The sequence below is a fragment of the Desmodus rotundus genome, chromosome X, assembly GCF_022682495.2.
Source record: "Desmodus rotundus isolate HL8 chromosome X, HLdesRot8A.1, whole genome shotgun sequence".
NCBI classification, from domain to species: Eukaryota; Metazoa; Chordata; class Mammalia; order Chiroptera; family Phyllostomidae; genus Desmodus; species Desmodus rotundus.
In genome coordinates, this window is record NC_071400.1 from 19,270,538 (window position 1) to 19,537,784 (window position 267,247).

Here is a 267,247-nt window from a genome sequence, read left to right on the forward strand (position 1 = left end):
AAATTTGAGATTTGAAATACAAAACTAGTGAAGATATAGAAATAAAATTGAAATGCAACAATATCCATCATATCAACAACCAATGAGCAAAGATTGATAAAGGTGGAGAGAGAATAAGGGCATTTTAAGAATGGGAAAAGGAATGTGGGATGACTAATGACAAGAAAAATGGTTTTGAATGGCTAGAGTGGAGAGATAGTAACAGTGCAGAGTAGAAATGAGTCATAGCAAGAGAAAATGTAAAATTTGAAACAAAAATAAGAAGAGGAAGGAAGAATGGAAAATGGAATAAGAGAAGGGTGGAACAAAATATGAGTTTTGAAATAAACTAAAATATAAAAACTAGTGAAATAATAGGCATAAACTGAAGGAAAATAAATGAATGTTAAAAAGCTATGCAAGAGAGAAAATAACACAAATCATAAAGAAGACAACAGTGGAATTTATCTCAGTGGAAGTCAGTGTTTACCACTTTCTCTTTCAGGATCCTCCCCTGGTGATGTCAGATCCTGTCCTAGTCTGGCCCCAGGCAGCCTGTTTGAGCCTACAAGTGATCCATAGTCTGTGGCTGTCTCCTTCAGATTTGGCTGGACCCCACTGTTTTGCCCTGCCAGCTTTCCATCAGCCCAGGTCCCAAGAATGGTTCATTTAATGACCCTAGAGGACTGCCAATACCTTCTTCACCTGCCTCCAGAAGGGGCCTCTGGTGTGATTGGGAGGGTGGGAACCCTGGCTTACCACATGGGGCACTATTCAGTCTTCAGGGAAGATGGTGGGAGTATTTCTCCATCCCCTCACCACATATCTTGGTCTGCCTCTGACTTTTTCCCAATACTGTATGGTATCTGGTGAATTAGCTGTCCATTTCCTGTGAGGGGCCAATCTGTGTACAAGGGGCAGCTCTTTCCTGCTTGGCCCAGACATCAGCTCTGTCTAGGTACCAAGTCTGGGCAGGGCCCCTGCATCCCTCTTGTTTTGCCTGTCTCTAATGGCTCTGCTCTTCTGGTTTCAGTGGATCAGGGCCCAAGGAACAGTGTAGCTTGTAGAGTCTGATAAAGGGCCCTTTCGGAGCTTTTTCTTCTTCCCCTGCAGAAATGTACCAAGCAGGGGGCTCCTGAGCTTGACCTCAGCGATCTGCAGAGCCAGATAACTGCAGTGATCCTGCATGTGCAGCGTTGGGCTTGCCCTTCTGTGACGGGACCTGCCTGACTGCAGCAAATCTCAGGTGTTCAGCTCCAGTCTCTAGCATGCCACTCTCTAGCAGGAAGCTCAGGTCTGAACTCTCCACTGTGTCCCATCCCCTTCTCATTAACCATGCTGGGTTGAGTCCCACAGTCTGTTCAGCGTGACTCTATCCCTCTGAGTTCCTTGTTAGCAGAGCTTCAATGCATGCGCGCACTTGCACACAAGCACTGGCCCTTGCCAATTCTGGAGTTTCCCCTCAGGACCTCTTTTAAAAGAGTTTCTGTGTGGCTCCCCACATTGTAGCACTGAGCCCTAGGGGCCCTATTCTTCACACGTTCCCCCTTCCCCAAAATCATAAAGTCTCTTTTGGTCATGGCTGGCCACTGCTTGCCAGAACCTCCCACCGACAGTTTTAGATAAAGTTTATCTCTGGATCTCTCCCGGATGGCACTGGGATGAGTCCTGCAGCGATGCTGTAACATGGGGCAGTGGCGGTGTGCTGTCCCCACTCCCTCCAGTGATTCTCGGCCTCAGGCAGTCCTGCTCCCACTATGCTGTTTCTGCAGTCAGCACTTCCCCAGCCATCTGTCTTTGTTCCCAGGGTTTGTGGTTCCTGAGCCAATCTGCAGCCACCCCAAATCTACGCAGACAGAAGTGCCAGTTTGAGCAGTGGTGGCATCACTTGCTCTGCTAGGAGAGTGTGGGCTGCTCACTCCCATGTGCTCTTCAGGCAGGCAGGCTCTTGCCCAGGAATGCACAATCCTTGCACTCTCATCCATGTACACACACATACACATTCTCACTCACCCTTGCCCTGATTTTCGAATTGATTGCTCTGTGGTCCAAATCTGGGAGCAAGTGGATGGATCTTCTAGATACTCTGAAGCCATCTTGGATCAGAGTCCAAAACAGAGCTTCTTTTTATCTCTTAATCATACTTCTATTCATCTACCCATCAACTAAAGTCAGAAATGTGGCTATTTTTGATTCCTCTTTTTCCTTATGCATCCACCTTCATTCTATCCCTCAGCAAGTCCTGTAGTCTCTACTTTTAAAGTAGAAGTTGAATTATTTTACTTTCTGCTACCACTGCCACAACCTTAGGCAATTCCATAATTCATCTTTGGCCTGGACTTATACAAAAGGCTCTTAATTAATCTACCTATTAATATCCAGTCATATCCTTCCTCCCCCAGTTCTCAAAACTGATATCAGATTTCAGTCTTAAAATATACATAAGATTTGACCACTTATTAACTTTTAATAGTTTCCCATTAACCTTAGAACAGGGTTTCTCATCTTAGCACTATTGACATTTCAGACAAAAAAAAATTTGTGAAGGCTGTCTTGTGCACAGTAAGATGTTTACTAGTACCACTGACCTCTACTCACTAGATGCCAGTAGCAGCCCACACCCAGATGTAACAACCAAATGATTCCAAACATTGCTTAATATATTCTGGGGCAGAGCAGTATGCGCAATCCTTCCCAGTTCATAACTGCTACCTTAGAGTAAACCCTAATTCCTTACTATCTCCTATAACAGCTTAAATGAACTGAACTCTGTTCACCTCTCTGACTTTATTGTAGTGTGTCTACTGCTCTTATGCTCACTATATTCCAGTCAAAATAACCATTTTATTTTCATTGTTGTTGTTGCTCTTGGGATGTGCTCTAATCACACTTTTTTCTCTGCATAGGTTAATCCTTCCTTTTAGAATGCTCTCCTTAAAACATGTCCCTGCCTTCCACCATATTTGCTTATTTAACATTTTATCACACTCCAGATTTCAATGCAATTAAGCATTTCTTGATCTCAGACCAGTCAAGTTTCGTTGTATATACAGCCTCAGGTCACTGGTACATATCATTCTCAGAAATTTTCCCAGCTTGTGTTGTATGAGGGCAGGAACAATGTCAGTGCTGGCTCACAATTTTATCCCCAGTGCAGGCTCAATGGTTAATTGCTTGGGTTTTTTTCTTCCAGTTTTACTGTGATATAATTGACATACAACACTGTATAAGTTTAGGGTGTATAGCATAATGATTTGACATACATATATCATAAAATGTTAACCACAGTAAGTTTAGTTAACATCCATAATTTAATATAAATGTAAAAGAAAGGAAAAAGAAAAAGAAAAAATGTATTTTGATGAGTGATAAGAACTTTGATTTATTCTCTAAACAATTTTTGTACATATTACACAGCATAAGTATAGTCATCATGCTGTACATTACATTTCTTTTAGTAGTTATAACTGAAAGTTTGCACCTTTTTACCATCTCAATAGCTGCAGAAGAAAACATTCGACAAAATACAACATCCTTTCATGATAAAAATATTTCTCAACAAATTGGGTTTAGTAGGGACATAACCTCAACACGATAAAGGACATATACAACAAGCCCACAACTAACTTCCTATCAATGGTGGAGGGTTGAAAACGTTTGTTCTAGGCTAAGAAACAAGAAAAAGATGCCCACTCTCACCATTTTCATTCAACACAGTACTGGAAATCCTAGCCACAGCAATCAGAGAAAGTAATAAATAAAAGGCATGTAAGTTAGAAAGAAAGAAGTACATTTTTTATTTGCAGATGATATGATCTTATATAGATAAAATCTTAAAACATTAGCCAAAAATTGTTAGGACTAATCAATGAATTCAGTAAAGTTGCTGGATATAGAATTAACATACAGAATTCAGTTGCATTTTTATATATTAACAACAAAATATCTAAAAAATAAATTAAGAAAGCAATCCAATTTAGAATAGCAACAAAAATGCAATAAAGTACTTAAGAATAAATGTAATGAGCCCTGGCTGGTATGGCTCAGATTGAGTGCTGGCCTGTGAACCAATGGGTTGCCAGTTCAATTCCCAGTCAGGGCACATGCCTGGTTTGCGGGCCAGGTCCCTAGAAGGGGATGCATGAGAGGCAACCACACGTTGATATTTCTCTCCTTCTCTTCATCTCTTCTTTCCCCTCTCTCTAAAAATAAAATAAATAAAATCCTTAAAAATAAATGTAATGAAGGAATTGAATATTATCTACACTGAAAACTACAAGACTTTGATGAAAGAAATTGAAGAAAACACAAACAAATGGAAAAAATATCTTGTTCATGGATCACAAGAATGAATATTGTTAAAAGGTCATAATACCCAAAGCCATCTATAAATTCAATTAATTCCCATCAAAATTCCAATGGCACTTTTCATAGAAATAGAGAAAATAATTCTAAAATCTGTGTGGAACCACAAAGTTTCCTGAATACTGAAAGCAAATTTTAGAAAGAAGAACAAAGAGGCATCATACTTCCTGAATTCAACCTATTCTACAAAGGTATAGAAATCAAAACAGTGTAGTACTAGGTATTCTGGCATGTAGCGAAGCAGTGGCACATGACTACCAGAAGCTGGAGAGTGAAGAAAATAGACAGAAGTTGGTCAAAGAGTACAAACTTCCAGTTAGAAAATGAATAAATTCTGGGGAATCTAATGAACAGCAGTGTGATTATGGTTACAATACTGCATTATATTCTTGAAAGTAACTAATATAATAGATCTTAAGTACTCACCACAAAAGAGAAATGGTAAATAGGTGAGGTAATAGAAGTGTTAGCTAACAAGGGTGATAACCATATTGCAATATATAAGTATATCAAACCAACACATTGTACACCTTAAGCTTACACAATATTATATGTTAACAATATCTCAATAAAGTTGTAAAAAAAAATTGCTTTGACACTATGTAACCAATACTTAAAATCTAAAATTAGAGGTTGAAACAGATATAAGATTCTCATTTCTAATTTTGTGTTAATCATAATAACTCCATCATTTCCATTGCTTTTTATAATAAGTAAATATTATAACATAAAACCTTTATACTAAACAATTTTCTTATTACTTTTTATTAATTTTCACTTCTTATTATTTTAATCTTAAAATAAGAGGATGTATAGTAGACAATATAAGGACCACTGTCCCCCAACATCTTCACATCCTAATCTTCAAACTGGTGAATATCTTAAATGGCAAAAAACTTTAAGTTGTGATTAAATGAAGGTTCTTGGAGTCAAGCAATTATTCTGAATTATCTGTGTAGTCCCAACCACATGGGTCCTTAGAAGAAAGGCATTGTGACTATGGAAGCAGAGAGAGAGAGAGATCGGAAGCTAATCTACTGGCTTTGAAGATGAAAGAAGTGGACAAGAGGCAAGGACTTCCAGTGAAAAAAAAAACTAGAAAAAACAGGAAAGGGATTCTCTCCTAGAACCTCAGAAGAAACCAATCCAGCTGATACATTGATTTTAGCACAGTAAGACTCATTTCAGATTTCTAACATACTTAACTGTAATAGAATAAATTTGTATTGTTTTAGGCTACTAAATTTAGAGTAATTTGTTAGAGGCAATAGGAAAAAAATAGATTGATTTCACTCTTCAGATTAACTGTATATTTCAATAAACAAAGGAATACATTCTGTCTTTTTAGGTTAAATATCAACCTACTTGAAATTTGAGGATCATACATTCTGGTTAATAGAATTTTCAGTTTAATTTTATTTTGTTCAATTAATTATGTAAATTTTAAAACACATAGAAAGTACAGAAAATAATATATCACCTATGTATCTGCCATCTAGATTTAACAAGAGCTAATATTTTGCCATATTTGCTTCAGAACTCTCTTCCTTTTTAAGAAATAAAAAATTACTGGAAAATTAAAGTTATACTTCCTGACTTTTTGCCCTTGCTTCTTCTCTAGAAATTGGTATACATAATTTCAGTGTATATTATTACATGGCTATTTCACATGTATAAATCACAAACATTTATTTTTATGCTCAAGCTTATGTGTCTAGTTATGTACTAGACATTTCCATTTAGATGCTCAATTGCCACCCAATATACACATGTTAAAAACACAACCTAAGGAAAGAGTAAACAAGTGGCACCTCATCAAAATAAAAAGCTTCTGCATGGCTAAAGAAAACAGCATTAAAATACAAAGAGAACCAACAGTATGGGAAAAGATATTTGCCAATGATACCTCAGACAAGGGCCTGATCTCCAAAATATATAAAGAACTCACACGATTGCACTCCAGGAAGACAAACAACCCAATTAAAAGATGGGCAAGGGACTTGAACAGACACTTCTCCAAGGAAGACATACAGAGGGCCCAGAGACATATGAAAAGATGCTCAGCATCACTAGCCATCAGAGAGATGCAAATTAAAACCACAATGAGGTACCATCTCACACCGGTTAGAGTGGCCAACATAAACAAATCAACAAACACAAGGACAAAATCAAGGGGGAGGGAAGTGGGACTGGCTGGGGTGGGGTAGAGGGATGGGGAGAAAATGCAGACAATTGTAACTGAAATTAATTAATGAAAAAAATAAAAATAAATAAAATACATTAAAAAAATTCCTCAAAAAACAAGAAACAAATCAACAAACAAATGTTGGAGAGGATGCGGAGAAAAGGGAACCCTAGTGCACTGTTGGTGGGAATGCAGACTTGTGAGGCTACTGTGGAAAACAGTATGGAATTTCCTCACAAAACTAAAAATAGAACTGTCCTTTGACCCAGCAATTCCGCTGCTGGGATTATACCCTAAAAGAACCCTGAAACACCAATCCAAAAGAACCTATGCACCCCAATGTTCATAGCAGCACAATTTACAATAGCCAAGTGCTGGAAGCAACCTAAGTACCCATCAGCAAATGAGTGGATGAAAAACCTATGGTACATTTACACAATGGAATTCTATGCAGCAGAGACAAAGAAGGAGCTCCTACCCTTTGCAATGGCATGGATGGAACTGGAGAGCATTATGCTAAGTGAAATAAGCCAGGCGGTGAGGGTCAAATACCATATGATCTCACCTTTAACTGGAACATAATCAACAGAAGAAAAAAGCAAACAAAATATAACCAGAGACATTGAAGTTAAGAACAATCTAACAATAGTCAGGGGGGAGTGGGGAGGGGACAGTGAGGAGAGGGGATTACAGGAACTACTATAAAGGACACATGTACAAAATCAAGGGGGAGGGGGGAGGGGGGAGGTAGGTGGGTTCAGCTGGGGTGGGGTGGAGGGATGGGGAGAAAAGGCATACAACTGTAATTGAATAACAATAAAAAATTTTTAAAAAAACCCACAACCTAGCCTCTGTCCCTCGAAAAGTTCTCCTAACATAAACTTTCCATTTCTATCAATGGCTTCACCACACTGTCATTTATTTAAACACAAAACCGTTCTTTGCTTTGTCCTTCCTAACCACTGAGCAACCAAGCCCCCTTGATTCTTTTTTTTTAACTTTACTTTTATTATTGACACTCTTACAAATGCCCCCTTTTTCCCCACCTTTGCCCACCTCTACCCAGTCCCTGCTCCTCTTCCCTCTGACACTGTTGTCTGTGTCTATGAGTTATGTATATATGTTCTTTGGGTTTTTTGTTTCTTTCTTTTTATTCTCTGACTCTGGATATATTATTTGCTAAACATATTTAATACTTGTGTATATTTTTACTATGGTTACCCTTTTCCCACTTAAAGAAGTAGCACTTGAAAATATAACTTAAAAATTCGTAGACAGTATTTTCAAGTCAAATATATAATTTGATATTTCTGCTGCTCTTAAATATTATAATACCAATCCAACACATGCATTTCATTTATACAACACACAAGTTATTTGCCTTAACTTTTCCATTTTCCATGTTTTCTTGTATGTTCATATCCTTCATACAAATCTTGCCTTACTGCTAAGAATCTCATTTACTTTGGTTATTAATAAATACATACATATGTAATCTGAAATTAGTAATAATTTTATTTCTAAAATACACTTTATCAGATTATCAGTGTTTCTTGTTGCATAGTTCCTGTAACTCCAGTAATTGTATTTTTCTTCCTTTTTTATTTTTCAATTACAGTTGCCCCAATTTTCCCTCCATTACTCTCCCCTCCCCTACCCACCCCCACTTCCCACCATCAATCCTCCCCCATCACTGTCTTTGTCCATGGGTCCTTCATACATGTTTCTTGATGACCCTTCCCCTTCTTTGCCTCTGTTATCCCCCTCCCCCCTCCCCTCTGGTTACTGTCAGTTTGTTCTTTATTTCAATGTCTGGTTATACACAAAACACCATAAAATTTCTAGAGCAGGACACAGGTAGGAAAATTTCATGTATATGTTCTTTGGCTAAATAAACACTGCTGATTCTAATTCTTCCATTAAAATAATTGATACCTCCATATGTTTCTTTTATTTCAGCTATTGCCATAATTATTTCAATTCAAATCTTTTTTGTCCTATGGCAGAAATAATCAAATAATCTCATAAGTATATTGTTTCTTATAATTTCATTCACATCCTTGTCTTTACTACACAAAGCTTCCAGATTCCTTTATTTATTTTTTTTTACATTTATGTGATCATGTCACTTCCTTGTTCACACAGCATCAAGGACTCTATTGGATAAAGTAAAAACTCTTTGTGATGCAGTTATGTCTCTGCACTTTCTGGCCCCAACTGACAGCACTTTGTTCAAACTCTTATTAGAGCCATAATTACATTGTTGTGTAATTATCCATTAATATGCCTGTTACCCACACTGAACTATGAATACATACAGACCAGGGACTGTGCTGTATTCACTCTGGTAGCTCTAGGCCTGGCTTGTATTGATATTTAATACACAGAAGTTAACTGGAATAAAATTTTGATGTTGGATTATAGAAGTCACATGAGAGTGGGGTGAGTGCTGAGGGATTCAGTATGGTACTTGTCCTTCGAATTAAAGAGCCATTGTTTCTCACTTTTCCTCCTCTCTTGCTTTCTCAAATGGAAAACTTTTGAGATATTGGTCTGTAGTTTGCTTTTCTTATAATATCTTTGGCTTTTGGTAATACTGGCTTCAGAGAATCAGTTGAGAAGTTTACCATCTTCTATGACATTTTGGAAAATTTGGGAAGTATGGGGTTAATTCTTGTTTAAACATTTGAGAGATATCACCAGTGAGGCTATTTGGGGCTGGGCTTTTCTTTGTGTGATTTTTAAAATAACTAATTCAATCTATTTACTTGATGAAGGTCAATTCAGATTTTCTGTTTCTTCTAGAGTTATTTTCTGTAGTTTGTGTCCTTTAGAAATTTGTCCATTTCATCTATATTAGTTAATTTCTTGGCCTACAATTGTTTACAGTATTCTTTTTAAAATATATTTTATTGATTATGCTCCCCTTTATTGTCCTCCACCCTACACACCACCCCCACCCATATTCCCCCCCGCTTCGGTTCGTGTCCATGGGTCATACAATAAGTTCTTTGGCTTCTACATTTCCTATACTGTTCTTAACCTCCCCCTGTCTATTTTCTACCTACCATTTATGCTACTTATTCTCGGTACCTTTTCCCCCTCTCTCCCCCTCCCACTCCCCTGTTGATAACCCTCCATGTGATCTCCATTTCTGTGGTTCTGTACCTGTTCTAGTTGTTTGCTTAGTTTGCTTTTGTTTTTGTTTTAGGTGTGGCTGTTAATAACTGTGAGTTTGTTGTCATTTTACTGTTCCTATTTTTTAATCTTCCTTTTCTTAGATAAGTCCCTTTAACATTTCATATAATAAGGGCTTGGTGATGATGAACTCCTTGAACTTGACCTTATCTGGGAAGCACTTAATCTGTCCTTCCATTTTAAATGATAGCTTTGCTGGATACAGTAACCTTGGATGTAGGTCCTTGCCTTTCATGACTTGGAATACTTCTTTCCAGCCCCTTCTTGCCTGCAAGGTTTCTTTTGAGAAATCAGCTGACAGTCTTATGGGCACTCCTTGGTAGGTAACTGTGTCCTTTTCTCTTGCTGCTTTTAAGATTCTCTCCTTATCTTTAATCTTGGCTAATGTAATTAATGTGCCTTGGTGTGTTCCTCCTTGGGTCCATCCTCTTTGGGGCTGTATGAGCTTCCTGGACTTCCTGAAAGTCTGTTTCCTTTGCCAGATTAGGGAAGTTCTCCTTCATTATTTGTTCAAATAAGTTTTCACTTTCTTGCTTTTCCTATTCTCCTTCTGGCACCCCTATGATTCAGATGTAGGAACATTTAAAGATGTCCTGGAGGTTCCTAGGCCTCTCCTCATTTTTTTTTTTTTTTGAATTCTTGTTTCTTCATTCTGTTCTGGTTGAATGTTTCTTTCTTCCTTCTGGTCCACACTGTTGATTTGAGTCCCAGTTTCCTTCCTGTCACTGTTGGTTCCCTGTACATTTTCCTTTATATCACTTAATATAGCCTTCATTTTTTCATCTAATTTGTGACAATATTCAACCAATTCTGTGAGCATCCTGATTACCAGTGTTTTCAACTGTACTTTTGATATGTTGGCTATCTCTTCGTCGCTTAGTTGTATTTTTTCTGGAGCTTTGATCTGTTCTTTCATTTGGGCCATTTTTTTGTCTCGGCACACCTGTTATGAGGTAAGGGGCGTAGCCTTAGGTGTCCACCAGGGTGGGGCAACACATCACTGCGTTGTGACGCTATATGTGGGGGAGGGGTCTGAGAGGGAACAATGCAGCTTGCTCTGCTCTCTGCCGGTTTTCAGTCACTTCACCTGCTACCAACAATCAAATTGGGCCCTTCTGGTGCTGACTCTCAGGTGAGTGGGCTTGTGTACGTTATAGGACCTGTTGGTCTCTCCAATGAACTCTCCTGTGAGGCTGGGAGTTTCTCCTGCTGCTGCCTCAACCGCCACAGGTGTTTTCAATCAGCGGTTTGAGGCTTTATTTCCCTGCTCTGAAACTTCGGGTTGCTCGGTCTGTCTCGCTCCCCAATTGTTCCTCCCGGTTTATCTTCACATAAATGTAGGACTGCCCAGTCCACAATCCACCGCCTTGCTGGGTCTACCAGCTGCAGCCTTGCCCGCCTCGGTCTTCTGGCCGCCGCCTTGCCTCATGTCCTCTCTGCCTGGCTGCGCAGCTCCACCCCTCCTACCAGTCTGGATGAATGTTTCTTCTTTAACTCCTTGGTTGTTGGACTTCCATACAGTTCAATTTTCTGTCAGTTCCAGTTTTTTTTTTTTTTTTTTTTTTAATTTGTTGTCCTTCTTTTGGTGTGTGAGGAGGCACCGTGTATCTACCTACGCCTCCATCTTGGCAGGAAGTCTATAGTATTCTTTTTTATCTTATTATTGTTAAGCTGTTTATAGTACTCTTGTATAATCCTTTTTATTTCTGTAAGTTGGCAGTAATATGCTTATTCCCGAGTTTAGTAATTTTACTCTTCTCTCTTCTTCTCTTGGTAAATTCAGCTAAAGTTTTGCCACTTTTCTCTGTCATTGCAAAACTCAGTTTTTGGTTTTGTTGACTTTCTTTGTTGTTTTTATATTCTCTCTTTCATTATTTCTTCTGTAATTTTTAATATTTTCATTCTTTTTGCATACTTTGGGTTTAGTTTGCTCCTCTTTTTTCTAGCTTCTTAATTTGGAAGATTAGGTTATTTATTTTAGATTTCTTTTTTTTTAAATAAAAGTGTTTTTAATTCCCTCCAAGACCAGCTTTTGCTGCATTCCATTCATTTTTGTTTGTGTTTTCATTTATATTCATTGCAAAGTATTTTGTGATTTCTTCTTTGACCCATTATTTATTCACTGTGTGTTGTTTAATTTTTACATATTTGTGTTTTTCCCAAATTTCTTTGTTATTGATTTCTACTTTCATTCCATTGTTGTTGGAAAATGTACTTTGTATGATTTTTATTCTCTTGAACTTATTGAGACTTGTTTTATGGTCAAGGATATGGTCTATCTGGGAAAATATTCCTGTGTTCTTGAAAAAAATGTGTATTCTGCTGTAGTTGGTTAGCATGTTTATGGGTGTCTGTTAGGTCTAGTTGGTTTGCAGTGTTGTTCAAATCTTCAACTTCCTTGTTGATCTATCCATTATTGTTCTATTTATTTATCCTAGTTGTTATAAATAAGATTGCAAGTGGGACATTGATGTCTACAATGCTTATTGAACTATTTCTCCCTCCAATTTTGTCAGTTTTGCTTTATGTATCTTAGGACTATCTTGTTAGGTGTCTACATGCATACAACTTTTATATACTCTTAAGGGATTGTCCCATACATCTTATGAAATATCCCCCTTTTCCTTTAGGAACAATTTTTGTGTTAAAGTCAATTTGTTTGATATTAGTAGAGCAATTCTAGCACTCTTTTGTGACAATTTACATGGTATAATTCCAGAGTCCCACTTTCTGCTATTTTTGCTCATGTCACTTCTTGACTTATTCTATAAAGATATTTAAATATTTTCCTAAGTACAAAGTTTTGAGAGCATTTTGTCCTTATTTCTGATATTGTATTGCGATCTGAGCACCTAATCCACATGAATAACTTTATTTTGTAAATTGATGTAAGGTTTTTTTTTTTTTTTTTTTTTTTTTTTTTTTTATTGTTATACAATTACAGTTGTATGCCTTTTCTCCCCATCCCTCTACCCCACCCCAGGTGAACCCACCTCCCTCCCCCCTCTCCACCCTCCCCCTTGGTTTTGTCCATGTGTCCTTTATAGTAGTTCCTGTAATACCCTCTTCCCACTATCCCCGCCCCCACCCCCCCACCCCCGCCCTGGCTATTGTTAGATTGTTCTTAACTTCAATGTCTCTGGTTATATTTTGTTTGCTTTTTTCTTCTATTGCTTATGTTCCAGTTAAAGGTGAGATCATATGGTACTTGTCCCTCACTTCCTGGCTTATTTCACTTAGCATAATGCTCTCCAGTTTCATCCATGCTGTTGCAAAGGGTATAAGCTCCTTCTTTCTCTCTGCTGCGTAGAATTCCATTGTGTAAATATACCATAGTTTTTGGATCCACTCGTTTGCTGATGGGCACTTCGGTTGCTTCCAGTACTTGGCTATTGTAAATTGTGCTGCTATGAACATTGGGGTGCACAGATTCTTTTGGATTGGTGTTTCAGTGTTCTTAGGGTATAATCCCAGCAGCGGAATTACTGGGTCAAAGGGCAGTTCCATTTTTAGTTTTCTGAGGAAATTCCATATTGTTTTCCACAGTGGCCTCACCAGTCTGCATTCCCACCAACAGTGCACAAGGGTTCCCTTTTCTCCACATCCTCTCCAACATTTGTTTGTGGATTTGTTTATGTTGGCCATTCTGACTGGTGTGAGATGATACCTCATTGTGGTTTTAATTTGCATCTCTCTGATGGCTAGTGATGCTGAGCATCTTTTCATATGTCTCTGGGCCCTCTGTATGTCTTCCTTGGAGAAGTGTCTGTTCAAGTCCTTTGCCCATTTTTTAATTGGGTTGTTTGTCTTCCTGGAGTGGAGTCGAGTGAGTTCTTTATATATTTTGGAGATCAGGCCCTTGTCTGAGGTATCGTTGGCAAATATGTTTTCCCATACTGTTGGTACTCTTTGTAATTTGGTGCTGTTTTCTTTAGCCATGCAGAAGCTTTTTATTCTGATGAGGTCCCATTTGTTTATTCTTTCCTTTATGTCCCTTGCTTTAGGGGATGTGTCTGTGAGGATGTTGCTGCGTGGAATGTCTGAGATTTTCCTGCCAATGTTTTCCTCAAGGACTTTTATGGTGTTACGGCTTATATTTAAGTCTTTTATCCATCTTGAGTTTATTTTCGTGTATGGCGTAAGTTGGTGATCGAGTTTCATTTTTTTGCACGTAGCTGTCCAGATCTCCCAACACCATCTGTTGAAGAGGCTGTTTTTGCTCCATTTTATGCTCCTGCCTCCTTTGTCAAATATTAATTGATCGTATAGACTTGAGTTTATTTCTGGGCTCTCTATTCTGTTCCATTGGTCTATGTGCCTGTTTTTATGCCAGTACCAGGCTGTTTTGATTACAGTGGCCTTGTAATACAGTTTGATATCAGGTATTGTGATCCCTCCTGCTTTGTTTTTCTTTCTCAAAATTGCTGCAGCTATTCGAGGTCGTTTATGGTTCCATATGAATTTCTGCAATGTTTGTTCTATATCTGTGAAATATGTCATGGGTACTCTAATAGGGATTGCATTGAATCTATAAATTGCTTTGGGTAGTATGGCCATTTTGATAATGTTGATTCTTCCAATCCATGAACATGGTACATGCTTCCATTTGTTTGTATCTTCCTTAATTTCTTTCTTCAGTGTTGTGTAGTTTTCTGAGTACAGGTCTTTTACCTCCTTGGTTAGGTTTATTCCTAGGTACTTTATTTTTCTTGTTGCTATATCGAATGGGATTTTTTTCCTGATTTCTGTTTCTGCAGTTTCGTTGCTGGTGTACAGGAATGCCTTTGATTTCTGGGTATTGACTCTGTATCCAGCTGTTTTGCCAAATTCATTTATTAGGTCGAGTAGTTTTTGAGTGGAGTCTATAGGGTTTTCCATGTACACTATCATGTCGTCTGCAAACAGTGACAGTTTCATTTCCTCCTTTCCAATTTGGATGCCTTTTATTGCTTTTTCTTGTCTGATTGCTGTGGCTAGGACTTCCAATACTATGTTGAATAGGAGTGGTGAGAGAGGGCATCCTTGTCTAGTTCCTGATCTTAGTGGGAAAGCTCTAAGTTTTTGTCCATTGAGTGTGATGTTGGCTGTAGGTCTCTCATATATGGCCTTAATTATGTTGAGGACTGCTCCCTTTATTCCCACTTTGCTGAGTGTTTTTATCAGAAATGGGTGCTGTATCTTATCAAATGCTTTTTCCGCATCTATTGATATGATCATGTGATTTTTGTCTTTGCTGTTGTTGATGTGATGTATTATGTTTATTGATTTGCGAATATTGTACCATCCTTGCATCCCTGGGATGAATCCCACTTGGTCATGGTGGATGATCTTTTTAATATATTGCTGGATGCGGTTTGCTAATATTTTGTTGAGAATTTTAGCGTCTATGTTCATCAGCGATATTGGCCTGAAGTTTTCTTTCTTCGTTGTGTCTTTATCTGGTTTTGGGATTAGGATGATGTTAGCTTCATAAAAAGAGTTTGGGAGTCTTCCATCAGTTTGGATTTTTTCGAATAGTCTGTGAAGGATAGGGGTTAGTTCTTCCTTAAATGCTTTGTAGAAATCTCCTGTGAAACCATCTGGTCCAGGGCTTTTGTGTGATGGGAGTTTCTTGATGACTTCTTCAATTTCCTTTGCTGATATTGGTCTGTTCAGGTTTTCTGCTTCTTCTTCATTCAGTTTTGGAAGATTATATTTTTCTAGAAATGTGTCCATTTCATCTAGGTTTTCAAATTTCTTAGCATACAGGTCTTCATAGTAATTTCTTACGATCCTTTGTATTTCTGTGGTATCAGTTGTAATCTCTCCACTTTCATTTCTAATTCTGTTTATTTGGATCCTCTCTCTTTTTTTCTTGATGAGCCTACTTAAAGGCTTGTCGATTTTGTTTATCTTTTCAAAGAACCAGCTCCTGGATTCATTGATCCTTACAATTGTGCTTTTAGTCTCTATGTCATTTAGTTCTGCTCTGATCTTGGTTATTTCCTTCCTTCTGCTTGCTCTGGGCTGTCTTTGTTGTTGTTCCTCCAGTTCTTGTAGGCGTAGGGTTAGGTTGTTTGTGTGAACTGTTTCTAACTTCTTAAGGTAGGCCTGTATTGCTATGAACTTCCCTCTCAGGACTGCCTTTGCTGTGTCCCATAGGTTTGGGGTTGTTGTGAGTTCGTTTTCATTTGTTTCCAGGAAGTTTTTGATTTCTTCCCTAATCTCATTCTTGACCCATTCATTGTTTAATAGCATGCTATTCAGTCTCCATGCTTTTGAGTGTTTTGGGTTTTTACCCTTGGGGTTGGTTTCTAGTTTCAGACCCTTGTGGTCAGAGAAGATGCTTGATATGATTTCAATTTTCTTGAATTTGTTGAGGCTTGCTTTGTGTCCTATCATGTGGTCTATCTTTGAAAAAGTTCCATGGACACTTGAAAAGAACGTGTATTTTGCTTCTTTGGGATGAAAAGCTCTGTATATATCAGTTAAGTCCATTTCCTCTAAGGTATTGTTAAGTGACACAATATCTTTGTTGATCTTTTGTTTGGAAGACCTGTCCATTTTTGATAGTGGGGTGTTAAAATCCCCTACTATAATTGTGTTGCTGTCAATATCTTTTTTGAAATCCTCCAAGATTTTCTTTATGTATTTGGGTGCTCCTATGTTGGGTGCATATATATTTACAATGTTTATGTCTTCTTGGTGGATTCTTCCTTTGAGTATTATGAAGTGACCTTCTGGGTCTCTCTTTATGGCCCTTCTTTGGAAGTCTATTTTGTCAGATATGAGTATTGCTACCCCTGCTTTTTTTTCCTGTCCATTTGCTTGGAAGATTTGTTTCCAGCCCTTCACTTTCAGTCTGTGTAAGTCTTTTGTCCTGAGATGGGTTTCTTGTAGGCAGCATATGTGTGGGTCATGTTTTCTTATCCATTCAGCTGTTCTATGTCTTTTGATTGGAGCATTTAATCCATTTACGTTTAAGGTTATTATCGATAGGTAGTTATTCATTGCCATTATTTCCTACCTGTGTTCCTCTGTCTTTCTCTTTTCCTTCCTTTCCTTAAAGCAGTCCCTTTAGCATCTCTTGCAGAGCTGGTTTGGTGGAGCTGTATTCTTTTAGACTTCTTTTGTCTGGGAAACTCTTTATTTGGTCTTCTATCTTGATTGAGAGCCTTGCTGGGTAAAGTAGTCTTGGTTGCAGGCCTCTGGTTCTCAGTACTTGGAATATTTTTTGCCATTCTCTTCTGGCTTGGAGCGTTTCCATTGAGAAGTCAGTTGCTAACCTTATTGGGGCTCCCTTGTATGTTACTTCCTTTTTATCCCTTGCTGCCTTTAAGATCCTCTCTTTGTCTTGGAAATTTGCCATTTTAATTATGATGTGTCTTGCAGTGGGTCTCTTTGGGTTCCTCTTGTTTGGGACTCTCTGTGATTCCTGGATTTGGGTGACTTTTTCTCTTCTCAGATTAGGGAAATTTTCCATCATTACTTTTTCAAACAGGTTTTCTATCCCTTGCTCTTCTTCTTCTCCTTCTGGTATTCCTATTATACGGATATTGTTACGTTTCATGTTGTCCTGCATTTCCCTTATTGCCTCTTCATTCTTTCTGAGCCTCTTTTCCTTTTCTTGCTCCTTCTGGGTGTTTTTTTCTACTTTGTCTTCCAGCTCGCTGATCCGATCCTCTGCTTCGTCAAGTCTGCTTTTAATTCCTTCTACTGTGTTCTTCAATTCAGAAATTGTATTCTTCATTTCCTCTTGGCTCTTGTTGATATTTTCTATTTCCTTTTTCATGTTGATATAGTTTGCAGTGAGTTCATTGTAGTTTCCTTGTAGTTTCTGGTAGTTCTCTTTGAGCTCAGAGAGCTCAGTGAGTTTCCTGATGACCATTGCTTTGAACTCAGTATCTGATAGTTGACTTGCCTCTTTTTCGGTTAGTATTCTTTCTGAGGCTTCCTCCTTTCCTTTCATTTGGGAATTGTTTCTTTGTCTTCCCATTGTTTGTGAGGCTCTTCTTGTTGGCCTCTGCGTCTTAAATTGCTTTGTTCTGACTCCCTGGATTTATGATATGAACTTCTATGGTAGAATGCCAATGGGATTCGGTGGTGCTGTCTCCTTACTCTCCTGTGCTCACTGGTCTTGAGCTGACGTTTATGTGTTTAACACGGTCTAACTCTAGTCTTTTCAGCACTCCAGGTTTTGTTGTCTCACCTGTGGGAAAAAGAGAAAGGGGGGGCAAAAGAAAAGAAAAAAAAAAAAACCACACACACACACAAAACAAACCAAAACAAAGATGGGAAGGAGGGAAAAAGGAAATAGGAAAGGAGGAAAGGAAGGAAGGAGGGAAGAAGGAATAAAGAAAGATCGGAGGCAAGATAAGAAGGAATTTTAGCAAAAATTAAAACATAGAAATAGATAAAAGAAGGCAGGAAGAAGACATAAAAATGGTAAAGGATGGGAGGAAGAAGGAATGAAAAAAAAGAAAAAAAGAGAGCGGAAGAAGGAATTCAGGGGGAAAGGAAAAAAAAGAAAAAGGATAAAAAAAAAAAAAAAAATCTTCTGTTGGCTTTAAACCGGTCAGGTTATTTCTGCTGGAGTCCTGTCTGTGCAACTGGAGGGGGTGGTTGGAAGGATTGGTTTCACTTTTCTCTCTTCCTGGGTCACACTCTTCGCTGTTTTGTAGGTGTGGTCCCTGGCAGTCAATCAGTCCGTTGATCAGCCAATCCAGCCGCTTTGGCTTGTGACGCGTGCGCGCGCAGCAGGGGAATCCAGCCGCTTTGGGTCTGTGACGTTATTTTGTGCCCTGAGCGCGCAGCCGGCGGACCAATCGAGCCGCCAGGGCTTGGAACGCTGGCGCGCAGGTGGCGGATTCAGCCGCCTTGGCGTTAGGACACTCGCCAGCAGCTTTGTATTTGGAAAACAGGCACCCAGCCGGCCCTGTGCTTGGTGAGCGCGCGCAGCCCGCTTAGCCACAGGCTCTGTGCTTGGGGGCCCGATCCAGCCGCCCGGGGCTTGAGTCTCTCGGGCGGGCGGGGCCGCCCTGGGACTGAATCACGCGGCACTGGGTTCCGAGGTTTTGGGCCTGTGGGTGGAGCAGCTAGTCTCTGCTCCAAATTATCTCGGAGGTTTCAGGTGTGGGCGCCCCTCCGGGGTTTCAAGTGTGGGTCCCGTTCGCTAATCTGCTCGCGCGCGCGACCGGACCTCAGGTGAGCGTAGCAGTCCAGGGGTGGAGGGGGAGGGGCGCCAGGGGCCTCGGCTACTACCGAGAGTTCTCTAATTAGCCCCTGAGTGTCTCTATTTTCTTTTTCTTTTTGAGAAATTCCTCCTTTTCAAGCCCCCCTGGTCTAATCAAGCACCTGGCTGCTCACAGCGCAACCTGGCCCTCTCCCAAGACTCCTGCAGGAGCCCCTGCGCCAGGGCTGGCGCTTCTGCCGCCCTTGTACCGCGCGGTCCTGGGTCCCGTGGACCTTATTGTCCTTGAGCACTCTTCTTACCGTCAGATCTTTCAGTGTCCTCTATCTTTGGTCTCTGATCTTCGTATATGCTGGAATACTGTTGGCTGTTCGCTCTGCTCCTCAGATCAGCTAGGTATTTCCCTGGCGTTGAGGGGAAGTGGACTCCGCTCCCACCTATGTTGCCGCCATCTTGTCCCCCCAGGTTTTTTTTTTAACTTGGAATTTTGGAATTAGAAGAAACCATAGTTAACTGAAATTAAAATGTAAAACCATTTTAATTTCATTTCTTGCCAAACAAATTTTTTATGTATGCACTAACTTTCACAAGCCACTCAGAACAAAGACACTAATGAATGCAATAGGATATTTACATGCTGGTTCAAGATTTTGCACTGTTCAAGGCTCATCATTCAAATACATGTTTTGGTGTCAAACTGACCTGGATTCAAATACCAGTCCTATTACTACTAACTATGTGACCTTGAACAAGTGACTTAGCCTCATGTTCTTAGATATGTTACATAACACAACTGTCTTCAGTTTCCTCCTTAGTAATATTAAATATATGACATTTTTACAGGGTTATTGTCAATATTAAAATTGCTGATGATAAGAATGGCTGGAACAGAAGCTATATGAAGATATAAGTGTAAAATATTAGATGGGGCCAGATCACAGAGATGGGTATATAGGAAGTATTTCATAAACATGTATTGCTTTCCCTTTTTCCTTATATATTCCTATATAAGGGAATATCAAACAATATCAAACTATTCCTCCAAAAGATTTGGTAGGATCTGTTAACTGAATTGGCTGACTTTCATTTGCTTTTTTATTATTTGGTTCTAAGTAAAAGTTAATGACAGCAACAGTCCATTAACTTGAGAGTTATAATTGGTTGAGTTCCAATTAATTGAGTTTTTACCTACTACTACTAACTGGGAGTTAAGTTTAACTAGACAAACATACTCTTGATCCTTTGAGTAAATAATTTTGAAAGGAAAAGTGATAAAACAAATCATTCACTCAAAGGCCTGTAATAAATTCTTAGACTATTTTAAGGGTCTTGAATGTCATCAAATATTGTATTTCCCAAAATGAAATTTAATCCAGTAAAACTTTGTTCAAGTGAACCAAAGTGAAGCTTCTCCATCAATTAACTTAGCTTCCTTTGATTAAATGTGTTTGGTATTGAAATACCAGTATAAAAAGATAAAAATATTTAAGTCAATTTACAAATCATTAGGCACCATTGGCAGTTACTGAGAATTCCTCTTTTTTTTTTTTGTATTTAAATGTAGTCCACTTTTTGAGGATTTAACCTTTTTTAAACAATATTGTTTGGCATTAAGATAGTAAAAGTGAATCATTAATAAAATTCAAGCTAACCTATTGTACTTTTAAATCTGTATTCACCTTTCTACTATTTAATCCATCTAAGTTCAACTATTCATTCATTTCACTTTTATCATCTTTAACTTTTCCATGTGTTTTCTGTACATTGATTTTATGTACTGTGTAGATATGTGTACAAGGGGGAACCCAAGAAATGGAATTTATTTATAAAAAATGTATATTTACTCTTATGTGCTTAAACTTCAGTCACCTTCAAAGTACTCTCTATTTGATACAATACACCTATTGCGACATTTTTTCTATTGTTCAAAACAGTTTTTGAACTCATAAATTTTGATGACTTTTAGTGCTTTTGTTGTTTTTTGTTTCACTTCTTCCACATTGGCCAAACGTTTCTTTTTGAGGAAGTTTTTCATCCAGGGAAACAAAAAGGAGTCTCTCAGGGAGAGGTCAGGTGAATAGGGAGGGTGGGGCATAGGGGTCATGCCAGTTTTAGTCAAAAACTTCTGAACACTCAGTGTAGTGTGGGCAGGTGCACTCGTAAATCACCCATCATGAATGGGCAGATGCATTGAAAAACTCTTCAAAATAAAAAACTCATTGAAACAAAATGCAGCCTCTCACATCAGCTGATACAGTGATACAGATGGGTTCCTAGATCACTCACCTAGCAGAGGAAGCCTGTACTACAAGGAGCCCACCATCCAGGAGATAATTCTAGGTTTCTTTGTGTCCCTCCCTTGTATATACTTATGCTTACTTTTCTACATACGCATGCATCTTACACTTTTTCCTTTCTTTTTCTTAATCCTCACCCAAGTACATATTTTTTATTGATTCCAGAAAGAGAGGATGGAGAGAGGGAGAGGGAGAAAGGGAGAGAAAGAGAGAAAAAAACATTGATGTGAGAAACAAACATTGATCTGTTGCCTCCCGCATGCACCATGACTGGGGATTGAACCTGAAATCCAGGTATGTGCAGTGACTGGGGATCAAACCCCAAACCTTTATTTGGTATGCAGGACAATGCTTCAACCAACTGAGCTACTTGTCCAGGGCTGCATCGTACTCTTGAATGTCAGCTTTGTGGTTTATAAAATATATCCATGTATCTTATTTATTTATCAAAATAACTCTCTGACTTCAGCATTTTTACCCCATGTTTATCTTTGGAAATGAGGAAGCCTACATTTTAGATCCAATATAAGGGTTTTTTTAACCCCCTTCTCCACTATTTAAATAACATTCGGTATTTAAACATAAAAATAAGTGCTGTCTCTTTTGGGGTCATACAATTATTTCAGTGGGATTCAAGGGCTCCCAACATTTTGGCCCTCTTCTTTGGGAACTGCCTTCAGAGCCTATTCTTACAACACTCTAAAGTTTGGTCTTTTGAAAGTAGATTTACTTTTTGGTAAGGGCATACAGTCTCCAAAAAGCCAAGTCTGATGAGCAATGGTGGTGGAGGTGGGGGTGGGGAGTGTATCAGGGTAATGCTGTTTTTGTTAAAGACTAGGTGTGGATCTGAAGGAATGAGTGTACTTTTCTTGTATGACTCAGATACTGGCTCGAGGCATTTCCCTAGGAGGAGTTCCAAGATGAGAAGTACTGGCATCGAAGAGGCTACTTCTGAAAACAAGAGACATGGATGTTTTAAATGCTGAGGATTTTATTGAAACAAAGTAGTCTCATTGCATTTTAGGCAGGCAGTGGTCATTACAGGGTAGAGGACCAGCCTGTTCCCTGAGGATTTAAGTATAATTTCACTTTTACTGACCACACCTTCTGTAAAACAAAGCCTTCAGCCACTTATTTTGAAAACCTTAGGCCCCGCCTACTTAAGTAACACTTAGCCTTTAGTAAGCATTCCTTTAGGAAACATCTTAATGAAGCCAAGTGCCTCTGTTGATTGGATTGAGGAATCTCAAAAGTTAGGTGACTTACTCTAAATTTCCCTAATATAAAGAACATGTTGCATGTAGATTGTACTATGCTCATAGGAATAGTGACTCAGTATAGGACTAAGAAGCAAATGTAATTGGTAACATTCAACATCCTTTTAATTCTGTGTCCACGGTGTTAAAAGGGACTTCTATTAAGGATCTAGCAACAGTACCATGCTGCGAAATGCCTATGGGATTCAGGAGAAATCACACTTAAGGGTATTAAGGAGTAGTCACAGTTTGTGGTGTCCTTTTTCTTTGCCACTGAAATGCAGCCAACTCTTGGTGGCAGGGCATGCAGCCCACCTACACACACAGCACATTGCACAGCAGGAGTGGGACAAAGAAAGGGAGAGGAACTTTCAATGCCTTTCCAGAAGGTCACCAAATTTCCATACTCCTATGAAAAGACCTTGATGCCTCTCCTTGTAATGCTTTGTCTGGGAAGAGTAAGCATCTGGAAATTGACCTTGGTTAGGGATCTTGGAATCCACAAACCCATGGGAAAAAATGGATTTTTCCATTACATTATGCAGTGACACAGTCAGGGGGTTCAGTTCTTGGACTATTTTGCAGTAAAGGAGCACAGAAGTCCTCCTTTAAGAGAGGTGGGTACTTGAAATATTGGGGGAACACTTTGTAAAGTATATAATTGTCTAACCACTATGCTGTATACCAAAAACTAATGCAAAGTACTATTGAATGTAAACTGTAATAAAAAGAAGTTTTTAAAAAGAATATTCACTTGTGATTAGTTAGAGTTTGCTGCTGTGGCATGTTTCCTTAAAAGGCAAAGAGCCCTGCAGGGGTATGGTACTGGCCAGAGAGGATGAACCTTAACGTTTGTTTTGACTTTTGAATGTTACAGCCAAGGCTGGACTGTTCTTTTTCCTTTTGGGCTTTGATTTAAGCCTTAGTCATTCATTACACATTGTTATGAACCATTGATTTAAATTCCACTGTCTCTTCTCATACTGTCCTCTTTGTTCTGCTTTCCTAGGCCCATTAAGGGACTCATTTCATAGGAACCCTATTAGAAACACCAATAGTCTTTCTAAATTTTCCTCCACTCTCTAGTAAAATAACCTGTATTATGAAGTCTTATATTTGTACCTGAGTGTTTGAACCTTTTAAATGCCAGAAGTATATAAGAAAAACACTTTGATAAATGTACTACTTAAGTATATTCCATTTTTAAAGATATTTTTTCTTCTGATCTATGTAAAATGTATAGGTCTAAAGGGAATTACACTTCCATTCCTACTTAAATGTCACCAGGGCAACTAGAATCTTCAAACAACTATCAGAATTTGCAGTTGCAGGTGAAATCTGGGGGAAGCTTACACTGCCCAGGAGGCCTACACTCCAAAGCTGGATGCCTAAGTCTTCCCACACAGGGGGGGGAAAGGTTGAAATTGCTTAGAAATACTTCACAGATGTAAATTGCAGCCATCAATGGTTTGGAAGTAAAGACATGGGATTCTGTGGCTTTGATCTGTTGGTTGTAGCACATTATTTGTTTTTTGTGCATCTGCAGAAAGAGTGCAAGTTATTATAAAAAGAGTTGCATTTACCAAGGAAATACTGTACCATATACCACTTTACTCTAAGGAACTAGAAAGTTTGTTCTTGTTGTTGAGTTTTATTATCTTTCATGTACGTCATTTTTAATTTTTTTTATGTTTTGCAATTATTCCAGTTGTATCTCCCTTTGCCTCCCTCCACCCAGCCCACCCACCTTCCATAGTTAAAATGAACCCACTTATCCATGTCCATGGATCCTTCATATATGATCCTTGACTAATCCCTTCATCGTATTTCAAAAAATACCCCCTCCTCCCTCCTCCTCTCTAACTGCTGTCAGTCTATTCCATGATTCTATGCCTCTGGTTCTAATTTGCTGATTAGTTTATTTTGTTCATTAAATTCCACATATATTTTTTATTGTTGTTCAAGAACAGTTGTCTCCATTTTCACTCCACCACACTCCCCTGCCCCACACAACCCCACCTCCCACCCTCGAACCTACTCCCTTTGGCTGTGTTCATGTGTTCTTTATACATGTTCCTTGATGGCCCTTCCCCTATTTTCCCTCATTATCTTTCTCCCCCCACCCCTCAGGTTACTGTCAGTTCGTTCTTAATTTCAGTGTCTCTGGTTATATTTTGCTTGCTTGTTTGTTTTGTTGATTATGTTCCACTCATAGGTGACATCATATGGTATTTGTCTTTCATTGTCTGGCTTATTTCACTTAGTATAATGCCCTGCAGTTCCATCCATGCTGTCTCGAAGGGTGGGAGCTCCTTCTCTCTTTCTGCTTCATAATATTCCATTATGTAAATGTACCATTGTTTTTTTATCCACTCATTTACTGGTGGGCACTAAGGTTGCTTCCAGCACTTGACTATTGTAAATTGTGCTCCTATGAACATTGGGATGCATAGGTTCTTTTGAATTGGTGTTTCAGAATTCTTAGGATATAATCCCAGCAGTGGTATTGCTGGGTCAAAAGACAGTTCCATTTTTAGTTTTTGGAGGAAATTTCATACTGTTTTCCACAGTGGCTGCACCAGTCTGCATTACCACCAACAGTGCACTAGGGTTCCCTTTTCTCCACATCCTCCCCAGCACTTGTTGCTTGTTGATTTGGTTATGATGGCAATTCTGACTGGTGCGTAGTGGTTTCTCATTGTGGTTTAAATTTGTATCTCTCTGATGACTAGTGATGTTGAGCATTCTTTCATGTGTCTATGGTTCCTCCATGTCCTCCTTGGAGAAGTGCCTGTTCAAGTTCTTTGCCCATTTTTTAATTGGATTGTTTGTCTTCCTGGAGTGGAGTGATATGAGTTCTTTATATATTTTGGAGATCACACCCTTGCTGAGGTATCATTTGCAAATATATTTTCCCATATCGTTCTTTCCCTTTTATTTTACTGTGGGTTTCTTTAGGCTTGCAGAAGCTTCTTATTTTGATGAAATCCCATTTATTTACTCTTTCCTTTATGTCCCTTATTCTAGGATGGATACCAGTGAAAATATTAGTGCATGGAATATCTAATATGTTCCTGCCTATGTTCCCCTCTAGAACTTTTATGGTGTCATGACTTATATTTAAGTCTTTTATCTACCTTGAATTTATTTTTGTGTATGGTGTAAGTTGGTGATCGAGTTCAATTTTTTTGCATGTAGCTGTCCAGATCTCCCAACACCATTTGTTGAATAGGCTATTTTTACTCCATTTTATGCTTCTGCCCCCTTTGTTGAATATTAATTGACCATAGAGACTTGGGTCTATTTCTGGGTTCTCTATTCTGTTCCATTGGTCTATGTGTCTGTTCTTATGCCAGTACCAGGCTGTTTTGATTACAGTGGCCTTGTAATACAGTTTGATATCAGGTATTGTGATCCCTCCTACTTTGTTCTTCTTTCTCAAAATTGCTGCAGCTATTTGGAGTCATTTGTGGTTCCATATAAATTTTTGAAATGTTTGTTCTATATCTGTGAAATATGTTATTGGTATTTTAATAGGGATTGTATTGAATCTATAAATTACTTTGGGTAATATGGACATTTTGATAATGTCAATTTTTCCAATCCATGAACACAGTATATGCTTCCATTTATTTGTGTCTTCCTTAATTTCTTTCTTCAGTGTTGTGTAGTTTTCTGAATAAAGGTCTTTTACGTCCTTGGTTAGATTTATTCCAAGGTACTTTATTTTTCTTGTTGCTGTATCAAATGGGAATTTTTTTCCTGATTTCTGATTCTGGTATTTTGTTTTTGGTGTATAGCAATGTCTTCAATTTCTGAATATTGACTTTGTATCCCACTGTCTTGCCAAATTCACTTATTAGGTCAAGTAATTTTTTGATGGAGTCTTTAGGATTTTCTATGTACACTATTATATCATCTGCAAACAGTGACAATTTTGCTTCCTTTCCACTTTGGATGCCTTTTACTTCTTTTCCTTGTCTGATCTCTGTGGCTAGGACTTCCAATACTATGTTGAATATAAGCGGTGAAAGTAGACATCCTTGTCTTGTTCCTGATCTTAGTGGGAAAGCTTTTAGTTTTTGCCTGTTGAGTATGATGTTGGCTGTAGGTTTGTCATATATAGCCTTTATTATGTGGAGGTGTTCTCCCTCTACTCCCATTTTGCTGAATGCTTTTTCCATAAAAGGGTGCTGTACCTTATCAAATGCTTTTTCCACATCTATTGATATGATCATGTGATTTTTGTCTTTCCTTTTGTTTATGTAATATGTTTATTGATTTGAACACCATACCATCCTTGTATCCCTGGGATGAATCCCAGTTGATCATGGTTTATGATCTTTTCAATGTATTGCTGGATGCAGTATGCCAATATTTAGTTGAGGATTTTAGCATCTATGTTTATCAGTGATATTGGCCTGTAGTTTTCTTTTTTTGTTATGTGTTTAACTGGTTTTGGGATTAGGATGGTTTTGGCTTTGTAAAAAGTGTTTGGGAGTCTTCCCTCTTCTTGGATTTTTTGGAATAGTCTGAGAAGGATAAGGGTTAGTTCTTTGAATGTTTCATAAAATTCGCCTATGAAGCCATCTGGTCCATGGGATTTTTTGTTGGGAATTTTTTGTTACTGCTTTAATTTCACTGGTTGTTATTGGTCTATTCAGATTTAGTTTCTTTTTTATTTAGTTTTGGAACATAGTATATTTCTAGAAATTTATCCATTTCTTCCAGGTTGTCCAGTTTCTTGGCATATAGTTGTTCAGAGTAATTTCTTATAATCTGTTGTATCCATGTAGTACCAGTTGTTACTTCTCCTCATTGCTTTCTGATTTTATTTATTTGGGTCCTCTCTCTTTTTTTCTTGATGAGTCTGGTTAAAGGTTTTCCGATTTTGTTTTTCTTTTCAAAGATCCAAGTTCTGGACTCATTGATTTTTTTTGAGGGTTTTTTTTTTTTTTTGTCTCTATGACTTTTAATTCCACTCTGATCTTCATTATTTCCTTCCTTATACTTGCTCTGGGATTTGTTTGTTTTTGTTCCTCTAGTTCTTTTAGATATAGGATTAGGTTTGAGATTTTTCTACCTAGTTTAGGTAAGCCTGTATTGCTATGAACTTCCCTCTCAGGACTACCTTTGCTGTGCCCCATAGGTTTTGGGTTGTTGTGTGTTCATTTTCATTTGTTTCCAAGTACTTTTTGATTTCTTCCTTGATCGCATTGTTAACCCATTCATTATTCAACAACATGTTATTCAGTATCCATGTATTTGAATGTTTTTTAGTATTTTTCTTAAAGGCTGGTTTCTAGTTTCAATCTATTGTGATCTAAACACATACTTAATATGATTTCAATTTTCTTGAATTTGTTAAGGCTTCTTTTGTATCCTACCATATTGTCATAGTTTTTAGAATAAACATTGACACAGACTGGTGAAGTGCAAATGTCAAATTTTCTCTCTTTGCTTTAGAAACAATGATAACAGATCTTAGCTCATAGTATAAAGGAACAAAGATGAGAGGAATGAAACTGAGACAGGAAGCATATGAAATGAGAGAGTCAATGCACTAGCCTCTAATTTCCTATGTTCTTCTGAACTGTTCTGTTATCTAATCTTGAACTGAAACAAAATTTTGTTTTAATTGGAGTGAGGAGGTATTGATTAACCTGGAATGGGGAGCTCTGAAGATATATAGTTCAACCCTTTTCAGGATTCATTTGTTCATCAAACATTTTTTAATGCTCACTAAATTCAAATGACAGTAATGCAAATATAAGTAAGACATAGTTCCTGTTCTGAAAGCATTCACCACCCAGTGCAGGAGGCAGAAACATAACAGTGTGAGAGCAGATAGAAGAGAAAGTGAAGAGATTGAGTTGTGTGCAATGTGCAGTGGTGGTACAAAAGGGAGGATAATCATATTTGTCAAGGTCATTTAAAAAAAAATAATAATCCAAAGAACAGGTCACACAATTACTGATGAGAAAACAAGGCCCAGAGAAGGAATGTAAGCTATATAATGTCTGTGTGGGAGGCAGAATCTGATACCATCTTGCCTTGTCATAAAGGCCTTTCTTTTTCTTTTTTTAAAAAATATATTTTATTGATTATGTTAGAACAGTTGTCCCATTCCCCCCCTTCACTCCACTCCATCCTGCCCACTCCCTCCCTCCCACATTCCCCCCCTTTAGTTCATGTCCATGGGTCATACATATACATTCTTTAGCTTCTACATTTCCTACACTATTCTTACCCTCCCCCTGTCTATTTTCCACCTACCATTTATGCTACTTATTCTCGGTACCTTTTCCCCCTCTCTCCCCCTCCCACTCCCCTGTTGATAACCCTCCATGTGATCTCCATTTCTGTGGTTCTGTTCCTGTTCTAGTTGTTTGCTTAGTTTGCTTTTGTTTTTGTTTTAGGTGTGGTTGTTAATAACTGTGAGTTTGTTGTCATTTTACTGTTCCTATTTTTTAATCTTCCTTTTCTTAGATAAATCCCTTTAACATTTCATATAATAAGGGCTTGGTAATGATGAACTCCTTGAACTTGACCTTATCTGGGAAGCACTTAATCTGTCCTTCCATTTTAAATGATAGCTTTGCTGGATACAGTAACCTTGGATGTAGGTCCTTGCCTTTCATGACTTGGAATACTTCTTTCCAGCCCCTTCTTGCCTGCAAGGTTTCTTTTGAGAAATCAGCTGACAGTCTTATGGGCACTCCTTGGTAGGTAACTGTGTCCTTTTCTCTTGCTGCTTTTAAGATTCTCTCCTTATCTTTAATCTTGGCTAATGTAATTAATGTGCCTTGGTGTGTTCCTCCTTGGGTCCATCCTCTTTGGGGCTGTATGAGCTTCCTGGACTTCCTGAAAGTCTGTTTCCTTTGCCAGATTAGGGAAGTTCTCCTTCATTATTTGTTCAAATAAGTTTTCAATTTCTTGCTCTTGTTCTTCTCCTTCTGGCACCTCGATGATTCAGATGTTGGAATGTTTCACATTGTCCCAGAGGTTCCAAAGGCTCTCCTCATTTTTTAAAATTCTTGTTTCTTCATTCTGTTCTGATTGACTGTTTATTTCTTCCTTCTGCTCCAAATCATTGATTTGAGTCCCATTTTCCTTCCCTTCACTGATAGTTTCCTGCATATTTTTCTTTATATCACTTTCCGTAACATTCACTTTTTTTCAGACATTTGGAGAAGAACTAACACCTCTCCTTTTCAAACTTTTCCAAAAATTCAAGAGGAGGGAAGACTTCCAAACTCATTTTATGAGACCAGCATTGTCCTAATCCAAAACCAGACAAAGACAGTATGAAGAAATAAAATTATAGGCTATTATTCCTGATAAACTTAGGTGCTAAAATCTTTTTAAAAATTTTAGCAAACCAGATCTGGCAATACATTAAAATGATCATACACCATAACCAAGTGGGATTTATTCCAGGGATGCAAGGTTGGTACAATATCTGCAAACCAATAAACATGATACACAACATAAAACAAAATGAAGAATAAAAATGTTATCATATAAATAAATGCAGAAAAAACATTTGATAAAATCCACCTCCTATTTATGATAAAAACTCCCAGCAAAGTGGAATAGAGGGAACATACCTCAATGTAACAAGAGCCACATATGACAAAAGCACAGCCAACATCATACTCATTGGGCAAAATCTAGTGTTTCTTTTAAAATTGGGAAGAAGACAAGAGTGTTCATTTTCACCACTGTTATTTAACATATTACTGAATGTCCCAGCCACAGCAATCAGTCAAGAAGAAGAAATAAAAGGCATTCAAATTGGAAAGGAAGAAGTAAATCTGACATTATTTGTGGGTTACATGGTACTGCAGATAGAGAACACTGAATATTTTACAAAAAAACTACTACAAATGATAAATGAATTCAGTTAGGTAGCAGGATGTAAATACCTTTCCATAAATCAGTTGCATTTTTATACACCAATAATGAACTATCTGAAAAGGAAATTAAGAAAAGAATGCTATTCATAATTACATCAAAAGTACCTAGAAATCAATTTAACCAAGGATGCAAAAGACCTTTATTCAGAAAATTTTAAGACACTGAGGAAAGAAATTGAAGAAGATACAAATAAGTGGAAGCATATATCTTGTTTGTGGATAGGAAGAAGTCATGTCATTAAAATATCCATACTTCCCAAAGCAATCTATAGATTCAACACAATCCCTATCAAGAAAACAAAAGCATATTTCACAGAACAAGAACAAATAGTACAAAAATTGATATGGAACCACAGAAAGCCTTGGCTGGCCTCAGCAGTCTTGAGAAAGAATAGAGTTGGCAGAACCCACACTACCTGATATCAAACTATTCATAAGGCGCAGTAATCAAAACAACATGGTAGGCATAAAAACAGACTTATAGATCAATGGAACCATGATTTTTGGTCAATAATATTTGACAAGGGAGATAACAACATACAATGGGTAAAGACAGTCTATTTAATAAATGGCATCGGGAAAATTGGACAGGTATGTGCAAAAAATTGAAACTAGACCACCTTCTAACATCATACACAAGAATAAGTTCAAAATGAATTAAAGATTTAAATGTTAGACTCAAAATCATAAAAAAAAAAAACTACTGGAAAACATCGACCATAATATCTCAAACATTTCTTGTAGCCATATTATTTTTCTGATATATTTCCTCTGGCAAGGGAAAGAAAGGAAAAATAAACAAATGGGACTGCATAAAAATAAAAAGTTTTGGCAGAGCAAAGAAAACCATCAACAGAATGAAAAGACAACCCACTAATTGAGAGAAGATATTTGCCAATTATACATCTGATGAGGAGTTAATATTCAAAATTTATAAAGAACTTATATCACTCAACACCAAAAAAAATCCAATTTTAAAAAGGGGGCAAAGGACCTGAATAGACACTTCTCCATAGAGGACATACAGATCTCTAACAGACATATGAAAAGATGCTCAATTTCACTAATCATTAGAAAACTGCAAATTAAAACTACAATGAGATATCATCTCACATCTGCCAGAAGGCTATCATCAATAAATCAACAAACATCAAGGGTTGGTGAGGGTGTGGGAAAAAAGCTAACCCACATGCACTGTTGGTAGGAATCCAGATTGGTGCATCCATTGTGGAAAGTAGTATGGATTTACCTCAAACTATTCAAAATGTACCTATGACCAGCTATTCCGCTGCTGGGAATATAAGAAACCCAAAACACCAATTTGAAAGAATATATACACTCCTATGTTCACAACAGTGTTATTTGCAATAGCCAAGATTTTGAAACAGCCCAAGTGCCCATCAGTAGATGACTAGGTGAAAAAGCTGTGATACATTTACACAATGAAGTACTACTTAGCTGTACAAAGGAAGGAAATCTTACCTTTTACAATGACATGGGTGGATCTGAAGTGTATTGTGCTAAGTTAAATAAGCCACTTAGAGAAAGACATGTACTGTATGATTTTACTGACACAGACAATAGTATGGTGATTAACAGATGGAAAGAGGGGTGGGAGGAGGTAGAAGAGGGTAAAGGGGGATAAATGGTGATGGAAGGAGACTTGACTTGGGGTGGTTAGCACACAATACAATATACAGGTGATGTATTACAGAATTGTACACCTGAAACCTATGTAGTTTTATTAACCAATGTCACTGCAATAAATTCAATAAATAAATAAAAACAGAAATTATTCTTTGTACATATTGTCACTTAAATGGGAATGCTAACTGTACAAAATAAAAGGATATGGTAATGTTTATTAGTTTGGTCTCAGATTTTATTTTTTTATTTATATGGCAAACACTTATATATGGCTTTCCATATGTTTACAATTTTCTAACACTTCTAAAATTTGTAAACTCATCTACTCCTCCAACTATGCTTTGTGGTATATAACATTGTGAGTATATGTTCAATTTATAGATATTAAATAAGTTTACTTTCAATTCAAATTTGTTAATAAAGAAAAGAAGTTATGTGTTTATCTTCCCTAAATGTTCAAATAAAATAAAGCTATATTTTTCCAATTAAGATTATTATTTTTTAATATGTGGAAATTAAGCAACACACTTCTGAACAGCCAAGGAAGGGGTTAAAGTAGAAATCAAAAGGAAATTTTTTTAAAATTGTGAGACAAGTGAAAATGGAAATGCAATATGCCAAAACTTATGACATGCAACAAAAAGTGTTTGAAAATTACATGATTTCATATATAGAAAACTCTAAAGACTCCACCAATAAAACCTATTAGAATTTATAAATAATTAGTAAAATTGCAGGACACAATGTTAACATACAAAATAATTTGCATATCTATACACTAATAACAAACTATCTGAAAAATAAATTATATAAACAATCCCAGTTGTAATAGCATCAAAACAATGAAATACTTGGGAAAAACTTTAACCAAGTAGGTAAAATATCTGTACACTAAAATCATATAATATTGATGAAAGTTAAAATAGATACAAATAAATAAAAAGATACTCTGTGTTCATGGAATGGAAGAATTAATATTGTTAAAATGTCCATACTTACCCAAAGTGTCCTATAGATTTAGTGTAATCCTATCAAAACTCCAATAAAATTTTTCACAGAAATAGAAAATAATCCTAAAATTTGTATAAAATCACAAAAGTTCCTAGGTAGGCAAACAATCTTGAGCAAGAAGAATGGAGCTGGAGGTTTTTAAATTATAAATTATAACTTCAAATTTTATTAGAAAGTTACAGTAATCAAAACAATATGGCAGTGGCATTAAAAACAGACACAGAGACCAATGGAACAGAATAGTGACCTAGGAAATACCCCCCCATAAAGGTCAATTAAGTTTCATCAAGGCAACCAAGAATATACAAAGAGAAAGGACAGTCTCTTTAATAAGTGCTAGGTGAACTAAGCCAAGTGATGAAAGACAAATACCATATGATCTCATCTATAAGTGGGACCTAATCAACAAAACAAACAAGCAAGCAAAATGTAACTAGAGATGTTGAAATAAAGAACTGACAGTAATCAGAGAGGAGGGCAGAGAGAAATAATGGGAGAAAGAAGAGGAAGGGTCATTAAAGAACATGTATAAAGGATCCATGGACAAAGCCAAAGAGGGCTAGGATTGAGGGTGGGAGGTGGGAGTAGATGGGGTGGAGGAAAGTGGTGTTGTGAAAATAGAGACAACTGTGTTCAAACATTAATAAAATATGATAAAAAATAAAGTTTTTTTGGAAAACTAGATATCCACATGCAACAAAACGAAATACCATATACTAAAATCAACTCAAAATGGACTTAAACTGAAAACCTGAAACCATAAAAGTCTAGAGGAAAATATAGGGAAGAACTCTTGGCATTGGCTTTAGCAATGAGTTTTTGACACAACAGCAAAAGAAAAGAAAAAAAAAAACAAGTGGGATTGCATCAAACTAAAAAGTTCTGTACACCAAAGAAAACAATCAACAAATGAAAGGCAATCTGCTGAATGAGAAGAAGTATTTGCAAGCCATATATCTCATAGTAGGTTAATATCCAAAATATACAAAACATTCATATAACACAATAGCAAAAAATACAAAGACAAAAACAAATAACCAGATTTAAAAAATGGTGTAAAGACCTGAATAGACATTTCTCTAAATAAGACATACAAATGGCCAACAGATATGTAAAAAAAGTGTTCAATATCTCTAATTATCAGAGTAATGGAAATCAAAACCTCAACCTGTTAGGATGTTCTTTTTATTTTTAAAAAATCAACTAAAGATAACAAGTGTTGGTGAGGTTTGTGGAAAAAGGAATCCTTATGCACTGTTGGTGGGAAGGTAAGTTGATACAGCCACAATAGGATTCAGTATGAATTCTTCAAAAAATTAAAAAATAGAACTACAATATGACTCAGCAATCTCATTTCTGGATATATATGCAAAGGCAATTAAATCATGATCTTGAAGAGATATATGCATCTCCATGGCCGTTTCAGCATTATTCACAATAGCCAAGACATGGAAACAACCTAATGTCTATTACAGATTAATGAATAAGAAATTAGGATATACAGACAATGAAATATTATTCAGCCTTTATAAAGAAGGGAATCCTATGATTTACAACAAAATGAATGAACCTGGAGGGCATTAAACCAAGTGAAATAAGCCAAACACAAAAAGACAAATACTATGTGATACCACATTCCATATGTGAGGAATCTAAAATAGTCAAACTTGGGATGGGGAGAAAATGCACACAAGTGTAATTGAATAACAATAAAAATTAAAAAAAATGAAATAGTCAAACTCATTGAAGCAAAAGATAAAATGGTAGTTTCAAGGGGCTGGGGAGTGAGGGAAATGGGTAGGTGATGGTGAAAGGGCACAAAATTTCAGTGATGCCAAATGAATAAGTTCTGAAAAAACTAGTACCTATAATAAATAATACCATATACTTAAAATTTGCTAAGAGGGTAGATCTTACATTAAGTGTTCTTATCACCAAAAACAACAACAACAGAGAAGAAACTTTGGGAAGTGGTGTGTATGTTTACGGCCTTGATGGTGATAAGGTTTCACAAGTATACGCTTCACTTATCAAGTTGCACATGTTAAATATGTGCAGTTTTATGTCAATTTTAACTCAATTGCTTTACTTAAAAAACTATATTGCTTTCAACATAAAATATTTTTAAAAATTGGTTAAGGTAAATCGCCAATTTCTATTTTGGGGAAAAATCAATATTTATGATATATCCTTGATCCTGACTTATCTCCAACCCCACCCTTTTCTCTGAAAATCAGATTATATACTATCTTTGGCTTTTTGAAAGAACAACATAACTACTGTGTAATTTCAGACTATATCTCAGGAGTGAAGTGGACTGAGGGTCCTTGTCTCATGAGATACCAGATCTAAATGTTATTTACAGCCCTGTGTTCTCTTTCCCTAGACTTCTGCTCTCTTTGGATAATTTAAGGAGTATGAAGGAGGAAAACTGATAGATCCAATTGCCAAAGCAGACAGGGTGTGGACATGCAGTGCCAGGTTCATGCCGTAACTGGTGATCACACTTCCATAGAACCTTGCAGTACTTCTTGTAATCCCAGCAGGGCCTCCCCTGAGCAGGGACAGCAATTATGTGTAGAGGTTTTCAGATGTAAACAAATGTTCATGGGGGACTGGCTTATAATCAGCCAAGTCATTTCATTTATGGCTTGCATCAAATTGGAATGAAGGTCTCTGGTCAGAGAAATCGAGTACATTCGTTTATTGTCTCAGCAAGTGTTTTTAGAACTTAGGTAAATTTCTCTTTTCCTTTAGAGATATGACTGTATAGTATATTTAAAGTTCAGAGAGCACTTTAGAAATACATGTTTCTTAAAAATAACTCTATACTTCCTTTTGTACCCAGCTCAAATGTACTAGTGTATATTTGGCCATTTTCCATTCCTATTATTCCTTATGACTCAGTGCCATATGCCTGGAAAGGGATAACATAGAAAACTATATTTTTACAGGAACTTTGGTGGTACTCTATTGCTTCTCTGTCTCTATCTCTTATCAACATGCTTCAATAAGTGCTTAAAATGATGATAGCTGAAAGAATAATTTTTAAAATTTGGATAAATGCCACACTAAAAAGTTTATATAGAATGAGTTAAAAACTGTAATATCATTTCTGTCTCTCATTGGTTAGTGTGAAACAAAAACTGTGAAAATGAATGGACAGATGTGAAAACGTGGGCCACATTGACCAAGGGACCCTGAACCATTATCATCTGCAGTATGTTTGTCACACTCAAAACTTCATAAGGTTACCACTCCCTTTAAGAGCTGTGGGCACAATTTCAATTGAAAAAACAGAGAATTGCTAGGCACTTTGGAGGATGAAAAGAAGTTAGTAAACTCCTTAAGAATAGGTGTATAAGGTAGTATTGGAAAAAAGAGAATATGCAGGAAAAATTCAAATAATTATACAAGAAGTCTGTGACTGATTGCTAAGCTGTGAATCAAACTAGGGAGTGGTCAGGGAAAGTTTTCTAAGGGACTGAGGACTTCAAGGAGTCCTTGAAAAGGAATGAGATTTGGGCTTCATGGGGGAGTTAGGAATTGTGCTAGGACTGAAGCATTTGGACCTGGATTCAAGTCTCGCTTTTCTCATACTAGTCACATAACCTTAGGTAACTTCATTTTATTTTTTCACAAATACTCATATAACATTCCGTATGTGAATGCACTGTGCTAAGTGCTTTGCTAATATTGAACTCATTTAAGCCTTATAGCATTGTCGAAAGTAGGGAGTATTATTATCCTTATTTTTACTGAAGAGGAAACTGAGGATGACAAAGATTAAATAACTTGCCTATGACCACCCAACTAATAAGTGGTAGAGCCAGGATTTAAATCAAGTAGATTGGGTCTAAGTCTATGCACTTAGTCACTTCAGTAAGCTACAATTTGCCCAGCTTTTCTGATGATTAGTTTTCCAACTTATAAAAAATAGAGACAATAATTACTTTTGGCTTTATTGTGAGGAATAAATTAGACAAAGTCAGTGAAAGTGCCTGGCCAAAGAAGCACTCAATAAAAAGCCATTTTTTTTCCTTAATTTCCTCTCTTGGAAACTCAGCTTTCTCCTGGTTCTTGAACTGAATCCTGCCGTGTAATTTTCTTGAATGTGTATTGCCTCTATTATTGGATCTTATACTCTTGCTTGATTCTCAAGTGTTCATTGTTATACCTCACTTGTTTTTTGAGTACTTTCTTAGCACATGTTATGTTCCCAGTATCAGGTGTTTGCCTCACCCCATGAAGCAGGACATCCAGTATGAAACCCTTCCTAAGCAGTAATTTTTGAGCCATTCCTAGTGTGTGCAAGTTAGCATATCCTGGAAGTATTCTGGAGACTTCTGTCCACTATAGGTACTTATTTACTCAACTGGTACTTCCTAAACATCTGTTGATTGTGTGCCTGGCCCTGCACTGTATGATGTATGGCACATGAAAAAGTAGAGTAAAGAAAATAAAAGAAGATAAAGGGAGTAAGGGAGACTGCAGGGGTAAGGGTGTTCTGTGCTCCATCCAGGGACCCAGGCAGATGCTGCTTTGGCTGGCTTTAGTCCTTAGTAGCCCCCAAGGCTGCCTCCAGATGCCCTTTCCCTCTCTCTTTCTTTTTAGCACCATTTAGCTATCCTTCATCTGGTAGCTCACACGCTCCAGCTTCCAGAAGCTAAGTAATTTGATAAAAGCAATCTGTGCTAAAGTGTTCATCCAGCTAACAGGTTAATGTGTTATTTTGCCTGGATAATTTGTTCATTTCACGAGGGTTTTTTTTTTAAGACATTAATGCATGATGGCAGGAAATTTCAAGTCTCATGGCAGCCTGCAGAGGAAGAGTGTCCCTACACCACCCAGGATTTCAGGATTAGCCTCTGTCTGGTTTCTATAGTTATTTGCAAAGTCTCTGTAGTGTCAGAGCCATTGTCTCATGCCTTTTATGATGCCCCACTTAAACTTTGATCAGAGAGAAAATGCATGATCCTTGTCTTTTTTATATTGGATCCATTCTCCCTGGACTCATGAAGAAAATTCTCCTTATCACAAGATAAGTTGATAAATGGGTTATTTGTACATGGATAAAAATAGCCAGCATTCATGACTTGGTAGGTAATATTCTAAGTGTTTCATCTAATGTTATTTAATTCTCATCACAAACCCCATGAAGTAGGCACTATCATTTTCTCTACTTTTCATACAAATAACTGCATCATACAGGGTCACTTGCTCAAGGTCACACCCTAGTAAATAAATGCAGGCAGTGTTTATTTGTACCAATCCAAATCTCAGGTTTAAGTCCTCCCTTCCTGCATAGCATCACCAGATAGACCAGATATAGCCACCAGCTCATAGAGACTCACCATTGAAGCACATATCCAGAATATTGCAACATGTCCTCATTTGGCAGGGCAGAGATAGGCCACTAATCTGGCACTTTAACCTTGATAACAGAAGCCCAACTTACTGTGGGGTTCATAACACCTTATTCCTTTCTGTGTTGCACAAGATTGACAAGGAAATGCCTCTCAAACCATCCTTCATCCACTTCATTCCAAAAATGAAAAGAATACGTAAACTTGGTGGCTGCTCAAAAATTTGATAAGAAATTGAAATGTGAGCAACCCTATTTTCTGTAAGTAGAAAGGTTGCCAAATGACCTCTCTATCATGACTAGAGCCAAACTAATCTTTTCTTTTTCCCTGACATGCCATCTCAATTCCTGCCTCTATGTCAATGGGCACACTGAGCCTCCAACTCTGCAATGGCCTCTACCTTCTCTCACTAATGGAGCACTTACTATGTGCCAGGCACTGTATGTACTTTCAAAACTTTGTCATATTTAATCTTACAGTACACTGGCATACCTCATAGATACTGTAGGTTTGGTTTCAGACCACTGCAATAAAGAGTCACACAATTTTTTTGGTTTCTTAGTGCACATAAAAGTTATATTTACACTACACTGTAGTCTACTAAGCGTGCAATAGCATTGTGTGTAAAAAATGCATGCCTTAATTAAAAATACTTTATTGCTAACAAATGTTAACAATCATCTGCATGTACTGCAAAAACAGTCCCCAGAGACTTGCTCTACTCAGGGTAGACCACAGACCTTCAACTGGAAAACAAAACAAAACAGCAATATCTTCAGAGTGCAATAAAGAGAAGCACAATGAGGTATGCCTGTATGCTACAAGGAAGGTTCTAGAAATATGTGCATTTTATTTATGAGGAAATTGATAAATATTAAATAACTACACAGGAGTGGGCAAAAGTAGATTTATGGTCATGAGTAAGCAAAACAGAGTTTATTCTTGTATTATATTTTTTCATATGAACAACTCTACCTTTTTCCCACCTCTTTATTTCCAATAGATTTTTTTTAGCTCTTGCCCATTCTCTGCATTTGTTCATTAGATTTAGCATGATCTCAGGTTTTATGATTAAGCATACCCATTCATACTGATATTAACTTTACAATATCATGAATGCGAAGTACAAGATTATAATTATTGTATTACCTGCATGTTTTAGCATGACTAAGAATCAGATACTTGAAAACTTTAAAATTGGAATAGCAAGGGTTTCCTACATGTGTGAATGTAAATCTTTCATGGTTATGTTCATTGTTCTTTCTGTAATGATAAATTCAATGGAATTAAGATATGAAGTGTTTTCCACTTGATACAGTTTAGAGCCTTGCAGAAACATTTGATTTGGCTTTGGCCATGAATAAATAATTAAAAGATAATTCAATTCAGGTGCCTATTTAAAAAGAATTAAAAATAATGAATTCAGCTCATTCAATTTTTAATTTTTTAATTTTTTGAATTTAATCTATTGTATTTTCCCATTACCATTTAGTCCCTGTATACCCTTCTCCCCACAGCAGTCATCACACTGTTGTCCATGTCCATGAGTCCTTTTTCCTTTTTGCTCAGTCCCTCCACCCTTACGATCCCCCACTAGCTGTCATCTTCTCTCCACCTATGAGTCTGTCTGTTTTGCTTGTTAAAATAAAACAAAAGCAATGTGTTCTTCAATAGATAAAACAAATAAAATACATTTCTGTCCCATATTTTAACCATTCCAAAAACAGAGTCACAAAAAGAGCTGAGACGCATAAAAAGGAAAAAAGTGAAGTTAAGGAGGGTGAGAGAAGAGAAAAAGAGAGAAAGCTGGAACTAGCTGTGATCTTGTGTCCCCACATTTGTGCACTTATTCTCAGCTGGTCTGTTCAAAACCCCACTGAGCACCAACCTTAGTCCTCCACATGGCCTCTGTTTCCTCTCCAACAAGATAAATTGGCCAAACTGCAGGCACAAGTGTACATTGGTGAGAAAGAAACTGTTCGCAGGAAGAAGGTGGTTCACAGAACAGCTACAGTAGATGATAAAAAACATCAGTTCTCCTAAAAGAAAATAAGGGTAAACAAGATCTCTCATATTGAAGAGGTAAATATGTTCATAAACCAAGGAACAGTGATCTAGTTTAACAATCCTAAAGTTCAGGCATCTCAGACAGTGAACACTTTCACCATTACTGCCATGCTCAGACAAAGTCACTGACAGCAATGCTACCCAGCATCTTAAACCATCTTGGTACTGACAGTATGAATACTTTAAGGAGAGTGTCTGAAGCTCTGCCCAAACAATCTGTGGATGGAAAAGCACCACTTATAACCAGAGAGGATGATGATGATGAAGTTCCAGATGTTGTGAAGAATTGTGATGAGGCTGCCAAAAATAAACTTAATTGAGTCAGCTTCTGAAGAAGATTAAACTTGAAGAAGTTACTGGAAGCTGCTATTTTATATTATGACTGCATTTTCATATTTGTTTATGGATCTGATAAAATCTAGATCTCTAATATTTTTAAGCCCAAGCCCCCTTGTACACTGCAGCTTTTCTCAGTTTTGCTTAGGAAAAGAATCATTCTTTGCAGTTAATTAAGCTGAAGAAGCCTGAGAACAAACTTTGAAACAAACATTAATAGAGGGTTTTTTTGCCTAGTAAAAGAGAGAGAGGAAGAGAGAGAGCTGGAATAGAGAAAAATAAAGAGACAAAGGACCAGAGAAATATTTGTATAAGATAAAATATAAGATGTTGAGAAATTCAAAAGAAGATAGAAAAAATGGCAGAACATGAGAGAAATAGAAGTAGTTTATTTAAAATAGAGCTTTAATTCTCACATTGAAATATATTCTTGCTGGAGAACCAAGATGGCGGTGTAGGTAGACACACTGCGCCTCCTCGCACAACCAGAACTGACAGAGAATCGAAAGGCAAGGGGGTCCGACACCAAGGAAATAAAAAATAAACATTCATCTAGACCGGTAGGAGGGGCAGAGATGGGCACTAGGGTGGAGAGGACTCGCCTAGCTGTGGCAGGACCCAGACTGGCTGAGTGTGGGACAAACAGCGCAGGCAGTCCGAGCACTAGCAGACCCTGTGGCCACATATCCGAGCAGATAAACCTAGAGGGCCAGACTCGGAGTGGCGGAGAGCGGGGCAGGCAGAGTGCAGGTAGCACACCGCAGCCCCACAGTCGCCCACAGATAAACTGGACGAACAGTGGGGAGCGAAGCAGACTGCGCAACCCAGGGCTACAGCTCGGGGGAAATAAAGCCGCAAACCTTTGATTGAAAACGCCCATGGGGGTTGGGGTAGCAGCAGGAGAGACTCCCAGCCTCACAGGAGAGGTCGTTGGAGAGACCCACAGGGGCCTAGAGTGTGCACAAGCCCACCCACTCGGGAACCAGCACCAGAGGGGCCCAGTTTGATTGTGGGTATCGGAGTGGAAGATTGAAATCCGGAGGAGAGTGAAGCGGGCGCCATTGCTCCCTCTGGGCCCCTCCCCCACGTTCAGCGTCACAGCACAGCAACCAGCATTACCCCGCCCCGGTGAACACCTAAGGCTCTGCCCCTTAAAGTAACAGAAACGCCAAGACAAAAAAAGAAAAAAAAATGGCCCAAATGACAGAACACTTCAAAGCTCCAGAAAAAATACAACTAAGCGAGGAAGAGATAGCCAACCTATTGGATGCACAGTTCAAAGCACTGGTTATCAACATGCTCACAGAATTGGTTGAATCTGTTCAAAAAGTAGATGAAAAAATGAAGCCTATGCTAAGAGAAACAAAGGAAAATGTACAGGGAACCAATAGTAAGGCGAAGGAAACTGGGACTCAACTCAATGGTGTGGACCAGAAGGAAGAAAGAAACATCCAACCAGAAAAGAATGAAGAAACAAGAATTCGGAAAAATGAGGAGAGGCTTAGGAGCCTCCAGGACATCTTGAAACATTCCAACATCCGTATTATAGGTGTGCCAGAAGAAGAGGAAGAACAAAAAATTGAAAACTTATTTGAACAAATAATGAAGGAGAACTTCCCTAATGTGGCAAAGGAAACAGACTTCCAGGAAGTCCAGGAAGCTCAGAGAGTCCCAAAGAAGCTAGACCCAAGGAAGAACATACCAAGGCACATCATAATTACATTACCCAAGGTTAAACGCAAGGACCTACATCCAAGATTACTGTATCCAGCAAAGCTATCATTTAGAATGGAAGGAAAGATAAAGTGCTTCTCAGATAAAGTCAAGTTAAAGAAGTTCATCATCACCAAGCCCTTATTATAGGAAATGTTAAAGGGAGTTACGTAAGAAAAAGAATCTAAAAAATATGAACAGTAAAAATGACAGCAAACTCACAGTTATTAACGACCACACCTAAAACCAAAACAAAAGAAAACTAAGCAAACAACTAGAACAGAAACAGAACCACAGAAATGGAGATCACATGGAGGGTTGTCAATAGGGGAGTGGGAGGGGGAGAGGGGGGAAAGGTACAGAGAATAAGTAGCATAAATGGTAAGTAGAAAATAGATAGGGGGAGGGTAAGAATAGTGTAGGAAATGTAGAAGCCAAAGAACTCATATACATGACCCATGGATGTGAACTATGGGGGGGGAATGTGGGAGGGAGGGGGTGGGCAGGATGGAGTGGAGTTGGGGGGAATGGGACAACTGTAATAGCATAATCAATAAATATATTAAAAAAAAGAAATATATTCTTCATTTTAATACTGTTTTATCAGATTTTCAAAATAACAAAAAAGTTTAAAATTCCCCAGTATTAGCTTTAAAAAAAAACCCTAAATCTAAATCTTTGGGCTCTCCTAATCATTATCCTAATGAATGATCTTGGATGGAATCAAAGTGAAAAAATAATTTTGCATTGTAACCTTTTATTAATGTTATCTCTTATACAATTTTCTGTTTATCTATATTGTTCAAATTATTTCATTGCATTAATATATAATAAATAGCTCAATCATTCCCCTCTTGTTGGATATTTAATTTACTTTAAAGCTTTTGATATTCAAACTAAGGTATTTGTCCTTCTTTTGAATTATCAACAATTGGGAGGCCTGGTTCCAGCACTATGAATATTTTTATGATTTTTGACCTAGTTTGCAGTGCTATCAGCAACTTCAATGAGCCTGTTCTTCCAGAACCTGTACAATATTGTTTTGTAAAATGTTATTTTTTTGCCAATTAAATTAAATAAAAATAGTGTATCCTAATTGGAACAATATCTATTTCTTCTAGATATGATAATAACTTTTGACCATTTGTCTTTTGGGAATCTGGTAATGATCTTGTAAGTTTGTAGAACTTCTGTATACAGTTTAGATGCTATTTATTTATTGGTAATCTTCCTAGCACTTATACCATTTAATCTTAGTTTTTATAATGGTTTTACATTTTTGTATTACATTGGACTCTCTGACCAGAATTTCCTTTGCCATGTTTCCTATTACTTCAAAACGTTAAAGATCGCCAAGGTTGAGTTAAATACTCCAGTCTATTCTTAATGTGTTTTTTAATTTTCCTTAAATATTTTGTTTTTTAGTTCATACAGAAAGAATCATTATATATGGTAATAGATAAAAGTTTACATTACTTCCTCTACATATTCGTGACCAGTGAATTTACTTAATAATGAGTACTTTCCCCATTGTTTTATTCTGCTTTGTTCATGAAACTTTCATTTTTTTTACTTTTATTAGAGCCTTTTTCTAGTCTATCCCATTTACTAATTGATACTTCTGTTTTGTTTCAGAATTCTGCCACTTTATATAATGTCGATTTATACATATATCAAATATATTCTAATATTTGATATCCATATGACTTTTGTTTCCCTATAAAGTTATATACAATTGTAACTACAAACTACTGTAATATGATTTTTGAAATAAGAGAGATCTTAATTTGAATTGTCTACATCTCTAAGTCAACCTGTGAAGAAGTATCAGCTTCATACTAACAGTCTTCCATTCAGAAATATAGTGTGACAACATTTATTCAATTTTTTTTTGTTTCTGCCATTATGGCTTCATATTATTTCTTTTTCTCACACTTTTATGTATATATTTACTTATTTCCAAACACTTTAATGTTTTTGCTTTATTGTAGGTATTGCTTTTTCTCCTTTGGGTTGGCTTACTGGGAGATATTTTTTTGGCTTTCAAAGACTTATCTTGCATTTTGTGAATTTGCTGAACTCTATAGTTTTGTCTAACCAGTTGAAGTTGATTCTCTGGCTTTTCTAGGTATATACTACTGCTGTCTGAATATGATCTCTCTTTAATTTCTTACTTCAAAATTTTTACTTCTGATTTACTCACATGCCTTATTACCAAAACAAGAATTTCTCAGAAGTACTAAACTTATAAATGAATAAAAGCTCCCCTGTTTTGCTACAGTTTTTATGGGAAATAACTTTGTTTTTCCAATAGGTAGGAAATTAGTTATTTTTTGAATATATATTTTATCATGTTAAAGAGATAGTTCACTATTTCCATATTTAAAAGACATTAACCATAAAAAAGAGGTTTTTATCAAATGCCTTTTTGCAATTTACTAAGATGATCATACATTTTTAAACAATATTGATTTTTTATTTTTGTCTGAAATCGTCTTTACATTTCTAGGATAAACAATAGTTGATTGTGGCTTAAAATTATTTTAATAGGTTTCTGTATTTTATTGGTAGAATTTTGATTAAAATGCCCACATCAATGATAGGCAGTATGGCATACTACAAGGAGCAAGTGTCTGAGTTCAAATCTACCTGGACCTCCATAATAGCTCCTGGTTCTGCCACTTAATAGCTTTGTTACTTTAAAAGAGCCTCACTTTCCTTTATTTAACATGGAAACATGATAGCATATACCTTCTAGAGGTTGTTAGGAGCATCACATGGGCTAACTTGTGAAAATGCTTCTTAGTACAGTGCCTGAAATAGAGTATTTCCATATTATTGGTTGCTGTTATAATTATCATATTCCTAAGTGGTAATAGATCATTTTTACATCATTCTTATGTTGTGTATTACTCTTACATTCTCGTATCATTTTATGTGTATCATTCTTACCATAGTTCATTCTGGGGATTATTTTAAGAAATATACCATATGATCTCACCTTTAACTGGAACATAATCAACAGAAGAAAAAAGCAAACAAAATATAACCAGAGACATTGAAGTTAAGAACAATCTAACAATAGCCAGGGGGGAGTGGGGTGGGGACAGTGGGAAGAGAGGATTACAGGAACTACTATAAAGGACACATGTACAAAATCAAGGGGGAGGGTGGAGGTGGGGGAGGGAGGTGGGTTCAGCTGGGGTGGGGTGGAGGGATGGGGAGAAAAGGCATACAACTGTAATTAAATAACAATAAAAATTTTAAAAAATCTCACAGAAAAAAAAGAAAGAAATATACTATACTTTTCAATACTCAAGGAAAATTTTTATAATATATTCTTCTAAGTCTTAGGGGAAAAACATCACCTTATAAATCCACCAGGCTTAAGTGTGTTTTAGAGGATGATTCTTTAACATATGTCCTGTTTTCCTCTGTGTTTATTCAACATGTTCAGATAATTCCAGAAGCTTTGTGAAAGAAAAATATGAATTTCAGATTTTTTTTTACAACCTGGTGATTTTTGATCAATTTATTATCTATACTTGGAATCATTTCAGCACATAACTAGTTATTGGATTGCTTTATTCCTTCTTGTGTAAGAAATATAGTCTGTATCATTTTACAAAAGGGTTACTTTGGAAGCCAACATTTATTTGATTGTCTAAACCTTTTTCACAAGTAGATTCTGTTTTTTACTATTTATTTAATCAGAACCTTTGTGTGAACCCCAAAACCTCAATTGCCAACTCTGAATGAAAAAGACTTTTAAGAAATTGATGCATGATCAGTATCTGCAGCTATTTAAACATACACATATGCCCAGAGACTTCTGTTTTCAGTGACCACAAATTCTATTGTGGGGCTACAGCCTGTGGAGCCATTGCTAGACTATAGCAGCATGAAATGGTACCATATGCTAATAGTACTAGGGTTATGGAAATAATTCTACAGGTTCAAAAGATGTACTTCCTTACCCTTTTGTGCATAGCATGACCCTGCCTGTCTGTCCAATAGTATCTGTTAACTACCTTTTCAAAAGAAAAAAATAAGTTATGAGCTTTAACAAAGGAATAAAAGTAAGATTCTGATAGAATATATTGAGAGTTGAAAAAACCCCTGAAAATCATGACGCACAGATATATGAGAGAGTTTAACTTGTAACCAATCCAGCATCTTCAAAAACACAGCAACACTTGTTTAATTGTGGATTACAATAATCCTTTTGTTATTAAACCATTACATAACCTTTAGTATTCTTTCCTGCATCAATGTTAATTACATTTATTGGAAAAACATGCCCCTTAAGAAACTGCTACATCCTAACCTATACTCTCAGCCTTACATTTGTACGTACAAGTTCCCATTTCAAATATTAAGACATAGTGAGGCCATGGGGCATGTTCCCCAACTGTCTTGAAATGTTTACTTATATGCCTCTCTTTAATCGACCCCCTAGGGGAGAAAGACAGCACTGAAAATTTAAGTCCAAGTGTTGCGAGGCACTAACCTTTGAAAATCCATCAGGAAAAGTGGTTCTGAGACTAGCCCTAAAAGCAATGGAAGAACCACTGAATGTTAAGTATTCAAAGACTATAATGTACATACATTATTTTAAGAACTCATGTAGTGAATCAGTCAGTATACAACTTGATTTTTCCTGGGTCATGCCCCCCAATTATGCCTAAGGTGAAGAAAAGAAGAGAAAATGTTAGCTAGTTCTAACCATTCTACTAAAGTGGAAAGTAATTCCAAGGTGAGTCCACCCCAGAGAGCAAATGAGCACTTTTAAAATGCTAAGGGGAGGAGACAGCAATTTCCTACCACCTTTGAACACATTCTGTAGTGACCTGGTTGCATGGAAATTTGCCTAGCTTCATTTATGCAGGTCATACCACCCCTTGGAAAAAGGAGCACTATTACTAAGATAAATTTGTTTGTAAGGTTATTCTCCCCTCCCACATGAAAAAGAAAGGATAAAACAGTCTACTTTGCAACTTTTGCTGGTCAGAATTTCAATCAAGGACTTCTGGTCAAGATGGCAACATAGGCAGACACGGCTTGCCTCTTCACACAACCTCAACAAAATTACAACTAAAATATAGGACAACCGCCACTTAGAACTGTTAGAAATTGAGTTGAATGGAAGTCTGACAAATACAGAATTAAAGAAACCACTTCCATCCAGAATGGCAGGAGGGGCACAGATGTGGAATGGGCTGGTCCCAAATCCATGTGTGATGGATAAAAATTCGGGAGGGAGATCTTGGAGTGAGTAGTCCCAGCCCCACACCAGTCCCCCTGGCCCAGGATTCCAGTGTCAGGAAGATAAATCCCCACAACTGGCTGCAAAAACCAGTGGGGATTCAGTCAGTGGAAGCAACTTCTGGGGCCCCAAGCAGTTCCTCTTAGAGAACCATACACGAACTCACCTACTCAGGCTCACTACCTCTGAACTCCAACACTGGGGTAGCAGCTTGATTTGGAACACAAGGTAGCAAACAATGACCAATCAGAACAGCAACAAGAAGAAAGAATCCCAAAAAGTTAGGATAGTATAAGCAGCTACCAGTGGGGTAGTGCTGGTGTACCCCCAGTGGTATGCAGGGAGGAACTGAAGTGTCTGGCATCAAGGTGAGCAGAGGCCATTGTCCTTTTCTAAACCCTCCCTCCATATGACTCAGAAGCTGGTGCCATATCTAACACTCCATCAACCTGGCTAACACTGTTTGAACTGCCTTGAAGATCCCCAGGGACTCTGCCCCACCCAAATTATGGGCCCACCCAAGCTGCAATTCCATATCAATGGCTGGTCTTGGCTCATGCTGCACAACTTCCTAAATCCTCTCAAACAAATAACAGCTGACCTCAGTGAGTCCCAGGCCCCACACTAGCAGCATCCAAACTAGATTCACAGCTTGGCTTCCCCTGGGAATCTTGAAGCCCAGCACATCTCAGATTGCTTTATAGCTCAGGCAAGGTGGCCCTGGGCAAAACACAGGTGGGGGCTGACCTTGGCCCGCATCACCCAGGAAATCCCAGGGCCAGTGCACCTAGTGGACAGCTACAGACCATGTCAGAGCACCACCCTGCCCCTGGACAGCTTATCCTCCATGGGGGGCAGAGGTTGGTAATAAGTAGTCACAGCCAATCCTTGAAACTGACTGTCCTGTGTAAATCCCTCCCGTTGATTTGCCAATAGCAATCAAGGCTCAACTACAAGAGGGGGGTGTACTGAGTCCACATGAAGGGTGCACCTTGAGTACCCAGCTTGGGTGATAGAGGAGGCTGTGCCACTGAACCCTACAGGACACTTAGTACAATGCTCATCACCAACACACGGAGTCAAAGAAGCTCTACCTAATACATGGAAACAAACACAGGAAGGCTGCTAAAACAAGGAGACAAAGAAACATGGCCCAAATGAAATAATAGATCAAAATTCCAGAAAAACAGCTAAATGAAATGGAGATAAGCAATCTATCAGATGCAGAGTTCAAAACACTGGTTATAAGGATGCTCAAGAAACTCAGTGAGGACCTCAGGAGCATAAAAAAAAATCCAGTCAGAAATGAAGGATACACTAATTGAAATAAAGAACAATTTACAGGGAAACAACAGTAGAGTGGATGGAGCTGAGAATCAAATCAATGATTTAGAACATAAGGAAGCAAAAAAAAAAAAAAAAAAACCCAACCAATCAGAACAAGAAGAAAAAAGAATCCAAAAAAATGAGGATGGTATAAGCAGCCTCTGGGACAACTTCAAGAGGTCTGACATTTGCATTATAAGAGTGCCAGAAGGAGAAAAGAAAGAGCAAGGAATTGGAAATCTATTTGAAAAAAATAAGGAAGAAAACTTCTCTAATTTAGTGAAGGAAATAGACATGCAAGTCCAGGAAGCACAGAGAGCCCCAAACAAGATGGATACAGAGAGACCCACCCCCAAGACATCATAATTCAAATGCCAAAGGTTGAAGATAAAGAGAGAATCTTAAAAGCATCAAGAGAAAACTAGTTAGTTCCCTACAGTGAAGTACCTATAATACTGTCAGATGATATTGCAAAAGAAGCTTTGCAGGCTAGAAGGAATTGGCAAGAAATATTCAAAGTCATGAAAAGCAGGGACCTATAGCCAAGTTTGCTCTACCCAGCAAAGCTGTCATTTAGAATTGAAGGGCAGATAAAAAGCTTCCCAGGAAAGAAAAACTAAGAGAATTCATCATCTCCAAACCATTATTATATGCAATGTTAAATGGACTTACTTATAAGAAAAAGATGATCAAAACTATGAACAATAAAATGGCAAAAAACTACAAATCTACTGAGAATTGAATCTAAAAACACAAACTAAGGCAACAAGAAGAGCATAGACAGAATCATGGATACAGAGTGGGTTTTGATGGTTGCCAGATGGGAGGATGATGTGGGAGAATGGGTGAAGCGGTGAGGGGATTAGGAAGTACAAATAGGTAGTTACAGAATAGCCATGGGGATGTAAAGTACAGTATGGGAAATGGAGTAGCCAAAGAACTGATGGGCCTGACCAATGGACATGAACAGTGGTGGGGGTATTGCCTGAGGGAGTTGGGGGTGCTGGGTAGAGGGGGGACATAGGGGAAAAATTCAGGACAACTCTTATAGTATAATCAATAAAATATAATAAAAAATTTCAATCAAGAGACAATGTTGAAACTATGCTATCCTGAGAACTAACCAATTAGCCTATCTATGGCCTTAAGTTTATTATCAAACAATTATTTCAGCAATGTGATAACAATAAAATTGAGCTAGTTTGTATGAGATTAGGGAAACCCAGAGTATACCACAGGAGATGTGGTTTGCAATGATGGACAGAAGTAGAGAATTGGTGTTGACCCAAGTTATGCTTAGTATAAAGGCTCCTTTGTTGACTCACTGTGACAAGAGTTCCTCATTTTTTAGATCATCGGGTATAAAGTTATATAATTCAGACTTGCCTTTCCCTCCAGACTACTGTGGTAACCAGCACCTCCTACTTTTTAACTATGGTAGGTCTTCGGCTGCAAAGCTATTCCCTATATGTCAGCCAAATCTGACTTTTAGAGTAGTGCAGGTAATTTGGCAAGTCAGAAGGGAGGTGGGAAGAGGTAGTTTGGAATTAGAGCTTTTTTTTCCAAATAACCAGAAATTCCTGGCTTCTGTTTGACTTATGCTAAGATTCTAACCATTACTATAAAAGTAACAGAAACTGTCCTGCACATTGTCCTGATAACTTTCACAGTGCATGTCAAATGCCATTGGGGGGGCTGTTTCTCAATTATTTAAAGGGCAGTGTGTGCCAGTATTCTCCTTCCAACTATTATGACCCTGCTCCTATTATCTAGCATTTAACAAACAGATTGATTTCTTGCCTAAAATTAGCTGGATAATTGTATTTGGATCGGTTTGGCAAATTAAAAATATATAATTAGCTTGATAATTCACCCCACTCCTCAACCTAACTGCTACTTAAATATCTCCTGTGGTGTTTTTGCACTTTCGGCAGAGCATGTAGAAATCTGTGCGGGGGATGAAGCAGTTCATTGCAGGAAAGTAGCACATGCACTATTATGAGCTTGTCACAGAGAATCCTGCATATGTGTGTGTTATCAACTACAATTGTCCTTGTAAAATTAAATAAAAGCATGCATTTATTATTGTAAGGTTCCAATTAAGGGACAGCTGGTGTTCTTATTACACTTGCATTAAATTGAACTTGTAATTTAGCTGTCCAGATGCACATTTTTAAATCAATATATAAAATTGCATTTGCTTTGTTTATTTCTTACTCAAAAGTATCTGGAGCTCTACCTTGCGGCTCCTCCTACCCTTCAAACCCCACTGAAGAAGGAAAACTATTCGCATGTAACATTTCCTTCTCAAAGGTTTTTAAAGGGAAATAAAGGACTGAAGAATTTATAGAACAGAGGACCAAGGAAAGTGGCTGCTGAGTTTTCCTTTCCTTTTGTTTTCTTTTATTTTACTTTCATTTTTTTCTCCTTCCTTCCTTCCTTCCTTCCTTCCTTCCTTCCTTCCTTCCTTCCTTCTTTTCCTTCGACTTTCCTTCACCCCCTTCCTTTATTTTCTATTTTGCCTTAAGTGTGAGCCAATATATTTATTGACTGAAATCATCTTTAAAATTAGCTATTTCACCTTACCTGTATCTGAAAAGACTATAAGCCTACAGCTTTTTATCACAGTGCATTTCTTATTGGCACTGCAGTTCCTAAAGCTTAAGAAACTTTCCTGCAACCCACAGGTATCCTGGGATGTGTGCAAGTTGATGGTTTTTGCTTTTGTAAAACCTGAACTTATGACCACCCCCTCCCATTCCCTTAAAAATGAAATTACAAAGAGCCTTTGCAGCGGAGGCTGGGCGGTGGAGTTTGGGGGAAAGGCGCCACACCCCCTGAGAATAAAGGCTGCCTTGCACTCAGTGAGAACCGTGCATTAATGAAAAAAAAACACACACAGAATATATTTGGCGACAAACAGTACTAGTGGAAGAAAGTGCCCATACTCGGAGCAAGATTAGAAGCACGACTTTTGGGGGGAATTTGGGCGGAGAACCTAGCACGAGGCAGAGGACAGTCACAGGGTGGGAGCAGGCGCCAGGGCAGCACGTGGCCGAATTCCCGCCAGTCCGCAGCTGAGAGCCAGGTGAGGGGGGCAGCAGCAGTGTGGGGTACCCCGCGCTACCTGGCCTGGTGTGGCGAGACCAGGTAGCTGAGGGCGGCTCTGAGCTCCTCTGCACCCCACTCCCCCGCAGGTGGGCTGTCGTTAGAGTTTTGCAGGAGGTGTCGTTTTGGCGCCCAAAGTCCCCTCACTAGCGCCATCCCCTTTGAACGTCCTATCTGCGGAGCTCGGGATACCCGGAGGGCGAGCGGGGCGCGGGCCCAGGTTGCTGGTGTTGGTTGGAGGGCTCTGCCAAGGGACAGCTGGTGGAGGGTATGCCTTTGACCCGGGTCAGGCAGGGTTTGGGCCCGGGTTGCCATGGCAGCCGCTTGCCAGGCGGGAGCCCCACGCGAGCCAGCCGCAGTGAGGGCGCTGGGGAGCTCCCACTAACTGCTCAGAGCGGACTGAACCAAGAGCATGCAAAAAGGGGGGGGAGGCCAGCCCATGGTCCCTCTACCCCCCAGCACACCAAACTGCCCCGGGAAGGGTCCTCGTGTTTTCGAGAAAAGAAAATATTATTTCTTCTGGGCCTGAAAGTAGGCTTGCCAGAGTACAGGAGGGTAGGAGGCAGAGGGGAACAGAGTGATTGTCACCTCCGTCTGGGCGTCCTCATGTGCTTGTCTCTTGGCTTGGCATTTTATACCCCGCAGCGGCTGACTTGGAACCCGTTTGCACGTCCCAGCCACGAAGTTATGTAGGTGGGGCGGGCTTTAATTTGCTTATATCTAATGATTTCAGAGCCTCTCTTTAAAATGGCGGCATTCAGTATACACCCCTGCTAAAGGCTCTCCAGGCACCTGGGCCACCTCGCGCAGAGCTGCTTTTGCTTCTGTAGCTAACAGATGGCATGTGCCACTGTCGCTGCCACTGCCTCTGCCGCTGCCGCTGAGAGCAGGACCATTTAGCCTGTGGGTTTGCTCTAGCAGCATAAGGTAAGGCTGGAGATAAGTTGGGGTTCGTTAGAGTGACTGCCTTCCTAGGACGCTGATGAAATAAAACGCCTTTTAAACTTTATTTTTCAAAATGGCAAGTAGAAGGAAAAGTAACCCTGCAACTTTGTTGCAGTTTTGGGGCTTTGATCTTCCTCCTGTTCTTCCTTTCTTTTTTCCTACTTTCTCTTCCTTCAATTTCTTCATCTATAATAAATAGAATATGTAGTAATTTAAACTTCTTGCATGGCATATCATCAGCTAATGTGTTTAACAACTAATTTTACCCATGGTCATGTTATATCACAAGCAGTGCCACAGCTTCCTTGCAGCTCTTGTCTTTTCCCGCTCTAGATCAACACGTTTGGGCAGCTTGCGTTTACTACTGGCATCTGAAGGGCATGAGGGTAGATTTTAGCAGATTATTAAAAAGGTAACTTTATTTGTTAGCATTCACAAACAGGCTTTCATGGTAAGAAAGCAACAGTAAATCAAGATGAGTAATAAAAGTAATTCACTTGTGTAGTTTTATCATTACTCTATTAGATCTATATGTTTTTATAACTACAATCTGTTGATTGGTATATAGAAAGACAATAGTGAGAGTGAGTTTATTGTCTTGCTGTTTAATTAAGGAAGTATGCTTTGAAGGAGTTCTTATTTTCTTAGATGTTCCTAAATTGCTAGTATTTGTAAATGGGCATGGATCCCCACAGCCTATCTCCACACATGTATTGTGTTCATGGGAAAGCATGAATTAAAACAAAACTATTCCAAGATTTAATTTTGAAATGATGTTGATTTTCTCTATCTCGAATCCTTGGTTTAACCAATAAGTCTTTCCCTGATTACTGATATAGTGGTTGGAAAGCAGACTATTGAAATAGGTGTATAAAGGACTAGACATGAATGCTTTATACAATTTATCCATGAAGTTTCTTTTTCCCTTCTGATGCAAAGTATGCTAAAAATAAGGTTTACCAGAGACCTCAGATTTTTCTGATTATATTAACATTTTCTCTTTTGCCTATGCAAATGTTTAAATACTTTTAAAAGTCGTTTTAAATTTTTTCCAATATGCAATACTTCGGGGGGATGCTTTCATATTTATAGAAACTTCCCCAAACGTAGCCTAAAAGGACTTTTGCCCATAGCCCAGCTAATATTGTAATGCCCCTGTCCACTTATTAACTTCTCTCCAGACAATGGAAGCTACTTGGCTGGCAGACTGTCCTGCCATTAAATTTAGCAAGCTTTTGGAAAGTAGGGAAAGGTAATTGTTTAGGTCATAATTGTCTAGCAACTATTAAAGAACTGTGCAGTTTTCCTGCCCAGGTGCTATAGTGTGCCTAGAAAGAAAGAAGTGAACTGTTTACAATGGAATTTACTATTAAATAAATTTTGCATCAGTTTTTCAGAAGATTGTTGAGAGAAGTGTATGGGGCAATTCATTGCTTCACATCTGAAAGAAGAGTTCCTGCAGGTAGAGCAATAGATACTTGCAGTTTTGCAAGGGGGTAGGGAGAGAGGTGACCAAAAACAATTTCTCTCAATTTTAGTGATTACATATTTAGAACCGAGTTCAGCAAGCTTTGCTTCCTGATGTGCTTGCTGCCTTGTTTACTGAAATACTTCAGATTAAATGCATCCTTTGAAAAAAAATGAAAATACTAAACTTCAGGGCCTGACTAGACAAGCTAAACTAGTGTCGGAGAACTTAGAAAGAAATTTGGCCAGTTAATGTTCTTCAGTTTCATATAATGATGAGATTGGAGACTTTGTATGAAAACATAAATGAAAGACTTTGTAAAAATATTTTCAAGAGAGAATTAATATAGTTCTGGGCTAGAGCTGGTGATTACATGTTATGCTCTACTTCTAAGAGCTACTTCATTTCTCTAATTTCTTATGCTGCTTTTAGCACTCATAATGATTCCCAGGACTATTATAAAGTACCTTTATTTTCCTGCACTGTCCACTCCAAGCATTTCACAACAGTTGCTTTTTAAGGGGGATAAAACCTCTGATTATGAGCTGGTATCCAAAGTATCTTTGGTATTCCCTTGCACCCACCCCTTACCTAAGCAATGCTTTGCACAAAGTAAGTACTTAATAAATGTTGACTTAAAAATGAATAGTTTATAAATTCACAGAGGAGCAGATTTTGTGCACAGCTTTTAATTTAAATAGAAGACATTGTTGGGTACTTGCAAGAACCTAAAAATTTAAAGTAGATTAGAATGTACAATCCCTTAATTGCCTGAATTCTATTTGCCTCAAATGAGTTCTCTTGCTTTTCATTTTACTTCTAGGCACTTGTGTAATTCATCCTTTTGACCAGTAGGTTCATCATTATTGGCCCAGCTCTACAATATGAAAAAGTAATCACAGCAGCTTGGGTAAAAAAAAAAAAAAGGTTTGTCTTTTGAGGCTGTACAGTACTGCACGTGCTGGAACAATGACACTCTCTTGGCTGCTGTGCAGATGCTGACAATATAGTTTTAAGTACAATTTTGTTCTAGGTCCACTTGTTTTTATATATGAGAGGGAGTGGAGGAAGAAAAAGGTTACAAGATTTTCATTCCTAAAATGTTATACTTAATGTCTGCTTATGATACATTTATAATAAATTCAGGAAGGTGGATAGATTTTTCTATTTTGAAATAAATAATATTGTCTGAAAGGATTACAAACAGGGATTGGGGCACAGCAGACAAGAATAAGTTACAGTACATGTTTGACAAGTAATTTTATCCTGTAATTAAAGTTAGACAATGGTCACTGACATGTTAAAACTATCAAGTGTCTGAAAGAGCATGCAGGCTACACTTACCTTCACTTCAAGGTTCTTCCATGCTGTTGGGTTTTCTCATAACAATGTCTCATAGGTTGAACAGATGGATTTTCCCTCATTATAAATGCAAGTGATTTCAAGAAAATAGAAATTAGAAGTTTTGTTTCTTTGTGGGATTTTTGTGCATCTCCCTAAGTGTGATGTGGTTCTCACTTCCAAAATAGAAAGAAACATGAGTCTCATATAAAATGAGGTAGACATTTGTCTTCTATGAGAACAAAATTTTTTGGAGCACGTAGTTTAATTGCCAACCAACCATACAATAAACAAAAAGAAAACTATTAGACCTATATTATTGTGGGCTTTTAGATCTTAAGGAAACCATGGGGCTCCATGGCATCCTGGCATCCTACTCTTCCTGAACAGTTATATATGGCCTTAAGATAGCCAAATGACAATGTTGGAAAGGCAGCTTTGACAATTAGGATAAATAATGCATCAATTACATTATCAGGTGTTAATAATATCCATGTGACCTAAAAGAAATCAGAAAAGATATTTTTTCCAGATCATTTTGTTCAAACACAATATAAATCCATCATTTATTATTATTTTTATAGGGAGCTGTTTTTATTTTATTTTTTAAGATTTCATTTATTTATTATTAGAGGGAAAGAAGGGGAGGGTCAAGTCAAGGAACATGTATGAAGGACCCATGGACAAAGGCAACAGTGGATGGAGGGGTAAGAGTGAATGTGGGAAGTGAGGGCTGGATAGGGAGAGGGAGAGCAATGGGGAGAAAACGGGGACAACTAATTGAACAACAATAAAAAATAAAATACAATAAATAAAATCTATGGACAAAATCCATCGTTTAGTTCTACTTCACAGTAAATTGAATGACACTTTTTAAAATATTGATGGGGAAAATAATATAGCATGAAAAGTATTTTTATTTGAGAAATAAAAGTACTACTACTTTATCTGGGCACATACACATAACACAAGCACATACATGCATGTGTGTCCAAATTAGTTGTCATTTTAGAACAATTTATACACCTATGCATTGATTTCTCCCTGGAGTTTTATGTAAAAATACCTATTTTTACAGTATTCCTCCCATTTTAAGAAAGAAAGAAAAAGGGTTCACAATAAACTATAATAAATATTTGTATTAAGCAATGTCTCCCAGGCTCAGTAAAAGAGCTGGGGCTCTGAATATTCAACTCCAGGCAGTGAACTTTCAGAAAAAGGATACATTGTTCAGAACTCAAGAAGCAGCAGAAATGAGAGGAAACTTGATTTTTGTGTGTGTGTGTGTGTGTGTGTGATGTAGATATAGATATTGATAGATATAGATATACAAAATGTACCTGATTATATATGCACATTATATATTTTTGTACACACATATATATTATGTATATACATGAACATGTATATTTGCATACAGATGTATATGACATGCAATATATATTCTCCTATGTTTATGGATTTTTATTTATAATACTTATATATTTATTTTATTTATAGACAGATGTTTATATTTTATGTATCTATGTATAGGATGCTTTTCAAGAAATTCAAGCATAGTAATCCCAAAACTCATTACTTTTTATCAGAAGAAAGTGTTTTAAAAAAGCTTGATTAGAGTTTTAGGAATCAATTATGCATGCTTGTTAAAATATGTCCACTCTCAAGCCCTACATCCATCAGCATTAAGTTATCTCATAAGGACGAGAGATTTGTTTCCAATTTTAGTCAGTAGTTTGGTGAGTTTTTTTAAAAAAAATCCTCACAGTAGGTGAACTACAACAGCCCAGAAAGAAAGGGCTTCCAATTGAGAAAAGCAGTCTGAGCAGAAATTCAGGGGGTAGGCACTGGAGAATTCCAACAAGGCTTAGAACATAGGAACATCCTAGAGACTGACAATTAGCCAGATCTTGTTTTCCATTTTGGATCACTCAGATAGGCTTAAAATTGTCCCCATCAAATTCATTGAATCCTGCACTTCTTGGCAACACCCAGGACTGGTGTGGAAATTTGAGAAAGGTTTCTTCAGGTTCATTCAGGTTTCCCTGAATGTATCAGTAATTCTTTATTAGTCAGGTTACTGGGTCTCCTTAGCTCATAGCCCTAGTGCCTAGCACCTAGTAGGCTTTCAGTAAAAGTTTGTTAAATGAATTGAAGGATAGTTCAATGTTTCTAGCTTTGTCTTGTATGTTATGAACATCCTTCCCCTGACTTCAGGTAGCAGTATCTCTATTTCTTTTTGACAAAAAAAAAAGTCAACAACAACAACAACAACAACAAAACAGACTGAACACTAGACTGAATGTCCTGCTGGAGGCCACAGTAGCAACTAACTCTTTAACAACTTCAAGGAAAAGCAAGCAATGTCAGACTTTGGGATGAGGCCTCTAGGATTGGCCCCAGCTATTTTTCTGTCATCTGCAGTTGCATTTAGTATATCTGTTCTACATACAAGGGAAATCAGTCTTCAACAAGAAGTTATATAGAAAGAGTTATTTAAATTGTTTTACCAGATAAAAAAGGAATGAAAATAAGAAATACTGTGACTTAGATGTCTTGTGTCATGTATAGTTTAGAAAGTGATGAAGTCACGGACAGAATCCAGAAAGGACACTGGGAGCTGTCTCATTTTCAGTCAAACACTGATTGCCCATTTAGAGGTTGAATTTGCATAGGTTTTTATTTACCAAGATACAGGTATGAATAGTACCTCCTTTTACTGTATCTAGAAAGCAAAGTCCACACAGTAGAAGAGACAAGAGCTGCCATTTCAGATCCACCACAATTATCTTTTGTGCCCAGAGAACCGTTGGTCTTTAGGTAGAGCTTTTGCAGTCTCCCCTTATGTGACAGTATGAAGAAAACAAACAAGGATTTTTTTAGGGGGAGGGTGGCTTGTTAGCAAAATGAAAGAGTGAAAGAACCAGAGAGCTTGCATTTCACCTTTTGTTTTGTAGTCTTCAACCTTTACATGGGAAAACAAAACAAAGCAAACAAAAGCACCATGTATAATATTAGCTTGGGCATGTATCTCATAGTATAATTCCTCAGTTATTTAATGCTTTACAAACTGAGTTAATGAGATTGTCACATAATATTAAGGTGGCTGATTTATTATGGCTGGATTCATGAACTACATAGTGGTTTTTCTGAGTTCTATTAAAAATATTATAGAGACACATTCAACAAGACCCACAGCACAGTGATGGAGATCACATTTCACCTCAGTGCCTAAGTGGAATTTGCATTTGTCCTGTGAAAAATAAGCATTCAATAAATGGTCCAATTGTGGGTGCTATTTGTTAAAGGGTACATTGATGTTTTTCAAAATTTTTGATGTCTGAGATCGATGAGGATCCCAAAGAAGGGGTCTGTATTTTGTTTCAAACATGATTTTGGAAAAAATTTAAACTCTCAACTTCTTTATGTCAACATTTTCCCTAAGTAACTGGATAGCATGAAGAAAAACCTTATAGCTCACCCAGAAGTATGAAGTGAAAAATAGCACACATTATAGGGTCACATTTTATGTTTAAGGGCTTCAAAATACAAAAAATTATGAGGGTGGGTGGAGGTATTGCATAATCTGATCTGCGTAACCCTTCCCCTTCATGAATGCTTACAGCAGTGGCCTCAGCTGTCTATAGAGGCGATGTCAATAAACATTCTGCTGCCTTTCTGAAGTTAGGATCTGACCTGGACTCAGATCGACAGGCACCCTCAACGGAGGGCCTTTTTTGTTTATTTGTTTGTTTGTTTTGGAGAAAGACCTATGGTTTTGGCTGAACTTTTGGCTGGCCAACTAGCTGCCTTGCTACCATGTATAATCCTCTTTCTTAGAAAGATAAACTTGGTTTGGCTGGGGGTCTCATTTAGACATACTGAGAGATTCAGTGTAGCAATAATATGAGGGCACAGTGCTTTTGCTTTCTGACTGAAACTCCCCCTCCAAAGACCTTTTGTGACTAAGATGACAGGCTGAAAAAATGTGGCATAGGGTTTGACATTTTACAGTGCTGGAAAAAAACAGAATACCTCTATGTGTTGTGGAGACCATGATGATGATGATAATGATGATAAAAAGGACCTAAAATGTGCAAACACTTTGAGGTTTCATAAGTTGTGTTGTGGGAATGCTGAGAGAGAAAGAGAGAGAGAGAGAGAGAGAGAGAGAGAGAGAAACCAACTCTAAGATTAGATATTTCTTCTCATGAATACTGTAGTCTGCAGTTCTGTCTGACTAATCAGATGCATGAAAACTGGTTTTGAATATGGATTCTAAATTAGCAGGTAACGGCTAGCTTACCTAATGTCTGATTCTAAACACTTTTATTTTTATTAATGGAGGCTATTCTTCCTTTATTTCTTAAAATGCAGAAGTTGAAGGAACTTGTGTAACCTGTACAAAATAAAATTTTTTGGTAAAAGTTACATTTTTCACTTTCAAGCCTACATTATATAATAACCCTACTATTGCCTTCCATCTATCCCCAAACAAATTTTTGTAATATTTTTAGCTATGAAAACAATTCAGAAAGAGGCACTCATAAATGGTGAGAAGCAATGACAGGAAATGCTGGTTGCATAGGCCTCCTTCATAATTTAGGGAGGCTATAGCTGGCTGATTTGCTTTTAACTTCCTGTTTGGGAGCTGTTTGGGTCAAAAGTAGCAGTATTTTCCATATAGAGATTTTTTTCTTTATTCTGTAGGGTTACAATAAATCTGTCACTGTACTGCGTGTTTTGTATATTTTATGGACTGTGTCATGTGGTTAAGTTTAATTTGGAAGCCAGTGCTTTTACAATCAAGATTCTACTGCCCCTCCCAACACACACACACGTGCAGTTTTAGGATCTGGGATTGTATCAGCTTTCCAAAGTTTATAGCTCTATTTACACAATAGTGATTGCTGAGGAGGGCATTTCCTGCCAGCTAATGACTGGTTGGAAGGGCCAACAGTCCAAATGGAAGGAGGGCCATTCATTAAGTGCCACCAGAGGAGACCAGGGCACTTTTATCATGAAGTGGTGAGGAGAAAGTGAAACCGCATTCTGCCTTTTAAACAGCCCAGAGTAGCATGGGTAGACTGACACATGGATGTGGTGCCTACTGGCATAGAAAGCTGAGCTTCTTTTGACAGGGACCAACCAACCTTTCCATTAGTTGCCAAATTCAGACTTGGGTGAAGAGGGCATTTCGTTTAAGATGATGACCCAGTAGAGAGGGGACAAATAAAGATAAGGGCCTTGACTTGCGAAATATTAACCGCTTGAAAACATACAACTCACAGCTACCTTAAAAACCTTTAAAGTCACATGAATGAATTTATTCATTAGTTGTATAACTGATCATTGCTAAAATGGACAAGAATTGAGGAATGGAAAGAATTATTTCTGTTCAAGGTCAGTCTATTAACAGGACACAGATATTCCTTTTCAATTCCCTACGATAATGAAGGAAAATTATGTACATGAAGAATGCCTTGCTTTTTCTGAAAGTGTATTTAAGGGCTGTAATATTAACCATTTAACTTGAGACATGCCCAGGAAACAGTTTTATCCCCCATATAATTCTTGCCTGCTATAAAGCAGCTGAGGTGTAAAGATTTTGGCATTGATTTAGAGCAAAAACAGAATAAGACCAAGATTAGGTTCACATCCAGGAATTCCTGACTTCCTGGCCTGTCCTTCACTCCCTTAGTTTCCTGAACTTTTGATTTGCCAAAATGTTAAATGTTTATAAAAGATAGACATCTGTTCTAAGATCTTTACTAAATACTTCCACACAAGGAGGTTGTGTGACACCCCCACTCAAGAACTTGGCTAGGTACTTTACCTTCAAATTTTAATTTCTTTCATATCTTCCAAATTTGGTGAAGGATGGCAAGAGTGACCTGGGCCTCTAAAATACAGAAAATCATTAGAGTCCAGACACCTGGATTTCTTCATGGGATTGAGTGATCTGTCACATGCAGAGCAAACCAAATATTAAGTTTCATTTTGGGGTCTGGAAAATGTCATTATATGCTTTAAATATTCAGTAATCCCAGGATTGCTGGTCATTACCAGTTCACAAAATAAAGGAGTTTTCTGAAGTTTAAAATACTCTACAAATGAACTCTATACTCACTATTATTGTTATTATTAGTTGATGCTTTGAACAGATTTAAAAGCAATACGGTGACCAGATGAACTAAAAAGAAATATTTTAAAACATGACTTTATTTGTGAATATTCTTGAATTTGAATGTTAAGATACATTAAAATTTTGCCAGCTCAAATTAAAAACAATATTCTGAATAAAAATGTTTTAGAGTAAGAACAAACAAGGTTTTTCTAAGTTGATGTCCTATTGACCTGAATATTAAACTCATTGATAATTAATAACACAGATGAATTTAAATAATGATCACAAAACCTTAGAAGTTCTTGTTCTAAGAGGTTACATACCACTTCCATCTTCTTGACATTATTATTATTTTGTTAAGCAAACCCTTTCTTTATAGGTTGTCCAAAAATATATATCAAGCTGATTTAGGTTCATTTACCACAGTCTATACTAGTGGCATCAAAATTAATTAAGATTTACACTTCTATATGTGTAGCCAACAACATTACTTTGCAGTATTAGAAAAACCTGTTTTTTTCTTTCTTTTTTTTATTGTTGTTCAAGCACAGTTGTCTACATTCCCCCCATCCTCCCCCACCCCACCCACCCCTACCTCCCACCCTCAATCCTACCCACCTTTGGCTTTGTCCATAGGTCCTTTATACTTGTTCCTTGACAACCCTTCCCCTTCTTTCCCCAGTTATCCCCTTCCCCTCTGGTTACTGTCAGTTTGTTCTTTATTTTCATGTCTCTGGTTGTATTTTGCTTGCTTATTTGTTTTGTTGATTAGGTTCCATTTATAGATGAGATCACATGGTATTTGTCTTCCACTGCATGACTTATTTCACTTAGCATAATGCTCTCCAGCTCCGTCCTTGCTGTTGTGAAGGATAGGAGCTCCTCCTTTCTTTCTGCTGCATAATATTCCATTGTGTAAATGTACCATGGTTTTTTGATCCACTCATTTACTGATGGGCACTTAGGCTGTTTCCAGCACTTGGCTATTTGTAAATGATGCTGCTGTGAACATTGGGGTGCGTAGTTACTTTTGAATTGGTGTTTCAGTATTCTTAGGGTATAATCCCAGCAGTGGAATTGCGGGGTCAAAAGGCAGTTCCATCTTTAGCTTTTGGAGGAAATTCCATACTGTTGTTTACAGTGGCTGCACCAGTCTGCATTCCCACCAACAGCGTACTGGGGTTCCCTTTTCTCCACATCCTTGCCAGCACTTGTTGTTTGTTGATTTGTTTATGATGGCCATTCTGACCAGTGTGAAGTGGTATCTTCCTGTGGCTGTAATTTGCATCGGTCTGATGGCTAGTGATGCTGAGCATCCTTTCATATGTCTCTGGGCCCTCTGTATGTCCTCCTTGGAAAAGTGTCTGTTCAGGTCCTTTGCCCATTTTTTAATTAGGTTGTTTGTCTTTCTGACATGGAGTCATGTTCAGTTCTTTGTATATTTTGGAGATCAAACCTTTGTCTGAGGTATCATTGCCAAATATATTTTCCCGTATGGTTGGTTCCCTTTTGATGATGTTTTCTTTAGCTGTGAAGAAGCTTTTTATTTTGATGAAGTCCCATTTGTTTATTCTTTCCTTTATGTCCCTTGCTCTAGGGGACATATTGGTGAAAATATTGCTGCATGGAGTATTTGAGATTTTCCTGCCTATGTTCTCCTTAAGGACTTTTATGGTGTCATGACTAATATTTAAGTTAGAAAAGCCTATTTGTCTATCACTGAATTTTTCAAGTGCTGAGCAACAACTCATTAGTTCATAATGAAATCCATTTAGTAGGTTGTGTCTAGCATTTATTTTAAACAAAATTCAGTAAAATAGTAAGAAAATACAACATATCATGTAGTAAGCTTAGGCATTTTGATGACGGTTATTTTAGATCCATGCACATATGTACTTAAGGATGTAAAATGTATTTCTTACTATTTGTTGCTGTCAAAGGTTTAAAAGACAATGTTTTAGATGTTATTTCAAACTAAGTCAAAAATGTTTTTTTCTTCCTTTTTTGAAGGCAAAGTGGGCAAGGGGTGCTGGGGATTTGGGTGCTGGCATACAGTTTTGTTGGTTAAGTACCTTAATAGTTATTTGTGTTTATCAACTGAGAAATAAGACATATTTCTGTGTTAAGTATGTTATAAGATTTAATGTCTACAGTATTTTGCAGTCCTGAGGGGATGCACATTATGTAAGCATTATGTATTTACCTACTTATATTCCCAGATAACAAAACAGAAGATAATGCTAGCAAGGATCAGAAGCCAAAAGAGGATGTCCTAGAAAAAACAATCAAAAATCTTGGGGTGGCTAGGAGTGAGGTGCTTCTAATAGCAAAAGAATTGTCAAAAAAAATTGAATGTAGAAAAAATCACACCTTATTTTAGCATGAGTTAAATGTAAGTTAAAAGAGTTCAAAAATTAGTTTTGGCTTTTACAAATTGAAAAAGGTCAGTGACATGAGAGAATGTTTGCAAGAAGAAAGCTGATTTTTAAATAAATATAAATATACAAATTTACTACATATTGGAAAAAACCCGTAAACAACTTTTTTGGTGCGTTGTACCAAGGTACACATTAAAATGAATTTAAAAATTATGGATGGGAGGCATAAAGTGAGAGTCTGTTAAATATACCTGAGATATTGATGGGAATGATCATATACAAATAATGATAACAATGATGATAATTATACAAATAATGATAATAATAGCTACATGGCCTTTCTAATTACTTTTTTGTACTGATGAGAGTTAAGCCCAGTAGTAGGAAAAAACATTCACTTCCATGAAGTACTGCATATAATCCATTAGGAGATTAGAAGTATCCTTAGAAGTCTGTATAATTTGTGCATATTCATTTGATTTAAATAATTGTTAGATGGGAGGAAAACATTGCCTTCTGGGGTACTGTTATATCTCTAGTGGGATCATTAGGATTTCATCCTCTTCCTCCACCCCCAGTTTCCTCCCTGTTCCATTAAATCTCTTTTATCATTGGACATGTTGACTTTATTCCCAAAGGTCTCTTTCTGTGGACATGCTCCAGAGCCTTAAAGCACTGGTGCTTTCTCAACTTGGAAAATTTGAAATGCAATTAGGCTTTTCATTATAGACATTTAAATGTTAAAGTTAAGTTATTGCTCTGAAAATAAAATATAATCTCAGCTTTAATGAGTTGGTAACTAAGCTCTGTCATTGTAAATGAGTTATTTCCCTCTTCATATATACCATATTTAAAACTTATTAAGAATAGAAAAAAAATTACACATTTAGTTGTGTGATTAACAATCAATTCATGAAATGAGAAGTAAAACAAATTAAGCACCATAATAAAGTGTGGCCTGTCACCAAAAATGTATTACTATATATATGATGATAAAAACAAAAAAAAATGGTAATAGGTGAACCTGTGTGCATTTCCAGATCCTGGGAGTGATAGATTTTAACTATTTCTTATTCTTTTTGTTAAAGCTGTCTAGAAAGTACTAATGTATATGATTTTAGGCCAGAGAATAACTTTGCCTATAGCATCTATTACACTGTAAACAACATTTACAGAGTAGCATAGAGTAGGTGGAATAAGGTGTGGGAAGTTTATATGTGAGTTATTCAGGATTTTCAGCTACAGCAAGCATGTGGCTGGTTGTGTGTTTTAGGCAAACAAAATTAGTCATTGGTTTAGGGTGTCAGCTACTTTTTTCACTTTAGTCTTCTGGGTTTTTGTTATACAATACTTGGCAAATTAATAGTGATAAGAAACAGCTATGTAAGAAGGTGTCCTAAAGCAAACTAAACCCCAAACTATCGTTCATTTTGCAGTATTCTAGCTTTAGTTAGTCTGTTTGTGAAATATTATGATTCTTTCTGTAATACATCTGCTACTTAAAACTTTAAGGTATACACAGAACTCAAGATCTTTGATAGGTGAGTTTATTTTATTTATTGTGAATAAAAATTATTTTTGGAAGGCAATGACACTGTAAGGACAAACTCTTCTAGAATGAAGAAGGAAGATGGAAAGGAAGAGATTTGCTAGCCTTTTGCTTAATTATGGTATAATCTTATATACCATATTCCTTATTTTCATAGAACCCTATTGGCCAAAAGGAAATTAAGATGTTGGTATTGCTTTTGGCAGATTTTTCCCTAACTGATAAGTGAGGAAAACCAATTGGTCCCCAAAGTTGTAGCCATTAGCACTTTCAGGAAGCCTGCAATGATTGGACCCCATAAGGAGAATAAAAGCCTGATAATCTCAGCTCCAGGAGAGGAGCTCTGGCACATATTGTTCATCATGTTGGGTAAAAATTCAAATAAAACAAAATAAAAGAAAGCAGAACTTTCTTGAAATGAGAGGTTTGTTTGTTAGTTTGTTTTAAGTGAAAATAACATGGGTTTCCTTGGATCCCTATAAAAGGAATGTAATGACACACACATCCAGACTTCTGTAACTTTGTACTTTTAGCTTCCTGGAGCAGGACACTTAGGAAATAGGAAGTCAGAAAACGAAGTCAACAGCCATTGCTTTTCTATCATTTAGGGTCCTTTTCTGATTTGCTTGGTGTAAATAGTGGTATAGAATTTAACCACATGAGATGTCAGAGGCATGTGACTTCACTTGACACTTCCATATGCTAGCAAGACCAGACAGGGTGACATCAGCTCTCGGAGTTCTTGGGTGGCAGGTTTTACTACCACCTTCACCTCCAGGAACACATTATACTTTTAAATAAACCTTAATATCTGTAGGCAGCGGTTTACTTATGGGAATAATATTTGAATCTCCATTTTTACACCCAATAAAAACATCCTATAGTAAGTATTTATTTAGTCAGCTGACATTTACTGAACAGTTACTGTATACTAAGTATATGGTCTACTAGGTGCTTTCATTTTGTTATGACAAAATTTCATTTAACTGTGAAATACAATTGGTTCTAGCCAGGCAAGTATTATCTTTGGCATCTAATAGGTATCAGGCTAAGATCGCACCTTCAATTCTTTGCTCACATTTTAATGCAACCTCACCCCTCAACACATAATAATTTCTTCATTGTCTAGTCATATTATCTTCATCATTTGGGGACCATACCATGACTTCATGTCCATAGCCTGCCTCTTCCATCAGTGAAGACATTTATTTCCTTATAAGTCAAGCCAACATTAATCTCTTATGCAACTTGATAGAAAAAGACTTGTTTAGTTACCTGGTGGATGGTGCTACAGTAGAATAGGATATACCAACGGATGAACAGTGGATGGAGAGTGAGGAGTCAAGAGTGTGAAATGATGTTGAGTGAAAGTGCTGCTGAAACAGCCATGTAGAAAATTCTAGAGCAAAGTTGGATTATACTTTTCTAGAATGCAGAGAAAACAACAGACCAATACCGTGGGAGTCAGTCTTTTACCCCTAGGAGTGACGACAGCAGCCCAAGGAGAGCACCAAAAGAGGAATCCCTTTGTGTCACAGAAGCAAAGGAGAACATACGTTTCTAGAAGAGGTGGGCAATCAACAAATACCACATGAATTTGAAAAGTTGAGGCCACTGGTTATGGTATTTAAGAGGTCTTTTGTGACATTTTAGAGGCTAGAAGCCAGTTTAGAGGGTTGAGAGGTAAATAAAAAGTTGGCATATAAAAGTTGTAATGATTACTTTTTTGACGTATTTGATGATTAAGGATAAAAAATTTGGAACTTCACAAGGAAATAGGATCAAGGGAAGGGATAGCTTTGTTGTTTTTAGGGTAGGAGTGACTTAGACATGCTTACTGGCTGACAAGGAGGCAGCAGTGAAGCAGAATTAGATCTTTGACCCTATTTTTACTCATCAAATGTAGATAGAGTGTAGGAAATCTCTCTAAATCACCAAATATGTATATGTGCAGTTTGATTAACAACTCTGGTGTTTATTCTTTTTTGCTGTTAAGGTACAGGATTAAGGTTGTAATAAAAGAACCAGGACAGATTTGCACCAAAAAAGTAGTGGAATTTGGCCAAAATAATAGATAAGATTGTTTTTAAATGGCTTTAGAGATGAGGCAGTGCTACTGAATTAGTGAAAATGGGACTGGCACCTTTCTATAGGTCAGGCTAAACAAAAATAAAGACAAGATGGGGGAATCTTTAAAAACCGAAGATTTAAATATAACTACCAAGAGTGTACTTTTATTCTATGATTTCCCTTTAGGCTAAATTTTGGTGTCAGTTCTTCATAAAGTTAGAAACTTTAACATGGAAAACGTCTTCCCTGTGTGGCATCTGGCAACCTCAGTGTTTTAGGAATTTTATATTTTAACATGTAATTTAAAAAATAAATTTCAGTAAGTCGCATAGATGATAGGTGGAAAATAGACAGGGGAAGGTAAGAATAGTATAGGAAATGTAGAAGCCAAAGAACTTATAAGTATGACCCATGGACATGAACTATAGGGGGGAAATGTGGGAGGGAGGGTGTGGGCAGGATGGAGTGGAGTGAGGGGGGGAAATGGGACAACTGTAATAGCATAATCAATAAATATATTTAAAAAAATTAAAAAAATAAATTTCAGATCCAGATTCACTTCCCCTCATTTCAATCACCCTTCCCATTCACTCTTCTAGAATATGTTTTGTTTTTCCTTTCTCAGAAGCTGATTATTATTTGTACAAAATATCTGTAATGTAAATCTTATATTTATTGTCTACATCGATGTTGATTCTATTCAAAGAAAAAAATTTGCTGCTTAGAGATTCTTAGAATCCTTTTTACTGTTAAAATGATGTAAATTTTGTAACATGCTGAAAAACTTAAATTTTTGAAGTTATTGGAAGGGTATTATCATCTAAACCAGCATTTCCCAACTGTGTTTATTTCACTACATATTCCATGGGGAGAGGAAGGTTTCTTAGCTGGAATGCCTGTGAATTTATGGTTACAAGCAGTATCACATCCTAAGGATTAAATGATTAGTTACACACCCCCAATTATATATAAGTATTTTTATTTCAGCTTTTGTATTTTTATGCTGCATTTCAAGTTACTGTGCAAACATTATTGATAATGTAATGTTGATACAAATTTAAAAATACTCCATCAAGAAGTATCAAAATAGTTTAATAACATCTTTCTGCCAGTAAAAACAGTGCACAAAATCAGCAGTAACTTAGATTAAATGATTCCCCCCACTCCAGGGAAAATTTTTCTTAAGTGTATTTCTAAAATTATTGTGAAAATGTTGTTTGTTAATTTCTTATCTACTATTTCTAGTTTAAATTTTCCCCTTATCATTTTATACTGAAGAAAATAGATTTCTATAGTATCCTACATAGAGAAGCAAACCAAAGGGTTTCACATATAAGTTATTGAGGATATCTTTTTACTTTATTTAAGTAAAAATATTCAGCAGAGCCAAACTTACAATAATAGCATAAATGGGCTTGTTAAACCTGTGATCAACAATTTTCAAGACTTTGCTTTATAACTGGAAGGATTGCAAAGGAAAGCAAGTTCATATGGTTGGTTTAAATTAAGGCTATTTTTGATGGAATTAAACAGCTTGATAATCAAGTTGTGAACTCTATCCATTTCTTAACTAATTAATTTAGTATGACATCTCTTCAAAGTCCTTGTTCCATGTTGCCAATTAACTACACCTCATGGGCATCTAAACTCCTTTTCTAGGGTCAGCTCTCTGGTATATTACTATTACAATTTTTTTTATTGTATTCAGTAATGAAATTGAATTTGCAAATGGATCATTTTGGGGGTTGATTATCAATAATAACACATTCTCAAAGTCCTTTTGCTTAGTGCAATTATATTTTTAACAATGGGATTTGCACATTGAAATTAAGATAATTAAAAGTATTAATAATTATTAAAATACATATAGAAAAATATATTTTTCCAAAAGCCTTTACTGTGTTATCTTTGTTTCTGTGTGTATGATTAATATTGTCATAAATACCGACAAAATGACGACTTGTTTGTTGAGATTAGAATGGAAAACTTCCAGCAAAGAAGACAAAAATAAGTGATGAGAGAGTATTTCCAAACAAACCCCTCTTAAAATGGCTTTTCAGTAAAGCCTTTGCCGCCACTTCTTCCCAGCTGCATTAAGTTGAGAGGAAAATTTACTTAAACGATGCCAAGTACCTTGTCTTTTTCTTTCTTTTTAAAATTTAAATATTTTATTGTTTGTGCTATTACAGTTGTCCATGTTTTCTCCCTTTGCATCCCTTCACCCAGCCCACCCCCTCAACTTCCACAGTCAATCCCCACACCATGTCCATGTCCATGGGTCATGCATGTATATACTTTGTCTTTTTCAAAGCTAGGGAAGTCAGCTTTTGTAGGACTTGCCACCTTTGAGAGGTAGTCATTCACTTTTTTCAGATTCAAATTCTATTTGATTTCTCTTGTATATATTCATCATTGAAGCTCCCTCCTTTTTCAAAAGGTAAACTTACATTTGGCTTTTTAGCCTCAGTTCCTGGCACAGTATTAATATTACTAAATACCCATGTTGACAAGTTTTGTAGCTTCTTTTCCGGGAAGGAATTTGATTTTTCCAATATTCTAATTTAAAATTGTAGCATCATATGTGCAGAGCAGTTGGCAAAATAGGGGAAGGAGGCCAATTTGTCAGACTCCAGTCAGCAAGCTATACAAATTCATATAAAAGAAACAGTATCTGCAAAAATACATGGAGAAAAGTCAAAAATACTGGTTTTGTGTGACTTTTGCAATTGACTTTTACGGTGTATCAACTCTGTCAATCTTCGAAAGCAGTCTGCAACAAAGAAATCACTACAACTATAATCTTGGAAAATGGTTGTAGCAATAAAGTATACTAGACATTGTGCCTTCTTTTTGTTTGAAAGCCATTTTACAGACTACATATTTATTAGAAGTTTATAATAGTGCATCTGAGTGAAAAATGTGCCATAACACATGCACACAAACATGCACAGGAACCGTTTGGTTTTTTTGAAAAAAAATTGTTTTTCAGTTACAGTTGTCCCCATTTTTACCCATTACTGTCCCCTGTCCTATGCATACCCAACCCCCCACATTCAGTCCTGCCCCCATTGTCCTTGTTCATGGGTCATTTATACATGTTCCTTAATTTAACCCTTCCCCTTCTTTCCCCTGTTATCCCCTTCTCCCCTCCCCTCTGGTCACTGTCAGTTTGTTCTTTAACTCCATGTCTCTGGTTCTATTTTGCTTGCTTATTTCTTTTGTTAATTAGGTTCCACTTATAGGTGATTTCACGTGGTATTTGTCTTTCAACACCTGGCTTATTTCACTTAGCAAAATACTCTCCATTTCCATCCATGTTGTTGCAAAGGGTAGGAGCTCCTTCTTTCTTTCTGCTGCATAATATTCCATTGTGTAAATGTACCACCGTGTTTTGATCCACTCATTCACTGATGGGCACTTAGGTTGCTTCTAGCACTTGCGTATTGTAAACAATGCTGCTAATGAACATTGTGATGCAGAGGTTCTTTTGAATTGGTGTTTCAGGATTCTTGGGGTATAATTCCAGCAGTGGGATCAGTGGATCAAAAGGCAGTTCCATCTTTAGTTTTTGGAGCAAATTCCATAGTGTTTTCCACAGTGGATGCACCAGTCTGCATTCCCACCATGGTGTACTAGGGTTCCCTTTTCTCCACAGCCTCACCAGCACTTGTTTGTTGATTTGTTAATGATGGCCATTCTGACAGTTGTGAAGTGGTATCTCATTGTGGTTATAATATGCATCTCTCTGACAGCTAGTGATATTGAGCATACTTTCCTATGTCTGTGGGACCTTTGTATGTCCTCCTTGGAGAAGTGTCTGTTCAGGTCCTTTGCCCATTTTTTAATTGGGTTGCTTGTCTTCCTGGTGTGGAGTCATGTGTGTTCTTTATATATTTTGGAGATCAAATCCTTACCCGATTTTCCCATGCGCTTGGTTTCCTTTTCATTTTGCTGATGGTTTCTTTACCCGTGCAGTCACATTTTAATTTGATGAAGTACTGTTCATTTATTCTTTCCTTTATATCTCTTACTTTAGGGGACATATCAGTGAAAATATTGCTGCATGGAATATCTGAAATTTTCCTGCCTATCTTTTCCTCTAGGACTTTTATAGTGTTGTGACTTATATTTAAGTCTTTTGTCCATCTTGAGTTTGTGTTTGTGTATCATTTAAGTTGGTGGTCAAATTTCATATTTTTGCATGTAGCTGTCCAGGTTTCCCAACACTATTTGTGAAGAGGCTATTTTTACTCCAGTTTATGCTACTGCCTCCTTTGGCGAATATTAATTTGCCATAGAGATTTGGGTTTATTTCTGGACTCTCTATTCTGTTCCATTGATCTATGTATCTGTTCGTATGTCAGGACCAGGCTCTTTTGATTACTGTGGCCTTGTAATATAGGTTGATATCAAATATTGTGATCCCTCCTACTTTGTTCTTCTTTCTCAAAATTGCTGCGGCTATTCGGGGTTGTTTATGGTTCCATATACATTTTTGAAATGCCTGTTCTATATCTGTGAAATATGCCTCTGATATTTTAATAAGGATTGTGATGAATCTATAAGTTGCCTTGGGTAGTATGGGCATTTTGATGATATTAATTCCTCTAATCCATGAACATGGTATATGTTTCCATTTATTTGTGTCATAATTTCTTTCCTCAGTGTTCTGTAGTTTTCTGAGTACAAGTGTTTCAATTCCTTGGTTAGGTTTATTCCTAGGTACTTTATTTTTCTTGTTGCTATAGCTACTAGGATTTTTTTCCTAATTTCTGTTTCTGATATTTCATTATTGGTATGCAAAAATGCCTTTGATTTCTGAATATTGATTTCCTATCCCACTATTTTGCCAAATTCGCTTATTTGGTTGAGTAGTTTTTTGTTTTTTTGTGTGTGTGGAGTCTTTTTTTTTTTTTGTGGAGCGTTTTCTATGTAAACTATCATGTCATCTGCAAACAATGACAATTTTACTTCCTCCTTTCCAATTGGGATACATTTTAATTATTTTTCTTGTTTGATCACTGTTGCTAGAACTTCCAATACTATGTTGAATAGAAGTGGTGAAAGCAGACATCCTTGTCTTGTTCCTGATCTTAATGGGAAAGCTTTTAGCTTTTGCCCATTGAGTATGATGTTGACTGTACATTCTTCATATATGACCTTTATTATGTTGAGGCTTGCTCCCTCTATTCCCACTTTGCTGATTGTTTTTATCATAAATGGGTGCTGTATCTTATCAAATGCGTTTTCTGCATCTCCTAATATGGCCATGTGATTTCTGTCTTTCCTTTTGTTTATGTGATATACTACATTTATTGCTTTGTGAATATTGTACCATCCTTACATACCTGGGATGAATCTCACTTGATTGTGGTGTATGATTTTTTAAAAAGATTTTATTTATTTTATTTTTAGGTAGAGGGGAAGGGAGGAAGAAGGGGAGGGAAACATCAATGTGTGGTTGCCTTTCGAACGCCCCCCAAAGGGGACCAAGCCCACAACCCAGGTATGTGCTCCAACTAAAAACCAAACCAGCAACCCCCCCTGGTTCACAGGCTGGCACTCAATCCACTGAGCAACACCAGCCAGGGCTGATGTTTTTAAGGTATTACTGGATGCAGTTTGCCAATATTTTGTTGAAGATTTTAGCATCTATGTTCATCAGCAATATTGGCCTGTAATTTTCTTTCTTTGTTGTGTCTTTATCTGGTTTTGGCATTAGGATGATGCTGGCTTCATAACAACAGTTTGGGAGTTTTCCCTCTTCTTGAATTTTTTGGAATAGTTTGAGAAGGATAAGGGTTATCTCTTTCAGTGGGGCATTATCTCTTTCTTAAATGTTTTGTAAAAGTCTCCTGTGAAACTGTCTGGTCCAGGGCCTTTGTGTGCTGGGAGTTTTTTGATTACTGTATCAACTTCACTAGTTGTTATCAGTCTGTTCAGTCTTTCTGCTTCTTCTTGATTCAGTTTTTGAAGATTATATGATTGTCAAAATTTGTCCATTTCACCCCGGTTTTCAAATTTCTTGGCATATAGTTCATAGTAATTTCTTACAATCTTTCGTATATCTGTGATATCAGTTGTAATTTCTCCTCTTTCATTTCTGATTTTGTTTATTTGGGTCCTCTCTCTTTTTTTCTTGATGAGTCTGGTTAAAGGCTTGTATATTTTGTTTATGTTTTCAAAGAACCAGCTCCTGGATTTATTGATCCTTTGAATTGTTCTTTTAGTCTGTATGTCATTGAATTCTGCTCTGAACTTGATTATTCTCTTCCTTCTGTGGTAGATTGCAGTTGTATTGTAAATATGTAGTGGCTGTGGATCTTTTAAATTGTATCTTTTCGTGTAATATCTGACCTAAAATAAAATAAATGTATGACTAAAATAAATCAGTCATAAATTTTTTATTTATTGATAGATAGTTTTTTGTGTCAGAGCAGGCCTAACTAGAGAATAATCAACTAGGGAGAAAAAAAGGGAGAAGAATATTATGATTATTTTAAGAAGTGATAGAGATAATGTCATTTTTTTGTCTTTTCTAATAGAAATAGCTACTTACTCTATGCCAGGCACTGTGGTAAGCATTTTACACATATTATCTCACTACAACCCTGTGATGTTGGTGTTATTATTTATCTCCTTTTAACAGGCAGTGCATGTGAGTCTTTCAGAGATTAAGTAGTGCATCCAATGATATTCTGCGAGTAAACAGCAACATAAAAAACTTGAACTTACGTCTCTAACTTCACAGTATACGCTTATCACCCCTGTGGTTATATTATGGAAGTAGAAAAAATTTTATTGGGATCTTGAGTTTGCTGCCTGTCTCTTTCACTATATCTTAATGACATAGCACTGAGCACTGGTGAAAGACAGTACTGTTTGATGAAGTAAACATCTGGAATGACCAGATGCTACAAACTTTACAATATACTTCTGAGTTATAAAACTATAAAATATTAGAAGTGGAAGGGAGAAAGCATCATTAAATTAATAGTATGCTTGTGCAGGATAAGTATGTTCTGTACAATATTGTCAGTAACAGCAACCACACTTTTAAAAGTTGTATTACTCTGAGGTATGTTATTATTTAACAGTGGCAATTCCTGATATTTTATAGGAATGTTTTGTTTAGGAGATTTTCATACAAACTATGTTTAGTGCATGAGCTATCACAGCACATTTTTTCTCTTTTAGTTTTTTAAGAAAACATTTTATTAATTATGCTATTACAGTTGTCCCAATTTTTCCCCCTTTACCACCCTCAACCCAGCCTGCCCCCACTCCCACAGTCAATCCCCATACCATTGTCCATGTCCATGGGTCATTCATATATATTCTTTGACTAATGGCTTCACATTCTTCCAACCATTCCTCACCTCTGCCCTCCCCTCTTATCACAGCACATTTTAAATCCAGGGTTGATTTTCCCCCTGATATTTGACATCCCAGAAATTTTGTTTTACTCTTCTTTCCATCGCACTGTCTGCTTTTTTTTTTTTGCATTGATTGTTTATTCAGCATGCCTCTATGAACACATTATATAAGTTAATCATATTTCTAGGTGTTGAGGATAATATCCCTGAGCAAGTATTCAAATAAGTTTTAGTATTAAAGTAAGGAACCTAAACTTTTTTCTATCACTTGACCATCACAAATCTTTATTATCTAAAGATAAATAATAGATTGCCTTGGATATTCTTCTTTAGCCTAATCATGTTGTTTTAAAAATGTACCTACTTTTTTGTAATAGCTAAAAAGAGGAAACAGCCCAAATGCACATCAGTTGACGAACAGGTAAACATAATGTGAGTATCTATACAATTGAGTATTATTCAGGAATAAAAGGAATGGAGTCTAGATACATTCTACAACATGCATAAACCTTGAAAACATTCTTATTGGTGGAAGAAAACAGACACAAAAGGCTACATACTGCATGGTTCATTCCATTTATATGAGATGTCCAGTAGGCAAATCCATAGAGACAGAATGTACATTAATGGTTGCTTAAGGATGAAGCAGTGGGGACATAGCTAAAGGGTACAGGATTTCCTTGAGGGGAAAGGCACTAAAATATTCAAGAATTGATTGTGATGATGCTCATATTTGTGAATATGCTAAAACCACTGAATTGTACGTTTTAAAGGGTTTTATCGAATGTGAATTATATCTCAATAAAGCTGTTATTAAAAGTTGTACTGACTTATGTATGATGAAAGTTATGTCATTCCCATTTGAATAAATACAAAACTAAATTAACTGCTAAATTGAGAAGGTTGTTGATGTAATTTAAAGAGAAGCAATGGATTGGGACAGTTTTGCATTTCCACTTATTCTGTAACTTTTATGGGGAAAGTAGATTTCTTATATAAAGACTCACACTGAGCATCTCTGTTTTTGGGGTGCCTCTCTTATTGGTCCCACTATATACTGGGCATTTTTCCATGATACCCTGTATGAGGACCAAATCTTTATTTTCCCACCAGCTAGCACAGTGTCTCGCATATGCTTACAACTTCCATTGGTTTAACAAGTATTTGTTGCGAACATACTATGTGTGAGGTATTGAGCCAGACATTGACAACAAATGAGATATGTCCTTGAGAACCTCAGAGTCAAGCAGACAGCTAAACAAGGGTTTCGCTACATTGTGATAATTGTTAAGATAGAGACAGGCCAACATGTTTGATGGGGATGCTGAAACCCTGAGTATAGTTTCATATCTGGATCTAATTTAACCACACATCTGATAAGCATATCCCATACAAGTCATTCTCCTCTACATTTGAACACATCCATTAAGAAAGCACTCATTTTTTACCAACATAGTAAAGTTAAATTTCATTTTTCTGATCCACCAAATGCTTATGTATTTTGACATCAAGTCTATGAATACAAAGCAACTACATATTTCATTTGTAAATAAATCTTAAGGAGAGCTGTTGTTAGTGTTGCTTGGCACCTCCAGAAATCATATTATGTCTTAATAGAACTTTGAATAGAACATAATCAACAAAAGAAAAAAGCAAACAAAATATACCCAGAGACATTGAAATTAAGAACAATCTAACAATAACCAGAGGGGAGGGGGAGGGAACAAAAGGGAGAAGGGTTTTCAGGAACTACTGTAAAGGACGCATGGAAAAAACCAAGGGGGAGGGTGGAAGCAAGGGAGGGAGCTGGGTATGGCTGGGGTAGGAGGGAGTGGTGGGGGAAAAATGCAGACAACTGTGATTGAACAATAAAATAATTTTTAAAAAATAAAAGGAAACAGAAGTTTGAATAATCTTTACAAATTAAAAAAATACTTGGATTCATTATATGCTAAAATTGCTCATAATGTCTATGAATTTTAGGCTAGGTTTGTGTACTTTTGTGCCCATGGAAGGCAGTACAGAGTAGTGGCTGACATCAAGCATTCTGGGGCATGCCCATATTTGATCCTTGCACTTCCACCTATCCACTGTGTGACCTAAGACTAATTTACTTAATCTTTCTGTGTCTCAATTTTCTCATCTGTAAAACAGGGACAATAATGGTATCTACCTCAAAGGATTGTTATGAGCAGTAAATGAATTAATGTATGTGAAAATGTTAAGATTAAAGCCAACATATAGTGAACACAGTGCTTACATTTGATATTACTATATTTTTGATTCAACTAAAATTTTATGTTTTATTCTGTTTTTTAATAAATCATACACATGCACCTGTAAATGACATTTAAACCATTAGAGACTGATGTCAAGTATCAATTTTCAAATGGTGTGCTGTGGCACACTGACATGCTGCAAAAATCTTTTAAAACATGTAATACTTGACTATTTAGTTAGGTACACTGATCTGTTTTCCCTTAGATTCTCGAATAAAAAATTGACAACAGCCCATACAACAATAGCCATCTGGTGTGAATAAATCAAAATTATACTTATTTTTGTCAGATCAGCAAAAAATATACTGTAATTTTGGTGTGCTCCAGAATTTTAGTAATTACCTTATATGTGCCATGAGAAGAAAAAGGTTGAAAATCGCTGGTATGAAGGTTTCTCTTACACAGAGAATATAATCCGTTGACTTTGCTCTTTTGACCTTTTGTTCTTTTACACTAAAAGCCAAGTGGGTTCTCTCTTATCTCTACTTGGAAATGAAAAGCCAACTTTGACATTCCTTTCTGCTTCTTTTACGTGGCCTCAGAGTTTTACAATAAATTACATTACTATATCCTATCAGCTTGATAAAATCCCCATGGCTCGCATGTTATCCCATGCTCAGAGATCAGTGCTTTTAGAATATTTGTCGCATACTTTAAAATCTACAGGAAATAAAGCACACAACAGAATTGAAATTACACTTGTTGGCCTCGTTGATACCATATTGTTTGCCAGTCTTGTTAGTTGACCAGTAACATTATCGGCCAGTGTGATGTCCAGAGGCCAAAATTTAGTGGTGACTTCCATTCTTCTACTGCTGATAAATGCTTTTTGGCAGTGTTTAGGAATTCTACTTGGTAAAAAAAAACCTTGACAAACACAAATTCATTTAGAATAATAGAGAATTAACATTACTCTTTTTGCCTTAGTGCAGGTTATTGCTAACCTTTCATGTTTCTATATTGCTTCACAGTTATTAGTACAATGATGATATCATCATTTGAGGGTCAAGCACAGGAAAATGTTAAAAATGACAAGAAGGAGTGAGGTAGCCTGTTTGGCACAGAAAATAGAAGCCTGGTGGGACTAAATGTTATAACTAAGTACAGCTCAGTGCATGGTCCAGAGAAGATCCACATTGTTCTTTCAACCTTTATGGACCAAGTTGTTACAATGTCTTTTTCATTGTATTTAAATTATAATTTTATCTTTATTATTAAATGAGTACATATTAATGTTGTCCTCACCAAAACAAAGCTTTCTCACTAGCAATAAGTAATGGGTTAATTATGGCTTTTACATGTATGGTCATTATCAATTTTTGTTCAGAAGTTCCCTTAAGTAAAATACATAAGCAGTTAAGGTGAGTTTAGAAAATTACCAATGAATAGTCTTTACTTGCTGTACTTATCTCTAGAAATCGTCATGTGTTTAGTGACTAACTCTTCAGAGCTTTTACCAAGATAATAAACAGAAGCAGCAGTAACCAGTTCCCTTGTATTTCCCAATCACTGGCATACCTTTTAGTCATACTTTAGATTTAAGGAGGGTTCTGTCTCTCCCTAGGAATCCAAACTATGCTATCTCCTAGCGAGCTCCCTGGAAAATCTAAGCCTCCTTATTGCTCAATAACTAAAGTCTAATCAAGCTCTTGTACATTCCTTTATATCGTACATATAATGTCAAGAGATCTGAACATGTGTTATGCGTTAGCCAGCACCTAGTACAAACTAACAATGTAATAGTACAGTAGTATACCTCAGTATGTTTATATATTATTGAAATACTTAGACACCAGCCAGAACACCCTTTCCAATACTCACTTCCTGGACACCCCCATGATTCAGCAACAAAAATGACATTGCCTAACAGAATACCATCAGTCACAATGGTCATGTGCCCATGTTTTAAGTGTCGTTTAATATTTTGAATATCCTCCCTGGCTCACAGCCAATTGTGAGATCTACCTCTATGTCCACTACCCATGCCATTGGAGGTCTGTAACCTTCACAGTCTTTTCATGGGTTATTTTCCCCTGACTGCATCCGAAATGTTAACCAGCATTCTGAGAGAAGAGTCATAACCCTTGAAGATATGGGGTACTACTTTTAGAGCTCACCTTTTAACAGACACTTTAGACCTCATGAAAACCAGGTGCTAAAACTTTTGAACTGTATTAATAGGTAAGTCCCCAGGGCCCTGCCTGAGAGCACTCCAGAGTCCATGCCATTTGTATTTTAAGGGGTAACCTATCACATTTGCTTCAACGCCTTAGACAGAGAAATTGTTTGCTACATTTTATTTGATTGAATCTGGTTTTGTAAACTACAGAAAAATTTAATTAGTGTGCTTGTGGGAGACACAAGAGACACAGGTATACTCTGAACTCATAGCCAATAAACAGCTGCCAGTGAGGAAGAAGACACAAACTGTAAAAGTAGACACGAGGACTCCAAACACACAGGCATGTGGGGCTATTTAATAGTACCCAACATATTCTTCAAGGCATGACTAATGTTTCTTTGTAAAGATGACCTAGAGTTATCACAAAAAGCATAACTTTTATTTTACTATCTTATGTCCAAGGGGGCAAAAATTTTAAAGAGACTTTCACAAAGATTTTTATCCAGATTTATAAAAAGAGACAAGTACTAATGTTTAAAAGTTTTGTTTTTTGAAATTTCACTTATTTATCCTCAACTTGCCAGTGTTCCAATAAATAAGTTGTTATTGTTAAAAGACCTTAGTGTGAATTCATGGACTTTTGTAATATCTGATGGGTCAGTAACATTAATAAAAATTATTCCTCATAGAAATTATGGTGTTGAGAAAATTATTACAAGACCAGAAGCAGCATTAAAAAAGAGGCAGCTGCTTTTAGTGAAAGTACTTCTGAACTCACAGAGTTTATTTATGGAGGCAAAGAATACAGAATATTAATCTTTTGTGCTCTTTTTAATGAAATATGATTGAAAAATTATTTTCTCACTAATAATAGTGAGAACTTTTTCACTAATAAGAGAGCCTGGTGAAGAAGAATAAAAAATGAACTGTTGATATCATTCAATTTCTGCATGTGCATCTTTTCCTCCCATAAGTATGCATTGTATATAGAGGGAAAATTCTTTTCCCTCATTAATATCATACATGCTCCAAAAATATTTGTGCATATTTTCAAATAGAAATGTGGACTAAAACAAGAATAAAAATAAAGAACACCTTGAAATGTTTTTAAATGTTCAGTTTGCCAGCAGAAAATTTTTTCAAATAAGAATAAGACTTTCCTTATCATGTGAGGATTTTCAAGTGCTGTGTGGATGTGAACGCTCACAATACCCTGCATTAGAGGTAGTGCCCTCCTGAAAAGAAATAATACAAAAGGACATGTTTGCTTAGTAAAAACCCACATGCATTTTCTTCAGAAGTATAGGTTTTAAAATAAATTCAGCTTTGTATTATTTACAGTGTAATGAATAACAAATATTCTAATTAATTGAAAGTAGATACCTCTATCATAACAAAATAAATACCATAGTAGCTTACAAGATGTGTCCTAAATAGAGTTTTCTATGTACAAATGTATATACTCAAAGAAATTTACTTGATAGCTCCATATATGATATATATGCTAACATATATATTTGAAAACCTACTATGAGCTCAGCAGTAAAAAGTCTTTTTTAGTTCCCTTTTTTCTTCATTACTCCCTTCTCTTTTCTTTATTAATCTTGTTGTATCATGCCAGCTTCCATCTGCTTTTAGAAAGCAGCATTTATGTTGCATCAGATGGTGTTTAAAGTATGCTCTTTTTAACTCTGCTTAGCATAACTAATGTATTTGGATACCAATTACAATAGGACATTTTATTTTGGTAATTTTATCTTTAGTTGATATAGCATCACTCCACTTATCACTAATAGTTTTTCTGATTTTTCTATTGGCATAAGTAACCTGGTAAATAAATGAGATATGGAATTATTATTTTTCTCAGGTTCTAATTCTAGTTACCACTAGATTTGAGAATTGATAGTCTCTCAATTATGTGTGTCAGCTTATAGACCTTTGCAGTTGTAAGAAGCAGATTTTCTTGATTTTAGCTACCATTATAAGGTATAATTAATTTTGAATTTATATTGTAGGATCATATTTTTCCTTTTAAAGAGATTGTTAATACATTCTCAAATGCAGTGAAACACTAAGTGGAACTCAACTGCCTGAAAACCACAGTCAATAAAACTTCTATCTGCATTTGGTCATTAAGAAAAATAAAATATGAATTTACCAGAAATGAAGTGTAAGAAAAAAACCCACATTGTTATAGTTGATTTATACTTAAGCAAAACACCAACACCTTCTGTTAACCTTAATAAGAATTGATGTCTAGGAATGCTGGTCTTAAGGTATTAAAACATCTATAGTAATGAGAGAAAGATATAATTAGGTTTTATGTATGCTGTTTATTAACATGTACATTTACACACACACACACACAGGATTGTATTGAAAAGATTTCTATCCAAAGTGGTTTCTAGTAACCACAATTTTTTTAAAAAATCAGTATTTTCATTAACTGAATCCGTTTTATATCATCTACTGATTTCAGATGGTAGCATGCTTTAGCTTTTCATAAAACTGATGAAGAAAAGCTATTTTTCTCATGTATCCATTATTTATGTTCATAATCTCATGCCACATTATTTTCCTCTTATATCTTAAAAGATTCATCCAACCTCTTTTGAGTAGAGTGGTGGCTGAATATTTGTTAAACTTACTATCATGTTTGTTCAATTAATTATGAATGAGAAATCCACTCATTTTCTAAATCTTCTTCATTGATAGGAACTGCTAGGCAATTGATTCAGCTGTAATCTGTATACGTATATTTTAAAAAACACCAAAGTGATGAAAACAGCCATTGTAAATACATGGCTTTAGTTATTTGCTAATATTTTGTGGAATACCTATTCCTTAAATGATGCTTTGCAAAGCTAGCCTTATGCAGACACTATGCTTGCAATTCTGTTAGCTGCCACTAAGTCATACCTAGTTGTAAATTCCAATCATGTGGGTTTTCCATGTGTGGATAATAGTTAGAATAGGTTTATAGTATACAACTGAATCAGGTTGTGTTTTCTGTGAAAATTAATTTGTCATTAAAATTGTCATATAAATATTTAGTTACCAGTTATAGACAGATTGATACACATAATTATGAGTATCTTTCTCCTACCAACTTTTGTTAATAACCTCATATACTTTCTTTGGTTTTTCTTTTAAGGATAACTTTTCCTTTTACTCAAAATACTTGGTGTTTTAAGAAGCTCTGGACCATATGCCTATATAGCTTCCTGTAAGCTTTCTGCTTATAGCTTTCTCTTCTACTGCCCTAGTTAATTGTTTTTGTTGTTAGTTCCAACTGCTCTAAATAACTAAAGTCTGAATTCTTTAGGTTTCAAGTGAAGTATTATTTCTTAGCTCTTTTTATATAGGAAAGAACTGTGTCATATATGCCGTGCAATGTCTCACTAGGCTTAGCTCCTTTTCAGCCAACCATCATAAGATTTTATCCATTCTACCAATAACACACACATACATACATACATACATACACACCCTAAGTGCCCACATCCCTCTCTCCCCAAACCTCCCATGCACTGTTTTCCAGCAGTATGATAGAAACTTGTACATATGTGGCTTTATCTTCCTTTGGTCTCTGAAAAATCCTGTGGTAGTCTCTTTTCCACCAGCTAGCTGCCAGCTTTTTTCACTAATTCCAACTCTTGCTTTCTTTTGGACTTTGATGCTTGGATTGTTTTAAAAATCTAATTTGTATCAAATAATAAAGATTATCTATTAACTTCCTTAGCAGGTTCCTGGTAGTTTTATAGTCTTCTTTGTAAAAATAGGCCATTACTCTATTTCTTCTTTTGAAAACATTTATTTCAGCTTCCAAATTGTACATAGATTGGTTTTAAGTAGAGACATAGTGGCTTAAGTTCTTTTGATCACATGTATTCTCATGACATGAAAATTAAGAATTTCAATATAAAGAGAAAGAAGAGAGGGAGAGACAGAGAGAGAGAAACAGAAAGAGAGATAGATTAAAACATATCCAAAGTGTAGAATGTATAGAACAAAGTGTTCAACTCTAGGTATTAGAACTTAGCTTTTGTGCTGGCTATGTCACTAACTCTCTTTGTAACTATGCCCAAGTCCCTTATCTTTATAGTCCTGTTGTCTTGTCTGAAAAATGTGGTAATTGCTCTGTAGATCATCATTACCTACATTGTGACTCTGTGACTCAGGCTCATATTAAAGCGAAAATGTGGAGAATGCATCTTAACTTCAGGTCTGCTTGAGTTCATGACTGAACAACTCAACTACCTATAAAAAACCACATATTTTTATGCATAATGAAAATGTATAGGTTTGTTCTTTTTCTTTCCTGCATTTCCTGGACCTGCTGCCATCAGTGTATCGAATGCTTTGCATTTGGGAGACATCGGTAGATATAACACTTTCACATTTACATTAAAGGAAAATAGGAATCCTGTGACGGTTATTTCTTTCATTTGTATACATACGGTCATTGTGGTTTACAAGAAATATTATCTTTGAATAAGAGAGTATTCTAAGAAGGCATATGAATAAGAGAGCATTCTGAGATGGCACAGCATGTTATTCTATATTTCTCAGATTTGTAGTTAAAAAACAAGTGAGATTCAGAATTTAATCATATGCTACCTCTAACAATTTGGGGATGTGAGATTATCTCTCCAATTAGATTATAAACTCATTGAGGGAAGAGAACCTGTCTCATAAATGCATTTTGTGCCAACAAAAAACCAAATGCAGTGCTATGCACATAATATACAAGTTAACAATGCACTTCTCGGATACTATAATAAAAAGCTACTGACTCATGGCATTTTAGCCTTGTATGGTGATTTTAATGTTTCTAATCCAACTTCCCATGTCATGTGGTAGAAACCAAGTGAAGAGGGGTGCACTACCTAGTGAAGCAGTCCAATGCACCATGGAAGAGCCAGTCCTCCACTGTGTTGAGCTAACATGTGTAGCTCCATGACCCTCTATACTTGTAACCAATAGAACCTTCTAAAGAAACACAAAACAAGTCAACTTATTGCCTTTATGTTTTTCTTGTTCATCTCTAGAGTTTCTCATTTTTAAGAATTTATGTAAGGACCTCAATGGCTTCAGAGTAAATACATAACATTTGAAAAAAAATAGTCATTATAAAGTAATGGGACAAAATTTGTCAGTTTCCTGTTTCCATATTGAACAAGATGAGTTCAGCTGATTTATTTCAGAAGCACCTAATCAGTGCTTAATTTGTGGCATGCACTGTTCTAAGTGCTTTATAAATATTAACAAACTCCAAATTACAAAACAACCCTATGAGATAGATACTATTGTTGACACCATTTTATGGATGAGGAAACTGAAGTACAGATCATTTAGGTAACTTGCCCAAGATATTTCAACCAGTAGGTAAGAGATGGGATTATGAACAATGCCCTATGACTCTCAACCATTATGTTATCATAGGATATGTTTCATGTTTTTTTTTAAAGCAGGGACATTTAATTTTTTAATTTTTTGTTCTCATAAGTAAGTACTGAGTTGTTTAAAACTTCCATTTTCATGAGACATTATTTAATTATTTTTAAATTGTTTCCCTTTTAAAGATCTAGAAAAGGTACTGCTTAAAGATTTATAAAGACACTGCTTTCATTTACTCTGTTTTTGTAACCTTGAAGTACTATACCTTTATTTAGATTATATAAAACTTTTTTTCCTATTTAATTAACTGATGTTGCTAACATCTGGATAAATTTTACTCTAGTCTCTAAGGATGCTGTTACATCAGCTCTGTTTTCTGTCCCTGGGGCATCTCTCTACTTTTTCCCATCCAGGTCCTTTGCACTCTCCCATACTGAATTTATTTAAATATTCACTTTAGCTAAGGTCAAGGTTTTTTTAAATTTTATTGTTTATGCTGTTACAGTTGTCCCACTTTTCCCCCCTTTGCCTCCCTCCACCCAGCCCACCCCTAACTTCCATAATCAGTCCCCTCACCATTGCCCATGTTCATGGGTCCTTCATATATGTTTTTTAACTAATCCCTTCCCCTTGTTTCAATCAGTCCCTGCCTCTCCCCTTCCCTCTTATAACTGTCAGTCTGTTCCATAATCCCACGCCTCCAGTTCTATTTTGCTGATTAATTTATCTAGTTCATTAGAGTCCTCTTATAAGTGAGATCATATGGTATTTCTCTTTCACTGACTAGTTTATTTCACATAGCACGATAGTCTCCAGTTCCATCCCTGCTGTCACAAAAGGTAGAAATTCTTTCTTTCTTATTGCTGTGTAGTATTCCATTCTGTAGATGTACCACAATTTTTTAATCCACTCATCTGCTAATGGGCACTTAGGCTGTTTTCAACTCTTGGCTATTGTAAATAGCACTGCTGAGCATGGGGGTGCATACATTCATTTTAATTGGTGTTCCAGCATTCCTCAGATATGTTCCTACCAGTAGAATCACTGGGTCAAAAGTTAGTTGCAGGGGGACAGTTGTGGGGGGAAGATGGGGACGACTGTAATTGCACAACAATAAAAAAGGGAAAAATAAATATAATTTATGATAAAAAACAAAGAAATAAAAAATAGGACAAAAGTCAGTTCCATTTTTAGTTTTATGAGGAGATTCCATAGTGTTTTCCAAAGTGGCTGTACCAGTCTACATTTCCACCAATAGGCACTCGGGTTCCCTTTTCTCCACAACCTTGCCAGCACCTTTTTGTTGATGTATTAACTATAGCCATTCTGACAGGTGTGAGGTGATATCTCATTATGGTTTTAACTTACTTCCCTTTGAGGGCTGGTGATGTTGAGCATTTTTCCCCTATGTCTGTGGGCCATGTGTATGTCCTGTTTGGAAAAGTGTCTATTCATGTCCTTTGCCCATCTTTTAATTGGATTATTTGTCTTCCTGGTGCTGAGTCATCATATGAGTTCTTTATATATTTTGGAGATTAAACACTTGTTGGTTGTATCCTTGGCAAATATGTTCTCCCATACAGTAGGTTCCCTTTTCATTTTGATGATGGTTTCTTTGGCTGTGCAGAAGCTTTTTAATTTGATGAAGTCCCACTTGTTTATTTTTTCCTTTATGTCCCTTGCCCTGGGAGATACTTTAGCAAAAACATGCTACACAAAATTTTACTGCCTATATTTTCCTCTAGGATTTTTATGGTATTAGGACTTACATTTAAGTCTTTTATCCATTTTGAGTTTATTCTGGTGAATGGTGTAAGATGGTGGTCTAGTTTCATTTTTTTTGCATGTACCAGTCCAGTTCTCCCAACACCATTTATTGAAGAGACTGTCTTTACTCCATTGTATGCTCTTTCCCCTTTTGTCAAACATTAATTGACCACAGAGACACAGGTTTATTTCTGGGTTCTCTATTCTGTTCCATTGATTTATGTGTCTGTTCTTATGCCAGTACCAGGCTGTTGTCATTACAGTGGCTTTGTGGTATAGTTTGATATCAGGTATTGTGATCCCTCCAAGTTTGTTCTTCTTTCTCAAGTTTGCTGAGGTTATTCGGGGTCTTTTTTTTTTGCCTCAGGTCAAGTTTAAAACATCAAATAAATACCATAATGTGTTTATTTATTTTTTTCATTGTCTTTAAATTCCTAACAACTCACCTATAGTGTCTAACACCAGTTCTATGTAATTAACTAGGATCTTGGTTTTATTAAGTGCCTATTTTACACTAGAGGTTTTCACATTTGTCATACAATATAATCCTGCTAGGAAACTGAAATTCTGAGGTTAAATATTTTGACTAAGGTTCAAGGCCTTTGTGATTCTAAAGCTCATTCTATACACCACAGAACAACTAACCTTTCTTTACTTTTCTGGCCTTAGTTCCCTCATATATGCAATGAAAACAAATGGACTGAGAGCCAGCCTACTAAGTTCCAGGCACTAGGCTAGCTCCTGCCCCTAAATGGTTCACAGAAATATGTGCATAACTATGATACAATAGGATCATGGTGGATAGTTCTATTTGAACAGTGCTTTGAGAACTTGGTGATCCCTTCTGCTTGATAGAGTTGAGAAGCTGTCCTTAGAAGAACAAGGGGGATTTCTCCCCTTCTAAGGAGGTATGTTCCATAATTCTATATGACCTTAGTGTATATACAATATAATATTAATATATATATACATATGGTATATATAAACAAATTTAAGTGTGTGGCATCAAAATTATAGTTTGCTAAACTCTTGAAGTCCATGAGAACAGGAAGGAACCATGTCCAATAATTTGTACACAGTACTTAATACATATTTAGAAAATGAATGAAGGAAAAATCATTTTTTGTAAATATACAAACCCTTGCCTATACACAACTGACAATTCAAAGATTTTTAATGAGTAACTACTCTGTTATTCATAATGCCACCTTTACTATTTATATAGTATTCAACTTCTCTAGTATTTATTGAGAACCTAGTTGTACCAGGTATTGTGGTAGGGGATGTAATAATAAATATATCTATGGTTCTAGTGAAGTTTAAATCAAATTAGTGTTATTCTTAAATTCTTTTGAATCTGCAGCCATTTTAATAGAATGGTGTAGATGGAAGCCATACTGTAATGCTTGCAAGAATGATCGGGAATGAGGAAGAGGAAGTATCAGGTAGAAAATACTCCAGCAATAAAGGCTTAGGAAGTCTTCCCTGAGAGTGAGAAAGAGCTGATCTGTAGAAATGTCACATGGATGTTTTTTAGCAGGATTAGAGACAGAATTGCAACATAAGACATAATGGGAAGATACCTGAAGTACCTGGTCAGGGAACCAGTGAATTCTTCATGATATGGCTTGGCCTCTACATCAGTAACCTTGTGGGCCTAAACATAAGTTTAAGAAAATGAAGGGTATATAACATGGGGATTCCTAAATCAATGTCATCTATCCACTAAGATTACCTTTTGGAAATTCTAAAAATAAAATGTAAACACGAGGGGCTGTTCCTATTAATGTTTATACATCTTGACATCTAGTAATGTGGCCCTAAGTTAGTCCTTAATACATGTTTCTTCAGGGAATATATTTATGATAGATAAATTATAAAGAACTACTATTAATATGCATTCAGTAATTGAATATGAGCTGTTTACCATGAATGGTTTAGAGTCCTTCATTTAGTAGCCTGATGGTAATTAACTAAATTTGATCTTTCTTGATCACCTGCAACTCCAGAGTTGTCAAAATTTTTATCCTTTGAAGAGTCTTATTTGACTTTTGACACAGCTGATAACCCAAATTGTTTTGTTTCACTGATTACTAATATGAAAGCCACTTTGTTGCTTGAGTGTTTTTAGTGGAACAAGTATTTAGTAGTAAATGTGATTGATAATACCATCCATATTCAGAACCTGAGAATTTAAGGTCAGTTTTGTGTCACTGAGTTAAAGAAGTTTTTATCATGCTGAGAACCTTTATGACTTTTTGTGAGATTATGCTGTTAGTTATAATAGAATCAGGACATTTTGGTGTCCTTCGTTGATATATATGGAATTATATGGCAGCCAAGTTTAATCATTTAAGTCATTCAGTACTTGGTGATATAGATGATAGAATGTTAACCCTAATTTTCTCATCACCTCTATATGGTGTGCTTCCATGATTTTAAATTGATGAACACAACATGGTAACTACTGTATAGAATTTCATCAGTTTTAGTGGGCAGTCCGTTAATATATGTATAAATGTAAGTGCTCTCTTTAACTCAATATTGAAGCCATCCTTCTCCTTTTCCTCTTTCTTTTCTGCTTGGCCATTTAAGCTGAATTGGTTTTTGAATGATTCTTAATCTATATGTATCTTATTACTTTCCATATATGTTGGTGCATACCTTAGTATATAGGCTTCCTTGCTGGTTTGACTTCAGCGTTTTTCTTGAGTTTTACTTTCAAGTTTCTGCTTTCTTTTCAGGCTCTTACTCAGATCTTGTACTGAAATTTTCATGTGGAAAAATCTTTTCTTTTTCCTTCTCTTTATGATTTGCATGCTCCAGATTTTGATATGGAAGCTTAAAAATTAGCAAGAGAGAGAAGTTTTTGAGGCAATGGCTACCTTCAGTTTTTTTCATAATTTTGAAATCTTGGTTCAACGTTTTCACTTGGATTTAGATAAACATTTTTTGTAAATAATTTTATTATTGGGGAGGGATTTAGTATCCCTAAAGGCTTTTATGCTTCCCTTCTGCCAGCTGGATGCCATATTTCTGGACCACATATTTTCTTGAATAGCAGATTTTAAACCTAATGTGTCAAGCATTTTCTAATTTATTTTCCAGATATGCATGAGATGACATATTCAAAAAATTATAAGCAGTTCAGGATCCTCTGGCTTCCATGGGTAGGCAGTAATGAATTTTCATATTGTAATTACAGAAAGCTGGGAAGAAAGCTGAGAATCTTGAGATTTTAAATTAGTATTCGTGACTCCATTATTATGACATCTAAGAACTTTAAATATTGAAAAACTCAATATCACTATTTGGTGACAAGTCTAGAGTTGAGATCTATAGCATAGTTTTTAAAAATGAAAGTTAAACATTATTCCTTATTATTATCTATATCATGCAGTATTGGTATTATTGAGTGAGATAATTAAACATTTAACACAGTACCTGGCACAGAATAAGAGCACCATAAATGTTAACTATTATTAACATATAAGAATACCAATTGTTTAATAACTAAGATACTACTTTAGAATACCTTCAGAATACATCATAAATTGTGCTCAGTAAAGCAAATTTATCCTTACTGTCTTCTAGGGGTTATTTTGTAAACCCTAACCTCACTCTTGGAATTTTTACTCAATAAAATTCCCCATATACCAATTGATTAGAAATTGATAGAGAACTTTTAAATTTACATGCACTTGGTATACAATATTATATTAGTTTCAGATGTACAATATGGTAATTCAAGATTTTTAGCCCTTACCATGTGATAACCTCGATAATGCCAGTAATCATCTGTCACCAAGCAAACATCACAATTTTATTGATTGTGTTCTCCTTCACCTTTTTCACCCATCCCCCTATGCCCTCCCCTCTGGTAAACTTCCCTTTGGTCTCTATTTTCATGAGTCTGTTTTTGTTTTGTTTTTTAGATTTTATGTTTAAGTGAAACCATGTGGTATTTGTATTTCTCTGACTTATTTCACTTAGCATAAGACTCTCTAAGTCTATTTGTGTTGTTGTGATGACAATATTGCATCTTTTTATTGCTGTGTAATATTCCACATATATATATACATATATATATATATATAGATATACATATCATTTCTTCTTTATTTATCTATTAGTGAACACCTAGGTTGCTTCCATATCTTAGGTATTATAAATAATGCTTCAATGAACATAGGTGTGCCTATATCTTTTCAAATAAGTGTTTTTGTTTTCTTTGGATAAATATCCAGAAGTGGAATTGTTGGGTCCTGTTGTAAATCTATTTTTGTATTTTTTAGAAGTCTCCATATTGTTTTCTATAGTGACTGCACAAATTTGCATTCCCACCAACAGTGCATCAGAATCCCCCTTCCTCCACATCCTAACACATGTTACTTTTTGATAATATCCACTCTGACTGGTGTGAGATATCTTATTGCAGTTTTGATTTGCATTTCCCTGATGACTGGTGATATTGATCATTTTTTCAAGTGTCTGTTGGCCACCTGTATATCTTTGGAGAAATGTCTTTTCATGTCCTCTACCCATTTTTTGATCAGGTTGCTTATTTTTTTGTTATTAAGTTGTATAAATTCCTTATATTTTTATATCAACCTCTTTTCAGATAAACCATTTGCAAATATGTTCTTCCATATCATAGGTAGTCTTTTTATTTTGTTGATGGTTTCCTTTGCTGTACAGAAGTTTTTTTAGTTTGATAAAGTTCATTTGTTTATTTTTGCTTTGTTTGTCTTGCTTGAGGGAACATATCCAAATATATATTACTACATTGATGTCAGATAGTTTATAAACTATGTTTTCTTCTAGAAGTTTTATGGTTTCAGGCTTTGAATTTATAGAATATTTTGTATGTACATTTATGCTGATAAGAGGATAGTAGAAGAAATGGTCTCTCATAAGTAGAAACAGGAAATAAGAAGTCAAAACCTTCTTAACATTTGCTTAACAGGAGAAATATGGTAGATTATACATTTTGGTTAGCAATAGCCTGTGGGCAGTAGGGTCAGATTGTTATAAGCCAGTAAGCTGAGTCTGATTGTAAAAGGTTTCCAGAAATTAGAGTGGAAAAGCAGAGTCCAAAGTTTGGACAACCTATAGTACAGAAGCACGTGGGACAAAACTATGTGTGCCAAGAAAATGGTGTTCTCTGAAATGGAAAGAGGGTATCAAGGCAGTTACATTGAAATTAATGGAAGACACAGACCCACAGGGATCAATAAACCCTTATAATTTCAGAGGCAAGAGACTGCATTTCCCAAGGACTCAAAGCTATGGAGAATGCCTTTCTGGTTTTCAGTGGTGTGAAATGCCACCATAGCTAGAAATTAAGCTCCAACATGTATGTGATGACAATGAAAGAAGTGAATCAGGACCATTGGATTAAGCTTTTGGTAATCTGCTTACCCATTTTGAACCAGATTGCCAAGATATAAGATATGATGAAATTTGATCATGAGCTCTTCATATGTACACTAACAATTTCAGGCATTTTGGCTAAATAGATGAACCTTTCTGGGCCTCTGTTCAAGGTCAAAGTAATCAATAGGATAATATATGTTCATCACTGGCTTTGCTAATTCATTTGTGAGCTCATTTGGAGTTATTAGATTATTTTTATATTAGATGTGGACTTGATTTTCTTCACTCTCTTTTTTAAAATACGAAATCTGGATTGAAATTGCATGCCTCATAAAAGTTGGCATATAAGTTATTTCCCTATTTATTGAGTCAAACCACAGTTCAAATGGATAGATTTCATACAGTTGTTTTTTATTGAGGATGACTTTTACTTTTTAGGGTTAAGTTTTGCTTTCAATTCTCATGGTATAATTAAACCAATCTTCTTTCCAGGTCCCCACTGCTTTGAGAGTTTTGTAATTTTTCCTTGGAGACTTGTTGAGATTCACCTTGAGATACAGAGTACAATTATTATATTGGGACCAGGAAGATGACTTTATAATGACTGTATTATAGTTACACATCCTTCTTTAGCACTAGCAAGGGCATTGACTACTTGTCCAAAATTCAATTAAGTGATGTTAAAAAGCCAGCTTATTTTACATTTTCTCTAAATTTCTCTGTAAAGAAAGGCCTGTAGTTTTCAATCTGACATAAATCACATTTAAAAATCAAGAGAAAAGATGGAATTCTTATTTTAGAGGTCTTTAAGGACGGATACTCTAAGGCCTTTGTGAATATTGGGACATGTAGAACTTAAAATTCTATGCTGTATGTGCTCCCAACAATTCATTTGTAACTTTTTATTAAAACAGTCAGCTTTTCAATTAACTCTAGGCATTTGATATATTTTAGTCATGCATATGGTATAAATATGATATAATGCCTGTAGCAGCAGTAACTTCAGGCATAAAAGGTAGAACACTTGTGTACATTTAGCCAGAAAATTTACTTTCCCAGAAAACTCCCCTTGAGCCCACTAGAAGTATTGGCATTGATGTATTAAACTACTTGGTCCTTGAAATCAGGGTACATTTGGTCCTCTCTCAACATTTTTAGCCACAAAGCATTTTCTTTCTTTTCACTAGTTTTATAAGTGCTTCTAATAAAGGGTACAGACTTTGTACTGAGACTGAGAACCTGAATTTGTTAGTTAACCAGTGATTAATTCATGTAAGGAAACCTTCATTGGATGCCTACTAGATACAGTGATGAACCAATCCCTCTACACCAGTGATTCTTAACCTGTGTGCCACAAGAATTTGTAAAACATGTAATACCTGATAGTTTAGTCGGGGGCACTGATCTCTTTTCCTTTAGACTGCCAAATTAAAAAATGACAACAGTCAATACAACAATAGCCGCCTGGTATGAATGAATTAAAATTATACTGTGGGTTTTTTTTGTCAGATCGGCAAAACAATATATTTGGTGTGGTTCAGGTTGAAAATCGCTGCTTTACACCATCAAATCGGTTAGATAGTACTTTTGTTTACATCTTTGACAAATAATCACCTTATGTGACTCACAAGTTTGGTTGCAGATGCAGTTGAGCTGTTTGTAAGTACTCAGAGGATAAATAAACATTTAGTGATAGCTTTTGATATTATTTTGCTGTGTGTGTGTCGGTGAACAGTGAATGGTCAACCAAATCTTATCAATGAGAAAATTAAATTGAGTTAAATTCAATATGTACTTTGGGAGGACCAACAATACTTTCAAATCATTGCAGTTCTGGTTAAAGTCCTGTAGCAGGAATTTATAGGATGCCATTATAGTTTAAAAGTTATTAACTTAATTTAACTCATAGCATGAGTTTGTTCTGTAACAAAACCTAACTGAAAGAAAATCCTTGTTGAAGTTTCAACTACATTTTTAAAAGGAATTTCCATGATACAGATTAAGATTGAAAAGTATTTGAGTCAGTGTGTAAAATAAGAATACAGTTATGTGTCCTTAATTACTGGTGTCTTTGACAAATGGGTAGTTCCAACACTTCTTCCCATTAACTAATAAACTTGAATTACCTGCTCAATTAGAGGATGCCAATTATGTTATTCTCTAATCCTGTGTACATTAATAAAGTTGATAGAAAATGCTTTAAAAATGCAAATAGGAAGTTGTACTTTTCAGGTTGTTTCTGTACCCACTTTTCATGCCAACCTGACATGAATCACTGCCTGTTGTGGCCTAACAGAGCCTGTGAACTGGAAAGAAATACTCTGACATTCATCCACTTCCTTTCATTTTTTTGTTCTTCCAGGATATGTTGGATGCATAAACTTTGCTCTGATTGTCTGTTGTAGGCTACTTAAATAAGACGATTTTCCAAGGGCAGATCATTGTTACCATACTACATTTATGGCCACCAAGTTTATACTCTGCTTAAAATGTTTTGAGAGAGGTTCCTGTTTCATAACAAGGTCCTGCAGGAACTACCCACTTATTTCTCTTCCACAGTGTGAACATGTCATCCCACACAGCCTATGTCTGCTCACCATGCTTCTCACCCTGATTCTCACTGTTCCTCTTTCCAGGAATACTCTCTGCCCCTCTGCCCTCATCTAGTCCTCAATCTTTAAGGCCCAGCCCCACTTTCGTCTGTTTGAAAACTCTCTTGACTACTGTAGCCTGAGTGACATTTTCTCAGAACTCTCATTGTATTTGTTGTTAATGTTACTGAATTTTGCTCTTATTTATCTAGATTGTTTGCTCTTATTTTGTATTATGTTGTTCTTGCCTCCCCAACTCAGTAGAGACTTCTTGAGTGCAGAGGCAGTGTCTTAGAGCTCTACTAACTCCCCAGAAACACATGACATAAGTCTATGCATATAGTTCGGGTACAATAATGTTTATTGATTGATTGATATTTTCCCACGTGAATATTTTAAAAACCTAACTTCCTTTAATTTTAGGGAATGATAATAAATATTTGTTAAGTGGATAAAATGAATGATGGATATGCTTATGTGTTTATGGTTACCCTTCCCCCATCCTCATCCATGGCCAACCAATTGAATGTATGATTCTCAGGACAGGGATTTTATTTTGTTGCCTTTGTATCCCCAGCACCTAGATCAGTGTCTAGGTCATACTAGATGCCCAGTAAATATCTGTGGAATGAATATTCAGCAAAATCACCCAGCATCAATGAAGTGCAATCAGCCTTGTGATTCATTTTGTATTTTACTCATCTCAAATACTTGAATATTATAGGGCATGAATTGCCAATATATTAAGTTTCCATTGTCTCCAAGTTTAAATCCAGTTTTGGGTGAATGAAGATCTTTTAATGGCACTGGGACTTCTGTCCTGTGAACATAAGCAAGTGGTTAATCTGTATTGTTTAAAAACAACTGTATTTAGAAGTCAGGTTTTTAGTTGTTCTTATATAAAATTTGGATTAATATAAAATATTTAAATGGCATTTGTTAGCAAGTTCTCATAATTTTCTATACCATTTAAAAAGAGATATACCTTTAAAAAGATGAATTTCAATTGTATTTGAACAACAATAAAATAAAAATGAGGAAAAATAAAAAGATGAACTTTGACAAAATCCAGTCACATACATTGCTACAGCTATGCTTGAAAGAGGCACTGTAGCACCTGTTTTTCTTTCTATGACCATATGTATGAACTGAGGTGGGTCTTTTAATTGCTTTATGAAATGAAATAACTTATCGGCTTTCTGTAAAAAGTATATTTAATTTACTACTCTGAGAGTATTGTGGGAAAGTATAATTGAGTCTTAAAAAACTTAATGAAAAAGTTCTGCACATAGGCAAAATATCCTTATTTTTACAGTTTTTCTTTTCGGATAGAAAACTCAGTTTTCCATAGGATGCCTATGAAATCATGGTTTCCATCTGCAGTGCTAAGTACCTCTCATATGCCTTAAAGAAGGTGTACTGGTGGACCACTAACCATAACATGTGAGGGAAATTGAACCTGAAGCAAATACAAAAACTTAAAAGCTTTTAAACTTTGTCAGCCTGCCAATTCAAGCAGCATGTGGCAGGTGTGTCATATATTCAAAGAGCCAAAATAAATGGCCACAAGAAATTCCAAGGTAATACAGACATAAAGAAAGTTTAAAATGGAAAGAAAGAAAACATTGTTTTTATTGTTTATTCAGGAGGTTGACAAATGCATTTAAAGAAATGCCTCTCCAGGTATTGCTTTAGGTATCTTTCTGATCTTCTGGAGCAGGCATCGACAATGTTTCTGTTATGTGCTGGTTTGTGGAGGGAAAGCAAAAAAAGGAGGAGAAAAGGAAAATGTTGAAAAAGTGGGCAAAATTAGATGATGGCAGTGGCCTTGTAAACAGCTCTGGAACAAGTTACTATTTCCATTAGATAAGTAGAAAGTATTTATTTCTTTTGTTTTACCAAGAAAACATCCATGAGAAAAGGTGTGAATCCTTAAAAAATATATACCATATTTTTCGGACTATAAGATGCACCTCCCCCCGCCCCAATTTGGGAGGAAATGGTGGTGCGTCTTATAGTCCGAATATAGATTACCTGGCTCACTGGGGGCAGGGGCTGCGGTGGAGTGGGGTTTTTTTTCCTATTTTCCTCCCCTAAACCCAGGTGCATCTTATGGTCTGGTGCATCGTATAGTCCGAAAAATACGGTAACCTACTTTTTTAAACAAAAGCACTTAATAATGAATCTAGTGTGTATATAATTTTAAAGTAAAAACATTTATATTTTCCTTCTGTTATGTCTTATTTAGAATTCTTATAAATGAACATTAATTAAAAGTCAGAATTAACTTATATTTTCAAGGAAGAATACTTTGGGAATGTTTCTTCCTATGGCTCAAAGTGAAATTTCCTTCACCCCACTTCCAGTTCAGTTTCATTACACCAATTGTTGGGCAAAAAATTTTCTAAGATTAGCCTACTGTCCAAAGGTATACACAGAAATAATTTGGGTATCCCAAATTCTTACTCTAAATCCAGGATAAGATTTTATTGCTATCAAATGATCAAGGATAGATTATTCCTTATGGGAACTGAGTGCTCTCTAGATTAAGAATCCCAGGTATTAACATTCCACTCTGAAACCTAGAATTTTATGGTGTCGCAACTCATATTTAAGTCTTTTATCCATCTTGAGTTTATTTTGGTGTAGGTGCAAGTTAGTGGTGGAGTTTCATTTTTTTCACATGTACTTGTCCAGATCTCCCAACACCATTTGTTGAAGAGGCTATTTTAACTCCATTGTATGCTATGTCCCCTTTATCAAATATTAATTGACCATAGAGACATGGGTTTATTTCTGGGCTCTCTATTCTGTTCCATTGATCTATGTGTCTGTTCTTATGCCAGTACCAGACTGTTTTGATTACCATGGCCTTGTAATATAGTTTGATATCAGGTAGTGTGATCTCTCCTACTTTGTTCTTCTCTCTCAAAATTGCTGAGGCTATTTGGGGTCGTTTATGGTCCCATATAAATTTTTGAAGTATTTGCTCTACATCTATGAGATGTGTCATTGGTGTTTTGATAGGGATTGCATTGAATCTACAGATCGCTTTGGGCAAATGGACATTTTGATGACGTTAATTCTTCCAATCCATGAACATGGTATATGCTTCCTTTTATTTGTGTTTTCCTTAATTTCTTTCTTCAGTGTTGTATAGTTTTCTGAGTACAAGTCTTTTACTTCCTTGGACAATGGGTGGGGGTTGACTGTGGGAGTAGGGGGGAGGTATAGGGGTGAACAATGGGGAAAAAGGCAGTACAACTATAACTGGACAACAATAAATAAAATAATAAACATATATAAATAAAATAAATGAAAACTAGAATTATGAGAAAATGCTCAACTTTACAGGTGTAATAGATTCAAAACTGACAGAAGTGGCCAAAGCTCAGCCACCCTCAAAGCTGCTCATCTGACAAAACTTCTTACTAGCATGGTACAATAGAAGGATTCATGTTGAATTACCATTTAATCTTTGAGTTTTCAAAATAGGACTCCTGGGGAATGCTATAACACTCTAACTTCCAATGAGAAGTTAGAGCTAACAAAACTGAGTTTAGGCATGATCTCTACCCTCAGGTAATTTACAATCTAATACTGGAGAAAAGTTAATGGTTATAATGGAAGAATGTGATACATGCCATTAGAGACACATAGTATTGTAACGTGCTTAAGAGGGTGGGCTCTATACTCATACTGCTTGGATTTGAACTATGGTTTGATAACCTACTAGCAACATGAAGTTGTGAACGTTAAATTACTAAAATATTCTCCAAATCTGTTTCCCAATTTGTAAAATGGGAGTAATGCTACACTCTCCAAGAAAGATCTAGACAGCATTAATACTCTGTAATTCTGAGGTACTCCTTTTGGTGACTCATTTCCATGCAGGTGTGTTTAAGAGTGTTTTTAAGTCATAGTGTATGGCATGTCATTCATGGTGATTTAGATAGAGGCTGATGCTGAAGTTAGAGTACCTAATGTGTGCTTCTAGAACTTCACAAAGTCTCACAATCATTTTGCTTCTCTGTGCCTTATGTTTCTTCTCTATTTGAATGAGCAAAGGATTTCCTGGCTGGTGTGGCTCAGTTGGTTAGAGTGTTGTACTGTACAGCTAAAGGTCAGGGGTTCCATTCCCAGTCAGGGCACATACCTAGGTTATGGGTTCAATCTCTGGCTGGGCTGCATATGGGGGGCAAGCAATCAATGTTTCTCTCATGTCGATGTTTCTCTCTGTCTCTGTGTCTCCCTTCTTCTTTCTCTAAAATCAGTAAACATGTTTTTTTAAATAAAATTAAAAAATAAATGAACAAAGGAAGTTCCATGACAGCAGGGACATTACCAGTCTTGTTCAACATCTAGAACACTGCCTGGCACATAGTAAATGATGCATAAATGTAGATGCAGCACAACTCAGGGATATTATGAAGATGGTGATACATCAGACATGAATGTAATTTTGAGAAAGAATCATGAGAACTGCCAAAAAAAATGACCAGCTTTTCTTGTTTAAGATCCCCAAGACAGGTAAGAGATAAGAAATTATCTTTATTACAGTTTTCTGCTGGGATTTAAACGTGAGTTTTGGAGTCAGAGGATCTTGCCTTGACTTGTGGCTCTACTGCTTAAGGCTTCGTAACCTCATATAAGTAACCTCTGTGGGCTTTATTTTTCTCATTGGTATTTTGAAGTTATCACCATTGCTTTAGAATATTTTTCAGAGCTCCAATGATAAATGAAATAAAAGCACTTGTGAAGTGCAAATACTATACAAGTACAAATGTGTTAAGCAATGTTCTACATTGGAGAACTATAAATCATAAAAGGCGAACTTATATTCCTATTACGCAGGTCTAAGGTAGTGAAGGTAAAGCTGTATTGTTCCCAAAAGTTGACCTACTTTAAAATACAGGGAAAATAGACACCCTCCCTGTCTTTTATACACAGTCAGAGAAGCAAGACTGCATGAGAGAACTTTCATCACACCAGCTCCCTTTATTTGTTGCATCTAGCTTTTTCTATGCCAGCTTCAAAAATAGTTCCAGTCTAGCCCTGGCTGGTGTGGTTCAGTGGATTGAGCACCAACCTGCAAACCAAAGGGTCACTGGTTCAATTCCCAGTCAGGACACATGCCTAGGTTACAGGCCAGGTCCCAGTTATGGGGCATGCAAGAGGCAACCACACATTGATGTTTCTCTCCCTCCCTCCCTTCCCCTCTCTCTGAAAATAAATAAAATGTTAAAAAAATAAAAGAAAAAGTAAAATTTAGGAAAAAAATAGTTCCAGTCTGAAGGAATCATATTGAGGATTTGGGTAGGGCCCCATCAAAGGTTACAGAGTGAGTTAAAAAAAATTCCTTCTTCAATTACCCCTATCTTACATAACTTGTATGGGCAGAGTCCATTTTCTGTTAGCATTTTTAATTTGTAAAAGTTCAAAGTTTAAATTTATTATTTATTATCTGTTTTCATACTTCATGGACCTTTGTAGAAAAATTCCTCCAGACCCTCATTGTTTATATTCTGTACAAGATTTGTATATATATATATATATATACATATTTATATATTTTGGGGCGTACTTTTCTTTCAAATGTGTTCAAGCAGCCTATATATAATTTAGTTGTAGGATTAAATTTTAATAGTTTTAATATTTCTTTAAATACAAACTTGTAAAGTCACAGAATATACACTTTTACAGTACTTTTCTTTTTTTATTTAATCTTTGTTGTACTTTTTCCATTACCTTTTAGTCCCCTTATACCCTCCTCCCCCCAGCAATCATCACACTCTTGTCCACGTCCATGAGTCCTTTATCCTTTTTGCTCAACTCCTCCACCGCCTAACCTCCCCCTCACACTAGCTGTCTTATTTGGGGATGATGAAAATATTTGGGAATTAGAAAGTGGTGATGATTGCACAATTTTTGAATATACTAAAACCCATTCACTACCCTGTATATATTTTTGGTTGTCGTGTCTCTGTAGACTTTTAAAAATATAATAACAAAATATAATAACATTATATATAATACACATACTATCCAATTCACCCACTTAAAGGATATATATTTATATATGTAAATAGATATATATTTATAATAGATTTATATATTTTCTTTTTTCTAAAGGTCATTTGTCTGATAACCTTAGCCCTCTACAACAAGATCTGCATGGAACATATTGTGAAAGGGCCCCTAAACTAGTAAGAGCAGTCGTAAACTTTCTGCCTGAAAACCCTGCCCTTTGCACTTTTAGGCCCCTCATTCACTGAGTAACTAACTCATATTCAACATTCATGGTTGGCTATGTTTTCCAGAAGGGAGCTGGGCAGTACGTTATGGTAGATATTTTGGCAAGAGGAGAAATAAGAGTAGAAGTTTAACCACTACAATGTACACCTGACACTAATACAAAATAATATTGAATGTAAGTTGTAATTAAAAATATAATTTTAAATAAATAATTTTTAAAGTAAAAAAAGAATAGAAGTGACAAATATCCATCTTCCACTGAAGGAGGGCAATTATAACTATAATACTTCCCAGGACATTTATGACCCCAAGTCTTCTATCAGAGGCCAAATTATGTTCAATATTTTCTAAAAGGCAAAGCTACATAGAATATATTTCAGATTTCCATGAAGAATGACTCAGAGCAAAACACACATTTTGCTTTTGAGTGGATATGCTTGCTTATATGGATTTTCTAGATATTTAATTTTCCATTGGCGTCTATAAAATTATGTGATACTGAGCTTCATCTTGAATGTGGAAAGGACAAATAGAAAATTCAGATTCTGCAAAGTTATAGAAGACATTGTTTTTAAAAAGTAAATGAAACATTTTTAAGAACTTTAATTCTACTTTTGAATGAAGTTAACAATTAGTTGATTTGTCTGAAACTCAAAGCTTACTTTTGCTTTAGAGAATCCCTTTTATTTTGGTATGTGTTCGTGGCATAATGCCAGTAATGTAACCTTTCATTTGTCTTATCAACTGAGTTGCTAGCAATTGTTCCTGGTTGACACTGGGTTAAACTGCAAACCTTAAAGCTGCACTTATTTGAATATGCTGAAACCTTTTTCTCAATTGTTCCAATATCCGTTCACAAACACTAGTAACTAATAGAGCATACACACACACACAAAAAAAAAAAATCCAGCATCTTTTCGAAAGATTTCTTTATCTGAAGCACATTTTACATTTCCAGCTTCTATCCTACCTCATTTTCAGCTAGTTATGTCATGACTATTTTAAATGATCACCCACAATTACATTTCAAGTACACACAGATTTAACCTCACACAGCAACTTAAATTTTCTTAACAATTTCTGTTTTCTGGATTTTGAGAGCAATTTAAAGACAGGTCTTTGGTAGCCTCTAAAAACTGGAGACATGCAGGTGGATCATGACTGCATAAGAGGCTATCATGTCAGGGTCTGCATTTTCTGTGCAGTGGGCCACAGAGAGAATTTCTGTCACAAAGCAGGTCAAAATTAAGCATTCTTTTTTTTTTAAACTGTGTTGTTACCCAGTATTGTTATTGCAACAGTGAATCTAACTATTTGCTTCATTTTACTGTGCACAATTCTATACTGGGAAATGCTCATTTTATTGACAATGGCTGATTGCACTGTACTGCACTGTCAGTGTTTAAAATGCTTCTTCTTTTAAATAGTAAATGGTTACTTCTTTTTAATAGGAAATGGTTACTTCTTTTTTTGTATTATCTTTGCTAATTTTATTTTTATGTTTTTCTTGCAGGTTTCTGAAAAGTGTCTTTTCTGAAAACTGCTGCTTTGATTCCATTCTAGAGCTGTCTCTTTATAAACCCCACTCTTTACCACCACCATCCCCCAAAACGTGGTGTGCTTGCACTTCACCTTCAGCAACTTGTCCATTCTTTTTATTTCTTTGATTCTCAGTTTTTCATGCTCAATTTCCCTCATCTTGATTTTGCAGCAAGATTTTTTTTACAGTTGTCATATCCCTACCAATCTTAATCTTTAAAGCCAAGAAACAGGGAGAAAAACTTTCCTCCCCCTGAACTGAGACCATTGCACAAGTTGAAGGGCAGCCAACAACATATGCTTTTTGCAAGAATAATTGAAAACATCAACTGGAGAGCACATAATTCTTTTGCAAGTCCACCAGTTATTTGAAGTAACTTTGGCAGAAAAACAAAATAAAGCACTCAATATTTTAACCTTTATGGTTGCCTTCTTAGGAGTTGGTCTCTATTTTAATTTTTAGTTATTCTGATACAATTTTTATTGTATGATTGGCTTTCTGTTTGACTAGACCTAATTTGACTTAAATGAAGACCTAAGTGTTAACAAAGAAAAATTTCACCAAAGCAACCTGTGAAGTCTTTACATTTAGCTTGAATTCGTTTTTAATCTTTGAACAACAACAGTAATACTTTCCTAGAGAGGGTGCACTTGATTTTAATTTTACTTTCAGTATGACAGCTGTCAATGTTTCCCTGGTTCGTGATACCAAGTGGCTGACTTTAGAAGTCTGTAGAGAATTTCAGAGAGGAACCTGCTCTCGAGCTGATGCAGACTGTAAGTTTGCCCATCCACCAAGAGTTTGCCATGTGGAAAATGGTCGAGTGGTGGCTTGTTTTGATTCTTTAAAGGTGAGTCTCATCTAAATGCACATAATGTTTAAATTAAACATATTGATTTCTATTTTTTAAAAAATATGATGTACTTTCAAATTGGTAATGTTAATGATAGTATGAAAGTGCTGTTTTGTTTCTTTGTTTTTAATTTGATTTTTTTTTGTTTTTTAAAATATTTTACTGTTGTTCTGTTATAGTTGTCCCCAGTTTTCCCCTATTGCCCTCCTATACCCAACCCACCCCCTCTTCCCACAGTCAATCCCCATCCTGTTGTCCATGTTTTTTAACACAGGATGTAGACCTTGTGTTTGTACACCTAAGCCAGACTAAAGTTCACCCCATCAAAGCCACCGATCAGGAGAAGTAGACTTAAAAAAAAAAAGTTCAGGAATTTTTGTAGGAATGAGAAATTGCAGCCTTGCCATACTTCTTTGTGTACAATTTAAGTTTTGAATCAGTGATCACAATCCTCATATAACCTAGAGAAGCCCTTTACTAAGTTATGGCTTATTATCTATGTTATCAAACACACTTATCAGAGACCAATCAGCTTTCAGAGGATAAAGTCAGCCAAGACAGTATAAGGTGAAAATCTCACTACCCAGGAAGAAAATGATGGCACTTTGAAGTTTCTTAGTCAGAATATATTTTGAATGTTTACCTGAAACGTAATGTTATAAAAATAGATTCACTACTTTTTTCTTCCTAAACTGCTTTTTGACCAATTTCAGATTTGTGAGTATATTTTATAAAGAACATCCTATCGCCAAGGTCAACATACACAAAAAATATGTACTAGAGAATAAACAAAATATGAAAGCAAATGAAATATTACCTAGAATAGTACTTATGTGATTGCAGAATAAGAAAATGCACTGATGTTCATATTTTATTCATAACTATCTTTAAAATAAGGATAAAGATGTACAAGTTAAAGTATAGAAGTAAAAAAGCAATAGAATCCTGGTTTAATTAATAAGATTTTCTAGGATGCATTAAAGATTTTTTCTAAAATGCATCAAAATTAATAAAGCATGACAAGAAACTTTCTAATTTTAATAATGTTTTATACTCATCATGACCAATTTTACCTCATTAACATTTTTATTTATGCATTGGCTAATGGAGATGTATCCCTTCCATGTATTCTTTTCTTCAGAAAACATTTTATTAAGTGATATACTACTTAAGTACTTACTTTTACTTATGTTGTGGTTACTAGTTTTTTGTTGCAAATCATTCCAGTTCAAGAATTGGAACTTGTTATCATAAAGCTAATGGTAATTCCTACCATTAAAAATGTCTAGATTGCTCTTATTTGCAGTAAATATTATGACTAAAGTATTTATTCTGTTTTTTTAAATTTCAGTATCATTCAAGTTTCACCTACAATTATTTTGTATATTACTTAAATCTATTACTGCAGAACTGGGCACTGCCATGGGGTGGAAAAGAGCCCTGGGTTAGTTGGTGGAAGAAATATGTCTTTCACCCAGTCCATAAAGATAATTTGGTACTGCACTAGGCACTTCACATATTTTTTTCAGGAGATCTGGGCTACAGTCTCAGCCCCACTATTGACCTCAGCTACTTAATCTGATACAACTTGTATTATTTCATCTCTCATAGATGGCCATTCTTTTCTACTTAACCTCCACAATTATTGTGGCAATTCCAATAAGACTAATGAAAAACCATCTATCACAGTGGGTGTGTGGAGGTGGAAGAAGGTATAGGGGGGATAAATGGTGGTGGAAAAATAAAATAAAAAATAAATTTTAAAAAGTGAAATAAGTGAGAGGTGTCCTTACTATTAATTAAGATGTTTTTATGAGTCTTCAAAACAGTTCTATTAAGTTAGTGTTTATTATTTAAAACTACAGACTCATATTCCAAATGTATATGCCCAAATCTAGTTGCCTGAATGTGATGTTAGTTCTTCAAGTTAAGTATCACTGTTTATATGGTTTACTCTTTGATACAGAGCACCTTTCAGGCATTGTAAAGTCTATCTTCCCAGGTATCTGGTGGAAGAAGACATGTGATATTCCTAATTATTGTTACAGTTCAGATGAGTTCTTCCATTTAAAGGCAATATAGTGCTGTATAGGAAACATTTTGAGGAAGACTAATATGGAAAGGGATTGTTAACAAAATGCACACTGCACTATCACTTTTAAAGCTTGGAAAATGTTTAATTCAGAAATTACATAAATAATGGCCAATGAATATTAATAAGCTAGTTAATTATTTAAATATACTATCTATTCATAGCATTCAGAGTTCTAAAAATAATTTTGCATTTTGTTACCACCTGATGACCAGTCACACAGGATATGGATGATTTACATCATCATTACATTCTCAAATTTTAATGAAAACCTTAATATTCTAAATATACAATGCCCTTCAGCCCTGGCTGGTGTGGCTCAGTGGATTGAGTGCTGGCCTACAAACCAAAGGGTTGCTGGTTTGATTTCCAGTCAGGGCACATGCTGAGGTTGTGGACCAGTCCTCAGTAGGGGGTGTGTGAGAGGCAATCGCACATTGATGTTTCTCCCCCTCTCTTTCTCCCTCCCTTCCCCTATCTCTAAAAATAAATAAAATCTATTTAAAAAGTTAATAAATATACAATACCATTCAAACAGTTGTTTTGCTATTTAGGTAACACATTTGTCATAGTTTCATGTCTGCACAAAAGCTTTGTAGTTCCCTTATATTATTTCTTATTCATGATATTCTTGAAAGGTATGCTGAGTTAAGGGTAATTGACTTATGTGGATTGTACTGCTATCATACCTATAATACACAAATAACACATGTCAAATGGTTATTGCAACATTTGCTACCCTCCTAGAGTTTGTATAATTGAAACACCTTTGAAATACTTCTGTGCACTGTTTCTTCTTTTATGAGTGGTTAAACAACTAAAGCAATCATTTCATGAGTTTGGCTGCTGTTTTTTTTATTTGTTTGTTTTTTAGTCTTTGTAATGACTCCTTTACCACTAGATACTCTGCTGGATGATGATGGTTCTTTTTCCCTTCATAATAGGCACAATAGATATAATGTCTTATACTGACTTCATGATAAGGGAATATTGTGAAAATATGGAAGGCAAGCTTGACGGTTAATTGTGCATTGTGAGGAAGTGCTATGCCCATCACTCCATGAATGCTGAGTGGTCAGTGATGAAGGTTAAACTATCTTCAGATAAAGCCCTAGACAGTGCAGCCCATAGATTAATTTCCAGTTACATAAGAGTCTTGTGTTATGTTGATATGCAGCTGTTTTTGACTCAATTGCCTAGTCTGCTTGACACAATTTATTTAACACTTTTTCTCTGAAGTATTACTTAACCCATTCTGTACCAAAATCTTGATATTACAATTTTAAATTGATTTGGGTGTGCATTTTTAGTGAGTGTCCTTGGGAATTAACAAAACATCATCACTAAAAATACCAACATAAAATCTCTGAGATTATTTTCATAGCCAAGTTTGTTGTTTTCATGTATTCTGCTTCAACAATGTCATGATATCTTGAACCTTTCCTTGCATACCTAAAGCAGTGTGATATCAACCATCTTTTTTCCAGAAAGAATGTAAGTGCTGTCATTATTTCATTGACACATCAACATCCATCACATCTGCCCAACACACTCACCGGTTTGGGTAGTTTTGTAACAAAAAGTTCTCAGGAAAAGCTTTAGCAGCAGGCATAGTCAGAAAGCAGTCATGTCAACCCATATACATTCCTAAAATATTTGAACTGGGTGAGGACCATACATAAAACAGCTCCACACTATCTTCAAGCATCACATATGATCACAGGCAGAATATTTTCACAAGAGAAACCTGTTTTGTAGGCATGTGAACGTGACTCTGTTCTTGTAGGTCAAATTGAGCCGATTTACCAGTATATTCCCTTCTAGTATCACTAGTCACAGCAGTTTTCTCTAGTTTAAAATTTAATCATTTTTGACTGAATACATACCTCATCCTTGTTTTCTAAGGGAAAATTTATGGGGAGCAGAAAACTGCTAGCAACATAATCCCAAGGTTTGCTGAATTATCCAAGACTTAGAACCATTTATGAGCTCTGTCAGAGGGGTCTGCTACATTACAAATACACAAAGGCAGCAACCGTCATCCTTACACTCAAAGAAAGTAACACTTTACTTAAGGATCTTTATCTTCCATGATACTGACCTTAAAAAGAACCTTTGGTAAAAATCAATGCTATTTTTGACATCTCAAAAACCACTTTTGAAAGAAAAATTGAATTGCAATTAGTATTTAAATACATGTTGATAGCTCAGTCTCGCTTTTTACACTTTTAATTTTAAAATAAGTATAGACTTGCACAAAAGTTGTAAGAATTGTACAGGGATTTATCCTTCATTTTGTTTATGTGGTGAATCACATTTATTGATTTGTGAACGTTGTACCAAACTTTCATTCCTGGAATAAATCCCACTTGGTCATGGTGTATGATCTTTTTGATGCATTGATGTATCGGATTTGCTAATATTTTGTTGAGGATTTTAGCATCTATATTCATCAGGGATATTGGCCTATAATTTCCATTTTTTGTAGTGTGTTCATCTGGTTTTAGAATTAGGATGATGCTGGCCTTATAAAATGAGCTTGGGAGACTTCCCTCCTCTTGAATTTTTTGAAATAGTTTGAGGAGAGGTGTTAGCTCTTCTCGGAATGTATGGTAAAATTCCCCTGTGAAGCCATCTGGTCCAGGACATTTGTTTGTTGGGAGTTTCTTGATTACTGCTTCAATTTCCCTAGGTGTAATCTGTCTATTCAAATTTTCTGATTCTTCCTGATTTAGTTTTGGACGATTGTATATTTCTAGGAATTTATCCATTTCATCCAGGTTGCCCAGTTCGTAGTAATTCCTTATAATCCTTTGTATTTCTTTGGTGTGAGTTGTTATTCCTCTTCTTTCACTTACTATTTTATTTATTTAGGTCCTCTCTTTGTTTTTTGATGAGTCTGGCTGTGGTTTTGTCAATCTTGTTTATCTTTTCAAAAACCAGCTCTTGGATTGATTGATATTTTATGTCATTTTTTAACACTCTATTTCATTTATTTCTGCTCTGATCTTTATTTCCTTCCTTCTACTCACTTTAGTCTTTATTTATTGTTCTTTTTCAAGTCCCTTTAAGTGTAATGTTAGATTGTTTATTTAAGCTTTTTCTTTTTCTTTTCTTTTTTTTTTTTTGAGATAGGCCTGTATGCTATGAATTTCCCTCTTAGGATTGCTTTCCCAGTGTCCCACAGATTTTGGATAGTTGTGTCCTCATTTTCATTTGTTCCAAGGTATATTTTGACTTCTTTCTTGATCTCATTGTTGATTCCCTCATTGTTTAATAACATGTTATTTAGCTTCCATGTCTTTGCATGTTTTTCAGTGTTCCTCTTGTGATTGATTTCTAGTTTCATAGCACTGTGGTCAGAGAAGATGTTTGATATGATTTCCATCTTCTTAAATTTATTGAGACTTGTTTCGTGTCCTAACATGTGGTCTATCCTAGAAAATGTTCCATGTGCACTTGAATAGTATGTATATTCTGCTGCTTTGGGGTGAAATGCTCTGAAGATATCAATGAAAACCATTTGATCTAGTGTGTCATTTCAGGCCTCTGTCTCCTTGTTGATTTTCTGTGTAGAAGGTCTATTCACTGAAGTCAATGGGTTGCTAAAGACTCCAACTATGACTGCATTGCTGTCAATGTCTCCCTTTATGTCCATCAAGATTTTCTTCTCATATTTAGGTGCTCCTGTGTTGGGTGTGTAAATGTTTATTATGGTTATATCCTCTTGTTGGATTGTTCCCTTTATCATTATGTAGTGTCTTTGTCTTTTACAATAGCCTTGGTTTTTAAGTCTAATTTGTCAGATATAAATGTTGCTACCCCAGCTTTTTTTCCCTTTCCATTTGCATGAAATATCTTTTTCCTTTCCTTTACTTTTAGTCTGTATGTTTCTTTAGATCTAAGTGGGTTTCATGTAGATAACTTATATATGGGTTTTGTTTTCTTATCCATTCAGCTATTCTTGTGTTTTGATCAGAGCATTGAGGCCATTTACATTTAAGGTGATTTGATAGATATGCATTTATTGCCATTTTATTTTTTAACTATTTTCCTGTTTCTTTTTCTTCTTCTTAAAGCAAGCCTTTTAACATTTCTTGCAATACTGGTTGGTGTTAAAAAAAAAAAAAACAAAAAAAACAAAAAACTCCTTTAGCTTTTCCTTTCCTGGAGAATGGGAAGCCAAATAAGTTTTGTGATGTGCATGTCACTGTCACATGCTCCTTTAGGGTGGCCCCTACACTGGAGTCAGTTCCTACAGCTACCTCTAACAGATCATATTTTCTGCCTTTATTTTCACAATAAATAACATTGCCCCTCAATTTTAAAAGTTATCTATCTTTATGAAAGTAAAACAAAATACAAAAATATTAAAATCATACACAAGAACATTACAATATAAATAAAATGTAGTAAAGTGTCATCCCAACTATCTGTTACCACCACTAATATTTCTGTGTATTTTCTTCCACTCTTTATGTCTTTTATATAATAGTATATATGCCATATAAACCTGACCTTACCTTCTGCGTCCTTGCCACCGTGTTCCATTACTCTCCCGGGGTGATTCTGGAGATCAACGTCTACCTCCATTTATCCTTCTTATTACTTTCCTGTTCTTGTCAAGTTACCAAAAAAAAAAAAAAAAAATCCAGATACCGCTGATCTCTCATTCATAGACTTTTAAAAAATACACCAATCATTGTGGCTATTTTTCTAGCTTTAAGCATATTTTATTGATTATGCTATTACAATTGTCCCATTTCTTTCTCCCTTTATTCCCCTCTGCCCTGCACCCTTCCTCCCACCAGCATTCCTTCCCTTAGTACATGTCTGTGGGTTGTACATCTACCTTCCTTGGCTTCTCCACTTCCTATTCTATTCTTAACCTCCCCCTGTCTATCTTGTACCTACAATTTATGCTTCTTATTCCCTGTACCTTTTCCTTCATTCTCCCCTTCCCTTCCCCTCTGATAACCCTCCATGTGACCTCCATTTCTGTGATTCTGTTCCTGTTCTAGTTGCTTGCTTAGTTTGCTTTTGTTTTTGTTATTTTTAGGTGTGGTTGTTAATAACTGTGAGTTTGCTGTCATTTTTACTGTTCGTATTTTTTATCTTCTTTTTCTTAGATAAATCCCTTTAACATTTCATATAATAAGGGCTTGGTGATGATGAACTTCTTTAACTTGACCTTACCTGAGAAGCACTTTATCTACCCTTTCATTCTAAATGAAAGCTGTGCTGGATAGAGAAATCTTGGATGTAGGTCCTTGACTTTCATGACTTGGAATACTTCTTGCCAGTCCCTTCTTGCCTGTAAGGTCTTTTTGGAGAAATCAGCTGACAGTCTTATAGGAACTCCTTTGTAGGTAACTGTGTCCTTTTCTCTTGCTGCTTCTAAGATTCTCTCCTTCTGTTTCATCTTGGGTAATGTAATGATGATGTGCCTTGGTGTGTTCCTCCTTGGGTCCAGCTTCTTTGGGATTCTCTGAGCTTCCTGGACTTCCTGGAAGTCTATTTCCTTTGCCAGATGAGGGAAGTTCTCCTTCATTATTTGTTCAAGTAAGTTTTCAATTTTTTGTTCTTCCTCTTCTCCTTCTGGCACCCCTATAATTCGGATGTTGGGACGTTTCAAGATGTCCTGGAGGTTCCTAAGCCTCTCCTCATTTTTCCAAATTCTTGTTTCTTCATTCTTTTCTGGTTGGATGTTTCTTTCTTCCTTCTTGTCCACACCATTGATTTGAATCCCAGTTTCCTTCCCATCACTATTGGTTCCCTGTACATTTTCCTTTGTTTCTCTTAGCATAGCCTTAATTTTTTCATCTAATTTGTGACAATATTCAACCAATTCTCTGAGCATCCTGATTACCAGTGTTTTGAACTGTATATCTGATAGGTTGGCTATCTCTTTGTCACTTAGCTGTATTTTTTCCGGAGCTTTGATCTGTTCTTTCATTTTTGCCATTTTTTTTGTCTTGGTGTGCCTGTTACGTAAAGGGGCGGAGCTTTAGGTTTGCACCAGGGAGGGGTAACACTGGTCACTGCGCTGTGATTCTGTATGTGGGGGAGGGCCCGAGAGGAAGCAATGGCTCTTGCTCTCCTCTCAGCCAGTTTTTAGTCACTCCCTCTGCTTTCCACAAGCACATTGGGCCCTTCTGGTGCTGCTTCCCAAGTGGGTGGGTTTGTGTATGTTCTAGGACCCTGTGGGTCTCTCCAAAGACTTCTCCTGTGAGGCTGGGAGTTTCTCCCACTGCTGCCTCAACCCCCACAGGTGTTTTCAATCAGTGGTTTGAGGCTTTATTTCCCCGCGCTGGAACTCTGGGTTGCATGGTCTGTCTCCTGGTCCACCAGCTGTTGCCTCGCTGACCAGCTGCAGCCTTGTTCACCCCACTCCACAATCCGCCACCTCGCTGGGTCCGCCAGCCACTGCCTTGCCGCGTGTCCTCTCCGCCCAGCTGCCCGTCTCCGCCCCTCCTACCGGTCTGGATGGATGTTTCTTCTTTATCTCCTTGGTTGTCCGACTTCCATACAGTTCGATTTTCTGTCAGTTCTGGTTGTTTTTTGTTTTTAAATTGTTGTCCTTCTTTTGGTTGTGCGAGGAGGCACAGTGTGTCTACCTATGCCTCCATCTTGGCTGGAAGTCCACAGTTTTACAGTTTTACATTTCACATTTAATGCTATGATCTACTTTTAGTTAATTTTTATATAAGGCATATATTTTAAATTAAATTTATTGGAGTAACATTGGTTAATAAGATGATATAGGTTTCAGTTGTATAATTCTATGATACATGATCTGTATATTGCACTGTGTGCCCACCACCCAAAGTCAAATCATCTTAGGTCTCCATATATTTGGTTCCCTTTACTCTTTACTACTTCACTACCTCCTTTCCCTCCAGGAACCACCATACTCTTGTCTATGAGTTTTTGTTTGTTTATTTTTCTTGTGTTTAATTTTTGCTTTCAGTTTAATTTCACACATATAAGTGAAATCATATGATTTTTAACTTTTTCTGCCTGACTTATTTAGCTTAGCATAATATTCTCAAGGTTCATACATGTTGTCACAAATGGCAGTATTTCATATTTTCTTATGGCTGAGTAGTACTCCATAGTATATATGTACCACATCTTCTTTATCCAATCATCTATTTAGGACTCTTTGGTTGTTTCCATGTCTTGGCCACCATGAATAATGCTGCAATGAACAGAGGAGTGCATATATCTTTGTGAATAAATATTTTGAAGTTTTTCAGGTAGTTACTTACCCAGAAGAGGGATTGCTGGGTCATCTGGCAACTCTATTTATAATTATTGTTAGGAATATCCATAGTATTTTCCATAGTGATTTACCAGTCTACATTCCCACCAACAATGAACAAAGATTCATCTTCCTCCAATACTTGTTACACTTGGCATTCTAACAGATGTGAGGTGGTGTCTCATTATAATTTTGATTTGCATTTCTCTAATAGCTATTGAATTGAGCTTCTTTTCATATATCTGCTGGCAATTTGTATGTCTCCTTGGGAGAATTGTCTGTTCAGGTCTTCTGTCCATTTTTTACTCGGATTTTTTTTGGGGGGGTGTTTAGTTGTATGTGTTCTTTACATATTTTGAATATTAACCCCTTGTAGGAGCTATTTTTCTGATCAGAAAATAAAAACACACACTTTTTAGAAAACTGTGGTATAGCAACAAAGATTTTTAAAAAATGAAATTGCATTACCCAATGAAACTCCACATGTTGGTGTATTTCCTTTCAAAATTTATTTTAGTGACAACTGTTTCTTTATAAAAAGAGGTTTATTTATTCCGTGGAATCCCAGAGGATTTTCATACTTGTGAAGGAATAATATTTTAGAAATGTACTTAATTAAAAATATACCATTCTGTTAATAATATGTAGCCATCAGAAACTATATCTATGAGAACTATGCCAGAATAATAACAATAATAATAATAAACTCTACCTTCTATTGACTGCCTACTATATACCAGAAACTTTACACAAGCTGACTCTAATGCTAACAACAGCCTTGTGTCAACTTTACCTTTGGATGGGCCAGGTTTTGCCAGTTGTGAGCTCTTGGGTAAGTACCCAACCTCCCTATCCCCAGGTTTCCTCACCAGTGAAAATGAAGAACCTACTAACACCTCTCTCTGTAGTTACTGAGCATTCAATTGAGATGATCTAAGTGAGGTGCTTGGAACAGGGCCTGGCTCATCATAAGCACTCAAGAAATATCTTTTCAACAAATAATTTCTGGGTGCCCTGAAAATTTAAATATCAAAAATAAGATTAAATAACAACAGTACTAGAATAATGTGGGGGTGAACACTTATAATCCTGGGTGGGGAAGACCTTCTAAGTATTCTTTCAAAGGCAGAACCAATAAAGGCAAAGGATTATTAGGACAGACCATACAATGAAAATGATTTCTTAATGGCTGAAAACACCACAGTTAAAAGACAAGACATAATTTGGAAAAATTGTTACATATATGACAGATTACTTTAACATACAATGAGTTTTGCAAATAAAAACCACAAATATTAAAAAACATTTTCTTAGCCCTGGCTGGTGTGGCTCAGTAGATTGAGCACTGGCCTGTGAACTAAAGGGTCACCAGTTCAATTCCCAGTCAGGGCACATGCCTGGGGCCAGGTCCCCAGTGGGAAGTGCGTGAGAGGCAACCACACATTGATGTTTCTCTCCCTCTCTTTCTCCCTTCCTTCCCCTTTCCTTAAAAATAAATAAAATCTTAAAAATCATAAAAATAAAAAATATTTTATTAGAAAAATAAGCAAAGGATATAAATAGCAGAGCAAGACATTCTTATGTGACCAATTTATCTGTGCAGACATCTTCATGAGCCAATTGACACAGATGCTCTGATATAGCCATTGTGTTTCAGCTGTCCCTGTCACAGTGAGCATGCTCCCCTTCCCCCGCCCTCCCCCACTCTTTAACCTCCAGTCCAGAGGACCATCACTTTCTACTTTAGTCCTTTCTGCATTGTATATATTTTCTTTTGCAAAAGTGTTACTTCTATTCAGAGAGAGAGAGGGGGAGAGAGAGAGAGGGAGAAAACCTTGTTAGGACTAGCCTCTAAGGGGAAACAGAAGTCATATCTGTTAAAGAAATTTTATAATATTTAATACAATATTTGCATACTCAAGTCTTGAGAGAAAAGTTAAGGGTTTAGTTGAGTGTTTCATCTACAGTCTGGAGCTGAGAATGTGAAATCTTATAGTATTCCAAATACCTTCCATCTCCTCCTCCATTCAGTGTCTATATCTATATCTGATTCATTCACTCATTCGCTGGATAGGTAACTACTGAGCACCCCTTGTCTGCCAGCCATTGTGTGAAGCGTGGGATCTAGCAGTGAGCTAGAAACACTCTGGCCCCCATGGAGCAGACAATCTAGTTGGGGGAGGAGCAGGCAAAAAAAAAGTAAATGTTTGGGTTAATGACATATTGTCAGGTGTGAAAAAATAATGAGTCAGGAAAAGAACACAGAGAACAACAGGGGCTTCTGTTTTAGAGAAAATGCTCAGGAAGGCCTCTCTAATGAGGTAATATTTGAAGATAGGGATAAAGGAGGTGAGGGAGTGAGAGGTACGAGGATTCCTGAGAACATTCCAGGCAAAGAGAACAGCAAACACCCTGAAGCAAGAATGAACCTGGTGTATTTCAGGAAAATCAAGATTATTGGGATGGCACGAGAGCTGTAGAAGATGAGGTCAGAGAGGTGATGGGTTTAGGGAGATCAGGGGAGGATGTATATATCATGGTGAAGACTCAGAGAGGACGGCATGTCCTGTGTGGCTTCAGATAATGAAAGACATTGGAAGACAGTGTTGGGCTTCTCTAGGCTCTCCTAATGTATATCTTGCTGCTTTTCCCCTGTATCTTTGCTCTGATAAATCTTAGCCAATAGTGTAATCTACTCTTGAGTCTTGTGAGTCTTCCGACAAAGCACCAACAAAGCTTTTTCTCACATTATTCTTTATACATTATTTCCATGATGATTGTTTAGAAAACCTTTTCTTTAATGCAGAAGTTGTTTCTTTTCCATTGTATTTTTAAAATGTAATTTTTGAATTGATAATGTTTTTAATTAAAATTAAAAAAATAATTGATTATTAATTGATGAATAAATTTTAAAATGTGATTTTATACAATGGAATAGTATTCAGTTATAAAAAGGGAAAAAGTATGAATATATACTACAACATGGATGAACCATGAAAATATTATGCCAAGTGAAAAAAGCCAGCTCAGAAAGACTACATGTTGTGTGACTTCAACTATATTAAATATCCAGAGTCAGCAACTTCATAGACAGAAAGAAGATTAGTGGTTGCCAGGGCAATTGGGTTGGGAGGGGAGAGTGGGTGAGGGGACAGTGGAAAAGGACTACTAATGAGTACAAGGTTTCTCTTTGGGATGATGAAAATGTTCTGGAATTAGATAATGGTAATGGTTATATAAGTTGGTGAATGTACTAAAAGCCACTTTAAAAGATGTGTACACTTTAAAAGGGTGAAGTTTGTGGTATATGAATAATATCTTAATAAAATGTTCTAAAATTAAATATAGTAAATTCCCAGAGGGGAAGGGGCGGAGGGGCTTGGTGAAAAAGGTGCAGAGATTAAGAAAAAAAAAAACCCTCATAGACACAGAGAACAGTATGATGATTACCAGAGGGAAAAGGAGGGAGGTAAAAAAGGATAAAGGAGGGATAACTGGTGACAGAAAGAGACTTGCCTCTGGATGGTGAATACACAATATAATATATAGATGATGTATTATAGAATTGTATGCCTGAGACCTATGTAATTTTATTAACCAATGTCACCCCAGTAAATTCAATAACATTTTAAGAAATAATTAAAAGGATGGGAGAAGATAATACCATGTTCACATTAATCAAAAGAAACCTGGAGGTGCTATATTTATATTAAAGATAAACAGAATTGAACATTAATAGTGGACTCTAGTTAGTAACTCTTTTGCTCACAGATGTATGAAAATACTTTATGCAGATACTAGGGTTCAACAAATAAGTGAATAGATAATAAAGATAGCCAAGTTTCTCGCAATCAGAAAAAAATAATTAAAAATAAGGAAAGTGGAAGGCTAGAATGAATCCCGTGTGGGGGATATAAGGGAAAACACCAGTATGAACTCACCTTTAATTTAATACATATATAGACCTCCAGGTACAGAAATAGATATAGATGTGTGTCTATTCATGGGTTAATATGCTTAAATATATTTTCTAACTCTGTTTTAGGAGGGCCTATAAGCAATGGCACCCAAACAGTAATAAGCACACCTAGTTCCCAGACTGTGGTTTCTAATACCATTCTTCAATAAAGGAATTAAGGCTCCTTGGAGTAATGGCCAATTCTGGATCAGGGGAGGGCAAGGTAAATACAAGGTGAACCTGTAATGCTTTGTGTCAGGAAATAAGGAATTCCTCCAAAAACTCTGGAACATGACAAGAGGACACAGGAGCCAATCTGAAGGAGCTTCCAATGGCCAATGCATCAAGATTGTGAAAGATAATGAAAGACTGAGGAACTGACACAGATTGGAGGAGACATGACAAATAAATTCAAAATGGGCTCCTGCAACAGAAAATATATTAGGGGGGAAATTGGTGAAATTCAAATATGTTCTCTATTTTAGTTAATAATATTATAATAGAGTTAATTTCCTGATTTTGATAACAGTGCTATGTATGGTATGTAAATTGTTGATATTACAGGAATTTGAGTGAAGGGTATACAGGGACTCTGTACTAGTTTTGCAATATTTTGTAAGTCTAAAATTATTTAAAAATTAAAAATTTAACTTAGATTTTTTAGTCTTACATGTGCATGCCTGTCTTTTAATACTCAGAAGTACAGTGGGATATTGTTTATTTTCACTTTTTCTTATTCTATTTTCTTTTTTAAATTTTGGGGATGGTAAGGAGAAAGCTCTGAAACCCATGAAATGGTTTATTCTGCAACTGACCCCAACAAGCTGGACGAGTCAGATTTAAGAAAGCATCCATATCTGACAAATGGAGGCATTTTAGATTTAGAAGGAAGACCATTCAGTTCAAATTGTTACCATGTTAGAAACTGCACATCCAGGGGAGATGACTCACTTGCCCAAGGTCACAGAAGCAGTTATCAGAAGAGCCCTAGGACTCCCATGTTCTTCTAGTCATTTTAGTGTTTTTCCTCTCTGGAGAAGGAAATGGAGTAAACATCAGCTGGGCTATTGCTTTATTAAACCCAAAGCATCTGGCTTTTATCTTATTCAGACTGTCCACATTACACTGGGATGCACTGCCTGTGAGGTTTTGTTGCTCTCCTTCACTTTCTGAAATTCAAAAATGGGGAAAAGCCAACTTTCACTTTCCTTCACTTACTGTTTCATGATAGTGTAATTAGATTAATACTTTAAATTAATGTTCATATTTAGTTCTTTGACAATCATTTGGGCTATTAAATTTGAGGAGGAGGAAAAGAGGCAGGGTGCACTTTCTTTTTAGACAAAGGTATCTAACTTAGAGATATTAAACTTTGTTTAATTGCTGAGAGTCTGAACACTGATCTATCTCTACTCCCTTGTCAGTCCTCCCTAAACCTTGTTTTATTGAGTTAGCTAGCCAGAATTGGGGATTATAACTGGCCTGTGGATCATGTACATCTTCACTGCTTGAAACTCTTTGATGTCTGATTTTGTTATACACTCATTAGTACAATGCCCTGGTCAGCTAGGGGGTACTTGTCATAGGTCAGCTGAAAATATTGCAGTAGCAGCTCAACCTATTATGGGTCAAATATTGTTCTGTAAAATAACTGGAATTTAACACAACTCATTTAAAATGTTTTATGGGAGCATAGCTCAAAATAGTTTCTTATCTCCTTGAAGCCAAGTTTGTAATTGGCTACCTGGTAAGAAAGAACCTGTGATATGGCCATTATTAAGATTGATGCTTTGTTACAGAAATCCCATTAACAGATATCTGAAAATCTGAATTTTGAGAACTGTCTGCTATTTCTTTTTTGAATGTTTTACTTATTTATTTTTATTTTTTAACATTTTTATTGTTGTTCAAGTACAGTTTTCTGCCTTTCCCCCCCCCCAACCCCTCCACACCACCCCAGCCCTCTATTTATTTTTAGAGAGAGGGGAAAGGAAGAAGAAAGAGAGGGAGAGAAATATCAGTGTGTGGTTGCCTCTCACGTGTCCCACACTGGGGACCTGACTGACAACCCAGGCATGTGGTCTGACTGGGAGTCAAACTGGGGACGCTTTGGTTTGCCTGTTAGCACTCAATCCACTGAGCTATACCGGCCAGGGATGTCTGCTATTTCTTAACTCTTTTGTTCAGAATAAACTCATACATGTTAAGGAAATATATACCTGATCCTACTTGATCATTAAATAATTGTCTTCATGTTGCATAGCTGTGTGAAGTCATTATAAATATTGTCTTTTTCTCTATTTTAAGATTTTATGAAATGTGGATATAAAGTACTTCTGTGCATCTGGAAATAATAATTAGTTTTTCTAGGAACATGACTTAATTTATAGAACATCATTCACCTACTGTTCTTTTTGCCCTTACATATTAGCTTTCTGCTTGTAGCATCCCTGAGGTTACCCGGTTTTCCTCTACCTCAGTCTGCTGCTTGATTTTTGACCTATAGGGTTCAGGGGTGTCCGATCCATGGGTATGCAGCTCAGGATGGTTATGAATGTGGTCCAACACAAAATCATAAATTTATGTAAAACCTTTTTTTTTTTTTTGCTCATCAGTTTTTGTTAGTGTTTGTGTATTTAGTGTGTAGCCCAAGACATCTCTTCTTCTTACAGTGTGGCCCAGAGATGCCAAAATATTGGGACAGTCCTGGCCAGAGGAACATGTATTTGTCATCTACTTCCTCAGTATCTCTAAATAATCTTTTCTTTTTCTTCTGTATTTCCTCCACCATGTACTCAGTCTTTATTTTCTTAAATTTATGGTTTTTGTTGTTGTTGCTGCTGTTGTCTAATCCAGACTTGCAATCCTGCTTGGGTTTTCAATGTTTTTATTTTTGTGCCTTCAATTCTTACCACCAGGTCAAGTTTTACTGCTAGGTGTAATTACAAAAGTTTAACTTACACCTTTTTCCCATGTTTCTTGATATTGTTTTCTAAAAAGTCAATAAAAAGTTCCATTTTTCCTTTAACCTTTTATTTTCTAAATAATATCCACTATTTGGATTAACCATATCATCTCTAGAGTTAGAGTAAATTATTTTTTCAAGTCTTGTTCATGATGAGTTTGTATAATATTGCTTGGTGTCATGTTTAATCTGTTATTTAGTGAAGTACGTATGCTTATAGGATTCATCAATTTTGATCATAGGAATTTAAATGTATATTTTAAATTGGACTATATCTATCACAACTGTGCATATGTTTTTCTATTGAAATTCAACTTTTTATTTTCCCCCTGGAAATTTGTAGAAAAGAAATTAGCTTTTTGTTCATATCCATGTTCTTGTAGATAGACATTGGATAGTGAAGACATTTTCTATATTCTAAAAACCATCCATTAGTTTGAAAATATAGAGTCCACAGTGATAAAGGTGTTAAAGGTGTTTTAAATGTCACAAATTTCCTAAACTAAGACATATCCTATGTATCAGCCATGTTTTGCTAGCTAACTGTATAACAGTAGAGACAGACTCATAGATCGCAGGCTGACGACTGTGGTGGGGGGTTGGGGGACTGGAGGGGATAAAGGGGTTGAGCAAAAAGGAAAAAAGAGAAAAAGGTCATGGACATGTACAACAGTGTGGTGACTTCTCAGGGGAGAAGTGGGGATAGTAGAGGAGAGGATGGGGGAGATGAATGGTAATGGAAGGAGACTTGACTTGGGGTGGTGAACATACAGTAGACTGTACAAATGATATGTTGTAGAACTGTGCACCTGAAACCTGTATAATTTTGTTAACCAGTGTCACTCCAATAAATTCAATAAAAAGGAAAAAATAAAGTTTCATGCAAATCTAAAAAAAATGCAAATAAAAAACCTTTTTCTCTATTACTCTAAACGCTTCACCTATCTTTTATATGAGTATGTGTCTAGGTACATTGCATAGGCAGCACTGTAGTATCAATCATCTTTTACTCATTTCCAAATACTTTTTGGAGACTACATTTTTTAAACTGACATTTTTTATGACCACATTGTCACGTTGCCTTAAAATTTTTGTTCATCTTATTTGTGGAAGAGAGGAACATTGAAGTAAGAATTTGAGGCTGTTTATATATTCAAGAGCTCTATGTTCTTCTGTTAAATGTTTGATGAACACCTATCTCAGAAGTTGTTTTTTGTTGTTAATGTTTATGCTTATCACATGCTCCATTAAATGAACTTAAATTGTTTCATTTTTTGGTAAAAATATAATCTCTAGAGTTTTGCAATTTCCTGGTTATTTCACTTTCTATTAACCAGGAAAGCATTCTCTATATAAACAAATTCACTTCAAGTTCAAAACAACTGAAAAAATTTAAAATCTTGTACATTTTTATTTTGCTAGTATCCAACTGGAGGAAGGATTTATTTTTCCAACTTTATTGATATATAATTGAATATAACATTGTGTATGTTTAAGGTGTACAACATGATAATTTTATACAAGTATTTATTTTGAAATGATTACCACAATAAGGTTAGTTAACACCTCTATCACCTCACGTAATTACCTTTTCTGGTTTTTTTGTGGTAAGAATATTTAAGATCCACTACTTTCGCAACTTTCAAGTGCATAATACAGTGTTGTTCACTATAGTCACCCTCCTGTACATCAGATCCTCAGAACTTGTTTTAACTGGAAATTTGTAACCTCTGACTAATATCTCCCCATTTCTTCCAGTCCTCATGCCATGGTAACTTCCATTTACTTTCTGTTTCTGAGTTGAGCTTTTTTAGATTCCTCATATGAGTGAAATCATACAGTACTTGTCTTTCTGTGTCTGGTTTATTTCACTTAGTATAATGTCCTCACCATTCCATCCATGTTGTCGCAAAAAGCAGGCTTTCCTTTCTTGTGGCTGAATAATATTCTTTCGTATATATTTTGGGCTATTATATTTCCAACAAGCCTTAAAAGTAGCCTTGATAAATGCCTCTTTCTTGGGTGAACTGCAGGTGTAACCATGGAAGTATATGAAACAAAGCATGGTACCAGCAAGTGGCGTAAACACAGAAAATGCTGCCTTGTAATAACAACTCTAACAAGGGCTCCTTGTGTGGCCTTGAGGAAGTCATAGGAATACTACTACCTCTGTTTCTCTTCATACAAGGGCAAGCAGCAGTGCTCAATTTGTACGACTATTGGTTATGTTTTACTACAAGGATTTTTATAAATGTCAGGGGTCATTTAATGCTGAAAGTCCTGTTAAATCCATTCAGCATTCTATATATGTTTAATTCCCCCAAAGAAATGATTCATTTAACAAACATTTATTGAAATCTCTTACTCGTTGAGCACAGCAGTCAGTATTGCACAGAATACAACATATGGAAGGCATAGTCCCTGCCTGACCCCTTAGTATGTAGCTGTTTGTGTTATTTGCCATAAACCAGGTACAAACTAAACGCTAAAGAGTCAAAGGGGAGAGGCACAGGCTGGGATTACAACCAGCTGTGGTGATTAAAGATGCATTCATGTGAGAGATGCTGTTTGAGGTATTCTTTGAAAAGGGGATGGGAAGATATTCCAGGGACATTGGATACCCTGAACAAAGATAGAAGGGGGAAACTTGGATGCATATTTGGAGAGTTGAGTGTTAAGTCAGCCTGCGAAGCATAGAGCTTGTGTTGGCAGAGAAGTAGCCTCAAAAGTCAGTGTGGAGTTTAAACCTTATTTTGTAAATATGAGGGATCTGACAGTGTTTTAAGAGTTGATATCATCAGCCTACGCAAGATGAATTGGTAGAGCAAAGAGGCTGGCAAAAGGGGGACCTGTGAGACAGTTGTTTAAGTATTGAAGGTATGAAATAATAAGAATTTAAATTAGCTGGTGGCAGTGGGAAGGGAAAGCCAGTGATGGAGTTGAAATACTGCTCAAATCAATGTAGTTAAAAGTAAGAGGAGATTGACATTCTATTCTAGTCTACTGCTGTTGTGTTTAGCATCTGATCTGCCATACTTTGGTTGTACATTAGCTGTCTTGTTCACCACCATATCTTTTGTGCTAACACATATAGCACATATTAGGATTTTACAAATTGTGTTGAAACATGAGCTTATTGAATCAGTTTGAGAAAGGAAAAATAATATGGGCTCCCCTGTAAGGTACCCAGTCATCTCTCCATCTGCATTTATACTTCCACTCCCAGTTCAGTTTGTGAATATGAATGAAGATTGTACACACTTATTTGCCTACTTTCCTCTTCCAACCACATTTTAACCTAGATTTGATGACCTACAGATTGCTCATCTTTGTGAATTTAATTGTTCCTTAGCATTATAGAAATGTTCTTTGGACAGATGCCCTTGAATACTCTTCAACTGTTGCATTTTGAGTGCTTTTACCCTATATATGGATTTTAAAAACTCTTGCTGAGTGGCCATTGTTAAATATTATTTTAGAGTAATTAGTGTGATAATATAGTAATATTCAAGCATTATTTTTTGCCTTAAAATGTTTGAAATTGAATTTCACAGCAGATGGCTAGCTTGTTAATCAAGGTATTCTGGGAAGCAAGATTAGTGTTAATAAGGTCATTCTGAGTCAAGTGCAGGAAAGGGTTTTCTGTAAAAGGTGACGGCCTAGTCCAATAAAAATATATTTAAAGTTTAATTACTGGCTATCGCTCTGAGTGTGTAGTGATATTTTCAAAGTCCAATAAGTTAGATCATAGAAAGGCAAAGAAAAATTCTCATAGAGAGAGCTCATGGATTGACATTTTAAATAAACTTTAATAGAGCCCTCAATAACTAGAAATTAATCTAAGCAATCTACTTATAAATAATGAGTAAATAAAAAATGGGAAAGTAATTTCAAGGTGTTATTTTAAAAATAATCTCTAGACTTATTAGCTACATCTTGGAGTTTGTGCAGTTAGCTCAATCTTTTATACCATTTCATCTTCTTCTTCATTTCTACATAGTTATTTCTGGTTTTCATAACACATGACCCTAAGGCCTTGGGAGCAGTCCTCAGTAATCAAGATATGATTCAGTTTTGCGCAACTGATTCTACTTTCAGATACAGGAAAGTCACCTGGGACATTTTAGAAAAATAAGGAAAGAAACAATCTCAGGTCTTGTAAATAACACTACTTCAGTTTTCTTCAGATAGAGTCCCATCAGTAGAAGAGTGGATAAAAAAGCTGTGATGCATTTACACAATGGAATACTAGTCAGCCACAAAAAAGAAGGAAATCTTACCCTTTGCAACAGCATGGATAAACATGGAGAGTATTATGCTTAGTGAAATAAGCCACTCAGGGAAACAAGAATACCGTATGGTTTCACTTATGTGTGGAATCTAATGAACAAAATAAACTAAAAAATAGAAACAGACTCATAGATCATAACTAGAGAGCACAGACTGACAGCTGTCAGAGGGGAAGGGGGCTGGAGGCTGGGTGAAAAAAGTAAAGGGATTAAGCAAAAAAGAAAACTTGTAGATACTGACAAAATATGGTGATTACCAGAGGGTAAAGGGGTTGGGAGGAGGTAGGAGAGGGTAAAGGGGGAGTAAATGATGATGGAAGGAGACTTGTTTTGAGGTGGTGAACACACAATACAATATACAGATAATGTATTATAGAATTGTACACTTTAAACATATATACTTTTATTAAACAATGTCACCCCAGTATATTCAATAAAAATTCTAAAAGAAACTTAAAATGATTTTAACTATTTAGCAGCATTCAGCTGGTGTCATTAATATTTTAAATAATATATATAATTGTGATTTGTATGTGTTAATAGGCTATTGACACCTAAAACTAAACCAAGACTCTCTCTCACTTTTCCAAATTCTGAAGACCTCACTCAGCATCTTTGAAGTATTAGTGATAAAACATATTTAATCATATTTCATTTGTTTCTCCCCCAATTTTCCTATTTACCCAGCAGAGAAACATAAGAAAAAATGATATTACTTCCAAGTCAGAGATTGTAGAGAAAAAGGAAAGCAAGATGGAAGGAAGGAAGGAAGGAAGGAAGGAAGGAAGGAAGGAGGGAGGGAAAGAGAGAGAGAGAGAGAGAGAGAAAAGAAGAAGAAGAAGAAGAAGAAGAAGAAGAAGAAGAAGAAGAAGAAGAAGAAGAAGAAGAAGAAGAAGAAGAAGAAGAAGAAAGAAGAAGAAGAAGAAGAAAGAAGAAGAAAGAAGAAGAAGAAGACGACAGAGGAGGAGGAGGAGGAGGAGATAAGAAGAAGAAGGAGAAGGAGATGGAGGAGAAAAGAAGAAAAAGAAGGAGAAGAAGAAAGAAGGAAGAAGAAGGAGGAGGAGAGGAGGAAGAAGAAGAAGAAAAGAAAGGAAGGAAGGAAGTGGAAGGAAGTTTTGAGACACCTATTGAGAAAAGCTTTTCATCTTGAAATATTTCAGCTCCAATAATAATGAATTTGAAACAAAACCAGGATGAAGATGTAATGAATAAAATAACATACTAATAAAAAGGAGGTGAAAGAGAAAGTAAGACTCCCCAAAGAGACAATTATTTATGCCAGTTTTATTACTCATTTTCCACTATAAAATCCTCATCTTTTCTTGAAGCAAAAGTGAAGAGCTATGCTTAATTATGGCTCAGGGAATTGTTATTCTTCCTATCAACCTTGCTCCTTCTCCTTCTCAATAGCACCACTAAATGCACTCCTAGTCATCTTTGATTTCTACCCCATAGTATTTCTTTCTTTTTAGTTATAGATGTTTATTTACTTATTTTTATTTTATTTTTTTATCTTGTTGTTCAAGTAGTTGTTTATTTGATTTCTGTCCCAGTAAGCCAAGTATTAGAACCCCTTCCAGCAACATTCTTTATGCTTCTACAATTGCAGGAGAGATAAGATATGTAAACTCCTTGTGGGCAGGTTCCATGTTCTGTTTTTCTTTATGTCTTCCACAGTATCTTTCTACAGAGAGGTGCTTATTAACCAGTACACTTTCTTTTATACATGTCCTATTTACTATGGTTGCCAGAAAGCTCAGAGCTACTGCTCAGCTGAAGCAATTCAACTTAGTCTAGATGTTTGATGTTTTTTATATATTTGTTGCTCTTAGCCCACCTTCACCATTATATCCCACTTACTCTTCAGGCTTCTGATAATGATCTTACTGGAAATATTTCTTTCTTGTAAGTTATTTTCAAGGTTTTTTGGAAGAATATAGTTGCATAACTAGAGAAAGAGCAAGAGAGCAAGGGAAGGAGATAATTCTGTTTCTGGATTTCTTATTTGCAGACTACTAAGCTATCTCAGTGGCTTTTTTTTTTTCATTTTGACGTGTTAATGTATTGCAGGCATTCCAGTAATGCAAACTGGGGGCTTCAGTTTTAATAAGGCTTCCAGTGATATTCATAAGTAAACTAAGTGCTTCTGAAACTACTCTTAAAACATAAACAACAGGGTAAAGAATACTTGTAACTCTTTAGACGTGTTTTCTTTACATTTAAAAGGACATAGTGTTGTATGAAGATGTACTGCTTTCTTACTGCATCCCTGCAGGGTACAACAGATGAACTTTGGATTCAGTGCTTGCTTTGAGGTCTGGGAATCTATCAATACTTCAGCTTCTGTTTGTCCATGCTGAAATGCCATGATCAGCACTGGATTTTTTGCTCAGTTGATGTGAAAAGTATTTCCCTGTTAGCTTGTCTTTTCCCAGATATTTTGGTGGGGGTGGGGAGTCAGGAGGAGGTAATGCTTACAATTTAGTTTGGTTTCTGAAGTAAGTAAAGGTATTAATTTACTGGAAAATTGAGGATAATTTACTACGAAACCCTTTATCTGCTTAAATTTGGGCACATAGAGAACATTTAGAAAATCACTCTGGGAAGATTTGTAGAGCAAATGTAAGTAACATGTCTAACACAGCTCTTACATATTTAATAGCACTCACTACTTTGTAAACAGAAAATGAATGTTTCTGAGGAGTAGTAGAGTAGAATTTTGAGAAGCCTAGTCCTTTTCATTTTATTTCTTTTTGTTGTTGTTCATTACTTGGACTGGCCTTCTTTTATATGGCTATTAACATCATTACTGAGCTTGGAGATGTGGAATCAAGACATCAAAATCACTTGACCTTTTAGAAATCGAATTATCAGTAATATAAGAAAATGCTTAGTAAACAAGATGTCCGTTGTTGGATGAGACAGTATCCCTATAGAGCAGAGCTTCTCAGAGTTGTTGGCAGACTGGCAGCACCAGCTCTACCTGGGAACTTGAGAGAAATATAAATTCTCAGGTCCCACCCCAGAACTGCTGAATCCGAAACTCTGGGGGTGGGTCTGAGAGTCTGTGTTTTAAGAAGCCCTGCTGGTGATTCTGATGCACACTAAAGTTTGAAAATCATTGGTTTAGAGAAAACCATGCCAGTCCAGGAATGTATCAACAAAGGAGTATATTTCTCAGTTTTAGAATTCTCAGCAGTTTGTCCCTCAATGCTTTTTCATTCTTTTTTTCCCCACATTGTTTTTTAAAATAGCCTGATTCTAGAGTTATTGTTTATGTTCAGATCTGGTGGAAAGAAAGTGGTACCTTTTCTGGAAGATTATATCTTCCAGAAAGCTTGAGAAGCTTGTTATGTTTCTCACCCCCATGAAGTACCACAATGCTTTATTAGCTAATAAGTCTTAATTAGAGATAAGGCTCTGAAACATACTGCACAAAAGACAGCAGTTTAAATGTTTAACCCAACATGTCTAAAAATTCTTTGACCACAGAACCCTATTTTTGTGGAGCATGTAGAAACTTCTTATGGAAAATTACATCACAGGTGGTTGGGCAAGAATAACATCACTGTGTAAATGTATGAAACTAAAATGAAAAAAATACTTTTCTTTTTATAACCCTTCAAAAATATTAGTGACTTTTTTAATACCCCAAGAGCACTGTTATAGGTGTTTCTAGCTGCTACAAGGTGCCCTTTCAAAATTTTGTATGCGATAAGTGTGAGGACATAAAAGGGTATGCATAGATATCATATGTATTGTGTGTGTATTAGTTATAATGTGTATTTTATATTTATAATATGTATTGTATATTTATTAGTTTTTAACAATAGAAATATATATGTATGTACATATGTATTATACATTCAAACATGTTTCACATTTATATGAGTTAGTCTTGGCTTCTAAGTGGTTGGGCATATTGAGATAAAAATTAAAAAATGAAAAATTAGTTCAAAAACTTATAAACAGTTTTATAATGAGATTCAATTTCAATATTTCACCAATTTACATAAATAACATTCAAAATCTTTTTGCTAAAATTAATTACTTATTAGCATTTTAAGCATCATTAACATCTCATTGTCTATTATTTGTTTTGCTTTATCCTCCTAACTTACCAGGAAAAATTTACTTGCTTGATTAATACATGTTATAAATAAAATATAACATCAGTTTGGCCAAATAAAACATTTTAAATGCACCAACTAAAAAGTGTGATGCTCCAAAACTTACTTTAAATAATGATTATTTATTAATTATGATTCTAAAGTGAATTTTCATTATGAGAGACCTTGAAGTAAGAAGATTGTGATGGTAGAAATGTGTCTCTCGATTAGATAAATGTGTCTCCCTAAGTAAGCACTGGCTTATTGCCAGTTGAAAAGGGAGCAATAATTCTTTTATCTTTTCAGTTATTTGCAAGGATAAGATTAAAGCCTGAATCGACTTCTTTATCCTCTGTTCTTTCACCTATCATACCACTGAGCTGTGGGAGCAGCAACTGTTTAACAATATTCAGTTCTAAGAAGAGAAATGTCCTTGGTTCTTTAACATTGTATAAGTTCCCTCGCTAGGCACATGAAAATGTATAGTACTCACAATATCAAGAATTAGTCATATAGTAATTCAAATTCAATACTTTTCTGGAGAGGTAAAGTGGTAAAACATGGTTTGTAATCTGTCATATTTTTAATACTTAATTTATAGTAACAATTTTAATTCTATTTTAAAGAACTAATAAAGAGAATAATATAATATTTTTCCATTTTATACTAATACTATTTTCAAAAATACTAAATTTCACTTTTTCATTTTACTCATTCAAACAACTTCTGAGGTATATAGGGGCAGAAATTATTCCCAGAAAAATTGATTAACAGAGTTGGAACTTAGCCATGATCTAAAGGTAATCAGAATCCAGGGCACTTAAATCCCAGTCTAGCACTCTCTTTAATAAAATACTGAATTCATATTAAAATTTAGACTTATTCCTGGTTTGTCTAGGGAGAGGTGCATGAAAAGTTAAAGTATTAATAGCCTATGATGTGATTCCAAACAGTTGATTCATTTCAACACAGGATTTGTTATTAATGTTATTTTCTCTATCATATTGTCTTTAAAAGTATAAGTACACTTTTGGGTTCTGCATGCTCAATTTTCCAATTACTTTTTACAATATCCAGGTTCCCTACTATCATCAGCAAATACCTATAGCACCTTGTTTTTAGAAAGCTGTGGAAAAAACCTAAATGATAAGTTATGTTGAATAGAATTAATGTATTTATATTATTGAAGTGTTTACCTCATGTATCCATATATTGATTTGTATGTGAAGTGTTTAGTATTATTTACTTAACTAAAAATAAGTTGGCAATATAAAAAAGAAAGAAACATAACTCTCGTTTATAGCCTACATTTGAAGCATTAAAAACATCAAACCCTAGTTCCCAGGCTCACAAATCAACACCCTACTTTGCAGCATCTCAAAGTATATACATTCTCTGCTCTTTTAAATCAAATCTCCACTGTTACTGAGTTTTTGGTTTTGTAGTCTTTTGTGAAGGGGTCTGTGTAGTGTACGTGAATTCTCATTTGCCTGTGCTCTTAGTGGAATGAAATGCTTCGGAAGAACACTTTGTACTACTTTGTGATAAAGGTTGATCTTTTGTCTTTGGAGATTTTCTGTGTGATAGCGTTGAAGCTACAGCACTCAGACATTTGTGGTGGGAGTAAACCTGCTTCCCAACGCCATTGCTTTGTTTTTAAAAGATTCTTCTTTTAGCGTGGTAATGACAGTCACAAAATGCACACAACCAACTCTTTCACTGAACCCCGCTTCCATCCATCCTCTATCTATGTCCATAGGGTTTTGCTGCACTGTTCTTTTGTCAGGTCATGGTTGTTTGTGTTTAAACTCTCCTAACCAAACTCCTGATAATATGGCACTGCTTCTCCCAAATGAACTGGCAAAATTCTACTGCACAAACATTTAATAAAAAGTTGAGCTAAGAGAGGACGGGTTTCTACTAATTGTTCTGCTTCGGTGAGGATGAAAGACTTAATGCATATAAAGCACTTTGAACAGTGCCCAGCACATGGTAAATACACAATAAAGTTAGCTGTGATTATTCAGGTGGACATGCTGTAAAAAAAGAAAGGACATTCAATTACCTTGTCTTACTCTTTTTCAACTTGTCCAAGATCCCTAGATACTTAACAAAAACATCTTATTCTCCATAAATTTTAAATAGTTTCTGGACATACCTAACAGCCAATTGCTGTAAAATATTTGTGATGATCTTAAAGGGGAAATAGTGGCCCAGACAGTAAAAATATTTGAACTAGTTCATTTCTCAGGTTAGTTAATGTCAAAGTATGGTGGGGTAATAGTTTGCTGGTTAGGAATGTGAGCACCAAGCCTGAAGTACCTCAGTTCTAATCCCAGCTCTGTTACATTAGATCTGTCACCTTGTGTGTGTTTCTGTAACTCTCTGTGCCTAAGTTCCCCAGTAAAACACTGACCTCCTAAGGCTGTTTATTGTGAAGATTAAATGAAGTAATGGAAATAAAGCACTTTGAACAGTGTCTAGCACATGATAAATACATAATAAAGTCAGTCGTTATTATTCAGGTGGATTCAGTGTAGAAAAAACATGCAAACAAGATCACAGACTTCTATGAATCCCTTAAAGGGGGTTGTCATTATGTCCATTGTAAAGATATTAATGGAAAATATGATTTTATGGAGGCCTCAACCTAGTCTCTAAATATATGTCATTAATTGTCACATACCAAGTAACATAAGCTAAAACATATACAATTTTTCTCCAGCACACTCATAAATGGTCAGAGTTAGTTCACTTCTAAAGGGTCACTTAACGTCATATACTAGAGTCTAGTATATAAAGTCAATGTAAAACATGAAACAAAATAAAACCAGTTAAATGCTCCAGTTATATTTAGTACAAAAATAAGTTTGAAACTTTGGCACAATATTTTACATTACCTTTATTTCATTACATCACTTTATAAAATATGTTTTTCTAGAATTCAATTTTATTTGCCTCATATAAGAGACACATAAACTGGACTCTTTATTTTTCAGAAAGACATGTCTTCTGAAGCTTTCTAATTTTATTGTAATTTTCAGGTAAGGTACAATTGAGCCTGAGTAGATCCATTTTATTTTTTCCTCACTAAAATAAGGAGTTCACTAATTAAAAGGCACTGATTAGACTGTCACCATGACCCTTAAAACCTTTTTGTGGTTAATAGAGAGGGTATATGTTTTTAAAGAACACTACATACTTATGAGCACGTTATTCTCCCAATAACTCTTGTTCCAGTTGTTGAAACTGACTTGAGGAGTTCAATGAACAGATTTTAAAATTACTAATTAACTTTTTCTGTTCTTTGCTTTGCTTTATTTTTCCTTGTTTTAGATTTGGAGATAGACATTCTTTAGTACAGGTCATATTTCACATTCTTCTCTGTAAGGGTATGAGACTTTATGGTTGAGGGATGGATTTATTTTAAAACATAAACCTCCACTTATCATTTTATCTTCTTTAAACTAACCCCATTTCTAGTCACATTGTTTGTGGATAGCCTTGTTTAGTTCTTTAAATACCAGGAACAGTTTCATCATCATCAAATATTAACTTCTCACTGAAAGCAGGTGAGCTTAACAAGGTTACTATATTTACTAAGTTAGAGTGAGAGGGGATCATTTTAAAATATACAGGGTCTGGCATAAATACCACCCCTTTTTATTACAAAATCTTTTATTACAAAATCATAAGCATGTAATTCTGTAACATAACAATATCACACTCAAGCACATCATGTGACATTTTAACTGACATGTTCAAATTAAAACTATAAATTATTATACCCATATTATTACCCTACCAACCACACTCAAGCAAGCGTTACTTTTGTCAGACCCTGTATATGTTTTAAAAAGTAATCTTAGTAGTTTTATCTAGAACTTTGTCAATTCCATTCAAATCTCTGAAACATTCTGAATGAAACAATATACTTGGTAGGTATTCAGGCTAGGCAGAATAGATCTTTATTTTTGAAAGAAAAATGACTTATATCAATAAATTACAATGTTTTATGTCTGCAGAACAAAACATAAACTTTGCCTAATTTTCAGATGATGTTTTGAAGAATCACTTGGCTAAAAAAAAACCCACTTTATTTAAATGCAAAATGCATTTGGAGTTTGGAGCTTTTGGTGGTGGAGTGATTGATACTTTAAAATGCCTACAGTTTTAATAACAAGTTAGCACAAAGGTTTCAATAAGACTTTTTTGGTAATAAAAATATATTAACATTAACAAAATGTAGATGTAGTCTGTGCCTCAAAATATTTTAATGACAGTCCATGCCACCAAGTAAAACTTTCTGCTTGGAAATTGCACATTTGGTGTTAGTTTGGTAGTTGGGTAGGAGCATGAGGAAAATACTTTTTAAAAAGTGAAACACAATTTCACACTCAGGAGTTTAGTCAGACCCTGTAAATAGCCATATTGATATTATACTTCCAATTTTCTTTATCCCAAAGAAAATTTATGTTTAGCAAATGAGGGACTGATTTTCATCTTTGTGCCTCTAATTTCAAAATGAAGAGGTAAATCAATAATTATATCTGCCCTTTATATAACCTTTAGGTAGAGGGGTGCCTGGCTATAAGGTTTTTATTATTTAATTTATTCTTAGCAGCATGCTGAACCCTGCAAAGATAAATTGTTTAAATCTGAAAAATAATCAGTACCTTTCTCACCTTATACTGTCCTTACAAGTTGCAAGATATTTGTCTAAATTTAACTCTTCTTTTTAACTTTCGTTTTACTTAAAGACAGGAAATTTAATTTTGCCAAGTGGAAAACCCAAGGTTTAAGTTGAGTGCAAAGCTAAGACCCTTAGGAATTGAGGGGATTGCCAAATACATTCTTAACTTCCCAAGTTTTAATGCACTTAAAACTCACTTGAGACCTTTAAGTCATGGGAAACGTAAGGTAACTGGCTTGGGTTCAAGGGACAGAAGTCATAGTTTGACAGAGAAATCCAGTTTGACAGAGAATACTCGAAATCGTAACTTCAGAAGTTGCTTGACAAGGATTCAAATAAAAGAAAAAAGCCCCAGCGGCCATTTGCAAATATCTGACAGAATTTATAGCTTTTGCAAACGTTGTTGGGAAGATGATTGTGGAATCTTTCTTTGTAGCAATCATAGGAAAAAACCCACCATCTTGTTAGTTTTTGGGAAATCAAGTAAGCAGATCTTCAAATAACGTCATTTTGTTTTAAAGTTGATGAGGGGGGAAAAATTGATTCCTGGCCAGGGCCACTATCTCTGTGGTGTTTGTGTATTCTCCCCATGTTTGTGTGGATTTCCTTCCACAGAAACTGCAGTTTCCTTCCATGTCCCAAAGACGTGCATGTGAGGTGAACCGGCATGTCTACATGGTCCCAGTGTGAGTGAGTGTGGGGTGTGAGTGACCCTATGATGGAAGGGTGTCCTGTCCAGGGTGGGTCTTGCCCTCTGCCCTGAGCTGCTGGGAGAGGCTCCGGCCATCTCCGATCCTGAACTAAAATAAGCAGACTGGAAAAGAATTCCCTCATTTGTTTTTCTTCATCTTTCTTACATGTATGTATAGCTCCCATTTATTTCCATGTTTAATATTAGAAGTGTTTCAGGGTCTTTTTTTAGAAGTATGGTCATGTTTTTGTGACCAGAAATATGCCATAGGAACTTGACTCTTGTTTTTATCAGTTAGCCTCTGGTAAAATTGTATTCCTTATACATCATTTCACTTAAATGCTCATTTTCCAAGAACCTATTAACAATATTAAGTGAGGACTTACCGTATAAGCAAAAGTGTTAAATGTCATTTGAATGGAAGATCCAGTTATTTGGAGTTTACTATATTTTCCTATTTAAGAGAGAAAGAGAAGTGAAAAGTATGAAGGAAAACTAACTTGACTTATAAAATGTTACAGGGCTTGGCTCGAACTTTAGTAGGAGGGAGTTGAAATAGATCAGTATTTTCATGAAGATGCTCTAATGAGTTATGTTAAAAGGTGTTTTATGAAAAAAGAGGGATAGTTTCTGTGATTAAGCTATGTTGGGAAATGCTGAGTTAACAAGAGTAAGCAGGGGTTTTTTTTTTTTTCACTGAAGGACAGATAAGAGACAACCTTTACCATGCTCTGGTGGGTTGTCAGTCTCCAAAAGAGGAATATACTTTGCCATTTCCTCCAAGTATTTAACCAGGAAATTCAGTTTCTAAGGCTTCTTGGGAATAGTGGTCTGTGGTACATACTCTGGCAAATTCTGGACTAAATGATCTCTATGATCTGACATGTTTATTATCATATAAACTTCCTCAATGTAGTACAATTTCATTCTTTTTGACTGTACTAATTCTTAATCTTTAAATTCAAATGAAGAAGTCTTTATTCTTAATGAATAAAAAATAATTTCAAGATTCTGTCTAGAAACTAATTCTTAAATGTTCAAAATTACCATTTTGTGATATACATATTCTGTTAAGTGGAGCTATTATGGATTGCCATTTTTCCTGAACATATTATTTTGTTCATTAGAATTAACCATGCCCCTCTACTTCTCCCTGTCTTTTAATATGCATAATCAAAGGCTGAGTGAAAAAGAAATCTATGCAAATAATGGCTATTCATGCTATTTTTGCATGTTTTGAATATGTATCTGCATAGACTTTACGTGTGCATAGAAAAACATGATGCTTAAGCAGTCATTTTCCTGGACTTCAATGGATGACTGTTGCTTGAATTTTAGTATTCCACAGAGAAGCTTGAAAAAAGTTAATCTGCCCTCCTCACCTTTCCACACACATATAAAAACCTTAAAAACATAAAAGCCTTATCTTCCTGTAGTAGTTCATACATTCAAAAATTTTGTAAAAATTTAGAGTTAGTAGTTAGACGTGGTGGTCACTCACCATGCCTGTCTTTGCCCTAACCTAAAGGAGGAGTTCTGGCAGGCATCAAAGTCATTTGAATATACACTTGCACCACTCCGAGTGGGAAAGCTGAGTGGCTGACAGGGTTGGGAGCCGTGTGAAGCTTTTTGTGGGAGGAGCCATGGAATAAAAAACTGCTTTCCCCAACAGTCAACTTCCTTAAATTCCTTGTAGCTGGTCAGGTAAGCTGGGACTGAGCGTGCCTTCTGGTTTGCTCTGGGCAACTAACTGAAGGCCAAATAGAACCTGGGCTGATTCCATGGAGAGGGCAGCTTACAACTTTAAGGTAAAGGAGGTAAATTGAGTTTTGGAGAATTTGACTCTATTTAGCTCAACTCACCAGGGTAGAAGAATAAATAGGGAGAGGGTTGAGAGATAATATATTGTATTGAGCATACTTATACTAAAAAGTTATTCACTGTTTATCTGAATTTCAAATTTGATTGGGAGTCCTGTATTTTCTTTTGATATATTTGGCGACCCTAGACGGGATTCTAGGGAGAAGCCCTAGCCAGAAAGAAAGAGTGCAAGTAGCTGGTGTCCCCTTTGTCTTTGTTCTAAATTGCTTTGGTAGGTGACTGGATTGGGTATCTAGAAAAGGGAAGTGAGGGAACCCTAAAAGCAGGAGATTTAACTCAGTAAGGGCTGAAAGAAATACCCTTTTATGTTGTTTCATAACAAATTCTATGTAGTAAGTAGATTTTAAAGTTGCATGATTTTATGTGTATTTTATTTCCTGGAATAACAAATTGAATGCCATTATTTTTTCTTTCTTTTTTTCCCCTATATTTTAATGACATTTTATGTTCTGCCATTAACTACTTTAAAGACAACTTCCGTGAATACTTACCATCAGAAATGCCTCTGACTTTTGGTAACTTAGTACCAGTATACTTCAATTGCCTCTGGGTTTTAATTTCATTCTGATTGGCTGTTTTGTAAACGGAGATGATGCATTCTTGAGGAGCTTATTATTGAACAGATATTCAGTTAATATTTTTCTAAAGCTATTGAAGGTATTTGGTTAGATCAGCGGGGGATTAGGGAGGGGGCAAGAAGCATATTTGGAGTAGTGGTGAGACAGGCTTATTTTCACTGTGAACAGCAACTATAATTATTTGTTATTCGCCCTTTAAAATTTTTCAAGTAAAAAATTTAAGCTCATGATTATTTCAAGTAAATGTTTAATATGAATGCAGCTAAATGTGTGTCTTGAAGTACAGGGAAACATTTTTCTTGTAAGAAGTCACTATATGCAATAGAGATCCACAAGAAGGCCCCACCTATGTGATTATCCGAAAGCCAGTTATTCCACCTTTGTCCAAGTAGCTTCTGGGAATTTGACTTGCAGCTTGTTCAGAGAAATGTAGGGTGGGGGTTGAGCAGTTTGAGAAAGCAGTGTAGTCTAAGCCAGACCCGGAAATGCACTGCTCCCCTTGGGCAGGCCTAGATGCTCTTTAAATATAATCTGTTGCAGGTTCCTTCACTCAGCTCTGTGAGGCCCCATATCCTGGGGGTTCTTGTGACTACATACTCTTGGAATTAGACCAGAGTTAGTTTCTGTGTGCCTCATGGGTTTCTGACACTTCTGGTTCAGTTATACTGAATTACCAGAATTTTTCAGCCATGTGGTCACGTACACCTCTTAGTATATATTCATAGCAAAAAACAAAACAAAAAACCCAAAAGCAAAAACAGAAAAGATACACATTAATTATTATTTTCTGGGCCTGAATAGAATAACGGTTCATTTGGAACAGACAACCAGGAACAACCTCAGTCATGTGTTGGCTATGATCTTCTTGGAGGAAGATAAAAGAGCTTATAAAAGAAATAGCAAGAGAAAGAATTAGGCTTCTAAGGCAGACTTAGTGTTAAGCCCTGTAAGATTATTTTCACAAAGTTTATTCATTCATTCAGCAAACTTTTATGGAGCAGCCGGTATTAACCAGGCATAAGAAACATTCCTGGAGATTCAAAGATGAGGAAGATATAACCCTGCCTTTAGATAAGCTCAAAGTCTAATGGGGAGATAGGCATGCAAACAATTTATCACAGTGTACACAGTGATAAGTTCAACCATAAAACTGAGTACAAGGTGCAGCTGGAGGCACAAAAGAGGGAGAGATAAATGGTAGTGGGGGTGGGGAGATGGGCTCAGGAAAATTTTTACAGAGGAAGAGTCATTTGAACTGAAAATCCATATTGGGTAGTGAGAATCTCAAAACTTGGCTGCTGTCCTTACTGTGCTGCCTGTTAATTAGCACAAGCCACCTCATCTCTTTCTCTGCAAGATAAAGGTGCACAACATGTTCCTTAAAATCTGTTTCAGCCCTAAATGTAATGATTCTGGTAAACAAGTTATCTTAGTGGGCTATTTCAGAACAATGGTGTGACTGTTGAGCCTATTTCTCCGTTCATCTTTTGAAAATCACAATTTGAAAGTTTTCTTGAGACTGATAGGCAAGAAAATTATTCCTCCCTCCTCCCACCTTCCTACCTATTTGAACTTAGTGGCGGTTTGCTCCAAAGTCATTGCCCTGTATGTGTATATCAGTGCTGACTATGAAGGGAGTGTGTGTGCTTATCTGGCCCTCTGCATGGGGTCTACGTTCAGCCTCATTAATTTTTGTCTTCAATATATTCAGGAAATGGTTTATTATAGACTTTTTAAAAAATTCTTGTCTGCATCCCAAATTTAAATTAAAACTTGTACACAAGATTTTTGAAGATGCTCTTCGTACCTATATATATTGATACTCGTAGGTGGTTCAATATTGAAGGAGAAAATAATGCAGACTATATTTGTTTTTATAAAGATAAAACTCTAAAAGGAAGAAAGTAGGGAATTTGCCATTAATATGCTGACATCTGGCTAATACTCAGTTTATTTAGATGTGCCTCTTTCAGATAGTTCCTAGCCTTTAATAGGTCTGTAATGGTTGTAGGAACCAGGCAACCTGGTACGTATAATTTCTAATTCTAAAATTGCTGTTACTTCCTTTGAGAGGCCATGTGTATGCTTGTAAGTAGGTTTCAGTGGAACAATATAAAATCAATAGAATTTTTTCATTTAATACATGATCATTTAAATAAATAACATTTTTTCTTTTCTTTTTTTTTAGATTTTATTTATTTTTAGAAAGAGGGGTAGGGAGGGAGAAAGAGAGGGAGAGAAACATCAATGTGTTGTTGCCTCTTGCACGCCCCCTACTGGGGACCTGGCCCACAACCCAAACATGCGTCCCTACTAGAAATCGAACCAGCGATCATTTGGTTCTCAGGCCAGCACTCAATCCACTAGCCACACCAGCTGGGGTTCCCTCAGTTTTCTTGATTGTTTGATACAGTTTTATTATTCTTAGCCATATTATATATTTTTAGAGACATTAATGAAAATTTGTCTAATTGTTCACTTTTAGGGTCGGTGTGCTAGAGACAACTGCAAGTACCTTCACCCTCCTCCACACTTAAAAACACAGCTGGAAATTAATGGACGGAACAATCTGATTCAACAAAAGACTGCCGCAGCCATGTTTGCCCAGCAGATGCAGTTTATGCTCCAAAATGGTCAAATGCCACCACTTGTAAGTCACATCATTGACTTTGAAAAATTGTGTATGTGTGCCTTTTTTTAAAGAAGATACATCTACATTGGAATTACCTTGCAGGGTCTTTGGGAAGTTAGTTACAGAAGGACTTAGGAAACAAGCTAATATTTTAATTGACACTACAAAGCTGTCTGGCATGTGAAGGGAGGCATCAAGTGTGTTCAATTTAAAATCTGGGTTGTCCAGTTAAGGCCTCTGTATAAACTTTTAAGGTTCTGTGGTGGTGCGTGGAAGTCTACTCATCTTGGTGCTGCTGAAGACAAGCTTCATATATGTGTATAAGTTCCCTTATTAAAACCTGCTACCTATCAAAAAAATCAAATCAAATCAAATCTGGGTTGCATTTAAGCATGAAATCTGTTTATAGAAGAATATTAATAAAGGAGTAAAGGCATTTTAAGATGAAGAGGAGGTTTGATTATTATTACATTATGTAAATCTGCAAATTCTAGGATTTCAAACAGTCTTTGATGGTGGCTTTATTGTTACTTTTTATTAGACTTTTTATTTTGAAATAATTTTAGATTTAAAGAAAAATTGCAAGATAGTAAAAACCATTCCCATATTATCCTTCACCCAGTTTCTCCCACTGTTAATATCTTATATTTCCACAGTGTTTTGTCAAAACTAAGAAAATGACATTTATACAGTGCTATTTTAAAAAAATATTTTATTGATTTATTTTTAGAGAGAGGGGAAGGGGGGGAGAAAGAGAGGGAAACATCCACATGTGAAAACAATATCAATTGGTTGCCTCTCACACGCCCCCAATGGGGGACATGTCCTGCAACCCAGGCATATGCTCTGATAGGGAATTGAACCAGCAACCTTTCAGTTTGCAGAACAACAACCAACCCACTGAGCCACAGCAGTCAGGGATACACGTTACTATTAACTAAACTCCAGATTTTATTCAGACTTCATCATTTGTGTACTCTTTTTTGTTCTAGTGTCTAATCCAAGGTACCACAGTACATTTATTTGAATCCTGTCTCCCCTCTCTCCTCTGGTCTGTGACCACTTCTCAGTTTTTCCCCGTTTCCCACAACCTTGACAATCTTGAGGAATACTGGTCAGGTATTTGATGGTGGCCTCAGTTGGACCTAGCCACAGAGTTTCCCTTTGCAGAAATGAATAAGGTTGTGGTATCATTCTGGACCAGTGTCTAGTATTTTTGTGGATCAATAAGTTTAAATAGATCCTTTAAAAAGCAATTTTGTCCTACTGAGAATTCATCTTGTCCTGCTGCCTTAAACTAGAAGTTGTAGTTTGGTCTTTCAGGGGGAATTGAAAACTCCCTTTTCTACTGAATTCTAACAGGTCTCAAATTTAGTTCAGTGGTGTCTCATTCTAATTCCAGTTGGCCTACTTCCTAAACCATTAACAAAATACTAACTTGAAAAAGTCATCTTTATTTGTTACCTATTTCATCAGTGATTAATTAATAAATGCACTGAAAGCTGAAAGATGTATATAGTATTTAGATCCAATGAAAATGTGGGCACTGGCAAGGAAGCACACACAAAGGCACATCTTAATTACATTACCCAAGATTAAAGATAAGGAGAGAATCTTCAAAGCAGCAAGAGAAAAGGAGACAGTTACCTACAAAGGAGTGCCCATAAGACTATCAGCTGATTTCTCAAAAGAAACCTTGCAGGCAAGAAGGGGCTGCAAAGAAGTATTTGAAGTCATGAAAGCTAAGGACCTACATCCAAGTTTACTTTATCCAGCAAAGCTTTCATTTAGAGTGGAAGGGCAGATGAAGTGCTTCCCAGGTAAGGTCAAGTTAAAGGAGTTCATCATCACCAAACCCTTATTATATGAACTGTTAAAGGGATTTATCTAAGAAAAAGAAGATAAAAAATATGAACAGTAAAAATGACAACAAACTCACAGTTATTAACAACCACACCAAAAACAAAAACAAAAGCAAACTAAGCAAACAACTAGAACAGAAACAGAACCACAGAAATGGAGATCACATGGAGGCTTATCAACAGGGGAGTGCGAGGGGGAGAGGGGGGGAAGGTACAGAGAATAAGTAGCATAAATGGTAGGTAGAAAATAGACAGGGGGAGGTTAAGAATAATATAGGAAATGTAGAAGCCAAGGAGCTTATATGTATGACCCATGGACATGAACTAAAGGGAGGGAATGTGGGTGGGAGGGGTGGTGCAGAGAGGAGGGGAATAAAAGGGGGAATGGGACAACTGTAATAGCAAATCAATAAAATATATTAAAAAAGAAAATATTGGTGCTGATAGCAGATTGACTATCTCATTATAAAGTTGATCTTTAGAATTCAAGGAGATATGTGTAGATAGGACTCCCCTTAACTATTCCATATTTATAGACACTGCACCAAAAAGATGGTGGGGGCATTGATGAGTCATTAAAATTTTGCATTATGATTTTCATTTTCCAGTATGTCTAGACATATTTAAGTGAAATAAATAGAATTTTATATGCTATATTATTAGTTTGTCAAAAATATTTGCCTTGGAATTCAGTGTTGATTAATTACATTACAAATTTATTCCCGGAAGATCACCAGTGAGTCCTCAGAGCTCCTCTTTGGCCTACAGGATTACTTTACATGGTTGAACTCCTTCAGACTCTTTCCCGGGCTTTCACACACTGAAATAGTTCATTTCTTTCCTACTTCTAGAGGGGCAGGGAAGAGAACATATACTAGATACTGAGACAGGTTAAACAAAGCCACAGAGAAATGAATGTGCTTGTTGAATCCAGAAAATGTGAGTAGATGAGGAATAAATCAGAGGAGATTTTCACCAATCCTTACTACTCTCAGCCTGGTGGATATCCCAATTTCAGACTGAGCAAAGAATGGGTGCCAAATTTTATCACACACCTAAGCCCAGCCTTTCTTACAGAGTTGGAGCATCTATCTTTTCTGAAGTCAGGGGACAGCATCAGGGCACCAATCAAATGCCCTGTTTCTGGGAATCAGATCAAGGACTGGGGTAAAGTAGGGGTAAAGACAGAAGGCTGACTATTCATTTTCTATTCAGCCTCCAACAGACTCTCTCCATTCCAAGTCTCAACCCTTCATACATTATCAATCATGCTGGGGAATAGGGTGTGGCATTTTTAGAGTCCAATAAAAGATACATTGAGGTTTTATTGGCCTCTTGTGCATTCTGATTTGATTCTCCATGCTTTCTATAATAGAATGCATTTCCCTTATTTCTTCAGTGAGGGTAATTTCAGATTTCAGTCTGAAGAACATGACTGATATGACTCACAGGAATACAATTTATTTTATACCACATTACATGATACAAGACATTACTTAGATGACCCCTGCCAAGAACAATTAGAAATCACTTTTATAACTTGTAGATTATTTAACAAGACCTGTTGTGATGTAATAAACTGACAAAAGATTGATTTCTGCAGTTATTCTGTATACAAAAAATTAACCCCATAATGGTTAATATGATCGTCTTTTGAGGTCTAGAAAGCTGCCTTGTGGGAGTGTTGTAATTCAATTTGTTTAAATTTTTTTATTGTTGTTCAATTACAATTGTCCCCATTTTCTCCCATGAAGTGACATCTACCAGTTTGATTAGGAAGAAATATTCTTTATTATGGATCTTGATATTATGATAGAAGTAAGATATTATTTTACTTAATTTCTATGGCACCTACTCTCCCCAAATAATCCTCTATCCTTTTTTATACCCTCCACAATATGATTATTCTCTCTAAAATAGTCAAGCTTTTGTTTAATTTCCAGTCCTGATATTTGTATGGTTGCCTATTAAGACCTATCTGATACCACTGGCTTGAACTTCAGGTCTTTCCACAAAACATACCTTGATCTGTTTCTAAGATACCAGAAGAGCACATCTGCTTTGGGAAGAGTATGATTTGGTTATTATAAGCCCTCAGATAAAGGGAATGTCAGCCTAAATGGGATGGTAGCTAGAGAACAGATTCTGTTTAGTGTGACTGAACAATGAATAAAAGCCACACCTAGTCAATTCGGGTGGAATGCTTGCTGTAGCGGACAAGTTTGTTCACCGTATTTAACAGGCCTGAATTGACATTTGCTAGTATAAAATTCCACCTCTGAAAGCTTTTGTTAGATTTATTGAGGATGTTTAGCAAGTGAGACAAAGGGTGTGAACCCCTAATATTTTTCAATATCATTTAAGAGGGAATTTCTGATGTTCATGGCAAGAAATTATAAGTTTAAAACCCTCCCCCCTTGGCATAATTAGTGAGGCCAGTGTGAGCACTGTACAAGAATTTTAGGAAAAGTAGACATACTGGATTACTCTCAAACACAGCTAATGGTTAAAATTTTCAATTTCATAACTAGGAGTTTTCATTACAGGGAGAAAGGATTCTCACTGCTGGATGCAATGTATGTATGTACAAAGTGGAGATGGTGTTATAAGGCTATTAGAATATTTTTGACTTAAGACATTTTGAATACTGTAGACCTGTCAATATCTAGTACATTTCTTTCCTTTCTCTCTTTGAATGTGTCGATTCACATGGAAGCAGTTGTTTTCACCCAGGTAAACTTGACTCAGTTGAGTGTATTCACCTGATGATTTATATAATGATTATTGGTTTGGCATATTTGGCTCAGCCATTGGGGTGTGCCAAATCCTCTGATCTGCTGTGTGCCTTTTCATGGCTTGTATTCCTGTGGCCAGGTTATGGTGTCCCAAACCATGGAGGCTGTAAGCATGGGTCCCACTCCAAGGTTTTCTTTTATCACAGGTAGAATCATCTGATGTCGGTCTGGACCCTCCTGCCATTTTACATCATTTGTATAACTCTATTTACCAAATACATTTCTCATACACAAGCTTACATGTTTATCTGACATTAATATAGTAAGAAATGCAGGTTATGTAACACTTCACCAAAAGGGTAGAATAGGAAGTTCCAGTAGCTAGGAAGAAAAGAGATATACTAATTAATAAATGATATCATTATTTTTAGACTTCAGTGTTTTTATTCTTTAATTAAATGGGAGCTATAAGGTGTGTATCACTTTAGGAAACTGTGGACTAAAGCACTTTTAAGTGAAGTAAAATTTTAAAACATTTATTTACTTTTTTATTGTTGAAAAAGTTTGAAAAATAGTTAAATGATTCAGTAGTTAAATAATAAAGGATAATAGCTTTCCCTCACCAAGGTACATTATACATTTTGCATATTCACATCAGAGTTACAGTTTTTCTAGTTCACATGAGCTAATTTTGTTTGCTGAGGTCTTCATGCTATCTCCCTAGTGTTATGGCTGTTTTATTAAAAATTATCATGAAAAAGGTGGGCAAGGCATTTTGTAGATTTTGAGGAAAAGAAAACTATGTCCATATTCCAGATTACCAGTCTCATGGTCAGTACAGAAATTATAGTATATTTTAATGGCAGTGTTTTAGTGGGCTTCTCAGTTCACTTACTTGCAGAATGACAAATAATAACATCTAGCTGTTTCATATCAATCTGTTCAATCAAACTATATTCCTGTATAAAGCTCCCCTCCTCAAATCTACTGAATAAACTTTAGGCCCCACAGACCCTGGATTCACTCCTGACTGCAATTACTTGTCCAAAGTAGAGTAGTTATTCAGGTCCTTTCCTGAGGCTGTGTATGTCACACTGCTTAAAGTTCCTTTTTAAGTAAAACAAAATAAATCACACGAGCTGTAGGTTTGCCGCCTGTGCCAACTCTGTTAATACACAATGTGAAATCTTTTTATTTGAAAAGTTACATGAAAATGCTACACTGTTGTAGCCAAACAGAGGGCATTTGTACATGATATCTTTTATGGAGCCCAGTTTCTTTGACAGTGATGAATCTCAACATTCTCCCTTTATCCTCCCTCATATATTCCCAAGGGATAAATTAAATGTAACCTCTCTCAGACCACGTTGTATATTTTTCCTCTGGGGCTGGTTAGCTCAGTTGATTAGAATCTGGTGCTAATGAGACTACATAGGCCTGTTAGCTTTTCTGTTCGTGATCACAGCCAGCTACCCCAAAATTACTTGCTGTTGATCACCAGTGAAATGAAAGCAAGAAGTTGGGAGAGCTCCGTGAAAAGGTTTTTCCCTGATGGAAGATAAACAAACAAACAAAACCAATGCTTAACCATCTCACCTATAAAGGATGTTTTTTTCCTTATCAAACTATCCGCTTGCTCAAATCTCCATTGGGAGACCTAGTATAAATCCTGTGGCTGCCCCTGCACATGGTAATCATCTTAAACTGGGCCCCAAACAATCCCAATTTGTTTTAATATCTTATAAATATCTATTAAATATTTCATACCCTTCTTTACCTAGTCTCCTCTCTTAAAGCATTCCATGGATACCAGTCATGTTAACAGTTCACTAGTTCCCTGGAACCATACATTTTGTGATAAGAAGCTGATATTTTGATCTATAGTATCACTAAACCTTTTTGTCCTGATGATTTAGCCATTCCAATTTAAAAATGCATGTGTATGAGTGTATAAAATGCCCTTTGTTTCTCATACTGTTTGATCTAGTATTTCACACTTATATCAAAAGACGGTTTGTGAGTGGCATTCTGCTTAAAGTCTCCCTCAATAGAGAGCAAAACTGATGTATTTATCCACTACTTTTGATCCTTGGATGTTTCTTTTTGTACTGTATTGGTAATTATAAAAGTAATCAATGGCTTAGAATCCCTTTACGCTCAACTCAGTAAATATTTATTGAGCACCTACTCTGTGCCAAACATTTAAAAGAGTAAGAGATGGGTAAAAATATGACTAGAAACTGTGTCTACCCTCTAGGAAAGTATGACGATACTAAGATGGTGAATTAAGGTTTTTGTGACCCCCTTAATTTCTGATATATACCCGATCCTCTGTATTCATACAGCTTTTGGCTTTTCTTTTCTTTTTTTCTTTCCACAGACTTATCTTGCTATTAACCATGTGGGGTTGTGTTTTGACTTGTGTTAGTTTGGTGGTTGTGGTGGTTGTTTGTTGAACCCCTTATTATTATAACCTTAGCACCCACTTACTCTGGACTTGCACTGAGATATTTATAGTCTACAACCTTCCTGTGGATTCTTTGATTTTCTAAGCTCTTGTCATCCCCCCACCAAAAAATCTATGTTTTGTTTCATACAACTTGATTTTTTTTTAAAAAACACTTTTCCTAGAGGGATGTTGAAGTGTTAAAGTTAATTGAATTGTTGTTATTATCACATGGTGGTTCACCAACAAATAATTTTTACATCAGTTCTTGTTCACTTCTCAGGAACAGAGTCAAGAAGAAGTAACTTGACCTCTTGCCAGATCCTCACCTCTAGTCATCATCTGGTGTTATGCTGATCTGTGTGCAGGTTCTCCGTTATAACTTCTGGCCTACTTTTCAGCTTCTCCTCCACCAAATACAGGCAGATCCAAACTGTGATTTGTCCTCTCTTGCATGCTATACTTTATACCTTTTATACCCACAATAATTTGTTGATCCTTCGCCTCCCTGCCTATCTTTAATCCTTCCTCTTACTTGAAGACTTCTGTAATTAATAAGGTCAGAAAATCCAGGTGTAGGTGAGAAAAACTATCCACTTTTTGATCCTTCAGCTTATTTTTTCCTTAGCTCTCTTTGGAGCCACAGTGACTTATTCATTAACAAGTATGATTAGTACATAAACACCACTATCTCCTTGTGTCTGTTTATAAAGTTAACTCTCAATTACCAAGGGACCAATTAACTAGTGGAGGATATGTGGGCCTCGTCCCATGCCTTTTGGCCACTTCAGTCCCTGCAGAAAATCACACAAAGAGTACATGGATGACCAAGCAAAAAAACTGTGAAACCAAGATTATTCATTTGTCCTCCATGTGAACATTTAGTAAGGTCCAATAGAAACTAAAATTATACATTTCAATGTGATTTCGGATAATCTAAGGATAGAAATATGCACAGTGATGGTGAAACAGGCTTCCTTTTACACTATATAAATGCTTGTAAATGAGCAATAAAATTAAGGTATTATGAGTGCTAGTAAAAGTTAAGAGTACTATTTTTGTCATATTAAAACCGAGTCAACAAATTATTACCAAATGTTTACCATTCTATAAAAGAACATGTTTAGTTATCCACCTCTAGATAAGACCTCAGAGATGGAAGGCCTCAATTATTATGTTGATTTCAGGCTAGGATTAGCAAAAGTGACTTCAAGTGTTTTGCATTCATCCAACAATAATTGTAACTAACCTGGGATATTATTGAAGTAACTACAAACAAATCTAGGCTCTTGGGGAGACACAAAGATTGATTTAGCATAACATTTACTCTTTATTTCTTTATACTAGCTGGAAGAATAACTCAATTTAAGTATTAAATCAATGTTTCTAAAATACATGTATAAACTCGACATATCTATCAAGGCTTAGTTTTCCATTGAATTATATAGTATTATTATTCAAAGGTGCTTCAGAATCCTTTAATGCCAGTATGTGGTGACCCCTAAAATTTTACTTTGATAGGATTCCATCTATCATCATCACTTAGTAGTTATCCATAACAAGTAGCTAAGAACCCTAATTTTGGTGACTATTTAAAAGACTATTTCAGTGAATACTTTAGTATTGGCTTCTACAGCCAAACTTTTTCAATTCCTAGAGTCTTGCCACAAGTGTTAAATTTACATCGATTTGTATATAATTATCACTTTACTCCAGAAATTGATAGAGTGCTTTATTTGGGGGAATTCTCTAGAATGAGGGTGAGCAAACTTTTCTGTGAATGACTAAACTGTAAACATTTTAGGCTTTGAGAGACAGTGGGCAAATTTGAGGATATTATGTAGATATTTCTATAACATCCACAACTTTTTGTAATTTTACCTACTAATGAGCACAGTGGACTTTCTTTATGGACACCGAAATATGAGTTTCATATAATTTTAATGCATTATGAAATATTTTTTATCTTTTACTTTTTTTCAACCATTTAAAAATGTAGAGATCATTCTTACCATTCTGAACATATAAAAACAGGGCAGACAGGATCTGGCTCAGGGGTTGTAGTTTGCAAAAACTTACACTAGAGACAAGCACTTAGGCAGTAAGTAGTCCATAACATGACACCAGGTGGTGAATTTCATCGAGATCCTTGAAGTTCCTGAGATTTCATGAAGCATTTTGCACACATACAAAATTTTCTGTGGACAAGATCCACAACTTTGACCTGACTCTCAGAGAAATCCAGCAGTAAAAAAGATGAGGGGGCATTATTGTAGAAACAATTTACTGTTTTTGTCTGTTTGTTTTTATTTAAAGATTTTATTTAGTTACTTTTTCAGAGAGAGGGGAAAGGAGGGAGAAAGAGGGAGAGAAACATTGATGTGTGCTTGTCTCTCACACATCCCCTACTGGGGACCTGGCCCGCAACCCAGGCATGTGCCCTCACTGGGAATGGAACCTGCGACCCTTTGGTTCACAGGCCAGCATTCAATCCACTAAGCCACACCAGCCAGGGCTCAATTCACTGTTTTTTAGAAGGCATTTCCTAAGACCCTTAGAGTTTTGGGCACTGTGTAAGTCATTGAGAATACACGGGAATTCCTACTCTAGGAAAAAAATCCTGCTAGAGACATTAAAGGTAAATAATTGTCTGGATGACCTTTTTATTCATAAAGTCAATTGCCTTCACCATTCTTGTTGGTTTTGTAAAACTCGGAGAAAGTTGAAAATCCATACCTCTGGTTTTGGGAGGAAAAGTCTCATATTTTCAAGTATTTAGTAAATAATTTAAGTTCGAGTGAATATCTGAAACATATGTAACTGTCCAGACCATTTCAGGCTATAAAGAGAAATCAGATTCAACCTCTTAAGAACAGTTTTCTTTAAAATAAAGATTACCCCTTGGATCAGTTTATGTTAGCTCAACTGACATGTAAGGCTGCAATATAGGTATAAGCAGGATTAAAGTTACTTATTAAAGCTGAATGTGCAAGTTTGCAGGCTGCTTGGCTTAACAGAAGACTGTTACCTGAAGCTAAGTCCTTGAATGTTCAAATTCATTAAATGGAGTAGTTACCTTGAACAGAAGTTGTAGTGATAAAACAAAAATGTCCATGTGAAAAGAAATAAGAATCTCAGGAGTTCCTGACTATGCCCCAGGGTTAGAAATAGAAGAACTTGCTTCTTCTAATAACAGTGTTATAGAATGAAGTTTGTACTCAAGGAGGAAGTGATTATAAAAGCTATAATACTCATTTTGAAACCTAAAGATAGTACAGTATAGTATGTGGAGAAACTTTTAATAATCTAAACATTTTTAGCAAGTACCTTGCACTTTTTAGGTAGAATTTTAAATTAATTTATAGCTTGTTTTCATACACTTGGAGCATGTAACATATTTAAGAAAGTTAAAATGAATTTTAAAGAAAGCAGAAGTTAACCAAGAACCACCCCCCCCCCAAAAAAAAAGGCAGGAAAAATTACAGGAGCTCAGAACTACTGTAAATAGGAGGCATTGCCTACATGTATTGTACATTAGGCTTAATTATTATTAATTGATCAGTATTTATTAGTCATTAGTAATGTTTAATCTCAGAATTTACTCATCTGCAGGTCTTTCTTTTACTTCAATATTTTTACTGTAATAATGGTCCTTCTCAGTTCTGCAAAAGGCAAAAGCAAAAAATATCCAGGAGAAGGAGATGGTGACTTTAGTGACAAATTTATTATAAAAGAGAAAAAAAAGAAGTACAACAAAGAGTATGGTTGTGTAGTTCGAATATGGAGTTTTTATTATTAGAGAGTCTTATTGCTTCTGAGAAAACCATAAATCATCAAATTGATAAAATGTGACTTTTGTGGAAATATGCATGGGTGGGTGTTTCCAAGGGATTTCTATCTCACCATGTAAGATAATATCATATCAGCTAATTCATGGAGCTTCATATCTAATTCAATGAGAAGTATGACATGTCTGTATAGCTTCTTATATCATAGTACCTAGTTTGGCTGGATCAGCCCTTGGCTGACTATCTCAGATTTTAAAAGCACCTCCCTGTCTACTCCATTATCTTTCCTGGCACCTGGTGCTGCCTCTTTCCTCTTAAAAGTTCTTGGTCCACATGCCCTCTCTATTTACCCTATTGAGTCTTGCCAGTTTGGGAAGGGCAGATTTTTTTCTCTCCTTCCCAATTGCCAGTTAGCTAATCTGATAAACTTATTTTAAGGTAGAGTGCTAATAGGGAAGCCCTTCCTTCCAAGTTGAATGTAGTTTATAGCAAGGACTTTATGGAGAATGTTGTGGTGGTGAAAATTTCAAGTCTGATTAGGGGTGATGGAGTGAATATATACTGCCCCTCACTTCATAATCCACAACTTCCTATTCTACTACTTGTAGTTAGAGTTGTTCCTGTTAATGTGATTTAGCAGAAGATGTGGACACAGGTTGGTTGTCAGTGTAAAAGATTCATTATTTTTAAGAGAAATAAATTAAAACAAAGCAAGAAAGAACATATGCTATTAGTAATACACAATGACACACTATCAGTTACACAGCAAGGCACTAATTACTTTATAGAGTCAGTTAGAAATGTACTACATTTAACCATAATTTGTTATCAATTCATTAAACTGCTTATATTTATTTTTAAAATTTATCTTTGATTATATCAGTCAATCAGTCATTCACTAAGTTTTGGGTACTACAGGGGAGACAAGAGAACTATCAAAGAAATTATAACCACTTTGAGAAGTAAGGCCTCCCACATGTGGAACAACCTGGAAAACAGCACAGTAAAGCAATAAATTCTGTAGTTACAGATAATAAAGGCAATACATACATCAAACTCTTTGAGATCAGGACTGGACTTTTTAAAAATAGAAAAATCAATAAGAGTCCTTTGTGTTTGTAAAGATGTTGTTCTCAAGTTATACTCTGGTTTATGTACCTTATCATCTTATTATCTTATTTCTTCTTGCCTAACAGGGGTCCTTGTAGTATTTTTGTGGCCTTGTTTCGAACTGTGGATATCATGTGGCCCCCTAGATGAAGACAAGGCTAGGCAGGTCAGATTAGTTTGTGAAATAGGACCTTTAATTTTTTAAAAGAACCATACTAATCTCATTTTAGGTAGATGGAATGAAATTGTTACAGCCCCTACTTTTAAAATTCTACCCCTTTCTTCCTCACTCATTGCTGTCTTCTATAATGAACCAAGAGAAACAAGTGTCTGGTAGGACAGGCAGCCTTAGAGTCAAGCAGTATTGATGGGGAAGAGGAAGGAGGAGGGTGGAACAAAGGGGATTTTCAGGAGAACCTGAAATCTGCCTGCAAAGGTCATGCCCATGGAGGGAGACAAGGCAGTTTGTCTGGATATATGATATCATTGGTGACATGGTTTTTAGGTAAAAATGGAAGTGCTAAAGAAAACACATTCAGAACAGAATCCACCAATAAAGTTAAATTTGGCTAACTTATGATTGTTAACAGTATGTGGCTTGTTTTGTCGACTTACCAATAAATTTGTTACTCAGAGAGATTTATTGGTTTAAAAGAAGCTCCTATATGGAATTAGTATGAGACTAAAATCTGAGAAACAATGGCAAATTTTGATATGCATAAGCTTTCTAAAAGAATGCCTCCTTGTGTATTAATAAGAATAATCTCTTTACCTCTAACACTTTTTCTCTTTTAAATATACAGAATTCCTTTCCTGTGACTCCACCACTTGCACCTAATCCTACCATGGCTTTCAATCCTTATTTGCCTCACCCTGGGATGGGCCTGGTTCCTGCCGAACTGTTACCAAATACACCTGTTTTGTTTTCTGGAAACCCACCTCTCGCATTACCAGGAGCTGCTGGTCCAAAAGTGATGCGTTCGGATAAACTGGAGGTATTTCCATAAAAATATATAAATACCTATAGGGTCAATATTAATCTTATTCACAAAACAATATCCTCAGAGCCCAATGTTTTGAATGCTTTAAATAAGTGCACTTGGGTTTTTAGCTTGTGGAATATAATTTCAGAAAAAGTTTAATATTTTACTACTGCAATTACACCCTGTTGTGAAGTGCAGTTACGGAGTTGTGCAGTAGGTCAAGGAATGTCGTAGTCTACCCAGCCCCAGGAAGTCTGGTGGAAATGCTGCTTTTACTGAGGTCCAGTTTCATAGACTGGAATTACTATCTCTGTTGATGAGTCTCTACTTGCTAGAATATTCTAACTGAAAAAAGTAGACTAATCTATGAATGTAGAATGTAAATGAGTCTCATACTGTGTATACCTTTTTTTTTCCATTTTAAGAACAATGTATTAAATATTATATAACCCTTGAGGTCTAAGAAAAGGAAATCTGAAATAAATTTCAAACAGCTTTCTGATTTATTAAAGTCCTTCAAACATCTCTTAATTGTCATTCTTCATAAATTGTAATAAATAACTAGTCAATTTCTTACAAAGTAAGCTTCATTGGCAGCTCCTTGTATGCCTGGCAGTGTGTCATAATGGAATTTGATTGTACACATAATGTAATTCAGTCATGGTCCACAAATCTGCTTCTGGAAAAGTGCGTTGCTGTGTGATAAAGACTCATCTTAAATCTTAACAAAATAACTCCCTTTTGCAAACTTAGGTAATTACACTTTAGGCTGTATTAAGTGGAAAATTAAAAATTGGTTTTCAACAATGCTTTTAACTACTTTTATTTTAATATAAGAAAAACAGACAACTTTTTCTTTTTTGGAGAGAATGAATTTTTTTCTAGGAGTCAAAAATTTGTCTATGTTTACATCTCATAGTGAATATGGCTTTACATTATCCTTCAGCTTCTTAGATGTTTTCTAAGTAGATTACAAAATAACATATACTATTGCTCTTAACAATTACTGGCAAAATAAATAAAACCTAATCACTTTCCAAGTCATCAATGTGATTTTTTTAAGATTTGCCGAGAATTTCAGCGTGGAAATTGTACCCGTGGTGAGAGCGATTGCCGCTATGCTCATCCTACTGATGCCTCTATGATTGAAGCAAGTGATAATACTGTGACCATCTGCATGGATTACATCAAAGGCCGATGCTCCCGGGAGAAATGCAAGTACTTTCATCCTCCCCCACACTTGCAAGCCAAGCTCAAGGCAGCTCATCACCAGATGAACCATTCAGCTGCTACCACCATGGTAAGAATGGGCCAGGAATCGTGGACTATTTATTTGGGTGTAAATGATTAGTATATTTTTCAACATATTTAGTATCTTGTAACTGTAATCTTGGATAGTTTTGAGTGGACCTTAATACAAATAACCAAGGTGATAAGATGAAAAATAGAGAATGTATTGATTCTACTTAATGCACTAAATTTTTTAATCATTTAAAAGGTTCACTGATCATTTTAATCTCCTGTGCTTTTTCTCTCATTTTTACAGAAAGAGAAAATTATATAATTTAAACAGTAAATTAGTTCTGAGTGGTTTTTATACCATAACTAACCTTAGTAGAAAAAAGGCAGCAAGTTGCCTCTCTGCCTGTGAGCCACTTTAATGGGTACTTCACTAGTAATATCTATAATACCTTCCAAAAAACAGAGGACTTTTGAGACGGAATGATAGGTTGACTCTCATTTCCTAAAGGTTAAGTTTCTCTTTCCTTTCAGAAGGGATGGTTTCAAGGAAGCAGCCAGCCAAGACTGGGTAGGCATTTCTACATGGGGAGAAGAGACAAGAAGAGTTGTCTTAGCAAGTCAGTTTGGGGGAAAAGTTAGTTCTAGTTAATACTGAAAGGTAGGAACTAGGGAAAATATTTGCATACCACCCTACATTGTGATAGGTTGAGAAACAAGAGTTATGATTACTTGTTTGTCACAGCTGTCAATTATTTTTATAAGCTGCTTGTTGTTTTGGGTCTTTCAGCTTGGGTCTTTCCTTGTGTAATAGGGTTTAACAATCCAATAATGGACAAACCCCTGAGCAACCTCACATTTCCTAGGTGTGGAAAAAAATCACCTACAACACCCTGAAGCCCACCACAGAGAGCTTATGTTTAATGTGGGAAATACATTTATTTTCACCCCCGCTATTTGTTAACAATGTTTTTCTCATAGTAGTTGAAATCTACCTTGCTGTAACTGGAATTTACACTTATTTTATTATGCAAAATTAGTCAATTCCTATTGACTATATATATAGTGGTGATTCTGATATCTTTTTCTCTGAAGCAGATACCCAAATTTCTTCAAACTTTTTTTGGTAGATTATGGCTTTAAGGACGCAGCACCAGTTTTAGACTCTCTACGCTTTCTCAATATCCCTTTTCTCTCTGAACTGAACCCATTACTACATGAAAGAGCTGAGCACCAAAATAGAACAAACTCATTTTCTCCTTTGATCTGGACAACATACTCTGTTAATGAATGTTTTAAAAAAAGAATTCACCATGTTTTTTTTTATCTTAAATTCTTTTGAATGAGGGAATTTTAAGCTATGAAAATAGGAGATATTCAGAATGTTCAATGCAGAATTTCTGTCTTCAGTTTTTGGATTATTTCTGTTGGTGGCATAGAACTCAGAAACAGCATGGACCTCTTATAAAAGAGAAGAATACAGCTGGCCCCGTAAAAATAAAGGTTCTCATATGTGTGCAGTGTATAAAGAATGGTTTGCTTATGCCATTATGTACCTGTCACACACTCAGGCATGGGGTCTTCATATGCATGTGCCCATTTCTGATAATCTGGGGGTGTTTGGAAAAATGCACATAAGTCAGCCACAAATTTCCATATAGAAATTTAAATATTATATAGTTGGCCTTCAACTGATTGGTACTTGTGAATGTCAATATAATACTCCTTTCTGAGTAACTGATCAGAGCAGAGTCTCAGTGTTAAAGTCAAATTGGCTTATAGGAATTTGAAATAAGATGAAACAAAGGAGGCTTCCATGAAGAAGTTTAAGTTTTCTATATTTTTAAGGATTCAGATTCTGCTTTGTAAAAGAGATATTTTTACACTGTTCATGTTCATATGCATAGCTCAGGTTGACTTCACTGAAAGAATCTTGTATGCATTTAAAAGAAAAAGACTTGAAGGGTTGATGTTTAGTTTCCCAAAGAAAATACTGATACCTTTGCACTTTCTTTAGCCACAGGATTAAGTAGGTCATGGGATATCCCTTTTTAGTGTGTGGAAAGCTAGTTACTCTGCACAAGTGATCCTGCCTTCTTAAGAATTCGAAGCATACCTAATTACTTTTCCAGGGGCATGTTTTTTTTTTTTAATAATGTAAATTTGCCTAGGAAAAAAATGTAGTGTCAAACTTCTCCAATGAAGTTGACCTAGGGACAAGTTTGACTGAATATTATGAGCACACTAAGATTTTGAAAGAATTGTAGACATGAAAGGAGGATTTTTAAATGCTGAACATTTTAGAATTAAACCTTATAAGGACTTAAAAAAAAACAAATGGCACAAACTGAAATGCACAAGCCTCTATAAATTAGAATTGCACCGATTTTGCTAAGTATCAATGGTATCTTGGCGAGGTGAGTAATGGGGGGAAGAATTTATTTGCTTTTTCTGTACATATTAGTTGAGAGATATACAGTTATAGAATTTGCATCTGAAGTCCTTATGTAAATTGGGTTTTCTTTTTTAGAGCTATAGTATCAGACTCCAACTACTGATAATCTGTTTTATCACCTATATACCATTTATCTCCTAAATCCATATCAGAATTTTAACTGAAAGAAATCTCTTTCCTGCTATAGCTGTTGCCTCTTCAAATCTCATTTTAATACATTAATAGATGAGTACCCCTGAGATGTTAATTTTAAATGCTTATTTCCTGTTAACAGCTTCCTGTCACGTGCTGCCCAAATGATGAGGTCTTTTATCATTTGCCTAAATTAGCGAAGTTGAAAAGCTTCTTTTTCTCTTGTATGTTTTTTTTTTCTATTTTGAAGTAAGTCCTCATTTAGCAAACTGGTTCATCTCTGCAATTGGTAACCTTGCTCAATGGATACACTTTCAGAGGGTTCCCAGACCATCTTATCTAACTGCTGCTTGCTTGGTTTGAGTACATTCTTTACTTTCTTTGGTGCTATTTATTAATCAATCCCTCCCTCACAGGCCCTACAGCCTGGTGCATTTCATGTGATGCCAAAGAGATCGGCACTTGAAAAGACCAATGGTGCCACCCCAGTCTTTAATCCCAGTGTTTTCCACTGCCAACAGTCTCTGGCTAACCTGCAGCTCCCGCAGCCGGCATTTTTCCCTGGAGGTGAGAACAAGGTTCTAGACACTGCGAGTGTAATAATGTTGTGAATGTACACAGTGCACACCAGCTTCCAAAGAACTTTTATGCCAGGATTATCGACAGGTGTTTTGACAGGAAATAAAACATGGCACTTATGTTTGATCTGCTAGTATATATAAATAAATTTGTTTCTATGATTCCTGAAAATTAATGATTTGAAATCCAACTAGAAAACATGTTCAACATTTTGCTTTTTAGCATTTCTTAATTTTTGCTTCTTATCATTGATTTACTTGGTTCAGTCTCAAACTAATTTTTTGACTCTTAGGTATCACTTTCAAAGACATTGGTCTACCCTCAAAAAAAATCTCCCATTTTTGCCATTGTAAAAATATGTAGTCTATATATCTTTGATATACTGAAGATAGTTATAATAAAACTATCATTAAATGTATATATATAATATATATATAACATTTATAACACACACACACACATATATAAATAGAACTATGTGACAGGTAGTTCTAGCCTGTAAATCTTAAATTAGGTAATATAAAAAATAGCAGTTTTCTTGACATGTTAGGGTTGTGCTCTAAAATACTTCACAGACCCTCTCCTCCCCTCTGAAAAAATGTTAAATCAAGATGAGCCATATTTAGCCCTGACCACTGTGGCTCAGTTGGATGGGTGTAGTCCCGCAAAGCAAAGGGTTGCAGGTTTGATTCCCGGTGAGGGCACATGCCTTGGTTGTGAGTTCAGCCCCCTGTTACGGTACATAGGAGAGGCAGCTAATTGATGTTTCTCTCACACATTGGTGTTTTTCTCCCTCTCTTCCCCCCTCACTTCCCCTCTCTCTGAAAATAAATAAATAAAATCTTTTTAAAAAATGAGCCGCATTTAGTCCTGGCCAGAACAAAAATCAATATTTCTTTCTCTCTCTCTAAAATCAATAAATAAAAATTTGTAAAAGATAAAATATTAAATAAAAATATAGCAGTTTTCCTGATATATTTCCCTGACACTTCCAATGTATTTTGTTATCTCCTCCATTCAACTATATTTAGTAGCATAACAGTTTGTACCAAATTGAATAAAAAATTTAACCCAGAATTTTGTTCAAGTACATATATTTGAGGGAAAATACCTTTTTCTCATGGCTCAGCACTTTAAGAATGAGTATATAGTCTCTTAAGAATAAATTGAACATATTAACTACCCAGAGTATAGTAGATTTTCTTGCCAGAATTATAAATGCCCAGTTTGTAAATTATTATTAAATGAAAATTACAGGATTTAAAATTAATTTTTTTATTGTTGTTCAATTACAGTTGTCTGCATTTTCTCCCCACCCATCCACCCCACCCCAGCCAAACCCACCTCCCTCCCCCACTTCCACCCTCCCCCTTGGTTTTGTTAAAAATTAATTTATAAAGCCTTGTTAATAGTATAAATATACTAAATGCATAGTAATAGATGCCTGGACTTGAAAAAATACTGTGGTTAATTGATAAATTAATTAGTTAGTAAATTTTGAAAGAAGCTATTAAAAAGTCTTTTGTCTAGTTACTAAACACAATAATTTTATGGTACCATTTAAAAGCACAATTTTTACCATTTTTGGACTTTTTTGCTAGATTTGGCTAATTTAAAATCTAGATTTATAAGCTAAAATATCTAAAGAATCCTGTCCCCCTTACTTAATAGCAAATTAAAAAACTCTCAAGCTGAGAGCCCCCTCTTTATGAAAAGCCTATTTGCCATATGTTCATATTCCAGTCCTCAGTAACAAGGTGGAAGAGCTAGTGATAATAGATTAATGCTCTAAATAGAACTATTGGCATCTGATACCAGATCTTGGTGCATATTTTGAAAATAATACATGTAATAAATAAAATTATCCCTTTAATGATTAAAATTACATAGGATGTATTTATCCAAAATAAATAAAGGATGTAATTAAGGTGAGATAATCCTTTTAAAGAAAAATTAATATTCATTTTTTTTACCTAAGAATCCAAGAATTACTTTGATTACTTGGGTGTGTGATTTTAAAACTAAACTATAATTGTAAACATATTAAATTACTTGGATTTGCATGTGCGGATTAATTAATATTGTGAAGAATATCTTTCTAGTTAAAATTTATTTCTATCAGTAAAGCTTTAATAATGAAATATCTCTTTTATTTACTTTTCACGCTTTTCTTCATGGTGTACAGGGCAAATACTGTGCATGGCACCTGCTTCAAATATTGGTAGGTTTGTACAAAAATTCTCAACTTTTATAATCTGAAAAAAAATGTTTTTCTGTTGTGACTGTGAAAGATGAGTGACTGAATGAAGTGGTTGGATACTTTCTGAGTATTTAAGGTTTAATAGGTACTGTTTCACATCTTTGTGGAGTCACAATAGTCTTGCACTCTCAAGTCCTAGTTGTTTGCCACTGTGGCCACATACTGATGCTCCATTTTCACCCTAAAAATTGTAGCTGAACTATTTTGAAACATTTCCTTACCTAGCCAGAATGGGCAGTTTTATTCTTTGCCTTATACCTGTTACTAAGTAGTCATAAAATAGTTCAAATGTACAATATCAAAAGTATAAAACTCCCTCCAAACAAGTCATCCATAAGATCTAAATTATTCAATACTGAGGTGTTTAGAAAGAATGAGTTTAGCAAAGGTAGAACATTCCATAATGTTGTATAATGAATTCTATATTATTCTAGGAGGAAGTGCATGTGCACGGAAACTAGGCACAACAGAATAACTTCAAAATGACTCTTTGGGGATATTTAATTTTTAACTAGTTACCCAAGATCCTTTATTTAACCACCAATACAATATGGTAGCCATCTCAAAACTATTTTGTACACCACTAATACAGAAGAAGAAAAGAAAGTGACTTGTTTTCCTGTCTATAATTTCCAGGAAGTTCATAGCTCCTATAGCCTCCATGACTACCAGGACAGACCAGGAGAAAATAGCTCCACTTGATACAAGGAGAAATTATTCCACCCCGCCGCACCACCTCATATTAATCCAGTTCCTTTAATTCTTTTTGAGAGTTTGCAATAACTTGACCTCTATCCCATTGGTCAACCAGAGTAGATGCAAAGCCCAAAAAGGTCTAAGAGACTTATTGAGATAAAAACAAAAAGTCAAAATGACAACCACACAGTAGTAGCACTAACTGGCTACAGAGGTGAGGCTTCTGTTATTGAGGGGTTGGCTGTCCCCTGTAAGAATTAAAAACAATTCCATTCATACTAACAGGGACACTATATCCATATGATTAGAAGAACAGACTTCTCCAAGTTTGTAAAATGTGTCTCTCTTTACAATTTGTGACTCTGCACCCCTGTCCTTTCACCCAAGAACTCTGTGTGGGAATGCAAACTGTGTGATTCAGTACTGCTGCATTCTGTATAGTTGCTGTGCTCCCAAAGGGAAAACAGGAGTGTTTTTAGAATTGACATGTTGTACAATAAGTGATATCTATAAGTAATGGTTTACTTGTAATAGGCATAAGGAATAACTACAGAGTTTCTGTTAAGCACCATTTGGGGTACAACTGTGGTTTCTATGACATTGCATATGTTGATTTTCCTCTTTTCAGGCTATTTATTTTCTTTGTATACTTTCAGAAAATCTAAATTCAATCAATGTAGTTGTAAATTATTATATATTAATGCTTGACATTCACCCATTAATTCCTTGGTTTGCTTTCCAATATGAGCTACAAATTAGAAAACCCTCCAAAAAGCATCTTAAATGAGGCAGAACACTAGAAAAAGCAAAGAGAAAACACCCTGAAAGTGCTGTTGTAGCTGTTAGCCATTTTTGCTGTAATTTTTGCCATGGAGACAAGATTTTGTCAGATATTTTCTATGAAGTGTCCCATGTGTCTGTCTCCTCTTTGGCCCAGAGCCTGTAATAGCACACACTGAATTTGAGCAATTGTTCACTTGGAGCATGTGACTTTTGAAGCCACTGAAGACTCTGAGGTATCTTAATTAATTAATTAATTATAGGGACTTATTAAACAAATGATTAAACAAGCCTTAAATAACCTAAGTTTCCAGGGGGTTGCCAGAACTCTACTTAAAAGCCTGCATGTGTAGCCCATTATATTCTTCGTATCTGCTTCCCTACCATATTGAACTACTACTTTTTTGCATGTAGATTATATAATTGTATACTTACCTTTGAACCTGCAAATCTAGTGACAACACTCATGAATACAATTTAGTAAACCCAAATACCAACTCACAGCTCCCTACTCCCATTTTGAAAGTGCAACCCAGTTACTTGTCTGCTTAATTAGCTATTCATACAGATAGCCTTGGTAACATCAGATTTTACTATATGCAGCCACTGTAAACCCTTCTGGAAATTTGGCCTTTTAATTAAAATAAAATGTGATTCTACTCAAAAACTAAATGTTGAGAATAATTTCATGTTTCTTAATGTGAACTATAATTGTTTTCCCTTTTCTCTTTTTAAATGTTTCCCCATTCTGTGCTGTGTTGCTTTGCACTGACTGTGATTGCATGTTGCAACCTGGTATATCCATCATAATGATGTCACATGGCTTATTGCTGTGATACCTACCACACCCCACTCCATCATTTATGTCATGGTCGCATAAATGGTTCACTTTCCCATGTGTCGCTTCCATGGTTTCCTACTGAAAGTGCCCATGATGCACGGTGCTACACCTACCACTGTGTCTGCAGCAACTACACCTGCCACCAGCGTTCCCTTCGCTGCAACAGCTACAGGCAATCAGGTTTGGCAATTTATTTCACCTAGATAACTAAAATGTATTGGTGACAAACAGTATATGCTTTTTGGATTGGTGAGAGACATTAGTCCATATTCTTATGTGTTTCCTAAGCAGTTGTTACATTTAGAATTTTTATTTTTGTGTTTATTTTAGAGCTGCAATTTTCAACCTGTGTGCTGCAAGAATTTTTACAATATGCAGTACCTGACTAGTCAGGGGCACTCACCTATTTTCCCTTAGATTGTCAAATTAAAAAATGACAACAATCAACACAACAATAGCCATGTGGTGTGAATGAATCAAAATTATACCTAATTTTTGTCATATTGGCAAAAATATAACATCTTTTGGTGTGCTGCAGAATTTTATGAATTAGGTTGATAATCACTGTTCTAGAAGGATGTATCTACTTTGCTACTTATCCTGAGATGAATCAGCAGTCTTCTCATTTTCAATCAGTTACCAGATGTCTCTCTTGATATTCTGTATATACAATTGTTGCTACTACACCAATCCTTAAATGTATATACTGTTTGTTAAAAGCTTCCTTACTGGTCAAGAGGTGAATTTGTTTTATTTTACTACCATTTTTTGTTATTGTGTTTAAAATTTCACTTAATACAGTCATTACCTTTACCTTCATATCTACTAGAAAGAAAGCAAGTTAACACATTTCTTTCCAAGACACAGATATCCCTATAATTATCCAGCAATTATGTCAGAAATTTCTTCTCATACTGACATTAGTGCTTATGTTGTTTTGATTTTCATTTGCTTTAGGTATGGATAAGCAGGGTCACAAGGCAAATTATAAATTTGGGAGAAGTCTTGAAACTGTAAGGAGATACATAAATAATTATTGTGCAATGTTATGGCTATTTTGCCTGATTAAAGTGGTAACCATGCTTAAAGACTGCAAGTTCCACTGCTGCTTCAATTTCAAGTACCATAATTATATAGCACACAAAGCATTAATTAATTGGGAAAACAAATCACATTCTGATCTGTGCTTAGCAAAATTAACTATTAGTGGATACAATTAATATGTTTAAATTTTCCTGTGAATTGATTATAGTATTGATTACCATGTCCAAGCAGTAAATAAAATAAATAATACTCTCAAGAAACTATTTTAATCTAAAATCTTTTTTACTGCTGTAGATTCCCCCATTATCAATAGATGAACTGAATAGCAGCATGTTTGTTTCACAGATGTAGAAGTTACCGGTAGAACAGTAAGTTTCTTTAAGTATTAATATAAATCATATTTATAGGTGGTATCTTTTATTTACACAATTGCATTTGTTAAAGCTTTGTAAATACTTTCAATAGTAGACATTGCTTATAACTTAGAGCTTGATTTAAAGCATTCTAAGTTTTCCAAATTGAAAAGTAAACAACAAATATGCAATTTTTATATGAAAATGACAGCTGGTAGTATATTTTTCCGATGAGCTTACAAATTCTGAAGTGTTTTCCTATTATTAAAGGGGTATGATTTGTTAGCTAAATACAGAGATAACTTTTCAGCTTTAATTCTTTAACATTTTCTAGCTTCTTTTTAAAATTAAATTTAGGCAAAGTAATTTTGTCACAATTTGACTGAGATGGTTATCTTAAAGACAGTAAACAATGTGCTTCCCTCTTTCATTATAGAAAATAGTGTTTTTACAGTCTGCCACTTTGCATTGCTTCCCATGTAAGTCTATCAGAATTGCTCCAGCTGTTTCAAATTTTGAGTGACATAATTTAGTAATTTAATCATTATTTCCATTCATATCATAGCTATTTTGCATGTGATTTTTGTTGCTGCTGTTGGATTTTTACCCTCTTCACCTTTGATCTCTTCTTTGGCCCAGAGCCTGTAATAGCACACACTTAATTTAAGCAGTCGTTCACTTGGAGCATGTGACTTTTGAAGCCACTTAAGACTCCAAGGTACCTTAATTAATTAATTAAGTATAGGGACTTATTAAACAAGTGATTAATTCTGAATGGCATACATTAGTCACTAAAAGCTTGAGGTTCTCATAACCAGAGGGTGTCATTTGGTTGAAGGGGGCAAGAGTCCTATTCTCTTCATGGACTAGTTTTCCAGAACCTGGCTAGTATTTCTTTCCTGCTAAGGACACACAAGCCCAGAGCAGTAATTGTTTTGGACAGATCCTGTAGCTGACTGTACATTAAATAAATAGGTCCCTTTAATCATAAGAAGATGTTTTTAAAATATACCTTTGAGTACATGGAATAACTGAAGTAGCTGTGAATTGTAGTAATTTTCAGGGGTATAATTTAGGATGGTGGGTAGCTTCGGAATAGCACCAAATATGACACTGTGTGTTTTGGAAACACTTCCCTGATTCTCATGGGCTGCTTTACATCAAGGTAAACAAATTTGTCAAACTAACTTCCTAGCAAAACATGTTTGGTAATAGTGATTCATTTTTGTTTGATTCCACTAGAAAATGTAGAGGTATTTAGCACATAATAATCACTTTAATATGTAAGAGGTATTGAAAATTTCTCCAAAATTCAAAAAATGTAATTTGGTAAAATACAATATAGTACCTAGATTTCATACTTAGGCTCCAATGCATTCTGATAAAATGTTTAAAGTTTATTTAATATCTGTATATTTTGAATGTTTGGAATCAAATGTGTTTTTTTCTTTTATTTTTCAATAACAATTGACATTCAATGTTACTTTATATTCATTTCAGGTATAAGCATGTTTTCTAATATGCTTGTTGAAGGAAGTGGATGGATGGGTGGATGTTCATCAAAAAGTTTTGCCATTGTGTAGATAATGCATTAAACAATTGAGTACATCTCTGTTAACATAGGGCAATTCTGCACATTAGCACTCAATGAGAACCATACACTATCATGGTACATGACTCTTCAGAGACTATCTCCAACAGCCCAATTTTTAGAGATGTTGAATATGAAATTCACAATGGGGAATATCTTGGCATAGTTCATGTAAAAAACTGAAACAAGAACCAAGTATCCTGATCCCTGCTTGAATATTTCTCACTCTTTTGTTTTTTTTTTTTTGCATTTCAGTTGAAATTCTGAACAACAGAGTTATGGAATATCAGAATCTCTCCGTCAGAACCTCCATATAGCCTTTCTATATAGAGAGTGTATGTCCTCTTCTACCAACACAACAATAAGCACGGTGCAGTCAATACACTAAACAAAACAAAAATACCAACCAACAAATTTAAATAAAAAACAAAGCATTTAACAATCAATGGAGATGTTAAAACAAAACATGAATAGAAAACTACCATCTATCTTATTTGAATTATTAGGTAGAACACTACCATAAAATTTTGTAATTTGTCACACTATTCTTTGTGATTTTCTAATAACTGTTATGCTGAGTGAATCTCCACAGTGAATTTTTGGCTTACTGTGCATTCTTCGTGGGTAAATGTTTAACTGTTTTGAAGTGTTACCTTACAGTTTTGCTTATGCAGTAGCCTATTGGGTTGATTTAAAAAGGTAAAAATTATATCCAAAGACCATTTCCCCATTATTGTATTGTACTGTATTGTGGTATATTGTGTTGTGTTAGGTTTTTACATACTATGGGATTTTGCTGTAATATGTGTGGTTTTTGGTTTCAACTAAAATGTTACTAATGGTAAACAGAAATACATGTGCTTGTAAAATATGACAGGTTAATGTTAATATGCCCTCTCTGTTTAGAATATTTCTGGGGGATTCTCGGGGCAGCCATTTAAAAGGCCTCACTTCTGAGTGTTCGCAAAACCTGTTCCTAAACATCCATGTAAATAATTTATAGCTGCAAATCTGACCTTGCATAATATGATTACATTAGTAGATTCATTAGTAGATTATTTCTGAGGAGATATAATTACCTGCTAAAAAGAGGGAACTTCTTACAACATTAATCCCTAATTTCACTCCTTAAACATCTTGGAAAACTAGAATTTATCTTTAAATACATTTCTCAGCATTTATACTGAAAAGTGTGTAAAGTGCCCATTATGTTTTTTGTGGCTGAAGGATTTAGACACACTCCTAGGTTGAGTGTCTAAAACAGCCATTTGTCATCCTCAGCTGAAAAATTCGTACTTGGAGGCTTAAAGGTATGCTAATTACAGGTTATAAATTTAACAGGGAGATGGGAACGTGAAGACAACTTTTTATATATTGGAGGAAAGCCTGTAAAAACCATTGCAATGTAACCTTTTACAGAAGAGCCATTTCTGAATCCAAATGGCTCATGCTTTTTAGACTACTCTGAATAGTAAGTAAGATGCAATCTAGCAAGATTAGTCAGGGTGAAAGAGAATTGGTTCTAAGTGAGGCCTTTCCTCCCCAAATGGACACACTTTTATGTTGATCACAGTTGGAGCCTGAGAATAGCTTTGGAGAAATGGCAAAAGTGGGGAGGAGGATAGAAAGACATTTAAAATTACTCTTTCATTTATTTAACATTTTTAGGAAGGCTGTCACAGTTGGCTTTAGCTCCAGTTTAGCTGAGTTTTCAGTTTTGTTAAACACTTAGTGAAGGAGCAAGTGCTTATGATACATGTCAGATGTTGCCCTCCCAAAACCTTATTAACAGCAGAGTCTCTCTCATCATAAACAATGTTGATTTGTATTTGTATTTTACATGTATTTGGAAATTATAAAAGGGGGGTTTTAAGACCCTTTGGATGAGACAGATTGGCTGTGCTCCACAGAGCTGAGCTGAATTCACATTACTAATTCTTATGAAATACTTTTAACTAAGTAAAGTAGTAATTAATTCTTATATTATGTGGCATACCTCCTCCTCTTTATTTAGTCATTAAAGTTACTATTATTATATAGTGGTGGAACCATATGATAGTTTGCATCAACGTAGATTTAATATTTTCTACTAAATATATATTCTCTCACTGGTTAAGTGTGAAATAATCAAATTTTATGTTTATAACAAGTTTGTTTTCTACTTCATGAAAATGACAAAGAAAATCTGATGGATACCTTAAGCAGGCTAGTAAGTTTGAATCACAGAACAACGGAGTTGGAAAACCTTTTCACAGTTGATGAAACTGAAGCCTAGGGTATGTGATTTGCCCAGGGTTACCTACCTTTATGGGAACAGTCAGACTTGGAAATATCTCCTGACTCCCAGTTGTTCCTCTGTTTCACATTGTTTGTGCTTCCAAACATTTGGAACTCTATCCCAAAACAGATCAATTTGGCTCAAAATACAAAAGATAAAAATTATCTCTTTAATAGTTGATGATATCCTCTTGATTTTAATTATCAATCCAGTCATGATCATCAGGATTTCTAAATGGGTTTGCTTGTATGGAACCATTGCCATCTGTTTACAGTATTGCCTGGATTTAAAGAACAAGAGGTTTCCTTACTTTTACCTATTGTCTTTGAACCACTTAATTTCTCTTTCTTCAAATCTTAACATTGTTAGAGAAGAAAGGAGAGTACACCTTTATGAAATTACTCATGTTTGGAACTGAATTTCATATATCCTGTGTCAGTGCCTCTCCAGAAGGGCAGATCTGATCACAAAAGTCCAGGAAGGCTGCACCACCTGAGCTAGTCTGGATGTGTCCCTAAAGGAGATAGAGAAGTTTGGGGGCACAATGAACTTTTTGTATAGTTTGACATTTTGATGCAACATATTGTCTCATTTCATTTTTTTAAACTTCTGATGAAGATGTACATAGACAGTACACCTAGAGTGCAGGTGTTTTGATGTTACTTTAAGCACTGGAAGACATGTTTTAGTAAAAGGTTTGGTGAAGAATATTCAGGGTAGTTGAATTTGGAGTACCACAAGTTTTGATGTTTGTTAGCATTGAAAAATGGCTTTATAAATGAGTTTAAAGAAAGTCAAAGTACTGAAGTTTTGATGCAGATGCAAAAGAATTTTGACATAAATGGAATTTTAAGAAACATTCTTTAGTTGTGCAACGACTTGTTCGACTTATCTTTATTCAAGAAAAGATCAGTCATTAGACTATAAATTTTCAGATAAAAAGAGAAGTCACAAAACTAATCAGTGACTCTAAACAAAAATTTACTGAATGAATTGTATATATAAAATTCTAATCATTTGTGATTCTTAGTTAATATTTTATAAGCTTTGTAATTTGCAAGGGCCTCTATTTTTACTTATCCAAAATTGTCTCTGCTTATTTCTCTTAGCTTTTTGCAAAAATATGCTAGAGTGCTGAAACTTAAACAAAATAAGTCATGTATATAGAGAAAATAATCTACAAATTATCTTTTAAGAGGGTTTTAGTAGTGCCAATTTTTTAAAAGCACTGTTACCATAATGTAAGTGTAGAGGTTAAGATTAAATCAAAATTAAATGGATTCATAAAATTTCTATTAAACACAGTATTTGCTTTTGCAAATGGAGCATGATTCCACAACCAGCTATTGCATTTCATTTCACTTGTCTAGATTAGTCTGTAACTTCTAGTTGATCATGGTGTGAAAAGCCATCTTCTCCCAACTCCATCAATCTCCTCCATTTGTTTTTGAACATGTTTTAAAGTACTTTTATCTTGCCAAAGTTGCTTTCTTACATCACTAGGCTGTGTCCACTAATTGACAGCCTTACCAGCTCTCCAATTTGGGAAAAGCAAGTACCTCCTCACTACCACCAGCAGGAACTGAATGAAATTAACCTTTGCAACTCTCTTTTTAATGGCATGACCATTTAGCACAGTAATGTCTAAATAAGGACAACATTGGCAGTAAATTTTATTAAATAACATGTAAGGAAGACCTGTGTGCTATTTGGAATGTTATTTGACTCCTTTCCCCAATCCTTTGGAGACAGTAGATGAGGATGCTCTTAGGTAAAATGCAGCTGCAAGGTTTCTGAGTTATTTTAATCTGTAGGGTAGGATGTTATACACAGATAAGTTAGAAACTGGAATCCTCTTCTTTTTTATTTTATCTCTTCTGCATTTCACACGCATTGAAATATAAAGAGGGAAATATGATTTCCCAATTCTGTTGAATAGATTTAGAAAGATAGTGCCCTGATTTTAATTTTACCAGTGCCTGTTAAAGGCAGTAGAATAAATAGTATGTAAAAGCATATAACTTTTTGGAAATTTAGTTGATAGCCTAATCAAACTGTAAACATAATGACAAATTAAGGTTCTTAGCACCAAACTCACTAATCGGTGCCATGTTTTTATTTTACTTGTTAGTTTTTAAGGTTTTGATTTTATTAGTTTTTATATATCTCTTAGTAAGTAATGAATTTACTTTTGAAGGAGAGTTAGAGAAATTTTAAGATTTTACTACATGTATATATTCAACCCAGTTAGATAAGTTCTAAACTGACACTGAAGCATGATAAGATACAGATTGTAATACATAACTATTCTTTACAGTTAACAGTTTAAGAACAAACTTAACTTTATATACAAATAATAATTTTAACTAATATTTAGTCGTTGCTTTAGCAACAAAACTACAACATGGCTACCTTAACACACCTTTTTGGTGACAGTTTTACTTGTACACTATACATGGTTTTAACAGTATGTGCATGTAGAAGATACATCTCATATCTCAGAAAATGTATGTGGTTGATTTATTTTTTATCCCAAATTTCCATGTGAAAGCTTAATTTGTGTCCTTGTGTGGCTTTTTCATCAACAAGTTTACAAGATATGGATTCTAGAATTTGGCTTTATGGCTTATAGAATTTGTTGTGTGGATAGGGAGATTCCACAGTATTTAGACTTCAAAACACAATTGCGGTATTTATAATACATTACCTGATCTTTTTTCATAGCTTCATTTATTCAAAATTATTTAAGTGGCATAGTTATAGCTGCAAAAAATCTCTTTTCTGGAATTACATACTTACACAAATATATCCAAATAAGGTTTAAAGAATAATGAAAACATATTATGAAATTAATGCATTTGTGAAACCATGCATAAAGATACGGTAGAATGACCCCTTAACAGTGTTTAAGAGACATATGCTGCAGTTAACTGATTGTCTCAGTTAGGGTGCGAATGTGTGAGACACACCTTTTTTGCACTTATGTATATAGTCCATGAAAGCAATCCTTGGAGCTTTTTTTAATATAATAAGTCTGTGAGAATAGTGGAAAAGTTAGTAAGAGAGAGTTATTTCTAAGGCTTTGAGATGGAGGGGTTTATTTGCTGTAAGACTTAACTAAACATCGTGTTGTTTTGCTATTGTGGAGGGTTTCTAGTTTGCTACAGCTGATCAAAAGAGTGGACTGCTAACAGATAACAGCTCATCTTCAGCTAGGAGCACTGAACCAGAGTAAAACTACTTTATCTTGTAGCAAGACCACTAGCAGAGGTTGTTTGCTTTTTAAAGTAATCCCCTCTGTATTATCACACACACACACATATACACACACCAGGCAGGTTTCTAGCTGAGGTTTTTTCCAATGATTTCAAATAATGAAATGCCTTGCAAATTCCTAAATGGATATCCCCATTATGATCAAATTAGATTGCATCTGTCACAGAAAATTATCAATTGATATATATCAGTTACATAAATTAAAATCTATTTTAGTGGCAAATTATTAATGTTTACCACTATTTCCCCATTAAGATCCAGAACCCAAAACCAAATTGGCAACCACTGAAAAGATTTAATTTAATAGTTAAGTATGGCCAGTATGGGGCTTTTCATTCCCTTCAGCAAAGGAAAATATGCTCCTGCCACAACTTTATAAATGACTCTATTTGCCTTATACTTGTTCACTGGAAGGTGTTTTCTGACTTAACCTTTACCAGGTTAGAAAGTACTTCACTGTGCCACTTCCGCCTTTAGCTGTTTTAACTAAACAGAAAAGAATCAGCTGAAATCTTACATACATAGGAGCTGGAAAAGAATGTTTTGATCAGACCATCTCTGCCAATTTCAGCTCCCACATCATCCACAGATCACCCTTTAATTTTTTGTTGCCTCCAAAGAGGTCTAGAAAAGGGTGAGTTTAGAAAGTTTAAACAGTAGATCACCACAGGTGCTTTGAGTCCTTCACATCTTGGGACTTATTGCCCTTGATGTGGAGAAAGAGGCTACCCTGGGGTTGAGGGAGTTACTAGTATTGCTACCCATTTTGATAGTTTTCACTTATAGAGAAAGGAAATTAAGCCAAAGCTAGAAAGCAATCCAAGCCTTATAGTTCTCCAATAGCTCAGGGCCAGTTGGTTAGAATTTTTTTCCCTTCAGCTATATCACTTAGAATCAACCATATAACTAACAGTCTAACCATCTGACCACCATTTTCATTGATATAAAATGTAAGTATTCACTTATTCCATAGTTAAGAACTTCAACTTTAATCTTATCACCAACATATTTTTCACATGTCCTTGTGAATGTATAGCCACAAGAATATAGTATCATAAGGTCAATAAAAATATGGTCAGATTTTAAGTTAGGAAAAATCATCTGTAAAATAGTAAGAAAGAACCTAGATATCCAAATTACTTATGGCATGTTATGCCTACTGACAGCCACTGGATCACACTCTTTGGAGCTTAAACACAGTGGCTGTGTTTAAATATGTAAAACTAGAGAATGAAGTGTAACAGAATGTGAATAAATTGACGCCAAAAGAGCACACCTGCTCTTAAGACCAGGAAAAGGGGTTAGTTGACTAATTCACAGTTTCCAGCTTCTCCATTTGTCCTCACCTGGAAGAGAACCACCATTTAATAATCCAAAACAAGATTATTCCAGAGAAATGTTATCTTTAAATAAAACCCATCCTTAATTATAGTGCTATATCTAAAAGAAAAAAAAGTATCACCATAAAGTAAGTTACTACTATTTTCAGATACTGCAAAAAATCCTTACTAGTCATCTCCTACATCATATTACTTTAATAAAATACCTCCGTAACAAGACCTAAAAGTAACACCATTTTAAGCAGTGCTCCTCCCTCCGCCCCCACAAAACACACAACCTAAATATTTATCTGTCATAGCACTGCATGGTTTCAAAGCTTTATTTCTGTATACAAGATGCTATTTGTTAATAATGGAAACCAAATTATTTTGTTGCTGTCTTTTGTGTCTAGCAGTTGAGAGGATGATGTAACTGTCATATCATTGGATTCTGGGGTTACCCTTTTTCAAAATAAATTTCCTGTTATGGTTTTTGTTGCTGATTTAATTATTAGAAAATGAACCTTTTGTTATCATGTTCACTAATTACAATAATTTAAGATATTTTTTAAAGATTTGCTTAAATGTAGTCTTTTTAAGGGATAACTCTCCACATTTATATAGCAACAATCCAGTATAATATAATATAGAAAATCGAAGTATGTATTTAGGAAGCAAATTTTAATTTACAAATACCTATAGATAAAAAAAATTATTAGCTCTGTGTAACAATTGTAGATGTTGACCACAATATTTCAGAAATATAAACTTCTCATAATATTTTGCCTCCAAAATGCAATAGGTCATTCCTTCAACTGCTATCAATAGAGCACATGCTTTGATTTTTATGTTTTTTTCAAGTTATAGTGCTGTACTGCTTGTTTGTGTTTAAAAGTGTGTACTATGCAATTCATTTTAGTATGCTATTACTATGTCTATTTTTGATCTTTTAATAAAATGTTAAATTACTTGGTTATGTCTTTTTATGAATCCATTTCACACATCAGAGGTTCACTTAAAAGCTATTCATGTTCTAGAATATTAATCATAACATTTAGTAATTCTAATATAAATTAAAATTTGTGACTTTGTTCAATGTTATATTTCATACATGGAATAAATTTATTTCCAAATATACCTTCAGTATTTTAAATTATATATATAATACATCCATTGTATTATATGTATTATTTCTGCAATAGTGAAGTTACTAATACAAGGAAGACACATATATTTTACTAAAAGAAAATTTAAAAGTTTGAGATAATGCTTACTGGTTTCAATTGTGCTTCAGAAATTCAGGCATATTCTAACATAGATTAGCAGTTTGTATTTTCCAGTTATTCATTTCTACCCTGCATCTTAAATGTAACATATGAAACCAGTGCTGTTCATTTTATTCTGTTCAAGATGGGCATCAAAAGTTTTATAACAATGGGATGTGTGGATTTTTCCATTAAAATGTTTTCTCTCACTTAAATCAGTTTTGTGTAATAAGTGACACAGGAATAAAAGGATAATCATTTTTGTTTTTTAAGAAAGCAAAATGTAACTTGGTGATACTTTATTCTGTCACATTTCTAAATAATTAAAAACACTTGATTGTGAACTTCTCATTGGCCACTGTTAAGTATTGGAGTTGATAGAAAACTGTAGTGAAGAAGCTTTGGATAAGAGGTTGTGATAGAATAAAGTATTATTGTTCACAGGTCTATAACAGTGAAAAAGGGTAGGGAGGAGTTTGGGTCCCTGTCCAATATCAGCTGAATCATTCAGAGCTACTAGTTCCCTTGCCTCTTGTGCTTTACTATTTCCAAGTGTGATTCCCACTATGGCATTTTTTGATAAGCCAAATTTGATCCCTTTGATGTGTTGTGCTTGTTCCTGTGAGTCTGTGATAACCCCAGCACCAAAACCAATTCAGTATATAAACATTTACAAGAGGTGTTTGGCCTCTTCAGAATTCAGTTTATGTCTTTCTCTTTGAAGCTGCTGAATGATAGGTAAGAATTCGGGGCAGGCTTTCCTGATCATCATGAAAATGGAGTTTCTATTGGGCAGAAGAATGTTGACCCACAAGCAAAACCAGATGAAACCAAGTTTACCTTGATACTTTTCAACCTCTCTTCCCATCATCCTTCTAAGCCCCTCCTTTTCTTATCCTTCCTGGTGGCCTCTGGCCCTCTAGAAGACCCATAGCAACTTATCAGGCTTGCTTTCCAGGTAGATCTGGACTTTTCTCCTTCAGAGCTTTCCTGTTGGACATCTCAGGCTATGGAAAGCAGCTCATAGTTGTGATCTAAATATTAACTCACATTACGTTGAAGCCTGACAATGAATGCTTAATGTGCTGCCACTCATGGGAGTGTTTGTATTTAAAAAAGCATGACTCTCCAGTGATCAAATATCAGACAGCCACATGTGTAGATGAGGGAGATATGTTTTGCTGAAGCAAACCACTAGGCACTTGGATATATGGATGAGTGGTGCAGTCATTTATCCCAAGAAGGCCCAAAAAGGAAGACTCACCATTTTGTTACTATCAGGAAAGTTCTGATAAAATAATGAGTCTAAAATAGTGAATATCCCAAAATTCCACAGACTAGAATCCATTCACATGGTCAGCATCTGTAGTGAAAAGGATGACACAATGATAGTTGTGCAGAAATGTGATACATGATCACATATCTGGAGTAGTCTAATGCCTTTACTTGCTAATATTGAACAAATGGACACACATACTCTGATTTTTTACTTGGCTCCTTTCTGTACTAGAAATACCTATTTAATTTAGCGCTCCCAGTAAGGTTTTCCTTTCAGTGCTTGGACTTACACTTCTTCCTTAGGCTGGAGGACTGTGAGAGTCTGGGGAATAAAAGTCAAGGGTTCAAATGATAGAAAGGGAAGCCACCCAGATATAACGGTAAGGTTTGGAAGGGAAACAGGAGGTCTGATTTCTGCCCTTACAAATGATTGCCAAAAACAAAAGCACAACATTCTGAAGTAGATACAGAAATCAGTATAAGAAGGAAGTTCCTGTCAGTGCAGCCCAGAATTTTGGAATTGTGCATGAAAACAAAGTGAAGTGCAGAGGCAGGCAGGACAACAGGTACAAGACAAAAGATAGGTTTCCCTAATGAGGGAGAAGGAGGTTTCTCCCCATAAGTGATTCAGTGCATTGCATGCATTTACAAGTGCAAACAGATTGATGAAAAAATCAGAGTAACAGTGGGTGAATAGCAGCAAGCAGTAACAATAGCACCTTTTAAAGCAGACAGCCTAATTCCATTAAGCACTTTTCATTAATTAATTCCATTAACAACTGGACTTGAGAGAATGCAGAAAGAATCTGAGGAGTCTCTGCAGCCAGCATATTTCTAGAGATGTGACGGTTACAAAAGATGGTGGTCAACCCATTGAATATCAACTGAGGTCTCAAGAAGAAAGTAAGAAAGAATATCTGAACTGAGACTTTGCTTTGGCTTTCATGATCTGAAGAGCTGAACGATTCTGTGTTGGGGAAATTGGCAGCTAAGAGACAAGTGTATATGTGTGCTTTTGATAACTATTTAATAAATGTATATGTAGTTCATTCAAAGTGTTTTGGTCTTTCTCAATTTCTATTCACAAAGTCCCATGTTAAAGATATCTATGGGCTGTTATACTTGGAAAACCTGCACCCACATGAATCCAGGCAATCCATGGTCACAATTTGGGTGTCCAGGCAGAGGATGCTAATAAATGAGGCATTTGTGTTAACAGTCACACCTCAATTTGTATTGTGTACAGAACCTCACTGAATATCAAGCATTTACTGTAAACTGAACACCAGCCAATGGTAGAGACCACTGTAATAAGCAACTCCTTTCTCCAGATGGACACCATCAGAGGTATTCTAGACCCTAAAGGTGCTTGGGACTTCAAGAGTTATTGGGATGAGATTGTGGGGCCAAAGGAGTACCCAAACCATTTAGGAAAAGTGGCCAAGGAGTGTCATACATGCAGCCACACCCTCTATTGTTCTCTACTCTCTACACCTTGGAGAAATGCCCCTATTGTAAAAATATATAAAAATGTACAGATCCAGATATTGTTAGGGAACTCAGAGAAAGGTAAGTCCAAGAATTACCTCTGAATGACAACAGACTAAGAAAACCTTTAAATAATATTTTAAATTATTGTGTCCACATTCAGTGTTTGGCCATTTGACCTACCCTCCACATTACTGCCCAAGTCATTTTTTTAAGGACAAAAATTGCTTACTTCACTGCCCTGACTATAAATCTTCCATAGCTCCTCATGGCCTATGGAATAAAGCCTATCCTCTAACATAGGACTCTTCCTTGCTTTGGCCTTAAGCTTGCCCTCTAGCTTCATCCTCTCCCCTGGCTTCTGTAATGTGAGCACTCCAGACAAACCAAAGCACTTTCAGGGAAATATAATTACAAATGAGGTCTTCTTCCAATCAAAAAGTCCTCCCCACAAAGGTAATAGTGGGAGAAAACATTTTTATTATTGAATAAACATTAAACCAGAATGTGATGTGCATCACAGGCAATCTACTAAGAGATTGCAAAGATAGAAAGAAATCTCACCTCCTTATACGCCAAGCAGATAAAACCCATTACATACATGTTTTCAAAATTAACTGTAACTTGTACTATAAAAAGGACTTGACAGCACCTTTTGTCATTCATAGTGTGTTCTTACTTTATCATCATAATTGGGAGACCACTTGTGTTGACTTTATCCATAGGAGAAGTCCACATGAAATAGTTTTGCAAACTGGAGCAAGGTGCTCAAGGAAGTTAGGCTGCTCTATCATAGGAAATAGGGCTCTACTTTCCTTGATATCTGTGTTTTGAAGAGATGCCTCCCAGGTCCTTGGGGAAACATTCTGCAAGTTGTGAGACTAATGAGAGGCTTATTTAGCCATTATAAATATTTAAATACATTTGAAAAGGACAAGGAAGGGAATTTTGAAAAGGGAAGGGATGGGGGAGAAGTCTCTTCCCTTACTTTCCACAAGGAGAATTTAGCATCTTATTTTAAATTTGTATTTACCTTTATACTATTCACCCTTCCCCAGATACCTACCACAGTCCACATATCTTTGTGCTATTTTTCTCTCCTCTTGGAGAAACACCTTCCCCTATTCTTCCTCCTTTTCTTTTTCATTATTTATCAGGTTGTCTATCTATTATCTATCTATTATCTATCTATCATCTATCTATCTATCTATCATCATCTATCATCTATCTATCTATATCAAATTCATCACTCAAGATATATATCAACTTTTCCTTCCTTGAGGTCTTCTCTGGCCTTACCAGATACCACTGAGGTGCAGCTAATATTTATTTAGTGCTTAGCAGATAATCTCAAAGCTCAGGAGCCACTTTTCTTTCAGTGCTTCTAACATTTTCTATATGACTCTGCCATTAAACTGGGCTTCTCAAGGGCAAAAACCCAGGTCTAGTTGATCTTGGGTTCCTTTATAGTGTCTCAAACAATTAGCTGCATAGTAAATGCATAATAGATTTTTTTTGAGAAACACTCAACTAAGAAATCAAAGTGTTTTTATTGTAAAGAAAGGATTCTTATTCAAATAAAAGGGATTTATGTAATGATATAGGGAAATTTCACAAATTCCAATTGCAGAAAGAACTTAGCCTCGTGGAATGCTGGGAAGTTATCAGGTTGCTCTCTCTCTGTCTCTCTGTCTCTCTGTCTCTCTCTCTCTCTCTCTCTGCAAACCACCTTTCTCTGCTTACTTATCAGCCACTTCCAAAATTGTAATCTTATCCTTCCTAAAGTCTGTATCAGTGATAGCCTGTACCTAAAGCACCTGAAACGCTTGTAAAACATAGATTGCTGGGACTCACTCAAGAGTGTGTGATTCAGTACACATGGGATGAGGTATGAGAATTTGCACTAATAGCAAGGTACCAAATGATTCTGATCCTCTGGGGACACAATTTGAGAATGATTCATCTATTTTACCTTCTAGCTTGGTTCCTCAGAAATAATTGACTGAGTCACTGGGCCCCAATACTTAATTCTGTTAACAGAGAATTTGATTGGTAAGTCAAATGTTCATCCCTGTTACATTCAGTTCTAGCCAAAAGATTGGAGTCACATGATACATAATAAAAGGTTGCATCTTTGAGGTTATGGGCTGGAAAACTTTTCAAAGAAGGTAGATCTCTAGTATAGCCACTCCAATGGCTCCTTTTAAAGCTATAAAAATTTCCACAATAAACTAGATGTTTACGCAGTTCAATCTCCATAGCAAATAAGAACACTATCTTCTATTGGACATTTCCAGCCAATCATCTGAAAGAAAAAGCACTCTTTATATCCATCTCTAAACTCATAATATTCCCTTTCAGATATGCTGCCCTTCCTCCCAGTAGAACAAGCAAAAAACCTGGGAATCAATTTTGACTCCTACCCCACCTTATCTATCCAATCTATCAAGTCCTGTCAATTCTATCTCCTTGTTAGTTTCTCTATCGCTACTCTAACTGGTCAGTTTAACCTGACACCCCCCTCCAGTGTTGCTTTCTTCTAATCAGTGCTTCACATGACTGTCAGAATGATCTGTCTAAAACAACTTACTAGTCTTAGATCTTGGGACAGCTGTATTAGGCCTGAGGCAGGTAAAGCCTGGGCCTGTCCTTTCCAGCAACATGCAGCTGCAAGTTTACCTACTTCAGAATGCATACAAAATTTATGATGCTATGTATACAATAATGTAATGTGAAGAAAAAGGGAATCTCTGATCTAAAACACAGGTTTGACTGTGTAACTACTCTCCTCAAAACCATTCAATTATCTTCCATAGCTCTCAGGATAAAGCCTAAACACACATTATGAGAGCCTATTACATCTGGCTACCACCCTAGACTCATCTTTTGCCACTTACTGCCTTGGAATTGCTACTTCAACAGCAGGTAAATGCTTGTAGTTTTCAGCAAATACCCTGTAGTTTCATGCCTGCAAGCCATTGTTCATGGTTTCCTTTTTGCCTAGAATGTTCAACCTCCTCCCTTTTGGCCTGGCTAGCATCCTTGAGATTTTGTTTAGGTACCATATCCCCCAGGAAAACTTTCATGTCTGTTTCCCACCTCTACTAGTGTATGCCTCTTTGAAATTCTCATGATACCTTCAGCATATAATTGTCAATGGATTTGCCACATTGCATTAGAATATTGTTTGTTGCTCCCACTAGCCTGTGAGTTTGTTGAGGACAATGTATGTGCCTTATTCAATGCTATATTTCCAGCACCTAGCATAATGTTTTTAAAAAGTAGTATCATAAAAGTCTAGAACAACAACAAAAAATAAAACACCTCAATTCAAAAATGGACAAAAGATGGATTTGAATAGATATTTTTCAAAGAAGATATACAAATGGCCAACAAACACATGAAAAGATGTTCAACATCATTAATCAATAGGGGGATACAAACAAAAACTACAATGTGATACCACTTTACACTCACTAAGATGGCTATAATAAGAAATGGAAAATAATGTTGGTGAGAATGTGAAGAAATTGGAAACCTATGCATTGCTTGTAGACATGGAAAATGACACAGCCATTGTGAAAAATTGTTTGGTAGTATTTCAAAAAGTTAAAAGTAGAATTACTATATGAATCAGCAATTCCACACCTGAGTATATGCCCAAAATAATTGAAAACAGTAGCTCAAACAAATACTTGTTTTTTTTTAGGAATGCATATTTTTTATTTTGTTATTTTTAATTTTATTGTTGTTCATGTATAGTTGTATCCATTTCCCCCTACTACTCCCCCCACCCCAGCCATCCCCACCTCCCTCCCCTGATTCCACCCCCCCTTGGTTTTGTCCATGTGTCCTTTATAGTTGCTCCTGAAAACCCTTCCCCCTTCTCCCCCCATTATCCTCTCCCACCTCCCCTCTGGTTACTCTCAGATTGTTCTTAATTTCAATGTCTCCAGTTATATTTTTCTTGCTTGTTTGTTTTGTCGCTTAGGTTCCACTTAAAGGTGAGATCATATGGTATTTGTCTTTCACTGCCTGGCTTATTTCACTTAGCATAATGCTCTCCAGTCCTATCTGTTCACCCTCTGAGACTGTGGATGCCAGCTGGGTCATTACCAGAGAAATTGGGGAGCCAGGTGATGCCTCAAGAAGAGAGAAGAGTTGGGCCATGACGGACCTTGACCCGGATAGTCTCCAGTCCAGTTGGAAAGTTGGGCTGTGTGAGAGCCTGGGCATTTGTTAGGAGTGGCAGACTTGAACAGGAGGATTTTGTTCAAAAAAAGGCTCTTGGTGGCTGTTTATAGAGCTCTCCCACAGCCCCTGCCACTCTGGCTGTGCCCCCACAGCCACCTCAGCCTCAAACAGATGTTTGTACATCAATGTTCATAGCAGCAGTATTCAAAGAGCTAAAAGGTGGAAACAACCGAAGAGTCAATTGATGGATGAATGGATAACCAAATGTGGTATATACACACAACGGAATATTATTCAAACTTAAAAAGGAAAGAAATTCTGACACATGCTACAACATGGATGAACTTGGAAGACATTATGCTAAGTGAAATAAACCAGTCACAAAACGGCAAATACTCTATGATTTACTTGTATGAGGGGAGGGGTTTAAAGTAGTCAGATTCATAGAGATAGAAAATAAAATGGTGCCTGCCAGGGACTGGGAGCAAGGGGAAAGGGGAGTTATTGTTTAATGAGTACAGAATTTCAGTTCTAAAACATGAAAAGAGTTTTAGAGGTGAATGGTCATGATTATTGTCCAACAGTATGAATGTACTTAATGCCTCCAAACTGTACACTTAAAAATGTTTAAGATGCTAAGTTTTTCCAGTTCTATTGAGCTATAAATGATATATTAAATGTGTAAGGTTAAGGTGTACAATTTGATGATTCGATATACGTATATATTGCTAAATGTTTACCACAATAAGGTTGGACCCTTCACCTCACATAATTGCTATTTTGTTGTTGTTCTTATGTTGAGAACATTAAAACTCTACTGTCAGTATACAATACACTATTCTTAAGTATAACCACTGTGTTATACATTATATCCACAGAACTTATTCATCTTATAACTGAGAGTTTGTACCTTTTAATCAACATCTTCTCATTTCCCCCATCCCTCAACACCTGGCATTCAACATGCTACTCTTTGGTTCTATGAGCTTGATATGTGTAGATTCCATATATAAGTGAGATCATACTCATACTGTATCTTTCTCTGTCTGACTTATTTCACTTAGCAGAATGCCCTCAAGGCCCATCCATGTTGTTGCAAATGACAGGACTTTAAGCAGATTGGATAAGGGAGAATAAATTCTTTACCCTTGTGATATGGTAGGGAAAGATATCTATAGCACTGAGAAAAAAAACACATAACTACTATAAGTAAATGGTCCTTAGCATAAGTAAAATTGAGGCAGGAGTGCATTATAAAGATTTGGTTGTCTAGTTGTCAATGTTCTTTTAGTTGTAAGTAACAGAATTCAAAATAAAGCTTGGTTAAGAAAAGAGGACATATATTAGGACAGTTGAAAGATCCATGGATCATTTGGCTTCTGGCAGTTGTAGGTCTGTTGTCAAGCTGTGAAGTTAGGAATCTGCTTCTATCCTTTTTACAGCTTTAATTTCCTCTGTGTTTATCATTGGAAGGTCCACACTCACATCTAATTAGATTAGTCATCCAGAAGAAAGGAGTGCATTGCTCCTAATAGTTCTAACATAATTCCAAGGGCTAATTTATTGGCCTAGTTTTGGGCACAAAACTATATACCAGCTTATATCACATGCCCATTCCTGAAGCCAACATCAAATTTGCCAGGTTAAGGTTTATGCACCTACTCTTTGAACCAGGGAATGGGATAACTCTGCTCAAACCTTATGGAGAGAGAGAGAGAGCGAGCAAGCTGGTTCCTCAAAGGAAAACCAAAATGCTATTCTCAAAAAAATTGGGAATTTATGTTGGACATAAAAAATAACCAACATAGGAACTTAATAGCCCACCCAATTTACAAAAATCTTCAACTAATATTATGCCACTATACCACCGATATGCAAATGAAAATGTATTCACAACTTCTATACAAAGAGACAATCCAAATTCATGTGTCCAAGTGCACCCAACATTAAGCCCAAGATCTTTAAGTAATTCAGATCATCTTGGGCAGGTCTTAAAGTAGCTCCCCATGGCTTCATATCCATAGACACATGATACATTTCATTCCATCCAAAACATCCAACATCCAATATCGGAGGGAAAACAGGATGAACTAAATAAATAAGGCTTCCATTTGGAAATGGAAAGAATGTATACAATACACAAAGATTACCAATCAATATCATAGCAATTTATGTATTATATACTTGAATAGCAAGAACTCCTTGACTTGGCTTGAGTTCTTGGTCAAGCCAGATGGATGTCTCAGATTTTGTTCTCTGAGAGCATCTCCCTTATTTATTTTCCTATTTGGCTACTCCTCAAAGGGACATTGGGAAAGTTTACCCTCTTGGAACTGCACCAACCATCTCAGCAACCTACTTCCTATAGATGTGAGTTCAGTTTCTTGGAGATTGCATTAACAGTTGAAGAAATATAGACCTTTAGGTTTTTATGGCAAAGCTTGTCTTTTCTCTGGCAATACATTTCCTTAAAATTTAGTAGATACATCACTTACTATAGTATTACATTTAGTTTCCTATAAGATAAAACACTAAAATAACAGTGGCCTATTCAAGATTGAAGTTTATTTCCTTCTTTCATAAAAGAAGTCTGGAGGTAAATTGTCCAGATCCAATATGAAGCACACAACTTTCTTTGAGCTCTCTGCTCCACTATCCCTAAGGTATGGCTGTTTTTCTCATGGCCCACGATAACCGATAGAATTCCAGATATCATATCCATATTGCAAGCAATAGGATGGGAAAAGGTGAAAAAAGGCATGCTTCCCTGGCTGGGTGTCTCAGTTTGTTGGAGCATCATCTCATACACTGAAAGATGGCAAGTTTGATTCTTGGTCAGGGTACATACCTAGGTTGTGGGTTTGATCCCTAGTTGGAATATGTATAGAAGACAACCAATGTTTCTCTTACATTGATATCTTTCTCCCTTTCTCTCTCATCTCTCTCTCCATCCCTCTCCCTCTCCCTCTCTCTCCCTACTTTCCCCTTCTTCTATCTCTCTAAGATCCATGAACATATCCTCCAGTGAAGATTTTTTTTAAAGGCATGCCTCCTGCTTTCTAAGAAGACTTCTCAGAAGGTGCATGAAACACTATTGCCTATGATTCATTGACCAGAACTTAAAAGCATGACCATGCCTAACAGTAAGGGAAGTTGGGAAATATAGTCTAGTCTTTTATTCCAAATGGCAATATGCCAAGGTAAAAGCTGAAAGTCTGTTACTAGAGAAGGGAAAACTAGATGATGGAGTAGGCTACTAGAATTCTACATTATACTACAAGATATTTGATTTAAATTCTATTTCAAAAGGTGGTAGTCAAAAAAAGAACTGTTGTCAACTCATATGGTTAAATCTTCACACTAGCCTAGATAGTCTTCTCTTGGCAACTGACCTTAGGACTCTGCTCTGGCCTCCTACTCCCTCAATTAAATGACCTTTATCTTGACTTTTGCATTGGGTTCATTAAAAAGTCACCTTATGGTGAAGGAAGCACAGTTAATCTTCCTTTCTTTTAAGATGCATCCAAGGTATTGACCATCTTTTTTTTAAAGATTTTATTTCTTTATTTTTAGAGAGAGGGGAAAGGAGGGAGAAAGAGAGGGAGAGAAACATCAATGTCTGGTTGCCTCTCATGTGGCCCCCACTGGGGACCTGGCCCTCAATCCAGGCATGTGCTCTGACTGTGAATCGAACCGGTGACCCTTTGGTTTGCAGTCCACACTCAATCCACTGAGCTGCACCAGCCAGGGCTGACCATCTTTTTGATAGGAATAGGTGCTTGTGAGATACCTGGGGATCTGAATTTTCCCAGGCCTTATCCTTTTGTTTAATTGTGCTTCCTTTTTTATCTTTTTGAAAAAAGTGTTCCTTTTTTATCTACTCATCTCTGCACTCTACCTATTTCCCTAGCACTAAAATAACCTTGGTTAATGAGACATCACTCATAATTAGACCATTGTCAGTGGCATAGGATTTTTAATAGGACTTACTTGAGAAAGGCCTAGATTATCAATATATTCTGCTATGGCTGCCAATTCTTTGCCATTAATTGCACCAGTTTTGAGATAAAGACACTGTTGGTTTTTTCAGTCCTGTGAGGCTCCAAATTATGAAACAATCTGTCAATTTAGACTACAGTCCATAGGCAGAAAGCACTAATGCTATATTTCTTCTTAAATCTACTTGAAGACTTCCTCGGATCTAGTTTGAGTTAATTCCTTTCTTGTAGAACTTTGGTGAAAGCAACAGAAAGTAAGTAGTAAATGCCAACAGCCTGGTTTTTCCTTTGTAATATTTTCTAACACTATAGCCATTTCTCTTCACACATCTGCTTAATTATTCTTTATTCAGAACAAATTTCTTTGTTTCTATGAGCTTTCTGCTGGCTCTAGTAATGCTTGGGTTAACATACCATCAGCTTAACAAGAGCATCAGGACTCACCAGACTCTCTGAGTCCCAAATTCTACTTCCTTAGGGAAAGAATCTTACTAATTCAGTTCAGTTAGTTGTCCACCAATCATCAAATCATCTATGCTCAGGGGGTAAGGATTATGCACTATGAATATGGAAGACAGAACTTTCCCTTGATTTTTTGCAGAGTTATTCCCAAAGTAGAGACTTGATTGGGCAGGCAACTGAAAAGGTGTCTACTACAGATGTAATCGTAAATAACTATAATACAAGAAAGGTAAGTACTATATGTCATAGCAATATAAAGGAAGAAGAGATTCTTACAGTGAAAAAGCTTCACAGAAGTGATGATGGAGGCAGAAACTGGAGTGATGTATCTACAAGCCAAAGAGTGCCAAGTATTACCAGCAAACACAAGAAGTTAGAAGAAGCAAAAAAGAACTCTACTCTATAAGTTCCAGAGGAATCATGGACTTTTTGGCACCTTGATTTTGGACTTCCAGCTCCCAGAACTATAAGTTTTTTTTTGTTGTTTTAAACTAACATTTATAGTACTTTTTTGTAGCAGTCCTAAGAAATGAATATACATTGTACAGTGACAGATACTGTGTGCTCCAAAGCCTTACCTTAACCTCTTAATGACATCTTAATTAATGACTTCACCTTTATAAGCAATGACTTCAAGTGGGGATATCTTCATCACTACTGACTCTACCCCTCCAGCCTCTCATTCCCTCTAAGCATCTTCTCCTTATAACTTTCTTGCACAAAAAATTATATACTATTTAGTGTTTCTAATATTATAAAGAAAAGACCATACAACTGTCATTGAATAACAATAAAAATTTTTTTTTAAAAGTAAATTACTTCTGGTAATGATGGTTTATTGTGTAATTAACATGGATGCTACCCCACAAACTTGGGTTTGCAAGAACTATCACATTTATTTATTTTGTTTAAATTTAATTGATTTCAACTCAACATCTCTTTGCTGCCAGACTGGCAAAAAGTTATATTCCAATCACTTTCTTGAACTCTCTACCCTCCTTAGGATTACACGAAAAACTCAGTGGGTTTCTGTGTGAACTGTCAAATAGGGAGTGTATCTCTAATCCTCAAGCTATCATGCTTTCTAGTCCAAGCCTGCATGGTACTGTAAAAGCAAGCACTCACACTTTTCTCATACTGAGGTGTAATCTCCAGCACCTAGAAACCAGCAAGATGTCTAAGGTTGACCACAGATACATTACCACCAGGCATTCTGCCAGTAAGTGGCCCCAGATCCTTACTGCTCCAAAAATGGCAGCTATCATTCCTTATTAAGGGTTGGAGAAATCTCGGTCTTTCTTCTGTGTACTCTAAAGTCAACAATTTCCTTCCCCTCCTTTGAGCATAACACTTATAAGATGCTCAGAGTCCCAGGTGAAACAGAAGCTAGGAGGACAGACTTTGAGACTTGGAACACAACCTATTGTCTCCTCAGAAAAGGAAGCACAAAGGGCTTGGATTCCAATTTGAAATACAAGAAAGGAAAAGTAGAGGAAGAATAAATACAATATCTCAATAAATTATCCTGCCTCACTTAAGTACCATGGTAAAATAATACTACGAGCTGGAATTTTTTAAGTTCTAGTGTCATAGGTCAGGCTACATAGTAGTCTAGGCCCTGTTTTCCACATAACTTATAGTGGCGAGCTGCTTTATTTTTTCATAAAGAACTCCCAGCTTCATAATAAGTTCTAGTGGTGAACAAATGCTTTATTGCCACTCTTCTTCCTTCAAGTGATCACTATGGCCTCATGTAAGAGTTCCTTATAATCAATACCAATAATAAAAAATCACTAAAGACAAATATAAAAGATGTCTCTGAATCTATACAGATACCAGCCAGAATGAGTGATTCTAGGTTAGAGAGAGCCTTTGCCTGAAGATATAAAGACATGAAGGGACATGATCAACATATTTATAGCTTTCCCAGTGTGTGAATGTGATTCACCTGAATGGGTTCCTCAGATCTGTTAGGTGAAGTAATGAAGCAAGAAATATGAGCTGAACCTTTGATTCTGCTTTCTTATAATGGTAATGATAATCATTACTTAATGATAACCATGATAGATCTGGAATCAGAATCAAAGATAGGACAAGGTCAGAGAAGCCAGATGTAATTAATGTCAAACTCATGAAATGGCACCCGCTATGATCACTAGATAAGGATTCCTGGAGATAATAATAATCATAAGTGGTTTAATTGATGACCCTTCTTCTGTTCTTTAAGATAGGAATTGTAGAGATTTAAAATATTTAGTTATTTTTATCTCTCTGTTTGAAATCTTTATTAAGATTACATCATAAAACTTATAAGAGCAAGAGAGAATTTTTCAAGGTGTGTGTCAGTGAAACTTCTACATAGGAATATGCATAAATCCTTGATATTCTTTTATGTGCATAAACTTAAATGGTTGCCAAAGTTAATCAGTCTGCCAATACCTGGGCTATAAAATCATCCCTGTCTCTTTCTATTCTTCATATTTACCATGTTAACTCTTCCTTTGATGCTCTCATCCTTGCTACCTTCTTCCCTAAATCTTCTCTTCCTTCTCTTCGAAAACCTGAATCATATTTTCTTCAAGACCCAGTTTATTGTTCAATGACAATCATGACATGTTGGATATGAAAGTGTCTTTAGAGCTCTCCAAAGCCAACTCACTTGTTTTGTAAGTGAGAAAACTGAGTTCCAAAGAAGGAAAAGTGACTTTACCTACTTGCTAGTCATGAAACCAAGGTCACCTGATTCCCAGTTTGAAGCACTTTCTACCTCCGCACACCAACTAAGAGGTATCAGTCATGTGCTTTTGCTGATCTACATTTAGAAACATTTGAAAATTATATAAGGAGTCAGAAACTAAAATGTCAACTTTATTGCTAATAAAATATTATTGGAGAATGTGACCTACATCTACAGCTATGAATGGGTTTTTAATACCTGCCACTTTACTCCTCCCCAACATCAAACTGGACTGAATTGCCACCAAGACAAAGAGCAAAGGATCCCATCACAGTACATTTATCTCATGCCAACATCGTGGTGGGGGAAGACAGGTCTGTACTACACATATTCAATTTCCCCCCCAATTTCACAAAATATTTAAGTCACTCTTTCTCTTGGATAGAAACAGTGAGTGAAAAGTATAAAAAAGACCATAAGCTCTATTTAGTACTTATGAAATGTTAAGAGTCCCTCTTTTATAGACCAAGGTTGGAACAAAGACATGAGGAAGAAAATGGCTTCCTCTAACAGTCTTCTGTTCTCAAAGAGTTTGTGAGTGACAGCTATTTGTAACTACCCAACATATTATTCCCATTCATTAAGTAGCAAAACCTCTATTTCCTTTAGGAAACCACAACATCTCTTAATCAATGAAGTTGTATCAGAGTTCATACCTCCTATCCTACCCCCTACCCTGAACTAGGAGTGAACACATGATCCAGACCACACCATATAGGCACATTATTAGATTTAGAGATGGGCAGCTGATACAAACTGCAGCAATATGAGTCAAACCTGGGACTTTGCTGTAATTATTAGGAAAGAAATGCTGCTTTCTTTCTGCCTAGGTTGTTAAGCCTAAAGAATATAAACCTGGAGTTGATGATAACCATCTTTGTTCTTACTTGAGAAGAGTCTGCCTAATAATGATACAAACAGGAGAAAGCAGAGCTGAGACATGGGTCATGAGAGAGGGAGGAACTTGATGAAAATCCTGATGATGTCATTGAGCCCCAGTAGCCAGATTGTTCCTTAAACCAGATTGACTATCAGACTTTTTAACTATGTGAACAAATAAAATACTTTCTCCACACAATGTTTTAGACATGTGGAGTAGGGTTTCTATCATAATTGAAGGGCTGCTGCCCTTCAATTATGATAGAAACCCTACTCCACACCTTCTCTGTTGACACATCTAGAACCATTCCTCTCAATTTTGTTGTTTTTTGATCCATAGTCTTTGCCTACCTCAAAATTCATGAACTTAGAATTGGGATGACACACATTTGTCCTTCCTTTTTACTCGCTTGTTTTCTGATTATGTTCAATGCATGCATTGCCTCCTTCTCAGTAAGTCTGTAAATATCTGAATGCCAAAAAGGTTTACCCTTTTTCTCTTATATTTTCCTCTTTTTTACAGATTTATTGAGACATGCTTGACATAATAACATGCAAACTTAAGGTGCACACTTGATGATTTGATATATGTATATATTGTGAAATGATTACCACAATAAGGTTAGTTAACACATTAATTTCTGTTTCTATGAGTTCAGTTTTTTCTGGAATCAACATATAAGTGAGATCATACACTATTTGTCTAGACAAAATAAAAAGGCAACATATAGAATGGAAGAAAATATTTGCAAATCAATACTGGATTAATATCCAATATTGTAAGAACTCATACAACTCAATAGCAAAAAAATAAAACACAATACTCCCCCCTTATATGTGGGAGATACATTCTAAGACCCCTAAGTAGATGCCTGAAACTGCAAATAGTGTGGGATCCTAAATATACTATGTGATTTCCTACACATTTATACAAATGATAAAGTTTAATTTATAAATTGGGCACAGTAAGAGATTAACAACAACAAATAATAAAATAAAACAATTATAACAGTATACTGTAATAAAAATTATGTGAATGTGGTCTCTTTGCTGATACTTGATCTGATAACCAAGGGCTACTAAGTGACTAACAGCAGGGAGCATATACAACATGGACACGCCGAACAAAGGGATGATTCATGTCCTGGACCAGACAGAGTGGAAAAGCACAAGATTTCATCATACTACTCTGAATGGTACACAATTTAAAAGTTATAAATTGTATATTTCTGGAATTACACATTTACTGTTCTCAGACTGTGGTTGAAGTAATTGAAACCACAGAAAGTAAAACTGTGGATAAAGGGAGAATACTTTAGTCTTTTACTTGGTACTTCTTTTTTTCCTGGTATATCTTTTGATAACCTATTATTTCAAGCTTTCCTGAAAGTCTTTACTTATTGATATTATTGATATATGAACTTGTCCCTATCATATTACTGCTCTGTTTCAACTCAAACTTATTTTTCTACACTTCCTTTTAATTATCTCTCTCTTAGCTGATTAAATTACAGTACAATGATTATATTTTATCTTTTTCATTATATTTTCCTGTTACAGTTTGAAATTTATGCATCAAATAACATTCAAGTGGCTATCATTAATTTTTTTCAATACACAGTCCAGACGGGAGGAGAATATGGCGGCGAGATAGGTGGGAGCGGAGTCCACTTCCCCTCAATGCCAGTGAAATACCTAGCTGATCTGAGGAGCAGAGTGAATAGCCAACAGTATTCAAGCATATATGAAGATCGGAGACCAAAGATAGAGGACATTGAAAGATCAGACAGTAAGAAGAGTGCTTAAGGACAATAACGTCCCTGGGACCAGCGTGAGGACCAGGGCGGCTAAAGTCCGGGCTGGGCACAGGGTCTGCTGCAGGATTCTTGGCAGAGAGCCAGGCTGGGCTGTGTGAGCAGCCAGGTGCTTGTTTGGACCAGGGGGGCTTGAATAGGAAGAATTTCTCAAAAAGGAAAAGAAAATAGAGGCACTCAGCTGCTGGTTACAGAACTCTCCGCAGCAGCCGGGCCTCTGGCACCCCTCCTCCCTCAGCCCCTGGACTGTGAAAGCAGAAAAGCAGCCCCAGCGCTCACCTGAAGCCCGGCTGGCGTGCACCCAGATTAGCGGACTGGGGGCCCACAACTGAAACTCTAGGTGAGCTTGCACCCTGATAAGCGGCCCGGCTGCCTGGGCGCACAGACAAAAAGCGCCTGGGTGGGCGCACACACCTAAAACCCTGGCTGGGCACCCATACCTGAAACCTCGGGTGGGTGCGCAACGGGATCAGTGGCTGGCTGCCCCCATGCACAGACCCAAAGTGGGGGATCAGCAGCCAACCCAGGCCCAAAGCTGAGATCGGCCACACAACCTTATCAACGGCCTAGCTGCCTGCAGGCGACCACACCCAAAAGCACGGGTTCTGAAAAACTCTTACCTAGCCCCTGCGCACAGAACCCTGCAGGGCCTACTGGCTCTCTAGGAGGAAGGCAGAACGCCCAGCAGAGGGGAGCTGCAGGGCTAGGGGAGGCTGCATTCCCCGGAAAGACTCGACCCAGTAGGGGGCTGAACTACCCCATAGCAGCACCGAGAGCCTCTAGCATCTAAGACAGCAAAGAGCAAGAAGGTGGAGTGTGAGTTGCCCCTAACTGGTGCAACTCAAGGACAGCACAGCTGGGGAACTAAAGGCCTAGTGGGGAGCAGAAGGACCCGGAGGAACTGGACTGAAGGCTGAACAACAGGGAAGAGTGTGCCTCAGGAAGGGAGAAAAGTGAAACCAATCCTTCCAACCACCCCCTCCCCTTCCACAGACAGGAAGACCAGCAGAACTAACCTGACCAGTTTAAAGCCGGCACAAGACTTTTTTTTTTTTTTCCTTTCCTCCTTTCCCCCTGAATTCCTTCTTCCTTTCCGTCCTTCTTTCTTTTTTTTTTATTCCTTCTTCCTTCCAGCCTTTACCTTTTTTATACCTTCTTCCTGCCTTCTTTTATTTATTCTTTTGTTTTAATTTTTGTTAAAATTCCTTCTTATCTTGCCTCCGATCTTTCTTTATTCCTTCTTCCTTCCTTCCTTTCCTTTTCTATTCTCTTTTTCCCTCCTGCCCTTCTTCTCTCTCTTTTTTTTTTTGCCCCTATTCCTCTTCTTCCCACAGGTGAGACAAGAAAACCTGGAGTGCTGAAAAGACCAGAGTTAGACCGTGTTACATCCATAAACATCAGCTCAAGACCAGTGAGCACAGGAGATTAAGGAGACAGCACCACTGAATCCCATTGGTATTCTACCATAGAAGTTCATACCATAAACCCAGGGAGTCACAATAGATCAATTTAAGAAGCAGAGGCTAACAAGAAGAGTCTCACAAACAATGGGAAGACAAAGAAACAATCCCCAAATGAAAGGAAAGGAGGAAGCCTCAGAAAGAATGCTAACTGAAAAAGAGGCAAGTCAACTATCAGATACTGAGTTCAAAGCAATGGTTATCAGGAAGCTCACTGAGCTCTCTGAGCTCACAGAGAACTACCAGAAACTACAGGGAAACTACAATGAACTCACTGCAAACTATATCAACATGAAAAAGGAAATAGAAACTATCAACAAGGGCCAAGAGTAAATGAAGAATACAATTTCTGAATTGAAGAACACAGTAGAAGGAATGAAAAGCAGACATGATGATCAGCAAGCTGGAGGACAAAGTAGAAAAAAGGAACCAGAAAGAGCAAGAAAAGGAAAAGAGGCTCAGAAAGAATGAACAGGGATTAAGGGAAATGCAGGACAACATGAAACGTAACAATATCCGTATAATAGGAATACCAGAAGGGGAAGAAGAAGAGCAAGGGATAGAAAACCTGTTTGAAAAAGTAATGATGGAAAATTTCCCTAATCTGAGGAAAGAAAAAGTCACACAAATCCAGGAATCACAGAGAGTCCCAAGCAAGAGGAACCCAAAGAGGCCCACTGCAAGACACATCATATTTAAAATGGCAAAATTCCAAGACAAAGAGAGGATCTTAAAGGCAGCAAGGGAGAAAAAGGAAGTAACATACAAGGGAGCCCCAATAAGGTTAGCAACAGACTTCTCAATGGAAACGCTCCAAGCCAGAAGAGAATGGCAAAAAATATTCCAAGTAATAAGAACCAGAAGCCTGCAACCAAGACTACTTTACCCAGCAAGGCTCTCAATCAAGATAGAAGGCCAAATAAAGGTTTTCCCAGACAAAAGAAGTCTAAAAGAATACACTTCCAACAAACCAGCTCTGCAAGAGATGCTAAAGGGACTGCTTTAAGGAAAGGGAGGAAAAGAGAAAGACAGAGGAACACAGGTAGGAAAAAATGGCAATGAATAACTACCTATTGATAATAACCTTAAACATAAAAGGATTAAATGCTCCAATCAAAAGACATAGAATAGCTGAATGGATAAGAAAACATGACCCACACATATTCTGCCTACAAGAGACCCATCTCAGGACAAAAGACTTACACAGACTGAAATTGAAGGGCTGGAAATAAATTTTCCAAGCAAATGGACAGGGAAAAAAAGCAGGGGTAGCAATACTCATATCAGACAAAATAGACTTCTAAAGAAGGACCATAAAGAGAGACTGCGAAGGTCACTTCATAACACTCAAAGGAAGAATCCACCAAGAAGACATAAACATTGTAAATATATATGCACCTAACATAGGAGCACCCAAATACACAAAGAAAATCTTGGAGGACTTCAAGAAAGATATTGACAGCAATGCAATTATACTAGGGGACTTTTACACTCCACTGTCAAAAATGTACAGGTCGTCCAAACAAAATATCAACAAGGATATTGTGTCACTTAACAATATCCTAGATGAAATGGACTTAACTGATATATATAGAGCTTTTGATCCCAAAGAAGCAAAATACACATTCTTTTCAAGTGTACATGGAACTTTTTCAAAGATAGACCACATGATAGGACACAAAGCAAGCCTCAACAAATTCAAGAAAATTGAAATCATATCAAGCATCTTCTCTGACAACAAGGGACTGAAACTAGAAACCAACCCAAAAGGAAAAAACCCAAAACACTCAAAATCATGTAGACTCAATAGCATGCTATTAAACAATGAATGTGTCAAGAACGAGATTAGGGAAGAAATCAAAAACTTTCTGGAATCAAATTAAAATGAACTCACAACAAACCGAAACCTATGGGACACAGCAAAGGCAGTCCTGAGAGGGAAGTTCATAGTAATACAGGCCTACCTTAAAAAGATAGAAACATTTCAAACAAACAACCTAACCCTACGCCTACAAGAACTGGAGGAACAACAACAAAGACAGCCCAGAGCAAGCAGAAGGAAGGAAATAACCAAGATCAGAGCAGAGTTAAATGACATAGAGACTAAAAGCACAATTCTAAGGATCAATGAATCCAGGAGCTGGTTCTTTGAAAAGATAAACAAAATCGACAAGCCCTTAAGTAGGCTCATCAAGAAAAAAAGAGAGAGGATCCAAATAAACACAATTAAAAATGAAAGAGGAGAGATTACAACTGATACCACAGAAAAACAAAGGATTGTAAGAAATTACTACAAAGAACTGTATGCCAAGAAATTTGAAAACCTAGGTGAAATGGACACATTTCTAGAAAAATATAATCTTCCAAAACTGAATGAAGAAGAAGCAAAAAACCTGAACAGACCAATAACAGCGGACGAAATTGAAGCAGTCATCACAAAACTCCTAACACACAAAAGCCCTGGACCAGATGGTTTCACAGGAGAATTCTACAAAGCATTTAAGGAAGAGCTAACCCCTGTCCTTCACAGACTATTCGAAAAAATCCAAAATGATGGAAGACTCCCAAACTCTTTTTATGAAGCCAGCATCGTCCTAATCCCAAAACCAGATAAAGACACAACGAAGAAAGAAAACTTCAGGCCAATATCACTAATGAACATAGGCGCTAAAATTCTCAACAAAATATTGGCAAACCGCATCCAGCAATACATTAAAAAGATCATACGCCATGACCAAGTGGGATTCATCCCAGGGATGCAAGGATGGTACAATATTCGCAAATCAATAAACATAATACATCACATCAACAACAGCAAAGACAAAAATCACATGATCATATCAATAGATGCGGAAAAAGCATTTGATAAGGTACAGCACCCATGTATGATAAGAACACTCAGCAAAGTGGGAATAAAGGGAGCATTCCTCAACATAATAAAGGCCATATATGAAAGACCTACAGCCAATACCATACTCAATGGACAAAAACTTAGAGCTTTCCCACTAAGATCAGGAACAAGACAAGGATGCCCTCTCTCACCACTCCTATTCAACATAGTATTGGAAGTCCTAGCCACAGCAATCAGACAAGAAAAAGAAATAAAAGGCATCCAAATTGGAAAGGAGGAAATGAAACTGTCATTGTTTGCAGATGACATGATAGTATACATGGAAAATCCTATAGACTCCACCAAAAAACTACTAGACCTAATAAATGAATTTGGCAAAACAGCTGGGTACAAAGTCAATACTCAGAAATCAAAGGCATTCCTGTACACCAACAACGAAACTGCAGAAACAGAAATCAGGGGAAAAAATCCCATTTGATATAGCAACAAGAAAAATAAAGTACCTAGGAATCAACCTAACCAAGGAGGTAAAAGACCTGTTCTCAGAAAACTATGCAACATTGAAGAAAGAAATTAAGGAAGATACAAACAAATGGAAGCATGTACCATGCTCATGGATTGGAAGAATTAACATCATCAAAATGGCCATAATACCCAAAGCAATTTATAGATTGAATGCAATCCCTACTAGAGTACCCATGACATATTTCACAGATATAGAAAAAACATTTCAGAAATTCATATGGAACCATAAACGACCCTGAATAGTTGCAGCAATTTTGAGAAAGAAGAACAAAGCAGGAGGGATCACAATACCTGATATCAAACTGTATTACAAGGCCACTGTAATCAAAACAGCCTGGTATTGGCATAAAAACAGGCACATAGACCAATGGAACAGAACAGAGAGCCCAGAAATAAACACAAGTCTTTACGGTCAATTAATATTTGACAAAGGAGGCCGGAGCATAAAATGGAGCAAAAACAGCCTCTTCAACAGATGGTGTTGGGAGATCTGGACAGCTACGTGCAAAAAAATGAAACTCGATCACCAACTTACACCATACATGAGAATAAACTCAAGATGGATAAAAGACTTAAATATAAGTTGTAACACCGTAAAAGTCCTCGAGGAAAACATTGGCAGGAAAATCTCAGACATTCCACGCAGGAACATCCTCACAGACATGTGCCCTAAAGCAAGGGACATAAAGTTAAGAATAAACAAATGGGACCTCATCAAAATAAAAAGCTTCTGCATGGCTAAAGAAAACAGCACCAAATTACAAAGAGAACCAACAGTATGGGAAAACATATTTGCCAATGATACCTCAGACAAGGGCCTGATCTCCAAAATATATAAAGAACTCACACGATTCCACTCCAGGAAGTCAAACAACCCAATTAAAAAATGGGCAAAGGACTTGAACAGACACTTCTCCAAGGAAGACATACAGAGGGCCCAGAGACATATGAAAAGATGCTCAGCATCACTAGCCATCAGAGAGATGCAAATTAAAACCACAATGAGGTACCATCTCACACCAGTCAGAGTGGCCAACATAAACAAATCCACAAACAAATGTTGGAGAGGATGTGGAGAAAAAGGAACCCTAGTGCACTGTTGGTGGGAATGCAGACTGCTGAGGCCACTGTGGAAAACAGTATGGAATTTCCTCACAAAACTAAAAGTGGAACTGCCCTTTGACCCAGCAATTCCGCTGCTGGGATTATACCCCAAGAACCCTGAAACACCAATCCAAAAGAACCTGTGCACCCCAATGTTCATAGCAGCACAATTTACAATAGCCAAGTACTGGAAACAACCTAAGTGCCCATCAGCAAGTGAGTGGGTCCAAAAACTATGGTACATTTACACAATGGAATTCTACGCAGCAGAGAGAAAGAAGGAGCTTATACCCTTTGCAACAGCATGGATGGAACTGGAGAGCATTATGTTAAGTGAAATAAGCCAGACGGTGAGGGACAAATACCGTATGATCTCACCTTTAACTGGAACATAATAAATAGAAATAAAAAGGAAACAAAATATAACCAGAGACATTGAAGTTAAGAACAATGTAACAATGGACAGGGGGGAGTGGGGAGGGGACAGTGAGGAGAGGGGATTACAGGAACTACTATAAAGGACACATGGAAAAAATCAAGGGAGAGGGTGGAGGTGTGGGAGGGAGGTGGGTTCAGTTGGGGTGGGGTGGAGGGATGGGGAGAAAAGGCACACAACTGTAATTGGATAACAATAAAAAATTAAAATTAAAAAAATAATAAAAAAATAAAAAGCCAAAAAAAAAAAAGAATAACGGCATTGAGTTTTGTAAGTACTTTGTATATTTTGGATATTAAGCCCTTATCAGATGTATCCGTGAATATGTTCTCCCATTGTGTGGGTTTTCTTTTTATCTTGATGGTTTCCTTTGGTGTGCAAAAATTTTTTTTGTTTGATGTAGTCCCATTTGTTTATTTATTTCTTTTGTTTTCCTTGCCTACAGAGATACATCTGATATAAAAAAAAAAGTAGCTACAAGCAATGTCTAAGATTTTGCTGCCTATGTTTTCTTCTACAATTTTTATGATTTTCGTCCTAACATTTAAGCCTTTGATCCATTTTTTAATTTATCCTTGTGTGTAGAGTAAGAAGGTGGTCTAGTTTCATTTTTCTTCATGTATTTGTCCAATTTTCCCAACATCATTTATTGAATAAACTATCTTTAGCCCATTGTACATGCTTGCTTCCTCTGTCAAATATTAATTGACTATAAAAGTGTAGGTTTATTTCTGGGCTCTCTATTCTGTGCCATTGACATATACGTCTATTTTTCTGTCAGCACCATCCTGTTTTGATTACTATGGCTTTATAGTACAGTTTGATATTAAGTAATGTGCAAAACTCAACACCCAAAACTCAAACAACCCTATTAAAAAATGGGCAAAGGACCTGAATAGACACTTCTTCAAAGAGGACATACAGATAGCCAACAGACATATGAAAAGTTGTTCAACATTACTAATAATCAGAGAAATGCAGATTAAAACCACAATTAGACACCATCTCACACCTGTGAGAATAGCTATCATTAATGAATCAACAAACAACAAGTGCTGGAGAGGATGTGGAGAAAGGGGAACTCTTGCACTGTTGGTGGGAATGCAGACTGGTACAGACACTGTGGAAAGTAGTATGGAAATATCTCAAAAAATTAAAAATGGATCTGCCTTTTGACCCAGCAATCCCACTTCTGAAAATATATCCATAGGAACCCAAAAACACTAGTTGGAAATCATATAATACCCATATGTTCATTGCACTGTTATTTTGATCTCATCTCTTCATATTTTGAAGATATGAAAGCAGCTCAAATGTTTATCAATAGATGAGTGAATAAAACAACTGTAGGACATTTATACAATGGAATACTACTTGGCTGTAAAAAAGAAGAAAATTTTACCCTTTGCGACAGTGTGGATGGACCCGGAGAACATTATGCTAAGTGAAATAAGCCAGTCAGAGAGAGACAATTACCATATGATTTTACTCATATGTGGAATCTAATGAACAAACTGAACTAACATGAAAAATAGGAACATGAGTTGAGCCACAGGTTTACTTGGAAATTAGCACAAGCCTGAATAATATACTGTTTATCTCTGTCAAGTGTCTCCGGGGTGACTTGGAAGGAACTTTGCGGTGGAGTGGTGGAAAAACAAGTCCAGCAGTTAAGTGATTGGAAAACTGAAAGGGAATCTTTTGCACAAGACTTAAAAGAGTTCTCTTAACTCAAAGAGAAAAAAATTTTTGTTGCTATATTTTTTCAGTGTAATTGAGTTTATTGAGATGACATTGGTTAATAAAATTATATATAGACTTCAGGTGTACAATTCTATAATATAACATCTGTATATTGCATTGTGCGCTCATCACTCTAAGTCGTCTCCTTCCATCACCATTTCTCCCCCCATACCCTTATATCCAAAAGGTATTTTCAGAAGCTTCTTTCCAAGCTCTGAGGAATTAAATATAAGTTAAAATGATATAGAATATGAAACATTTTTAATGTTCTTTTCAATCTTCCTCTCTTGAACTAAAGTTCAAGCCTAGGAAATGCTTCTGTTGTCAGGTGCCATTGTCAGATGTCATTCTCTTCCCCAGCCATGACAGGGCTTGGGAGAATCTGCATGAGCTTCTGTGCCAGAGCAAGTCATCATCCACACTGGGGAACTCCACATTTAGGTCCAAAGGAGAAGAGATTAAAACCCTCTGGATGGGTTGGGGCAAGGTAAGCAGGTTATTATAGAATACAGAATTCTGTTTGGACTTCAGAAAAACATCAGAACATATTAGATCTCTTTAAACCTTTAAGATTATACCTACGTCTTTCTTCCCAGGCTGAAAGAAGATCAACTTCCCACGTGCCTAACTCCCAGCTGAGGAGGAGCTAAAATTAGAGGGTAGAAACCATATAAATCACTGGCATTGAAGTATCCTGGGGCACAGTGAAAGAGTCAAGTGTAATACAAAAGGGAATGGCAAAGATTATGCCTCACAATTGATATTTTTTTGCCTAAAGAACTTTAAATTCAAATCTTTAAAATTTTTCTGGCCAAGTAAGCTCTTTTGGCAGGCTGCAGTCAAACTCTAGGCCACCAAACTCTTTGCAACCTGACTGAAATATGGAAATACTGAATGAAAGCATTTTATTTTTTAAATGTATTTTTATTGAATTTATTGGACTTACACTAGTTAATAAAATTATGTAGGTTTCAAGTGTACAATTATATAATATAATACATCAACTGTATATTGTATTTTGTGTTCACTACCCTAAGTCAAATCTCCTTCCATCACCATTTATATCCCCCTTTATTCTCTTCTACCTCCACTACTCACCTTTCACGCTGGTAATCACCATACTGTAGTCTGTGTCTATGAGTTGTTTTTCTTTTTTTTTCTTAACACCCTTCATCTATTTCACCCAGCCCCCCAACTTCCCTCTCCTCTGACAGTTGAATGAAAACATTTTAAATGGAAACATTAGAAGCATGATGGCAAGCACTGAAGTAGATGACGTTGTGCACTGGGAACCCCACCTCGTCATGACTCCTCCGTGCACATCATTTGGTGGTCACCACCTCACAGGGATGATTCTCATGCTCCTTGGAAGCATATCTTGGGACCTAGTTCTAATTGCAAATGTATTTCCCCTTTTAGGGAGAACTGGAATCTCTAGAATATCTAGCTGCTTGTTTAATTACATTCACAGAATAGATTGTACACTTGTCTGGACAAGAAACCAAACAAGCAAAAATACAACTGTTGGAAAATTAGACCTACCCAATGAGTTATGCCAGACATGTGAGCACATGCACTGGGATGCAATAGACAACATTCTGTTCCCAAAATGCCTGGTGAAGATTTCCTTGTCATAGATAGTCAGCATGTGTTCTGGCCTCAGAAAATGTTGCATACAATGTCAGAATTGTCAGTGACAATATAGTCGAGCCTCTCATATTACAGATGGAGAAACTAGGTACAGTGAAGGTAAGTGACTTACCCAAGGTCAGATGTAAGTGGTAGAGCAAAGGTGTGTGCTTAATATGATTCTTGCAATGTCAGAGCTTTCAACGTTCTTAGTGATGTAGCCTGTGCTTCCCTCATTTTACAGAAATAGAAATGGAGGCCCAAGAATTGAAAGAGGTTTGTTCAGTCACACAACTAAATAATGGCTCAAATACATACTAGAACCCAGTCTCCTGAACCATAAACAAATGCTCTTTCTTCTACATTATTCTACTTCTTGGGTTCTGTTTGGGAAAATAAAAGGAATGACAAAGGAATAAAATGAAGTTATTGAGGTTGTTAATGTGAAATCTCTTAAACTGTTCCTGAGGCTGTCCTAAAGGCCCTAACCCAAAATAAAGCTCTGAGTCAGATGAATTGGAGTCATTTCTCTATCTTTAATTTGTTTCTATGGTTCCACTACCTTGCTGTTGGCTACCTTCTGCATAGTTACCAAGTGATAATGCCAACTTTGACCAATGAAAGTCTGTTCTAATAACATAAGTAAGCCCTGGGTCCCTTATATTGGAATTGATGTGACTGAAAGTGACTGAGGGTGGAAAGAATAAGCTTGGGGTGGGAGAGAATCTGAGGGTCACTTGCTAGAGTATTGTGAGCTGCTCCCACCCTCTCTGCTATGCTTCCTCTGCCCATGGATAGGGCAGGAAGGAATTTAGGCATAGAATACACTAGAGAAACCACCCAAGATATGCACCTCCACAGAAGGAAGGAGAGACTTGCATGCAGGACTAAGATGAGCATTAATGTTCTAAGAGAGTCTGATGGGAAAATATGAACAAAGTTTACTCTAAAAGCATCAAAAGCAGCCTCATCTGACAGCATCTAGCCAACTATTTCTGGTAGACACTGAAAGCTGTTCTGTCTGTAACAATTTTGTACATGTCATAGCCACACTTTTCCTGGGTAGCTAGCTTTGTTCAGGGCCCTGTTCCTTTAAGCATACAAAGTGAAAATCCTGCACCACTTAAAATAGTAGAGTCCATAGGAGTGAGATTTATTTTCAACTAGGCCAAAGCCTTAGCAACAATCTCTCCTTGGTCCAGAATCTAGAATCTAGAACAAAGCATTACATTTTCATGTGCATTCTGCTTCATATTCAGGGAATTATGAAAAGCAAACACCACATCATCAGCAGTAAAGACTGAGATATCTATAACTGATGAATAGCAGAGCCTTTTCAAATACAAACAAAGAGCTGCATCTTCCATCTTACTACAAGTCTCATCTGTTATCTTACCAACTTTTTAAGACTAAGGAGACTTGCTCTCTCAGACTGATAATGTGGGAAGAAAGCAATGTTTAAGAAAAATGCATTAGGCATCAATGGTAGAATTTCAGATTCTGAGCTCTTAGTGGACAGAGATTTAGAGGGTTGGAAATCATGCTTGGTGTTGTACTTCTCTGATCACATGAAGGTGAAACCACATGTCACTATGTCACTCATTACATTTGACACAGTTTGCTTTAAGTAACATCTTGTGATGATTTGCAATGAGAAGTAATTTCTAATTAGTAGCCTATCATAAACATACACAGATTCCAGAAAATGGTACCCATGGGTTTTCCTTTCAGCTCAATCAAAGTCCATTTCTTATGGGAGTCCCTGATCTCCCTTTTTTCCTTCCAATTGCCCCAGTTCCATCCTGCAGGCTTTTCAATAGTCTGAACCTTTCCACATGGTAAAGGCCAGAAATTCTTCATTACAGAGGAGTAGTGATGGTGGGTCCTTCCATCTAATGGCTCCTTAAAATCTTTAAGAGCAGGCTTCGGTCTTTCAGAGCCTTTAGCATAAGGAAGACGTGCTAATATTGAACTTTCTGTTCTTCTTGCTAGTGTTGAACTATTCTTGATGGTAAGAATTTGATGCATCATTATGCTAAATGCTCTTCTTCCACTAGAAGTAAGGAGGAAAAAAATGAAGAGAATTGAAGAGACAAAGAACCCTGCCCCACTTATATCAACGTTATCTGTCTTTTATACTAGACAATTTCCTAGAGGGCAGGTACCATGTCCTACAGTAGTGAAAACATTAGTAGCTCAACAATATTTTGGCAGAGAATGAATAAGTGCATGAATGAATATCCCATAAGACCACTTCTTTGTGAAGACTAGTTGCAAGGAAAAATCATCTTTGTAAATGGATTCACAAAACGCCCCCAAAGAGAGAGTGAAGTAAAGTATTTATTCTTGCCATCTGTAAAATCTTGAGAAATGGAAACTGTGGTCTGTGTGTCTGCATTTTAAGTATGACAAAGCCAGTGTATGACTTCTGCATGACTTTTGGAGATTAGTTTATGTTTTCTAGTTATCCAGAAGTTTCATTTCACTTGCCAGTCCTTGCTATAATAATCTCATGAATCTTCATCAAATGTCTCTAATTCTTATATCAGCCCAGATTCCTTTATAGACCTAGATAATTTCAGCCCATCCCTCTATGTCCAACTGTATTGATTTTCTATTGCTTCTATTACAAATTAAGACTAACCTGGGGGCTTAAAACAACACAAATTTATTATCTTAGGGTTCTGAAGGTCAGAAGTCCAAAATGGGTCTCACTGGGCTAAAATCAAGGTGTTGGCAGGATTGTGTTCCTTTTGGATACTCTATGTAGAGCATCCAATTTCTTGCTTTCTCCAGCTTCTAGAACTTTCCCCTTACCCTTATGATTGCATTGGACCTACCCTAATAATCCAGGATAATCCCAAGGTCCTTAACTTCATCATATCTACATATGCAAAACCTCTTTTGCTATGTAAGGCAAGATATTCACAGATTCAAAGGATTAGGGCATGGACATCTTCGTGTGGGTTTGGTGGGGGCAACATTCTACCTACCACATCAAATTCAAGATCATTTCATTTCAAAGCCTTTATGGACTTTCATAATGTTCCATGATCTATTTTTGTTCAACATTATTGTATAAATATGAGTACCACTCTGGTTAGCAATTAATTGTGCTTTAGTTAGTTCATATACAAATATTTACTCATTAATTCCTTAAGTCAAATAGTATTTATTGCCTTGCATGTTTACTCCATGCTAGTTACTCTTCTAGGTGCTGGGAGAAAGACATGACACTTGTCTTAAAGGAGCTCACTGTTCAGAGAGGGAAGCAAATATATAAACAAAGAAATACAAGAAGGTGTTTAAAGAGCAAAGATAGAATATATATAAGATACAATTCGGTTCAAAGGAGAGCATCATTGGTTCTACCTAAGGAATGACCTCATGCAGGAAGTAGTCTTTCAGATAGATGAGCAGGTGATGGCCAGGCACAAAGACAGACCAAAGGGGATTTTTCAAGTAAAGGGAACAGTGACTTCGTACCTGTTCAGTCTTCTCCTTTTAGCTTGTGAGCTTATTGAAGTCGGGGATGCTGTTTTATTTCTCCTCCATATATCACTTGCGATTTAGTAAAGGTGGGAGTATAGAAGATATTGAATAAAATTGTGGGTCAATGAATTCTGAAGGTGACTGTATGCATAAATAACTACAAAAGTGGACAACAAAATATAACCAGAGACATTGAAATTAAGAACATTGTAACAATAGGCACAGGGGAGTGGGGAGGGGATAGTAGGGGGAGGGGATTACAGGAGCTACTATAAAGGACACAAGGACAAAATCAAGGGGGAGGGTGGGGGGGAGGGAGGTGGGACTGGCTGGGGTTGGGTGGAGGGAAGGGGAGAAAATGCAGACAATTGTAACTGAATAAAAATAAATAAATAAATTTTTTAAAAAAGAAAAGTGGACAAAATAAGAGGAAGGGCACAAAAAAAGCAGAATTCTCTTCTGGACGGCAGGACCCTTGTAGTACAGGCTTCTCCCTCAAGGTGAGTATTCTAGGAACCCATCTGTATCAGTGTACTAGCCGGCATTGTTTTGACAGGCTGCATTCAACTTCCTTGAATTTTTTTTTCAAGACTTCCAATACATTTGCCCACTTAATGATGGGTGATTTATGAGCGCAGCTGCCCACACAGCCCTAAGTGTTCAGTAGTTTTTAACCAAAAAAAGCATGATCCCTGTGTCCCACCCTCCCTGTTCACCCAATCTTGCCCCAAGTGACTTGTTTTTGCTCCCCCAGATGAAAAAAGGCCCCAAAGGGAAATGTTTTGCCAATGTGAAAGAGGTGAAACAAAAAATGGCAGAAGCACTAAAAGGCATCAAAATCAATGAGTTCAAAAATTGTTTTGAGCAGTGGAAAAAATATCTTGATAGGAGTATTGCATCAAATGGAGAGTGACTGAGGTGACTGAAATTTAAACATGTAAGAATAAATACACAATTTTTTATAAATAAATTCAAGTTTTTGGGGGGTCCCTCCTCATATATGAAACAACTGTTGTCAAATATTGTGCAACAAAAAGTACAGAATTATGATTCTTTACATACTGGAAATAAAGTAGTCCTGTAATTGCCTCAGTTTTCTGACTGGATGGACTGTCCAGACCATTGGCTCAGGTAGCAGAACCTCAGGCAGAGCACAATAGTCTTGCTGAGTTAAAAAGATAAAGATTAGAATTAATTGAGGCTAAACAGCTGAAATTTATGGGAAAGAATACCAGAGAAGAGGGAGCTATGCAGAGAAAAAGCCCCAGGAAGCTGCTTGGTATCCCCTTGAGTCTTTTGTTGAATATAAAACTGCATGTGCATGTGGTGCAACTTCACAAGGCCAGGCAAGGAAAAACTACTGGGGAGCTATAATCTGAATAATTCCCAGAACTGACACTGGCTAGAAGACATTTTAATTCTGACCAGTCAAATTGGAGAGACCACATTGAATGTCTGGAACATTCAGGTAAGAATGAAAAGGTCGTGCAAGAGTAGTGGGTTCAGTTAGCACTAGTTTAGAGGTTACGCTAGACCCACTTGAACAAATACAGAAAATGAGCCTTGAAAGCATCAAGATGATCCACAAGTAACTTAAATTCCTGCCAGGATAAACTTCAGTATTCTGCAGGAACATAACAAAATCTGGATTCTCAACAATGTAATATTCATGATGTCTAAGTTTCAATAAAAATTAATAAAAAAAAAGTCACAAAGGGAACTATTCCCATTATGGGAAAATACAATCTGAAGTGAAAAATTCACTGAGTGGACTTAACATTTTACTAGATGCTACAAAAGAACAGATTGGTGAACATCAAGAAAGTGACGAAAGTCAATATAGGATAGGCTACTCTTTTTTTTGGACATCTGAGTTCTCCCTGTTATTATTCAAATCAGCCTTAGCTCTCTCCTTCTCAAGAGATAGAAGGAACAATTTTAGGTTATATATTTTTAATTTTATTGTTGTTCAAGTACAGTTGCCTGCCTCCCCCCACCCCAGCCATCCCTACCTCCCTCCTCTGATTCTACCCCCCTTAGTTTTGTCCATGTGTCCTTTATAGTTGTTCCTGAATACACTTCACCTTTTCCCCCCATTATCCCTTCCCACCTCCCCAATGGTTACTGTCCATTTGTTCTTCATTTCAATGATTTCAATGTCTCTGGTTATATTTTTCTTGCTTGTTTGTTTTGTTGATTAGGTTCCACTTAAAGGTGAGATCTTACGGTATTTGTCTTTCACCGCCTGGCTTATTTCACTTAACATAATGCTCTCCAGTTCCATCCATGCTATCGCAAAGGGTAGGAGCTCCTTCTTTCTTTCTGCTGCGTAGTATGCCATAGTGTAAATATACTGTTGGGTTTTTTTGGTTTTTTTTATTCTTTTTTAATATTTATATTTTTATTGATTATACTATTACAGTTCCCCCAATTTCCCCCCCATACCTCCTCTACCCTGCCCCCCAACCCTCCAGCATTCTCCCTGCTTAGTCCATATCCATTGGTTGTACATATAAGTTCTTTGAGTCCTCTGTTTCCCATACCATATTTTATCTTTCCCCCTCTACCTTATTCCTACTAACCATGCTTCTTCCCTGTACCTTTTCCCCCTTATTCCTCCCTCCCCCTTCCCCACTGAAATCCCTCAATGTGATGTCCATTTCTCTGATTCTGTTCCTGCTCTGGTTGTTTGCTTAGTTTTTGTTTTCATTGTTTTTCTTTTCTTTTAGGTTCATTTGTTGATAGTTGTGAGTTTGTTGTCATTTTACTGTTCATATGTTTGATCTTCTTTTTCTTAGATAAGTCCCTTTAACATTTCATATAATAATGGCTTGGTGATGATGAACTCCTTTAACTTGACCTTATCTTGGAAGCACTTTATCTGCCCTTCCATTCTAAAAGAAAGCTTTGCTGAATAGAGTAATCTTGGGTGTAGGTCCTTGCCTTTCATGACTTCAAATACTTCTTTCCAGCCCCTTCTTGCCTGTAAGGTATCCTTTGAAAATCAGCTGTCAGTCTAATGGGAACTCCTTTGTAGGTAACTCTCGCCTTTCCTCTGGCTTCTTTAGGATACTGTCTTTATATTTAATCTTTGGTAACTTAATGATGATGTGTTCTGGTGTGTCCCTCTTTGGGTCCAACCTCTTTGGGACTCTCTGAGTTTCCTGAACTTCCTGGAAGTCTATTTCCTTCACCAGATTGGGGAAGTTTTCCTTCATTATTTATTCAAATAAGTTTTCAATTTCTTGGTCTTCCTCTTCTCCTTCTGGCACCCCTATAATTCGGATATTGGAACATTTCAAGTTATTGGAGAGGTTTGTAAGCCTCTCTTCACTTTTTTGAATTCTCGTTTCTTCATTTTTTTCTAGATGGATGTTTATTTTTTCCTTTTGTTCCAAATCATTGCTTTGAGTCCTGGTTTCCTTCCTGTCACTGTTGGTTCCCTGAACATTCTGCTTCATTTCACTTTGGGTATCCTTCATTTGTTTTTTTTTGTTTGTTTTTTTTCATTTTTTGACCAAGCTCAATCAGATCTGTGAGCATTTTGATTACTAGGGCTTTAAATTCTCCATCAGATAGGTTGGCGATCTCCTCCTCACTTAGCTTTCTTTCTGAGGCTTTACTATGCTCTTTCATTTGGGCCATATTTCTTTGTCTTGGCACAGCTGATAGGTTTTAAGGGGGTGGGGCCTTAGGTATTCACCTGGGCAGGGCAACCCTCCTAGCTGCACTGTGGTGCAGCCTGTGGGGAGGGCCCAGAGAGGGAAAAGTGGGGCTCACCTGCTCGTCTCTAGCTCACTTTTCCACGGACTCTCGTGTGAGACTGGGAGCTTCTCTTACTGCCACAACTGTGGTAGCCCACAGCCACCTCTGAGTCCCCTTAAGTCAGCCCCTCCCATGCAGCCTGCCAAGCTGGGCAGCCAGCCCCACCCCCAAGGTCTGCAGTGACGCCTCGGTTTTTCTGAGTCTGCCCAAGAGGTCCGCCCCCTTACCGGTCTGGTTGTTCTGGTCAATTTTTTCTTTAATTCCGTGGTTGTTGGAGTTCCATGCAGTTTCATTTTCTGGTGCTTTTGATTGTTTATTGATTTCAGATTAGTTGTTATCCTCCTTTTGGTTGTGCAAGGAAGTGGAGGGTCTCTACCTACACCTCCATCTTGGCCGGAACTCTCCCATTGTTTTGTTTTGTTTTGTTTTTTAAGATTTTATTTATTTTATTTTTTAGAGAGGGGAAGGGAGAGAGAGAGGGAGAGAAACATCAATGTGTGGTTGCCTCACATGCGCTCCCTGCTGGTGACCTGGCCTGCAACCCAGGCATGTGCCCTAGACTGTGAATGGAACAGGCAACCCTTTGATTCACAGGACAGCACTCAACCGATGAACCACATCAGCCAGGGCAGTACCATAGTTTTTTGATTCATTCATTTACTGATGGACACTTAGATTGCTTCCAGCACTTGACTATTGTAAATTTTGCTGCTATGAACATTAGTTATATTCTTGAGGTGTGTTAAACACTGCCACCACTACTGCCATAAGTTGATTTATAAAACATTACAAAGCATCCTTCATTTATTACCCTTGTCATACCATTCACATTGGTCTATTCTGTTGTTTTTTATCTCATTATTTACTTCTAATACTTTTTGTTTAAATTATCCTTCCATACTCTCAAAAGCCAAGTTCCACACTTGTCCACCATATCCACTGTGAGGATGGGTGGTTAGTGACAAATATTTTAATGAACATATATAATTTTTTCCTTAAAAATTATCTTAGGTCATCTCATATTTGTACATGTTATTTTTCAAAACTTAATCAAGATCAGATGAGCCTTTTTTCCACCTTCTAGTAAATTGTATGACACTTATTTCTATAAATTACAGCCATTCTGTCTTTTTAATAGCTATGTAGATAAGTTGAGGAGTAGGTCAGAGTTTGGCCAGGGTGTAAGCATTAAGGTTGAACAAGAGCAAGTGCTGTTGTTTACAGTAGCAGTTGGTGAAGGCCAGGGTAAGAATATGGAAAAGTTGTCTGTTTTGAAAATATAACCAGAGACATTGAAGTAAAGAACAATCTAACAAAAGCCAGGGGGGAGTGGGGTGGGGACAGTGGGAAGAGGGGATTACAGGAGCTACTATAAAGGACACAAGGACAAAATCAAGGGGGAGGGTGGAGGTGGGGGAGGGAGGTGGGTTCAGCTGGGGTGGAGTGGAGGGATGGGGAGAAAGGGCATACAGCTGTAATTGAATAACAATAAAATTTTTTTTAAAAAAAAGAAAATCAGGTAGTTGAGTGGTCAAAACCAACTAAGATCAAATTCAAAAGTAGTGATCATTTAGTTGCTTAACAAGGAGTCACTGGAGAGACAGGGACAAACACTAAAAGGCAGATTCTAGCATATGGACTAAGGCACAATGTCAAAATGATATATGTAAAGGCATATTTACCATGTAGATAATGGACCTTAAAGCTTCAGGGCCCCTTATTTATACAAGACCCTGGAAATGGCCCTGACACTTGCTGTTCACAACATTGTATGTGTTTGTAAGTTTTTCAAAAGTAAAATATTTTGCCATGGCTGGTGTGGCTCAGTGGATTGAGTGGTGGCCTGTGAACCGGAGGGTTGCTGGTTCAATTCCAAGTTGGGGCACATGCCTGGGTTGTGGGCCAGGTCTCCAGTGGGGGTGCTTGACAGGCAATCATACATTAATGTTTCTCTCCTTCTCTTTCTCCTTCCCTTCCCCTCTCTCTAAAAAAAAAAGTAAATAAACAAAATTTTTTTTAAAGTAAAATATTTTAGATTAGCTGACTATAGTTTCCCCTTTCAACTTTCTCTCTATCATGATTCTCTTTATATTGAGTAGTGTTGGAGTAGCCATGGGGAAGTTTAGGATACTTGCATCATTCTACCCAGTGGAATCTTTTCTAAGTATGTCCAATGTTAAAGGAAGGAAACTAGAAAAATCAAGGGAGAACCATCAAACTCTGAACTACTATGCTACAGTTCTTTTAGGAGCATATACCAAAACTCACTCTGAGAAAATTGTAAGAGACTGCACCCAAAGGAGACATGAGTTTGCCAATGTGAAGAGACAGAGTGTCCATCAGCATGAAGTCTAAGTGGTAAGCTACACCTTTTCTTTTGCTTTTTTTAGGCAGAGGACCTGTATTCTGTATGTGTTCTGAATGTAGCCCATGCATGCATGGGGTTTGAAGTTAGGTGAACTATTTGGAATAAACTTAAGAGTAAGAACTCTGGCTGTATTAATGAAGAAGATTTAGAAGAGCTTTCCTTAAAAATGGACTTCTGCTTCTGGTTAAGATGAGTAAAAGAAACCAGATTTTATATGAAATGACCAAAAATAGATGAAAATATTTTTAAAAACCACTTTCTAAGACACTGGACATTGGGAAATAAAAAGTAGTAATCTCTGAAATATAGAAAATAAGTAAAGTGAGCCCTATGATTGCCCCAGTTTTCTACCTTGAAAGGTCTTCCAGGTCATGGTACAGGATGGGGAGACCCAGGCAGAATCTGACAAACTCCCTGGGTTGAGGAGATAGAGCTGATAATATGGAAAAAGTTTATAATTCTCAGAACAGAGTGGCAGAGACTAAAGGGTTGTATAGAGAGAGAACTCTAGATATCTACAGAGGGTTCCTCAATACTACTCACTGATTACTAAACAGTAACTGAAATAAAAACTAGCTGATGTTGGAGAAAGTACCACTCTACAGGATCAGAAGCAACTGTGCTTTAGCACGTACACAGAGCCAGGATAATGCCTATTCCAAACCAGCCTGATTAGAAAACCTCAGGATTCCAGGAAATTGGATTGAGTACTCAGAAAGGCCTTCTCTCAGTTGAGGGAAATAGACTGAACGCTGTTTCAGACCTTCCTAACAAATTATGAAGACTAGATCTTGAAAGGTTCAAACAGTTTCCAGGTAATTTCACTACATCCCAGGACAAAAGTCTATATTATGGGAATACAAAAATATCTCACATGGCTAGTATCCAATAAAAGAATACCAGGCATGCAAAAAGACAGGAAAACATGACCCAAGGTGAGGAGGATAAATGTGTCAGAATTAGCAAAAAAAAAAAAAAAGTCATAAAAATGTTATTACAACTGTATTTAATATGTTTTAAAAAGTTGAATAGAGACAGGGAAGATATAAAAAGAGCCAAATTGAAATGCTAGAGATGGTAACTACAATGTCTGGGGATCCAAGGTGGTGGTGGAGCAGGTGGAAGCTACTCTAACCTCCTCCCAGGACAAAATTGGAATTACAACTAAATTAAAGAAAAATCACCCTGAATAACCAACAGAACACTAGCTGGAGAGAAGTCTTACAACCACAAAGAGACAGAAAAAACCACTTCACCAAATTGTGACTGGTAGAGTGTGGAAGAGGCATGAGAGGATTGGCTGGGTGTCCACTGGCAGCAGCTAAAGTTCCAGAGGAACATTTCAGTGGCCCGGGAGTGCCCCCTGAGAAGTGTGAGGTCTAAACCCCAAGCCAGACTCCCCAGACTAGAGCACCAGAACCAGGAAAGGAACCCAAATAACATCCAATGTAAAAAGCAGCAGGGTTTCTGTCCACCAGGGGGAGGCCAATGCACAAAATTTTATTCACAGCCTCTTATCTTGGGCTCCAGCAGAGGGAGGGCAGAGCAGAATAGAGACATTCGAGGAGAGTCTGGGGCTGGTGGCTCTGGGGAGAGAGAGCTGAAGGGTCACCTTCCAGGATCCCTCCTCAGTCACTCCTATACTGCAGAAGCCATCTTTCTAAGGCAGAGCATTCCCCTCCAAGCAGCACCAGCCTAAGGGCAAGCAATAGCTACACTCACAGGAATCCCTCTCATCCTACCTTGTGGAGCTTAAGCCAGGCTGCTGATGAGTGCAGATGAAGGCACTTTTGGTGATTAAGCTTAACAGAAAATCTTCAGCCAAAGGGAGAATCCTGGGAGCTTTGAGACTTTAGCTGACCCTGCCCCAGGCCCAGTGCTGGTAAAAGCCAGCCTTGGTGCACAGCCTGGTTCTTTCTGCACATACCCAGGCCTAGCAGAGGGAGCCACAAGCTGTGAATCACTGATAGCTCCAAACAGATTGACCAGGGCCACAGGCACTGTCTGACATAGGTTTTTTTGAAGACACATCTAATATATAGAAACAAACACAAAGAGGCAGCCCAAATGGGAAGACAAAGAAACAGGCCCCAGATGAAAATACAAGAGAATTCTCCAGAAGAAGAAGCAAATGAAATGGAGGCAAGCAATTTATCAGATATAGAGTTTAGACTAATGATTATAAGGATACTCAATAGCATGAAAAAAGGCATAGAAACCATAAAAAGGACTAGCCAGAAATAAAGAATGCGATATCCAAAATATAATACACTGGAAGGAATAAACAGTAGGTTAGATGAAGCAGAGGATCAAATCAGCTATTTGGAAGACAAGGTAGAAGAAAACAACTAAACAGAGCAACAAAAAGAAAAAAAAAGAATTAAAAAAAATGAGGACAGATTAAGAAACCTTTGGGACAACATGAAGTGCAACAACATCCACATCATGGAAATACCAGGAGGAGAATATAGTGAGCAAGGGATTGAGAATTTATTTGAAGAAATAATGACCAAAAACAACACTAATCTGGTGAACAAAAAAGACACACCAACCGAGGAAGCACAGAGAGCACTAAACACAATGGTCCCAAAGAGGCCTACATCAAGACACATCATAATTAAAATGGCAAAGTTTAAAGACAAGGAGAGAATCTTAAAAACCACAAGAGAAAAACACTTCGTTACCTACAAAGGAGCTTCAATTAGACTGTCATCTGATTTCTCAACAGAAACATTTTAGGACAGAAGGGATTGGCATGAAAAATTCAAGGTGATGAAAAGCAAGGGCCTACAACCAAGGCTACATTACCCAGTAAGGTTATCATTTAAAATTGAAGGGGAAGTAAAGAGCTTCCCAGACAAGAAATAGCTAAAGGAGTTTGTGAACACCAAACCAGTATTGCAAGAAATGTTAAAAGGCTTGGTTTAAGAAGAAGGAAAAAAAGAAAATGAAAACAAACAAGAAAATAGTTAAAAATAAAATGGCAATAAATGTGTATCTATCAATAATCACCTTAAATGTAAATGGCTTCAATGCTCCACTCAAAAAACATAGGTTAGCTGAATGGATAAGAAAACAAGATATATATGCTGTCTCCAAGAGACCCACCTCAGATCAAAAGATACATACAGACTAAAAGTAAGGGTATAGAAAAAGATAACTCATGCAAATGGAAAGGAAAATAAAGCTGAGGTCCCAATACTTTTACCCAACAAAATAGACTTTAAAACCAGGGCTATAGTAAGAGACAAAGAAGGACACTACATAACAATAAAAGAGGCAATCAAAGAAGAGGCTATAACCCTAGTAAATATTTATGTACCCAGCATAGGAGCACCCAAGTATGTGAAGCAGATCTTGATGGACATAAAGGGAGACATTGACAGAAATACAGTCAGAGTAAGGGATTTTAACACCCCATTGACTTCAATGGATAGATCTTCCAGACAGAAAATCAACAAGGACATAGTGGCCTTAAATGATGCACTAGATCAAATGGATTTAATTGATATCTTCAGAGCATTTCACCCCAAAGCAGCAGTATACACATACTTTTTTTTAAAGATATTTATTTATTTAGTTAGTTATAGAGAGGGGAAGGAGTGAGAAAGAGAGGGAGAGTAACATCAATGTGCAGTTGCCTCTCACGCACCCCCCACCAGGAACATGGCCTGCAACCCAGGCATATGCCCTAAACTGGGAATTGAACCAATGACCCTTTGGTTCACAGGCCAGCATTCAATCCACTGAGCCACACCAGCCAGGGCTATACATACTTTTTAAGTGCACATGGAGTGTTTTCTAGGATATACCACATGTTAGGACACAAAACAAGTGTCAATAAATTTCATAAGTTTGAAATCATATCGAGTCTCTTCTCTGTCTACAATGCTATGAAACTAGAAGTCAATCACAAGAAGAACACCAAAAAGCCCATAAATACATGGAGGCTAAATAACATGTTATTAAACAATTAATGTGTCAACAACAAGATCAAGGGAGAAATCAAAAGATACCTTGAAACAAATGAAAATGAGAACATGGCAACCCAAAATCTGAGGGATACAAGGAAAGCAAGCCTGAGAGAGGTCTATCTCAAGAAATAAGAAAAAGCTCAAATAAACAATCTAACTTTATGCTTAAAGGAACTTGAAAAAGAACAACAAACAAAGCCCAAAGTGAGTAGAAGGAAGGAAATTACAAAGATCAGAGCAGAAATAAATGTAAGAGTCTAAAAAAAAATTACAAAAGATCAATGAATCCAAGAGCTCGTTTTTTGAAAAGTGAAACAAGATTGACAATCCTTTAATCAGAGTCACCAAGAAAAAAAGAGAGAGGACCCAAATAAATAAAATCAGAAATGAAAGAGGAGAAATAACAACTGATACCAAAAAATACAAAGGATTGTAAGAAAATATTATGAACAACTATAATATATGCAAACAAACTGGACAACTTGGATGAAATGGATAAATTCCTAGAAACATACAATCTTCTAAAAATAATCCAGAATTAATCAGAGAATCTGAACAGACAGATTACACCTAGTGAAATTGAAGCAGTAATCAAAATCCTCCTAACAAACAAAAGCCCTGGACTGAATGGCTTCACAGGTGAGTTGGACGAAACATTCCAGGAAGAACTAACACCTCTCCTTCTCAAACTACTTCAAAAAATTGAAGAGGAGGGAAGACTCCTATGCTAATTTTAAAAAGCCAGCATCATCCTAATTCCAAAACCACATAAAAACACTACAAAGAAAGAAAAGTATAGGCCAGTATCTCTAATGAACATAGATGCTAAAATCATCAACAAAATATTAGCACACCAAATATAGCAATACATCAAAAAGATCATAAGCCATGATCAAGTGGGATCTATTCCTGGGATGCAAGGTTGATAGAACATTCACCAATCAATAAATTTGATACACTACATAAACAAAATGAAGGATAAAAACTACAAGCCCTGGTTGGTGTAGCTCAGTAGATTGAATGCTGGCCTGTGAACCAAACAGTCACTGGTTCGATTTCCAGTCAGCGCACATGCCTGGGTTGAAGGCCAGGTCCCCAGTAGGGGGCATGTGAGAGGCAACCACACATTAATGTTTCTCTCCCTCTCTTTCTCCCTCACTTCCCGTCTCTAAAAATAAATTAATTAAACCTTTTAAAAAAAACACAATCATATCAACAGACACAGAAAAAGCATTTGATAAAGTCCAGCACCCATTTATGATTAAAACTCTCATCAAAGTGGGAATAGAGGGAACATATTTAACATAATTTAGGCCATATATGGTAAACCCACTGCCAGCATCATACTGAATGTACAATAAGCATTCCCCTAAAGATCAGAAACAAGACAGTGATGTCTGCTTTCCTCTCTTATTCAACATAGTACTGGAAGTCCGAGCCATAGCAATCATATAAGAACAAATAAAAGGCATCCAAATTAAAAAGGAAGAAGCAAAACTGTCCTTTTTTATTTTTATGCATTTATTTTCTCGTACTTTTATTTTGATAATACACATACATTTCACCTAATTGCAGCAAAATTATAAAATTTAGAAGTAAAACTGTCTTTATTTACAGATGACATATTGTACATAGAGAACCCCAAAGGTTCCACCAACAAACTACAAGAACTGATAAATGAATTAAGCAAAGTAGCAGGATACAAAATTAATATTCAGAAATCAGCTGTATTTTTACATGCTAATAATGAACTAACAGAAAGGTAAATTAAGAAAACAATCCCATTCTCAATTGCTTCAAAAAGAATAAAATACCCAGGAATAAACATAACTAAGGATATAAAAGCCCTGTATTCAGAAAATTATAAGGCACTGAAGAAAGAAATTCAAGAAGATGCAAGTAAGTGGAAGCACATATGATCTTCATGTTAAGAAAGAATTAACATTATTGAAAATTACAATGTCTAAAATGAAAAATGTACTGGATTAGGGTTAATATCAGAGTAAACATTGCAGAAGAGAAGATCAGTGAATGTGAAGACATATACATAGAAAGTATCCAAAATGAAACAGAGAAAGAAAAAATTAATGAACAGAGCATCATTGAGCTTGGGGCTACACTAAGTAGCTTAATATGCAATGTAAGCAGAACTTCAGGGGATGGGGGTAGAAAAAAGATTTGAGGAACTAATGGCTGAAATTTTTGAAAATTTGAAGATAACTATAAGTCACAGATCTAAGAAGCTCAATGAGTATGTGAAATATGAAGAAAACTAGAGCAGGGCACATCATAAACAAATTGCTCAAAAGCAGTAATAAAGAGAAAGTCTGTAAAAACAGAGAAAAGAGACATGTTATATTCAGAAGAACAAAAATATAGATGACAGATTGGAAATTATGTAAGTGAGAAGACAGTGGGTCAACATCTTATTAGAGGGTGGGAATTAAATCCAATAAACATTGAAAGATCTATCTCAGTGACATTTCTAGGATTTCGGTACTTTGGGGTATGTCAAGATATCCTTTCTAAGGAGAAGAATAAGGTGTTGTATATGGCACGTCACACAACCCCATAAGAGGCACAACACCTAGTGAACTTTTTCAGATATTGGCAGCGACATATTCCTCATTTGGATGTGTTACTCCAGCCTATTTACCAAGTGGCCTGAAATCTTCTATTTTTAGAAAAGTCTAGAACAAGAGAAGGATCTGCAACAAATCCATGCTGCTGTGTAAGCTGCTGTGTCACTTGGGCCATATGATCCAGCAGATCCAATGTTGTTTGAAGTGTCAGTAGAGATAGAGATCCTGTTTGGAGCCTTTGACAAGTATCAATTGATGAATTACACCATAGACTCTTAGTATTTTGGACTGAAGCCTTGTTATCCTCTGCAGAGAACCACTCTCCTTTTGAGAAAGAGTGCTAGACCTACTACTGGGCCTTAGTAAAGACTGAATGTTAAACCATGGGCTGCCTAAGTTACCATGGCAACTGAGGTGTCCATCATGAATTGGGTTTTATCTGACCCATCAGGCCATAAAATTGAGAATATACAGAAGCACTCTATCACCAAAGGGAAGTGATATATACACGATTGGGCCTGAGTAAGCCTTGAAGGCATAAGTAAATTAGATAAATAAGTGGCCCAGATATCCATGGTCCCCACCGCTACTACACTACCTTCCCCTTCCCACTATTCATCTATGGCCCTTTGGGGAGTTCCCTATGATAAGTTGATAAAGGAAGAGAAGACTCAGGCCTTTTACAAATGCTATTGCGTCATGTGCAGGCACTATCCAAAAGTGGACACCTGCAGCACTACAGCCACTTTGAGCTCCTCATGCCTCTGAGTCAAAAGCACAGATGAGAGTTACTATACTGGTTGGGGTGATTGATTCTGAATACCAAGGGAAATTGGATTACTACTCCATATAGAGGTAAGGAAGAATATGTCAGGAATACAAGAGATCCTTTACGGTGTCTCAGTATTAACATATCCTGGGATTAAGGTTAATGCAAAACTATAACAACCCAATACAGACATAACTAATAGTGGCCCAAGCCATTTAGGACTGAATATTTGGGTCACCTCACCAGGTAAAGAACCATGACCAGCTGAGGTTCTTGCTGAGGGAAAAGGTAATGTGGAATGAATAGGAGAAGGAGGTTTTTATAAATACCAGCTATGACTGCATGACCAGTTTCTGTCCTTATTTTTGTGTAAATGTTTGTACATATGTTTGTATATACATATACACACACATGCACAAAAACATAAAGCAAATATCTTTGTTTGAGAGGGCAGGAGAGAGACAGAAGTTGGAAATTGCTTATTCTGTCAGGCCAGACACCTTTCTTGGCACCATCTCCTTCTTTTACTGATGAACCAGCTCCCAATTACCCAGCTATATGGTAAGCTCATTCATGGTAATAGTTGATGGATGTAATAAATAGGGATTTCAGATTGGAGGATATGATGGGTCTAGGCCAAGGAACCATGCTCAGCCATTCAATTTACACCTATATAACAACTTTAAAACAAAGTTGAAGAAAGATGACAGTTAGATCACATAATAGTAGCTTACCATTTCCCCAGCCTTTAAAAAGTTCCTTTCGCTCTTTTATATCTAGTCTCTTACCTGAGTTTCACTCAATCTCTGTGAGACAAAGCAAGACAGAAATTGTTATTATCAATTGAAAATGAAGAAAATTGAGATTAGAAGCGTTGAGTGGTAGCAAGTATGTAGCAAAGCAGGAACATTAAGGTCAGTTTCCTGCTATACCTGTGCCCCTGTCCACGACAACCTTGGCTTGATTATTTTCGGGTAAAGGCTACTCAAAGTCTTGCAGGTCCCAAGAATGTGATTCTTTACTATTTTAACATCACTGCATCTCTTTCTCTTGCTCCCCCATTTTTATTTATACCCTATTTGCCTCAGAGGCACCAATATGACTTCTTTATTTTTAGTTACTTTACTTTTTTGCCACCTATCTCAGAGGCATCTGAATGGTTAATCAGTCTAGAATATCACTGCTGAGGAGGTACCTCACCATCAGTCTGATCCCTGATTGGGAAATTGCCTTTCTAATTTGATGGGTAGATATTTCTCCTTTTGGTATTTAGGGCTAAGCTTATTCATGGTGATATGCAATCATTTTTAGTAGTGGAACCCTTCATTTAAATGAACTGTGTAGAATTACAATATATAAAATAGGCAAAAGTGGAGTTGCTTTGTTAACGGGATAAGGAGGAGAGAATCATTCCCTTGATGAGACTTGAGGCATTTTCATTAAGCCCTGGAGCCCACAAGACTCATAGTTCAAAAGCCAGCAGTGAACAGGTATAGAGATGACCTGAAATTCTTTTTTGAGCTTTATTAAGGCATAATTGAGAGGTAGAAATTGTATACATTTAAGATGTCTAACATATTTAGATATATGTATGTGTTGTTAAATGATCACCACAATCAAGTTAATTAATATATCCATGAACTCACATAGTTACCATTTTTTCTTTTTCCTTTCTTCTCTCCTCTCCTTTTCCTTTCCCTCCCTCCCTTTCTTTCTTTCTTTCTTTCTTTCTTTCTTTCTTTCTTTCTTTCTTTCTTTCTTTCTTTCTTTCTTTCTTTCTTTCTTTCTTTCTTTCTTTCTTTCTTCTTCTCTCTCTCTCTCCTTCTCTTCCCTTCCCTTCCCTTCCCTTTCCTTTCCTTTCCTTTCCTTTCCTTTCCTTTCCTTTCCTTTCCTTTCCTTTCATTTCCTTCTATGTGTGGTGAGAACACTGAAGATCTACCCTACCAGCAAATTTCAAGTATCCAGTACAGTATTATTTATATTCATATTGCTCTACATTAGATCTCCAAAACCTATTCATCTTGCATAACTGAAACTTTTTACTTATCACAATATCACCCCAATTTCCCCTCAACCTAGCCCTTGACAACCATTAGTTTACTGTCTGTGTCTATGAGTTGGACTATTTTAGATTCCACATATAAGTGAGATCATTCTGCTTTTGTCTTTCAGTATCTTGCTTATTTACTTAGCATAATATCCTCCAGTTTATCCGTGTTGTCACAAATGGCAGAATTTCTTTTTTATTACTAAATAATTTTTCATTTTACAGTTATAACAATTTTTTTATCCATTCATTAATTCACAATGATTTAGGTTCTTTCTACATCTTGGCCACCATGAATAATGCTACAGTGAACATGAAAGTGCAGATGCCTCTTTGACATACAGATTTAATCTCCTTTGGATAAATACCAGAAGTAGGATTGCTGGGTCATGTAGTAGTTCTGTTTTGTTTTGTTTTGTTTAGTAACATCCATACTGTTTTCTATAATGGATGTACTGATTTACATTGGAAGGTTTCACTTTTCTCCACATCCTTACTGACACTTGTTATCTTCTGTCCTTTTGATAATAACTATTTTAACAAGTATGAGATGATATCTCATGGTAGTTTACATTTTCATTTCCTTGATAATTAATGATGTTGAGCATATTTTCATGTACCTATTGATGATCTGTGTGTCTCCTTTGGAAAAATGTCTCTTCAATTCCTTTGTCCATTTTTTAATTTTTTTAAAGATTTTATTTATGCCCTGGCTGGTATATAGCTCAGTGGATTGAGCTTGAAACAGATATAGAGGAAACAAGCATCAGCCTATCTTTTTCATTCAACTTCATCTCTGACCACCTGAGACTAATGGGAGAAAGAGGGCAAATCGAAGAGGCTACTTCCTGGGGAAACAGACTTAGAGAAAATTTACCTCTGAACATAGAAAATATGAAGATCAAAAACATTTGAGAGTTGTTCTTTAGTATTAGGAGGAAATCAGCCTGACCTATAAGAACCTGAACAGCCTGGACCCAGCCCATTACTCTAGCTTTATGTTTTATTTCTCTTTGACCATGTCCTTCTGCTTAAATCAACCTAGGATTTGAACCTACAGTAATTATAATCATTTATTTTTTTTCTTCTGCAAGCTTCATCTAGTTCTCTACCATTCCACCTCCATCACTTACAGGTCTTTCTCTCTTCTGAATCCTTGAGCCACTCACCCACATTAACATTCTTCTTACATTGCCTTGTCACAAAGGGCATTACCTCTTTTTTGCTGTGTGTAAGTCTGTCTTCCCAATTAGATTCTAAGTGCCTGGAGGACAGGTATCATGTCTGATGTTTCTTGCTTCCCTCCCCTTTCCCCAGACATGTAGTTGTGGTAATGCAATTAGTGGGCCTAAATGATCTGGCTGTTTTATTATTATAAGTATGTCTTGAGACTCTGGCCCATAGGATTCTGCCTTGAATTCTTTATGTGATTTTGAACAAATTTCTGCTCCTTTATGTGCCTCAGTTGTACCATCTGAAAATGAAGGAATTAGACTAGCAAAGTCTAAAAACTCTTCAGGCTTTGACAGCTCATGTCCACGCTCAAAGTGAGGAAAGAGGATCAGCCCAACCTGCTAACCAGGTTGGAGAGGGAATATGATCTAAAAAAAAAAAAAAAAAAAAAAAAAAACAGCTGACAAGGTAATAAAAAGGCATCTAGGGGAAGGTTTGTGGTTAGGAGCTTGTGTGAGAATTCAGGTGGGAGAAAATACCAGCTTAGAGAGGAGGCTTTTCCAGCCCTGAGTATTTTTCAAACATGAATTTTCCTCTGTGATACAAAAGGGGTCCTGCTAGGTCTAGGGCTTTTTGTTGCAATATAGTAAAAGTAAAATAACCAAGTTAATACTCCCCACCACTCAGCGGTCAGGCTTAATTAGCAAAGTTCCCAGACACTGCCATCTAGTGGTAGTTCAGAATTTGGGGACAAAGGCCCGTGCATTCTCAGATGGTTCTGCCAGCCATTTGGAGAAACATGGGCCAGCCCAAGTATAAAATATTGAGCTGATGAAGAATAAATATGTCCCCTGAGGGAAAGTTGATAGAGCAACTAAGAGAAACAAAGATAAACAGAGAAATGCAAAGACAAGGTTAAAGTAAGTAAGACACAGATACAGATATTAAGGAAGATAGGTGAACCTTTTATTGAAAATTAGGGAGTGGAGGGATGTGGAAAACATAGTCACTCATTCTGACCTGGCACTCCCATCACAGTTTTAGGAGGCTCATGTAGAGGAAGATTTTAATATGTCTTATGTGCTTTTTTTCTCCCTTTATCTCATTTTCTTCCCTCTTTCACCCAGTTTTTATATGTTTCTCCTCCCATGACCACTCTCTCCCCAGCATGACCAAACCAAAACAAAAAATATCAAACAACAAAAAACCTTCTTGTGTTGTAGATGAACATAAGAGACTATGGAGAACCAAACATTATTATTGAAAACAGTAACACCCAAGATGTCTTCATATTTGTGGACACATCTATACTTGGATATTAACGTAAAAGGTGTTTTTTCATGTTGCTTTTGTAGACTTTCATTGCTCCTGAGCGGCATATCTAAATCTCTTACTACCTACTCTGCATTTCCATTTGGATGTCATCATGGCTTTTCAAAACTAAAGTTTTTTTCAAAAGTAGCTTCCTTCTCCTTTCCCACTGCAGCCTGTCCCCATCCTTTGTTCTATATTTCTGTGCCCAGTGCTTTAATACCTCCAGTAATCTAAACCCAAACTCTCTCTCTTTTTCACTTTCAACACACACTAATTTTTCCATTGGACATAAAGTTTTTGCAAATCTACCAAGGCAATAGATCTTTAAAATATTTCTTACTTTCCAGTTCTACTTATATCGTTCTATATCTGTTCTTATTTTTAATTTTTTTAATTTTTAAAATTAGAGTTTACAATCAGTATTGTTTTGTATTAGTTTCAGGTATACGACATAATGGCTAGACAATCATATACAATACAAACTGTTTCCCTTGATATTTCCAGTACCCAACTGGAAACATATCTTTCCAACTGGGCCTATTTAAATGGTTGTGATTTCAAATTTGATAGAAATGTTCAATTCATCCACTTTGTTCATTGTTACTGGCAACAACCTATTCACAGCCCCTATCATTTTTCACTTGTGTTACTTCAATAATCTTTTAACTGGTCTCTGCTTTCAAACTTGTCCTACAAAGGCCTTTTACCACATATTGGCTAGATTGATTCTTCTCTCCTGCTAAACATTGTATGTCACTTCCATGTTTTAATCTCTTCTATATTGCTATGGCCAAATGAAGAGATAAGCCAATCTTCTCCTTCAAAATCCACTACATAGTTGGACAAAATTCCAGCTGCTAATTGTGCTAGGCATGGAGATTCCCAGGCGAAGCCAAGCTGTGAATCTATACTAGCAGCTGCCAGTGCTGGCCCTGGAGCCACTTAGCAAGAGGTATGGGGGCTGGGGGTTCACTGAGGCTGGCTGTTGCTTATTTGACACGATTTAGGAAGTTGTGAAGCATGAGCCAAGACCAGCCATTCATATGGAAAAGTCACAGTTAACAATTTTGGTGGGCCCGTAAGTGGGACAGAGCCTCAGGGGATCTCCAGCACAGGGCAAACAGTGTTAGCCAGGTTGATGGAGTCTCAGATGTGGCACCTGCCTGACAGCTCTGTGGCTCTGTGGGGCGAGGGTTCAGAAAAGGGACAATGGCCTCTGCCAGTCTTTCTGTCTGGGATAAAGCTGTCTCCCAGCTCCCGCCTTGATGCCAGACACTTCAGTTTCTCCCTGTATTCCACTGGTGCCTTTCAAGCTGCTACCCCAGTGCTGGAGCTCAGAGGGAGTGAGTCTGAGTAAGTCAGTAAGTCCGTGTGTGGGTTCTTTAAGAGGAACTGCTTGGGACCTCAGAAGTTTCTTCCACTGACTCAATCTTCACTGGATTTTGTAGCCAGAAGTTGTGGGGACTTATCTTCCTGGCACTGGAACCCTGGGCTGGGGGGCCTGGTGTGGGGCTGGGACTCCACACTCCCAAGATATCCCTCCCGAAATTCTATCCACCACACATGGATGTGGGACCAGCCTGTTCTGCATCTTTGCCCCTCCTACCAGTCTGGAGAGATGTGGTTTCTTTAATTTTGTAGTTGTCAGACTTCCATTAAACTCGATTTCTGACTATTCTGATTGATGATTGTTCTATATTTTATTTGTAATTTTGATGTGATTATGTTAGGAGGTGAGCCGTGTTTACCTATGCCATTCATATTGACCAGAAGTCCTTCCAAAATTCAATTTTATTTCTACATACTAGTAACAAATGATAAGAAATTAAAAGTTTTAAAACATTTACAGTAGCAACAAAAATATTAAATATGTAGGAATAAATCTAACCAAAGATGTGAAACATTTCTGTGCACTGAAAATTATACATCATTGTTCAGAGAAAATAAAGATCTTCATAGACAGAGATAGATTCCATATTCATGGAATGGAAGTCTCAGTGTTGTCAGGATGGCAATTCTCCCATAATTGATGTATAGTGCCAATGCAAGCCCTATCAAAATCACATTAGGCTTTTATGTAAAAATTGACAAGTTGATCCCAAAATTTGTAAAAAAAAAATACAAACAATCTACAATAGCCAAAATGAGGTTTAAAAGAAAGAGCTACCTGGTTTCAAAACTTAGTATAATGAAATAATAATCAAGTCAGTTTAGTAGTATTAGCACAAGGTAGTCAAAAAGATCGATGGGACAGAATTGAGTCTGTGTATAGTTAACTAATTTTTGACAAATGTAACAATACAAGTTAATGGAAAAATGACAGCCTTTTCAACAAATGGTCTGGAACAATTGGATATCCATATGCAAAAAAGATCAATTTAGAGTCTCATTGAAAAGGATATACAAAAATTAATTCAACATAAATTACAGACCTATTATAAATGTATGGGCTAAAACTCTAAAAGTTCTAGGAAAAAAGGGGAGAAAATCTTTGTGACATGAGGTTTTCTAGAGTTCTTAGATGCAATACGCAAAGCATTATACATAAGATTAAAAATCAATAAATTGCTCTTTATCAAATAAAAATGTTTTCAAAGGATGCCATCAAGAAAGTGAAAAAAAGCTACAGATTGGGAAATACTTTTTGCAAATCATATATCTAATAAGGACTTGCATCTAGAATAAAGAATTATTATAATTCAATAATAAAAAGACAAATAACCTAATAAAAATTTGGGCAAAGGATCTGAATAGGTAATTATATACACACACACACACACAGATGGCTAATAGTATATGAAAAGATGCTCAACATCATTATTTATCAAGGAAATGCAAATGAAAAAGACAACAAAAGTACCATGTCACATTGACTAAGCTATAATCAAAAAAAAATGATAATATAAGATAGCAAGGATGCAGAGAAATTGGAACTCTCCTATACTGCTGATGGGTATGTAAAATGGTGTTGTCACTTTGGAATATAGTGTGGCAGTTCCTCAAAGGTTAAACATAGAGTTACCATATCATCCAGAAATCCTACTCAATGGTATATACCCCCCCAAATGAAAACAGATATCCATACAAAAACTTACACACAAATATCACAACAGCATTAATCATAAGAGCCAAAAAGTAACAACCTAAATGTCCATCAATTGACAAATGGACAACTAAATATGGTACATCCATATAATGGAATGTTATTTGGACATGAAAAAAATGGAATATTAATACATGCTACAACATGCATAAATCTTAAAAGAGTTATGCTAAGTGAAAGAAGCTTCTCACCAAGGACCACATGATGTCATATATATGAAATATCAAGAATAGGCAAATATAATTTGCAAAACGTAAAATAGTGGTTGCTAGTGGCTAGAGAGTTGGGAGGTATGGGAAGTGGCTCCTAATTAATATAAGGTTTCTTTTTTGGGTGATAAAAATATTCTAGAATTATGTAGTCATGATGGTTGCACAAACTTGTGACTACAAAATTATATACTTAAAGTAAGTGAATTGTATGGTATGTAAATTATAGTTTAACAAAGCTATTACCAAAATCCAAAAACACACATAGCTCTGTGTTGCTCTTAACACCAAGTCAAAGTTTCATTGCCTGGAAGACCAGAGCCTTCACGTCTACATACATGTCCAACCTCTGGCATGCACTGTGCCACACCTAGCCACACTAGATGTATTTATCTTCATCCTCCCAGGGTGTGTGTGACTACACAACTGTGCTTTTGCTCCTTCTGTTCCCTTTCCTTGGAATGTCTATTTTGCCTGTTTACTTGGTGAACTGCTACTTATTTTTCAAGAAGCTGCTCAAGCCTCTCCTCTCCCTAACCACCACTCTCCTAGACCAAGAAGGGTTACTCTTCCCTTCTCTTTGCCACAGCTGTTCACAGCACACACTTCTCTCATTGCACTTCTTATATTGTGTGGCAATTGTCTGTGTTTACCTGTTTGTCTATCTTCTTAACAAAATGATGAGTTCATTGTGGGCAGGAACTATGTCAGATTTACCTCTCTATACACAGCACCTAGCACAAGACCTGATACATAGTAGCCTCTAGGTACATACTTGTTGGTATAATGAATGAATTTAACTATACTATTAGTTATTCATACCATATTGTCACTCCACTTTATCAGAGTGATAACCAATGAACTGGCAACAAGTTCTGAACACAAAGAAGAGTAGGGCAGATCTATTTTGGAAGCATGGAGAGGGAAAGCAAGGCCAGAACACTGCAGTGCAAAACCCTGGGCAACCAAAAGGCCAATAAAGGCACATGGTGAGGAGAGAGGATGTGGGTCACCAAGGATGGAAGAAGTGGATAGAAAGGGGGAGGGAACATTAGTCCCCAGTTGATAAGCTAGCTTCCTCTTAATCCCAGTTACCTGAAATCATTGACTTCCAGGGTTGGAGCACTTCAAGAGTAGGGACCATATCTCATTCCTTTCTAAAGGCCTCTGCCTACTACAGAATAGCTGTTCAATTAATGGAGGATCTTTGGTTGCCTTTTAGGATCCTAGCAGGGAAAGAGGGCAGCCAGGCATAATCAAGTCTTATCTTGGGCTCCCTAGAGCAGTGAGATATAGGCAGCTGGGAAGAGACCAGTGAGTATTTTCAATTCAGAGGAAATGTCCAGACTAGCAGGGCAGATCAGTACACAATAGAGAAGGCCAAATTATTGTGGCTTTAAAAGTCAAAGGAAGATCATAAAATAGCTCTGGAGTCATTGCCTGAGAGATATGACAACCTGGGAATTTGGCTATCTTGACATTGCACCGGAGACTCCTGCTATGCATGCTGGAAGCATCAGACAAATGTCCCTGTCAATCCTTTGTGGTTTCCTAGTACTACAGGGAACCTGACCATTATTCCCTTGTGGTCCAGACCAACAACCTTAAATAACCAGAAAGGCCAGATGGCCCTAGCCCAGTGTAGCAGCTAGTTTGTTTGGATGAAACATGGGCCAAAAGGTGGCCTATACTAAATGAAGTTATAATGGTAGAACTGCCTTAGTGTACCATAGAAGGAAATCTGTCTCAAGTCTGAAACAAGAAAATCCTGCCTGAGTTTATAGCCAGATGGCCTGTCATATTGATTTTGAATTTTCCAGATCCACAAACATGTTAGCCAGTTCTTTAAATCCCCTCTCTCTATCTCTGGAGAACCTTGATTGATTGATACACCCATCAAAAGAAGAGATAATTGGAAAGAAAGTGCAAAATGTGTCTATTTCACAATTTTGTCTGGGGGCAACTTTCTTATGAGGACAGCTTCCATTAGTGGCCTATACATTCTCTTCCACTTTCTGATTCCAAGCAGTTGATTTTTTTTTTCCTGGAAAAGCCTTATTTGACAATAGACACTTCTGATTAAGTTCGCTCAGTCAGGGGCCTGTGACAGCAGGATTGCTAGCAAGCCCTGGGGTTGTTTTTTGTTTGTTTTTTGTTTTTGTATTTTCTCTACAGTGTCAGATTGAAGCTAGTCTGAAGCTACTCTTGTCCGAGTCTGGATGTGGTTCTGATTAGAGGCTAAGCTCAAATCAGAGTGAAGAGGTTTTAGCAGCAGTCATTTATCAGCAAATACATGCCTGAGTCATAAATACATACATACATACATACATAATAAATCAAGCATGCAAACAAACAGGTTTTGCCACTTCCCACTTTGAGCTGCTTTGCCTGAACTTGAGGGTCTTTCCAGTCACCAGGTTTCTCTGCAGCACACTACAAAAAAAATGACAGTGTGCTCTATAGGACCCATCAGCTCCTGCAGACAAGGTGGGCACTGAATATAACACTTGAGCTATGTTGATGATTAAGTAAGGCCTAAGGAAAAAGAGAAGGTTATTCTTATTCAAACAATCTGCAGAGAAAGTTCAACAAGTCCTCTTAGTGGAGTCTTGACCTCTCTTCCAAAACCTAGGAAATGCAAGCATTGCTTGGTTGTTCGCCACTTTAGATCAAAACACAAATATATTTTGTACAAAGCACTTAAAGCTGTGATTAATTCAAATTGTTCAATTGTTCTCATCTGTATTCATAGTCATGATCCTCTGCCAGCTCCAGATGTTTCTAGGAGTGGTTATCTCAAAAGCTCACTTGACATCACCCCATGGCATTCCTTTCACAGATGATTAATGGAGGACGCAAGGTCTGACTCACAGCTTGGCCAGAGACTTCACTGATTAAGGCAAGCTTAAAGAATCACAGCTTTCCAACAGTAACAGTCACAATGAAATGGAATTACACGTAGGCTTCTGAAAATCCTAGACCCACAGCTCTCAGTCAAGGCCTTTGCTCTTGGCCCCAACTTGGAAAAAAAAATAGAATCACAGCTTTCCTCCCTGATTGGGATCAGCTTTGTGTATCCACAGCCCTCTGTTAGGAAAAAGGATTTCCCTTGTCTAGGATACGGTTTGCCCCACGTTGTTGAAAAAGGGGAGGGTCCCAAACTAAGAGCTGGATGATAATTGGTTCGTAATGCAGAAATAGAGAAGCACACACTGTGCAGCTGATCTGTAAACTGGTACCAGGTCTGAGAGTGCAGAATGACAAAAATGTGGTGTTTGTGTTTTTCTGAGGATGTATATTCACTGGTGTAAAAAACAGTGCACTACTTCTTAAATTTTAATGTGCACGCAAATCACCTGGGGATCTTGTTAAAATGCAGATTCTGATTTGATAAGTCTAGTAGGCCTGAGATAGTGAATTACTAATAAACCCTCAGATGATACCTATGCAGCTTGTCCTTGGACCACACTTTGAGTGCAAGGTTATGAAACAAGTGGTATGCCTGCAAATAGGCCCCACATGTCTACTGTTGCCTGAGTCCTGTCAGTGACAAAGAAATAGCCAGATCTTTCTCTCCTGTAGTTTGCAGTCTGTAAGAGAATGAGCCTTGTGTGTACACAATGGAGTGCCACAATGGAGGTAAAAAACACTGGGTATGTTGGGAGAAAGAAGCGGTCATTTCCAGCTACAAGGGGGAGGAACTATAAAAGCCTCAGGGAAGACAAAGATTTTAAGCTAGATGATAAAGGAGATATGGGAATTAGGCACGAACACAGCCAAGACTTGCCAAGTAGATAGGTCTCCAAAAGCAAATGTATGGAGGCTAGAAATCATGAAGCATGGGCATGGAAAAATGTTTAATTCCATCTGACTGGAATGTAAACTATTCTTCTAAGCAAAAACTAAGACAAAAATAAGGTTGATCAGGTAGTATCGGAACAGATCATAGAAGATGTCCTACATGAAAGCATTTGAATTTAATTATGTATATAAAGGGGAGAATTGATTATTTTATTTCAAATTTGACTTGAATGGAGCTGAGCCTCATATCTTAGAATTAGGTGATCACTCTGGTGGGAGTGGAAAGGACAGGTTGAAAGGGGAGAACCTGGAGGGAGGGAGGCCAGTTTGGAGGCTATTGTTTAATCAGCCACCCAGAAAACATTTCCTGAGCTCCTATTTTGTCCTAACCACTGTGGCAATGACTTGATCAAGGAACAAAAACATACATGTCCTGTTCTCACTTCCGCAGCATATATACTAAAATGGAACAATACAGAGAAGATTGGCATGGCCCCTGTGCAAGGGTGACACTCAAATGCATAGTGTTCCACATTAGAAAAAAAAAAAAGAAAAACAACATGCATATCCTATCCCTGTGTGCACGCATAGGTTGAAGAGCACTACAAAGATGTCCAGGGAGATGCAAGAGCATAAAACAGGGAGGCCTAAAAGTCTGGAGTGCCAGAGACAATTGTCCTGAGTCAGTGACATTTTGATCTAGATCTGAATAGTGAGGAGGACGTAACCAGATAAACAAGAAAGTGAAATGGTACTCCAGACAAAGGGAAGACCCTAACAAAGGCTCAGAGACTAGAGAGCCTAGCATGTGCTCAGATTGAGAATAGAGCATGAGTGAAGTGGAGAGACCAAAGGGAAGAGAGGCATGACATAAAGCTAGAAAGTTTGGCAGGTGTCACACTTGTACCAGGCCTTTGCAAAAGAGTGAATGATTTAAAACGTTGCCTTGAGGGAAATGGTTAGCCACTAAGCATAGGAGTAACTTAAGATGTGTGTATTAGAACAATGCTTCTCTGTGTTTCCTCTGTAAAGGATGAATGGGAGCAGGGAGCAAGACTCCATGCAAGGAAGCCAATTATGAGAACATTTTCATAGACCACAAAAGAGGTGATAGAGACTTGGTCTGAGTGGAAGAGAGGGTGGAGAGAGGCAGGTGAACCAAAATGATAATTAAGGACTAAAATCAGCAAGAACTGGAGAAGGTGGGGAAGGACCAAGGAGAGGAGGGAGAAGGCAAGAAGGATGCCTAAGTTCTTAGTTTTGGGACTGGATAGATAGTTGTACCGCCACTGATGTAAAGAACATAAAAGTAGATTTGGAATGGAGTGAGGAAGGGAAGGCCAAGTGAAGTTCCTGTGGGACATTAAGGGGGGAGATAAATAGGCAGATCTACACACCACTAGATTTGGGGGTAAAGTCTGAGCTAGGAAAAAGGATTTAGGGATAATCAGGGTAAAGACCATGGCGGAAGCCATGCATTCTCATGGCTGATCCAGAGCATTCTTCCCTGCCTATCAAGCCTCCCAAATGACCTCCAAAGTGTATAAGGAACACACAATGCAATGGATGGGTTTACACAGGAGCCCAGATTCTGCCATGACTCAGGAAAAGATGACAGATTTTAGAAGTAAATTGAATAGAGATTTTGAGAATTTTAGAAGTGATGGCATATTTGGAGTTGGTATGCAGCCTGTCAAAGTGAGAGATAGCCCTGATTTTATATGGGAAGTCTGATAGATCAGTTTCAAAAAGAAGAGTCAAGACTTTGCAGGTAAATTGTACATCAAACAGCTTCTTAAGAGTCTTGGGTTAGCTCTCCTTGCTCAGTTGCCCAACATATTCTTGACATATATATGCTCAGTATACAGATTAATTCCAGTGTTAGCCTAAGCAAAATCATAATTAGGAATAACTGCTGCTCACGGTGGAAAAATATATAATGCATTTCCAAAATATCAATGACTGTTTCTCAAAAGTTTTAGATTATTTAGACCATTTTGCCCTTTCAGTAGTCTATGTAATCAAGTTGGCTATATTTATAAAATAAAGATGTACATTCTAAATAAAACAATGCAGGAAGGTTGCTGTCTTCTTGAATGATATGCCTATCAGCTACCTCCAAAATGTACTTTGAAACTATTATAGCAGCAAATTAATGTTTTCAAAGGACCTGTTGAAGTGGAACTTTTAAGGAAATGAAAACAAATAAAGTCAGCAATATAGCTTCTAAATTTGTAGCAGAATGATGCCTGTTGGTGGGTGCACTCAGAACTCAATCTAATGCAAACCTCAGGATGATATCATGCATTCATGTGGGAGAATTTTTTAGTGCAACCAGAACTTGTAAGGGTATGTGCTGGTGGTGGATGGATATTATAAACCCTGGAAAGGCAATACGGTTGAGTGATTATCAACCTCTGGATAGGCAAGCACGTAGAGTCATTCATAGAGTTTTCCCTACCTGCCTATTTATGCTAGAAAGGCCAAGATCTGGAACTGAAATCTTTCTTGTATAACTCAAGAGTAGATTTGGAATACTACCTTCTGGGAAGATATTGTACTGAGCCTTGGCTCACACAGAAGTGTGAATAATCCAGAAGCAAAACCTTCTTCATGGAGAGTTGAACAGGTTTCCAACAAGGAAACCTGGCCTTGTGTGCACAGAAGGGGTTTGGTATTAGATTTCTATTATGCTACATTGTAGTGTGGGGTTTGGGGGCCAGTTGTGAAAGGGAATGCTTCTATCACTTATTGTTACCTAACAAACTTCTTGGAAATGTAATGGCTAAAACATAACCTATTTTATCTCACCATTCTATGGATTGAACGGGTTCCACTGGGGAGTTCTTCTATTTGTTTCACTACAGGGTTACCATGCAGTTGTAGTCAGATGGCAGCTGGAGTCATCCAGAGGCTCAGCCAACTCTCTGAGATGGTTGGTCCTCTCTTCCTATACACAAAAATTTCAGGGCCTCAGAGTTTCAGTGGAAACTCTGAGATGGAAGTATAAGTAAATGCAGTACTCAAATCCTTCCAAAACTACATCAAAATTACAACTAAACTACAGAACAACCATCATTCAGATCTGCCTGAAATCTCACTGAACAGAAGCCTATAACTAAGAATATAAAAAAAGTCACATTGAGACTGGTAGGAGGGGAAGAATTGTGGAATGGGTAGGTCCCACACCCACATGTGGCAGACCAAAATTGGGAGGGATGTCTCAGCTACAGTTGTCCCCCTTGAGAAGCAAGGAGTCTCAGCCTCATACCAGGACCTCTAGCTCAGGGTTCCATTTCCTGGAAGAGAAGTCCTCAAAACTTCTCACTGTAAAAATAAACAAGGATTTTGACTGAGTGAGATAGAGGGCTTCTGGAATCCCAGGAATTCCTCTTAAAAGGCCCACACATGGACTTACTCAGACTCACTGTCTCTGAGCTCAAGCACTGGAGCAGCACCTCAAAATACATCGGAAACATATGGGGAGGAACTGAATTATCTGGCATCAGGGAAACAGCTGTAGGGGCAGCTTTCTCCCAGACAGAAGTGCTAGCAGAAACAATTGTTTCTTTTTCTGAGCCCTCCTCCCACAGAGCTGGCAGGCAGGTGCCATATCTGATACTCCATAAATCTGCATAACACTGTTCTCCTCACCCTGGTGATTCCCTGAGACCCTGCCCCACTCAATTTGTCAGCCCACTCAGGCATTTTCCATACAAATGACCTATCTTGCCTCACGCTTTACACTTTCCTAAAATCTCTCAGAGAAACAGCATATGGCCTCAACATGCCCTATACCTCTCACTAAGTAGTCCTCGGCCCAGCACTCATGGCAGATGGCCTTGGTTTGTAGCTTGGCCTCACCTGGAAACATCCAACCTCAGCAAAGTAACAACCATCTGTAGATCTCTTTGTAGCTCAGGCCAGGTGGCTATTGCCATGACACAGATGGAAGCTGACCTTGGACTGCACTTCCTGGGAGGCCACAAGAACCCAGAGCCAGTGCACCCAGTGGAAAACTTCAGACCATGCAGAAGGACTACCACTCAACCACCTCTACAAGCAACACACTCAAGGGGTGGATTCAGTGGGCACAAGAGCACTGCTCAAGGGAATCCTGTTCTGTGAGGTTGGTCCCTGCACAGCTGATCCTCCACAGTGGTTGCAGCCAATTCTTGTAGTCTATCAGCATGGGGCAAATTTTTCCTATTGAGGTGCCAACAGCAATAAAAGTTCAACTACAAATAGGAGAGAGTTCACAGCCCACATGGAGTTCACACCTTGAGCACCCAGCTCAGATGATTGGGGATACTATGGCACTGGACCCTACTACATAAGGCAACTCTACCAAGCCTGGGAGATGTAGTGGCTCTACCTAATATATAGATAAAAACACAGGGAGGCAGCCAAAATAAGGAATAAAAAAATCATGTTCCAAATGAAAGAACAAAGCAAAACTCCAGGAAAAAAATAAACAAAATGGAGACAAGCAATCTATCAGATATGAGTTCGAAAGACTGATAATAAGGATGCTTAATGAACTTAAGGGAAGAGTAGATGAACTTAGTGAGAACTTCAACAAAGAGACAGGAAACATAAAAAATGGAAATAGAAAACATAAAACTGATCCAGTCAGAAATGAAGAATACATTAACTGCAATGAAGAATACATTACAGGTAATCAACAGTGATGTAGATGAAGCAAAGGACCAAATCAGACATTTTGAAGCTGAAAACACCCAACCAGAATAGCAAAAAAAGATCAAAACAAGGAGTTCCGGCCACAATGGAGGTGTAGGAAGAAACCCTTCGCCTCCTCGCACAACCAAAAGGAGAAAAACAACCAATCTAAAATCAATAAACAACCGGAAGTGTCAGAAAATCAAATTGCATGGAACTCCAACAACCACAGAACTAAAGAAAAAATCAACCAGAACAACCAGACCAGTAAGGCAGCAGATAGAGAGAAACCTCGGTGAGGCTGTGGACTGTGTGGGAGGGGCTGACTTACGGGGAAACTGAGATTCAGAGGTGGCTGTGAACTATGGTGGTTGCCGTGGTGGGAGAAACTCCCAGTCTCACAGGAGCAGAGAGATGAGCAAGTGAGCTGCATTGTTCCCTCTATGGCCCCTTCCCCACAGGCAGTGCTGCAGCACAGCAAGAAGGTTTGCCCTGCCTGGGTGAATACCAAAGTCCCTGCCCCCTTACACTTTATCAGGGGCCCTGAACAAAGAAATAGGGCCAAAATGAAAGAACAGCACAAAACCTCAGAAAGAGAGCTAAGCGAGGAGGATATAGCCAACCTATATGATGGAGAATTTAAAGCCCTGGTAATCAAAATGCTCACAGATCTGATTGAGCTTGGTCGAAAAATGAAAGAACCAATGAAAGATACCTAAAAGGAAATAAAGCAAAATATTCAGGGAACCAACAGTGACAGGAAGGAAATTAGGACTCAAATCAATGATTTGGAACAAAAGGAAGAAATAAATATCCAAGTGGAACAGAATGAAGAAACAAGAATTCAAAAAAGTGAAGAGATTTAAGAACCTCTGGGACAACTTGAAATGTTCCAATATCTGAATTATAGGGGTGCCAGAAGGAGAAGAACAAGAGCAAGAAATTGAAAACTTATTTGAACAAATAATGAAGGAAAACTTCCCCGATCTGGTGAAGGAAATAGACTTTCAGGAAGTCTAGGAAGCCCAGAGAGTCCCAAAGAAGTTGGACCCAAAGAGGAACACACCAAGGCACATCATCATTAAGTTACCCAAGATTAAAGACAAAGAGACAATCTTAAAAGCAGCAAGAGAAAAGGAGACAGTTACCTACAAAGGAGTGCCCATAAGGCTATCAGCTGATTTCTCAAAAGAAACCTTGCAGGCAAGAAGGGGCTGCAAAGAAGTATTTGAAGTCATGAAAGGCAAGGACCTGTAACAGGGTGCAGCCAAGGTGGGGGGGGGAGGGCAAATAGGGATTTGTAATGGGGTCCAGAACTCAGTGTCCAGGAAATATTAGAAAAATATATATACATAGGATGTCCTCACCCCCACCACTCTGAGCTGGGGGATGGAACACCTGGAGCAGGGCCATTGAGAGTTGTTTTGAATAACAACAGTTTTGCAGATAACCTCTAGAACAGTCCTTTAACATATCTATAACCTTTAACTGGTTTCACAGATATGTTAAATAGCTGTGGCCATGCTTTGAGCCAGGGGGATGGGAGTGATTTCAACCCATGATGTATCTGGGAGGCAACTCCCCCTAGTTACAGAGCCTGCGTAAGAGCTTGGAGGTGATTGGCTCCACACCACAGGGCCACACCTGCCCAGATTTACTATGGCAGCCCAGTAAAGCTGGAAAAATACGGGAATGCTGGCAACTGTGGCCAATTGTGGGAGGAGTTGGAAATGGTGCAGAAGAGGAAGATTGGCACTGGGGTTTAAACCCAGGCGTGGCAGCCATGCGGGGTCTTTTGGGGACCATGCAACTTGGGCAGAGAAGACCCACGGACTTCTATTTTTTTTTTCTGAGATACAGTACCCCGGACTGGGCAGAAGGGGTAGGAAGGACTGTGTTTTGTGGGTATTCTAAAGGACTTTGGGATCTCAGTGAAGACATTAAGTCATTACTCTTAACTTTGTATAACTCTTTAAATAAATAATCCCTTTCCTTTTCACCAATCTCTGGCATTGAGAGACGTCTTTCCCTGGTGTAGGGCAAGATGAACCTAGTACAGGGTGGGGGACCCCAGAGCACAAGAGTGGGTCCATTCAGTAATAGTACATCATTCACCCCCCTCCCCAGGTCTGTTCTGCAACAGACCTACATCCAAGAATACTGTATCCAGCAAAACTATCATTTAGAATGGAAGGGCAGATAAAGTGCTTCCCAGATAAGGTCAAGTTAAAGGAGTTCGTCATCACCAAGCCATTATTATATGAAATGTTAAGGGACTTATCTAAGAAAAAGAAGATAAAAAATATGAACAGTAAAATGACAACAAACTCACAACTATCAACAAATGAACCTAAAAAAATAAAAGAAAGAAAAACAATGAAAACAAAAACTGAGCAAACAACTAGAACAGGAACAGAATCAGAAAAATGGACATCATATGGAGGGTTTTCAATAGAGGGAAAAGGTACAGGAAAGAAATAGCTTAATTGGTAGGAGTAAAATAGATGGGGAGAGGTCAAAAATGGTATAGGAAACAGACTCAAAGAACTTATTTGTACAACCCATGGACATGAACTAAGGGGGACATGCTAGAGGGTTCAGAGGTGCAGGGTGGAGGGGGGATAAAGGGAGAAAAATTGGGAAAACTGTAATAGTATAATCAATAAAAAATAATTTAAAAATATTTTTAAAAACATCAAAAAAAAGAGCCATGTTAAGATAACTAGCCCTGACAGGCGTGGCTCAGTTGGTTGCACATCATCTGCAAAGCAAAAGGTCTCTGGTTCGATTCACAGTCGGGGTACATGCCTGGGTAGTGGGTTTGGTCGCAGGTCAGGGCATGTATGGGAGGCAGCCAATTGCTGTTTCTTTCACATGGATGTTTTTCTCCTTCTCTTCCTCTCTTTCTGCCCATCTCTCTAAAAAAATAAATATATAAAATCTAAAAATAAAGACAAGCAAATGAAAAAAAAGAACAGCCAAAAAAAGAATACAAAAACATGAGGATAGTGTAAGAACACTCTGGAACAACATCAAGCATAAAAACATCCACATCATAAAGGTATCAGGAAAAAAAGAGAGAGGAAGCAAGTAATTGAGAACATATATGGAGAAATAATGACTCAAAACTTCACTAATGCAGTGAATGAAGTAGACATCTAAGTTTAATAAGTGCAAAGAGTTCCAAACAAGATGAACCCAAAGAGGCCCACACAAAGGCGCATTATAATTAAAATGCCAAAGGTTAAAGTCAAAAAGAGAATCTTAAAAACAGCAAGAGAAAGTTACCTGTAAGGGAGCTCTCATAAGACTTCCAGCTGATTTCTCAACAGAAACATCTCAGGCCAGAAGGAACTGGCATGAAATATTCAAAACAATGAAAAACCAGGACCTACAACCAAGACTACTCTGTCCAGCAAGGTTATCATTTAAAATTGAAGGAGAAATAAAGAACTTCTCAGACAAGAAAAAGTTAAGGGAGTTCACCACCACCAAACCAGTATTACAAGAAATGTTAAAGGTTCTTCTTTAAAAAGAAGAAGGGGAAAAAAGGTCAAAAATATAAATGATAAAATGGCAATAAACACATAGCTATCAACAATTATTTTAGATGCAAATGGATTAAATGCTTCAATCAAGAGGCATACAAGGACTAAACTGATAATAAAACAAGTCCTCTACATAGGCTCTCTATACAAGACTCACTTCAGATAGAAAGACACACATAGTCTGAAGGTAAAGACTGAAAGTAAAGGGATGGAAAGTATATTTCTTGAAAATGGAAAAAAAACAAACAAAAAAGCTATACTTATATCAGACAAAATGGACTTTAAACAAAGGCTATCTAACAAGAGACAAAGAAAAACCCAGAAATTCTTCTTGTGGGTATTTATCTGAAGAAACCCAAAACACTAAATCAAAAAGACATATACATCCATATGTTCATTGCAGCATTATTTACAATAGCCAAGATATGGAAGCAACTTAAGTGTCCATCAATAGATGAATTGATAAAGAAGAAGTGGTGCACATATACAATGACACATGACTCAGCCATTAAAAAATAATGGAATGTTGCCATCTGCAACAACATGGATAAACCTAGAGGGTATTGTGATGAATGAGAGAAGTCAGACAGAGAAAGACATGAGCCAGATAATTTCACTTATACATGGAATCTAAAAGGCATAACAAGCAATGTAAACAAACAAGCAGAACAGAAACAGACTCATAGAGAACATTTTGACAGTTCCCAAATGGGAGGGGAGTTGGGGGGAAGGGTGAAAAAAGTGAAGAGACTAAAAAGTGCAAATTGATAGTCACAAAATAGTCCCAAGGATATAAAGTACAGCATCGGGGAATATAGTCAGTAATATTGTAATAACTTTGTGTGGTGTCAGATGAGTACTAGATTTATTGGATTATCACTTAAAAAGTTATATAATGTCTAACCACTGGGTTGTGCACTTGAAACTAATATAATATAGTATGTCAACTGTAATTAAAAATAAATAATTTCAAGTAAAAAATAATTCAGTGCTTCTCCTCTCCACATGGTCTCTCTAGCAGGGGAGCCAGACTTCATACTGGGCTCCCAAAGGTGAGTCTTCTAAGATATAGGATGTGAGAATTGACAGTCTTCTTAAAGAATATGCCCAGAACTGGCACAACTTTACTTTTGCTGTATTCTGTTGGTTATTGTCAGTCACATGCCCGATTTCCATTTGATTCTTACAGATTCTAATGAATGGATTAAAGTCATTTTTACATATATTTTGTCCATCTTTTCCTCTAATTTTGAACATGCATTTATTAGAAATTCCTTGTCTGCTAACTTGTGTATCTGGGTCACCTGTGAATTTGTGTCTATTGTCTGGTATTTTTTCTAGCTTTTTAGTCATGTGGCCTTGTCTCTTTCTGTTCCTAGAAAGTTTTGAATGAATGTCAACCAACTGGGTGTAAATAATTGGATAGGATCTAGATGATGTTATCTTCCCTCAGACAGGAAGCACTCTTCACTGTTAAGTTGATCTACTAAGGGCAGATCACCTCTACCAAGTCAGTGCCTAAGCTGAACCAAAGACAGGTTCAATTTTAGTGAAGGCTTTCTACTTTTTTTGTCCTTACTTCTAAGGCATTCCTGTCCAGAACATTCAGCTGGTAATCTTGTGTGTTTAATGAAGCCCTTACCCATGGCAGATCTTGAACTCTAATTCTTATCTACTCAGCACAGTGAAACTATCCAAATTACTACTTTGATTTTTTAAGTTTTCCTTCTTAGTTTCTTACTCTCCAGATGCAAGGATGGCTCAACAAATGCAAATCAAAAGTAAATGTGATACACCACATCAAGAGAATGAGAGATTAAAATTGTATAATCATCTCAAAAGATTCATAAGAAAAACTCTTTAAAAAACTAGGTATAGAAGTAATTTACCTCAACACAATAATGACCATGTATTACAAGCCCACAGCTAACATTATACTTAATGGTGAGAAACTGAAAGCTTTTCCTCTAAGATCAGTCCATGGTAAATGGAGTTGGTCTGGCTCCCTCACCCAGATGTCTGGGAAACTAAGATAAGCTGCGTTCTCATGGTCTTAGGACTGGGTCCAATAAATGAAACCCTTTGAGTGGGTTTCCATGTGCGGAATCTTGCTGTATTATACAATATGTTGGCTACTCCCTGCCAGCTTTGTATGCATGTAGTATATAAGGGAGTTGGGACTTCCTGCTGTGTGACATGTAGTGACAAGCAGGGACACACTGGGGGGACACACAGCTTGCAGCGTGTGTGGATTGCCCATCCTTGAATAAAGGCATGCCAAGCATCCCCAAAGCTCTACATATATTCTTCCATCTACCCGAATCCGGAGTGGACCTGTCCAGCCTTGAATGGTCACAACACAGTCAGGAACAAGTAAAGGACATGGAAATAAAGAACAAGCTGACAGTAACTAGAGGGGAGGGGAGAGGGAAATAACATGGGAAAGAAGGGAAGGGGTCATCAAAGAGCATGTATGAAGGACACATGGACAAAGCCAAAGGGGGGGGAGTTGGGGATGGCTGTGGTGGACGGTAGTGGTGGGGGGAAAATGGAGATAACTGTACTTGAACAACAATAATAAGAGAGAAATAAATAAATAAATAAATAAATAAATAAATAAATAAATAAAAGGAAACTTCACAGTAAAAAAAAAAAGAAGATAGAATAGATAGGATTTGGTAATTTTGAATACAATATATATTAAGATGATGAAGGAAGATGCAAGGATGATACCCAATTTTTTAAATTTAAGCATAGAGTATAAGATAATAGATGCAACATGAACTGCAATGTGTTGTTTTCTGAAATGCAGGAATAACCTCATTTTTCTCCAGATTTCATGATAAAAATTAAGCCCTGGGATACTTCTCCTTGAGTCACATTTCCTCCTTCCTTACCTGAACAGCATAGCTCATAACACTCTGTGTCTGCTCTGTTCCCCACTCTAACTCCTTATTTTCAGTTCTTACGGAGGGCGCAGACCTGTCCCACTGTTTGGGGGATAGATCCCTATCCATAAGCCCCATTCAGTGGCTTAGGCTCTGCTCCCCATGGATGGATGGCTGCCAGCTTTCTTGAACTCCTCTATTCCACAGCATCCGTCCACTATTTGGCATCCTCTATTCCAAGAACTCCTGTGTTGGGCAAGGTTTTCTTTCATCAAAACCTCTTGGTGCTAATCACTTTCCTGAACATGTGCCTGTTCCTGCTTTACACCTCATCTTAGTGGGCTGGTGTAGTTCACATCTCTATCTCTGTCTAGTTGTGAGTGTACTGCAATGCCTTGTTACTGACTCCCAGCACTTGGCATGCCACATTCAGAATGACAGCAGTAATCTGGACCAGTGGAGAAATATCCAGATCACCCTTCTCAGACTTCTCTGTCTGTCTGGAGAAGATGCCCTTCTCAAAAAATGTGAACAGACAGGGAGACTGACCTGAAATCTTCAAGTCAGGCAAAGCAGAACTGAGTAACATGGCTCAAGTGACAGTTTAAAGATAGCAGTCACATATTAGGGATATTCTGACTAGAATTTTATCTCTTTATCTCTTCCTGATAAATTTGGGGGGACAACTTATCCAGAATATGTAAACATACTTCATACTTGCCCATTATCCAAACCAGAAATATTGAGACACTTTAACTCCTTAATTGGACTTGGCTGAGACCCTCCCTAGACTAACATCAAACCACTTTCCCTTTAAAACTGCCTTTCCTGGTACATGAGAAAGCAAATTAGCATGTTAGAGACCGCTACTTTCCAACCACTGTCCATTCTCTTTGTTTTCTTACATTAATCTCTGAGATTTAGCAATGAACCTGGCTTTTCAAAATAAAGACTACATTTCCCCATCTCCCTTGCAGGTACGTGTGGTCATATGACCAAGTATGTACTATATTTTGCCATGTGTAATGCACTCCCATGTAAAATGCACACCCATGTTTTTGGTCCAAACTTTCAGGAAAAATATCTTTCATTTTAATTTTAATTAATATTTGGAAACAAAACTGATTATAGTATTCCAGGGTATCATTTTGCATATTGATATCATTATGACTTTGTAGAATTACGCCTTTAGTGCACAAGCATAAATAAAAGAATTAAAAGCATTTGTATAGATACAGAATTAGTACTACCCATATATAATGCACATCCTTATTTTTCCCTCAAAAATTTCTGCAAAATAGTGCACATTATGCACAGCAAAATATAGTATGTGGAAATTATGCCTGCAAACTCTGAGTTACTTCTTTAAAAGGAAATAGCATACTTTGTACTTCCCTTTTCCTCTTTACTTCCTAGGAGCTAAAACAGAGAGAGCGGTGATGAACCAGTTTTGACTATGCAGCTGAGGAAAATATGTTAGGAGAAGATAGACCTGAAATGTTTCTGTTGAGAAATCAACTGACAGTCTCGTGGGAGCTCGCTTGTAGTTAAGTAACTGTCTTTTTCTTGCTGCTTTTAGGATTCTCTTTTTGTCTTTAAACTTTGGCATTTTAATTAGGATGTTTCTTGGTGTGGGCCTCTTTGGGTTCATCTTGTTTGAGACTCTCATGCTTCCTGGACTTGTGTGTCTACTTCCTTCACCAGGTTAAAGTTTTTAGTCAATGTTTTCAAATAGGTTCCCAATTGTTTGTTCTTTGCCTTCTTCTTCTGATACTTCTATGATGTGGATATTGTTATGCTTGATGTTGTGCTGAAGATCCCTTTAACTATTCATATTTTAAATTACTTTTTCTGCTCTGATTGGGTGTTTTTTTCCTACCTCATCTTCCAAATCACTGATTTAATCATCTGCTTCATCTAACCTACTGGTTATTTTTTCTAGGGCAGGGACGTCCAAACTTTTGGCATCTCTGGGCCACACATTAAATACATGCAACACATATTCACAAAAAACATCATAATGTTTTAAGTAAATTTACGATTTTGTGTTGGGCTGCATTCATAGCCGTCCTGAGCCACATGCAGCCCATGGGCCACTGATTGGACATCCCTGTTCTAGGCTGTTCTTCTTTTCAGATATTGTGTTCTTTATTTATGAATGGTTCTTTTTTCATGGTTTCTATGTCCTTTTTCATGCTGTTTAAGTTCTCGCCAACTTTCTTGAGCATCATTAGAACCATTATTTTGACCTTTATATCTGGTAGGTTGCTGGCTTCCACTTTATTTAGTTCTTTTTCTGGAGAGTTCTTATGTTCTATCATTTGGGGTAATGTTTTTTGTCTCTCCATTTTGTCTGCCTCCCTGTTTTTTAAAAAAATATGTGTTAAATAGATTGACTATGTCTCCCAGTTTGGCAGGGTGGCCTTATGTATTAGGTGTATTGATGTACCCAGTGGCAGTCTTTTTGGTCACCTGAGCTGAGTGTTCCAGGTAGGTTATGTTAACCCTTCTGTTATAGTTGAGTTTTGGTTTCTGTTGGCCCATCTGTGCATGAGGTTGAACTTCAGGCTGGCTGACTGTGAGGGTCAGCCTCAACAACAGTTGTTGAGCTTCTGTTTGGGTGCTACCCACACAAAATATACTTTGCCTGCCAAGATCTCCCTTTGGATGTGCCACTTGTGGAACTAATTGAATCCTGTGATGTTTTCTGAGCCTCACCATTGGATGTGATTTTTCTGGGACTTCTTGGGAGGGACTTTGGTGCAAGTCATTGTCAGATGCTGCATGTGACTGGCCCTGAACAACCTGTTTGGAGCTACAGAATGATCCACAGTTTGTGGCTGCCTGTCCCAGACCTCAGTTTGTGTGGGCAGGGCCAAGCTGTGCACCTAGGCTGGCTTCCACTACCACTGAGCTCTGGGGCTGATCAGCAAAAACCCTACCGTAGTCTAAGATCTGCCTCTGCCTGTTTACATCTGCCAGCTGCTTGTTTGGCTCAGTGACTGAAACAGTCTCAGGCAGTATGCAATTTGCATGAGGAAGATTCTCAGTGAGTCACTAGGTGGGGTTATGTGGTGTTCATTGAACTGATGCAAATTCTACCTCAGTTCCAGTGCTGGGTCTGATTCTACTGAGCAAAATTCCCAGGGTTCACCAAGGCTAGCTGCCACCTGCCAGATGCCCACAGGCCTTTGTGGTGGGGCAGTGTCATGGAGTTTTCAGGGTGACATCAGCAAATTTTATCAAGACCAAACAGACCAAGATTTGGCCACGTGAAGGGAGTGCAAGGGAAAAATGGCCCCTATCTTAGAGCTATACAACTTAGTCCAGGATTCTGCCTGGACCTCCTGGAGAGCCCAGGATCAGCAAGTTGTGGCCACCGGGGGACCAGAAGGTAGGACTACTTGATCTGTCATGACAGGGTGGCACTAGTCAGCCTTGGTGTGAGGTGGGTTAATGGCTCCCATTCCAGGGCCACACAACTCAGTCTCTAACACTCCTTGCATCTGCCTGGACCTCTGCATCTGGAACAAAAGCAGCTGACAGTTCTGAAGGGCATGAGCTCCACAAGGCAGTACAACATGGAAACTGGTTTGAGCTATTGGATTCCCTCAGTCTGATGCCATATGGAGGAGAGTGCTCCATTCAAGAAAGATGGCATCTGCAGTTTGGGTGAGGGACTCAGCACAGGGATGTTGCAGCTGTCCCTTCATCTCTCTCCGTAGATCTGTACAACCCAGTCTCTCCTCATGTGCCTTTATTTGCCTCAGAGCCACACTCCCTCTGCTGCAGCCCAGGGTTAGTGGTTGTGAATGGTATTTTGTGTGCTGGCCTTATAAGAATTTGCTTGGGTTTCTAGTAGACTCCAGTCTCTCCCTGGCAGACAGAACCCTGATTTTCAAAACAGATGTTATGTGGCTGTTTTTCACCATCTTTGTTGCACTGGGCTGGGGAACCTGGCATTTGAGGTTTCAGACCTCAAATTCCTCAAGAGGAACCTTTGAGATTATCCCTCCAATTGTCAGCCACTGCATGTGCTTGTGGGACTAGCAGTTTTCATATCTCTGCCCTTCCTATCAATCTTGGTGTAGCTTCTTCTCTTAATCCTTGGTTATAAGACTAGTCTTCAGCTGGTTATTCAGGTTGATTGTTCTATACTTTATTTGTAATTCCACTTTTGTCTAGGGAGGAGGGGAGTGTAACATCCAGCTACTCTGCTGTCATCTTGAATCTTGCATTTTTTGCTCACCTTTGTTTAGTGCTTAGAAAGAAATGAAGCAGGGGCAAGGCAGGGTGATGGAGCAATTATGGAATAGCTGAGGCATGTGGAACACTAGTTCAGTGGCCAACTGAGTCTTTTAAAGGCAATGTGGAAGGGGCCTCAGAAAACTCCTGGGAAAGTATCTTGGTGGAGTAACACAGAGGCCAAGAGCACTAACAGCTAGTATTAGTGGGATGGCCTTGACCATATAAGACTCATTAAGATGAAATCAGTAAAATTACTTTGCAAATACAATAAAAATGTCTGGTTTTGTTACATGATTCCTTTTGAGAACATAGTGAAATCTTCCCCACTACAAAGTATCTCATCGACCCACCCATGGAACCAAGCCCTGTCAGAATCTGTGCTAATGCCCACATATCAATATTTAGGATTTATGCCCTGGTATAAACTCCTCTTTAAAAATGTATATTCTGAATCATAAGGCAGTTCCATTTTTAATTTTTTTTGTTTTCCATAGTGGTGCACCAGTCTGCATCCCACAGTGATCCCACTTCTCGATATATGTCTGAAGAAACCCAAAACACTAATTCGAAAAAATATATTAACCCCTATGTGCATTGCATTGTTATTTACAAGAGCCAAGCAATGGAAGAAACCCAAGCGCCCATCAATAGACAAGTGGATCAAAAATCTGTGGTATGGATATTAATATTAAAATAATATTAATATAATATAAAATAACATGCATGCATATATGTGAATATTAATATTATTTGGTCATAAAAAAGAAGGAAATTTTGCCATTTGGAATGGCATGGATCTAGACAGTATTTATATTAAGTGAAATAAGTCAGTCAGAGAAAGGCAAACCCCATAGGATTTCACTTATATGTGGACTCTAAAGAATAATATAAATTAACAAAGAAAACAGGAACAGACTCATAGATACAGAGAACAGACTGATGGTTAATAGAGGGGAAGGGTATTGGGAGACTGGCTGAGAAAGGCGAAAGGAGTGAGAAGTACAGATTGGTAGTTAAAAATAGTCATGGGAATATAAAATACAACATAGGAAATATAATCAATAACACTGTAATAACTACGGAGGGTGCCAGGAGGGTCCTGGAAATACCAGGGGGAATACTTTTTAAAGTATATGAATGTCGGGGTGGGGTGGAGGGATGGGGAGAAAAGGCATACAACTGTAATTGAATAACAATAAAAATCTTTTTTTAAAAAAGAGAAAAAATTTAAAAAAATAAAGTATATGAATGTCTAACCACTTATCTCTACGCCTGATACTAATACAGAATAATATTGAATGTAACCTGTAATTTAAAAACAAATTTTAATGTGCATCATACACCCTAGACCCCTCCTCATTCTCAAGCATAAGCCCTTAAATGCCTAAAATCTCAGTGTAAAAGAATCTTTCAGACTCTTCCCATGGGATATCCCCAGGATATCTGGAGCAGAGGGTTAAAAAAATGGAGATTAAATAATTTGCTATTCTTACAGTATTTAAAACCCATTGATCCTTTTTCAAATTAATCATTACTTTTATCTAAATAATATATACTGATTTACAATGTTACATTAGTCTAAAAGGTTTATGCTACAAAAAAGAGAAGAGCCCTTGTGTCTTTGTCCTTCCCCCACCCTCATTTGCCCTACCTCACTTTCAATTATTTAACTGTTTCTTCTAACATTTACTTTCATTTTGCAAAATAACATGCATGCATTGTTGTCTTTTCATTCATTTTAATTAATCCATTAGCATCTTATTACAGTAAATGAAGATTCAGTTTTCTTACAAATCCCCTCTCCTTCTCTGTTCTCCCAATATAGTTTATATCACATTTAATGTTTGCATCATTATGATTACTCAAATATTGTTCACTGATGAGTCAAGAATTATACCTTGATTACATTTCCTTCCTTGTACATTATCTGTTTTTTCAGGAGTTAATTACCTAATTTATCTCCCCCCTTTACATAATTCATTTGAGTGTGTTGCCAAGTCTTCCTATACCTTCCACCGGTCTTGTAAACTACCTACTGGTACAATTATCCACGTGGTCATATGAACAAAGCTTTCAGATTATCTCTCAGTTTTGTTATGCTGTTTGGTTTTGTTAGGTTTTGAGGCTTTTTGTCCCTAGAAATGTCCCTCCTGGGGCTCTCTGGTCTTCTCAAGTCTGAACCATTTGCTTTCTGAACTTACTACACAGCTGTCATCCTATAAATTCTTTTCACCTCTCCCCTGAATAGGCTCCATGTTTTGTGATTCTCTTTCTTGCTTTACATCCTTGTTTTGGTTGCATGTCACCTGAGTAAGGATGTGTAACAGATAACATTTTTGAGACTTTGCCTATCTGAATATATTTTCATTCTACCCTCTGATTTGATGAATAACTTAGGTGAAGATAAAACTCTTGTTTGAAAATAATCATTTACTCAGAATTTTGAAAGCAGTACCTTATCGTCTTCTAGCCTCTCACCTCCCTATTAAGAAGCAAAATACTTCGTTTATGACTTATTTTTCTCTCAGGAAGTTTTCAGGTTCTTCTCTTTATCCCTGGTGTTCTGGAATATCACAAAGATCTTTTGCTGGGCTCTAGGTGGGGCCTTTAAATCTGAAAACTCATGTCCTTCAGAGCTGGGAAACTATTTTGCATTATTTCATTGATAATTTGCTCCCACCACTTCCTGTTTTCTTTCTGAAAATTCTTATTAGTTTGATGATGGGTAGCTTGGATTGCTCTGGTTTTCTTCATTCTCATATTATCTACCAAACTGTAAGCTACAGAAGAACAGGGGATTTTTGTCACTTTGTTATTATTGTTGTTGATGATGATAATATGCTATATTCCAAGAGCCTAGAACAGTGCCTGATACTTAGTTAGCATTCAAGCAATTTTGATGAATGAAAGTTCTCTTTTTGCTCTACTTTCTGTGTGATTTCCTCAACTTTATCTTCAATCCTGTTTACTGAGATTTTGCTATTATATTTTAATTTTTCAGGAACTCCTTTTTTATTATTCTTTCTTTCATATAATCAAGTTCTTCTTTTAGTGATGCCTTATCTTCACATATTTCTTTAAGGATATTATTGTTTTATTGATATTTTCTTCTGTTTACTACACTTTTTAATTATTTCAATTCCTTCTTTTCTCTTTGTGTTGGCATTTATCTTTCAAGTAGGGGTTTTCTTTCAAATCATTAGTGACCTTTGGCTATCCATCCCTGTGTAGGACTGAAGAACTAAAAATTATATTGGAAGTTGTGCTGCACAAAAGTGGAACTTAGTAACTGCTGGACAGAACCTATCGCCTGCAATTTCTAAGCCTTTCCAGAGTCCTCTAAGCATGTTTATTGTTGGTATTCCTTTCTAACCCTTAAGTCTCCTTTTAGCATTTATTTGCATTTTAGCCAAACTATTCTTAAGCCCTACTGACTCAGTAATTATTGTGTGCCACTCCATTTCATTTTACCCTAAATTTATCTCTCAGCCTCTCAGCCAGCTTTTCCTCTTCCTATTTTCCTTTTTTTTTTCACCTCAATATTTACTCAGCACCTGTTGTCAGGTACTGTCCTAAGCACAATCAGTACAAAAATGAATGACATAGCCCCTTCCTTCAAAGCACTCATAGCTGGGTAGGGAGACAGTTGTGCACCCAGTGACATCAATATAATGTCATTCCTACCATTATACAGGAATGTATCGGGGGCTATAGGAGCCCAGAAGAGGGGCTTAAGGAAGCCTTCCTGGAAGTATAATACTTGAGCTGAATGTTAAAGGGTGCTGTATTAGTTTTCTATTGCTGCCTTAACAAATCACCACAAATTGATTGCCTTAAAACAGCATCCATGTGTTATCTCCTAGTTCTGTAGGTTAGAAATCTGGGTACCTGTTAGCTTGGCTGGCTCCTATGCTTTGAGTCTCATAATGTCAAACCAAGTATCGGCAGCTGTATTCCTTTCTAGGGCTCTGGAAATAAATCCACTTCCAAACTCATTCAGATTGATTGCCAAATTTAGTTTCCTCCAGAGGCCAGTCTTCGCTCCCAGAGGCCACACTCATTCCTTCCGTTTTTATCTAAGTGAATTCTGTACAGCAACACTGGGTTGAGTTTCTCTCACACTTTTAATATCTCTGACTTTCCCTTCTGCTACATCTCACTGAATCCTGCTGGAGAAAGCCCTCAAATTTTAAGGGCTCATGATTATATCAGGCCCAACTGGATAATCTAGGATTATCTTCCCTATCTTGAAATCCTTAACTTTAATTATATCTGTAAAGGTGCTTTTGCTATGTAATGTAGCATATTCACAGGTTCCAGGAATTAGGACCTGGATAACTTTAGGAATCATTCTGCATACAACAATTACATGCAGTAAAAAATGGGAGAAAGTATTCTTGACAAAGGCCTGGGAAGGTGAGAAAACATTGATTTCAGGAAATCACAAGCAGTTCAGTAGGACTGGTGAATGCATCAAAATTATGTTGGACAAAGAGGCTGGGGCCAAATAATAATGGGTCCTCACTGTTCCACCTCTCCTTTTATCTTTAGTTTCTTTGGGATATGTGGTATAATAATCAGAGTATTTCATCTCAAATATACCATATTGTCAGCTAAAACTATCTGTCCTCCCCATCTGAATTCATCTTGGCTGATCCTAGTTTTCATCATGGCCTGATGTCATGCCAGCCTTAGCCTCTTTCCTCTCACAGTCATCTCACTGCTCACTGTATCTTTGCAACTGGTACATGTGCCATCTGGATGGCCATAGGCAATCCTGTAAATTCTGGTCTAATTTTCCCACAACACTACATTCATCAAGTCACTACACTGCTCAGTGGATTCTAATGGCTCTTATTTTCCCATGGAAACAAAACCAAATTCTTAAGCTTGCATTGCCAAGTCTGAGTCTACCCTGCCATGCCTACATTCTCATATACTCTATCCTAGTCGGCCTGTCTCTTTGCCTTCTGCCCACCATATTCACTCTCTCATGTCTTCGCCCTTGTTTCCTTACTTTTCAACCAGAATGTCTTATTCCCTCTCCCTTCTGTGAATCCAAACTTTGCCTAGAATTTCAGACAACATATATTACACATCCATCATTAAACTTTCCCCAAGACTCCAGCTCCCCATTAATCCTTTGTTGCTCTTCTTCACTTCTTACAACTCCTGATGGGTGTCTGCTCTATACAGCCTTTTACTAAATTACATACATGCATTTCAATTTTCATTACAAATTGTCTTTGACTTTAATGATGCCATGTGTGGAAGTCTCATCTTTCCAAATGTACTATAAGTTACCTTAGCATAAGTCCCACGTCCCAGCAGATTTTGGTGAGGATTTTTTTTAGCTTTTATCCAAATATCAGAAATTTTGTATACAATTTAGAGAAATGTGAAAATGTATATGTACTTCTGTCCCATCTATAAATTAAATTGTCACCTAAACTGAAACTCAAGGGGAGAAGCTTTCCTACAATATTATTTTTTGGACAGGATTATTAAATATTTAGCTCTTGACATCATAATTTTTTTTACCAATTTTCTCTTTATATTTATATATTTCCATGCCAATGATTGTGTGTACTCATGCTTGCTTTCTCTAGCTTTCACCACAGGTCAGTGTTCTTTCACTTGGTGAAAAATGTGATTGATTTATTGATGGTGGTTCTTGCATAGTTTTCACCAGGAAATGAGGAGAGGAGAGAACTACCTTTTGGAGAAACTGTTGAACTTGCCGTAAGACATTTTGCAAGTAAGATACTGAATTTATTGCAAAACTTATTCCAATAAACAAGTGCATAGTAAATTCAGTTCTAAATCACAATGTCCATAAAGTTCTAACTAGAGTGCTATAGGGACTAAAAAACTCAAATCTTTCTTTGATTCTAAGCAGAACATATTTATTACAAGAGGTGCCGACAGTTGATAAGTTTGAGACATATAGTACTAGTCTCTTTATCAAAAATGAGAATGGTGGGGTTTAGCAGTAAATTGATAGTAAAAATAAATCTAGCATTTGAAAGAATTTAATTACATTTTCCTCATCTTTACTGTAAACACCAGACAGCATCTATGCTTGTGGTAAGGAAAGGTAATGGAATTCTCCTATGGCAAATGGCTATTGCACTAGACTAGCTCCTATAGAAAAGGTAGCAATGATTCTCATGTAAGATAGCCTATAGTCAACAGCACATAAAGACTCTCCAATTTTGAGAGGAAAATAAGAAGGTCTGTCCACAAAGTATCCAGCCATGTGGTTTACAATATACAGACATTTTTCTGGCCAAGATGGAGGCATATGTAGATACACTTTGCCTCCTCACCCAACCAAAAGAAGGACAACAACAAATTTAAAAACAGAAAATAACCTGGTTAGAACTGCCAGAAAATTGAACTGTATGGAAGTCAACCAAGGAGTTAAAGAGGAAACATTCATTCAGACTGGTAGGAGGGGTGGAGACAGACAGCCAGATGGAGAGGACTCATGGCAAGGTAGTGCCTGGAGGACCTGGCTGGGCAAGGCAGCAGCTGGTGGAGTAGGCGGTCCCACATTTGCATGCCAATAAACTGGGAGGAACAACTGGGGAGCAAGACAGGCCACGCAACCCAGGGTTCCAGAATGGGGACAAAAAAGCCTCAAAGCCTTTGACTGAAAAAAACTGTGGGGGTTCATGGGGCAGGAGAAACTCCCAGCCTCACAGGAGAGTTTGTTGGAGAGACCCACAGTGTCCTAGAATGTACACAAAGCCACTCACCTGGGAATCAGCACCAGAAAGGCCTGATTTGCTTGTGGCTAGTGGAGGAAGTGTCTGAAAGCCAACAGAAAGCTGAGCAGGTGGCATTGTTCTCTCTTAGACCCCTCCCCCACACACAGTGCCACAACGCAGCGACCTGAGTAGCCCTGCCTTCGTGAATACCTAAGGCTCCACCCTTTACTATGTATCAGGCTTGCCAAGAAAAAGAAATATGGCCCAAATGAATGAACTGATCAAAGCTCCAGAAAAAGTACAACTAAGTGATGAAGAGATAGCCAACCTATCAGATGCACAGTTCAAAACACTGGTAATCAGAATGCTCACAGAAATGGTTGAGTAAGGTCACAAAATAGAGGAAAAAGTTAAGGCTGTAAAAAGTGAATAAAAGACAGATGTACAGGGAACCAACAGTGACAGGAAAGAAACTGGGACTCAAATCAATGGTTTGGAGCAAAAGGAAGAAATAAACATTCAACCAAATCAGAATGAATAAATAAGAATTCAAAAAAAATGAGGAGAAGCTGAGGAACCTCTGGGACATCTTTAAATGTTCCAACATCCGAGTCATAGGGATGTCAGAAGGAGAAGAGGAAGAGCAAGAAATTGAAAACTTATTTGAAAACATAATGGAGAACTTCCCCAATCTGGCAAAAGAAATAGACTTCCAGGAAGTCCAGGAAGCTCAGAGAGTCCCATAGAAGTTGGACCCAAGGAAGCACACACCAAGGCATATCATCATTACGTCACCCAAGATTAAAGAGAAGGAGAGAATCTTAAAAGCAGCAAGAGAAAAGGGGACAGTTACCTACAAAGGAGTTCCCATAAGACTATCAGCTGATTTCTCAAAAGAAACCTTACAGGCAAGAAGGGGCTGGAAAGAAGTATTTGAAGTCATGAAAGGCAAGGACCTACATCCAAGATGACTCTATCCAGTAGGGCTATCATTTCAAATGGAAGAGCAGATAAAGTGCTTCCCAGATAAGGTCAAGTTAAAGGAGTTCATCATCACCAAGCCCTTATTATATGAGATGTTAAGGAAAAGAAGAAGATCAAAAGCTATGAACAGTAAAATGAAAACAAACTCACAACTACCAACAACCAAACCTAAAAAAACCTAAACCTAAAAACCTAAAAAAACAAACAAAAATGAACTAAGCAAACAACTAGAACAGGAACAGATTCACAGAAACAGGAATCACATGGAGGGTTATCAGTGGGGAGGGGGTGGAGGGAGGATGGGAAAAAGACAGGGAATAAGATACATAAATGGTAGGTACAAAATAGACAAGGGGAGGTTAAGAAAAGTAAGGGAAATGGAGAAGCCAAAGATCTTATATGTATGACCCATGGACGTGAACTAAGGTGGGGGAATGCTGGTGGGAGGGGTAGTACAGGGCAGGCAGAGGGGAATAAAGGGGAGAAAAAATGGGGCAACTGTAATAGCATAATCAATAAAATATATTGAAAACTTAGACATTTATTGAAGAAGATATAAGATACAAGAAACATTGTACATAGGACAATGATGCCTCAGTCCCCTTGAAAGTAAGCACCATGGGACTTCCCATAGTTCTCCCAGGATCTCTTCCACTGTTCAGAACACTCTGCAAAATCTTTGGTGAAATTGCTATCAGCTATCCCCGTGGTACGAGGTCTGTCTGGAAAAAGTCCAGCCATTGGTAATATAATGAGAATGGTTTGCACTACATCAATGTAACCAAGGAGAGTGAACTGGAATGCACATGCGTGAACAATGACAACTTCACTGTACAGTCAGTAGGGGCAGTAGATGCCATTGAGTAAGCATGTGTGCTGTGTGGCCATCACATTCAAAATGAGCAAATAGAGCAATGAATCTGCATAAAATTTTGCATTAAACTTGAACATTCCTCTGCAGAAACTATTCAGATGATTCCAAAAGCTTTTGGAAATGATGCAATGAGTGCAGTACAAATAAAAGTGGTGCACGAATGTTTCAAAAATGGTCAAAAATCTGTTGAAAGTGACCCATGTTGGAAGGCTAGCAACAAGCAGAACACCTGAGATTGTTGAATGTGTACAGGCTTCCATCAACAAAGATCAATGACTGACAGTGTGAGAACTAGAAGCTGATCTGGGGATTCCAAAAACTACTATGTCCAAGATTTTGAGGAAGGATCTTGGCATGAAGCATGTCATTGCATAATTTGTTCTGCAGCTTCTGCTACCAGAGCAGAAGGAACATCATGCTGCAGTTGCTAATGACTTGATTCAAACTGCTATCACTGAACCAGATTTCCTTAAGAAGACCATAACTAGAGATGAATTGTGGGTCTATGTCTATGATCTGGAAACAAAGGCCCAGTTGTCCCAATGGAAGTCGTCTGGTTCTCCACGCCTGAAAAAATTGCAGCAAAGTTACAGCAGGATCAACACCGTGTTAACTGTTTTTTGGAGGTTTTTGTTTGTTTGTTTGTTTGTTTGTTTTCTATTGGGAAGGTGTTGTCCATCACGAGTATGCCCCTCCAGGCCAAAGAATTAATAAGAAGTACCACCTCAATGTTCTTCATTGGTTGAAAGATGCAATACAACAAAAACAGCTGTAGCTATGAACAACTGGTGACTGGCAGCTTCATCATAACAACATGCCCGTTCATACATCATGTCCCATGCAGAGTCTTTTGGCAAAACATCAAGTCACCCAGGTGACTCAGCCCCCTCTACAGCCCAGATTTGGCGCCCCATGACTTCTGGCTTTTCCCACAATTAAAATCACCTTTGAAAGGGAAGAGATTTCAGACCATCCATGAGATTAAGGAAAATACGATTATTTGCATGAATATAACAGCAACGTTTATTTGTACTCTGGCACTTAAATCGCCTACCTCACATTTCCTATTTTTATATATTTTATTTTTTCTCTAATAGACTGCCAGTTTCTTGAGGACAGATGAATGTTTCCTTTTGTGCATTGTACACAATAGGAACACAATAAACATATGAAGAGTTAATTCCTTAGGTGTGCAAAGCTCTTTAGAATTGACAAAACTCTTCACAGTAGCCCAATGAGATAAGTAAAGCATCATTCTCTCTGTTTCTCCTGTTTTAAAGAAACTGATGCTCATTAGAACCAAGATGGCGGCGTAGGTAGACACACTGAGCCTCCTCCCACAACCAGAACTGACAGAGAATCGAATGGCAAGGGGGTCCGACACCAAGGAAATAAAAAATAAACATTCATCCAGACCGGTAGGAGGGGAGGAGACGGGCACCGGGGTGGAGAGGACTCGCTTGGCTGTGGCGGAACCAAGACTGGTGGAGTGTGGGACGAACGGGGCAGGCAGTCCCAGCACTAGCAGACCCTGCAGCCCCACATTCGTGCACAGATAAACCGGATGAATGGCGGGGAGTGAAGCAGACCACGCAACCCAGGGCTCCAGCTCGGGGAAATAAAGCCTCAAACCTCTGATTGAAAACGCCCGTGGGGGTTGGGGCGGCAGCAGGAGAGACTCCCAGCCTCACGGGAAAGATTGTTGGAGAGACCCACAGGGGCCTAGAGTGTGCACAGGCCCACCCACTTGGGAACCAGCACTGGAGGGGCCCAGTTTGGTTGTGGGTATCGGGGTGAAGGATTGAAATCCGGAGGAGAGTAAAGCGAGCACCATTGCTCCCTCCCAGCCGCTCCCCCACGTACAGCGTCACAGCACAGCGACCAGCATTACCCCGCCCCAGAAACACCTAAGGCTCTGCCCCTTAAAGTAACAGACACGCCAAGACAAAAAAAGAAAAAAAAAAATGGCCCAAATGACAGAACACTTCAAAGCTCCAGAAAAAATACAACTAAGCAAGGAAGAGATAGCCAACCTATCGGATGCACAGTTCAAAACACTGGTTATCAAGATGCTCACAGAATTGGTTGAATCTGTTCGAAAACCAGATGAAAAAATGAAGCCTATGCTAAGAGAAAAAAGGAAAATGTACAGGGAACCAATAGTGATGCGAAGGAAACTGGGACTCAAATCAATGGTGTGGACCAGAAGGAAGAAAGAAACATCCAACCAGAAAAGAATGAAGCAACAAGAATTCGGAAAAATGAGGAGAGACTTAGGAACCTCCAGGACATCCTGAAACGTCCAACGTCCGAATTATAAGGGTGCCAGAAGGAGAAGAGGAAGAACAAAAAATTGAAAACTTATTTGAACAAATAATGAAGGAGAAATTCCCTAATCTGGCAAAGGAAATAGACTTCCGGGAAGTCCAGGAAGCTCAGAGAGTCCCAAAGAAGCTGGACCCAAGGAGGAACACACCAAAGCACATCATAATTACATTACCCAAGATTAAACGCAAGGACCTACATCCAAGATTACTGTATCCAGCAAAGCTATCATTTAGAATGGAAGGGCAGATAAAGTGCTTCTCAGATAAGGTCAAGTTAAAGGAGTTCATCATCACCAAGCCCTTATTATATGATATGTTAAAGGGAGTTACCTAAGAAAAAGATCAAAAATAGGAACAGTGAAAATGACAGCAAATTCACAGTTTTTAACGACCACACCTAAAACAAAAACAAGACTAAACTTGGCAAACAACTAGAACAGGAACAGAACCATAGAGATGGAGATCACATGGAGGGTTGTCAATAGGGGAGTGGGAGGGGGAGGGGGGGGAAGGTACAGAGAATAAGTAGCATAGATGATAGGTGCAAAATAGACAGGGGGAGGGTAAGAATAGTGTAGGAAATGTATAAGCCAAAGAACTTGTAAGTATGACCCATGGACATGAACTATAGGGGGGGAATGTGGGAGGGAGGGGGTGGGCAGGATGGAGTGGAGTTGGGGGGGAATGGGACAACTGTAATAGCATAATCAATAAATATATTTAAAAAAATAAAGAAACTGATGATCAGAGCCTTGCACACCTTCAAACAGTGGGCAATAATCAGGGCTGAAAGCCCTGGGAGGCCCCCTGCATCTCACATGGAGATCTTCTGCTCCTTCCCCTTGTTCTCCCTATTTAGACCAATCAGTTTCTGTCTTCAGGGGGTGACTTATTGAAGACCTGTCCTCATTTGGTTCACTGATGTAAACCACCTAATCAAATTTTTTTTGCTAATTATAACTTTTATTATCTTGCAATATAGCATAAAGCAACTCTCTATGTTTTTGAAACAACAAATTTATTTTCTCACAGTTAGAAAGACAGGAAATCCAAAGATCAAGGTGTCAGCAGTGGGGTTGGGAGAGCTTTTCTCTTGGGTGGTCCACTGTGTGCTCATATGGTCTTTCCTCAGTGCTCATGAAGAGAGGGAAAATGAGCAAGCTCTCTCTTGTCTAGTCTAATAAAGACACTAAACTTAATCAGATCAGGGCCCCACACTTAGTATCTCATTTAACCTTTATTGCTTCCTTACAGGCCCCTTGTCTAAACACAGCCACATTGGGAGGTTGGGAATTCAACATATGAATTTTGGGGAACACAAACATTGTAGCATAAAACAAGTTTTGTACAACATTCTGTATCTGTTTGGTGAAGCAGCTACAATCTAGAATTTTTGTAAAAGTTTCTCAACTCAAAACTGTATTTTGCATTTTAAAAACTTTTTTAGAAATTAAGATATAATTGACATGTAACATTATATTAATTCCAGTTGTATTACCAGGGAGACCCGAGGAAGGGGACTCTCCTTCCTCAGTTCTTGACTTGCTTGAAAAAGAAGAATTTAGGTGAGAGACAAACATATATAGTGGAAATGAGATAAGTTTATTTATGAAATACACTTGAGGACAAAACTACAGGCAGGCACCCAGCTAGTCCGAATACCCCACGTATAGAGGAAATAAAGTTGTTAAGTTTGTTAGTAAGTCTGTTAGTAGGTTTGTTCTGTACACTTGAGCCAAGGCTACAAGTAGGCAGTCACTCAGCTAATCAGAGTGCACCAACTATATGTAACTATTAGAACTCCAGGAGTTACATATTTTAGTTAGTTTCTAGGTTTCCCCTCCTCCCACTTCCAGACCTTCGGATTAATACACAGTTATAAACACTTTCTTTCTTAGCTAGTGAAATTGCTACAGAGGCTTCCTTTCCCAGCTAAGGAAATCGTTACAAAGGCTTTCTTTCCCATGCAAGTGATACACATAGAATTTCAAAGGCACCCCTCTTCCTGTGTTATCACAGTTCTGCTCTCACAGTTCTGCTCACGATTCTCAGAACGCCTGGCTATCTCATTGGACCCAGCTCAGGACTGCTAAATCAACAGGTGAGATATGTCTTCCCTCCTCCTCCCTTCCTTAGTTTACTACCTATCCTACCTAATACTTGTACAACATAATGATTCGACATTTGTATATGTTGCAAAGAATGATTGAATGTTTTTGACAATGAGTAGTAACAATCGTCATGTTTATTTGTCAAAAGGAGATCTTTCAGGGTCTGGCCTTTAGTAATGTGTGACTCCTTTCTGTTTTCTGGAGCTAAGACAAAGGAAGCAATCTTTTTCGGGTGCCAGCCAGAACCTAGGTGAAATGACTTCAAAATTCACATTGGCTTAGTGGTTGGCAATCACATAATCAATGTGGAAAAACAGTACTATGCATTTTATATCATGCATTATACTTCTTGAATGTCCATTCAAATATATGAATGCATTTACCTTGTCCATCAATCCTGAGAGGAGGTAAGGTAAGTATTTTTATCCCCAGGTGAAATATAAGAAAACAGGTTCAGAATAATTAGCTAAATTACCTAGGTTTGAAGAGTACTATTTTCTTGGCTGTAAAACGAATTAGAGGCCTAGAGTCTATTTAAAAGTACTTTTATCAGGAGCCAAGGTGAATATGCACTACAGGCAAAAAGACTTGAAGCTCAATAATACAAACCAAGCAAACAACAAAAGAGGGGAAACCCTTTTGTAGCTAACAAGCAAATTTGAAAGGGTTATTGTTGAGAAACAAATGTCAAATAAATAAAAATTGTATTTTTATTACATTAGTCTCTGGCAGGAAGTATGAAAATAATGGTATACTCTAGTTAGTTAAAATGGTTTTGCAACATCAACAAAGAGAAAATAAGTTGTATTAATGCTACATGCATTGCTAAACACTGTGTAAGAGCTTCTCACATACACTATGGAAGAGGTTTCTTTTATGATTCTTGGCAAACTTGAAGGAAGGTCTGTATTTCTACCTACATGCCTTTTAAATTTTCTAAACCTCAGTTTGTACATCTATAAAATGGAGAAGATGATGCTTACTTTTTACTTCATATTGCTCAGCACAGAGCATTTCATGGATGGCTGAGAAGGGAGATTCAGTAAGTGTTATTTTAATTTTTCTCCTTTAGAGGTGAAAGATGTTATTTCTCGCAAAATTGTAACAAAGATCAGTTAATCGTAGCAGTTAAATTTTACCTGTTAATACCATAGCTGGTATTTCTAACTAAACAAACCTTGAAATCCTATGTATGGTAGATAAGTAAGTACTGTTGCCTTTCAAAGTATTTCCCTTAGGAGAACATATTATTCTTGTGATGCTCAAAACAACTCTAGAAATAAGAATTGCCTTCAGAGCCAATTACAAGGACCCAGAGAAAACCAAGCTCATTTTTTGTCACACTTCATTTTTAACTCAAAATACATGGCCCAGCTCTATCACTAGTTTCATTCCTTTTATTTGGCTCTTAAATGACATTTGGCCAATCCCAGACATCTTGTCTATTCCCCAGTGGCCGAGATCTATTCCAACTGAGTATATTTGAATATGTGCCACAGGCTATAAATGCAGTTACCAAGTATCTTTGAATAATCTTACAAGGATATTACTTCAGAGACTACACACATGCCTAAATTTTAACATTTTTGTTTTAAAATCAATATTATCACTTCACATTAGTAGTGTATAGGTAGATATTTGAAGGAACATAAACAGAATTAGAGCTAAAACATGTCATAGCCTTGTTTCATTGTTGGGATTGAGGTCACTGTACTTACAAGCTCTATGTCTACCTCAGTAGTTGTGGCTTTCTTGAGTCCTGGTGTCAAATGTTTGCTAAATGTTCATGGAACCATTCAACTTCTTACTCTGATTTTTTTAAAAATGAACAATGTCTTGTACAACTTTTCCTCCTACAAAGTACCTAGCATAGTGCCTCACCCTCAATAGAATCATAGATTGGTCAATGTAAGAAACATCCAAACATGTACGGAATTTTATAAGAATTTATTTGAGCCAAACTAACAACAATTGCCAGGAAGCAAGATCTCTAATGTTCTGTAGAATGACAGTTTTGTAATTTCTTTTATGTATTGGGAATTAATAAGGAAAGGTAAGAAAGATTAAATGAATGTGGGAAAAAGCAAGGTGGGTATTGGATTACACGGTACTTAACAAGATTATGTCCTCCCTTGAGGGTGGGTAGGGCCTCAGAGGGGTCTGAAAAAGAGGATTACTCTGGCATTTCAAAGATGTGTTAACCTAGATGCACAAGAGAAAAAGGATTCCTCAGCCATTTCAAAGGTGAGTTAACCCTAGAAGTACAAGAACAATGGACAGGGCTTGCTTTAGGCAAAAAGAAACCTTTTACTAAAAAAAAAGTTATAGGACTACCCACTATGACCTGCCCAGTTAGGAATTTATGATCAGATCATGCCTTGGAGTTACTGTCATTGTACTTTTCAATTTTATTAGAGAACCCCCTTTTCATCCACAGATTCATAGAATATTACATCCAGAAAGAGCCTTAGGAGATTGAAACTCAGAGAGGAAGTGATGGGTCTAGGTTACATAGGGAATTGGCTTTCAAACTGAGACCTTCATATTTCTAAGTCAGGTGCAGTCACATTTGAATGAATAATTGAAGATCTCCTGAACTTTGGATATCCTATAATGGGTTCGAAGTCTTGTTTCTGCAGCTCCTCTGACCTCTGATTTACTGCTGCAAATACACTAAACTTTGGTATAATAGTCCCAGTCCAAGCCCCTGCCACTCATTTCATAGCATGATACTCCATATCTTGATGTATAGGCAAAAATCAGTTGAAGCTTTACTATGACCCCTCAGCAATCAGTCTCAAATACTTAACATCAACTGAATTATTCGTAAAAATACACAATTTCATTTCATTCAAATAATAATGTTAACAGACATTAATGACATATTTGTTTGGATCAACATAAACATACCCAAAAATAAAACAAACAATGCAGTTAGTTTACCTTCAGCCCACATGCAGTAGTAAGTAAATATCATCCAATTGGCAGTAACACTGAAAATACGAGGTTGTGTGCAAACACAGTGTTACTTTTAATGATGTGATTATACTGTTCATATGATTTTGTTAGGCAAATGTCCAACTAGAAGAGCAAAATTTTAATATTTAGTGAAATGTTACACCAAAGCCAAAATTACTTAATTGTTTGGGGTCACTTTCCAAATCATAAAAAGTTTATTTCTTTTATGTTTGAGAAACACAAGAAAATTAATTTTAATAATAGATTTAGCTTCAATCCTGGTACCACCCCAGGTAGTGACCTTGAATTGGATTCTCTGTTTTTCTTAGTTCTCTACCTAGTTCATCCTTTATATTTTTCCTTTACCTGTTCATATCTCACTGACTCCAAGAAAACTTCAGAGTGCATGAAAATAGTTCACAAAGTCCAACCCAGTCCAAACCCTCAATGTACAGGAAACAAATTCTTCAAGTAAAGTCCCTGTATAATGTAAACAAATTTCACTATCTTCCATACGATAAGAATTGGATCCAGGGAACCCATCTTTTGAAGAAAAAGATGGGAGCAAAATGTTCCGCCGAAGTCCTTAAAATTTAAAAAATAACGTATACGCATCCATATTGCTCTTAATGACATGGAAGGATTTCATAATAGACATTCAAAAGAAAAAGCAGGGTATAAACAGTATGTACAATGTAATTATATGTCTAGATCTAGATATGTAGTACCTTTGATATAGTGTGATAAGAATGGCAATTTACCTCTGTGATTTTCCTCCCAAATCCTATAACACCAGTCTGATCAGGAAAAATAAAATCATCAGGCAAATCCCAGTGAGAAACATTCTACAGATACCTGACCAGTACTATATAAAACTCTAAATATCATCAAAAATAAAGAAAGTCTGAGGAACTGTTCTAGCTAAAAGGACCCTAAGGAAATATGATGACTAAGTGTAATGTGGTGTTCAAATGTAATGGATGGGATCATGCAACAGACAAAGACATTAGATAAAAACTAAGGAAATTTGAGTAGGGTTGGGAGTACTGTTAATAATAATGAATCAATATTGATTCATTAATTATAACAAATGTACCGTACTGATGTAAGATGTTAATAATAGAATAAGTGAGTGTGTGTTGTAAGGGAACTCTCTGTACTATCTTCACAATTTTTCTGTAATATAAATCTATGCTAAAATAAAAGTTTATTTAAAAATATAAAACTAGTTGCCTCTGGGTGGTAAAATTTTAGGTGAACTTTATGTTCTTTCTTTTGAAGTATATAGTTTTCTATAATTAACATGTATTTCTTTAGTAATGACAAAAACTAAAATATATTTGTAAAAGCACATGAATTTATATTTTATTCATCAAAGTAACATCTACATAAATTTGAAACATTCTGTGTGTGTATGTGTGTGTGTGATATATATCAGAGTTACTGATTGTGTACAATGTTACCTTTTTTTATATGTATTTGCAACCCCCTAAGCAGGGGTATCCAACCTTTTGACATCCACAAAGAGGTGGTAAAAATCCAAATGTCTATTAACTGATGAATGGGTAAAAAAATATGGTATATCACCAACATAAACAAATCAACAAACAAATGTTGGAGAGAACACAGAGAAAAGGTACATTGTTGCTGGGAATGCAGACTGGTGAGGCCACTGTGGAAAACAGCATGGAGTTTCCTCAGAAAACTTAAAATGGAACTGCCTTTTGACCCAGCAATTCCACTGCTGGGATTATACCCTAAGAGCCCGATAACACCAATCCAAAAGAACCTATGCACCCCAATGTTCATAGCAGCACAATTTACAATATTCAAGTACTGGAAGCAACCTAAGTGCCCATCAGCAAACGAGTGGATCCAAAAACTATGGTATATTTACACAATGGAATTCTACGCAGCAGAGAGAAAGAAGGAGCTTATACCCTTCGCAACAGCATGGATGGAACTGGAGAGCAGTATGCTAAGTGAAATAAGCCAGGTGGTGAGGGACAAATACCATATGATCTCACCTTTAACTGGAACATAATCAACAAAAGAAAAAAACAAACAAAATATAACCAGAGACATTGAAGTTAAGAACAATCTAACAATAGCCAGAGGGGAGGGAGGAAGGGAAAAGGGTTTTCAAGAACTACTATAAACTACTTTTGACACATGGACAAAACCAAGGGGGAGGGTGGAAGCAAGGGAGGGAGGTGGGTTTGGCTGGGCGGGGGTGGGGGGGAGTAGTGAGGAGAAAATGCAGACAACTGTAATTGAACAACAATAAAATAATTTTAAAAATATGGTATATCAATCCAAGAATATTATTTGGTCATGAAAAGGAAAGACGTAATGATATAAATGCTACCACATGGGTGAGTCTTGAAAAGATTATGCTAAGTAAAAGAAGCCAGTCACGAAAGACCATATATTACATGGTTCTATTTTTATGAAATGCCCAGAAGAGTCAAATCTATAGAAATATCAAGTACATTAGTGGCTTCTCAGGGCTTGGGGAAATGGGGATAGTGAGGCAGTAGCTAAAGAGTTTATTTTTGAGGTGATGAAAATGTTCTAAAATTGACTGTGGTGATGGTTGTGCAATTCTGTGAATATAGTAAGTACCATTGAATTGTACACTTTAAATGGGTGAACTGTATAGTATGTGAACTATATCTCAGTAAATCTGTTTTTAAGAAAGAATGCTGACAAGAAATCCACAGGAAGAAAACAAAGAGAGAAAACCCTTCTGGGAAGAAGGAATAACATAAAAAGAGACACACGGGAAAGAAATATCATATCTGTAAAATATCATAAGTAGTTTAATCAACTCAGCATTATTTAACAGTATGGTGTGGGCACTGCTGTAGACACTGGGATATGCAGTGAACAAAACTGACAATAAGCATGGTCCTCATAGGGAAATATATTAAGTAAAATGCCCAGTTAAAGCATACAGTGTATTAGAAGAGGATACGTGCTATTGAGAACAACAACAAAAAGAAACAAATAAGACAGGTCAAAGGCATTATATTGAGCGGATGCAATTTTATGTAAAATAGCCTCACTGCAGAAGCAGCTTTTTACCTAAAGAAAGGAAGGAAGCAGTGTGCACGTAGGGAAAGAACTTTACAGACAGATGGCACAGGAACTGCAGAGGCTGGTGCCACAGTGTACCTATCATCTTGGAGAAGCCAGATCATGTAGACCCCTCTAGACAATTTTTTAAAAATGTTGAAATGCAAGTGTTGTAGTCTTTAATAATGTTTAAATGTGTGTAAAACTTGACCTTTCAGCAAGCTAACTGTTTGTATGACTAGATAGGATGACTACAGACCAGACAAGATGGGGCTCTGTTCAGCTTTGGCACAGAAGGTGACAATTGAGGGACTGACCTCAATTGTCAGTAACAGAGAAGATTACTTCCAGTTAAAGATATTTTATATCATATCACTTTATGTCCATTTACATAGCCAAGTCCAGAACTAAAACCACAAGGGAAAAGAATACTATTTCTTAAATATTTGGAGCTTACTTTGATAAGCTCTTGGTTATAATTTAAATGTGTGCACAGTTGTTGGGGTTTTTTTTAATAGCATTTTATACGCAAGGGTTCTCTATTTGACGTTCACACTTTTAAAGAGCTTCTCTAGTACTTAACTACAGTCCTTCTAGACCATTGTAATGACTTTTACTTTACTTCAAGCAGGGCTACTCTGGCTACTGTGTTGAAAGGCCACTTAATAGGGAGTAAGTGCAGCAGTAAACAAGAGCAATTACGATGTTATAGCCTAATCCAGGAAAGTGAAAATGGTTGTCTGAACCAGATTCATTGCACTGGAGGTGGTAAGGAGTGATGAAATTTTGGATATATAGTTGACCTTTGAACAAGGCAGAAGTTAGGGGGTGCCAACCCCTATACGGTTGAAAACAGAATATAAGTTTTGCCTTCCCCCAAATTTAAGTTGTCCCTTAGTATCTGTTGGCGATTGCTTTCAGGACCACACCTCAGATACACAAATCTGTGCATGTTCAAGTCCCCTATGTGAACTGGCTTAGATCAGTGCATACAATTGGCCCTGGGCATCCACAGACTCCCAATCAAAGATTGAGAATGGCATGGGTATTTGTTGAGCAAAGGAAAAAAATGTGTATAAGTGGACCCAGGCCATTCAATCCCAAAGGTCAACTGAATTGTGAAGGTAAAAACTTCTGTTTCTCCAGATGGATCAGATATAGCAAGAGAGAAACAGAAGGCTCAAGCACAGCTTCAAGGGTTTGGCCTGAGCAGCTGCAAAGCTGGAATTGCCACTTACTAAGATTCGTTCCCCTTTATATTGAATTGATTGGGGTGACACTGGTTAACAAATTTATACAGGTTTTAGGTACACAATTCTACAACACATCATCTACACACTGTATTGTGTGTTCAGCACTCCAAGTCAAGTCTCCTTCTATCACCATACTGAGATTTTTAAGACTGCAGAAGCAGCACAGGTTCGTTCGTTCTTTTCTTTCCTTCCTTCCTTCCTTCCTTCCTTCCTTCCTTCCTTCCTTCCTTCCTTCCTTTTCTTTCTTTCTTCTTTCTTTCTCTCTCTCTCTCTTTCTTCCTTCCTTCCTTTCTTCCTTCCTTCCTTCCTTCCTTCCTTCCTTCCTTTCTTTCTTTCTTCTTTCTTTCTTTCTTTCTTTCTTTCTTTCTTTCTTTCTTTCTTTCTTTCTTTCTTTCTTTCTTTCTTTCTTTCTTTCTTTCTTTCTTTCTTCCTCTTTCTTCCTCTTTCTTCCTCTTTCTTTCTTTCAAGAGGTGGATATCAAGGCTCAGTATTGGACATGTTACATCTGAGATATATGAATACATACAAGAAGAACTATAAAGTATGAATCTACAGCTGAGGGGAGTGGTCTGGACTTGATATATAAATTTGGGAGTCTGTAGTATATAAGATGTTATTTAAAGCCATAAGACTGGGTAAAAATTTACTAAAACCATAATGAGTTTAGTTATACTGGAACATGAAGGGTGTGAAGATGGGGGATATACTGGGAAGGTAACCAGGGGTAAGATTATAGAATACCTTATATTCTATGCATATTAGTTTGCACTTTATCTAGATAGGGAGTCATTGAAATCAACAGGTACATGTAGTCAGAATGGCTTCAAACAGACTTGCTTCATGACGTTAGGGGAAGTGTGAAGGAAAGATTTTCCTGCAAACTATTTAGAAGGCTATTACAAAGTTCAGGAAAAAGATATCATACAACATTTCTCAAATCTCCTACACACTAGAGCAGACGTAGGATGAGACAGATGTAAGAAACACCAAGTAGGTAAAATTGGCAGGACTTGGTGGCTGTTTGGTTATGGTAAGCTAGGATGAAGGAAGAGTTGAGGATGATATGCAAAGTTCTCTTTTCCATAACTGGTGGATGGTGGTACCATTTATTGGGATAAAAATACAAGATGTGGGTAAAGTTCTGGAGATTAAACAAAAAAGCAATAATATGCTACATATCAAAAATAGTAAGTTTGAGATATCATTAGGAGCCAACTCCCTTGGCTCTCTAAGTGATCCTTTAATTTTTTTTTCTTTTGTCCACATGGGAAAAGCATTCACTGAGTTGATTAACACAAGTGCTGTGGTCAGCTACAAAATTAGATTTCTCTGTGTAAAATAATCTATTATTTAGACTTTTAGGAACGGTTCACTGGAGTGGACTCACCCTTCCACCCTCACCTGCAAACTTCTAATTCCTCAACTTTCCAAGTGACACAAAATTGAGTTCCAGACTATTCAAAGCTGAAGGTCAAACTAAGGTAATTTGTTGAGCCATGGTGATCTCCTTAAGTTGTCCACTTTGAGCAGCAGCAGCCCAGCCTCCCCCCAACTAATGCTGTCACAGCAACAAGGGACTGTGTTGTGTCTTCTTTTTTAAAAAATCCAGGAAATATATTTTATTTTTATTGTTATAAAAACCTTTAAAATAAAGAAAAAGAAAAAAGGTGGGTGGCTAATTTAATCTTTTGCTGACACCTAGTGCCAGAACTCTGCATATTCAGCTAGCTGCTCCAAATTTTTTTTTTAAATCACCAATATCAATCTTTACATTAATTTTTCACATCATTTCTTGCATATGTATATTAACCTTTTTAAAGCATTCACACAACAGTACTTTTAAATGACTAAGAATTCAATTTTAATGCAATTTCCTTCTAGTCCTAATTTTGGTTACCTGCTGGGGGAATTCCTGAGAGCATATGGAGGCCTCAGTAAGTCAGAATTTCACTTTCTTTCTCATGGATCAATAATATTCATATACATAATATATATTACATCTTCTTTATCCATTCATCTGTTGACTCTTAGGTCGTTTCCATATATTGGCTGTTACAAATAATGCTGCAATGAAAACGGGAGTGCAGGTATCCCTTCGAAATAATGATCCCATTTCCTTTGGATGTGTACCCAAAAGTGGGATTACTGGATCACATGGTAGTTCTATATTTAATTTCTTGAGGAACCTCCAGACTGTTTTCCATAGTGGCTGTAAGAATTCACAGTCCCACCAACAGTGCACGAAAGATCCTGTTTTCCATGTCCTCACCAACACTATTTCTTGTCTTTTATGCAATAATTTTGAGGAAATGGACATTATTTGCATACCTATCATTAAAAACAGGGCTTGAACTATTGTGTGTTAACTTAATCACATAGGCAGTAGAAGCATTCAGGATAATTACATTGTGTTTCAAAATGTTATAGCTACAGAAGCAAAGCAAAAATTTTAAGGTAAGCTTTATAAAAAATAATGTACCAGTTCTGGACTTTAATCTGCCTCTGTTAGCTGTGTAATCTTAGGTAAATTTCTTGAAGTCCCTGACCTTCAGTTCCTCATATTTAAACTAAGGATGATGAAAATAGTACTTGCTATGGGTTAAGGTGAGGATAAAAGTGTACTACAAAATTCCAGGCACATAGCAAGTGCCTGATAAATGATAATTGCTATTTATAAAACAATGTTAAAAGTAATTAAGTTCACTCCATGACTCTTCCCATGGAGTTGAATATAGTCCCAGTAGCAAGACAAAGAGGTTCTTTGTTGTAAATTCTCCAGGACATTTTAGAAGGTAATTGTGACAAACTCACCATCAGTAGTAGCAGATGCTACAGACCCAAGGTCAATGACTTCTGGCAGGTCAAGGAGGCATGTTTTGGGAGGAAATATAAAATCAGTAGCAACAAACAGTTTTGCTCACGTTTATAGAAATAGGAGAATAAAGTCCATATTCTGTAACGTGGTCTTACCACCCATTCACTGTTCTATACTCCAAAGAAATGGACCTGCTTGCTGTGGAACAGGTGGTAATATAGTATAGTCTCTGGGGTTAGACTGACCTGAGTTTGAATTCAACCTCTGCCACTGACAAGCTGTATGGCTTCGTACAAGTCATGTAACTTCTCTGAGCCTCAAGATTATTGTAAGAATACACTGAAATGATGAGTATAAATCACTTCACACAATTCCTAGCATAGTCTGTAACAATGAATCATTATTATACCATTAAATCATTCAACTTGCCACCATATCAATCAAATATGGCCTTGATATTTGAATTAGCCTGGTAGTTTCAATATGAAATAATATGAGAGGCATGTCTTCCATGTCTTTAGCTTTCTAAAGTTCAAGACTGATTATAATCACTATTTGTTAAATATCTACCGTATGCCAGGCATTTAGGTACTTTCTCTTTTGTAATCTTTAAAACACCTAAATAAGGTAGATACTATTTTTTCCCTTACACATGAGGAACAGGAGGCTCAGAGAAGATTAAGTAACTTGCTCCAGGTTATACAAGCAGCACGGTCAGTATTTGAACCTGGGCCTGCATGCCAAATATATCGATACTTATACAGTGCAGTAGTGCCTTACCTTTGTAAACACCTTCTATGACTTCCTACAGCCTTTAAGGGAAAGATAAAGCCCCTCAGGTAACTACATCAGGCTTTTCTTTACCTGATTATAGCTCCTAGAAACCCCTCTGGCCTCCTCACCCACAGCCCAGTCTCCTCCTCCTAAGTCTCCCTGGTGCCCTTCCTGAATCTCCCAGAGCACCCTGGCCATATCTCTATCATGGCACTTGCCACACTGTAATGTAAATGAATATTGATTTAATTGTTTATGTTCCTCAAAGGCCATGAACTCTTTCAAGCACTGTGTCTTATCCATCTTTCCATTCCTACTACCTAGCAAAGTGCTTGGCTTAGTATAGAAATTCAATCAATATGTATTGAATGAATGATTAAATGAGTTGATAAATTAATGAATATTGAGCAGGAAAAATCCAAATATAAAGCCCTACCACTTTTTATAACAGTGGTGCTTAAAGTGTGGTCCCTGAACCATTAGCAGTGTCATCGGGGAACTTACAAATGTAAATTTTTATCCCCACACCAGAATCAGGAACTCTGGGGGCAAGGCCTGGCCATCTGTATTTTAATAATACTTCCAGGTGATTCAGGTACATATAAATTAAGAGCATGGTTATGCAACAGATTAAAATTGCCAACAAACATGCAGAAATGAACAACAAAATATGGTTATTATCAATACTAATTCCTTAAATTTAGTGGTACTTAATAGATTGAAAAATGTTTTCCTATCTACTATGTTTGAAATCAAAGATAAAATGAAGAGAGAAAATGATTAAGGTGTTCAGATCTGTTTTAGGTACACTCTATCTAGTAGCTCACTGACTTATATATATATATATATATATATATATATATATATATATATATATATATATTATATAAGAACTAACTCTCCCAGCCATGACATCTGGAAAATAATAGGGGTGTTTGCCTGGCCAGGCGTGGGTGGTAGTGGCCTTTGTGG

General features: G+C 36.8%; 1 protein-coding gene, 1 non-coding gene and 1 pseudogene across 11 annotated transcripts; all 3 read left to right on the plus strand.

Moving 5' to 3' along the window:
• Positions 1-39,077: 39,077 nt before the first annotated feature.
• Positions 39,078-40,779, plus strand: LOC112310570 (transcription factor BTF3 homolog 4 pseudogene; annotated as a pseudogene).
• Positions 40,780-52,875: 12,096 nt separating this feature from the next.
• MBNL3 (muscleblind like splicing regulator 3) lies at positions 52,876-171,055 on the plus strand. Of its 10 annotated transcripts, XM_024566639.4 has the most exons (10): positions 52,876-53,135; positions 102,766-103,642; positions 138,651-138,815; positions 151,542-151,733; positions 152,785-153,021; positions 155,964-156,114; positions 158,312-158,347; positions 160,789-160,883; positions 162,042-162,115; positions 163,947-171,055. In XM_024566639.4, exons 2-9 carry the CDS (start codon positions 103,466-103,468, stop codon positions 162,096-162,098), a joined length of 1,110 nt encoding a protein of 369 aa, XP_024422407.1. In that variant the 5' UTR covers positions 52,876-53,135; positions 102,766-103,465; the 3' UTR covers positions 162,099-162,115; positions 163,947-171,055. The 10 variants fall into 10 exon arrangements, with proteins under 10 accessions (XP_024422407.1, XP_045056504.1, XP_045056505.1 ...); XM_045200569.3 differs by lacking the exon at positions 158,312-158,347; XM_045200570.3 differs by lacking the exon at positions 162,042-162,115 and having other exon boundaries at positions 52,878-53,135.
• A 56,404-nt stretch (positions 171,056-227,459) lies between these two features.
• Positions 227,460-227,563, plus strand: LOC112310933 (U6 spliceosomal RNA). Its single transcript, XR_002975435.1, has one exon. It is a non-coding gene; the product is annotated as a U6 spliceosomal RNA (small nuclear RNA).
• The last annotated feature ends 39,684 nt before the right edge of the window (positions 227,564-267,247 follow it).

What these genes read in the sequence shown, in the direction of transcription:
- MBNL3 (XM_024566639.4), top strand. Translation starts at nt 103,466, where the DNA reads ATGACAGCTGTCAATGTTTCCCTGGTTCGTGATACCAAGTGGCTGACT. An exon ending in ATGGTCAAATGCCACCACTT is followed by an intron (nt 138,816 to 151,541) that starts GTAAGTCACATC and finishes TTAAATATACAG; the next exon opens with AATTCCTTTCCTGTGACTCC. An exon ending in CAACAGCTACAGGCAATCAG is followed by an intron (nt 160,884 to 162,041) that starts GTTTGGCAATTT and finishes TTACTGCTGTAG; the next exon opens with ATTCCCCCATTATCAATAGA.